Source organism: Biomphalaria glabrata, chromosome 16, assembly GCF_947242115.1.
Source record: "Biomphalaria glabrata chromosome 16, xgBioGlab47.1, whole genome shotgun sequence".
In the NCBI taxonomy this organism is placed as follows: Eukaryota; Metazoa; Mollusca; class Gastropoda; family Planorbidae; genus Biomphalaria; species Biomphalaria glabrata.
In genome coordinates this window covers 13,328,964-13,556,757 of record NC_074726.1, presented here as the reverse complement: position 1 = coordinate 13,556,757, position 227,794 = coordinate 13,328,964, and the positions used below count along the sequence as shown (strand labels likewise).

Genomic DNA, 227,794 nt, shown 5'->3' with positions numbered 1-227,794 from the left:
TCGAGAAGCGTTAACATTGTCCAGCAATTCTCAAGCAGTATTCAGTCACCGGGTGTCTGAGAGAGAGAGAGATCCAGCGCTTATTCAGCTTCCTGTGTGTAACATTTGAGATTAGTTTCAGTCTTTGTTGCTGAGCTACATTTAGCCTCTTTTTGAATCTTGCCTGATGTAATCAACGCCTCAAACACACACGATTGCTGCTGAGACAATGATAGTTGTCAAACACGAAAACATAAGAAATCCTTTTAAAAGAAAACAACAAAGCTTATCTATGGGAAAGAACTAAAGAACTCCGCCCTTACATCAATATCTCTCAATAATGTAGAGGTTGTTTCCTTTTTGATATCAAACAAAATAGTTAATAAACAATAAATAAGTGACTAATTTGTTGATTTATTTAATTGATTCATGTTATGTTAGGTACAGTAAATAATTGTTTTAATTTTCTACTTGATAAGAGAATGGGTGTGGGACAAATAACGTGTTCAATTATCTAAGGGTGGTGGCTTCTAAACCTGCGGACCTCGGTTCGAATCTCAATAAGGACAAAGATTTTGAATTTCGGGATTCTTAAAGTCCACCCAACTCTAATGGGTACCTGATTTTAGTTGGGGAAAGTAAAGGCGGTTGGTCGTTGTATTGGCCACATGACACCCTGCTAGATAACCGTTGGCCAAAACAAAAAAAAAAACAACAAAAAAACAACAGATCATCATCTGCTTTATAGATAGGAAGGTCTGAAAATAAAATTATTTAAGGGGACGAAACCCTACATATTTAACAGTATCTGTAAAACTGAAGGATTAATTTATCTTGTTGGTATCAAACAAAATAATTAATAGCCAGTTATTTATTGACTAATTGGTTAATTTATTTTATTCATGTCTTGTCTATGCAATCGAATAATTGTGCCAAGTTTCAACTTGATCCGAGAATGGGTGTGGGAGAAATAATGTGTACAAACTTTTTACCAGACAGGCAGAGTCTATATGAGATTTGTAAAAAACAGAAAAAATGGTCCCTCTTTGGAAATGATGCTGTCCAGATAAGTGAACTCGACGAGGTCAACGGGGCAGCTGTATATCCGACAAGCACGACTTACTCAAGCTGACCAGGAAGCTAATTTTGAGCAATCCTCTTTTAAGTCACAGCGTTACGTTTCGTACTGTTGTTTGCTTTCTTAAGTAGTACAATATCGTCCCGATTTGGTTCATGCCAGTTTGGTTTACAGTGTTTCCTACACTAGGATTTAGAAGATAAATAAGGCGGATTTAGAGGTCTGGGGGCCCCGGGGCATCAAGGAGCCCCCTAATTTACTTTCGAATAAAAAAAAATCCGTTAACGCCTTTCAAAAAATTATTGCAAATAAAAAAAAATAAATCACCAAAGAATTTAGTAATTTGTTTCGTTCAAATACAATTGTTCAAAAACTAAATTACCGCGTCAACGAATGGAGATTTGCGAGCTTTTTTCGACAAAAAGTCGTTGATGATTTTATTGTAATCTTGCTCCAAGAATTAATCACTTCCAATGCTAAGTACAGTTAGCTTCTAGCGCCTGGACAAAATCACTTCCAACATTAAGTAGAGTTAGCTTCTAGTGCTTGGAAAAAATCACTTCCAACATTAAGTAGAGTTAGCTTCTAGTGCCTGGACAAAATCACTTCCAACATTAAGTAGAGTTAGCTTCTAGTGCTTGGAAAAAATCACTTCCAACATTAAGTAGAGTTAGCTTCTAGTGCTTGGAAAAAATCACTTCCAATGCTAAGTAGAGTTAGCTTCTAGTGCCTGGACAAAATCACTTCCAACATTAAGTAGAGTTAGCTTCTAGTGCCTGGACAAAATCACTTCCAACATTAAGTAGAGTTAGCTTCTAGTGCCTGGACAAAATCACTTCCAACATTAAGTAGAGTTAGCTTCTAGTGCTTGGAAAAAATCACTTCCAACATTAAGTAGAGTTAGCTTCTAGTGCCTGGACAAAATCACTTCCAACATTAAGTAGAGTTAGCTTCTAGTGCCTGGACAAAATCACTTCCAACATTAAGTAGAGTTAGCTTCTAGTGCTTGGAAAAAATCACTTCCAACATTAAGTAGAGTTAGCTTCTAGTGCCTGGACAAAATCACTTCCAACATTAAGTAGAGTTAGCTTCAAGTGCCTGGACAAAATCACTTCCAACATTAAGTAGAGTTAGCTTCTAGTGCTTGGAAAAAATCACTTCCAACATTAAGTAGAGTTAGCTTCTAGTGCTTGGACAAAATCACTTCCAACATTAAGTAGAGTTAGCTTCTAGTGCTTGGACAAAATCACTTCCAACATTAAGTAGAGTTAGCTTCTAGTGCTTGGAAAAAATCACTTCCAACATTAAGTAGAGTTAGCTTCTAGTGCCTGGACAAAATCACTTCCAACATTAAGTAGAGTTAACTTCTAGTGCCTGGACAAAATCACTTCCAACATTAAGTAGAGTTAGCTTCGATAGCCTATCTTTGGGAAAAAAATCACTTCCTATTCTTTTAATGTCCATTCTGGAAAAAAAGCAGCTCTCCAGTTTACCTGTAGTTCTAAACATACACTGAGGACAAGATTAAAGTGATTAGACTACACAAAATAGTTTTTTTTTCAAATATAACTTTTATTACATACTGTTCAACATGATAAAGTGTAGCTTCATTTGATATGGGAACTACACTACACAAGAATGAGTCCGAACTTTACATATTTATAACAAAAAAAACAAAATTGATCATTGTAGCTTTCTTATCAACTGTGTCTGTAAATGTAGAACACAAATGTATTGTACAAACTTCACAATCATACAAAATAATGAAATCTAACATTACCGGAGTGCACTGCACAATTACTTTTGTGCACTGCACCACTCAATAGAAAGTACACATTTGCTTTAAAAAAAAGGGTTTCAATATTTTTGAATTATTGAACTAAAATTTTATATTAATGGAATCAACTTATACAAATTATATAAGACACATTCTAGCAGTAGTAACTTTTATTATAGTATATAAAATTAAAAAAATTAACTATATGAGAACAAACAAAAAAAAAACATAACCACATAATGTGATGAAACCCAAGTTATAAGGTGATGACAGAATTGTTTTACTGCCTCTATTAAATATTGCTTGTCAGATGACTTATGAAACAGATTTACAATGCAGGCACAAATAAAATGGCTTCACTTTGTTTGGTTTAATGTCTTTTGATGTTCCATCAGAAAGAATTTAAGATTATTCCATCCTAGCCTAAACTTCCTGGGGTTGGCAGAGTTCAAGTCCAGAACCATCATGATGTCACCAGGAAGTCATCATATACTAAATGAAGTCAACAAATATTAATCTATAATATAAAGCAGAAAGTAAGGCGTATGTATGTACCATAGTATATGTTTAATGTGCCTCGCACAACCGAAGGGCCCTAAAAATAGACAAATAGTACTTAATTGTATATCTATTAAAAAACAAAATGTTTTAAAAAATCCGGAAAACCCGTTTTCAAAATATTTTATATTTGATATGAAAAGTAAGCTGAATGGCTAAACCCATTTTCAGACTCTACTTTTACTTTTGTGGCTAAATGTGAAGGGAACATACTCCATGTCTGACATAGATCTAAATCCAATCCAGTACATCAGTAATACCCAGACTTAGACCTGAAGGCCATTGCCTATGTTATAAATTAACAAGTTTCCTTCATTCGAGAAATTAATTACTTTCACTTTCTATTTTGATACAGAACACATTTTGAGATGTAGACTGTCACATAGTTCTTTGTTATCCAACAGTTTTAAACTGAATCCAATGTGTGTGCTCTTGACACAAGCAATCTTGAGCAAATCAAGGTGTAGAACTAGGACAGAGTTGTTCATCAATAAATGAAATTCTCTCAATGTCTGGATGGAGGTAGACAAGGGAGCATGTAAGACTAATCTTTTAGAAAGAAAGAAAGAAGCAAAAGAAAGTTCCACTCAGACTACTGATGCTAAAGTCAGTTACTTAGCCTAAATACAACTCCATTTCCCTTCTAGTGTCTGGGTGTGGGTTAAGTCAAGTAGTAGGGAAAATAGAAATAAATAAAAAGAAACATTTTTCTAACTTAAGTATGTGAGTCTTCCATGTAAACACATTACTGAAACTAAAAGACTAGTAAGTCTATGGTGGAGTTTGTAGGCCTACAGGATTAATTGATTAAAAAAATTCAGAGTAAGTTTAGAGCATCTTGTGATTTACAAACAGGCGCTAAAGGAAAAGGGGAATGGATGGGGAGTTTGTGCTAAGCATTTAATAAACATAATTGCACACATAGTGATATAATCAGCCTTAAAGTCAAGGATTACCTTTACCTAAGTACTATTTAATAAAGCAAAATAAAACCTGACTAAAGACACATTGTGCTGGAAATAATGTAATTTGTCCTAGAATCTATTTTCTTCAATTTTTGTCAACCTTTAAAAAACTTAGAAAATACAAGTTTTGAATGATTGGTTAGGTTAGTGTTAATACAAATCCTAGAGAGCTATCTAAATAATCCTATTAGATTTGTAGTTTTCAAAGGTTATTTTGGACTAGCTTTTTGAGCTTATCTTTAACATGGTGTAAGAGATTTTAAAAATTTATACAAATTAATACTGTTCATAGATAATTATAACAATTAAAAAAATATATACCAATGATTGAACATTACAACACAATATTCCATTCTACAATTAAAAACAAATTCCTAACTTTTCTAAGAAAATAAGAATGAAGCATTTTTTAATAAAAACTAAGAGCAAGAAACACAAGGAACAATTTCAAAAAAAAAATGCACCTTTGTCTCTAGTTTATATATGCATTGCTAAAGCTGGCCAACAACACACACAAAAAAAGGGGGAGATGTAAAAAAAAAATGATGAATGGGTGAGTTGAACTCTATCCAGAAACACTAATGATGTGGTGCTGTACATTAAGATCAATACATAGCTATTACAGAGATTTCATGCATGAATATATATGAATAGATATATAATATAAAATATAGGTGTGTAATAAATAATAGTTCTATTGGATGGTTAAGTACAAGTTCAGTCTGTACTCAGTCGGAGGGAGCCAATAATCTATTACTTCTCAGCTCCAACAAATCATTTCCCTATGCTCAACATCAAGTGAGAGAAAGAAGTCAGTGTGTATGACGATGTCAGATAAATGCCAATGATTTAACCCATATTCAAAATCATATGCACGTGCATTCGACAAGTATATACAGAACCCAACACAAATACACAGCTCTGAGGCCAGTCCATATTACAATTTCTCTACTCAAGACACACATACACCTTTCCCTCACTACTATAATGCAGCGACAGTTTCATACTGCACTGACAAATCATCCGCACATAAAAACACACACTTAACAAAAATACTGATTGATTAGCGATCTAGCACTTCAATGCTTGCATTTTTTTTGATAACATACAAAATATATAAATAATGTTTGCATATAAATCTGCAATGAGAACCATAGTTGTACATTTTTAGCGCCTAATAGAGTCTACAATTTTCTGAAGTTCAAAATATTGAAGAATGACATTCTAATTATTTGAATGGAATTGAAATAGAACATTAGACCTAGAATTAAATAGAAAGAATATTCTGTGATCCTAGTGAACAAAAAAGATACAATATATTAGCTTGGATATACAAAGATTATCAATATCCTTGCAAACTTCATCTATAAAACTTCAATTCATGTCTATTTTATTCACTAGATCAATTTTGACAAACTTTTGATACTTGAAAGATAGTAGCTATTAGAATTTGTTAAAGTCATGTAAAATGACAGGAATTAGAATGAAAAATACTTTATATTTTATTCAATATTTTCAAGATGTGATGCAAACATCTGGAAACTAAAAATATAATCATTTCACAATTATTTTTTTTTTATTAAAATGTTTTCTGAAGCTTTCCTTCAGTCAAATGGAGTCTGACTTTATATTCTTTACTACCAGACCCAAGTAAATAGTAAGATATTTACAAATAAATAGAACTTTTTGTAAATATTTTCTTTGAAAACATTTGTTAGAATATAAAGTTTGTGTACCGGTATACAATATAAATTTTTAACATAAGAAAAGATGTCTAAGCCTATCCTTTGTAAGTTTCAATACAGTTAATATATAATGAAAATTTTATAGAACTACAAAGACTACAATTTTACATTTTGAAAACATGGTCATATAACACTAGCCTAGCTCAAACTTCCAAAATTTTGTGTTGTTCATGGCACTCATGCTGAAAATTTAAGCTGTACACAGCAGCCTAGAGAACCAGGGATGGGTTGTACTAAAAATGTAACTAATTCACAAGGTGCCCTAATGAGACAGCTACAAAAGCCCAATACAAGGTATAGTTAACTATGACATTGTACTGAAAAAGCAATAACTGACAACATTAGCTTTGATATGAAATGATACAAAGTTATTTTATAAATTAAAACAGATTTCCAAATGAAACTCAATGAAAGCAATATATGCCATTAAAATGAAGAGTTCTACACATTTACATTGCTACCCTTCAACACAGAAGATGTTTGAAATAACTTGGACTACAGGGAGATGAACATAGATCAAAAATGAGAATGTTTTGTTTTTTTTGCAGTCAATTATTAAATTCTTGAAAAGATAAAATGATTAATATCCTCATGGTAGAATAACAGCAACTCTTGACAGAAAGCAATAGGAAAACAAGAATAGATTTAAAATCAATCTTTAAGTCATCACAAGTTTCATAAAAGGATAATTCTTTAAGATAGAACATCAAGTTGGCACAAAGCGGCTTTGAATATGCGAAACATTCTACACCAGAAAAAAAAATGTCTTGAACTGTGTAAGTTATACAAGTTCAACATAACTAACCCCTATGGCTCCAGTGTTCTAAATTATTCAGTTCTGTTTGATTTGTATAGGATGACCAACAAAATAATTTAAAGGGCTCATGGCTATTTCCTCAACATCTTTTGTTGAGATAAAAAAACTATTGCAGGACCCTATTATGAATATCTAATGATGTATACATGATGTGAAAAGCTAAATTAAAATAAAAAAGTGTAAAATGCTGCAGTTTGTTCTTTTTTTCAAATATAGAACATAACCAAAGAGTTAACTAGAGCTTGCAAGCATATGAACATAATTACAAAATTAAACAAAATGTTCCTCTATTTACATAATGGATAGACATGCTGTAGAACTGGTATATCACACAGATGATAGCTGCTTTAGCCTTGTCTAAAATGGAGTGCAGTTTTTAGCAAATGGTGGTTTTGGAAGGACATGCTACTTCCGGGAGGAAAAATTTAGATTCAAAGAAATATCTTGGTTGTAGGGAGCAACAGTGAAACTCCTTGTGAGTGAATGATACATGAGCAAGCCCTGGAGATGGGGATATTGTTATAAATCAAACACAAGAGCATTATTACAACCAATCTCATCTAGTAATAAAGGACTTATGCACTGACACTCTGATTTGTCCCTATTACTTTTGGACTCTGTAAACATGTACTTTGAATGTTGAGAGAAAAAAAAAAGTTCGTGACAATAAATTATGAAATATTTCATTTCCTTATCCAACTGTTTGTTCATGAAACTTCAAAACATGTCCTCTGTGTATTGTACAATCTTACAAAACACATAGAGTCAAACAACAAACACAATTATGTCTCTTCTTTATCACAATCTACATCGTGTCTCTATCAAAAAGTTTTATTATGAACAAAATGTGTCCCCACAGTGTTAGAATCCCTTTTCAAGTGTAGAGAGTGATTCCCCACTCAAGTTCTGTGCTGGTTAAGCAACAATACATTTGTTACATCTCTTGATTGCACTTGTATGGTGCATTGAACAGCAAAAACTGTTCTAGCATTTTGGATGAGAATCAGATCTTTGAAAGTTGGACTTGATGTTGACTTATTCCTTTCTTTTGTTGGTTTCCATTCAAGCCACTGGAATTCACATAATAGTGAGTCATGTGACTCGCATAGTGCTCCTGCGGATGTCCGATGGATGATTTATTTACAGTGAAGAATACAGTGTGGACATTTTGTTCTATGAATATCATGATTTGTACAGTCCATGCAGCTCTACAGAAGAGTTTTAATAACATATTCCTATTGCCCTAAGGGAGCAGCTTGATGCTACTCTGTGTCACATTTCTTAAAAGAGTTTTTTGTTTTGTTTAATCATGCTCTACAGGCAGTGTGTTTTATACTTTGGACTCCCCGGACTTTAACCGGACACCCATCGTTTTCACCTCTCCATCGTCCAATGTCACTGAACTAGATATCCCACCATTCATGGGTTTGTAATATTGAGAAGATTCTGCCTTGTTGTGCACAGGAGACATGGAGACAGTGGGCACTGCCTGGTAGCCATTATTTCTGGGCCACTTTGGCTCCCAGACATTCTTACTGTTGTCAAAGTAGACTGGGTTGGCCACAGCATTTTCAGCAGCTTGTACCTGTTTAGGCTGGTAGTTGAAGTACAGGTGCTTCCCACCATTTTGATCAGAAGTTTCATTCAGCATTGGGTCAGCCTCATCAAAAGGATCATCCGACGAAACATCTTTCTCATTTTGATAATAACCTAATTCATGAAAAAAGAATTCAATAATTCACAGTTAGATAAATAAATAAATAAATTATAGCTTTTATATAACGCTACTTTCATGCTTATAGCATGTTCAGAGTGCTGGGGTTAAATGTCATTTCTGGACCCTTAGGGGGAGGGGGTATCTGGGAGATGTTTTTCTATGCTGCCTTAAGCTGCTCAGTAAACACAACTCTGCTTGAGTCAGGTGTCTAACCTCGAGCCCCCTTTATAGGTAGCCAAACTAAGCTAAGTTCAAGTGTACTTAGCCTCTTGACCAAGCATCCCACATTTTGAACTTGGAATGCAATCTTAATTTTTAATAAATTTAGGTTTTAAATATGAAATGTTAAGCTTCTATAAACAATTTCTCATGGCAGCATGCAAAAATACTAGGTAAATTAGACAGATCAACATTATTTCTTCAAGAAGAGAATACATATTTCAAATAACAAGTAATGTAAAGAGCTACCTTTGCCATCTAGGTCAAGATAGGCCAATGACTGAGCAGCAGCTCCAGGCTGTAGATAGTCATCTTTGTCCACAGGTAGCAGTACCGACTGGGGCAACTTGGGACTCATGATCTGTGGGCTGTACTCTTCACTGTTTGTGTAGCCAGTGTATTCAGGGAATCCATCATCCAATGCCAAGTCTACTTCCTCTGTAGTAAGTGAGTTAGCACGTTTAATAAACTATAATATATACTATATAAACTTATGATGATAGATCAAAACATATTAGCTGCACACAAACTTAAAAAAAAAAGTTCCCTTTCAGACCTAGTGATCTAAGGAGCAGATGATATAAAAGTCATCTGTTTTGGTTAATGACGATGTCCTGTGGCCAGCACAATGACCAACCGCCTTTACTTTTCCCCAACTAGTGTCAGGTACCCATTTGAGCTGAGTGGACTCAGAGGTGACCTGAAGATACCGAAAGTAAAAATCCCAGTACTCACAAGGGTCAAGGGTTCGACCCCTGGGACCCTTGGTTTGGAAGCTAAGTACGTTACCACTCAGCCAACACACCTCCACACATAAACTTTGCTTTATATGCATGAAGGAGAGTAGGCCTATTTGAAATGTAAAGTCTAATTAGAATGAATAATTGAATTCTCCAATTTTGTGACTTAAGCTACAACATAAATTGCAATAGATGTTAACAATTAGCTCTTCAAAAAAAAAAAAAAAAAAAAGATTGTGTTAATTGATGACCCCAAAAAAATATTAATAAAATGCTTTTACAAGTTATCATCTTGTTACCAAATTTGAAATGTGAATAGTTTTGATATTCAAAATGAGATCTCTCTACAGTAAAAGAGTTGTATCTTGTTAAAACAAATGATTGAAACTGTTTATTACCTTTGTCTTTTAGATATCTGATGGGATCTGAACTGTATCTAGAGTTTACACTGTCCCCCCTAAAATGAGGTAATTCTCTCTCCTGCTTTGCCTTTGCTGCGGCATTGAGATGGCCATATTTCTTCTCTCTAATTTTCTGATTATCCCAGTGGGATTTAAGAGATTTAGCACCTGGACTGGTAGGTTCGACAGTAAAATGATGAGATGCCTAAAAAATAGAGATTTAAAATATTTTCTTATTGGAGTCATGATAATGATTTAGTAAATAAAATAGAGAAAGTTGTTTTTGTTATTCGTGTATTTGACATTGCATAAAAATAGTGATATCAAACAATTCAACAACACTAAGATAAAATCTAGATTCAGGGATCACTTGAAAAAAAAACTATATTGATATTTTTCTGTTAATAGGGACAAATCAAGGACTTTTTCTAAAGTGAATATAGTTGAAAAAAAAAATTAAATTTAATACTAAGATAGATGCAACAGAAACTATTGCAATAAAGGCTCTGGACTGGAACCCACAAGGGAAAAGAAAGGCTAGGAGATCAAAGCAAACATGGAGATCAGTAGAACAAGAAGCAAAGACAAAGGATAGACCTAGAACCAAGTGTAGAGCATTGCCCAGACTCCAGTGGTGTAGAACTGTTGATGCCATTTACTGCATTGCGAGAAAAAAGGATTAAAGTCATGATAAGCTTTAAAAAAAACTGGGTAATTCTGTCAAGGGTAAAATAAAGTGTACCTAAACAATGTCACTTTCTTGGCTACCCAGATAGCTTTCAGAACATGGATGGCCACTAAGTGATTCCATGTATGTTTTATGCAAATTTTAGAAAAAAAAAGTTAACATAAGAATTTTTGCAGTGAAAGATTAGAGTTTTTTAAAATACTAAACTTACACTGGACATATTACTATGCTGTCTAGCCAAAGATATTGGACGATGTAGGCGACGAGGGTCTATGGGCTGTAAGTATTCTTCTGCTTCCACAACATTTTCAGCATCTTCTGTCATTCCAGTGACCAGATCATTCTTGTCATAGGAAACACTGGGGAGTCGCATCAACTCATCTCCCTGTAAAGACAAATTGAAATATAGACAGTTGACACAATCACTGAAGACACAATGTGGACATCAAACAATCAATGAAGACACAATGTAGACATAAAAAATTCACTGAAGACATTGTATGAATGTGATGAGTCTAAATCATTGTAGGTGAGATCTAAAAGATACCTTGCAATATTGAGATGAGTCTTGAAGAACCTCAGACATTGATTTTTTGAGTGCATAAAACATCAATTGGTATCAGTTTATTTTTTGGCATGAGATTTACATTATTTAGCAGAAGATGTTACAATAGCCTATACTTAAAGAAAATGTCAACCTGTTAGTAGATAGCTTATACCAGTGATGCCCAACCTTATTTGGTCTGCGGGCCATTTTAATTTTTTGCTTTCGTGTCGCGGGCCATATCTCCAAAAAGAAATAAAAATACAATAAGCTTCTTTAAATAGTTTTATTTGTGGAACTACTTACATAAATTAATGTGATGCATGGAGTTTATCCAAAACCATCTTCTGAATATCTGGCTGCATAGATGAAACACCAAGTCGGAGCACTGAATCTAGATGTTCATCCGTGAGGCGATTACGTCACATGGTTTTCACCCGTTTCATCATTGAGAAAGTTTGTTCACACAAATAAGTGCTTGAAAACATTGTGATCATCCTTAGCGCTTGTTTTCGAAGATTTGGAAATGCTTCTGCGGGTAACATGGAGTAGAAGTCAATGGTCTGCATCACTTGAAATTTGTCAAGCAGGGATGTCTGGCTTTGTAAGTCAATCAGTTCCAGTTGCAGATATGTCGGAGCACTTGACACATCGGCAGCAATCGGATTTTCAAAAAGACGGATTTCATTTTTTAAATTATGACAATCTTCACATCTTTCACTGAAATTATTCATCTAGATCCTCAGAAGTAGGATCATTCTTTCTTTTGGGAGAGACATATTTAGCTGCTTATCATTTTGTAGAGTGATACAGGTTGGAGAGTGGTTAAGAGGCACCCTTTCCGCCTGTTGATGAAGAGTTGCAATTTTGTTTGGAAAGCGCTTATGTCTGCATACTCATGTGAAATCAATTTGTCTTTCCCTTGTAGTTTGGTGTTGAGTTCATTTAGATGTGATGTGATGTCGCATAAAATAGCCAAATCCCAGAACCATGAGGGGTCGTTCAGTTGTGACAATTTTTTTTTATTTTTCCGTCATATATATTTCAATTTCGTGTCTGAAGTAAAAAAAACAAAACGTTTTAACACCTTTCCTTGGCTTAACCAGCCCATCACTTCACTGTGAAATAGAAAGTCTTCATATTTAGACTCTATTTCTGTCAGAAAATCTTTGAAAGTTCTGTGATTCAACGTTCTGTGATTGGATGAAATGTACAGTGTTAGACACAATCATCATCACATGGTCCAGATTCAAAACCTTTCCACAGAGATTTTGTTGGTGAATGATGCAGTGAAGCTGCAGGGGTTCAGTTCCATTTGACTCAACCACTTTTTAAATAACTCTTACTGTCAGTCCGCTGTGACATCCAACCATATTTCTAGCGCCATCAGTAGTCACTCCAACTAATTTATTCTAAGGAAGAGCAAGGTCCTCTATGATGGTTGACACTTCTTTGAACAGGTCTTCTCCAGTTGTAGTCCCATTCATGCTCCTCATAGCTGCTAACTCCTCTGTTATATAAAAAATTGCTGTTTGTATTGCAAATAAATATCAAGAAATGTGCGGTATCAGTAATGTCAGTGGACTCGTCAGCGGCAATAGAAAACATTTCGAATTCTGCTGCTCTGTCTTTTAATTGTGAATGGAGATTTTTATCCATATTTTAAACTCGCCTTGTAATTGTCATACGAGAAATGTTGACAGCTTCTACTGCATTCTTCTTTTCAGGACACATTTCTTCCATCACTGCTAACAAGCACTTTTTTAAACATTCGTCATCGGAAAAAGGTTTCATTGCTCTACTTAAGATGTGAGCAACTCAGTAGCTGCCCCTTATCGCCGACTTATTTCTTGTCTCTTTTTGTTAAATATTCTCGTCCATCCCCCAATCTCTAGTCGTAACTTGGCAATCTTGTCTTCGCGGCTCAAAACAAGAATGCCACACCATATGCGTTTATGTGTTTGGTTTCATAATGCCTTTTAATGTTATGTTCTTTAAAAACAGCCACACTTTCTTTACAAATCAAACATGTTGGCTTACTATCATATTCCACAAAAAAGTAAAGATCTGTTCACTTTTCTTGAAAGTTTCTACATTCAGAGTCCACTTTTCGTTTCTTAGGCTCTCCCATTTCATTAAATCACAAACATTAAACAATGCGGTACCAATCGCTTTGATATCAAAAGAAAACGACCCAAAATTGTGCATTAATGATGTTCTCTGTTTCACACACCAGATTTCAATGACACGGCTAGATCAAGGCAGAAGCGGGATATTCCAAAAATTAAAAATAGCTGTCAAGTCTTATCGTCATTGAAAAAAACCAAACACTTGTGTTCTTAGAATTAAAAAATGTATTAACTATAAATATTAGAATACCAAACATAAAGATGGAATTCTTCAAGGAAAGAGTGAGAATAGTTTTTCAACATTCTAATTTTGTAACATTTTTTTTACATTTTGTTCCAATGTTTTGGCGGGCCGGATAGAAGCGCGTCCGGCCCGTGGGCCGTAGTTTGGGCATCACTGGCTTATACTTAAAGAAAATGTCTACCTGTTAGTAGTCATCTTGACAATTAAGTTGTAGTAAGTAGAAGTATCACAAATAGCAAATATTTAATTAATACTGTGGATTTAGTTTTGAAATTTCATTATACTGTGCATTCTAAATTGGTTTGATGTGTGTATACTAATTCTTTGATCTCGATTTGGGTAATTAAATTTCTCAATTCTCTAAGAGGATTTTTTTTTTTTTCAACAATTGTAATATATTGGTAAGGCTTGGATGTTGAGTCAATAAACCAAGTGTTTATAAATACAGTATTGTACTTATCACCTAATGCCAGTACCACATTGACACCTCTGGCGGGAATAATATAATGAAATTTCATAACAAAATCCACGTAATTAACTTAATAACAACTTCAAACTAATAATGGAATGACTATAAACAAAATTGTCTGTCATATTTATACCTAGCCAACCAAAACAGAACTTAGAAAGTCACAAATTTCTCCAGCAACAAAAGCTAAATTAATTTTCATTTATAATTACCCCCTCAATTATTTACACTTCTTAGTAGAGAAGCAAAGCATTTAAAATCAATGTACAATAAAAACCTTGACACATTATGTGACATCTATATTCATTTAAAGAGGGTAAACACTTGTCAGAATTTAGAGAAAAAAAAAAACATTGCGCAGGAATTTAAATGCCAAACATTTAATTTTAAGATCATTTATTCAAGAAAAAAAAGTTGATTCTTTTAGATTAGACTTCAAACAGTTTGAAAATACTAAACAAACAAAAGAGAGACAAACGAGAAACCACCAATCACATCAGGGATAAAAGTAGAAGAAAAAGATAAAAACCAATGGTTACGTGGAAAACATTCAAATGAAAACATTTAAAATGAAGAGTTAGATATTTTTGAACAAATGGGTTACAAATGTCCAAAGCATAATTAAAGGTAACTTAGGAAAGATCTAATGTTCATTATAAAAATGTCAATTATTTTTCACCTTTAAGATAACCAGCATTAAGTTATAACTAAATTCTTCAAATGACAAGAACTATTATGTAGATCATAGAACACACCAGGATGAAATTGTTTAAAAAGAAATAAAAAAAACTTACTAAAAAAAAAACATGCAGTAAAAATGAGGTTCAGGAAAACCACAAAACAAACTAGTTGGAAGAATTATTTTGTTTTTAAAGTTTGAGTCAAAAGTTGAAGCAATTAGTAAATGTTCTATTTTTTTCTGTAGCTTTAAACTATTTTAAAAGAGAACAATGAGTATATTATTAAGTATATTTCCTTCAGAACTGAGCTTAAAGAGTTTTAATGTATTTATATTTAGGATTTACAAGAGTATTATGTGGCCAGCACAACAACCAATCATTTAGTCTTTCCCAACATATATCAGGTACCCTTCAGAACTGTGTCAATTTTGCAAGCTCTATTCTTTATCAAAAACCCCCAGGACTATAACATTTAAACATTAGCAACAATAGAAAGATAGAATTAGGTCAGTTATCAGCATAAACAAATAATAAAAAAATAGAAGATAAAAAAATCCCCTGAAGATTTCATTATTGGCTTTGAAAAAAAAAAAGCAGAAATAATAAACTCAAAAATAAAACAGTACATGATATAAAAAATTCTAAAAAGTGCTTCTCAATGTATTAGATCAATACTCTCTCATCATTTCTTTGGGGCATGCAAATCAAATGTGAGATGCCAACAATTCAAGGTTGAGAAGCACTGACTGGAAAACAACTATGGTCTAACAAGACAATAGTGTCACAAATAAAGAACACTCATACAGCCTGGTTTTCACCTCTGTGGAACCAGCGGCTGGACTTGGCCCTCCTAGGCCCTTGCCTCCTCGACATAATGCAAAGTCTGTAACATCCAGGGGAGATAATTTTAATTGCGCCTCAGCCAGCGTGGAGTCAGCAAACCTATGGTGCTGGTCAGCCTGAGTGATTGGCAGCCAATGGACTTAACAGTTAGAAAGCTTCTCACTATACATTTCAAAGTACATTAAATTTTACTTTTCCCCCCTCTAAGACTTTTACATTTTTCAGTCATTCAATCTTAAACACATACTATCCAATTAGGTAGAGAAAATTACAGAATGAAAATTAAAGAATGAACATGTATTACAAAATAAGTATAATGCCACTGTTCAATTGGTTTCAAAAGTTGTCTTAGGAAGGGGAAGTCACTAAATTTTAAAAAGGAACTCTGGTTAGTAAACAGAAATTTGCTATAAGTCAAATTTTGTTTAAAAAAACAAAACAATTAAGCCTAATGTATATAAGCAAGCATCGTCTTTAGGTTGTAAGGATTAAGTGAAATGTATTGTGTACAAACATTAACCATAATATGAACATTTTAAAAATATTTTTGCTCACCTCAATAACTAAATAACGTCCAGGATCTCTGGACATTTTGGCAAATTCTTCTACAAGTTCTTTAAATGTTGGCCTTGATTCTGCTTCTAACATCCAGCCTGGCAGAAATTATAATGTATATTTTAAATTCTAATTATTTAATTCTCTTACTGCAAAAAATAATCACATTTTGAAAAAAAAACCAATAAATTTTAAGTTTTAAGCTCCATTACATAATGTACTTTAAATATATTTAAGTTTAATAAAACTTGATCATATTTGGCACCCACATTTAGTCAGCCTCTTGATTTCTTGTAAAATACTATAGTGTGACTTACATTTGACCATGATCATATAGACATCAATAGTACACATAGAGGGCTGTTGAAGCCTCTCCCCTTTCTCAAGCAGTAGTGGGACATCTTTAGTTCTGACACTTTCATAAGGTTTTTTGCCAAGAGTAAAGAGCTCCCACAGAGTTACACCTGAAACAACAACAACACATTTTTCTCTTTAAAAAGGAGAAATTTGTTCTACTTTCACTACAATGTTTCAAAGTAGATGTTGAAAGAAAAATATTAAGATTTGACTTAATAGGATTTGACATAGTGATCGAAGTAATATGTATAGCAACTAGTGAAAGCAAGAGACAAGTGGCCAGCTCAATGACTCAGGGGCGACGTAAAAATCCAGATATTCAAAATCCCAGTCTTCACAGAGATTCGAACCCAGGACCCAAGGTTCAGAAGCCAAGTGCTTGACCACTCAGTCACCACGGCTTAACTACAAATATTTTCATGGCCATAAATCTTTGAAGCTTTCGTCACTTTTATGAATGAAACAATGTTTTTGTTAAACAATGGAAAGAAAAAAACGCTGCATCTGAAAAACAAAAAAATTCAGAACTATTTTCTCCACTTACCAAAGCTCCAAACATCACTTTTATGTGTGAATATTCTATGGTTAATACACTCCAGGGCAAGCCACTTTATAGGCATCTGAAAAAATGTAAAAAAAAATATATTTCTTTTCTCAACAATAAAAAAAAATAGACAGAACTTTAATTTTTTTTTTATTAACATAAATATTCAACAAAATTAATCTTGTGTAAACTTTTTTTAGGAAAACTTTATAGGGTAAACAAACTTAAGTTAGCCTACTGAAGTTTTAGCATGCATGCTTTGAATGATTAAAGTCTAAGCTTTATGTAACCAAGACATCTCAATTCAAACCTGTTGCAATCAATTTCACAAGGTTGAATGGTTCATAGTTTGAAAAGAGTTGGTAACTGTATGTCTACAATTGATCATACAGCAAATTTTTTTATTACTTTTGTATGGCACATCTTTCAGTGTGCTAGAGTCCAATCTCTTTTCTGTACTAATTGGGTGGGTGGGGTTTCTGGGAGAAGGTTTCTGTGCGGCTTTAGGCACTCAGCACAGAACTCAGATCAAATTAGGATTCTAACTCAAGCCCCCTTAAAAGGTAGTCCAACAGTTTCTATACCACTCAACCACACATAAAAGGAAAAATTTGCTTTCAATGGCATTGTATTTATAAGTTAGGCAAGGATGCAGTAGAAGAGACTAAAAAAAAATCCATACTAACCAGACCTCCTGATGATTGATATACTTCATTATCATTGTTGAGTAGTTTAGCCAGACCAAAGTCAGTAATCTTCACCTGATGTTGGGTCTGAACCAGCACATTACGTGCTGCCAGATCTCTATGGACAATCCCTCTTTCTTCTAAGTAGGCCATCCCCTGGTCAAAGAGTGAAAATGTAGATAAACTTGAGCTGTTAATCTATAAAATAGCACTCTTGGCAATGGATTAGTCAGTTGTGCTCATTAATAGAATATTAGTTCTAAGCATGATTACTAAAATACATCCCTGCCATGGGTTAAATATTTATAAATTTGTTGCATTTATGGCTATGACACCTAAAAGAGAAAGGGACCCAATTTAATAACAGACTAAAAAGATGGTTTCAAAAACATAGATATGTTTTGTAATTAATTTTTAATTGGAATGTGTAATATATTTTTTGTCTACATGTGTCCAGGGAGTGTTGCTACATTATCATTGCATGTTATCTATTAAACAGTAGGCATAAAACATGTTACAGAAATGTATAGATCATTATGTTTGTACCTACCCTGGCTATCTGTGTACACCAAGTAAGAAGAGATTTGGACCCAATATGTTGAGCATTGGTTCTAATATAGTTCAACAAGTTTCCGTGGGGCATCAGCTGGGTAATCAGCATCATCTGGTAATTCAGGCACACAGCTAAAATGCGAACACAGCACATGTGCTCAACACTACACATAACACGAGCCTCCTCCAGCAGTTCGATGGATTGATTGGGTGACGTACCCTCTTGAAGGATTTTAATAGCCACTGGAATTTTAACATTTTCTCCTTGAGGAATCCAAATACCCTGAAATATACAGAGGGCTTCATAAGCATTAACTAAATGAACTAGGCAGAAGAGATAACCTTATTGTTTGCTCAGTAAGCTAATAACACAATGAAATGAACTAGGCAGAAGAGAGAACCTTATTGTTTGCTCAGTAAGCTAATAACAGAATGAAATGAACTAGGCAGAAGAGAGAACCTTATTGTGTGCTCAGTAAGTTAATAACAGAATGAAATGAACTAGGCAGAAGAGAGAACCTTATTGTTTGCTCAGTAAGTTAATAACAGAATGAAATGAACTAGGCAGAAGAGATAACCTTATTGTTTGCTCAGTAACTTTCCAGTAGGATCATGCTATAGTGTATGCATAATTTGGCTAAATAAGTAGCTAATACATTTTAGCCTTACTTCAACAGTTTTTCTTTCTTTAGTTTACATTTGCTTTGTAACCATTGTATACTAACAAAGTCACAAAACTGAGACAGTAATCATGCAATATCTTTGAGTCTGAAGATGAAGGCTAAGTGCACAAAGTTTCACAGGGCTAGGCAAACCCAGTTGCGACACACATATTTTCCATATCTGATGCAGAAAAAGCAGTTGTATGCCATTACCATTACGTCTTCTACACCTACTGTCACCTACAAGAGCTTTTTTCTTTACCCTAAATATGTGTCCAGTGGTTTTCATGAGAGTTCTCCATCTGTCTCTTTCAGAAGTCCTCTGCTGCCAGCTACTTTTCTCTATGCCAGTGACAATACCAGCAAAAATACAATATAATATCTTTTTGCCTAAAATTGTGAGTAATGGTAGTGAAATAAAACAAAATAAACTGATTTAGAATGTTATTACTTACTTTGTAAACTGTACCAAAAGCACCAGATCCAATGATGGCACCTTTACGGAGTTCCTCTTCATTGATTATTCTCATTTTGGACAAATCAGGTTTGGTATTTGTAGGTGTCAGTGGCTGCGATGAATATGCTTTTTTATTAGTATGTCAATTTTATTCATTTTAAAATTAAATTTAAAATCGCCATTGGCTTAAAGATAAAAATGAAATTTGCCTTTAATGTAAAATGAGATTTGAACCTCACTTCAAAAACATAAGAAGTTTTGAGTTCACTTAAAAGATTAAATGATTTAGTTTTCTTCCTCTACCTCAATGTCCTCATGCCCAGTTATTTTAGCAGTAAACTCTGCAGCTTTCATATTGTTCTGTGCTCGTTTGTGGCAGAAATAGCTGACCCCTATTATGAAGCCCAGCAACAGCAGTGAACCAGGTATAGTGCAACCCAGGATGATAGCCAATTTCTTTTCTTCCCTGTAGAACCAATGCAAACATATTGTTTGGTTTATACCTTGTACCTGAATTTAGATCTAAATCATTTTTGTGGGTAACTTTACCATTAATTAAAAAAAAAAAAAGAAACAAAATACATAGGCCTAATTGTAAAAAAAAATAATGATTATATATATATATTTAGTGAGTCCCCTCCATCCCCATTTCACAATAAAAAAAAAAGTACTGACTCTGCAGAGTTGTCCAGCAGTTGCTGGACTTCAGGGTGTGAAGTGTCTGCACATACTATCCTGTTGTTCTCATCCATGTCTGAATCCTTCACCTTGTAAGGTAGTTCAGGCGGGCATTCTTTTGTACAGTTAAACTGAAAATGAAATTTAAAAAAAAAAGAATAATATTAATATTATTACACTAATCTGATGTCAAAATTATCTTAGCTAAAAACACACAACAAAATACATATTGAAAGCCTTATTTAAATAGAAATTGTAATTTAGACCATTCATTCCTAAAATGGATGGCTGCTTGGTTGTGCGGTTTGCATGCTGGACTGTTGTTTGGATTTATTGATGGTCCCTGGTTCAAACTCTGCCCGCTCCCATCCCCCGTCGTCTTGCGGGAGGTTCGGACTAGGAAGTAAACTATCTTCAACTATGAAGGAACATCCGAAACATGTAAAACATTTTACAAACAATGTACACTTTATTTCAGTATTTTCCCTAAAAGTCAGTCTAAGTTGTTTTCCAAAGAAAAAAAAATTATATTGGCTTTTACAATTTTAAGGTTATTAAACTTTGGATTTCTAGCCATTGTTCTAAGGGGTACAACAAATAAAAATACTATGCAGTGTGGTAGGGTGCTGTAGGGATGTCATATATTTGGTAATTGGTAAAAATAACATGGAAACAGAGGCTTTGTTTAAAATGGTCATAACAGATGAGACACTTTAAAACTGGTCTAATGTACAAAGTACAGTTTAGTCTTGTTTATTTATTTTATTTTTTTTTGAATTTTTAATTGGTTTGCCATTAGTGGTGAGTGGCAAAGAACTTGGCTTCAAACCCGGGGGCCCCAGGTTCAAATCCTGCTAAAGACTGGGATTTTTAATTTCAGGATCTAATGGGTACCCGACATTAGTAAGTAAAGTAAAGGCGGTTGGTCGTTGTGCTGACCACATTACAACGTTGTTAACCATGGACCACTGAAACAGATGACCTTTACATCATCTGCCTGTTGATGTGTGTTTTATATAGGTTGCACCAATCGGTGTTTGGGAGTAACATCCCTTGTAACTGTTGTTGTCAACCAATATGGCGTTCGATTAAACAGCTGATTTCATGTCTTATATGTTATATCCAGAGTCTTGTTATTATTCGTTCATAATAATCAACATGGTGGCAGCAGTAACAAGAATTATATTTAGATTTATATCAGGGATATAAATCTAGTTAAATTAAGAAAAAAAAATAGATCTAAAGTGTAGATCTAGAATCTAGTAGATTCCAGAGTCTCAATCTAGAAGTCTAGAATATATATAGAGAGGCTCTGGGTTATTCAGTTACGGTAGATATACTATAGTGAAGTTTTCATTGAAGATGGCAGAAGGTCTACTTAAACCACCAACAGAGTTAAATGTGACTGAAGGTTATGTTAGTGAAAACTTTCGTCAATGGAGAAGACAAGTGGAACTGTTTCTGTTAGCAATAGGAGCTGAAGAAAAACCTAAAATCAGACAAAAAGCAATAATACTACATTGTGCTGGACCTCAGGCCCAAGAGATTTGTGAGCAGTTGCAGTATGATGAGAATGAAGATGTAAATGACCCGCAAATATTAACAAAGAAATTACACGACTATTGCAACCCCAGAAAAAATGAAGTTCTGGAAAGTTTCAGATTTTGGAACATAGAAAAGGTGTTATCTTGTGATGTGTTCATTATATAAACAGCTTAGAGCTCAGGCTGAAAAATGTAATTTCAAAGAAAAAGGATAGAATAATTAGAGACAAAATCATATTCTCCGTGGAGAAAAGACTGCAGGAGAGATTATTGAATCACGATGATCTTACATTGAAGAAGTGTTTAGATATATGCAAGATAGATAAGATAGAACAAGTAAGTAAAGTAAAGGCATTTGGTATTTGTGCTGACCACATGACAACCTTGTTAACCATGGACCACTGAAACAGATGACCTTTACATCATCTGCCCTATAGGTCCCAAGGTCTGAAAGGAAAACTTTACTTTTTGCTATTAGTGAGTTAAAAATTATTATTAAATGAGTAAAAAAGTATTGGTTAAAGAGAAGAAGAACAAAAACTGATGGTAAAATTCAAACCAGACAACTGCATGAGAAATTGAATAAAAAACATACAGAAAGAAACAAATAAAATGATAAACTATTTTTTCCAACAAGTCTAAAAGTATAGGGGAGATAAACTTGTATTGTGGTTCCCTATCTGTTTTTAAAACTTGCATCAATGTTCCTTATTGTTTGTTTTTAAACTTGTAATCATTGTTCCCTACAATGTTTTCTTAATTTGGATCTAGATCTATGTTCCATATAATTTTGTAAAAACTTTTATCAATTTTTCCAAATTTTTTTTTTTTATATTGTATCACTGTTCCATATATCTTTTTAACTTGTATCACTGTTCAATATATTTTTTAAACTTGCATCACTGATCCATAAATCTTTTAAACTTGTATCACTGTTCAATATATTTTTTGAACTTGTATCACTGTTCCATATAATTTTTCAAAACTTTGTATTGAGGTTCCCTATATCATTTTTAAAACTTGTATCATTTTTTTAACGTATTCCCCAACAAAACACATTTCATGTTTGAGAAACTTGTAATCAATAATCCCAAAAACTTTTTTTGTACAAAACAGTATCAATGTTCATTATATTTGTGTAAAAACTTGTAAGAATGTTTCCTCACCTTAGTACCATTTGAGTTGAAATAAACTTTGAAGTTGGCACAGGCAGCACAATCAGAGCTTGAAGGCCCAAAGCAACGGCCGCGGCAGTCCTCATGACACTTGAAACAGTCTTTGGTTTTGGAATCCATGTAGTACAAGGAAGGGCAGTTGGACTCACAGACATTCTCATGCCTGGCAAACTTGCAACTGTCACAGTGAGCAGGACCAGCAAGGGTGCAATTCTCACACAAATGATGGCATCTTTCACAGTACTGCACACGTTAAACATATAGGTTAACATTTAGGTTAAACATTCACAGAAGCTTAGTATTATTGTATTATACAGGTTAGAACAAATAGAATAATTAAAATTGGCATTAATTGCAAAATTTTTAATTGAATATAAGTAGCTTAATGTTTGCAGAATTCATACACAACCATTTTTTTCCTTTGCATTCTTGTAAATGAATAATATTTTAACAATGCTTACAGCCATATATATATATATATATATGTACATCTTTGTGGTTTGTCATCTTGTATTAAGTAGAAGATAAGATATATGAATTAATATTCAACTCAAAAAAGGTGACAAGATTTCTTCCTATTTCTGTAGTCAACTAATGTTTTTTTGTTTACCAGACTGGAAAATAATAAAAACTATTTTTTAAAAAATGTTTTTTATGTACTTTTTAGAAATGTAGAATTTCTTAGATAGTAGTCTTTTTTTTTTTGGTAGATTCATTCAAAATGTGGGAGATCTTTATGCCAGCAGTCTGTCAAATGGTAAAAGACTCCCACACATACACTATTTCAAACATTATTATTATTTTTTTTTGGATGAACATTTTCTATGAATGACTTGTAGTTTCTCAGCAATATTTAGAAATTGAAACTAAAGGTAGGCAGGAACAAATAGGGGTAAATGACTTACAGTTAAGGTTGTCTGTGTTAGCCTGTTTGAGCTGTTTGAGCGGATATTAGAATAAGTTTGAAAATATCCTGCATCACAAATAGTTACTTCAGGGTTTATGCAATATACAGGATCAGTTGGAGATTCCTTTTGGCCCATTACACAAGAAGTACATCCGCCTGACTTGACAACTTCTTCAGGCCCTGTACACCTACAATGAGAAAACAAATGTAGATAAAGAAAGAAAAAAAATACAATAAGTCTGTGGGCCAATTGTTCATAAAGTTGGCCTGTGAAAATATAATGGTCTTAGTCAGTGCTTTTTTTTTTGGTTAAAAATAATAGGTGCAGGTACTCAGCGATTATGTGCCGGTACTCAGTGATTAGGTGCCGGTACTCAGTGATGGATTGCCTAACTTTTAACTACTAATAAATTAATAATAAAAGTTAAAATACAAGAAAAGTAATAATTTTTTTCCCCACATTGAAAAAGGTGCTGGTTTGCCATACCGGTGCATACCGTCACAAAAAAAAAGCCCTAACCTTAAACGTTTTAGAATGACTTGTTTCTTTAGCCTCTTCATCATAAGTAATAACAGTCAGAAGTTTCAATAATTTATATAGATATTTATAATTATCTATTCTAATATATTTGCTTTTAATAATATGTGAGCACACCTGATTTCTGTAGGTGTTCGGGGGCAGCATAAAACACTTCAGTGGGCTGCATGTGGCCCGCGGGCCATAATTTGCCCACCCATGCACTAAAGCTATTGGACAGGTTTTTTTTTTTTTCATGTAATTATAAATTCCCTTTTGTATAGACCTAATTAACTTAATTACTTATATTAGGATAGCCAGTATTTATATGCTCACCCTTTGCAAAATGGATGACAGGGTAAACAGTATTTAGTTTCATTAGGATACATGGATTCACCACAGCTTGGTTCACAGCTGATTTGCCCATCAGAGTTTAACATGGCAACATGGGCACACTTGTGACAGTCTCTGTTGGTCTGTTAGGACATACATAGAGAAAAACACACGTATATTTTAGAAATGAAATACCAGAGTATTTTTTACATAACTAAACATCCTCTATTCTCAAGAATACAATAGAAAACTTGAAGAAATATTTTTTCATGAAGCATTCTCAATCAATTTGATATCAACTATTTTATTAATACAAACGAGTCTGGAACTGATTAATTGTGAAATTCTAACCCTAACCCTTAATTAAGCTAATATAATCATAAAGATTAAACTAATGTAACTTCACTAAAAAAACCCTGACAGAAATTTCAAAAACATCTTTAAACCTAAACATGCTCGGAACAATAAGTTCACCCACTTATGTAACCATTTATTTACATGTGTGCATCCATTGTCTTCAGAGACAGAAGGAGCCATACTATTTAGATTAGCAAAATTTTAACACTTTACCCATCTTGGATCAAGCTTACTATGTGACTTAATAATAATTTACTTTTAAATAGTAATAATAATTATTATTTACGTTTATGATTGTGCATTTCACAAAGCAATGCAATGAAGTGCAAGAAACAAATTGAAGTGTTGAAATTTACAAATATGTCAGAAATTTTCACTTAAACTGTCAAAGCAATGAAAAGGTCCTTTGAAATAAAGTCAAGTTCCTATGTAAGAGCTCTCATCAACTCAAAAATTACAGGTTTAACTCAAGTCCCACCCAAACTTACCGGTCCTATACAAGAACCTTCACATTCCGCATGGCATTGTTCACAGACTTCATTGCCCTTGTGGTAGAGGTGTGGGATGGCATCACAGTTTTCAAGACATAAGGTGGTGGTGGCATTGCTGTAAACAAAGTTGGCACATCTGACACACTTCGATGGGCCTTTGCCCCAGCAGCCAGACACCCCGCACTGACTATCACAAACCTCTTCATCGTTCGCTAATCAATGTAGAGAGAAATAATACATTTAAAAAAATACTAATAATGATAATTCATTTTTAATGAAGTAAAACTAAATAAATGTATTATTTTAAGAAGATGTCCTTTAATAACATTCAGGTCAGCAGGTGACAAATAGCTCACCCATTTCTGGGTTTAACAGTTTATGAGAATACAACTAGGCCTAAGCAATGACGTTTTTATTGTGATGTTAGATAAGAATAAGGGTGGACTTGGAAAACATGTGACATCCAGAGTAATAATTCCTGCTGTCAACTCATATTTGTTACAACAGACAACCTTTTGGTTTACAGATGAGAAAAGGTCAAAATTCAACATTAGGTTAATAGATGAGAAAATTGTCAGAGGGTAACATTTGGTTGATAGAGGAAAAAAGGGTCAAATATAAAATATTATTTTGATAGATGAGGTTGACTTTCTGAGCATAAAATCTGCATTTCAGGCTGTTATTACTCTGTGGTTTCAAATAAAAATCTGGCATACAATTGGAGGTTTAGACTAGAATATTCTAAATTCTTAAAGAGTATTTAAAGTTTATTAAACAAAAACAATATATGATCTTGGTGACATAATTGACTCATTGAAATTACTTCAAAATAAAAAATACATTTCAAAGCTAATTATGTAGCAATTTAAGTAACTTTCTTATTTTTTAAAATGTACAGTTTTTAGTTTCCTCTGAGGCTGAAGTAAGCAAGATGTAACAAAACAAAAACATATTTGGGCACATTTTGGGTATAAAAATTGATTTATTAGGGGTTTTTTGTTTTACAAACACACTCTCATGCATATTTCTTTTAATAAATATGTAGTATATTATGTCAGATAATTCTATCGAGAGATGCATAGTTAAAATAGAGCCATTGTTTGTCTTATACATGCCATGTGTCTATTAATGTTAAGATTGTTGGTAGAGGCAGGTGTTGTGAGGTGGGAAATAGACTGGGTGGTTCATATCACTCTTGACCTCTGGGTGTCAGCACATGTGGGCTGGTGAAACACTAATGATTAGAAAGATTATTTTTTGGGATTCTAGATGGTCTTAGGGTTTGCTTGGTTGGTGCTGTGTTGATGCTAGTCAGGACTTCTCCATATTTTGACTATAATAAATTCACAATTTTCTCATTAAAATATCTGGTCCCTAGTGCTGCCTTTATAAATGTGATATGTATACATTCCCTTTCCCTTGAATAGAAAAAACACTCTTTGAAAAATGTTAGCCATTTATTTAAAAAAAAAAAACATACCACACTGATTAGGATCTCTGTTATTTCTCACATCAGTAACCTGCTTTATAGAATTCACAATGGATGACCAGTCCACTGTATTTGCATAACACAAGTGACGGTTACCAAAGATATGAACATTCCCATTGATAATACTCTTCAAAGAGTTTAACTCCAAGGACTTCAGAGGAGTCAGAATTATAGACAAGGCTAATTTGTGTGCACCTCTGAAATCATATTGGAAAAATAAGATAATGAATAGTAGACAACTTTTATATTAATTATATATAAATTATTATCTTCAATTTTAAATATAAATTTTTTTCTATCAAATTAATTATGATGGAAGAATTTTTTTCCCCATGAAGCTTGATTAATACCGTGGAACTTGACTGCGTACCATATAATTAAAATTGCCTGTTCAAAAAATCTAAACCTAATTTCTAATTTATTAATGAGACCAGTTTGATTAGCTTTTAATGCAATGAAAGTGTTCAGCATTAAACATTTCTATGCTTTTTAAAATTAAAAGCAAGTCAAACTTTTCAAGCTACATGAATTATGGGGGGTGGGAGGGGGGGTACATTTTTTTAAGGTCAGTTAATTAGATGATTTAAAAATACAAATGTGCTTTATTTTTTGTTTTATGTGGGTTATCTATAAATTTATATTATAGATCAGCTCCATTATCAGATCGTATCAAAGCAAAGCTACTGGAAAGTAGCACCCATTTTCAACTTATTGTAAAAAAAAATCCAATCCAAACTTCAAAATCTCAATGACTAGTTGATAATATCATCATTTTTCTATAGCTAAAAAAATACTATCTTACTAGTAAGTAGTAATACACAGACTATAGTTTACCCCTATAATATTTTATAGACTAAGTTATTGAAAATCTAATATCTATCAAAGGGGGCAGTGTCTCCCAGTTTGAGAATCTCCCCAACTTTAGAAGACAAACATACAAACAAAGTCACAAAGTTTTAAGAAACAAGAAATGGTGGCCAGGATAAACATGTTGAGACTTACGATGTTTGTCTTCCATAAATGGTCTTGAGGTTTGACAGAAAACTGAGATTTGTAAACTCTGAGTGATTGGATTGAATCATGACATAGCCAGTGATTTCTTTCACATCTTTTAGTATCGTCAGATTGTGGGGGTGGATACCAGAGATGTTGTAGTGTTGGTCCCTGAACAAATACAAATCTCATAATTTAATATAACAAACAACAGCACACAAAGGAAAGCTTCTTTATAACAAAACAATTAGACTAGGACTTCAGTTTTTCTGTAATATTAAATAAGCTTAAGTACCTTAACTTAAAGTTACTTAGACATAGACATAGATGCTATCACTCAGTGCATTGGGTAGCAAGCCTCTCCACAGAGACACCTCTATGATATCCACAGGCTTTTCCCAGAAAATATCTATGGCTTTCAGAAGGTGTGACACCATGTTTGACCAGGATGTCACAGTTTTAATTTAGGGCCTCCATGTTATGACTGTCTTTAGGGAACATATTTCGTTCTTGTTCACAGATAAGCCTCACATCGTACATTTAGTAATTATTTAGCTTAGGGGGCGATCGCAGTAGACAATTTCTCTATAGATCTCAGTATGATATTCTAAGGATCCTTTTCAGCCATCGCTGCGCAATGCACATGACCAGCCTCCCTGTGAAGGGTTTTGTAATCGTACCCCATCTCCAGACTTTTCATTGGTTAAATCTTTGGGAAGTTTTAAAAAAGTTTAAAACTTGGAATTGAAGTTGTGATCAATACTTATAGCAGCTCTTCAATATTGTGAAGTGATGGAAGTGAGATTGTTGGAAACCATGGTTTAACTTGAAGGTTATTCTTTATTACAAGGTGTACCGAAAAATCATTTCATTTACTGATATTATCCTGCAGATGGCTTCTGAAAGGTAGGAGTGGGTAACTTATTGTGCATTTATTAGCAGAAAACTAACAATAAAAGAGTTGAAGAAATGAAAGATCTTATCTCCTAACCCAAACCTGGCAGCAGTCCATGTTGGAATATTCACATAACTAAAATCCCAGAGAACAGTTTTGTGTTTTATCCATCTTATATATCTCTTGTTTTTCTTTGTTATAATCTTAGCAGTTTTTAATTTGAACATTTCTGTTGTAAACCAATACAATGCAACCTCTTAATATTGTCGAGCAATGGAAATAAGATTGTTGTTTGTGATTCTTCAACCAAGGTTATTATTCAGCACCAAGATAATCAGACAAACAAAAAATTCCTAGGACATGAGGTGTGGACTAACTCATCTCCTGATATTCTCATGTAGATGACTTACTGAATGGTAAGAGTGGAGAAATTGTTGCACACTCATTAGCAGAACACTAACAAGAAAAACATTTTGAAAATATTTAAAAAAAAAAAAGGAATACCTCCATTATTAAACTTCAAATATACTTAAATAGTTGTAAAAGTGTTTCATTCAATTCAGGTATCGAGCCTGCGACACCATCAGCTGCTAGAAATGAACACATTATCTGGTTCAGCCATGAGGAAGGCATTTTCGTGCAATTATTTATTGGTTATGCCCATCATATGAACATCTAACACTAGACCTAAAGTTCTGATTTAGAACTCTTAAGTCTAGATGTACTTCGAGATCTAGAATCCTAGATGTTTTCTAGATCTATATTAGATTTATGTAAAAATATAAGCACCACTTATAGACTTCAATAAAATTGAAGCAACTTTACTCAGTGATGTTCATCAACTGTTAAATTTCCAGGAAAATCTTTATAGTTGTTTTTGAGATCAGCGTCCAGGTTCCTGGATTCAGGTTCCATGAAGTTCTGACTTGAATATAGGTATTGTAATAACAACAACACAGGTTAAGGGTAAAGGATGACAATAGTATTTGTCTTTCCAATCTTAAAGTTACTTAGTGTGCAACTCTTAAAATAGTTAGTAAGAAAGTCCATTGAAAACATCAATTGACAATGCCACAAAAAAATATATAAGAAACCACTGGAAACGACAAACTCATTAACTACTACAGCTACTGTTCATGCTAATGCAGTCAAAAGACTTTGAGGTGACATTAATTACCAGATAGAAAGATAGTTGGACATTGACTTTCAATAAATCAGACCAAAATAAAAAGTTTAGTCTTTTTTTTTTCTGTTCTAAATTTATAAAATGTGACATAGCCTACATTGTTGAATTTTTTTAATTTTCAAAGTTCTCTATAAATAGAACAATAATGGTGACATATAACACTTATTTAGTCTATTGCAAAACAAATATAAACTAGGGAAATTATACACCTGAGTTTAATTCTCATGCAATCTTTTTGTTTTTCTAAACTATTTCAAACAAATGCCAATGGTCTCTTTAAATTTTGTAGGATTTGAAAATTTAAATGTTTAGCTATATAAAATAAAACACAATAAAGAATTACATGCAACATTTATTTAAGAAAAAAAGAAGGTTTTAAAAAAGAAACTTTAAGGATAAAATATTTCACTGATTTAAACAGGTTTAGGTCTTGGCCTAAAGAGGAAGATAATTGATGGTAGAAAGAATATTGCTTTATGTAACCTGTTGCATAAGTACACATTTACAAAAAAAATATTGCTTTATGTAACTTGTTGTACAAGTACACATTTCCAAAAACCTTAATTTAAAAAAAAAAAAAAAAAAGAGAAATGCTTTGTCAGCTCTCACGTACCTTCATTGGTAAAGACACAAACTAGTCGCATATATTATGAGCAGATGTCAAAGGTTAAGCAACGTGCATTACTTTCTGAATTACTGGCAGATCGCTGCCAACAACCGAAATAACTATTGACAAAACAGAAGCCAACAGACGTCTAAGGGCTTTTGGATGTCTGACAATAAATGTTGCCTTTTATTCTTAGATAATGAATTACTATAGTTTAAATACATATATATTATCTTAGTAGCATTATTATTATAATCTCACCATTCAAAAGAGGGAGTTAAAATCCTCAGGTTTCCCTCTATACGAGTGCAGCCTGAAAAATTGGCTAACATGTTCAGATTGAGAAAACCACTATCTTTGAGTCCCTGGCATGCTGGGTAAATGCACAAATAGGTCAAGTTTGTTAATTTAAAATTTAAACAAAAAAATACAGTCAGGGTATACATACAACACACACGCACATAAAAGATGCACAAGAAATGTCAATGTCAGGTTTTCATGCATATTTGGTTAGAATGTAGTTCTAAAACAGACATATAAACAAAAAAATGCAACAATCTGGAATGAAAAGTGGTTAAACGTACATGACAAAAAATATGCAACATGACATGAAAATATCATGAGGTCAAATTGTAGACAGTTTGTTTGAATAGTTGGTGCTGTTAGAGTACGTAGCAAACTAATGCACATCTTACTTAGACAACAACAAAATCTAGACCACAAGATGATTTTTAGAAGGAATATTATTTATTTATTTATATTTTAATATAGCCTTTTTTTTATTTCCTTTGTTCATTTATACCCTCTATAGCTATAAATAAAAGTAAAAATAAACAACAACAAAGTTCTAATGAATAGTCTTGTTGCTTATCCAAGAAGTGTATCATTTTCTTTTCAGCTTATTTGCATTATAACTATTTCTATTTTTTGTTTTATAAGAAGGCATTGGTTATATTTTTACAGGCCTTACTTTGTCTTGACTGGTTTTACTTTAAATGTCTACTTTAATTAATATATTTTTTTTTCTTCCCTAATTTTGGATTACTTTATTTTCCTCTTGTTTTGTTTTTCACAAAATGTTTAAAAATTTGCAATAGATTTCTGTCTTTATTCCCCTTTTAAAGGAAAAAATTAAATTGGCATAGCATTGTGGAAACTGACACAATATAATACCCTGGCCAGCTTTTTCAGGGCAAATATAAAGTGATGCAACCAAAATAACCTGCTCCTCTTACCAGGATCATTGTAAAAATAAGGGCATGAAAAACTTTTACCACAAGTATAATCTAAGTACATACAAATAAATTTCTGAGCTTAGGTTTTAAACAGAAAACTAGAATTTGAAACCTAGAATTCATCAAATTAAAAATTTTTAAAGAAAAATCCTACATATTTATTATGATAAAAACCTAGACAGTGTTGCTTGGTTTTGAAAAAAAATTCCAAAAAAACGTAATTACATTGAAAAAAAAAACATGATAGTTTAGTAAGTGACTTTTGATGACACTGTGATGTTTGACTAATTTTATTGCACATTTAAAAATGATTCTTTACTTATGAAATCATTCTGTTTGTGCATGTAACTGGAAATGTCATTAAAATAAACAGGAAACTCAATGACTGTGAGCTTTAAGTTTTTAAGCCTTAAGCTAAGTTTAATTAATCCTCATTAATGCCAAAGAAATATTCAAAGCCACTGTGAGCTTTAGTTTTAAAAACTTAAAGCTAAGTTTAATTAAGAATCTTTCGTGCAAAAGAAATATTTTTTTTGCAAGGGCAAACACTGATCATCACCACACAATTGGTCACAAAGTTTTAAAAAATGTTTACACAAGAAAACAACTAATTAATGAAGTTGGAAGTCCATTCAATTGGGGGGGTAGAGGGAGCATTCAGTCTAAGACAAGGAAAAATTAAAAGACATTTCAGGCATCATTTATATATGGCTACTTACAAATTAAATGATGCATCCTGTATTATGAGATTGCCATCTATTACTGTGCAGTTTTTTAGGGTCATTAACGTGACTATATTTATTGGTTGGATATTTTTTTCATGGTCAATTTTACAAACTTTTTAGTCAAAAAATAAAAAATGATTTTTTAAATAATAATTATTAATTTTTATAATGTTTAACATGTTTTATTTATGTATAATTTGTAATTTTGTTATTTTTACAGAATTGAAATAGGCAATAAAAAATGTTTGGATAATTTTCATTTTTCGTTGTACAAACAGGCAATGTGGGGATTGAAGAGAAAAGAAAATAGAAAAAAATTGAAATTATTAAAAGTCATTTTTTTTAAGCAAAATAAACATATCTAAGCTACAGCATTAAACCTATAAAAATATTTCTATATTTGAAACAAAACACAATAATGTACACATTACAACCTTATTGATACAGTTTAGTATAGTTTTGTTAATAACAAACTGATCTATTGCCTCTGAAGAAAGGTGGACCAACTAATAGATTTTTTTTATTATTCAGAGCACTCAAAAGATTTGTTTGACTGAAGTATATAATCAAATTAATCTGATTAAGTATTTCCTCAATAATCAATAACAGAATGGTACATGCTTTGAAAAGAAATAATCACATTTTCTAAATCACTTTTGTATAGAATATCTTGAATGCTTTAGAAATACATAACACTGAGATTTGGAAGCTGATGGGCAAGACATGGAAACAGTTGAAGACACTTGCCTAAAACTGAGACACCAGAATGAAGCAGGTTGGTGGCCTGTGCACCAGATTGGACCAAAAAAAAATTGATAAAGATGAGATCATTCTCAATGTCTTTATTGGAAATGTGGAGGAAGTAGGGATTATATGTCTTTAGGTGCTCACTTAATTCCTCTTTATTCACTTATGCCATATTCCATTAACTTTGATCAACTGATAAGTCTACAGCATGTTCAATCCAGTCCTACAGTTCTAAGTAACTTTCACAGTTTTCATCTTGATCGAGACAATACATTGTTTCAATCAAAAGCATAAAACTCTATTCACCTAGCCACCCCCATCCCTATCTGCTAAAAAACCAATTCCTCCTTTATGAAGCAGAGGACTCTTTGTAAGAGCCGTAACTTTTCTCTTAATAGCTCATGAATGATAGATACAAAAATGAAAATTTTTTACCCCTCCTAAATCCAAACTCCTCCCCCCCCCCCGATATATATATATATATATATAATGGGTAATGTCTTTTATTTATTTTACTTTATAATAAATATATATTGGGAAAACCTAATGATGTATGTGTTTTCAAAATAAAAAAAGAAAACCCAAAGTTAATTTAATTTAATGATGATTATATTTTCAAAAATTACAAGTCAAACCAGAGTTTTTTAACTGTGTGGCCAAGTGGCTAGTATTTTTTCAAAAAGATTTACTATAACTGTTAATTTTTCTAGGAAAATCATTGAAATCCGTGTCCACCCAGGTCCCAACCTTTTGTTGATTCATGAGCCCATGAAGGTTTTGCAAGCTGATAAGAGGAGTAGTAAAAGAGAAACAAAGTTTTGATTGTGTAAGGCAAATCAAAGAAACCACTAAAACCTACCTCTTGGACATGGTCCAATACACTGTTCACAATTTTTATTGTCTTTTGTATATTTCCCATTTGAACATTCTTTAACACAAAAGTTTTCTTCTTTTAGCAAATGGTCTGAAAATAAATAAATGTATACATTAGAAGATATGAAAAAAAGGATTCTCATTTCTGTGAATAGGGCAACAATTATCATCATGCAAATAAAAAAATTTTCTGCTTTCTATAAAACCATTATAAATTGGGAAAGATTTATGTAGGACTCTTTTATCTAAAATATTATTAATTTTGTACTTTAAAAAAGGAATTATTTAAAATTAGGCTAAGTCATCATTTCTAAGTAGCATACTTTTAATTACTATCATTTGGAAAAAAAAATACAGATCACTGAAGTTATGGAAGGTTATTCTATCTGGAAAACATTAGAGTAAATAAGGGCTGGCAGGAAAAAGTTTCAAATACCAGCTGATTTAGGGATTTGCTGAAAGAAGGAAACGTCAAGTGCATACCTGGACATTTGTCCCGACAAAAAATACCAAAGGTGACCTTTTGTTGACTTGTAGTTTTTATCCTCAGCTCAGTTTTATCATAGATCTGTGTTGTTTTAGTACAAGAACTCTCACAGGTTTGGTTGTCCTTAAAGTTGCGACAAGACTGAAACAGAAATAAATTTTAAGCAAATTTTTTTTTTCAGAAGGGGAAGGGGTTGGTTAAATTTTGTTTAAAAATATGGTTTGTAAGAAAGCAAATGTTTGTGTGTGGTATAAAAAATGGTTGTTAAAAGAAAACATTTCTGAAGTGTACAAAAATAAATGTATTAAACAAAATTATTTACTTCTGACATTTCTTTTTTCTACATATAGAATTTGTTGTCAATTTTATTTTGTTTTCATTTTTTTCTAAAGATTTAAATTATTAAATCTAAATTGATTCAGAATCAAATAAGAATTTTAAAATGTATTAATAAAAAGTAGAATCATTTTTATTCTATAAATAAATAAATAAATATACAGTTGAGCTCGTAAGTGGATCTACTCATATCTCAAACAAATTTTCCTCATAAAAAATAAAGTAAACCCAATTAATTGGTTCAAACCCTATATAAAGTCCAAAAGTTACCTAAATGCTGAAAAAGATGTTATGAATTAATAAATGTACATAAACAATAAAATAAGTAATGAAATGAGAAATACAGAAAAGATATCAATAAAATGTTTGTAATGGTAAATGTACAGAATATTATCTGGGTGGCGTGGCTGATGACTGTGGCTGAGTGCGGGTGAGGGAGGACTGCCCAGAACTAAGGCAACGTAAACAACACTTCATTAACAGCATAAACAAAACAACACTGCTTTGTTTCGATGGATATGATCCTCTTCATCGTACCATTTGACTTTGCACTTGGGACCCATTGACGTACAAGAATAATTCCGATTAAAATCACTAAACTCGCTAGCTACAACACTCACACTACCGAGATGAGCCTTTGTTAAGCGCTGTGATACACTCTGCTGTTTTTGCCCAAGTAGTGGCTGAGCCAACTTCTACCCATTTTCCAGTGCTGGCAATTATGGTTCCTATTCCGAGTGAGAACTGAAAGATCCGATTTCGCATGATCATCGTTGATAGGTTTTAGCTATTAAGCTCAACTTGTAGCTCGAACTGTTGCTCACTAAAAAAACAAAAATTTCGCTGTCAATGCTGCTCATATCTAGAATTACTCGTATGTTGAGCAGCTCGAGGTTCCACTGTATATATATATATATATATATATATATATAGAGAGAGAGAGAGAGAGACAGATAGATAAATATAGATATGAATATAAAGTCTACTTACAAAGCACTGATCTTTGCGAGGACCAAAACAGCCAGCAGCACATTCAGGAGAGCAGCACTGATTTGGGTTTGGGCCAAAACATCGACTTTGAGAGCCACAGTTTGGATGGCAGTTGATTGAAGTCACTGCAAAATGTAAAATAAACATTTTTTAGAAACTTTGGAAAAATTAATGCTTTTTGTTTGTCATGTTTACAATCTCAAAAACAAAAAGTGCATATAAAATTTAACTATCATCTTTGTCTTTGTAGTAGGTGCAACAAAGGAATGGCAGTGCCGATACAGTTTGGGGTCAGCGGCGTCGCAGGTTCTGCCAGAGTGTAGCACTGCTGTTCCTTTGGATACATCAGCTGCATGGAGTGGGGGGAACTGATGTGTGAGTGACATCGTTCCGACCACAGCTAATGCCCAGGCATTCATCTCATTTCCATGAGATGATCCATAGTCGCTTTGCGACTGAAGGAGGCCAGAGAGAGAGAGAGAGAGGTGCCACAACTATTTATGGTCATCCAAAACTTAATCCTCCTCATAATTAAAATGAAGAAAGTATATTATATGCACATACTAATAAACTAATTAAAAGGCTGTATGGAATCAATATTATCTACAAATATTGAACTATTACTAAAGATACTCCCCTAGACTCTTAATATTTCTCCTATTAGTCTAACAATAATAACAATAATGAAAAGATCTTAGTGCATCTAAGTCACTGTTATGAATTAGATCCTGGAGTGTCTTTGTGATTTATTTACTGTATTTTCGTACATAAAACCCGCAGAGGCGTATAACCGACATGTGTGCATCTCACACAAATGACAAAATAAGTAAAAACAAAATTGTACTACCCACATCCTTATATACCCTGCATGTGAAAAGTCAGTTTATGAGCCAACTGCTGCTGCCAAAATGCTTTGGTTATTGGAATAATGAGTAGGATACAAGCTTCAATGGCTTCATTAACTATAGTGAGGACAGTGACATTAGTGAGACAGGTGATTGATTGTGGATGTATTGCATGCATTGTAGTCTATAGGTTTTGACATTACCAGTATTGGCAAATTAGTTTTATTTCTTACTTAATTGTCACAAATGATCTCTGCCGAATCGGATCTATTTGTTTTCTTGACTTTTAGAATGAGATGTTCCTAAAGGGTTCCAATGTACATTCCACAAGCACACAGCAAACTAGTGGAGATATAAAGACCCACCAGAATGTCCATAGTTTCTGTTATGCTATGTTTACGAGTAAAATAAACTTTGTAAATGTCACAGTCTCAGTAGACATTGCCTGATTTAATGTTCAGGAAGTAGAATGAATAAAGTTGACTTTGAGTTCAGTCAAGGAAGTCAAGTGTTATCCTCTGGATGAGGCAGTCAAATATGATTTTAGTAGTAGCGTTTTAGTCGAGTTGTAACTCGAAGTATCTTTTGGGCAGTTGATGCCAGTGGTCTTTTTGAGACATGTATTTCTAGTATTATTCTGGATTATTCTGTACAGTGTTACCCGCTGAGATGCGGACGTGATTTGTAATATACTCTGTAGAGTTTAACGTATTGGATATTTTTGATACCGCTGTTATGCGGATAGAATTTTCTTGACTTGTAGCACTAACAAGGAGTGCAGCATTATTATTGTTGTTGTCAAATAAACTTTATATTTGTCTGCTGAAACGGACTTAAGTCAATTTGTGGTATATATGTTTGTCACGTGTCAAGAGTACTCCAGGAAGCATTCTACGCATTTGCGACACAGTAGTAGTGACCAGTCCCTCTATAGTCACACTATATCAACGCTACGTCTCTAAACATTACATTTACAGTAAACCTAAAAGGCCAACACAGCTGCCATTCGCTTGTAAAAACTTGTATAACCCGCAGGTAATTTTAAGTTCAAGTGACCCACCAAGGAAAATCTTTGTCAGCCTGTTAGTATATTTTTGTTAGTATATTTTTGTTAGTATATTTTTATTATTATATTTTTGTTAGTATATTTTTGTTAGTATATTTTTGTTAGTATATTTTTGTTAGTATATTTTTGTTAGTAGGCTATATTTTGAATTCTTTGAAAACAAGAGTTTTAAATGAGATGTTTTGTTTTCTTATGAGCAAGCTATTTGTTGAATGTTTAACCTAGCCTGCAAAGCTTTTGAAAATTATTTACTCAATAAGCATTTTTGTTGATGATTAATCTTGTATGACTAAAGACAATCCAATAAAATTAAAAGACTCACATTTTTGGCACATGTCTGATCCAGAACCCCAGCAGGATCCATTACAACTAGAATGACATTGACCACCTGAATATAAATTTTAAAAAATAGGCAATGATACTTGAAAAGTTGAAAAGGAAAAACTACAAAACGGCTAAATCAGTTAATTCCTATGTGCTAATGTTATCCAGTTACCATATAACCTATCATGTGATATAATTTAAATAGGAAAAAAAATAGCTTCCTTTATTTTGATTTTTTTTTTTTATCTTAAAGAATATTCCATTGAAAAATATGCTGCCATCTTGTATTTGCTTTTGTGATATTCCATTAAAAAGTTCTAGGTTTTCAAAAAGATTGTATTTTAACTTAAAAAAAAAATAAGAGAGAAATTTTTTCTGTATCACGAGACTCCATTTCATGATTTATGTCCCTTTGCTTAAAAGACTATCCTATTGTGTATTAATAAGCTAGTAGTAAGAAATAAAATCTATTAAGAAAGTACAAGTAATACTAATTACTGGGTTTACAACCTGGAAACTGATTCCATAAATAAACCTAGAAAAAAATACAAAGACTTTGAATACGTACATATCCGTGAGCTGTTTCTGCTGCTGTTGTTCATGATCTTTGTTGCTGCGATGCCCATGGCTGGGATGATGTCGTGCCAGGCAATTGTGTTCTCAAAGCAAAGATTGTGGTTGTTGTCTATATAGATCATCCCATTTAAGATTTCTAGGAAAAATGCAAACAAACAATGACTTATTTAACAACATAAAAATACAGATATTTCAATATCATAGTAAAAATCATCCGTTTGATGGAACATAGTGAATGTAACTACATATTAAACTCGTTGATTTACAGTGGAACCTCGGGATACGTAAGTCGATGTACTCGTATCTCAAATGAATTTTCTCCATATAAAATTAAGTAAACCCAATTAATTGGTTCTAACCATATACAAAGTCCCAAAGTTACCTAAATGCTGAAAAAAAAAAACTCGTCATTTGACAAATACACTACTAATAATGTTAACTTGACATAAAGACACTTGTCACATTAAAATGCTTAACCACAGTTATAAGTGACGGCTTAAGTAAAGGCATGATGGCTGAGTCGCTTAAACCGCAGGATCCCGGGTTCAAATCCTAATTTCTGCCCTATAGATCTTGATGGTCTGAAATGGGAACTTTACTAAAAAGTCATGTATTGAGCAGATAGTGCTAAGCTCATGTTTCTATAGCCTACCGATACTGACCAGTTGTGCACATTTGTGATACTTAATTGCGTCACGGGTAATCAGCTGAATTCAACATGCTTTGATTCTCACCTGTCAGCTCCTTAAAGCGCAGCTCCTTAAGCCCAATGCCAGTGTGCAGGTCATAGTTCATGGACACAAACAGACTGTATTGCAGGGGATCATCAGGTAAGGAGTAGAGCGTATGACCTCTGATGACCTTGAGTTTGGTCAGAGGAATGTACTCCACGTAGTTCAAAGCCAAAAGCACATAACCTGGTGGACACACACGCAAAGAAAAGGTCATGAATATGATTCATTTCAAAAGGTCATGAATATGGTTCATTTCAAAAGGTCATGAATATGGTTCATTTCAAAAGGTCACGAATATGGTTCATTTCAATAATTGTTCAATCATTGAGATCTATGATCAATAATTCTTCACTATAATAACACTTTTGAAAAGATAAAACGTTCCAGACCTAGAACTATATAGACATGCCAGATAAGATAATCATTAATCGCTCATTTTGTTATGATGGCCAACAAAAAAAAAAAAACAATTTTCATTATGGACTTTGTGAGTTCGCTCTTCACTTTAAGAATGTAAATACAACACTATAACTATAAGGCTATACATTCTCTGCATTCAATCAATTTTTTTACAAGGCTTCTATCAAAGCACTCAGTCTGTCTGTCTGGTACAAATTTGAACATGTTATTTATCTCATTTCTCATTCTTGGATCAAGTTGCAACTTTTGCACAATTATTTTTTTTTTTTTTTTTATGAAAAGCGTGACAGACAGCCCAAAGCGGGACTGTCACGCTTATGTATGGACGTCTGGTCACCTTAGCCATACTTGTCTGTGATTACAAATATACAGCTTAAACCAAGGATAATAACTCTCAATCCATTGAATTCAAAAAAATATTATATGTGTATAAGTACATAAGCTCTATCCATTCACGCACATTTGACTTATGATCTCAAGTATAAATTAAGGTGGAGAGTAAGATACATATTCAGAGTCTAAACGTTTCTATTTGTCTAGCAAAAATGGAGGGCCTCAAGTTTGTAAAAGAAAATTAAAGCGGTCCGTCTTGTGAAATCATAATAAAAATCCCTTGTCCACAGAAAACACCAGGTCATTGTGGCCACAGCACAAGTTGAGTAAGTTTAATCACGAAAAATGCTTTAGCGATGTAGCCACATAAAATGCTTTAGCGATGTAGCCACATAAAATGCTTTAGCGATGTAGCCACATAAAATGCTTTAGCGATGTAACCACATAAAATGCTTTAGCGATGTAACCACATGTAATAAGAAATAAAGAACACTGAAGATTAACCTAAAACAAGGCTTTATTAAACTAGAACGACACATGAACTGACGAAGGAGACTTGGACAGTAGCACACTAAATCAATGTTGTGAACACATTCTCACGACGTTACACAAACATAAACAAATAGCAACTATTTCACCACATTCACCCCGCCTAGAATTAAAATAGCAAGTATAGTAATATAGTAGGCCAATAGCATAAATAAAAGAGAATGCATGTGCCTGTAATACAATAGATCAATAAATAGTGTCGAAATATTAATTTCTCTTGTAAACAATAGTGAATGGTGATGCAAAGAAACCTAAAAACCAGTATCTGTTGTATGACTTATAAACAATTACTAGTTTCTGTTTTAAATATTAACAAATAGTGTAGTAAGTAGACATGTACGTAAATAAATGAAAAGTAAACTCTAGTATCAGTAGCAAGAGATAAACAATGCCAGTTTATGTAGAACATAAGTAGTGCAATAAAGGAACAACTCTAGACTCTATAGTTCGGTCTGGTTCTTCTCTCTCTTAAGTTGTAACGGGGTTGACTATCCTGTTCTACAGTTTGGGAGTCACTAGTGAGTTCCTGAGCGTCAAGTGGGGTATTTTCAAGAGGAAGCGCTCGGAGGTCCTCAGAGCCTACCAGGGGTTCTTTCCTTTCTTGTATCACCGTAGGGGTGTTGACTGGTACTTCCGTGTTTTGAGTTTCTGGAGGATATTCATTATCCTCACCCTGAGGGAAGAACGAAGGTTCACTTGTTGTTGTGGATGGGGAGGGGGTGGGAGCCAAGCGTCTTAGAGAGACCGTCTCCTCTTTACCGCTGGGCAACCGTACGACGGCATATTGGGGGTTGCACATCAGCAATTCGACTTCCTCCGTGAGAGGATCATACTTTGAAGATCGGTTCTCTCTTCTCAGCAACACTCTACCTGGGCTAGATAGCCAAGTGGGGATAGATATCCCGAAGGAGGATTTCCGGTTGAACCGGAAAACTCTCTCATGTGGAGTTTCGTTTGTTGCCGTAGATAGTAATGATCTAATCGAGTATAGGGCCTGGTTCAAGACAAGCTCCCATCTCGAGATCGGGAGATCGAGGTCTTTCAGTGCTAAAGTAACAGCGTTCCATAGTGTTTTGTTTAGTCGTTCAATTTGTCCGTTGCCTGAAGGATTAAAGGCGGTTGTTCTACTTGTAGCTATTCCCCTCTCGTGCAGAAAGGATTGCACCTCCCTCGACATAAAGGACGTACCTCTGTCAGAATGGACGTACTCTGGCATCCCAACAAAGGAAAACAGCTGATTTAAACACTTTATGACAGTGGATGAGGACATATCGGGACATGGGTAGGCAAATGGGAAGCGTGAGTACTCATCCACCATTGTTAATAAGTATTTGTTGTGAGTAGCAGATGGGAGTGGCCCCTTAAAATCAATGCTTACTCTCTGAAATGGTTGGGTAGCTTTGATGAGGGTGCCTGAAAACTGTTTGAAGAATCTAGGCTTCAGTTCAGCGCAAGTTTTACATTGGTTTACCACTTTGCGGACGTCCTCGCAGGAAAAAGGTAAGTTCTTAGTCCGAACGAAATGGAGGAGTCTCGTGACCCCTGGGTGACAGAGGTTGCTGTGTAACAGTTTGAGGTCTTCTCCAGTCATTGCTGACGCAAAGTGGTTCCTTGAAAAGGTATCCGCCGCAGCGTTTTGTTTCCCGGGTCGATATACGACGTCATATTGGAAACAACTAAGCTCCAGTCGCCATCTTTGAATCTTTTCGTTTTTGATCTTGCCCTTGTTCTGCTGGTCAAACATAAAAGACACTGAGCGTTGATCTGTAACTAATGTGAAGGGTCTACTGATAAGGTAATGTTGCCATTTTCTCAGGGCTTCTACGATAGCGTATGCTTCCTTTTCCACTGCTGAGTGTCTGCGTTCACTATTAGTGAGTGTTCTTGAAAAGAAGGCGACAGGACGGCCGTCTTGATTAAGAGTGGCGGCAATCGCGATGTCAGAGGCATCTGTTTCGACTGTTAGTGGTCGATTGTAGTCTATCGTCGACACAGCAGCGTTTTCAAGTTCGTGTTTTAGCTGTTTAAAAGCTTGTTGTACTTGTTCAGGGGGAGGAAAGGCTTTGTTGTTCACCAATAAATGGATCTTGTTGGAGAAATTTGGGATCCATTGAGAATAATAGGACAGTAGTCCAATCACCCGCTTTTGTGATTTCATGTCTTGTGGTGGAGGTAGGTTTCTCAATGCTTGAAATCTTTCGGGGTCTGGTCTTAATTGCCCTTGTGAGATTTCGTAGCCTAGGAGGCATACTTTATTAGTCGCAATAGCACTTTTATCATTGTTGAAGGTGATACCGTACTTTTTAGCGGCATTGAGAAATCTCTGTAGATTCTGGTCGTGGCTAATGGAGTCAAGTCCGCAGATGGTAACGTTATCCACGTAAGCGAACGTGTCCTGTAGCCCTGCCTCCTCAATTATTGTGTTGATCGTCCTTTGAAATGCGGCGACTCCGTTTGTCACTCCAAAAGGAATGCGGCAAAACTGATAAAGCTTTCCGCCAGCCTCGAACGCCGTGTACTGCTTTTCATCATCCCTGATAGGTATCTGGTGGTAAGCGCTTTTGAGGTCAAATGTACTGTACATTGAGTATTTAGATATTTCCTGCACCAGTTCATCCACTTTTGGCACGGGATACGCGTCGAGGTAAGTGAATCGATTGATGGTTTGGCTATAGTCGATTACCATTCTCTTTTTGTGCCTTTCATTCGTTGTTACAATTATCTGGGCTCGCCACGGGGACGTGGAAGGCTCAATAATTTTGTCAGATAGAAGTCTCTTGATTTCAGTTTGAATGAATTTGGAGTCAGGCATAGAATATTTTCTAGATTTAGTGGCTATGGGATGGCAGTTAGGAGCCAGATTAGCGAAGAGGCGAGGGGCTTCAACTCGTGCAGCTTTCAGCGTACAGACCTGGAGAGTGCTTCGTTTTCCTTCAAATGGGATCATCAGTTTTTCGTGCTGGCTGATGAAATCTAGCCCTAAGATTACATCAGATACTAGTCCATCTAGTAGTGAGAGCTTAACACTTTCATATTGTTCATCTTTGTACTTTATTTTAGCGAAAATATGGCCGTGAGTAGTGCGAGAAAGATGTGTAGAGGCCATGTAGATTCTGTTTCTGGACGTTTCTAATTTCCATTTGTACCTTTTAGCAATTGAAGAAGATATATAGCTTTCACTGCTCCCCGTATCTACGAGAGCCTTCAATGGTACTCCATTGACGAGTATTGAAATAGTAGATTTAGTAAGACCGGACGCTGGTGTCGATGCCCAGGAAGATCCAACGGTTGTAGTCCGAGACGTGTCATCATCTGCTTTCACTATGGCTGAGGTTGTAGATTTGAGTGTCTGTCTGGTCGATTTACAGACTTTCTGGAAATGGCCCCTCTTACCGCACAAGTTGCATGTAGCGTCACGGGCCGGACATCTAAAGCGTTGATGTGGGCTGTTTCCACAAAAGAAACATCTTTTACTAGTCGCCGCACTCACCTCGTGTTCTACTTTTGTCATTGGAGAAAGGCTCTCCTCGTCGGCGCTAGCTCCACAGGGAGTTTCAGAGTGGATGTTATACGCCATGGCATGGTTATGGGCATATTCGAGTTGTCTTGCCTCTTCATAGGCGCACTGTAGAGTTAGAGTAGATTTCTCTAAGAGTCGCAGCCTTATGCTGTTTGAAGCCAGTCCAGTAATGAAGGCGTCTCTTACGAAGATATCTCTGTGTTCTTCAGCGGTGACAGCTTTGAAGTCACAGTCTTTGGCCATACTTTTAAGCTTAAGTAGGAAGGAGTCAACGGTTTGTCCGTTCTCTTGTCGACAAAGAGTTATCATGTGCCGTGCAAAAATTTCGCTTTTAGGCTTCACGTAGACATTTTGTAGAGCTTTGATTGATTCTTCGAACGTTGTACACTCACTTATGTACTGAAATACGCTCGAAGAAACGTAGTTTTCTAGTAATTTCTTTTTGTCAATCTCGCAATGAGAGACTGAGGAGATGAAATTCTCAAATGTTCTGAGCCAGTGCAGCCACTTCTCGGCAGCCGATGGCGAGCTAGGCTCTATGTCTAGCTCTTTTGGCCTAAATAGACGTTCCATTTGTATTACTACTTTTACTTACAGACTGAGAATAGTGTTGAACGAAAATCCCAAAAAGATACGTGAGGCACATAGATCCATGAAATTGAAAATTTCTAGTTTAATAAATTGTAATAAGAAATAAAGAACACTGAAGATTAACCTAAAACAAGGCTTTATTAAACTAGAACGACACATGAACTGACGAAGGAGACTTGGACAGTAGCACACTAAATCAATGTTGTGAACACATTCTCACGACGTTACACAAACATAAACAAATAGCAACTATTTCACCACACCACATAAAATGCTTTAGCGATGTAACCACATAAAATGCTTTAGCGATGTAGCCACATAAAATGCTTTAGCGATGTAACCACATAAAATGCTTTAGCGATGTAGCCACATAAAATGCTTTAGCGATGTAACCACATAAAATGCTTTGTTTTTGTAGTTACATTTGTAGTTACATGTGTCTTTTAGTATAGTCACAGAAAACATTTGCTCTACGAAGCACTGAATACCCTTACTCCTTGTAGCTACAGAAGACTCCAAGTCTTTGTAATTAGTATCACATTACACGAAGCTACAGAAACTAGTACGCTGCACACCCAACGATTTCCGGGCCATAAATAATATATGTAAAAGAAGCAGACGGTTTGTTCTTGACAGCGGTTCTCAATGGAATTGCTCACCTTCGACCTCCTCTATGTCAGACAAAAAATCCATGTTCCATTCGCCGGAGATGTCATCGATGCCAACGATCTCCAAGTTGTTCAAGACGATCTGGCAGTTCTTGTACTTCTTGACCAGCTGGTTGTATCTGTGTTGGGCGTCACCGCTCACGCTGAGACCCACTGCGGTCCCAAAACAAACTGTAGAGGGAGAAAAGAAAATTGTTTAGACTTTTCAGTTTTAAATGTTGTTTTTAATGGATCATAACAAGATTGAACTGACTACAACGCACTGGCGGATCTAGGGGGGGGGCGGCGGTAGGGGCGATCGACCGAAAATATCATGAATAGAATTCACACAATTTGTATTCGAATTTATTAATTATGTTAAAAATATATACTAATTATTTATATTTCAACCTATTTTTAAATTATTTCGCCCCCCCCCTCTAGTATGTTGGCTGATTTGGTGGGGTCGGGAGGGGAAGCTGGCATCAATCCCGCCCCCCCCCCCCTTTACACTTTCGAGTGGGGGGAGCGGTCAAATTTATTTGTAGAAATCACAGCTTGCTAACAAAATCAATTAAATATCTATATCATTAAAACTTGTTATTTTAACCGATCTTTTTATTATGTCGTTCCCTGTTTGCCGATTTGGGGGGGGGGGGAACGAATATCTCTACTACCCTTCCCACCTAAACCCTTTGAGTGGGGCGGGGGGGGGGGGTCCGTATTTATGGAGAAATCATAGTTTGTGAACAAAATTAGTTGAACTTGAATTAATATATAAATTTTATATTATGTCGCTCCCTTTCTGGTATTTTGGCCGATTCGGTGGGGTGAGGGGGGGGGCGATTGCATGTACTGCCCTCCCCACTCTAGCCCTCTGAGTGCTTTGGGGGCGGTCCTATTTTTGTGGAGAATCATAGTTTGTGAATAAAATTAGTTGAATATCTATATAATATAAACTACGTATTGATATGTGACCCATTGTATATTATGTCGTACCACACTCTAATCTCAAATTGTATCATTAGTAAATTTAAATGAAAAAGGGTTGTACCAGGTGGGAGGGGCGATACATGCAATCGTATTTCCCCCATCGGACAAATCAATACTTTTTCTTTTTGTATTATAGTTAAGAAATTACAAAATTTAAAAAAAATCTGTCATTAATATAATTTATATATACTATAAATTAAATTCTTATATCGAGTCGCCCCACCCCTATTCTTTAATGCCAAATGGAATCTTTAGCAGAAATTATTAAAGGAGCGAGGATTAATCGTTTTCACTCTACCGCCATTCCCATTTCCAGAGTTTTTTGTAATTTCACTTGAATTTATCATAATTATTTTAAGAAAGGCTTTGCATTGGAAAAGTTACTAGAATTCAAACGAATTTTTTCAGTATAAGAGTCATGATTGAGATGAGTTCTAAACTCAAATAATATTTTTATAGTCGCCTTTACCCAACCTTTACTCAATCTGATATTTTTCTAGCTAATTAAATTTGGGACTATAACTCACAATTTATACTACAGTTTCCTTGAATACTATTTATCGAATAAGTTTTTTTTTCGGCGGCGATCCTCAAAGCAAAAATCTAAATTCGTGGGGTATTTTAACTTTTCAAGGAACAAATCGGTTTTATTTGCAATGTTTTATGGGCCTATAAATTCATTTTAGAATATTTTTCAAGTACAACATTATTCGAAAGGTCATTTTTTAATAGTATGAATAATGAGCTTTAGATCAGGAGAATGCGTTTCTGCAGTGAAGAATGCAAGAAAACGCTTATGGCGTCGGGGATTCGCCCCGAACTCCATTGATGAATAATGAGCTGTAAATGTCAGGAGAATACGTTTTTGTAGTGAAAAAAAGCAAGAAAACGCTTTTGGCGTCGGGGCTTTGCCCCGAACTCCACAAGAGAACCTTATAGCGCTGCCCCAGTTGTTTTGTTTTTCGCCGAAGGTTGAGAAATGCTGCTTTTTTTTATTCTCATATATATATATATATATATATATATATATATATATATATGTGTGTGTGTGTGTGCTGTACGCACGTTTATGCGTAGGGTTAGGGTTTACTGGGCGTTAGGGTTAGGGTTTGTAAAAAAATCGCCCCCCCCCCAGTCCAAAGTTCTGGATCCGCTAGTGCTACAACGGCAACTGAAAGAGAACTTTGAAACACAGAGTTCTAGTTTATAGTAGGGAACTTAAAGGATGCATATGACAAATGCTTTAAAATGTCGTTTATATATATTCAAGTGTTTAAGTGGATATATAATAAAACAAAATGGAATTAAAAAAAAAAAAACAAGGCGTAGAACTCCATATTTACAGGCAAATATCTAGATAATGTATGATTTATTTCCCTTTTCGATATAGACAAAAATGCCGCTATTTAATTAACTATTTTGATTATTTCTTTTATTATTGATTCATGTTTTGTTAAGAGCAAGGAATAATTTTGAAAGTTTCAACTTGATAATGGGTGGGAGCACTAATGTGTTCAACGTTTGTACCAGACAGACAGACAGACAGAGTGATTTTATAAAAGCTTTGTAAAAAAAAAAAAAAAAAGAAGGGAGGGGAACCCGGAATGGAGAGAACACAAAGTTCGAATCCCGGGCAAATTCGAGGTTCTACTGGAGATGAGAACTTTCAGATACCCCCCCCCCCCCCTTTTTTTTTTGTTTTCTCACTCTCGTATCCACATAGGACCAAAGTGCAATGAGCTTTTTGGAGGAGCATGAAGGACTCTGGAGAAGCATGGAGCACTTTGGAGGAGCGTGGAGGACTCTGGAGGAGCGTAAAGGACTCTGGGGGAGCGTGGAGGACTCTGGAGGAGAGTGGAGGACTCTGCAGGAGAGTGGAGGACTCTGGAGGAGAGTGGAGGACTCTGAAGGAGGATGGAGATCTGGAGGAGAGTGGAAGACTCTGGAGGAGAGTGGAGGACTCTGGAGGAGGATGGAGATCTGGAGGAGAGTGGAGGACTCTGGAGGAGAGTGGAGGACTCTGGAGGAGGATGGAGATCTGGAGGAGAGTGGAGGACTCTGGGGGAGCGTGGAGGACTCTGGGGGAGGATGGAGATCTGGAGGAGAGTGGAGGACTCTGGGGGAGCGTGGAGGACTCTGGGGGAGCGTGGAGGACTCTGGAGGAGAGTGGAGGACTCTGGAGGAGAGTGGAGGACTCTCCATATAAAATTATCAATACTACTACTTCCTAGGAAGATGTTCATTTCTTGTACAAGGGTCGCAGTGGCGTATCTAGGGTTAGGGGAGGAGGGGGAGAATTTGAAAATCCCCCCGGCCCCCACTTGAGAGGGTCTCCCAAATGAGTGGGGGGTTTTTTACATTAAAAATTTAATATTACGCAATTTGCAGGGTCCCCAAAGAGGTCTAGCCCCCTCCCCGGGCCCCCAAACGATGGAAAATTCCTAGCTGCACCCCTGCAAGGTCGGTAGTGCTGCAGACCTGCCATTAAATAAGAACATTTCTCATGGGAACTACAATGAATTTATGTTTTTTTTTTAATGAAACTCGATCTTGGCAGCAGCCAGAGAATTCGAGACACGTTTTAACTCTTTCTCTCCGTAATTATTTACCACATTCTGGTGGAATCAACGCTGGTATCGTCAGTTAGGAGAGAAAAAGTTAATAATAAGTTGAGTTTCTATTCGCTTTCTTCATTATCCACGTCAGTAGGTAAGTCTGGGTCACGTCCAACACACAACTTGACGAGAAGCCAAAAAAAAAGGAAAACAATAATTTGAAATAATAAAAGAAATGTCACGAGTCCGGTGTAAGGTACATCAATCTAGACTGCTTTGGATGTAAAAACAACTCGAGAATAGAAGAGTGCGAGGCACTTATCTTCAAGACTCGGATCTGAGCGTCAATACTTAGGAACTGCCCCTGCCAGGCCACACAACCGTAGGCCCATCAACTCTATCAGATCAGGAGGCCATTAAGGAAACCGATTGTTTCAAATGAAATATATCCCGGCAGAGAGCCGCTTAGAAAAACAAACAGTGAAATGCCAGACTCTGAGATTTTATGGAAAGAATAACGCCATGTCCCCAAGTTCACCTGCACCCCTCCCCTTCCCCGGAGGGCGTCTTGTTTGGTCTCAAGGCGCAGTTCATTGTCGAGTTGTGTTTTTACGCGTAAGACTCGTGGTTCTACAATCAAAGAACGTACACAACTCTTTAGCTGATCAAACTGGCTGCGTGACGAATGTCTTTTAAGACAAGATCCTAACGTCTTAAGAAAACATTATAAAACCTAGACTAATTAAAAATCAACGCCATCCCAGGATTCCGAAAAAAAAAAAGAAAACTTATATGCCTCTTCTTTAATAGTTGTTGGATATTTTAAAATGTTCACAGTAATCTGCGTTATAGTTTTTCATTTTGACTGCTCAACCAATGAATGTTTGAATGCTTAATTCGATTCTTCAGTGTTAAAAAAAAACAAAAAAAAACAACAACAGTGCACAAACACTGACATATAGCTCATCAATACTTCCGTATTCTGTGCACCGGATACACTCAATACTAAATGAGTTAGTTAAGGAAGCGCCTCCACTACCAAACACCTCAAAAGTAGAAATATTTATGCATTTAACCCTATAAACGTGTGTGGTAGATTAGCCTCTAAACATCAGAATTGTAATTCCATTTTGTATGCACTCATTATAAAACAGCTCAAAACTTAAAGGGTTAATGTATGAACATCAGATTTTGTGTAAGAAAATTATTATACAATATAAAAATGTGTATAATTTGAGCTTTATCTAAATATTAGCGTCTTACCAATTTCAGTTGTGTCTTTCGCGTGTATCTTTTTATATAATCACTATTATATTTGAAAGCCAAAAAGAACAGGAAGGAAAGGGTTAACTATTTGAGGAAGAGAAAACTGAAAACAAATAATTTTGTTTTTTAAAGACAGCAAAAAAAAAAAAAAAAATTTCCATTAAGGGAAAAAAACAACTAACAAAAGATTTTGAAGGGAAATAACAGCAATCACAGCATCCGTCGATAACCTCCCCTCCTTTCAGACGCGGTCCCTTTGATTATAGCTACAACACGCATCGTGGTCATCTGGATCGTTTTATGGCGAAAATAGTACCGACAGATTATTATTAGGTTGTCTTCCTTGCCTCTCTCTCTCTCTTTGACTCCATATTTGTCTCCCTCTCTCATTCTAGCAAGGCCAAAAGTACAAAACAGTTACAATGCTAACCAATTAGGTCGCCATTTGGTACCATCTTGGTTGGCTCATCACTATCACGTGCTATCGTTCGAGCAAAGCCACTCGTTTTTCGCACTCCATCCCTCCTCGATGGTTGTGAGTTCAAGATCTCTTCTGTTATTTTTTTTACCCACTCAGTCAATACAAGACCAACTGTTCGGGGACACACACACAAATAAATAAAGCCTATACAGAGAACAGAAACCTCAGAAGCAGAGTAAGACATGTTTGTCCATTACATTCACTGGTAGAAAGACTTTTGATTGTTTAAAAAACATACAGGCTTTCATTTTAATTTTTTTTTTTAGTTGTAGAGAGATGCAGAGTTGAAACTGACTATTGGTCAGACCGAGTGTTTTAAACAATTGAAAGCCACATTTTAAAAACACCTGATATAGCAAATGTCACGTGAGAGCGAATGCAGGAACCTTATTGTAACTTTCGTAATCCCCCCCCCCCCTCCCGGCCCGGTAGGTAAACGTATCCTAATCAGACTTTGAAGGAGCGGTTGATGTTGAGTTAACGGTTAAAGAGGGTGTCACGTGGCTAGCACAACGACCAAACGCCTTCACTTTCTCCCAACTTGAGCCAGGGTTGCGCTGGCTGTACTCACTATGTGATCAGGGGTAGAAAAAGTCACTTTTCAATCTCTTTTTAGAGAATGGAATGGGTTGCCTGAATCAGCCAGGAAAACCAACGACTTAGCAGAATTTTCACTAAATTTGCGTAGTCATGTGAACACTGCATTCATCTTTAATCTTCGGAGTCGAAGACATTGCCATTATATTAGTATTATAGATTGACGAGAAATGTGTCGGACGTAAATATCTTCTTTAAGTAACGTCTCTAATCTATAAGATAAGATGATTAGAAGATAAGATAACCAGAAGCTTTGTGCTCAGAAAATCATAATATTTTTTTGTCTAATTTGTTTTTATTTTAAAGAGGTTTTTAAACTATCCTATAGTGTGTGCATCTTTCCACCTACGTACCACCCAAGGCTTGAATTTTAAAATACGTATTAACTCTTTCTCTCCATAATTATTTACCACATTCTGGTGGAATCAACGCTGGTATCGTCAGTTAGGAGAGAAAGAGTTAAGCAAGTCTTGGAAATATTTAAATATGAAATCCAAAATATCTATGTGTCCAGTATTGCCCAGAGGGAACTCCCTGACAAATGGTTGGCCTATTTGGAAAGAAGATGGATGCGCACGGCCGAATTCAACAAACTGGACACAACAGATCGGTCATCGTTAAGAGTTTCGCATTTTGTCCGTTGAAACTGTTGTTGGGGAATGTGGCCAGAGGAATGTAAAGATATAGACAAGATAAACGCTGAAATAACTTTAACTTATAACATTGCTGTATGTTGGTAGGTATCAAGGCGCTATTGTAGCTTATAACATTGCTTCATGTTGGTAGGTATCAAGGCGCTATTGTAGCTTATAACTTTGCTGTGTTGGTATGTATCAAGGCGCTATTGTAGCTTATAACTTTGCTGTGTTGGTATGTATCAAGGCGCTATTGTAGCTTATAACATTGCTTCATGTTGGTATGTATCAAGGCGCTATTGTAGCTTATAACTTTGCTGTGTTGGTATGTATCAAGGCGCTATTGTAGCTTATAACTTTGCTGTGTTGGTATGTATCAAGGCGCTATTGTAGCTTATAACTTTGCTGTGTTGGTATGTATCAAGGCGTTATTGTAGCTTATAACTTTGCTGTATTGGTATGTATCAAGGCGCTATTGTAGCTTATAACTTTGCTGTGTTAGTATGTATCAAGGCGCTATTGTAGCTTATAACATTGATGTGTTTGTATGTATCAATGCGCAGTTTTAAAAGTTTTTATTTTAATTAAGAATATGAAAACGTTCGGATCTCAACGTCAACAGTAAAATAGCTCCATTGTAAGAAGAATTTAAACTAGTTTCTGCTGCCATAAAGCAGCAATGATAGGGCGAAGAAGTATATAGTAACATGACGACATTGTCTGATGTGCAGGCCAAACGCAAAGACCTTCTTGCATGTAATGTTAACATTTCATTTATAATTAGATTTAGGACTTCAGCGACCCTTTATAATAGTGCTGATTTATCGTTAATGATTTCTAACTAAAAAGTCATATTGCGTTATATTATGTTCTTATTGTTTTCGATCATTTTGCACGCAGATGAATTTTGTTTTCTTTACCCACTAATTAGATGAGTGAATACGCTAAGGTGAAGACAGGTTTTTATTTATTTATTTTTTACATTTTGTATAATAGACTACAGATATATTCAAATGTAAAGAGATTTCCCTTATATTGTGTACGAGATTAACTAAAGTCTCTGCAAGTTATTCGTATACCTTGTACAACAGAAACATTAATACAAATTAATTATTGGGGGAAAAAAAGGTCAATTTTATTTCAACTTCCGTGCTCCCCCAACTGTGCCCTCGGATACGCTCGAAGATTGTGCATCCATACAAGTGTCATTACAAGATATAACTAACTCGCGGAAAACTGAGCTCATTGCCTCATGGTGTGTGTATGTGGGGGAGTGGGGTGAGGGAGGGGGTATTTACTCCCGCTTTCTCTGCGCACCTGCTGACGGACACGAGCACAGATCACAAGATGAGGAATGTCAAGTGCTGAATGAGCGCCCTGGGCAGTTGGCGCAGGACAGGGGTGAGCCGCTCAACGAAGACATTCATGCCCTAAGCTAGTAGTCAAGTGAAACAAGATACGCACTTTAATGGCTCATTCCCCCCCCTCCCCCCTCAACTCTTTCTCAAAGAACAGATTGGCCGAACATATTTACAGCTGCGGTCAAACTTGACCAGATGGATTCTGTAACCACGAGTACCCAAGGCATGATACTGGTCACTTAGCGCCAAACGGATGGTATTTAGACAAGCAAGTGGGATGGTCACATTAACACAGCTGATGCCAATTAAGAATCTCCCTAATCTACCCAACAGTGCAAGACTGTCATGATGTGTCCAAGACGGCTTATTATTGTGTCTCTCTCTTATCTTTTATTTAGCCGTTTCTAAAAAGGGAAACAACAAATAAAAAAACAACATATCCTTAACTTATATAGTATCACAAAGGGAGGATACCAATAATGAAACAAGGCGCAAATAGAAACCATAAAAGTTGGAATCTCTGCGTTTATTTCAAGCAAAGACAAAATCCTTCAGTTCATGGTAGACAAGAAACATCATGATAAAAAAGGCGTTGTCTTGGATACAGTACATAGAAGAAGAAGAATGAAGATGACACGTGATCACTAAAACCCACTTTCGACCTGTAAATTTTGCCACACTTGATGCAGAACATGCCGCAATATATAATAAGCGATAACTTGGTTTAAATTTCAAAAGAAGATAAACATTTAAATATACAACATATTAAATAAAATGGATCTACAGAATGTAGAAAGTCCACTCACAAAATGATCCTGTCATGTGATCAGCGTGATAGAGAAATGGGGGCATGATAAAATATTCAATACCGTTGTCACTGCATACGTCCGCTCTCTTCACATGGCCTCCATTTCAGTAAGCATGTTCTATGGCAGGCCAGACTCTGGGGCATTCGAAATCTATCATTTCGCCCCGAGGGGGTGGGGGTGCTGCGGGGGCGCGTGCAATATTTACTTGGTAAATTATTTTGAATGGAGCATTTTGTTTTTCCTTATATAAAGTGTGTGTGAGAGAGAGAGTATGTGTGAGAGAGAGTGAGAGAGAGAGAGAGAGAGATAGAGAGAGAGAGAGAGAGTATGTGTGAGAGAGAGTGAGAGAGAGACAGTGAGAGGGGGAGAGAGAGAGAGAGAGAGAAAGAGAGAGAGAGTATGTGTGAGAGAGAGTGAGAGAGAGAGTGAGAGGGAGAGAGAGAGAGAGAGAGAGAGAGAGAGTATGTGTGAGAGAGAGTGAGAGGGAGAGAAAGAGAGTGGGGGGGGGTGCCTTTACAGTGCTATGTTCTAGTAAAAAGATGATCATGAAACAATTTCAACATTTTATAGGCACTTCTGGTATCGAGTCTGTAAACTGGAACCCGTTTAAAGAAAAGTAATGTATACATGTTATCGGCTAAGTGCGAAATAAAAGGTATTTTATACGCCCAAGGTGTTTTTAGGCATAGTAGGCATGTGCAAACTATAAATAACTGATACATAAATACTAAAAAAAAGTTTTAATAATAACACTATACAAATAAAAAGGTACTGCCATTTTAAAACAGAAAGCCTTTAAAAAAAACAAAAACAAGATGGCCCTCGCAAATAAATTGAGACAGATGTTATTATAGTTGAAATGTACCCCAATTTAATTAGATATCCACTGATGGAGGCTGACCATTTAAAAGCAAAACTAATGAAGGATGTTTGGTAGATGATCACACTATGTCGACCTGAATCAGGTCTTTCGTCCACAGCTTCCAGACGGAGGTCTAATTAGATAACGGGCTAGATAAATGGGATAATGGTTTCAGAAACTGACCGCTACATCCATCACTGTAAGTGACACGAGTGGAGTCACCACTGGCCTAGATCAGCACAGTATACAGTAACCGCGCCAATCCTGAACGTCAACACTGACCACCAACCGCCATTTGAAACCACCAACCGCCATTTGAAATGACCGCAGATCAAAGTGCAAATTTCAGACCCAAGCAGCCAAAACATTTAGAACTGACCGCTATCCTTTGGTCCACTCATGGTCAGTTGTAATCAATTGCTTTTCGTCGTCGTTACTCTCCAAAGTCCAGGTGACATTTAGCCACACCTCAACTGACTTAGGGTGTTGCCTTAAAGACATGCCTTAGATACCATCGGCGAAGAACCCAAGATAACTATCTACCGCCCTGTCAGTGTTCGTTTGGACCAACTCATTATATGCCAATGGTCAGCAGGTACAATGGCAGATATAGTGAAGATTTAACAAGTCTCAGCACTCGTAGCTTCTCTTTGAAAAGTTCAACAAAATAAACACATAAACCGAGCAGCTGGCCGAGCTCTGTAGGCTATTCTTTAAAGCAAAAAGTGTGTCAATAAAATATTTTTTTTTTTTTGTTTTTTTTTTTTTTGTTATTAGAAAGTTAATATATGTAAAGCATGAAATTCATCCTATCCAAAAAAAAATAAAAAAAATTTCAGCGTGTGTCGCTACTTGCCCAATGCTGTCTCGCTATTATCTAAAATGTATATTGATGATGATTAAAGCTAATATTATTTTCCAGCAATTTATTTGCATATTCAGGGAAGCTCTGGTGTACATCAGATGTTTCTTTAAAAGATAAGGTGACGAAACAGAGGAGATGAGGCTGAATTAACATGGCAAGAAGAGCTGCCCTCTTTCTAATTAGTTGATTTGATACAATCTAAATAAATCAATGTCTGAATTGGACCTTAGAATTGCCAATGTCGGCAACTCGGAATTTACCATTGGCAAAGAATGCAGCTTAAGTGCAAATGAAAAAGAATTTCAACAGAAAATAACATTTGCACTCGAGCGATACCAAAATGTATGTGATTTATCTAAAACCCTTAATGTAATTATTTAACTCAATTTACAAGTACAAACGCCGAACATATAAAAAAATCTCATTGGCCTTTAAAGAAAACATTCTCTACTATCAATGATAAGGCGCCATATTATTTTAGTGTTTTTTTTTTTTTTGCTCTCTGTCTCTCAGTCTCTGTAGATAGAAATATTTCAGATTTTCTCCTAGCCTCGCGTTATCAATGTGAATTAAGTTCAGCATCAGGAGCCTCTGAAAACCATTTCAACTGACACTTACTGAATGGCGAGCTATGTTTTCTATCATAAAAACACACAGTCGCGATTATTTCAAAAGTGAGAAGCTTGAAACACGAAGGATAAGAGGGGGGGGGGGGAATTGGAGGGGGGGGGAGAGAGGGCAAGCTACTCTGCGAGAACAACTGGCACCGGTTTATTACTCCCCTTGGTTCTTATCAATCGGTGCAGCAGTGCCGATTAGGGAAAAAAAAAACACAGCTTCCTGAGATAGGATAAGAGAAGATGGCGGACTTAGATAAAGAAAGGTGCAGCCAGTAAGGAAAAGATAATTTTATATGTCGGGAATCAAGGATCCTGGTTTTAAGCTTCAACCCATATGGAGGAATTGGAAGAGATGGATGAATTTGTGACTAAAGCTATTGTAAGTCCATGTTTTATTGAGGATCTTCCAAAGTGGTCTGCAATAATAACCATTCGCGAAGATCTGGGTTCCAGTCTTTAAATACTAGTTATTAGTAGTTCACCGGTCTCAACAGTGAGGTGGAGAGAAGTCTAATGGCCGCGCGATCGTGGCCCAGAAACTTTTTAATGGTCGGCACAGATAACGCAATGCAAAACGCTTGAGCGGCAGACGTGACAAATTAAATCAAGTTATTAAGGGCAGGAAACGATTTAGTCTACACACAGACTCGAGTGTGAGTGCAAGGCTTGACTCCAAAGAAGTAAACCGCCACCAGAAGAACCAAGAAAACAAAAACACAAAACTACTTTGACATCAGTAAGAGAGATAGTGATAGTATTTATTTTTATTAATTAATTATTTTTTTGCTTGTAGTTTGATCTTGAGAGATTAAAACAAAATCAACCTATTCATTAAAAATAATATGTTACATTTTTTAGGTGAAAAAAAAGGGGGGGGGGGAGATTTTCTGTTTTATCTGAAGATGAACCAAAAAAAGAGTTTTTCTTTTGTAACTAACAAATAACATAATAACGAATAACATGGCATCCAGAGTGAACATCGTCAAGTAACTGCTGTTCAAGTGCGACATGGAAGACACATGTGAATATATTTTTGTTATCATTGCACATGTACAGCCAAGACATTTATTTATTTGACCTAGTCTGTGACTTACTCTCATCTAATTTGACATTCGTTATCTCCTCAACATCCAGATAGACTCTCTCTCTCTCTCCCATCTCTTACCTATCTCTTTAGATCTTGTGTAATCTCTCGGACACACACACTGTATCTCGAGTCATTCAGAGTCATTTCCACCATGTTTTCAAACATACACACACACTTTAAAAAAAAATATATATCTGAAACACACACAGCTGCACACATCAACAAACACACGAGTTATCAAATCTACAAGTCTAAGAGATAGAGGGTAACATTCACAGTGATAACTGAAAGAAGTCGGTTAATAGTCTGTGTGCATCTTGGTTTTCAAAACAAGATATAAATATACATAGTTCAGGGTCTTAGTAATAAAAAAAATAGAATAGTGTGTGTGTGTGTGTTTAGAGAAAGAGACAGACAGACAGACAGACAGAGAGAGAGAGACAGACAGACAGACAGAGACAGAGAGGGCTGGAAGAAAAACGATATGGACAAAGTGATGACAACTGATATTGCATTAAAAAAAAAAGTGAAAATGCCTGCGAGTGGACTCGAGTGGAGTGGCCATAGGACATTAAGACTTGACCTTATCCACAAGTTCAAAGGTCATAGCGCTAAATTAGAAGCGGCAAATGTTTTTTTATTTTTAATGCCGTTAAATATTATCATTTCTAATCTGATATATTCCTTCTCAAACTGATATGATTATACGCCGGTCTTGCTCTGTTCACCTACAGGGGTGAAAGGGCTGACGTTTCTGGAGGATTTTGGGTTTATTCAAATCGTATAATAAAGAAAAGTTTGCCGTGCTGGCCACACATCAGCTCGTAAGCCGCACGAGAAACATAAGTGAACTTTGCTTTAACTAACCTTTGCACTACCAAAGGTCTCAAAGCTTTGGTATTTACCTGTATAGGATTTAATTTCTATCAATGAGGGAGACTTCTATCAGTGAGGTGCTCGAGATGGACTTCATAGTGGTAATACATAAACATGTCAACCAACTCTCGGCTAACAGTCTTGTCATGTAAGCACATAATGATACAGGTAAACAAGACTTACTATTCAGTATACGTTCCGGTACTAGTGATAGTATAAACGCCCTTCACTGCGCCTAGGAATCAGTGACTCAATATGTTTACTAAACAGCTTTCACTCGTCAGACATGTTAGTCACACGGTGTTTTATCTGCAGTTCGAGGCGCCCTTCGAGTGTATAAAAGAAACCGTGTTGGTAAAAACATAACACCGTACATATGACGAATAGGGCAAAGACTGCGATCACAGCTAATGAGATGAGCAAGAAATTAGTAGAACACTATGGAAAGTAATGAATGTATTGTTGAAAGAAAAACCATGGAACATTTTCTAAACGTATGACTCTCAGGTTACACTTTTTCTTACAGTGTTTCGGAAAGCTGGGACGTGTCAGAGCCACAAACGGGTGATCAAATTACTCAGAGAAAGTGATTTGTTGTCAAGAAAATCGAATGTCCTGTTTGGTCATAACTGTGAATTATGAATTGACAGAGACTCGGATTTTTCTTTCTCTTTGAATAGCCATCCTTTTGTTTTCAAAGAATAGAATCTGTTTTTATAGTCAATGTTTCTTCTCCGGTGAGGCGTAAGGAAGGATATAAAGTAATGTTCATCTTTCAGACCTTGCGATCTATAGGGCATATGATAATGTCATCTGTTTCTGTGGCCCACGGTTAACGAGGGCGTCATGTAGCCAGCACAACGATCAACCGCCTTTACTTTTCCCCAACTGTTAATACCCATAAGAGCTGGGTGGACTCAGACTACTCAGAGGCGCCCAAAGATCCCGAAATTAAAAATCCCAGGATTCGAACCCGGGTCCCCCAGTTCGGAAGCCAATCGCTTTAACGCTTAGAAAGAATACAATGTTTTATAAGTGTTTTTTTTTTTTTTTTGTTCTGTTGTACAAAATTCTTCCTTCAACATTTCAAGTGTTACGACACGTGTGGAACAATGGAAAAGTCAGAAAACGAAGACGTCCCCAAGTTTAACTACTCTCCTAGGGCTGTGTATTTTGTTAGTAGAAAACTGTCACTTGATATTGTGTTCAAACGAGAGGACAGTTTGAATGGATTCTGTAGGACTTGGCGTATGTGAGGAAATACACTCGACAGAAGCAGGACGATACTATATGGTAGATGATCAAACATAGTGTCGTTAGATGCTGAAACATTCAAGTGAAATTCATTTCACCATTAAAGAATAAGTTTGGAGAATGGGTTGTTACATCAAGTAGAGAAAACCAACAACCATTATTTATAACTATTTGGCTACCATAAACGACGAGGTCAAACGGATCTAGGCATGAGAAGATGGAATATTCTTCATTCATCAGGACAAAACATTTTTTTTTCATTGTCTTCAACATAGGCACGTTTTATGTCCATGGAGCAATTAAACACCCTCGACCCACAGCTCAGCCAACGATTTTTGTTTCATTGTAAAATCGAACAGTGACCCCCCCCCCCCCCCCGCCCATTACGTTGCTTATTGCACACTTACCCGTTGAATATTTGCATCGACACGCGCACGCACAAACACAAGCGCATTCCTAAGGCTATAATAAGACATTGCATAGTCGGCGTATTGAGTTTGAAAAATGTCGAAATATCTACCCGGGCATCGATTATCACGACGGACGGAGGGAGAAACTCGTCAAAGTTTGCCAATATGAAGTGCATGCGATGTGTTCACGTGTTTCCTGATCTATCATTGATGAGGCGAGGGCGAGATTTCCCAATGTTCACTTGCAACAGAACAAAGGCTCAAAGTGTGCGACAGAATTCTAGAACAAAAGAATAGAAAAGAACGACCTTTTTCATGAGCGTACAGTTACTCATAATAAAAAAAAATGATCAGAGCTCGTAGATCTATATGTTGTGTGAACTTTTTAAGACCTGGACTTTGTTCATCTCAACTAGTTTCAAATGTGGTTGATTAATTGGAAGTTATTGGTGGTTGGTACCCTTCAGAGGAGTAGTGAGCAAAACGTGCGCTCGGGGCAAGATACGTTATTGGCGCCCCCCTCCCTCCCCATGTTCCATGAGTATCACATAGAAATAAAGGCTTATAAATTAAAAGTATTTAATAATAATATAATACAAATAACCTTAGAATTTATTACCTAACTGAAACATCTACATTAATTTATATTTTTTGGCGCCTCTGCGTGTGGCACCCCCCTGAGGGTGGCGCCAGGGGCATCGTGCATCCCCTAACTACGCCTCTGGTTCTTTTATTATAGTTTATATGTTGGGAAACACTGTGTACTAGTAGGCCTACTATTACACAGTAACCGCATTTTGTAACGTTAGTTGCACCGGTATTATGAAATGCGCTGTACCGCCAAGCCTAATATCAAAAGTCAAACGTTACGACAATCTTATAACACGACACACATCAAAATGCATATTAAACGATACGATGTCTAGCATAATTCATACTTAGCGATATGTTACGACAGGACAATATTTGAAAAACAAATAAATGTATAGAAATCTGTATTAATAACTACAACAAATGAAAGGCTTGAGATCTTTACTGAAAATATACATGGTATTAAATTGTATAAAACACGCAGCCTTATAAGTATAAGATAAGGGCCTCCTCTAAATAGATAATTATAATGATGCCTTTCTTTGTTCCTTCCATTCTTCCAGGCACGAGAGAACAAAAGAATACCACGCAACAGAAGCTACAGTTTGGCTTATTTTCTCCCCTTGTCTTCTCCTCATCCACTGCCGCAATCTTCCACTTCGTTTGTAAACAATTGAGTCGCCCTAAAGAATGGGCTTGTTTTCAAACGAATCACTTTCACGAGTTTCAAGCTTGTTCAACACACTTTAAAAGACGGGCTTCAGGTGTATCCCTTCGCTCTCGGTCTTAGGCTCTCTCTCAACAATTGTGTGAGTATTACTTTTAGAGGATCACGTCTCTCTCTCTTGCTCTATCACACTTTCTCCTCTTTTCTTACTGTCTTTCTTTCTCGTACATTCTCTCTACACCACCCTCAATTTGTTCACCTCAACTCGGCACCTTCTTTCTTTCACTTCAAAAGTCCTCTTTATATCGTCTCCGGTTTTTTTATTATCTCGTTATCTCTCCTTCTCCATCGCTCACGTGTTCTCTCTCTCTCTCCCTCTATATATATTAATTAATTAATAATAGATATACTACCCGTATATGACCCGCGGCCTGCGGGCCTTAGTTTGGGTATTACTGATCTAGTGGAATGGGTTTAGATCTATGTCAAACATGGCAAAAGGTTCCCTTAACATATTTTTTTTTATTTTACCACGAAAATGGAAGTAGAATGTGAAAATGGTTTAGCAGTTCAGCCAAAATATTGATATCAAATTAAAACACTGTGAAAACGGGTTTATTCGATTTGTTCAAAAGTTTCGTACTAGAATTAATTTTTTGTTTTGTCAAAATTAGTCGAACGGTTTTTATTTCTATGCGGGACACCTTACATTATACTTATATATATATAACTTGCTTAATCACTCAAGAGAGAGAGAGAGAGAGAGAGAGAGAGACAAAGAGAGAGAGAGAGAGAAACACAGAGAGAGAGAGAGAGAAGCAGTTAGAGAGAGAGACAGAGAAGAATGTGCATGCAAGAACAAGAAGCAGTAACAGGAAAGGGAGAAAAAAAACCTGCTCGGATTAGACAACAGGAAATATGCGTTCGCCTTCTTTTGGTCTTCCATTAAAAAAAAAAAAGTTATGTCATTATTTATGGAGTGGGGTGTGTGTTTCCTGTACATTCTAATTACCTCCCATGTTACCGCATGATATTATCGAAGTCTGTCGGGTAAGCTGCCACAAGCAGGCACGAATATCTCAAAATTATCTTTATAAAACCAAGCAAAGGACCATACTAGTACGAGAGTTGGCGATGGGGTACTTAACGATAGTGTTATGTGGCCAGCACAACGACCAACTGCCCTTATCTCGAATAGAACATCGCTACTTTGAATAGAATGTCTGATCCTTTTATTGCCCCGATTAGTCTCATCGTGAATTCCCTGATCTATTTTGAGCCATATCCATAAGGGACGACATTCTGGTTAAAATTTTCAGTGTAGACAAATATCAAGCATCTAAGACAGTCGAGTATGTCAAATTGACTGGTGACAATGACGCAGTAAGTATGCAGTCAATGGTTTCTTGTGTGTTTCTATCATGACATCCTTTGGTAATAGTAAAGTAGACTAGATACCTGTTATGTTAAAAGTAAAGCACGGTGATCTCCCGTGTCTTTAATACTGTCAGCATATGTGTTTTATTGTTTGTTCAAATAAAAACTGTAGACTACCCTAGCCCCTTGAATTTCCTAACTCGAACTGTAACTCCTAGCCCCTTATTCCTGTTATTTCAAGTAAAGACTGTAGACTAGCCTAACCCAAACTCCTAGATCTATATTCTACAGAAAAAGTTGACAAATACTGAGAATGTCAATCAATAGAGATTAAACGGTGCTGTTCCCTAAGAAATAAAATGGCATATTTCCAATAACAATATATGATAACACTGTATATTAAATGTAAAAAATATATTTGTATTTCAGAAACCATTTGTCTCCGGATTTAAAAAATATACATTTTTGTGATATGTTGTTTTTTTTTTAAATGAGAATTCGAAACATTATCTAGAAACCTGATTCCATGTATCTAGTCTCCCTTACTTATACCTGATCTTTTTCATTGCTTGTTAGTTCATACAAGCAACGATTATATCTAACATCCAGAATCCACGGGATCATACGAAAAAAAAGAAAAAGAAACTTGTACCAAACAGAATTCATTCAGTTTAACTAAACATTTTCTCCTGCCAATAGGAATCGACCCTGTTTTCCTACCCCCCCCCCCCCACCCGGTACCAACAGGATTCGCCTCTGTCTGACTCCACTAGACACAAAACTACATTTTTATGCCCTTTCTACGCGCGCGTGAAAACCGAATTAGCCGTAGAAGTAGAGGCACATTAGCCGACCGTGTCTTCTTGCCACTGGACTAATGAGGGACGTCTCCCACAGATAATACCCTTGTCTTTCGGCCTTCCTTGACCCTAATTTCCCGCCGAAATTATGGGCTCTGCAAAACATCAGGTCTTTTTTTTTTCTTTCGCCCCACCCCTCCCTCTTTCCTCCCCGCATTTCTCTTTACTTATTCTCTCGCTCTCGCTTTTTGGCCTTTTTAGTCAAAGTGAGTTATACTGGAGACAGGGTCATTTCCCTGGTGGCAGTAACAAATATGGAATAGGGCCCTGAATGGAGGCGTTGATAAAAAGACTAATGCTATTAACTGTAAAGTTCAGCTGGACATTGTTTGAACCGTCCGGAACAAAAAATGGGATTTTTTTTTTTTAAAGATTTGTCTGCAGATGTTCCAACCTTCTCCATCCTATTGTGATACATTTCATTAGAAAAAGTCTATTCCTGTATTCCCTTAATTCCCTTGATACAGTCAGCCTCCGCATAAATAAAGGGGGAGGAAGAGGAGAGAACGCAGGCAAGTTTATGTCTTTATTTATACATCTGTGAGAAAACATAAATTGCGTTTCTAGTTAAACAGTGACGCAATAATAATGCTTGAAATTGTTCTACATTTCACTACAACTTGGCTTGTGATAAAACTTGTGTCCGACTCAGTTGTATTTGTCAGTCCCATGGGCTCTGGGATGTTTGTGTTTAGTAGTTTTAAAACGTTTTCTAATCCAATCTTGTCATAATTTGGATGTCAAACTCTCGACCACATCCTCGGTATCGGAGAAGAAATGATCCAATACATCAATCCCCTTCATTGGATTCACCGAGAAAAACTTTGTGTTTTTGTTTTGTTTTTGTTTTTTTGTTTGAAAAAACAAAACAAAACAGAACAATACCTATCATTATGTATATTTTCCATTTTGGAAACGCTAATACGCTTTATTTGAAATGGTCAATATTTTTAACTAGTTAAACCTATATACATATAGCGATCATTCATTTAGCTAGAGTTTAGAAGTGTACATATTGAATTGTAAAGAATCGAAAAATTTCGCTACTGCATTTTATATGACGTCAAGTAAGGGGGGAACAAATGTTATTGTGTTTATGTAGTCTGTCCGTCTGCCGTGTCCATATGGCGATGAAGAAAGGAGCTAACTAAAACTGCGAATCGACCATCGTTGCATTTATTTATTTTGAAATCTTATCTTCAAATGCTCAGGTGTAATTTTTATTTATCATAAGCTGGTATCCATTTGACGCAGAGATTAGTTGTTTTCCATTTCGATAGTGAGAAACTAAATCACTTTATTTGTCTTCCCCCGGCTTGCTAGATCTCGTTATATTTCAGTACAGTGAACTTCACGGGGGAGGGGGGGGGAGTGGAAAATTAAAAATGAAAGTTCTTTGCTTGGTTTCGCACTCATCAGAAGAAAAAGTCCAATAAAACTCGGTGAAAACAGTCAATAATGTAAATGTCGCAGCGTCAACTTCCGGTGGCGCCAATTTCGACTGTGTCCTTCTTTCAGCAGAGACAAATAAGTCAATTAAGGAACACCACGTGAATCTAGCGTCACTCTTGGGAAGACTTTTAAAAAATTTACCTCTCTTTTATTTCCCGCCTCAAAATGTAGTGGGAAGAAAAGTCGTCTGCTATCAACGTGATTGTATTTATTTATTCATTTTTTTTTTAATTCATGTTTTCAATGTAGTTGCGTTTCAATTCTCAGTCGTGATAGACATCCATGGCAAATAAGATATAACAAAGATATAACAAAGATATAACAAAGAAATAATTAAAAAAAAAATACCGGTATTAATACAATAAAAGAGGCTTACAGAACTTTCGATATTTAAGGCAGATGCCCTCAAATTTATAAATAAATGATGATTAACTGTTGCGCACTAGAGATTAAATTAGATTAGATTAAATTAGAAAGGAAGAAAGGAATCCTTAGGGAGAGAGCTTTCATCTGTAATACAATTCTTCAGGCTTGCGCCCTACCCTCAGCCCCTGGGGGTGGGGGGTATTCTTTATTTTTTACATTATTCATCTTACAAGTACACCGTAACACATAACACTAGCAGACGACCATCTTTCATCACGATGTTTTCGCTCACTTGGCAGAAGTGCTTTTGGCAACGTCTGGACAATATGTGAGGACAATTTGTAGCCCCTCGACATAAATCACATCCCCCGTCAGAAACCACTATCAGATAAACCATAACAATATTACAAGTTTGAGAAAGGAGGAAAAGGGGGGGGGGGGCACCAGGAGGCTTTTATTCGATTAAAGTCTCGCCGACGGTTTTGTGGATCCGAAAAGTCGGTGTGTGAGTGTGTGTTTGGGGAAAAAAAAGGGGGGGGGGAGAAGAATGACATAGCGTGGTACCAAAACAGAAATAGAAATTTCTGTTCATCATTTTAAGATAAATATACTTTGGGAGTCATCTTTCCCCCCCCCCCCAAAAAAAAAATGGTGAGAGATACCTTTTTTTTTTTTTCGGATGTCACTTGATGTGTGATGTATCATATGAGTAGAAATCAAACGAGAAAAAAAAAGGGATGGGTTGGCAATGATTCCAGAACAACCCGCGCTCGGCGGGCCATTAAAACCAACCTGTTATCATAGGGGGTTCATGTGTACACTAACATACAAATAGCTGCCATTACAATCTCTGCCCCAGTTGCTTCTTGCCGCTATAATTCAACGCTAATCAAGCCACGATGTTAACCGCATTCAACCGACAGCGAAACAATAAACAACTCACACACACCCCACAAGGGAAATACTTGCTTCAATCCTTCGCGTTACGACATCATCCTGAGTAAGTTGTTAACAGGTTTACATTGATCTCACTGACGCAGCACAAAAGATAGAGGCAGTAATCTTTCGTAACAAATGTAGATTAAAAGAGAGGAAGTGTTTTTTCCAAACTGTACTATTCCTTCAATTAGCTTGCAAACTAGGTGGGTGGGTTGACACTTGGTGGGTGGGTTGACACTTGGTGGGTGGGTTGAAACTTGGTTGGTGGGTATTTCAAACACGGCAATAACGCTTCTTCCTTGAAATCGGGCAATTTATGTAGATCTTGCTTCAGCGGGAATTCCCGTACTCGACTCAAATGTTTCTTTTTATTCAGTAAAGAATTGAATAAATAAATAGACTTGCATAAACAAATTGCACACCGTCGTGAGTAGAAATCATTAGCTGCACTGTTAATTTAAGAACTTGACAGTGCAAAGCTCATAGAACTACTCCTTGCAATAATGAGGCATTACAAGAAATACATAGAAGGAGAAATGATAGGCTTCATAAAGGAGGAATAGAGTGTTACTTGTTTTATTTAGTCGTAGGCCTTCATTACTTTATCGAGCTATTGGTCGAGAGTCTAAATTCTCAGATTTCCTAGGCACTTATAATTGGAGATGGGAGCAAAGGAATTCCTCCTACACGCGCGCGCGTGTCTAAACAGATGTTTATTATTGTTATGACTCGAATGATGGTAATACTTACCGTGGTAGACATTGTAAAGAGTTTCACTTGCTGCCAATTACCTGACGTCAAAAAAAAATGTGGGTCATCCTCTTTACGTGGAACGTTTACCTAAGAATTACGTGGCTAATGAAGCCTGTGTGGAGCGGGTGCTTGGACGAGACCACTGTAGCTACACCGGTTGTGGCTCAAGGAGATGGGTGGCCGTAAACTGAAGAGGATCGTGTGAGAGTACAACATAGGATGTACTAGCAAGGGGATCCGTTCTAAACCCGGATAGCAAAATGTTTTTTTTATTAGAGCATTTTTTAAAATGAAAGACGTTTTCTAAAAAAAAACATTGAACATTTTCTCTAACGGTATGTTTTGATTCGTTTCTATTTCTATATCAAAACAACTTTTTTTTTCCCATTCACCCAACATTGTCAGCCAGGTTGTTTTATGGACAACAGAAGAGAAGAACAACACTCGTCGAGGCTCGAAGCTGATCCAAACAAGGAAGTATCCACTTTCTCGTCGTTAACAGAGTCCGATGACCTATACTTTGTTTGAATGCTTTGGTCGGCAGACTTGCGGTTCATTCCAGACATGTTTCTATTTCGGATCATGAATTTCGTCAAATCTTAACTAATGACGCAAATAAAAAAACAAAACAAAAAGCAAAAATCAACAACAAAATTAGCAGAACATCCAACGGTTCAATCATCACATAGTAACCGAATTATGTTTAAGCTACGTATGTGTGATGACATGAAACATATACAAATGAAGGAAACAAGCGCATCAGGGATTAATGGGTTAAAACAAATGTTAATCTACATGCAATCTAAAGGAAGTGAGGTGGCTGAGCGGTAAACCGCTTGTCTTCCGAACCGAGGTCCCGGGCTCGAATTCCAGTGAAGACTGGAATTTTAAACTTCGAGATCTTTGGGCGCCTCTGAGTCCACCCAGCTCTAATGGGTACCTGACTTAATTTGGGGAAAAGTAAAGGCCGTTGGTTGTTGTGCTGTCCACGTGACACCCTTGTTAACCGTGGGCCGCAGAAACAGATGAATACCATTCTTAAAAGTTCATCATCTGTCATATAGATCGTATGGTCTGAAAAAGGAACTTTTATGCAATCTAATGACTACTTATTAATGGATTAAAACAAATGTTGATCTACATCAAAGAGTTTTCTCCTTCAAGTAAGCACAAACAAATTTGGCTCTACTTTTAAATCCCCATCAGAAAACGCCTATCTATAGGGTCAAATACACGAGTAAGCTCTCTCTTAATCCTGACGTCATTAGATACGCAACACGACAAAACATTTTCCCACATAATTCTGTGTTTACAGCCTAAGGCATCAGACATATTTTGAAAGGATTTTAACAGCTTTTTTTTTTTTTAACTTCATTTCCCCTTTTCCACACAGCGCGTTTCTTTAATTTAATCACTTTCTTCCCCTCGGCGTCCATCACGGACGTTGCCTCGGCAATAGAGGAGAGGATGTTACAATTAACTCGCGTTCGGCAAATGCTTCTAAATGAGAGCAAAAGACAGCGAATAGATCTAAATGGACCAGTGTTATAGACTTAGCAGAACACAGTGACACATGTGTAGTTGACTACGTTATAAATACCATTCTTAAAAGTTCACGAGTTTAACACGATACGTTAAAGCTGCGAGCTGAACTATGAGAGAGAAAAAAAAAGTTAAGTTCCCCTTTCAGGCCTTGCTATCTATGGGGCAGATGATGTTGAGTTCATCTGTTTCTGTGGCCCATAGTTAACGAGGGTGTCATGTGGCCAGTACAACGACCAACCACCTTTACTTTTCCCCAACTAATGTGAGGTACCCATTAGAGCTGGGTGGACTCGAAATTAAAAATCCATGTCTTCACCAGGATTCGAACCAGTGGTCCCCGATTCGGAAGCCAAGCGCTTCACTGCTCAGCCACCGTGCCTCGATGATACGAGAGTCAGATTGAATATGCAATGTTACTATTTGGTGAAAAACAAGTAGAAACTGTTTTAAAGATTGTATGTAAGGACATTGATATATGTTGACTGGACACATACACATGACCTTAAAGTACATATGTACTCTATTGCAGCGATACTGTAACCTGAGCTAGATTAACAACACAAGCGGCCCGTATCGCCGCCTGGGTGCCATCGCAGTAGTTTTTAAAGGAGTTTAGCGGCAAGGTTACGCAGTTATTAAGAGGTCCTCAAGTTTTGTAATAAGTGCCGCTTCTGGTGTCATGCAAAGATATACTTGTGCGTGAGTGTTCTAAAAAAAACATCAGGGTCGAATACATCACCTAGAAAAGTGTGTGATTCTACAAGCGTGAGTCCTACACACACACATCTTCTACAACTCACTCATACATAGTATTGTGGTCATACGATTAAAGTGGGAAAAAAAAAAGGGGGGGGGAGAGGAAATCCGAAATCTCTTCTTTAAAAAAAAAAGTTAAGCTTAGGGAGGGGTGATTATTTCCTATCCCTCGGTCTGTTACACCTCCCCCCCCCCCCACTCCAAAAAAAAAAAAGAGTGCGTCTTTACAAAGCTTCAATTACTAGACGCCACGGGGAGCCCATGCTGTTCACAGTATTTATCCTTCGGGCGCCTCGACCATTGTCTTTTATACAACGGTATTCGATACAGCGCTACAGAATACTTGTGAACGGCTCAAGGTTATTTTGGGCATATGCTCGCACGCTCACCCTTCTGTCTCATTGCAAGCGTACACAACTGTCAAAGCATGACGGTAATACGAGTTTCGAACACTCGTTCACATTCCACGAAGTCTACACCGTTTCACTACCAAAGACTACTACCAGACCACGCGGAATTACAATGCAACAATCGAATATAATGTTTAAAGTTCTAGTTATTTTGAACAACAAGAAAAGCAAAAGTTTGGTCTTTTTTTTTCTGCAACTTTTGATTGGCTCAACTGAACAAACAAATGAAAACTTAACGGGAATTACCGAAACTCCTCGTAAATATTTCAGCCACTCGGCCCAGCATCAGACATCTACACTCGTAACAAACCATAACGCTTTTATTTTACACTCTCGGCCTGTCTGTCTCGATCTCTGGCCTATCCTTTTTCACTCTGTCTGTCTCTTATATCTCTGGCCTTTCCTCTTTCACTCAGTCTGTTTCTCTTTCTATCTCTGGCCTTTCCTCTTTCACTCAGTCTGTTTCTCTTTCTATCTCTGGCCTTTCCTCTTTCACTCGGTCTGTTTCTCTTTCTATCTCTGGCCTTTCCTCTTTCACTCAGTCTGTTTCTCTTTCTATCTCTGGCCTTTCCTCTTTCACTCAGTCTGTTTCTCTTTCTATCTCTGGCCTTTCCTCTTTCACTCAGTCTGTTTCTCTTTCTATCTCTGGCCTTTCCTTTTTCGGCATCTATCCTTTTCTTATCCAGAGAGATCTTTTTTAAAGTAACCAAGCCGTGGAGGTTTTTCTACTGCTTTCTACGGGCGCTGCAGGGGCGATCGCCGCCGCCATTATTTATTGTCTTTCCCCCTTATCGTTTGGCAGAGAATAAATAGCAGACGAGTGGTGCTGTCTGCTCAGGGGTCAAATATGTCGAGGGGGGTCTGTGGGCTTGTAATGGTGTTTTATTTAAGGTCTGTGCTGGCAGTTACAGACTGTTGACGTAGGGGGGAGGGAGACTTTAGTGAGTCCGGATTGATGGGGATGGGGGGGGGGAGCAGGTATTACTGCATAGTGATGGGGGTGGGGGGGAAGCAAGTATTACTGCATAGTGATGGGGGTGGGGGTGGGGGGAAGCAAGTATTACTGCATAGTGATGGGGGTGGGGGGAAGCAAGTATTACTGTATAGTGATGGGGGTGGGGGGAAGCAAGTATTACTGTATAGTGATGGGGGTGGGGGGAAGCAAGTATTACTGCATAGTGATGGGGGTGGGGGGAAGCAAGTATTACTGCATAGTGATGGGGAAGGGAGAAGCAAGTATTACTGCATAGTGATGGGGGTGGGGGAAGCAAGTTTTACTGCATAGTGATGAGGGTGGGGGGAAGCAAGTATTACTGTATAGTGATGGGGGTGGGGGGAAGCAAGTATTACTGCATAGTGATGGGGGTGGGGGGAAGCAAGTATTACTGCATAGTGATGGGGAAGGGAGAAGCAAGTATTACTGCATAGTGATGGGGGTGGGGGAAGCAAGTTTTACTGCATAGTGATGAGGGTGGGGGGAAGCAAGTATTACTGCATAGTGATGAGGGTGGGGGGAAGCAAGTATTACTGCATAGTGATGGGGGTGGGGGTAAGCAAGTATTACTGCATAGTGATGAGGGTGGGGGGAAGCAAGTATTACTGTATAGTGATGGGGGTGGGGGGAAGCAAGTATTACTGCATAGTGATGGGGGTGGGGGTAAGCAAGTATTACTGCATAGTGATGAGGGTGGGGGGAAGCAAGTATTACTGCATAGTGATGGGGGTGGGGGTAAGCAAGTATTACTGCATAGTGATGGGGGGAAGCAAGTATTACTGTATAGTGATGGGGGTGGGGGGAAGCAAGTATTACTGCATAGTGATGAGGGTGGGGGGAAGCAAGTATTACTGCATAGTGATGGGGTGGGGGGGAAGCAAGTATTACTGCATAGTGATGAGGGTGGGGGGAAGCAAGTATTACTGCATAGTGATGGGGGTGGGGGGAAGCAAGTATTACTGCATAGTGATGAGGGTGGGGGGAAGCAAGTATTACTGCATAGTGATGGGGGTGGGGGGAAGCAAGTATTACTGCATAGTGATGAGTGTGGGGGGAAGCAAGTATTACTGCATAGTGATGGGGGTGGGGGGAAGCAAGTATTACTGCATAGTGATGAGGGTGGGGGGAAGCAAGTATTACTGCATAGTGATGGGGTGGGGGGAAGCAAGTATTACTGCATAGTGATGAGGGTGGGGGAAGCAAGTATTACTGCATAGTGATGGGGAAGGGAGAAGCAAGTATTACTGCATGGTGATGGGGATGGGGGATACAAGTATTACTGCATAGTGATAGGGATGGGAGAAGCAAGTATTACTGCATAGTAATAGAGATGGGGGGAAGCAAGTATTACTGCTAGTGATGAGGATTCAAGGATACAAATGGGCGATGGTGTTTTAATAAGATTCGGTAGAGATTTCAAACATTTGTTTTTACTTTTAGAGACTATGAATACCTTTTTTTTTAGGTTTGGTGATGTAAAGTTGAAAATACTTTGCGCCCTCAAGTTGGTCTCGCATACTTTAACTGGTCAAAGGGCGATCATCTTCAGGCGTTCGTGTCAACTATTTCTCCATCAATAATAGCTAACGTTTCTAAATAATTGTTACTTTCATACTAGCCCACAGTGTTATGTTATATATAAGAATTACAGAAATTATATTAGCAAATTTCTTGACAGTATCACAAGAAAAAGTAAAGTTCCCCTTTCAGACCTTGTGGTCTATAGGGCAGATAATGTAAAGGCCATCTGTTTCTGTGGCCCAAGGTTAACGAGGGTGTCATGTGGCCAGCACAACGACCAACCGCCTTCACTTTTCCCCAACACTATGTCAGGTACACATTAGAGCTGGGTGGACTCAGAGGATTAAAAATTCCAGGCTTCACAGGGACCTCGGCTCAGAAGTCAAGCGCCTTACCGCTCAGCCACCGCGTCTCCTAGTATCACAAGTAGTGTTATTTATATTACTGGAGATAGTGAATCAATGAATCTCGCCCCCCCCCTCCCCCAATCTTTAGTTCTCCAGGCAATATACAGAGATCCATCCACGTCATTAAGTCTATCTTGCGGCGCAGCTTACAAACGAAGTCTGATTATTTCCCTTGTATATTATGTCGGGATTCTCCAGACAAACAACCATCTCGTTGAACTACGAATATAAGAGCTTATACAGCTATTTACACTTTCGAGTATTTCGTGTGACTATTGAGAATAACCTCAACAGCAACGCCACTGCTGTGCAAACTACGACAGGACCAAGGTGTCCAACCTTTCAACCACTTAGCACCTTTATTTCATGTCATCTAGGCGAAGGACCACGTAGGCGATACAACAGTCAGTGTGTGCGTGGGTGTATATGACCTCAGATGACGGGTTGAAAAACGCCTATCTACAGTGTTGTGCCAAAACATCGCCACGAGCATGCGTTCAACTCCCATGGTGCCATTTGTTTTCCGGCCAGATTTCATTAACATGGATGACAAACATGATAGCGGTGTTCACGTCAAAGTGACATACAAGATAGCCGTGCTCACGACTGACACACGAAGGATGTGCTCACGTTCAAGTGACATACAAGATAGCCGTGCTCACGACTGACACACGGCGGATGTGCTCACAATCAAGTGACATACAAGATAGCCGTGCTCACGACTGACACACGGCGGATGTGCTCACGTTAAAGTGACATACAAGATAGCCGTGCTCACGACTGACACACGACGGATGTGCTCACGTTAAAGTGACATACAAGATAGCCGTGCTCACGACTGACACACGGCGGATGTGCTCACGTTAAAGTGACATACATGAAAACTGTGCCCACGTTAAAGATATGTACATGATACCTGTATTCGCGTTAAAAATATAGACATGATAGCCGTGCTCACGTTAAAGTAACATATACAATAGCCGTGCTCAAGACTGACACACGATAGATATGCTCACGTTCAAGTTATATACATGAAAGATGTGCTCATGATAACGTTATATACACGACAGCTGTATTCACGTTAAAAATATAGACACGATAGCTGTGCTCACGTTAAAAATATAGACACGATAGTTGTATTCACGTTAAAAATATAGACACGATAGTTGTATTCACGTTAAAAATATAGACACGATAGTTGTATTCACGTTAAAAATATAGACACGATAGTTGTATTCACGTTAAAAATGTAGACATGATAGCTGTGCTCACGTTAAAGTGACATGCACGATAGCCAAGTCCAGGAGTAACAAACATGATAGCAGTGTTTAGATCTAGAGTGACGTGGGCGAAGAAATATCATCAGCCAAAGCAAACTAGTTTTTGCAGGGATGTTCTTTGCAGTACACAGGTACACATTATCTGTTGATACTTATTTTCTGTCGTGAATGTACGACGGACACAAATGTTATATGAATGTAACGCGGCCGCTCAACAGTACTCTACAATTTGAAGTGATCACATCAATAATGACTGTTGAAATAAATACTATTTCGAGAACGAAGATGAGTCCAGTTCTCTGGGCTACGCAGATCTACGCCAAATCCAACGCAGTTCGCCTTTGACCGAATCCAATCGTTATAGAACGCCTAAGAACTGACCTGCGACGTCGCAAATTGTGGGCTGTGGAGACAAATAGCACGTTGCCACGTCGTACAGGCCTGTGACCTGGGAACCCGCTATTGGTCTAAACACTCTAAACTGTCCACTGGTTGCGAGGTTACAGGTCAGTGTTCAAGCCTTCTATGACAATTGGTCTCGCTTTGGCTGCCTGCGGTCGGTTTTATCTTTTTTTTTCTTCGTCTCTAACTTTCTTTTTGGTCTGAAATGTGTGTCTCGCGACCTTTGTAACATTTCTGCAGATGTCTTTTTTGGGGAAATTTAAATAATACTTTAATTATTTTTTTTTAAAGCAACAAAAAACTTAAAAGAAAAAAAAATCAAACATCTAAAATCAGATTTCATTCTTCCTAGAAACAGAAATGTGATCTCGTGAACTCAAGTTCCGTATTGATTGATCGATTGACACGATCGATGGACACACGCAGAAACACACATACGTAAAATCGCTAATTAAATGAAATCAATAGATCTTATTCTGCTCAGCGAGCATGTACTGTAAGGCTCACTCTAAACTTAGACAAGCGGATGAAGAAGGTTTGACATGTACAAAGAGAGAGAAAAAAAAATCCTTTTATACGTTCGTGTCCAGCTAGGCAACAAGTTTTAATTAAGTTTCTGTAGTGTTAGAAGGTGGGGTCTTTTTTTAAAAGGGAGAGAGATGGGGGGAGAGAGGGAGACTATCCGTTCGGGCCGTGTTTTATTGTGAGTTTATCACCCCTGATTGGTGTCAGCTTGAGATGAGGGGGGGGGGCGGTGCTAAGGTGCCATTAACGTCAACGGATGACGTCACATCCCCCCCCCCCCCCCGGCGCGTCACGTCAGAGGAAAGGCGTGTGCCGGTGTCAAGAACTTTTGGTTGTGTCACCGAAGACATTCACGTGTGTCACTCCGCCGCATCAATAAACCGCTTTAGAGGTGAAAAGAGCGTATATCGTTTCGTGCATTGTTTTTACATTGATCATCGCACCGCGCCTCTTTAGAACGAAGCCCCCCGACACCAAATAAACTGAAAGAGACATGTACTTCTATCATTGGCCACACATCCTAGAAAATGAGAACCGTTTGACCAAAGCCCCGAAAAAATCGCGTGAAACAGCCAGCCCCCCCCCCCCCCCCCCCCCCCCCCCGCTTTTGCCTCGATAATTTCCTGAGGTTAAAATTTATAAGAGTTGTCTGATCTAAAAATCACTTCACATCCTAGCAAAAGATTATAAAGTTATTCGAGTTAGCTCTTTCACTTCAGCGCTTGAGTGGAGCACAATGAAGAACAAAGAGTTACAGCTTAGCTTTAGAGCTTAGTCATTTGCTTTTCCAATAACATTATAGTATGACACACACACACAAGAGAAAAAGAGAATACACACTAAGAACTAAATGAATAAAAGTGTGTAACAGGATCTTACACCCTTGCCCTGAGCTACAAAGATTATAAAAAAAAAAGACTGTAGATAAATGCCATCAGATGATGTTTTTTTTTTGGAACAAAAATATAATAAATTTTAGCTTCGGGGTAGGCACTCCATGTACAATCAACTGCACTACAATTTTTAAAACATCTATTGTCGACACTCAGATCTCGCCACCATTTTAAACCCTCGTGATTGTAAAATTTATAATGTGGATGTGTGTAGAATTACGTAAAGAAACAATTCCAATAGAAGAAGCTTGAGCGAAGATGACTGCTTACATTTCCAGTTGGGGCTCTTATCTTCGCTCAGACTGAAAAGGTAAGATGTAAGCAGCTGACAGTTGCAGCCACGTCTATGAAAGCATAGTTTCGTCAATCCAAAGGCATCTTCTAGACTCCAGAACCTTAACCTGGACTAGCCTGACCCAGCAGAGCGCGAGCTTTGAGTCATTGTTTTTTCATTGAATGTATTATTTTAGAGCTTTGAGAGAGAGAAAGAGAGAGAGAGAGAGAGAGAGAGAAAGAGAGAGAGAAAAGAGAGAGAGAAAAAGAGAGAGAGATAGAAAGAAAGAGAGAGAGAAAGAGAGAGGAGAGAGAGAAAAGAGAGAGGGGAGAGAGAGAGAGAGAAAAGAGAGAGAAAAGAGAGAGAGAGAGAGAGAGAGAAAAGAGAGAGACAGAGAAAAGAGAGAGAGAGAAAAGAGAGAGAGAGAGAAAAGAGAGAGAGAGAAAACTGTCTGGACTAACTTGATGTATAGAAATAATGGACATAAATCCTTTCCAGATGACTAATGTTCTAAGATTTATTCAAAAGACTTGACCAGAGTTGTTTTCCAATGTAAACATCAAATTCTGTTTAAGGAAGTTACTAACATGAAATCAATTATTTGCAAGTCTTTAAAACCGATTACGGACATAACGTGCACTTAACATTATTCTGATCTCAGGTGATAGATGAAAATCGAGAAAGCCCCGAGCGAGGGTCCATGGGAAATTAATGAGACTCTAGCGAGGGACTGAGATAACGGGGGACGTAACTCTTTAGGTTGTTGGGAGAAAGTGTAAAATAAATCACTCGTGTCGAACCCCACGGGCGGTGAAGGTAGAAATGACAACACGGACACGTGTGTTAATGTGCTGGCGACGCATTTCGTTGTGCATTTCTTTCGCAAAAGGAGTTTTATTGGGGCGAGTAGACACCGTAAAGGACGGGCATGCGTGATTATGTCATAGAAATATCTTTGGTGGCAACGTCTATACTAGCGAAGACGGGTCAACTTTTCACGAGCCCAATCCGTTGATACAAATTGGATAGGAGGGTGCGCTCAATGTCACACCGTGGGATGCTTCGTCACTTCCATCTGCAGCGTGACCTTTGTGATTCCTGAGTAAGTCAGTCTAGAATTCTAGATAATGGTAACACCTTTCCTGAAAACTGCATTAGAAATTCCAAGTCTTTAAAATGCAATCACTCCGAAGATTTTACTTCTTTTAGTACCGACACTGAAAATGCTAAAGATAAGCACAAAATAATAATATTAATATTCTGATATGGTTCTCATTTTTTAGGGAGGGGGGAGAGAAAGAGCGAGAGAGAGATCTCAGACGCTAATAATAATATTTTAAAAAAAAGAAGATATAAACAGACCCCTCCTTTTTTTTTTTTTTTGTTCCTTGTATTATTTAAGTCTTTGTCTATTCGACACCGTGTGGCCCAACCTAATAGTCAGAGCTGTTTTATCTAGCTACACTGTATCAACACGTCTACCCCAACACAGACCACCCAAACACACCGCATCACGTGGCTCGTCTACAGCAACGTTATAAGACAGTTCAGGGAAAAGGGGGTGGGTGAACAGTGCTTTGGATGCCGCACCAAAGATTTCGGGTTCGAACCCTCAGCGACGGCTGTGATTTTCAAATGGTAGGTTTTGACTTCGTACTGATGTGGAGGGGGGGGGGGAGGTGTACCAAGCGAATACCCACGATTTCACTAGTTTTAATTTCTAAGACAATTTTACTTGTGTACCTTGAGTGAATTCACTATGAACTTTTTTTTTACCAAAACATCAAAAACTATTCGTTCACAACTTTCTTCTTAAATAACAATTTAAAAAAGGGGAATCGATACAGCATCGATTCTAAACCTCAGCGATTTCTCTTGCATGCACGAAGCGGCTTTTAGCACATAAAACATAATCTAGTGATAAAGGCGTCAACAACTAATAGACAATGTTCAGTAGGGGGTCCAACTTAATAAAACTGCAGGGACCCACACTGCTTCAGTCTGAGTCAATCTTCTGCACCCATCTACCCCTAAAAAAAAAAACGTCTTTCTCCTCTCACCCCCCCCCACCCCCCGGTCTCCTGCTACTGCAACTCCAATATTTTTGTCTGAAACGCCAATAAAACAAGAATCTTCAGACGCCCTATCTAAATTGTGATCCTCTTTGGTTTAATAAAAATACAAAGTAACATCATGAAACAAATGACTTTTAAAGAAATATAATCTGACATGATATAAAAGACCTTGATTAAATATTTAAAAAAAAAAAATCTTATAAGGAGCAATAACTCCATAGATTAGCAATCTTATTCTTTGAGCTCTTCAGTGGGGGAAAGTTTGAAAGTTTTATCAACCGTGAGCATTTAAAGGGCAAGTAAGGACAAACCCTCGCCAATGCTCTCGGATTATATTTTAAAAAGCAAGCGCCTCGTTTCTCTTCCAGGTGAGTTCGTTTGGCAGCAAAAAGTTTGGAGTGGAAAAGTTTTTACATTAGTCTCTGAACATTGAACTTGTTTCAAGGAAGTGCAAAAAAAGAAGAGGGGAGGGTAAGAAACAGGCACAGGCCTGCTGAAGAGGGAGGGGGTGAATGGAAGGTAATGCTCACCCTTTCGCCCCCCTCCTAAGAAATGTCCACGTCGTCAAAGTACCTGACAGCAACAGTGTATGGGAGGGGGGGGGGGCAAAGGTGTCAAGAAAAAGGCGAGTCGCTAAACACTTTATGAGTACTTGTGAGTTTATGTAATCCCCCAGTTATTCCCCTTCCCCTTTCTTCGCCGCTACGTTCTGGTTCCCCCCGAGACATAATAATTCACGAACACCTCGAGAAGTGCAAACAATTTTCTCGAGAAAAAAGGTAACGTTTACAGGTGAGTGAGTGGGCGCGAATGAAATGATTCTTCAGCAGCTGGGCAGGGATCTAATTACAGTACAGTGAAGTGACCATTGGTAAGGCCTTGTTGAGGCGGGTTCAAATCTCACTGCTATTCAAGTGAGTGTTAAAAACAAAATTCGCGCGATAAATTCAACTATACAAATAGAAAGGGGGGGGGGGGCATACATTGTAACGTCCTGTGCAGGTTCTATTCTAGTCTTATAGCCAAGAGAGAATGTATATTGCGATGAGAGGGTGTTTTTTTTGCAGCCGCCCGAATGGCCATTGCCCAGATTTTAGCTGTGGAAGTCTATGTATTTCGTCAACGACTCTCAAAATGCGTTATTTGGTGCACTGCTTTATGCACCAAAAAGAGATTATAATTAGTTATAAGTATAATAATTATAGTTATATTATTAGCTAATTGGCCATAAAATTTTTTTCAGGTTGAAGACGCCCAATAATAATGTTAATTTTTTACCAAATACGACACAGATCAAATAATTTTTATCAACTTTGAGCTCTCCTATTCCACACAACCACATTCCCACTTCTTCCCCCCCCCCCAGTGGAAGCCATTGTAACCCTCCACCCACGGCCCATTTAAAAAAAAAACGCCCTCGGCTAACGATATTTTGTAAATAATACTGAAACTTGCGGGGATTCCAAGACGTCACAGGAAAAAGTCTCGGGTTCTCAGCAGAGGAGAATCTCTGGCTACCACCGAAGACTGGCCTGCAAGATAAGAGCCAACAATGTGGGAGATTCAAGTCTGGCGCGGCCACACCCTGCGTGCAGCAGGGGGAGGATTCAAGAGGTGGTTTTGTTTAAGGGATGGAGAAAAGAGGAGGGGGTGGGGGAGATAGGCAAACATCAGAACGGATTTACAAGGCGCCCCTTTCAGGCCGAATGCGGAATAAGCACAGGGGGACAATGGAGCTCTCACAGACGACGAGCCGGAAACCGAGGAGGAAAAATAGTTGCGAAAAAAAAAACCTCACGGATGGCATATCTTAAGAAACGATTCCACGACTTGCAGAATTTGAAACTTTTTGCTTAAACACAAACACCCTGCTTATAATACAGAATGAGACTCACTGCCTATGACGTCATTGAAGAAGATAGTACAAATGCAATGAAAATGTGTTTTTTTTTAATGGTTTACAAAGATCACAATAAAATCAAGCATACAAATCATGACTTTATTTTCAAATAATCGTTTGAGTTGCAGTATCGAGTTCAAATATTTATAACATAAAGATATATTTAAATTTTCCGTTTATTTTGTTGTTGTTTTTTTAAATATATGTTTCAGATAGTTATTCGGACTTGATGTTCTCTGCACTGTCAGACCCAAAATGTTCAATTTCAACTTAAAACTATTCAGTTTATCAAAACTAAAATGACAAATTGTAATGACTATCTAAAATCTGAAACCTTAAACAATTTACGTGGATTGAATTTGAAAAAAAAGAATTGCATTAACAGTTAAATTGAAAATAAAACATCTACAATGTTAAATTGAAAACAAAACATCTACAATGTTAAATTGAAAACAAAACATCTACAATGTTAAATTGCAAATAGAAGATTTACCATGTTTACTGCTAAGAGATAACAATAAATTATTGCAAAGTCCGACATTTTGTCTCAATTCTGTACTTCTTGGCATTGAAATCCAAACACATACACGCTTTACCCCCACCCCCACCCCCTCCCCCTTATTTCAATGAGATGAGACGTAGATCTGATAAGACCATGAAAATTAACCCTCGCAATGTCGGTCACGTCTCGGTTAAGCTCTGAGGTGCATAGTATTCCCCTCTCGCCCACAATGAACTCATCTATGTCATAGAAAATAGACCAAACTCATGCTTCCACATGTTGTTTTTTTTTTGAGGTGAGTTCCCAAGGGCGAGTCAATACTTTTTATACAAACACATTTTGTTATTGTAATAGGCTGATCATTATATACAATGGAACTGTATCTTTATCAGGGGCGTAGTTAGGAATTTTTCATCGTTTGGGGACCAGGGGGGCTTGACCTCTTTGGGGGCCCCTGCATTTTGCGTAATATTTAATTTTTAATGTATAAAACACTCATTTGGGGGCCCCCTTCAAGTGGGAGCCCGGGGGATTTTCAAATTCTCCCCCGCCCCACCCTAGCTACGCCACTTTATATATATATATATACTTTGCAGAAAGTAAATGACGGAGCTCGGATATAAAAATTCCATAAGTCAAATACTCGAGTAACATCAAGACACACACAGGCACGGACATAAGACACTACGCATCTATGTCCATGAGACGTGCGCTCGTTAATCAGCCCGGTAACATATCTTCAATTGAATTTGTTTTATATGGCAAGGGAATTGGAGAAATCCCATAAAACACGAGCTTTTAATTTTCTTTTCTATACGAGGGCATGAAATGGCCCGAGATTTTTTAGCAGACTTCTGGTAATGAGAGCTTTCTCTGCAAAAATCACATTTGTTATCCCCCTTTGAGGACTGGAGACCACATCCTGGGCTGATAATTCCCTGCGGGACTTGCCGGCGGTCAAGTTGGATACCGGTTGCTCCGCTCACCGCCAGCCCAACAAGTCGGGTTAACGCAGTGCTCGTCGTCCCGCGATGTATTTTGGAAACAAGTCGAATTCGGTTGCGTGGTCAGTTCGTTGGCTTTCCGACTATCCACAGCACAAGGGCCTGAGCATCACAAGCAAGGAAGCGTGTGTATACAAACACACATTCGTTTGAAACCCCGAAAAACGCACTGTTTTTTTTTTAGCCCTCGACACTTCGTCTTTCTAAAAGCACGCTGAGCAAAGCAGTTTTCCAGAGCTACTTATGAAATGGTACAGTGTCACTTCTTCTTATCTGCGTCTACTCTAAACACGGTACTGTGGTACTTAGATAATCTCACTCTATTTACTTTTGAAAGCTTAAAGCTTGTGGGGATATCAGTGTTGAATGGCACACACATACCATGGTAAGCACCCGTAGTTTTTTTTAAACTCATTTGAATAAGTGGTGCTCAAATTTTATTTTTAAAAATCTTTACATTTCGAATCATAATAAAGAAAATTTAATTGTACTTATTGTTTTTATTTTGTTTTTAATAGTGCTTAGCCCAGGACGAATAAAAAAAGGAAATTATAAAATATAAATTGTAAAAGAAATAGTTTCGTGGATAACACAATTTTTTATTATTTAATTAATCAAATAAAATGTTCCTTTTTTTTTTTTTTAAGTTCACTGTAATGGAAGCGAGGACTAATGATTTATAAGTTTGATTGTATCCATGGGTTTGAATCCTTCAACTGCCTAAACATTTTTTTGGAAGGTTAAATCAAACGAGAACGCGAGTGGACAGACCGAACGACTAGACAGACAAGTTCCCCTTTTAGAACTGGCAATCTATAGGGTAGATTCCCGGTGGATGATGTCAAGGAGGGGCATTACTCGCCTCTCTGTCCCGGGCAAAGTTTTCAGCACTGTTTTGTTGAGACGGCTTCAACAGTCTGTAGATGAAAGGCTCAGAGAAGAACAAGCAGGATTACGAAGAGGCAGATCATGTACAGAGCAGATTTTCGTTCTACGAAATATCATAGAACAAAGTCTTGAGTACCAACAACGGCTAACGATCAGTCGATCAGTTTCGTGGACTTCAAAAAAGCGTTTGATAGTGTCCACCGAGAATCACTATGGAAAATAGTTAGAGAATACGGTATCCCAGAAAAATTCGTCCAGATCCTACGACACCTTTACAGTCAGTCTAGTTGCTCCAATAAAACAGAAGAGGGAACAACAGAGTTTTTTACAATTGAGACAGGTGTGAGACAGGTGTGCATCTTATCTCCCTTCCTTTTCCTCCTAGCCATCGACTACATAATGAGGAGAGCAATTAACCAGACTGCCTTTGGTATTCCATGGCATGAACAACTCCGATTGACGGACTTGGACTTTGATGATGATGTTGCACTACTCGGGGCTACAAATAAATGCATTCAAGAAATGACGGAGAGCCTAGACAGAGAGGCATCCAAAATTGGCCTCCGCATAAACTAGGATAAGACTAAAATTATGCGAGTGGGATATAAGGCAAAGGGTGTCCCCGTCAGACTTGGCGAGTCAAAGCTTGAAGAGCTGGACAAGTTCACGTACCTTGGCAGCATCATAACAAATGATGGAGATGCTTACCATGATGTAGCGTGCCGAATAGGAAAGGCAGGGAGCATTTTCCAAAGGCTGCAGCCTATTTGGAATAGCCAAGCCATTGAACTCGAGACAAAAATACACCTTCTCAACACAATCGTCATTCCAACTGCTACATATGCATGTGAAACGGTGGAAGTCATCTGTCAAAATTGAGAAAAGACTAAATGTGGCTCAACAGAGATGGCTGAGACGGATTTTGGGAGTCAGTTACACAGATCGGGTCTCAAATAAGGAAATCCTATGCCGAACTGGGAGTCGAACACTTAGTGAGGTTATGACTGAGCGTCGCATGAGGTTTGCGGGACATGCTCTACGTCAAAATGAATTACGCACACCAAGAGTTGCGATAACATGGAAGCCAAAACGAGGAAAGCGCAAACAGGGACGTCCTCGTAATACTTGGCGACACACCTTCATGGAGGACATCAGAACAGTGGACACCAGATGGGAGGAGGCTTCAGACATTGCCAGTGACAGATCTTTATGGAGACAGCGCCGAACGGCGCGGGAGGACCTAAGTAAGTAAGTAACTTTATTAAAACTCTGCGCGCATATTTGATATATACGAGTTTTAATAAAGTTTTCAACTGACCACCAATATGACTCGACAGACTGAATCAATTGATTTGTACATGTTATTCCAGTAAAAATTCGGAAGAAAACTTTGTTTGTTTTTGTTGTTTTGTTGTTTTTTTTTCATCACAAAATAACGTTAGAACAAATACTTAATACACCAGACTGCAAATGTCAAGTCTCATATATCATACCTAAGCTCAGGTTTCAATGGCAAGGTGATAATGTTCATCATAATTAAAAGAAAAAAAAAGAAGCGAATGCTTACAGAACATTTGTTTTAAAAATCTGAATAAACCAGCGCTTTCAGTAACAAAGTGGAACATTTGGAGAACTGGCAGATCAGAAAAGAAAGAATAAGCGAGAAAGTGATGAAAGGAACAGGATGAGGATATTTTGTTCAGATTTAGGATGAGAAGAGATCAGAAAAGAAAAAAAGATAGAAAGAAAGTAGAAAATTCAGAAAAGAAAAAAGATAGGAAGAAAGTAGAAGAGATCTGAAAAGAAAAAAGATAGGAAGAAAGTAGAAGAGATCAGAAAAGAAAAAAGATAGGAAGAAATCACGAAAACAACAACGTTGAATTTAAAAAAAAAAAGAGTTACATATAACAAAAGAAAACATATTTTGTTTTAGACATGTTAATTGACAACGACTGATGCCCGGGTTAGTCAAACAATCAAAATGTCATCTACGATTTCTCTCACAGATGAACAGTTTTATCAAATCCTAAACCCAACTCGAAGAACCAGCATCTAGATCTGAGAGCAACAAGCGCACGTCAGTCTGGCTAACACTGTACAAACGAGTCTTTCAGCTCTTGTCTATCTTTTCCACTGGTCTCTCCCCTCCCCCCCAAGCACTCGCTGTGTAAGCGATACACGACCCGAAGCTCAGCGGATGCTGAAATTCTGACTCGCAGGCCACTGGCAAGACGACCCGTGGCGAGAGATAAAACCCTTTGGAGTTATCAGAATTAGAATATAAATATATATGACTACTTGGGGAGGACAGAGGTGGTGGTGGTGAACTGGAACTCAGTCAAATAGTGAAAGATTAGTTACAGAAGTATGTTATCTTATCATTAGTGTCCCGCACGTGAAAAACTCATCAATTATGATCATCCTATCAAGTAGCTATAAATGCCGAGGCACTGAGGACAGAAATTCAAGCAGACGTTTGGATTAGTTTTCACACTTTTCCCGCGATTTTTCTCATATTTTGTTTACGCCAATCACATTCGCCGGTAGTGTTTAGGATCGATTATTTTGTACTGTTATGATGTTATGTAATTATTATGGGGGAGACAATCCTATGAAAAGGTGTTTTAAGACAATGGCCGCGTCGATCTACACTTTGTGCCAGTTCTAAGCATGTGGTAAAAGTCTGATGGACAAAAAGAGGGATGAGACTTAAGTTTGGTCACGCCCCGAACCTTTAGCGTTGGTTTTTAACCAACATTTCACGCACAACAATCAAACACAGAGATAATCAGTCGGCAGCCCCAGCTTGTTTTGTTAATGAAAATTAGTGTCCGTCTCCTGTCGTGATGATGTCATGGATTAGCGACAACGTCCACAGTCAAATGTTGGAAACTGAAAGTATTTTGTTTGATGTCCGGGTGTGACCGCCTAACTCACGAGAATGTCGTCGAGTACAGGAAATACAAATCAAATAGAGACAACTTGCATTTCAAAACTTTAAAAATGGAAAAAAACACTGAAATCTATTAAACTGTATTAGACACCAAAAGTTGTGGAAATACTACCAAGTGTTATCTAACCACTCCTACTAGCAGACGACATAAGAGTAAAAAAAAAAAAGCTGGCTAAAGGAAGACGGTTAACGGTCAGCAAAGCGACTACAGCCTTTGCTTTCTCAAACTATTATCAGGTACTCAAGAGGTGGGTGGGTTCAAAAACGTCTGAAAAAAAAATCCCTAATTTTAAAATGCCAGTCTTCGCCTGGATTCGAACTCGATACCCCCTCCGTTCGAAGAACGAATTAATTTTAGACGGTTATGAGAAGATTATACTCATATTTCCACATCCTTTTCCATCTGGGACGCCGCCACTAAATATTACAACTAAAACAAGATTGTTGATTATATGCAAAACCTGATCTAAGTTCAATAACGTTACTGGTCGAGTGTAGGAGTCTCATGCTAACTTTGTGGGAGGATCGCCATCACAGAATGGCACTTCATCAAGTGAATCAACTACAAATAAAGTTACAAGTCGGTGGTACGATGAGCGCGCGCTCTGTTCCCTGCATTAATGAGAGTACCATCAGTCTCGGACGTTGAAGAGACATTTAGTCTGGAACCTAGGTGATGCTATTAACACCCACATCGATCCTTTGGGGGGGGGGGTGAATACATTGCAGCCCACATACGCAGTGCGCATTATAATACGACTACAGTTACAAAGAAGGGGGGGGGAAAGAAAGACAGAATGGAGAGAACATACCGAAAATAACCCTCGCCAGCCATCCTCCCGTCCAGTCCAATACACCAGAGTACTAGGCGAGTAAATGTATTTCCTCCAGCCTCATTTCCCCCCCCCCCCTTTTCCATTTCAGAAGTTATCTTATCAACTGGGGCCAACATCCTGGACTGAGGAGTGTAGAGAGTAGTCAGAATACACCACGAGTCCGAGAGTCAAGCCTATCTAGACACTTGGAATGGACTCGGGAGTAGGCGGTTCCAGAAGAATCTGAAGGTGTTTTGTTATTATTATTTCAAAAAACAAAACAAAAAAAAAAAAACAACTTGGGCCACCGGCCACGGTTAAAAATATAATGTGCAGGTCCACAAAAGATAAGGGGAAAAAATATTCAAGATAAAATAGATAAGCAGATAGAAAGAGGGCACCTCTGGTCTCCATCCAACAAACTGTGTATCGCGCTAGAAGCTCAAGTTGTGACTTATCGCTGAGCTAGACATGCATTCGTTAGCCACGTGACATTTAGTTTTTCCATGCAAAGACAGAAAGGAAAAAAAAAAAAGAATTAATGGAGAAGCTAAACAGGTAAATAGATTTTAAAAAAAAATTCACTAATGGTAACGGTATTAAAATGTCCAGTAAGAATCAGCTAAGTCACCATCGGTTTGTTGGCCGGTATAATGGTAAAGGTCAGCTGCCCTCTACCAAGTCGGATTTCATTTTAGACGGATATAGTCTGGATCAAGAAGATGAATGGGGAATACGAACTCAAAATACTAGCCTTCGTTGGACCCGTTAATTCGTGGCTTTCATTATGTTATGAAATCGAACTTTTGGGGCACTATTGATTTAAAAAAAAAATGCAAAGTCAAGGTTAAAAATGTAACCGAAGCAAAAGGAAAAAAAAAAGCAATTATTTAAATGGCGCGCATCAAATAAGAAGCGAACAGGCAATGAGCGGGCCTCCACTGTGATTCTTATTCTACTTATCTATATAAATTGTAAAAACAAAATATACAAAAGCATTTAGAACAATATTAAGTGGTGCCCTAACTTGTATGAAATAGTACGAATGTTAGCGACACAAATAGCTTCTCACTTTCCCCCCTGTACATTTACACACACACATTTTGGCGCCCACTTCATTATTATTCTCTCATTTCATATGCAGCCTAACCCATTACATTCCATCAATCTACTTTTATTTTCTCTCCAGCGGGGGGTGTTTACAAATTTACAAAACTGCTCAATTTCGCCTCGCTTTGAAATAACAGCTATAACATATTAGTTTCGTACAAATTTATGGCAGACCTTTTTTTTTTTTTTCCTTCTTCTTCTTCCTTGGCCCCTGAGTTATGAGACAGACAGGGAAGAAAATATCTTTTGAAAGTCTCGCACCTTCCTTGCACGCCCGACGCCCCCACCGCCCATCACTTTTGATCTGTATCAGAAAACAGCCACTCTTCTTGTGTTCTTGGGAGAGATGGAACCTCGCGGGACTCAGGCTGCCTCAACGTTTACTTTATGTCAAAAACTGTTGCCTTTTTTTTTTATTTTTAACAATTTTATTCGTTTGTATATTTTTTTTAAACATCATGACCGCTAGTGCGAGGGTGTTTATTACTTTGGGCAGGGGGCGCGAGGTTGACAGGAACGAACTGGGAATAAGATGTGATGTGTGCCTGTATTTGAAGTTTTCTGGTCTGTGCGGTGAACTGTTGGATGTGTCTGTTAACCCCCCCCCCTCAGATATTCATTATATTTATTTATGCTTTTCCAGATCAACGGTTTGTCCACAACCTTTCTTTCAATACATAGCCCCAGACGGGGAAAATCTTTCTGAATAAAATAAATGGATAATTTGTGTGTTCATCAAGCATCAATTTATCTTCTTTTAGTCTTTTTTGTTCCCCTTTCATCATTGAAGCCCTCGACGCCTCCTCCTTCACAGTAGAGAGGATTGTTAGTTCGTGACAGACGTCTAAATGATGAGAAGAAGACTAAACCAAGAACAAAACAGAGCATTGTTCTTCCAAAACGTCCCGCGCTACCAAAGTGAAGGTCATTATTGTAGAACGGAGTCCTGAAATATACGTTATGATACAGCAGGCTGAAATGTCACAGCTTTCTAATCATTACGGAAGCGGAAACAATGGCGGCCGTTTAACGGGAAGAATCATGGAAAAGGTAAATAGATCACAAGCGCCGAGAGAAAGAATGCTTCCTACGGAACAGACCAAAAAAAAAAAAGTTTCTTATACTCAAGGAAAGAATGCTAAAATATATTGAGTTAATATCCAACAGTCATTTCACACAACTAAGAAATAAGCTTGAGTGTGTGAGTATGTTTAAGATATGAAGGTAACCAGAGGCGACTAGCACAGTGTCAATTGACTAATTGCAAAACAATTTATAACAAACAAAATATAAAAAAAAATACTTTAAAAAATATTGTATGAGGGAAAGAAACGCTCAATTGATGTTATTTCCCTACTACTGCAAGATTTATTTCCATTTTTCTATATTAATTTTTTTTTTAATTATCACTAATTAATTACGCAATTTTTTTTATATTTTTTTTAATTGGTTCATGTGGTATCATCGACAGTGATATGCTTCTCAAAGTTTGAAATTGATCAGAGAATGGGACGTGGGAGAAATGTGGTATAAACGACTCCTGCCAGACAGACGGAGTGAGTTAATATTAAAGTCACTACTTCGGTTAAATGCAGTGATTAAATATTTAAAGTATTTCACAACGTTTGACTGCACGGGAACCACATCAGTGCTATGCATCTCTATAAACTTGTTTTTGACAACGAAGGAAAAAACATTTATAAATATCCATCTTTTCCACTTAAAGCTTGTGTATTATTAGCTTTACATGATCACCAACAGGGACGCCTTGGTGTGGTCATGTAGTAAGTCCAAACCAACGGTCATGTAGGAAGTCCAAGTTGTTCTTATTCAATTTTTGCGACTGGGCGAGAAAATGAAAAGTTGAGCGCCGCCGAAGACATTGATCCGTTGCACGCCGGGAGATAACGGAACCAGAGTTTCATACCGAGGTGATGTTTGCATGTCACTATCAGCAGTCAAGTGTACGGGCCCGGTGGTGCTTGGTGTAAATAGAGCCTTCTGTAGCGGTCATCAGCACGCCCTGGGTTTTTCCCCCACTAAAGATAGCAAAGCAGGCACGAGAAAGGTGAGGGGAAATGGGGGGGGGGGGGGGAAGAGTCATGTGGTCAGTCTCACGCGATTATACCTGTCTGACCGCCTATAATGAACTCCATTTCCGTCCGTTCATTTCTTTATTATACCGGACCAATCAGTTGGCCAGACGTTTTCTCTCACGGAGGGAATTGCCATGGTAACGTCGCCAACGGGGATGGCACTCTAGTTTTCCGAACATCGACATACAACAGTGCAGACTGTAACAGGTCCGTTGAAACAGGTAAACTGCGCATGGGTTCGATAAAAGAGGTTTGGGGAGGATAAAAGGTTAGCGGAAGGTAAAACGCTCAAAAAAACAAAAAAACTACCTGTAACCTGTAACCATTGTAGAGAGGATGAAATGATCAAGGGGAAAAACCTTGTCCCGGGATAATCGCTAGGGGGCGCTCTGGCACCGTCGTGTTTCCATTATCGTGACCATCGTCTGAAGAGGTTACCGCCATCGCCATGAAAAGGGCAGTGGAAGGGTCAGCGCGGTGTAATTACATTTCCATTTTCAGGTTTGGTCATGTCTAATGTTTGAACCCTTCAAAATAAAAAAACAACTACTCACGGCAGCATGAAATTGTTTTGTATTTGTTTATTTGTATGTTTGTTTATATGTATGTTTGTTAAGGGTGCCCTTGATTGAAATGTAGGTCACTCGTGTCTCAAATTCGAAAACTTATAATAAATTTAATAAATATACACTTAGAAAAACTGATCATAAACTTGGAAAATCAGAATAAACCTAGAAGATCTGTCGTAAACATAGAAATCATTTGATAATCTTAAACATATAACTGATCATAAACTTAGAAAAACTAAGCAGTCAGAATGTGTACAGCTAAAAAAAACATCCGTGTTTTTAATTAATTACTAGTTTCATTTTTCTTCTTAAACGCCCATCATTTGGAAGGACTTCCCCGAGTGTCTCTTTTGTGTCTTACTCACAGTGGAACGATGTTAATTAGTCATTTAAAAAAAATATATAATAAATAAACTTAAAAAATCTTGTATATTTTCATTCCAACTTATTCTTAAAGTCTCGCTGAACGGATGACCGAGCTGTATGTGTGTGGCTCTGTAAATGTGATAAGTCAATAATTTATAAGCCATAAAATTATTTTTTTTTAAGTATGTAGGAATATAAATATATATATATATATATATATATATTACATATTACATGTTAAAACAGTAAAAGAAGCCCGGATTATGTTCTGAAAGTTGATTGAAATGTAGGTTTCGCATGGTTGCGCAGTATTCACACCTTTATTAACTGTACACGCTGTGCGTGGTGAAAAGGTACGCACAAATGTGGCTACCTGTAAAGATGTGTGGTTCTCTCTCTCTCTCTAAATATATAAAATGTCTACAAAACATTTGAGTCATGTAAGCGCCACAGGGGTAGCCCCACCATCACGTGGTAACAAAACACCTCGACGGATATAACGTCAAACAACGTTTGTTCAACAAGGGTGCAGGGATAGAGAGAAAGAGAGAGAGAGAGAGAGAGAGAGAGAGAGAGAGAGAGAGAGAGAGAGAGAGAGAGAGAGAGATGGAGAGACGGAGACAGAAACAAAACGACGAGGGCTAAAAATAAGACAAGAATTCCGTGGGTGGCCTTTTATGAAAAGGTCTGGACACTTGAGTCAAAGACGAATACAAACAGAAGAATACAGCCAGGAGTGTAAACTGTTTTGGGATGGAGCAAGAGGGGAGCAAAACAGGACTGACGCTATATCTTCAGCTGTACTAGGTGACCAAGGCCGATGACCTTCAAATGTCGAATTCCCAACCGAGTGCGGGAAATAATTGTTCACACCTCTACAGAATCCTAACGCATTTAGCACGTAATATTGAACAGTGAGGGCGATAAGGGAGATAAACCTGAACACGAAGTCTAAGTCAGGGGTATCAATGAACGTAAGATTATCAAACGGGTACTGTAAAGTGATCGGACATTAAAGAATGATGCACGTGTGATATTTCTATATTTTTAATCATTTCTATAGAGATACAGAAAGTGAGAGATCACCTGAAACCAATCGTTATAGTAGCGTTAAAGTTTAGGCCATTAGTTTTTGACGTCAGAATCGTGATGTGGCCACTAGCTATTGGTTTAAACTGCCCACATGCTGCGACGTCACAGTTCAACATTGAGGCCTACAATAACAATTGGTCTCGGGATTACCAGATGGAGAAACAGGTGGATACGTAACAAAAATATTAAGCGTATAGGAATGAAGTTACAAGATTCCAGCCATGATCTACCGAGAAAAGAAAGGGGAAAAATAGGAGGGGGCATGGGGATCGGTGGGAGTATATACAAAATGTATGTGTCAGATATCGTATCAAATTCATTACAATTCTTTCACCTTACACACAGCAAGAGATTTAAGTGATTTTGTTTTCATGTAAAAATATTTCGTTTGTGACATATTCCGATACTCACAGTTGCTTTACCCCACTCGTACACACGAGACAGAGACGCTCGTTCTTTACTGTCACTTACCTAGAGAGAAAAAGAAACAAAATAAAAATGATTAGATCTACGAATGTTCTGTGATATAATAAAACAGAATTATAAGATCTGCTATTAACATAATTCAGTTCAAACTTTCGCTGCGGAGTCATCCAATATGTTGAGAAGTTGCCAGAACCTCAATGTTTTGGAGATGGCATGAAATTATTTTGTAGACGATTATAAAGTCTCTTATTTACAAAGTAGGGGAACCTTTTTTATTTCCTTTTTACTGAGTTGATAAGATACTGCGAGAGTTAGATTTATTATATTGCACACTATAAAAATCATTAAGTGACTTTCTAGATCTATTTGTAATTTTAATTACTGACCATATAATAATTTAAATAATTATCACAGGCACCTGGACATTGCGCATTTACTACCGCGATTAACGGAAGCAAATTATTACTTCGGTCATCAAAGTGAAGATGCTAGGAACACAGGAATTTCATTAGTGAGACTGTTTAAACATAAACCTGTTTTTAAACAGCTTTTGAAATATATAACAATACATATTAAATAAACGCCCTCCAATAACAAAAGTAGACCCTTATCAAAGAAAAGAGGCCTAAGGCCCAAGTATTCCTATAATGATAAAGCTAAAATTGAATAGCGCAAATTCTGAGGTTTCCTAAATAAAAATAAAAAAGAATATGATTAATTATGGATCTTCGACCTTGTAATGAACATGAAAAATTGTTCTTTTTTTAAGGCCACTCGCTAATGCTCCTTCAGCCTTCAGTGAAGTCCAGTAGGGTATAGGCGCCATTATCCCCTTGGTGGTTAGAAAGGCTTTTATCCAACTACCAGACCTATAAGATAACATAGCCTGTATACACAAGCCTCCCCCACAGTTTCAGAATGACTGAGTATTGACTGACAACACACCATCCATAAAAACTTCTGTGTGTGTATGTGCCCAAGAACTGTTGGACTTTACTTTTAAATAAAGACATCGACCTTCAAAACTTCGGAGATCATGCATTTCGTGTGAGATGTAAGCCCATGTGGGATGTATGCGGACTTTCATGCGTCTAGGGCAGGAAAAAGGACAAGCAAATGAAAGCAAGAACTATGAACAATTTCTGAACAAAGTTTTTACATTTGTTGTGATACCATAAAATTAGTTGTTTTTGTTTTTTTTTGCAATGTATCTTTTGGGAACTAAAGTGGGAAAAAAATGTCCTACTGAAACAACAATTTTGGATCTTCGCTCTTTGTAATGAACATGAAAACTGATCTTGTTTTGACCACTGGCTAATGCTCCTATATCTGCGACTATGACTGTATAATTGATGAACTCCAGCAACTCCAGAGGGTATATTATATTGAACCCTGTACTAAATACAACTTCTCAATAACCTTGACTGCTCAAGTGGATGCGTTAACCCGTTTGTCTTGTGTGTTATTGTTAGTGAAAGTATAATCTGAATAAAAAAAAATTATTTGTCAAAAAAAACAACAACACAACAGCAGACTTCCAGGCGGTCACATGTCTCAGACCATAATTAGACACAAGAGGAAGATCTGTTTATCTATCTATCTGCTTAACGACAAATTCGACTTTTCTACTTATCTTTTTTCCTACCGTTCATGATTATATCTATCACACTACTATCTAGTTCATCTTATAACCGCGGGTTTACGTCTACGGATAGACGCTCTTTGGCTTGTTAGTAATCAATACACTCACCCGGGACGGACGTGTATTTGTTTTCACCCACTCACACTCGCCCCCCCCCCCCCCCCAAGACTAGATAGACGGTGAACCGAAGATGTTATTAATATACTCGAAGTCACATACATATATACGTACCCCCCACACACACCGACACAGCACAAGCTCAACACGACACACACACTCACACCTGAATCAACCACAAACTTTGGAAGGAAAAGAAAAGTGGGTTTTTTTTTTTTGGGGGGGGGGGATAATTCTCTCCCTCCTCCTCCAAAAAAAAAGTGAATAAACCCAAAGCCTGATTCCCGAGGGGGAAGACGAATTACTGGAGAAGTCTCTCATAAACCAGACTACTGCGGATGATGAATCTTCAATCTTTTGGTAGCCGAGGGTAAACAATCCCCGGTCTGTTGTTTACCCATGTCGAACACCGTACAGGAGACATGCAATCATACATCATACATTTAATACGCCAGTGATTTTGTCGTATATTTTTGTTTGTTTGTTTGTTTTGCTTTGTCTTGTACGTATGATCAACCCTTGGTGAATGTCCCAGAAAGTGTACAATTTCAATGTTCATTATGGGGGGGGGGGGGGGGGCGAATGCAAGGTGTGTGTGTGTGTGTGTGTGTGTGTGTATAATGTGTGTGAATGGGTAGTGAGTTTACAATGTGTCGAAGGTCTGTAGTACTCATACTGTGTGTGAAGTTTGTAAGAGTGAGTAGTGTGTGCATATTGTGTTGAGGGTCTATAGTTGTTTGTAGTGTGCGTAGGTGCAATGTGTGTACAGTGTGTGTAATGTGTTTACTGTATGCTCAGCGTGTGAATGTATTAAGTGTGTAATACTGTGCGTGTGATATATGTCCTTCCTTCAGAATACCCATGACGTAATATAAATATGTTTTGCATGCTGGTTCCAATCTTTTTGTTTGTTTTTTTGCCTTGTTGAATGGAAGAGCAGCTGATGACAACGATGCTAATCATTGCGCAATGACGAGGCAGTGGCAGAGAGAGAGAGAGGAAAGTTTGCAAACAAAAATATATCAATAATTAGCTCGGGCTAGTGGACTGCTAACGTGACGTTTCCCTATTCAGCAGGGGGGAAGTAACTTGACTATCTTTTAAAGGTCACTCGGACTTATGATGCAGCCTTTACTGGACTTCTTTATTTCAACTGAACTGAAATTTAAAATTTAAAACGTTACCAATTTTTTAAAAGTAGCTCAGTAACCCAGTGCTACGACAAAACAGAGCAGAAAGTGCAGGCCTGGGACTCAGGGGACCTGTTGAAGCGAGGCTTCCCGATATTAATTATGCAGAGTTATCTTTTTATTTCTTTTGTAATAACGTCAGTTAACAAGGTCAGGGCAGGTCAATCTGTAGGATGACATGTGTCACGTGGTATTTTCATGAGTTATTCATTGGTTATCTATTCCAAAGTTACAATTAGGGTATTGTTTACAGTCACCATGTGAACGAATAATATGCCTATTCTCTGTGTTACCGCCTGAGCCTTTACGTTTGAGAACTATTGTATATTTTCCTGTAATCATCTTAGAAAAGGTGAGGAACTGCCTCAAAGATCTAGTTTACACTCTGGTGTATCGGATATTTTTCCAAAACATCACTTCTTCCACGTTTTATTCATTAAGAGATTTATGGCAGTATCGTATTTAATTTCAGATGATCATTGCTAGCAAAGCTCTCGTAGTACTGTACTCCCTCATTGAGTTTAGATGACATTTATTGGTTGTTTCTGACTAAACAACGTGCCATGGCGTGTCGTCTCCAACTGAAGTCAATGTGTACCAAATCAATGTTAAAACACAACAAACAAACAAAAAAGTAAGAAACGACAAGAGACCTTTTTGATATTGAGCGCTAAATAAGTATAAGTACTAAAATACAAAAGCTTCAGCGTAGTGGTGAACTTTGGTCTAACTAAACGAAGCTTGTCTCAAACCAAGACTGGTCTGAGGGCTAAAACCAAGACTGGTCTGAGGGCTGAAACCAAGACTGATCTGAGGGCTGAAACCAATGTTGCTCTTGAGATTTGAAACCAAAGCTGTTTGTGTAGCAGTATTCCTTTGTGTTCATGTTGTCTTCTATTCAACAAATCGAAAGGTGTCTTTAATTTATTTTTTTGTCGGTGTTTGACCTCTACGATGAGCATTATCTATTTTGAAGTCGTTATTCCCAGCTAGGTCGAATGGCTTTTTTAAAAATAAAGTCAGAACGACAACATTTTTTATTGCATATCCCGAGCTTGTTACGAGTTAGATGATTAAAAGTGCATTGATGCTTCAAATTAATTATGATAATGAATAAAAAAAAAAAACTCAACCGGTAATTGGTTTCCTAGTTGTTCTCCTTCTCGTGAATCATTTGTTTTTAAACACTTTTTCGTTTTCCTTCTATGGGCCTATTAATCCTCCTAATTTGTACCGGAAACATTAGAACATCGCCATCCATAATGAGATTTTAGATACGAAAGAAAAGAAAAAAAAAAACTAACCACTGTTGGCCTCTTTCAGTCGCAAAACGACTCTGTTTCATCTCGTAGAAAGCGAGATGAAAGCCTGGGCATTGTTTATGGTGGGAACGAGGTCGCTCACAAAGCAGTTCCCCCCCCCTCTCCGCGCAGAATATCCGATACATTTAGGGATAAGTAGAGCATATGTCACTATCTGCCTAAGGGTACCATGGTCCTCAGGGTTGTCTCCTGAAGCCTTTCCCGTGTTTGGGTATAGCCGTAAGGCAGCAGAGGTTTGGATTCAGACCTTTCCTTCTCCTAGATGGATAGCCAACCAAGGCTAACGAGACCCTCCTGCCCGAAACTTACTAGTTTAGGTGCCAGTTACTCTCGTCTTTGCCACTTCTCCTGTCAGTGGCAACGGTTCCGCCGGGCTCAATATATATTAACCACACGTGAAGGTCACACAATAGCAAATGTGTAAGTATTAAACTTTTTGTTTAATTTAATGCATGACAATAAACAAAACAAAGTAACGCACGCACTGACACACATATACGCAGCTAGATAAAAGTGGCGAAGGCCATAAGGTTTTACAAAATTACATGTTGCTATTTTCTTATATCAATAACCAAACTATAAGAAATGATTTACATTTCCTAAGCCCTGTATTGACTTTGAAAACGTGCCTTGCGTGAATTATGACCTAATTGTGCGTTTTAAGTTCCGCAGTACATCAACGGACGGGAACTCGGCTAGTATAATTTTATATATAAAACAGATCCGAATACATCCTAAACACAACTTCTATTTTGAATTAATGGAGACCTGCTACAGGGGTATGAAACACAGGAACTTTTTTTCCCCCCATCTTTCTCACGAGCTGGATAGAAGGACGAGGGCACCACGAGGGTGGGCAAAGATGACTACGTACAAAAGATTTCTTGTAAGACTTACGTATGTATTCCTACTCGCCTTTTACAAGCCTACACGCATACACTAGAGAAGATCTTCAGTTTCAAGTAACGCACGCGCTCGCGCGCGCACTGACACACAGATATGCAGGTAGATAAAAGCGGCTGCGAAGGCCATAAGGTTTTCCCAATAGAGCCTAATTAGGCAGATAAAGTAAAAGATGTGTTTATTACGTGGGAATAAATTTAACGCTGGAATGATAACTCCAAGATATACAGCACGATAGACATCCATAGGACAGGAATAGGGCGCAATAAAATATAACACACACACACACACACACACAAAAACTAGAGGAAAGATATTTAAATAACTACGATAATACGTAAGTAAAAATAGATATACAAAAAAATACAGACAGACAAAATTAGAAAGAGAGATAGAGATAGAATATGGGAGAGAGATAGACAGAGATAGAATATGGGAGAGAGATAGACAGAGATAGAATATGGGAAAGAGATAGACAGAGATAGAATATGGGAGAGAGATAGACAGAGATAGAATATGGGAGAGAGATAGACAGAGATAGAATATGGGAGAGAGATAGACAGAGATAGAATATGGGAGAGAGATAGACAGAGATAGAATATGGGAGAGAGATAGACAGAACAGGGAGGGGGGGGGGAGAAAGAAATGCAAGCAATGTGTCCAGCAATGTGTCCAAACTTCAGGTCTGAGAATCCCATAAGACTAAATGCATTGAACTAGAACAAGTCTCTCTCTAGCTACCAAAAAACATTTGAAGCTCAAGCCATCCCACAATCCCTCTCTATTTTTTTTTTGTTTCGTATTTCCCTGCATCCCAAGCCTAACTCTCATGGCGTTTCAATTTGATCTCAACACTTGATGCGTTTTTTTTTTATTCGACTTCTTTTTCTTTTTAATGTCCAGCATCTGTACCAAGATTACAGGCAGGGGAAACCGAGTATGACGTCAGTGTGACCTTCAAGCGCAGATTCGTCAAAAGAGATTTTTTCAACTCGTCCCCAGTCTCGGCAACTGAAGATAAAGTAAGGAAGCGACTACTTTAGACTTTTATCAATGTTTTTTTTTTTTTTTTGCTAGGGACGCAAGTGTGAGAGGGTCTGTAAGTGTGAGAGGGGCTGCAAGTGTGAGAGGGGCTGCAAGTGTGAGAGGGGCTGTAAGTGTGAGAGGGGCTGTAAGTGTGAGAGGGGCTGTAGTGACCGACAGTTGTGAAAAGAGAGAATTCAGCTAAAATGATTTAAAGCACATGTTAAACTGAAATCTTCGCTTCTATTTATTTAAAAAAAATTAATAATAATAAAAAATAATAATATATCCTACGCATTTTTTGTTTCAATTTAGAGCTTAGAATAGTAAATGATCTGAAAGATCAAATTGAAAGCTTGTCTTTGTGTTTACGTGTATATCGAACAACAGATTTAATTTACAAATACTTTTTACTGTTGAGTTGTCTGGGTGTGTTTAAGCGCTGCAATAATAAGCCGTGTCTGCATGTCCACAGGACGAAGTTTAAAATATAGTACTGTTATGACTCATCAGCTCTTCCCCCTCCCCCAATTTTAAACTCAAGAGAATCAACAGGATGTTTTTTGGCTGATAACAACGCGCAGTCTGTTTGGTCTTCCAATCAGAGCCAATGATATCTGCTAATGTCATTATGTTCCACTGACGTAGCCAAAAAGCTCCAAGTCTGAGGTAACTTTAACTCGTGGGAATGATTCCAGGGATCGGCGTGCGCTCGTTGAAGATTTGAGTTGGCAGTAAGAAGACAATAACACTGTGAAGAACAAACCCCCGCTGTTTTCAACGCATCCAGTTTTCTAATAAAGTTGCATTCATTTTAGTGTTAAAACAAAATAGCCAGGAGTTTGAAAACCGAGGTTTAAATCAAGAAGAACAACTATTGATTACTTATGAGCTATCAATTTAGTTACTTATTTCAAATTAGTAAAAATGCTAGTTGTTTTTTTTGTTTTTTGTTTTTAATAATGAAAATAGCCACTTTGCCACCTTTTCACAACTTTGACTTGACTCTAATAAAAGTTTCACGTCCTAGTTCAAACCTCCTTCAGGATAGCACTGGATGGCGGCGAGAAGGATTTGAGCTCAGGACCACCGCGACAACAGCTTAAGCTCCATAAACAGATGGTCAGATAGCAGAGGCTCAAATATTTTTTTTTAACTCTGAATCTTGACTATAGCTTGATCCTGGTCTCGTTAGTAAAAAGTAAAGTTCCCCTTTCAGACCTTGCTATCTATATGGCTTCTGTTTCTATGGCAGACGGTACAACAACCAACCGCTTGACCCATTAGAGTTGGTGAATTCCGGGGGCGTCTTTAAAATCCCGAGATTGGAACGAGGGATCCCGAGATTTGACCTCGGGACTCCTCAGTTCGGAAGCCAAGCGTTTTACCCCTCAGCCTCCAAGCCTGCAAAGACGTTATCCTTAAAAAAAAAAAAAAAAAGAAACTTCTCGCTGAAGTATTTCTGACTTAGGACTTTCCATATTACATCTCAGACCTAAAGATTCCAATGTCCACAGAGAAAAAAAAAATCAATCCACCCAGATTGGTGTAAGATCATTATGTCTATAGCTCGTCCCGCCTCTTGCTCAGTGCTAAAAAGTACCACGCAAGAAAGGAGGGGGGAAAAAAAGGCGGGGGGGGGGGAGCTCACACTTAAGACTTTTGTGTCACAAAAGGATGGAGACGTGAGAAGAGGAGGGGTGGGACACGAAATGGTTACTCACTGAGAAGATCGTGCTGACCAAAGCAAAGTCAAGAATCCCGACCGCGGGCACGAAGTTAACTTTTCACGAGCGTCAGGTCGAGGGTGCCGTGGGTGGGAGACGTTTCAATGAATCATTCAAATTCGACTGCGATTCGAGTGATACTTCACCATTGTGGACCTTGACGTTGGGCAGACTTTATTTCTATTTTTGTAATTGACTACAGTGTTTCCGGGTTGTTTTTTTTGTATCTGCCCAGTTCTATTTAGCCCACTAGCTACTAGAATAACACTGAATATATTAACTCCTATTTTAAACTGGGGTATTTTTGTAGGTCGGAGGGTATTCAGATAACATTAGATACATAGACGCGACATTCAAGAAGGTATTATTTAAAGTTACAACGAAGACGATGGCAAAAACCCTAGCATTAACTGAGACAAGAAGTTATCCACGAAACTTCAATGTAAAGGTTCTCGGCTCTAATACTAATATTTAACTGACGTGTTATTCATTATTTCTTATCTTCTAATTAAAATGAGTTTATGCCAAGACACACGAGTCAGTCGGTCATGATAAAAACGTTCATTGAAATTTCCCATGATATTAGGTCATAGGTTAGCCACTTAATAACCGTTAAAAGTCTTTTTTTTTTAATCTGTTTAGGCCTATTACGTAAGGTTATGCAGAAACAATTTTATAAAACACCTTTACAGAAATGTAGATTCAGAAAAATAAAAGTTTAAAAATTTTAAAACTTCTTCCGATGTTAAACGTGTGCGATGCTTTTATCACTGTCGGTGCAGAAGTAAAGAATAAAGACACTCGAAAATTATTAAAGGCGGGAAAAGGAACATCATGGCTGCACGTTCGACCTTGACACACTGCAAGCCAACTTAAGCATATGTCGTTTGTACGTCTGACCTTGATACATCATCAAAAAATTGAAACATGATATAGTAATACGTGCGCCTGACCTTGACATAGAGCAGAGGATTAAATTGCAGATTGAGACTGCACTCTTATCGAATAATGTTACCAAGGTTATTATCTAATAATGTTACCATGGTAAGTATAGTTAAACGGTTGATATAGGCCAGTGCTATTCCAGAGGGAATATTCATTACTCCGTATTAATAGACTAGTGCTAATAGCTTATTGACTTGTAATACAGTAGAAACTTATATACAGCGTCAAACTAATGCTACAACACTGCGAGATGAAGTTACAATTATAAATTGGTTTTCATTCAAATTAAATTTGATCTGAGAACCTTGTACTGGTCCAGTAACGTCCTAACTTTGACCTGCTCCAATAACGTCCTAACTTTGACCTGCTCCAGTAACGTCCTAACTTTGACCTGCTCCAGTAACGTCCTAACTTTGACCTGCCCCAGTAACGTCCTAACTTTTATTGGCCTTCTAACGTCCTAACTTTGTACTGGTCCTGTAACGTCCTAACTTTGTACTGGTCCTGTAACGTCCTATTTCTAAGAGCGTCAATATAAATATTTCGCCAATTTTTTTTTCTGGGTCAGAGAGTTAAAACCAAACAACAACAACAACAACAACAACAAAAAGGCACCCCATGTGATAATAACATAAGATTATGAGTTCCTGCTACATTAAAATGCATATAACTCGCGACTTTTTCCACAACGGAAATGAAACGTCTGCTTAAAAAGTAGGTATGTTTATTTTTTTTTTTGTTTTTTCATACCGGAAACAGAAATTACAACGGAACTGTAACTACAATCTTGTTTCGAGAGATGGAGTACTAATAATTTTATTTGTTCTTTGTTCTTATAGTAGGTACGTTTGAGAGGAGGGAAACAATTTTTCAAACATCAAAATATTATAACATCATTATGTATATTATCTTATGTTGTCACTAAAGCCCAATAGAAGTCCATGTAATACGTTGTTGTTCTAGTTTCGCCAACATGGAAATATCTAAGACCTGATCTCTCTAAGAAGTGGCCGGTAGAAGCGAATGGTGTTACACAATAACCAGAAAAATAGACGGGCATGTTATAACAAATGCACACTGGACTTACACTTGCGAATGTCGATGATATAATTTCCGATATCCGCGTTTGACAATGGTAATATGCAAAACTACATTCAATCATTCATGAACAAAAACAAATGGTCGAAGAAATTTTGTAAATGAGAGAGATAGATAGATAGATAGATAGAGAGAGAGAGAGAGAGAGAGAGAGAGAGAGAGAGAGAGAGAGAGAGAAAATCCTGTTGAAAATTTTGTAAATCCTTAAAATTCTTGGTTAAACAGAATTAGTGAGAACCCCTGGGGTAGCCAGACAATCGAAAGTCCGTACGTTAGCAGAGCATTCCTCAATGTTCTGCCTATCAGTTATTTTGACAGGAATGGCTGGGTGGTGCATGGGGTCAGCCGGTCATATGTTGGCCATCATCAGGTAATCAAATACCCCCTGAAAATGTTTCCCCCCTTCCCCGCGTCTCTCGTGGGGAGTCTGGAATTGCCAGACCAAAAACAATCAAATTTGGTTGGTGAGTACCAGCAGCACACCGCGGCCTCAGACGCGAGCCTTGTCCATCAGTCTGCTTAATTCCCTTACCTGGACCTGCAGATAGTGTGTATGAACTGGTTCACTTCTGGACTCCACACTCCAACCAGCTTCTTTTAGATTAACGAAACAGGAGGGCGAGACGAGGGGGTTTAATATTTTCTGGAAAGGGGCCAAATATACTGGCCACAACAGAAAGAAAAAAAAATAGAGGTGTGTAAAAGAACTAAAAAATAAAACCGTACTCTACGTTATAAGTTACTTTATCCGTGTCGCATGGGTACCAACAATGTAATCAGTGGCCCTAAAACATTGTTCTTGACTTGTCCTAAAAACAGGACAACGGTTTTAAACTTTTATATCCATAATGTTGTTGTTGTTTTTTTAGATCTAGAAAATGCATTTGTTGATTGTTTGTTTTGCCTCCTTTTATTTATTTTTTTTTTAAATTTGTTTAGATTCATTTTTTTATCATTTATCATCATCATTTTAAACCTTTAGATGAGCTCAAAAAAAAAAAAAAAAATAAGATAAAAAAAAGGCCCCGCTGTGTCTATTTTTAGAAATACAATATAATCGCCTGCGTGGTTTCATCGATTGACGGAGCAAATTATTCCGACTGTATTTGTTCGTGCCCTAGATGACATATTGAGTGACATTTTGTCATATTAGATCCTGACGGGCGTAAAAACGTCTGTGAATGATAATGCCGAATGTATTTGAATATTGCATATTTGTGTCACATGTTTGTATTTTAAAAAAAAAACTTTGACAGAGTTCCATACACACGCACACAATGTAATAATATTTGAGAGTAAGATTAAGATATTGTTTTGAGTATAGGAAATATTGCGCGTGATTCTAAATCTGTTGATGCGTATATTTCTAATCCAAATTGTTGATGAGAACACAGATGGTTTCTCTAGATTAGACCCACCCTATTCAAAGCCTTCAAAGAATAGTGTTTAGGACTGACATTTTAATTTGTTACAAGATATATGTATTGATCACAGATAAAATGAAACAAAAATGTGATGTGGTTCCTTGTGTAGCACCGTATTGCAATAGGAATGTGCACGTGACCTAACCTTGAACCATGTTTACAACAAAAACACAAAAGACGGAATTTGGCAAGTCTAGTAACTTTGTACCAAGACATATCTCGGACACGAGTCTCTTGAAATACTATATTAGGAGACGCGAGCATGCTGTCGAGGTTCATTTATTCACAAATTGAGTTGATTCATTTCACTTATAGTACTACTTGGGAATAAATAAATGTACTGATGTGATTTCAGTGTTATGATTCTAATTGATATTATTGTTGGATTTCTAAGTTGGAATTATTATTCTTAGATGTGTTCTGTGCTTTTTTATTTCTTTCTTCCGCGTTTGTTTATAGAAGATGACATGCTCTATCCTAACTACTGAAGAGATACGATGACATGCTCTATCCTAACTACTGAAGAGATACAATGACATGCTCTATCCTAACTACTGAAGAGATACAATGACATGCTCTATCCTAACTACTGAAGAGATACAATGACATGCTCTATCCTAACTACTGAAGAGATACAATGACATGCTCTATCCTAACTACTGAAGAGATACAATGACATGCTCTATCCTAACTACTGAAGAGATACGATGACATGCTCTATCCTAACTACTGAAGAGATACAATGACATGCTCTATCCTAACTACTGAAGAGATACAATGACATGCTCTATCCTAACTACTGAAGAGATACAATGACATGCTCTATCCTAACTACTGAAGAGATACAATGACATGCTCTATCCTAACTACTGAAGAGATACGATGACATGCTCTATCCTAACTACTGAAGAGATACGATGACATGCTCTATCCTAACTACTGAAGAGATACAATGACATGCTCTATCCTAACTACTGAAGAGATACAATGACATGCTCTATCCTAACTACTGAAGAGATACAATGACATGCTCTATCCTAACTACTGAAGAAATACAATGACATGCTCTATCCTAACTACTGAAGAGATACGATGACATGCTCTATCCTAACTACTGAAGAGATACGATGACATGCTCTATCCTAACTACTGAAGAGATACAATGACATGCTCTATCCTAACTACTGAAGAGATACGATGACATGCTCTATCCCAACTACTGAAGAGATACGATGACATGCTCTATCCTAACTACTGAAGAGATACAATGACATGCTCTATCCTAACAACTGAAGAGATACGATGACATGCTCTATCCTAACTACTGAAGAAATACAATGACATGCTCTATCCTAACTACTGAAGAGATACAATGACATGCTCTATCCTAACTACTGAAGAGATACGATGACATGCTCTATCCTAACTACTGAAGAAATACAATGACATGCTATATCCTAACTACTGAAGAGATACAATGACATGCTCTATCCTAACTACTGAAGAAATACAATGACATGCTCTATCCTAACTACTGAAGAGATACGATGACATGCTCTATCCTAACTACTGAAGAGATACAATGACATGCTCTATCCTAACTACTGAAGAGATTGTGACGAAACGCGTCCCTTCTCAATACAGAACTGACCAGTGCGGAGCTAACCTCCCCCCCCCCCTCTTAACCACTAATTAGCATTGTATAGCCCCTTTTACACTAAACTGACCAGGGTAGAACACAAACAATCTATTACACCAAGATTAGATCCAACCCCCAAATTATAGGCCATAAACGCACATCCCAAGTTACACCCAGACGCCGAAACAAACGTACGCAGCCGTTCAGTTCAGGAACATTAAAATTGAAAGTTACGCCCCAAACGCCGAAACAAAAGCACGCAACCGTAAAGTCCAGGGACATTAAAATTTGGTGTCCACGTACATCCCTTTGAGTCGACACTCCTAACGTCCAGGGCTATTCAAATCGTTTCCGTCCGCTGTACCGTCGAGCGATGGTCCAGCCTGATAATTATGGTATGGTTCCGCTTTCATCCTCCTTCGTCCCCCCCCCCCCGGGTCGCGGGTTAAAGAAGTCAGGTGAATGAGCCCCAAATGAAAAGATTGGTCCAATTCTAAACTCAAAAGACTCGCTGGCCATTGGATCGTCACTACTCTTAACATACCGTTCGGGAACCTCTAAAAGCCGGAGACGAAAGTTTCAGGTTAATGCCATTCTAGATCAGAATCACTGAGAAGTCAGAAGACTCTCAAGTCAACGATTCATTTGGGAACTTGTGTAAGGCAAAGCGGGTGAGTTGGAAAAACTTTATCATTATTATTTAGTGTGTCTTCGCCTGTAACATTTAGGTTCATGTATCATTACCATGTTAATACTTGTTTGCTTCCAAATATTATATTTGTAAATCTCTATGAATATGTGCTCCTTAATAACTCGTCAATGTTGACTGTATTCCCAACGGTGGACATCCACCTTACAATTTAGTTAATCCTAATATTTATTTATGCATTTGTTATTTATTCATATCCATATTCATCTGGACCTACTCGCGTCTAGATCATTTTCTTACCTGTGCATATGTACCTGTATATGTGCACATATATATACATTATGATTATGCTTGTTTTGGTTATGCACATACTGTGCTGTCACCATGCATCCTTAGGCCCGAGAATCAGTCTCGCGTGTCTACCCCACTATTTTCAGCTTGTCGACCTGCATAATTATGTGCCCTTTTCTACCCCCTCCCCCTTTCTTCTTGTCACGGTCCTCTGGTCACGAGTGACCGCGGATTTGTTTACCTGTGGGTCAATGAGGTCACAGGGGCTACAACCCTGTAATATGGTCTCCCTGTTTCCCTCCTCATTTATGCCCCTGCCTTGTACATTTATATGTGTATCCGTAACATTGTTATTATATCATTTGTATAGCAATTATTATCAGTCCTTGTGAACTGCCATTAACATGTATCTTAGTTAGTCTGAGGGAGACGCTCCTATCAAGGATGCGCCCCTCGCCAACCAGCCTGTATGGTTTAATAATTCAGGCTCCTCTCATGTCTCATTTCATAGCCTCCTACACCAGGGCTGGCGTGTTTTGTTGCCTGAAGGCAGACCTCAGCAGCTCTCCACACATTCCCGTTGAGGGTGAGTCACTCATCACCCTCGACCCGAACCAAAGGCATTCCAGGCTGACGTCCCAGGACCGGTCTGCAACTACCACAGGAGTAAGCCCACCGCGTGGCATCCTCATATTCCTCACATTAGTGCCTGCCTACCTGCAGGGCACCAGCAACTGGCTACAACACAACGGGAGAACCTTGCATAACAGATAAGTGAGAGACAGCCGAATAAGCAAACCATACACGAATCTTTATGAGCAATATCCCAGTGATGATATTATCTTAAACGCTATCGTAAAATCCTAAATCTTCCTGTACATCCCCCCCCCCCTCACTCACTGATTGTATTTCCTCTTAATTAATCTTTATTAAACATTTGTTCTTTTACGAAATCATTAAGCTTTGCGTTTTGCTTGTGCCTGTCTATGTGCCTATATAACACCAACAAAATATTTACCACGTTGTGGCTCTAAGACTTTACCCCTAGGAGTCGCAGGCCATCGTCCCCATCGGGAAGTGCAAACGAACCGATAGGCGGACTTATTCCACCACAACGGGGGTAAACTGTGACGCCTAGTCCGGGATCACAAAACCCTAACCCATTCAGTATAGGCACAAGGCAATAAGCAGAACGTTTAAAAATTTCCACCCACTAGACCCTATATATATATATATATATATATATATTGATAACATATAACTACATATTGCTCAGTATGGTTTGATTATGTCAATGCTGTATAGTATATTATATTAATTATATACTTGTTGTATCATATTTAGATAATAACACAGGTGAAGACATAAATAATTAATATTCAGTTAGCCTCTCACCCGCTTCAGCTCCGGAGCATACTTCCCCATCACTTCTATCCCACAAACATGGCTGAAGGCACTAGATCAAAAGCCGAATCAGCTAAATCTATCAAAATTCGCGAGCTCAACGAGCTAGCAGACCAAATAGGTATCAGGCCCGATGACCGACCAACGTTCGTCCTGGCTAAGTTCGAGGAGTGGGAAAAATTTGAGAGGAAAAAAGAAAAATTAGATAGGGAGAGGGAAAAGGAAGCTCACGCGTTCCGTATGAAAGAAAAGGAAATAGAGTTAGAAAAACTAAAAGCTAACGACGAATCGCGCACAACAAATGCTGCCGATCAAAACTCCCCTAATTGTCAAACCCCTCACTTCAACTTAGAACCTTTCGATGAAACCAAAGAAAGTATAGAGACTTTCTTAGAAAGATTTCAAAACGTGGCTACCAACAACCAGCTACCAATTGGCAAATGGCCATTTAGAGTGTCGCAAGCTCTTCGGGGTAAGGCCTACGAGGTGTATGCTAAGCTCCCCTCGTCTAGTCAAAACGACTACTCAGCGCTCAAGAACGCACTGCTAGTCCAGTTCGACTTGACTGCCAGCTCCTACCACAAGAAATTTAGGAACTCCCGCCTTGAAAGGCGCGAGATGTATTCCAGTCTCTTTACTAGACTAGAGAAATACTTAGATAAATGGTTATCCTTAAGTCCCTTCACTCAAAATTATGAAGGCCTAAAAGACCTTATCCTGGTAGAACAGCTCCGCGAATGTATGACCCCTGACCTTCGCATCTTCATAGATGAAAGCGGTGTCACTACACCACAAGAAATAGTCAGTTATTCTGATAGATTTCTAGCAGCCCACAGGGAGCAGAAAACTAAAACATCAGACCAAAGCCCATCGATAGCGAAGGTAGATAAGCAGCCCGACCCTCCAAGTAGCAGCAATAACAATAACAACAAACAAACACGCCAGCCCAACAATCAAGCACCCCGCCACCCCATTCCTCCCAACCCGCCGAGGCAGCAAAAGAAGTGGTGCGGCTTCCATAACTCTCCTACCCATGACTCCAGCGAGTGTCATAATAGAAGTCGCCCTTACTCAGCCCAACCACTGATGGTGATAACACAAACAACTCCCGTCCTAAACTCATCACCGAGTAACCATCCCCCTACAGTCGAAAAGGTATTAGTGAACGGAATATCCTCTAATTGCCTATACGATTCCGGGTGCTCCTTTTCGGCAATCGTCAGGAAATCATTGGTAAAGCCCCGCTATATTAGCAACAAATGGGTCACCATACAAGGCGCAGACTTGAACTCTCCCCCATTCACCCTTCCGATCGCCCGAATAAAGGTGAGATCTAGATATGTCAACGGTAGGATAGAGGCGGCCGTCATGGACAATCCATGCTTTGATCTAACGCTTGGTGATAAATACGTGTTCCTGGGAACTCCTACAGGCCCAAGGTTCACTACCCCAGAGGTCACTCCGGTTAACCCCAATACGACTAACCCCTCGGTCCTTGAAACGGACCACATCAGCGCATTCCCTGTGACTACTGGAGCCCAGGCTCCACAGGATGGCGCAAGGGAAACCCTTAACTCTCTCCGCAGAGGATACAAGGAATCCCCACGAAGCTATCTATCGTCTGCAAAGATTTTCGCTCCCGTGAAAAGGGATAAGTCGAAAATCCATAGGCGCCCAATAGCTCGCAAACCGGGCCTCCCACAGCGCCATTCGGGCGGGGAGGGAGGCGCACGAAGCCACGCGGCCCGATCCCAGCGCTTCGGCTCTCAAACCCAGCAAACTGGCCAACCCAACTCCCAGAACTCTAAACAGAGCCGAGGAGTAAAGGCCGAGAATCCCATCAGCAGTTCTATCACGAAGAACGCTGACTCTAGCGGCACGAATGTTGTCATGCAGGCCGCCAATCTCAACGCTCTCGCCATCGAGCGAAGCACCCATTCTGCCAGCGCACCCATCAATGCACAGGGAACTGGCACTGCCACCATCGTCCTTCCGCAGGACACTGGCATCGACAGCGTAATGAACATCGCATCCAGCGCCACAATGACTGCACCTGATATAGTGCGAGGCATCAAACCCCTTGGTGCCGCCTTCGACTCACGGTCCACCGAATCCCACCCCGGGCCACTCAACACGAGAAGCGCCTGTACAAACAGTTGTGAGACAAGACAATGCCTCCCCCTCGAGACGCCTGGTAAGGTATCTCTGTTCCCCACTTTACACATTTCTGCACCTCTCCTCAACGCCGAGGGCCTAAAACCACATCCGCCCTTAAACATCATAGATGAGCTACCCGCTAACCCCACTGAGGTCATTCTGAGTGAAAACGACCCGCCACCCAGCCGACTACCCAACTTGCAAGTTAGCTCGGCTAATAAACAAGAAGACTGCAAAATCTGTATAAAGTTTCTGTGCCTAGTAGTCTTATCGATGTTTCTTGCACATTACTACTGTTTGAACCCTAAAGCATCACAAGGGCCCTCACACGATGGTTCAACTCTCCATGTGTTTCCCAGACTAGTACTGGTGGTAACACTTATGCTCACTACATTCTTGCTAGGCTATCTGTCTGATAGAATAGGGTGGCCACACTTTTGCAGCCGGCGTAAGGTATTTCTCACCGCGCCTAAGTTCTCGAAGGGCCTTCTGCAGTTTCAACACAATGAAAACAAGCTGAATGCCCAGTCCCGGCTACTACTATTTAGCCACTCTCCTGCCCGTAATAGCAGTCACAAAGAGGGAGTAATTCCCGCCTTCCTTGATTGGTGCACAATTGTGTTTGCCAATAAATCAACCCTAGATACTGCAGTGGAGTTTGATATCCACCATAGCTTCCCAGCTCACGCTGGACCTGATGACGTGATCAGCGAATGCTCGCTCCTACGTAGGGGCTCCGCTTGTCCCTCTATCAACTAGGTTCACATCCCGCAGGTCAGTTCAGAATTTCGAAATTAATAATGCCTTTACAATGCATTATCTTTGGCGGAGGGGTGTGTGACGAAACGCGTCCCTTCTCAATACAGAACTGACCAGTGCGGAGCTAACCTCCCCCCCCCTCTTAACCACTAATTAGCATTGTATAGCCCCTTTTACACTAAACTGACCAGGGTAGAACACAAACAATCTATTACACCAAGATTAGATCCAACCCCCAAATTATAGGCCATAAACGCACATCCCAAGTTACACCCAGACGCCGAAACAAACGTACGCAGCCGTTCAGTTCAGGAACATTAAAATTGAAAGTTACGCCCCAAACGCCGAAACAAAAGCACGCAACCGTAAAGTCCAGGGACATTAAAATTTGGTGTCCACGTACATCCCTTTGAGTCGACACTCCTAACGTCCAGGGCTATTCAAATCGTTTCCGTCCGCTGTACCGTCGAGCGATGGTCCAGCCTGATAATTATGGTATGGTTCCGCTTTCATCCTCCTTCGTCCCCCCCCCCGGGTCGCGGGTTAAAGAAGTCAGGTGAATGAGCCCCAAATGAAAAGATTGGTCCAATTCTAAACTCAAAAGACTCGCTGGCCATTGGATCGTCACTACTCTTAACATACCGTTCGGGAACCTATAAAAGCCGGAGACGAAAGTTTCAGGTTAATGCCATTCTAGATCAGAATCACTGAGAAGTCAGAAGACTCTCAAGTCAACGATTCATTTGGGAACTTGTGTAAGGCAAAGCGGGTGAGTTGGAAAAACTTTATCATTATTATTTAGTGTGTCTTCGCCTGTAACATTTAGGTTCATGTATCATTACCATGTTAATACTTGTTTGCTTCCAAATATTATATTTGTAAATCTCTATGAATATGTGCTCCTTAATAACTCGTCAATGTTGACTGTATTCCCAACGGTGGACATCCACCTTACAATTTAGTTAATCCTAATATTTATTTATGCATTTGTTATTTATTCATATCCATATTCATCTGGACCTACTCGCGTCTAGATCATTTTCTTACCTGTGCATATGTACCTGTATATGTGCACATATATATACATTATGATTATGCTTGTTTTGGTTATGCACATACTGTGCTGTCACCATGCATCCTTAGGCCCGAGAATCAGTCTCGCGTGTCTACCCCACTATTTTCAGCTTGTCGACCTGCATAATTATGTGCCCTTTTCTACCCCCTCCCCCTTTCTTCTTGTCACGGTCCTCTGGTCACGAGTGACCGCGGATTTGTTTACCTGTGGGTCAATGAGGTCACAGGGGCTACAACCCTGTAATATGGTCTCCCTGTTTCCCTCCTCATTTATGCCCCTGCCTTGTACATTTATATGTGTATCCGTAACATTGTTATTATATCATTTGTATAGCAATTATTATCAGTCCTTGTGAACTGCCATTAACATGTATCTTAGTTAGTCTGAGGGAGACGCTCCTATCAAGGATGCGCCCCTCGCCAACCAGCCTGTATGGTTTAATAATTCAGGCTCCTCTCATGTCTCATTTCATAGCCTCCTACACCAGGGCTGGCGTGTTTTGTTGCCTGAAGGCAGACCTCAGCAGCTCTCCACACATTCCCGTTGAGGGTGAGTCACTCATCACCCTCGACCCGAACCAAAGGCATTCCAGGCTGACGTCCCAGGACCGGTCTGCAACTACCACAGGAGTAAGCCCACCGCGTGGCATCCTCATATTCCTCACATTAGTGCCTGCCTACCTGCAGGGCACCAGCAACTGGCTACAACACAACGGGAGAACCTTGCATAACAGATAAGTGAGAGACAGCCGAACAAGCAAACCATACACGAATCTTTATGAGCAATATCCCAGTGATGATATTATCTTAAACGCTATCGTAAAATCCTAAATCTTCCTGTACATCCCCCCCCCCTCACTCACTGATTGTATTTCCTCTTAATTAATCTTTATTAAACATTTGTTCTTTTACGAAATCATTAAGCTTTGCGTTTTGCTTGTGCCTGTCTATGTGCCTATATAACACCAACAAAATATTTACCACGTTGTGGCTCTAAGACTTTACCCCTAGGAGTCGCAGGCCATCGTCCCCATCGGGAAGTGCAAACGAACCGATAGGCGGACTTATTCCACCACAGAGATACAATGACATGCTCTATCCTAACTACTGAAGAGATACGATGACATGCTCTATCCTAACTACTGAAGAGATACAGTGACATGCTCTATCCTAACTACTGAAGAGATACGATGACATGCTCTATCCTAACTACTGAAGAGATACAATGACATGCTCTATCCTAACTACTGAAGAGATACGATGACATGCTCTATCCTAACTACTGAAGAGATACGATGACATGCTCTATCCTAACTACTGAAGAGATACGATGACATGCTCTATCCTAACTACTGAAGAGATACGATGACATGCTCTATCCTAACTACTGAAGTGATACAATTAAGCAAATACAAAACTTATGGAAGTTTATCTTCAAGACACAAGCGTCCAGTGCTGTGCACTACGTTCATTGAAATGTGATCAATACGAATATTATGTAGCGAGTAGGACGGTCAATGTTCATTGCAAACCCCAACTAGAGACCAGGACTTATTTAGAAATTGGTCGTTTGCTTCCGTCGTACAAAATGATACGATTTAGACTGATATTGACAGGAGAAGGTAGCCACCGTTGTTGTTTTTGTTTCTTTGGCCAGATTCGACACTAGCCTAGAGTTCAATGTAAGTCAAAGCACATTAACCTACTAATATTATTTCAATTCAATTATTAATTAATGATATCTTAAGCCTATCAGTGTTGCAAGTTATTGCCTTCGCTATATTTCTGCTGGGTAATTACGGTATCAAATCGACATTTTGACGAGATGTATATGGAAAAAGAGGAGGAGAGAGGGGGGGGGGGTTGATGGATGTGCGCGTGTTAATGTGGAAGACGAGACGCGATTACATCAAACGCCTTGAGCCCCAACCCTGGGAGAGCTGCCATTATATTTCCCTTCATGTTAAATGCCAATCATCTCTTTTTGTCTTCCAGGTCCACAAAGAACCCTACACCCCCCCACACCAATCCAGTGTTGGAATACAACTCCCTCCCCACACCAACCCATTCATTCCAGCCACCACTCTTTTGTTGTCTTATTCTCTCTACTTACTCTGTTGGCAGCCCTCGCCAACGTTCAATGCACTACACCGTGCGTCAAACATTGTGTCTCGTGACACGTCATTCACTGGAGCTGCTGGATCCTGTACCCACCACTGTCATTGTGGTGCGGTTTCCTCAGAGGCACTTTATTCCCCTGTCAACTTTCCCTATTGTCCCCACTTGGGTCTTGGATGCTGGACAATGGTTCACTCTAGGTACAATCTTGATTATCAGCCAACGCAATGTAACACGCTCTACAAGATAGATATCGACTGCTCAAAGGGTGCATGCTGCTATCCCATAGAGCAGGGGTTCTCAACCTCTGGGTCGCGACCCCTTTGGGGGTCGATTGACCATTTTCCAGGGGTCGCCTAAGACCATCGAAAATATGGATTGTTATTGTCTACTCTTCTATTGCTGTGTGTGTGTGGGTGGGGGTCGCGGCAGAGTGGGATTGTAAAAAAGGGGTCGCCGAATTTAAAAGGTTGAGAACCGCTGCCATAGAAAGATGGACGATAGATTTTTTTTTTTAAATCAATAACCTTTGTTTCAGTAGTCTTATCCGTTTCAGTTCAAGATTTCATCTAAGAATTTTTTTCCAGTATAATGGAACACAAGGCGCTTTGAAAATTGTTGGTTGAGTAAGAGATCTGCCAAAACAAGCATTATGTAGGCTAGAGTTCATATCCGAACTCTGTAGAGCTTAATAGTCTATGTAGATAGGCTGAACATATTTAAAGAAATGCAGTTTAAGCATGTATCGATAGCTTTTCACCCCTAGGAAACTTGTATTGCCTCGCAAAATGTCTCATGTAAAAATATTGTATTTGTTTGTAGCAAAAAGGGGACCTCTTTTTTTTTTGGGGGGGGGGGGCGGAGGATAGTGGAATGAGAGCAATTGAAAACAGGATTTGTTATACTTTTTTTCATCCCCCCCCCCTCCCTCCAGAAAAAAAATAATGAGAATAAATATACATTTAACGTAGATAGACAAAACAAAACAATTATTTTAAGAAATAAACTTTCTAGTTAGATCTAAACCTTATGCTCGAGATCCGTATGTTCTAGAAGACCTTATGCCGAGGAAACTTTAATTCGTGTCAATGATGTTTAGCTATTGGCTAGATTGAAATAAAAAAAAATTAAAGTAAAACTTGTTATGTAGTCTGAATCCACTTTTAGAAAGAAGAAAATGACTGCTTGGTTGTGTGGTATGTGCTACGGGCTGTCGTCACAGGTGGTCCCGAGTTCAAAGCCTGCCCGCTGCCATCCACTGCCGTCCTGCGGGAGGTTTGGGCCAGGACATGATCATCTTTAGTTCTGCAGGAAGTTTGGGCCAGAATATGATCAAATAAAAAAAAAATTAGTAACCAATAATTAATTGACTGAGTATTCTTGTTTATTGATTCATGTTTTGTTAGGTCCAATAAATAATTGTTTAAAGTATAAACTTGATTGGAGAATGCGTGAGGGTGAAATAGCGTTAACAATTATTTAAGCGGACTAAACCCAAGAAATTTAGCCAATCTGTAAATACTGAAGTATTACTTTTCCTTGTTGCTATAAAATACAAAATAATTAATTACCAGTTATTAATTGTCTAATTGGTTACTTTTTTTTTATTGATTCAGGTCTTGTTTATGTCAGTGAATAATTGTGCGAAGTTTCAACTTGATCCGAGATTGGGTGTGGGAGAAATAAGGTGTACACACTTTTTACCAGACAGAGTGAGTTTATATACGCTTTGAAACAAAAATAACAATTAGGGAAGATTATGTTCATTTTTATTTTTTTATCATCGTATGAACAATTTTTTTTTTAATTTATGTTTTCATATAGGTGAAGAATGTTTCAAGTTTTTTTTTAAATGCGGCCCTAACGCTCATCCTGCCAAACCACCCGGAGTTGCCAATATACGCTGACTTTTTGAAATGTTTGCGAGAACATCTGAGAGCCTTGGGAGTGGTAAGTATGTACTCTGCCATTCCACGATATCATATCTACGGTAATGAAAACAGTGGTCCAGACTTTGCCCCAGTTCTCCCAGGGTCTGCCTTCAAATGTCTTGTCTATATGTCACTAGAGGCTATCTCAACATCTGTCTGTGCAGCCATATGTCAGTACACTCGTGTGCCGCTCACCCCTCTGAAGGCCCCCCGGTGGTCCCTCGTGAAATGGAAAGAACTCGGTGCAAGGTCTCGTGTGTTGTCTGTATACGCAACGCATCACACTGACACGATTTTCGCAGCTCGACTTATGAACTCTTGACTAGCTAAGTTATGCAAGGGGATGTCGTGCATTCAAACAACAAGCATGAAGGTACACACAAAAAAAAGAATACGAGGAAGCCCCGAGTGCTGGTGATGCCATCAAAAATTCTTCTAAAGACTCGTACACGCCACTGGGAATCATCGTGTCTCTGCTACTCCTCGCCTAGCAACTTTTCCAGTGATGCTCAAACTACGGCTCGAGGACCACAACAAACCCTCAGAAATTTCTGCCCTATATGTATCACGAAGCCGAGGAGGATCGGTTCCAATGGACGCGACGACTTTTGGAAATGATGCGGCCCGTAGCACGTGTGTCGTAAATGTATATGACCCCACAGTTCGAGAAAGGTCGGTCACCACTGAACTAACTCATCCCATACTAGAGCAAGATTCCTTCACACAGATGTAGTCAGCATCGCACTGCGTGGTTAAAAGAATGGACGCCCCCCCCCCTCCCCTCAAATGCCAATGTTAATGCGCAGACATTACGCCGCACGTATTTCCATGCCATCATTTCGCTAAGTCTTTTAATTTCTTTGTATTTCTAATGATTTGGCTAAAGTGCACTTCTTATCATATCCTTTACACACACATAGAAGCACGCGCTCACACACAGATACATTACTACACACACCACCGCGAGGGCGATTAAACAAATTTGGTCTATTTTCAGACTCACATGTCGAGCTCCTCTGAGGGTGTAAAACATTTTGAAAATGGCTAATGTTGAAGATAAAGGACATCAGAATTTTTTTTTTTTTAAATAAAATAAAAGATAATACAAATGTAATTCTGCTGCGCAAATGTTCCGTGTGCACCTTGCCTACACGCAGATGGGAGCGCTGAGCTGCAGAGATAATCTCAAACCCACAAATGTGTGACTTAAATGTTTCTCATTTCCAGATAGCGTTTCAACAAGATAGCAGCGCATACACAAAACGGCCTATACAGCCAGTGACCGGAAATGACGTTCGCTTTATTCCGCATCTTTGTTAGAACGTGTCTTTACCTGACTGCCACCAGCCGCTACCGAAAACAGATAGGGACATGAATTAATCACGCGGTATTGAATGGACTGGGTTTTTTTTTTTTTGTATGATTATATAACGAACACCATTCAATGAATGGATACAGATTTCTATGTAGTAGTTTCTAGTAGTAATGTCAGAAACAGAACATGAACAATAAACATTGCATTGGAGCATGAAGAAGTTAAAAGTGAAACGAGATTTACACTTAAAAGAACATTTTGAGGTCAAGAACTAATTACATTTTTTTAAATTTTATTTAATTTGTTTCTTTATAAACTAGAATTTCAAAAACAACAAACGATACAAAATAATATGACGAGAATCGCCTTGCTTTACAAAAAAAAATCGAGCACAGAGTGAGGCAATAAAGTGCTCACTCTCGCGAACACATTTCTATGACAAGAGGTATCTGACTGCGTCACGGCATGGTCCACCAGAATGTATCAGAAGCTATGCCCTTATCTCTCTTTCTCTCTCTCTCTTTCTCACACACACGCAGGACACGCGAGCACATGCCCCACGTGCAGATACACACCTACACTGCAGCGAGCATCTACCTGCCTGCAGAGCAGGATTTATGGCTGAACAAATGATTTATGGCTGAATAAAATGATTTATCGCACAATGTAACACTGGTGACGAATTATTTTAAATAGTATTTATTGTATGTAATAATGTTAATGATTGTAGTAATAACTAATAACAATAATAGAGGCTTTTCTAATTATTATTTTGAATACCCCTAATTCCTTTTTTCTATTTCTCAAACCTCTTAACACAATGACCTGACCACCATATTAATTAAGAGACCAATATTTAAGTCCTTTTTTTTTAGGCCTAGCCAAAACAATGGAGTGCTCGGGAATTTGAACACACACACACACACAAAGATCTCTAAGAAAAACTAGTTAAAAAAAAGAAACTAATAAAATGCCACACTATTCCCCTTCCTATCGGACAAACGCCTCAAAACCAGGAACCAATAATTATCTCCCCCCCCCCAGTCCATCAGCCCACCACGTGATTGCTGACCACAGTAAAGAAGCCTTGCAGCACGGATGCCACACACAAAACACAGAAAGAGCGAAAGAAAGGCGGAAGCTGGTATCAAAACAACACCCTATACAATTATCTGGAAAGAAAAACTCCGCAACTAAAACACCGCATGGAAAATGCATCAACGGCAAGATTTTGTGAAGAAAAAAAATATTTAAAACATTTTTTTTTCGTTTTGTTTTTCCTAGCAACTGCGTTTCAATGTTAAGAAGAAAAAAAAAAGGAGGGGGGAGCACAAGAAATAAAAATGTTAAAATGAAAATGGTGGGTGCGTGGTACAGCCCTCAAGATACTGCTCGTGTTTTTAATATTTTTTTTTTGGAAGCAAAAGATAACTCGTGAGAGAAATGTGACACTTACTCCCCTTAGATAAGCAATCCCCTTGGTGATATGTGTTTTTCATCTCACTAGTATCTCTCCTCTACTTGAGGGGGTATTGGCAAATCTGGGCATCCTTACCTTTTAAATCATACAACCTTTTTTTTTAAAAAAAAACAAAAAACTCCCAAGATTCGCGCCTCTTTCGTTCCTGAACATGGCATCTAAGAGTTATTGCGTTACTGTTAATGCTTCAGCAATATAAATGTATGTTAGCAGTTGATATTCCTATTGAAAACTTTTATGTTGAAAGTTTTAAAAGTCTCATATTTACTCCAATATAGATATATTTGAAATATTCATCTCAGAATAAGCCACATTTTGAGAACAAGGCTCAGGTGCCGAACACAAAACTAAATACACCAAGAATATACAAACTTGTTTCGTTTCGTGTCCTACCAGGGGGAAAAGAATTCTGTCTTTAGAGAGTAGGGCCTCAAAGTATGGAATTTCCTGCCGCCAAAAAGATTTTATTTAGAGAGTAAGGCTTCAACTAGATTTGTAAAACTTGTGGAACTAGACTCTATATGAAATGACATAGAAAATGTTCTGTTTTAGAAAGTAGGCCTAAACTAAATCACAGTAAAATGATGGAAGCATAAGCATCCATCCCAGTGGCACTACAGCCCATGGAGGGCTCTGGCTTGCTTTAGCACATCTCTCCATTCTGATCTATCCTGGGCTTTACGCTCTCCACGCCCGCAACCTGTTATTTTTTTTAAGAGGGTGGGGGGGGGGGGGGGTAGCTAGTGAGGTGCCCAACTGTCGGTGTACTTAACAAAGAGCCCTATTACTTTGACCAGATGTTAATGCACGGGCAGTTATCTTCACCTCAATAATGCCGTCACATTCAAAGTCACCTTGGAGCACTGTTGTAGAGAAATTGAGCGCTAACTCTGTTGCTACACCAAGAAGCACGTGAACAAGAGATTCCAAACACCTAGTCATTGGTCACCTCCCTTACTCAGCCCAGGTGAGGGTGCCGGAGTGTTTGAGGCTTAGGGGGGAGGGGGGCTGAAACTTCCCAGACAGCGCAGAAGATGTGAAGATCACAAAATAAAGTGATGGAAATTGCAATAAACAAAATGAAAGCTTAAAAGCAGACGACATGAACATCCAATGAAATCAAACACCTTCAGATGCAATTTTAAAAAGAATGAAAAGAGACAACATTTGGGGAAAAGATCAAGGTAACCATCAAAACACAAATGTACAGGTAACGCTAAGTAACTATGAATATATAGAGAAACCAAAAGTATTAACAACAACAAAAAAAAGTTAAGATTCTCAAACAGCTGTCATGTTGCTGCATTAATGATCACAGAAAAAAAAAAAGACAACGCAGTCCTTTGTTTGAGAAACACTGATGTGAAAAGACGTTGAGGTTACAGTCAAGATGGCGGCTGATTTTTTTATTTTTTTTTTCAAACATATTTAGTTTAGTTTTAAAACGTGAGCAGTTATCAGCCACTCAAAGCTGGGGGTTTATCTGACGTGTTGCCTTATCTTCATTCACCTGACACATACATAGATAATGGAAAGTCAGGTTGCTTTCAATGTATACCTAACAGTGGACGTCATAGAGTCATAAGTGGCTTCACTTATTTATTTACAAGACAGACTTGGAAAGGGGATGTCTTCCTTTCTACCGAAATATCTTTTTGATCGCAGAACAAATATTTAGAAATTACAGAGAGCTTTAGAAGGGTGAATTAGACTTGGATTTTTATTTTAAATTCTAAACTTGTTCTAGATGAGATTGTAATATACTTGGAGGAAAATTGTGCTTTGTGTCTAGGACCTCGGGAAATTTGATTTGATATACATAAATAAAGTATGCAAAATAAAGTAGCCAGGATTTTCGACGACTATGCATTGATCTAGTCTACTTTCTTTTACGTCCTTAGCCATAAAACACAAATGTCGAATGTAAGGCTTGACAAGTGGAGATTCAAGCAAATCCAATGTAATGGTCTCAAGGAATATTTATGGTGTTTTCAATGATTCGTCATATAATGTTGATGTCTACAATCAGTTTACATGCATAACTAGAATCAGGCAACGTATACGTTGTTTTATATATATAAGATCAGTCAAATAGCCTTTGAAACAACCTTTTTACAATACTTGTTCATGATTAAAAGACATAATGTGTCCGGTTTTATCTTTTCAACACTGACCGCGTCCTCATTCATCCATCAGCCTTTGTCCTCGATGTTGTCCAACGCCATCTTTTCCCTATTGCCATTGGTAAGGCAAACTACAAAAGCAACTATTCTTTGTGTTTGTGCCTTGTTCTCTAATTCACGCTATTCAAACTAGCTTCTCATTCAATGCACGAAAAACAAAAAGTGCTAATAAACTGAAAGAGAAAACGAGCTGTTGAGGAAAAAAAAACTACGTCAGAAAAGTGAAAGCCCATGACATCCGACCTACAGGGTATCCTGGCTGCGAGGCTACAGGAAACAAATTGTGGACCAGTTATCAAGTCAGATCTGAGACGCCCTCAGCCCATAGCTCGTCAAATGATAAGATGGTGTTTTCTCGGACGACGAGCTTCAACTCCAAGTTGGATTTCTGCCTGCCTCTTATTAGAGTTGGTAATGAAACAAAAGTATGAGACATGGACTCTAGAGGGCGGAGGGAGGGGGGGGGCGGTGGAGTGGAGAATACAAAGGTATATGTATTAGCAAGAATGGTTTAACTATATAATGAGCTGTATGGAATATATTTTTAATCATGTACATCAAAGGAAAGCAACATTTAAGCCACTTGGACTTTTCTTTGTAGTCTATGATTAAGGTGCATGTTATCTATCGTCCTGCAATAGTTCATTACTAATGTGATAAAATCTACAGACATCCATCTTGCTTGATCTCAATAACTGAATGGATCAAATCTACAGACATCCATCTTGCTAGAGCCCAATAACTAGTTGGACCTTCTCATTAGAAGGACATGCCGTGTACGCCCTGTGCTAAGGACATCAATGTGAATTGAAAAAAAAAAAAGGCAGTTCTGTTTCTATCGTGAAAACAAATTAGCTTCATTCCGGCTATTTGAACTTCAAATCAATTTGTATCTAGAAAATCAAGTGCATCTAAGTCCTCATGTCAGAATATGGGGCGTTATTTAAATGGACATTTCAAAATGCTGCACACAAATAAACAATTCTGCAGCGTCTGAATTCGCCTTATAAGTAATTCATTTTGAGTGCGTATCAATAATCAAAGTTATGAAGTTTTTAGATTCTGTTTTGATTGTATTGTAAAAATTGAAAATGTAGAGACAAGTCTCAAAGCCTTGTGTGGTTTTATTCTTACTTTTTAAAGATTTGTTTTGTATTTCATTGTACACTTCATTTCACATATATTTGTTAATCCCTATGATTCATTTCCAAATGATGTTACGGTGAAAAATTTTTTTCTTAATTCCTTTTCTAATAAACACTTTAAGCTTAGTGCCGGGCCTCAATCACTGGTATAAAATATGTCGCTGAAGCTCATAATCACTGATGGATGTGATGGTCTTAGTGTGAATGAATCTTTTCGTCCCTTGACCAAACATTGCACCTTGAAATGATGTCCGTCTTTTAAAACTCGGCCGCTATCTGGAAATATTTGGAAACACTCGTGTCAGAAAACTTTGCGCCTACACCTTTATGATTGGTGTAATGAACTTAAGGTATCAACAACATATCTACAGAAACAGAAGCTATCCAGGCGTGACCGATTCAACAGTGTGCGGTTTTACTATTGACCAATGCCCACTTCAAGGGCAAGCAAAGCTCTAACCGCTTATGCATCACCTCCCTAAATCGGACTAAATCGACAAATATATAAATATTTATTAGTCAAGTCAGTATTGTGAAAAGATGGCAAAATGGCTTTTTTCGTTATATATATATATATCTCCCTCCTTCCAAGCGTCACGGCTTATGTTCTATAGATCTAAACTCACAGTGTTAAAACCGTATCACTGACGTGAGTTTGTATCTGACAGAGTCTGAATTAAATAGCAGACGTTGTTGCAGAGAGTCTTTCGAGAAATCTGTTTGCTTTGAGTTTTGTTTCGTTTCTTTAGAATCCCACTTTTTAAAACTGTATGTCTGAACTACACATTAGATGCAAGCTTTCATTTATTCGGTGTAAGTTTGTTTCGCTTCTATTGGGTTTCACGAAAGTTTAAGTTTTAAAAGAACAAAGTGGTCTATATATTTAATGTATTTAAAAACTAAGTCACGTGGACGACGTTGTCGGGTATTGCGCTGAGAAAAGTTTGTATAGAACAGTACTGCATTTATTTTTAACAGCAAGACATGCATTTTGTTTTATTGGGAACGGTATGCAACTACGTCACGTGACTTTCTGTTCTGGAACCGTCAGACAAGCTTGTTGGTATGCAAGCAGACGGGCCGATTAGATGGTTATATGAGAAGTCTGACATATATTGATAAACGGAAAAACAGATTACCAATCACACAAAGAGAAAGGTATAGATCTAGATGAGATTGAGGGAGGGGGGCGAAGAGAAAGGGGGATGCGAGCGAGGGGTGGGGGTGGCGGATTATGAGAAGAAATAAATGAAAATTAGTAGAATTAGACGGAAACAGAAAATATAAGGGCAGGGGTTCTCAACCTGTGGGTCGCGACCCTTGAGGTATCGATTGACGATTTGCCAGGGGTCGCCTAAGACCATCGAAAATATGGATTGTATTTTGTCTACGCTTCTATTGCTGTGGGGGGGGGGGGAGGTCGCGGCAGAGTGCGGGAATGTAAAAAGGGGTCGCCGAGCTTAGAAGGTTGAGAACCGCTGTATAAGAGGGAGATATTACGATGCAAAAAAATGAGAGAGAGAGAGAGAGAGAGATAGAAAGAGGGAGATAGAAAGAAAAGAAAGAGAAGGAGAGAGAGAGGGGGGATTTAAAAAGAACAATACTACTACTAGTAATAATGCTAAATACTGAACATCCGTTCTACTCTGAACATTTAATGTGGGTAACAAACCACATGGTTCTAGCCTCTCCTTAAAAAAACAACAACACCGTGACAGAACACCTTGAAATGATACTGTTTATCAACATTTCTACATAGTTGCACGGACCAACATGCTCTGCGTATGTTACTTACAGGGAGTCGCACATTCGAAAACATAATTATAAACGCTGCTATTAGATTTGCAATATTACAAAGAAATTCAAAGGTTCTCAAAGATACCGAAGGCCTACCTTAGTCTTAAGCATAATACTTTTTTTCAAGCCAAGTATTGTGGAAGTGGCTTCGGTATAATTTTGTACATTTGACTGTGGCTCAGAAGTTTCGAAACCACTCTTTCAAATGTTAGGAATTCTTGATAAACACTACCTTAAAATACCACGATAAAGAATAGTTGTTGCTGTTTTTTTTTCCCCATTTTAACTGCAAAGGGAGTTTGTGGCCGCGCGGCACCAGCAAAAATATCGGGTTCGAATCCCGGTTCCTTCTTGACACCGTTGATGACTTGGTCTCGCCTAAGCCACTACCCCTGTAGTTGTTTCATCGCATGTCACTGTGTTACCGCTATAATATTATGGCCTGGCACTCCCACCAAAGATAGGCGTAACCTTATGTCCGCATTAAGAATAAATTAATTCTTTAACGAGTATTAAATGAAAATAATAATACATTGAAACAAACGATAAATGACCCGGAAACGGATCGTTCAGGGAAAGAAAGAAGGATACGCTAAACTGAATAATTAATGTAAAACAAAAACCAGAGGTCGTGTCCTCAGATCCTGTAGCTGGTCGTTTCAACACGAACATTTGTTTCGTTTTGTTTTTTAAAAAAATATATTTTTAAAGGCTCAGTTGATGGAGAAGAGGCTTGAAAGCAACTCGTGAGTTCACGTGACCAGACTCGAGTATTTCACAAGTCTTGACATGTCTGGAACAGGGTGTTCGAGGGCTGGCGCTGCTGAGTGATAACTTGGATTTAACGTCCACTGTTGACCAGGCTTGAGTTTAAAGATGTTTCCGGTCATCACAGTGGTGCTGAGCGCAATGAAACGGGGCGCTTGGCGGAGTTGCCACACCCGATTATATTTAGAGCCTTACAACCCCCGAAGTTATCAGGTTTCAAATCACATTCAAATCTATTTGTTTGAAGTCTGAACACCCTGAACACAAATAACGGGTCGAACGAAGAGAGGGGTGGAGGCAGAGAGAGAGAGAGAGAGAGAGCGGAGAGAGAGGGAGAGAGAGAGAGAGAGAGGGTAACACAAATTATCTGACCGTTGTTAAATCAATGTCTAAAAATGACCAACTTTTGCTAAAAATGTTCACCAACTTTGAAACTTTCTTTAATGTCCGTAAGTGAAGGGAGTACCAAAACAAGACTTGGTCCTATTAGCCGTGGCAGCTTTCAGAAATGCCTACTTAAAAGAATATATAAAAATGAACTATACCAAACAAATATAAAGTACAAAATATATCAAGTAAAAAAAAAAACCTACTATATAGGAAAACAGACCGCACCCCCCACCCCTCAAAAAACAAATCCTTATAGAAGTAGAGCCACGCCTAGCAGAACAAATTCCAAGATGTTGATTATTATATCATGATATTTCCCCATCCCTTCTTGTCCTGTACATCGCCCTCATGTTGATAGTGACAAGTCACCGTATGGTTTTAATGCTCGCTCTGAGCTCGTCCTGTGAAAACCTTTTTTTTTTTTCCCGGTTCCTTCCATGACACCCACGCTCGTTCCCCCTGCGTTTCGATCCACCTGTTGAATGAACCGTGTTATACTCGAAGAAGGGGGGTAGAGGGGGGGGGGAGCCAATGACACTACAAGTGAGTCCAACTCACTGGCGCATCTGCATTCATCTGTCAAGCAAGTGTGACCAGTTGTAATGCACTTGGCCCCCCCTTAGGTGCTGACCATTTTTCCTCTGCTGACAGCGGCAGAGATAGTGGGAAGTCGGTTTCTCCAACCGTTACATGTCAAGGTCGGTGGTAGAAAATTCTTCATTAAAACACGAGCATGTGTGCGAGGGGAAAAACTAGCACGCTCGACTGTACTACCCAATACATAAGAGGCGGCACAAGGAGAAGATTTCGTCTTCACAGGCATTAAATGTTTAGGTATTTGTTCTTGAACATAACCCTCAACCAAATCTATTGGAACATCTATCTGAAAACAAAGGGTAACCACTTTGAATTAAAGAGTTCCACAACCCAACTCCTCCTTTTATTTCCAAGGCGTTCTCTGCACCTGCAAAGCGTCCTACATTCTGGCTACACCCTTCACCGAGTACTCACTCTCTTCAAAAACAACAACGTCCTGTAAACCCCCAAGGGTAGGCCGTATCGCCCCGTAATAAATAATAAACATGCATTAGGGGAGCAGTGCGTAACGTGAGGAAAGAATGAAGACTCCATTAGACCTACCTACCACTAAGTGAAACAATAAAATACAGAATCTTGACTCGCCTAGCGCAAACGATAGACACTGTAAAACTGTAAACTTTTTTGTCTCATCTCGAATGGACTGGAGGCTAATCTAAACCCACCGGCTACGCCCGTCGCTGTGATATCGAGATATACTGTTGAAAAAGCGTAATTTTTCGAAACTTAATTGTGTGTTGGTGTGTGTGTGTAGCACTACGTCGGTGGTGCGTAAACTATTTTAAACAGGGGGCTCAAAAAGGTTAGATAGACGTGATACGAACCGCTTCCTCTCAAAAAGGTCGTCTAGTCCAATGAACCTCCTAAGGCTCTACGGCTTCAATATGGATATGGGCAAGAGTTTCGCCTGGATAACAACACCACAGGCCGAATATGGCCCGCGTGCCGTAGTTTGGACATTAATATTATTAATATTATATAGGCGTATATAAAAGAATACTAGCGAGTTAAGTGATTTAAAACACGAGTGAAACTAAAAGCTAAAGAATAGTGACTAAAAAAAAATCGCCTCCATCTTGGGAAAAAAAATGTGTGAGACAGAATTGGGCTGGCTGGCTGCCTCCACATCCTAAGATTATTTAAGACCTAGTATAGATGTTTACAAAGAGTGGCTCGAACAAAGGGCATCTGGAAGCATAGGCCGAGAAATGACCACGCCAAACAAACTGGGCAGTATCAATTTTCTGCGCCGCAAAGAGCTATGTACAATCTTTTAACTAAGAACAGGAGAAACATTTTCTTTCCCCTTAACAGACTAAACCCCACGCCCCCCAATCCTCCGTAGACACCAAGCCCACCCTTACCTGTCAATCATATCATCTTTGAATGCCTAAATATATTTCACCTTAGGCAGACCTTAGTACCACTACAACCAGACATAACTAACTCTCTGTTAAGTGTATTGCAGTGGTGACAAATGGCGGAGAAGAAAAACGAAACAGCAGTACGCCATTTTTTTTCTTTACACAGACTGCCAAAGATCTTACAGCTCAGCAGCAAAAAAAAAAGCTGGCTAGAAGAAGTGTAACAAGTGGCTTTAAAGTAGACGCAATGTGTACAATAACATTTATGAAAGTCTGAGTAACTCAGAGGTAAACAGTAACAGTAACTTTCATTGGATCATTCCAGAAACATTACTAAAAAAAAAAAAAAGGAAAGTAATGTCATTCCCATAGCGCCCCTTTACAAACACCAAGTAGGCTCAAGGCGCTATAACAACTAAAAGTAAAGAGACAAAACTGCAGAGGAATCTAAAGAAAAGTGTCAGATTATCTTCATATCTTTTAGTCGTCAACATCAACTGTCCCTCGACTTTTGACGTAGGGGCGCAGTGACAGTTCGCGTAACCAAATCCCTCCACTTTTTCTAGACAGCAGCTGTTCTTGGCCGGTCCAGCCAGCTTTTCTTCGGACGACCCTTTGTTTGTTCTTCCTCCATTTTATTATAGAGGGTGACTTTAGACTGTGAGTCATGTCTTACAATATGACCGAACCAGCTCAGCTTGGGGGTCTCTTCACCAATCATCTATCACACTAGCACTATAGCCCAAGGAGGTCCCTGGCCTGCTCTAGCACATCTCTCCATTCTGATCTATCCCTGGCCTGCTCTAGCACATCTCTCCATTCTGATCTATCCCTGGCCTGCTCTAGCACATCTCTCCATTCTGATCTATCCCTGGCCTGCTCTAGCACATCTCTCCATTCTGATCTATCCTGCACTTTACGTCTCCATGCCCCGGACTCTTAGCTGTTGTACATCTGTCTCTACATCATCAGGCCAACGTACTTGTTGTCTGCCTTTGGGACTCTTCAGAGTTGCTCCCTAGTACCTGCCAGAGAGTTCACGTGTAAAAGTACAAAAATGTACAAACTTATTTATGTTCTTTTCCTGGTATCTGTCACCCAGCATTTTTTTTTCTGTAGCATTAACTCTCAAAGTCTTGAATTCTTCCTTCAGCCTCAGCGTTCCATGTCCAACTTTCACAACCATATAGGAGTACAGAGACTACTAATGAAGAATACAGTTTTAATGTTATCCAGTTTTCCACAGTTTGTTCATGACGGCGGATGCCAAGATAAACGGATTTTTTTATCTCTTGTGTATTGATCCTCCATCTATTGTTATGTTAGACCCCAGCTATTTATATGTGTCAGCTTCTTCTAATGTTTTAGTGCAGAATGAGAAAGAAACAAACAAACAGATGGTCAAAACGTTATAATTTATCAAATATTGTCTATGTGACTACAGTGAGATTTAGTTTTAGGGAAAAAGAAGAAAAAAGTTGATCATCAATTTAAAACAACTCTGCATCCATACATTTCTTCTGCCCTATATTTCAGGATTATCGCTTGTCACACTTGTGTCCTCTTAACCTTTAAAGAGCATTTAAAAAAAAAAAAAAAAAAAAACCACGAGTAAACGAGAGAGATAATTTCAAATCCTCCCCGAGCATGGGCGAGTTTATTTTAATTGTAACCGAGCCACCCTCACTTGAGATCATGATGGGTGGAGCAAGCCTAGGGTGTTGACAGCCATCTTACGTAGCCAAGGTCAAGGCACATGCGCGTGAGGAAACTGGAGATATATTTTATTGTGAGGGGGTTACATTTATATTAATTTATATATTTATACTCGTGTCTGTGTGTGTGTGATAGTTGTTCATCACTTACTTTCCTTTTTTTTTTGTTTTTCACTACAGAATAATACCCAGAGGTCTTTAGAACATTCCATCAATGGGAACAAACTGCGAGTTTTCATAAGCCCACGAAACGGTGGCGAGGGCGGCACTTGCATGGGTGTAGATGGGGTAAAAGGCATTTTACAACAAAAGTACCGTGTAGTGGCAGAAGATAATGATCTTCACGTATGAGATGTACAGAGTGCGAAATGATAAACGAGACATCTGTTGTTGTTGTTCTCCTATTGCTTAGAAACTGTTTAAACATGTCAATGTGTCTATACCTTCAATCTGATACCCCCTTAAGCTCTGAGAAGTAAATGTGTGAGTGTGTAACAGATTCACAAACAGCAAAGACTGTGCAACATTTGGGGATAACGTTGATGACGCAAAGGGTGCTATTTAATATCATATTCTGGTCAACGACCTCCCCACCCCCACCCCCTTTATGTGTACCCTAAGCAGAAGTGGCCAGGGACTGGTGCATCTGTTCAAGTGTCTTTCCTCCCCACCTTGCGCTACGTTTTAAGCGTGCCCCTTGAATTCCTTAATTCTCCAAAAACTCGGCAGCCGCTGAGCGATGGCCCTTGAAGGTCAGAGGTCAGGCAGCCCACAGACGGCGGTGTATCCAGATAAACAATTAACTAGAACAATAATCTTCCTCCTCCTCCCCACTCATGAATGTGGCTCCCTCTTACCCCCCCCCCCCACCCCAAGGAGGAGGTCTCCCCTCGAGAAACTGTAACAGCTCGCCCATAGAATGGGAAGCATTAAACAATGCCCCCAGCCCAAACAAACCTGCTCTAATCTCCTGGGAACACTTAATAAACGTTTAGTCAACAAATAAGTTTCACTTTCCCCCCTTCTTTTTTAAAGAAAGAGGTTTAAAAAACAACAATAAACTTCTTCTACAGCAGCGCGCCCCGCCTTAAAGTGAGGCACATTTGAGATACAAAGCTAGCCGTATGATACATTCAAAAGAGATAAGGATTTAAATAAAAATAGGAGGAGGCAGAAAGGAGGAGAAATAAGAAAGGGCGAAAAAGATCCGTAGAAGAACCCAAAGCAATGCTCAAGGGCGTTCAAAGTAATAGCCAGGAGCGTTCACAACACAACAAAGTGGCGTTCTAAGCTATTCTCAAGGGTGCAGAACAAAAAATCATTTCCCATGGACTTACGTTTGAATTATTTATTTCCTTAACATGGGGAGGACATTCACATTGGCATTGTTATATTATAAATGGGGCGCGTCCCGATTCCGAACTGATGACAACAGGTTCGAATCCTCGTTATAGCCGGCATTTTAAGGTTGAAAACTTATCTGAATACCTGCTGGGGAAAGTACACGCAGCCACAAAACACCTTTGATAATCGTTGGCCTCACAAACAACGTCTACTATTCATATTCATTCATTTTTTTTTTTGTTTCTTGCTCTTCCCACGCAAAAGGTCACCGGTGACGTCATGCGCAGAATTAATCTCGTAGACTAAATTGTAAAGATATGTGGGTAATCCGAGACGAAATTCTAACGCACTGAGATGAACCTTGTCGAGGGGTGAAAACATCGTAAAGACGAAGATATGAATTACTTAAACAATAAAACTCGTGCATGCGGAGGGGTGTCGAGGGCGATTAATAAAAAAAAACATGCACACTTGTTTAGAGATTAATACAGGAAGTATTTAAAAAGAAATGAATGGATGAATGAAGTATTACGGCATAGTGGAATAGAATGTACATATTTTGTTAAAATCTAAACTAGAATTTATGCTCTGTTAAGATCCTATGTTGGCTTTAATGTTTATTTGGTCTTCAAAAAAAAAAAAAAGCGGGCGAATATTTATAGCTTTTGCAAACAATGGTGACCTATGACTGATCATTGCCTAATTGTATCGCATTACGTGTATACAGGAGGAAAAAGGTGATGAGGTGTAGCTTTGGTTCTCAGATAAAACATTTTTATTCAAAAGTAATGAGACTTAGATCTAGTTTGACACGTCACTTTATAGTCTCTTCACTCGCACTTACCAATAAATAATGTTACGCAGTACTTATAGAAGATGAAATGCGAGACAGAAGCGAGGGCGGTTTTGTTTTCTATTCACACTTCTAATAAAATGCTTTTATAAAACTGTGACGTTAAAAAGCCTATTTCTATTAGTAATCCTTGAGAATAAATTGAGTTCTGATTATCATAAGCTAAGGATGAGCTCACAAGAGAGTGCGATAAGGTCCCCCAATGAGTCTATGAAGATGCATCTCACCTGTCACAGAGTATGAGGTCATATTGTTTATCACGTTTATGATTCCACAATGGTAACGTGATACACACTTTAAACATTTGTGAACTCATTGCTACCACGTGCATCTATCACATATAACTTTATGTAAACATTTGTGAACTCATTGCTACCACGTGCATCTATCACATATAACTTTATGTAAACATTTGTGAACTCGTTGCTACCACGTGCATCTATCACATATAACTTTATGTAAACATTTGTGAACTCATTGCTACCACGTGCATCTATCACATATAACTTTATGTAAACATTTGTGAACTCATTGCTACCACGTGCATCTATCACATATAACTTTATGTAAACATTTGTTAACTCACTGCTACCACGTGCATCTATCACATATAACTTTATGTAAACATTTGTGAACTCACTGCTACCACGTGCATCTATCACATATAACTTTATGTAAACATTTGTGAACTCATTGCTACCACGTGCATCTATCACATATAACTTTATGTAAACATTTGTGAACTCATTGCTACCACGTGCATCTATCACATATAACTTTATGTAAACATAAGTTAAGTGAGAACGCGTGAACATAAATTACAACAGAGCCACGCAAAGCTGTTTGCAAGCCCGGGGCCTGGTAGGACGACATGGAGGAGCACATAGCTAATATAAAGGTGAGTCCACTTACAGATGTACACTTCAGTCTAGTGAGGTCAGGGCCATTTAATAAGTGGTCCTTAGCAAACTGAGCACTAGATCATTGGCTTAAAAGCGACTTTTTCAAACGTAAATAGAAGATTGAGAACCACTGCGTTTCAGCATCATGGATGAAATAAAAGATCCAATATCAAAAGATAATAAAAAATATTAGTTCGTTTTTCACAAAATAATAATAATAATAATAATGGGCAAACAAGGAAAAAGTGGAAACCTAAGCTAGGAGATAAAGCGGTAATGGAAGTTGTCTATAAAAAAAAACAACATATCATGTTGTTATATCAACTGATCGGATAATGACAACAGACCTCACAGACACTTTCAAGACCCTTAACATCTCTAAGAAGATTATTGTTGCCTGTCAGTGGGCGGTACTGCTGACTCCCTCTCAAAGTTCCCCTTACTGAGGCGTCCAACGGGCCAGGATCGGGATCCTTTTCAGGAGGACACCTCCCAGAACGCCTGCACCCCTGAAACTCCCAGATATCGTGCAGCTCCAAACTTGCCAACAACGCCCGAGGACTGCGCGGCTGTAGATCCACAGTGAGCGATACGCGAGGGATGAAAAGGTCATCTAAAAGCGAGAGCGCCTTCTTTTTCAGACGTTTTTTTTTTCTTCTTCTCTCTCGGCATGAGGCAATGGCGTTCAAATCTATTGATAGTGTCTTATCCATATACTCTCTCATCTGACTCCTCTACCATTTGACCTTCTTCAAAATAAATCCTTCGGTGATTGGTAGATGTAACGCGTAGTTAGATTCTAATTAAGGCTTGAAACTTGTGATTGGTGGATTAAACACGAAACAACTACAAGTGACATTTTGCGACGAGGTTCTTTTGATGATCTCTGGTATCGATTTTCTTTTGACTACGAAGTGGTCCAAGTTAAAACTAGCCTCAAACGCTTTATAAACGAGGCTGGTAAGTAACTAGCGAAGCATTTCATAACATTCAGAAAACTCGGGCCCGTTTTGAAACAACCAAAAAAAGAATAGTTTCCAAAATGAGCATTGTTTGTCGTCATAATTACAGGGAGTTTGAAGCTGTCTGTCGTCCATCCCTCGCTATCTCGCAAGAGGTTTTGATTCTAGGACGTAATCATCGTCACTTCTAAAGGAGCGACGGAAACTTGTAAAGACGAAACAAAATCAAAAGCACAGGAGAAGGCTGTAGCTGAGCGGTAAACCGCTTAGCTTCTGAACCGGGGATCCCGGTCTCGAATCCTGGTGAGTATTGGGATTTTTTATTTCGGGATCCTTGGGCACACAGCTCTAATGGGTACCTGACATTAGTCGGGGAGAAAAAAAAAGTAAAGGCGGTTAGTCGTTATGCTGGTCACATGACACCCTCGTTAACCGTGGGCCACAGAAACATGTGACCTTTACATCATCTGCCCTATAGATCGCAAAGTCTGAAAAGGGAACTTTACTTTTTTAATTTTTTTTTTATTAATCACAGTAGAGCACGGGAGTCTTTTTCAGCTTTAAAACAGAAACTGAAATAAACAGTATTAGGTAATTTTTTGTAAATATCCTCCCCCCCCCCCCCGGGACAACGGCAGATCCCGATGAATAAATTACTTTTAAAGCCTTAGTGTACGCACGCATTTAAACTAGCAAAAAAAAATAAATAAATTATAAAATAATCAAAATGTCACAACTAAGTAAAAACCAGTTTATTAAATGCAAGTCTTTTTTTCGAATAGGTTTTGGCGCAACAAAAGGGTATAACTTTTGAGAACCTTTGTGGCATAGTTCAGGGGTCGGCAACCTGCGGCTCGCGAGCCACATGCGGCTCTTTGGAAGTTAAGCTGCGGCTCTTTAGTTCCATACCCAAATATTATTTATTTCATCGAAAAAAAAAATTAAGTCGATTAAGTAAGATTTGGCACCGATTCTATCTCTCAGCCACTTGTACTTGATTTTCATCGCACTCCTCCCCGTGTCTTCAAATCATGATAGATATATATCAGCAAAAGTAAATAAGATGAATCTAAAACTACAAGAAAATGAAAACCCAGCCGATGCTTTGGTAGAAGATCAGAGCGGTGGCTGAGCAGTAAAGCGTAGTCCCATGTAGAATCTATGTGAAGACTGGAATTTTTAATCTGTGGGTATTTTTAGGCGCTTCTAAATTCATCCAGCTCTAATGGATACCTGACATTCGTAAGGAAAAATAAAAGGCGGTTGGTCGTTGTGCTGGCCACATGACACCCTCGTTAACCGTGGGCAACAGAAAGAGATTACCTTTACATCTTCTGCCCTATAGATCGCAAGGTCTAAAAGGGGAACTTTACTTATTCAGAGCGGCAAATGACTTTATTTTCACTTTCTAAAGCAATATCGCGATAAAACTAGTTGACAGGAACCTCTTTAGCACAGTTATTTAAAAAAAATGCAGATGAATTTGTTGAGAGATTTGAGCATCTCAAAACCAACAAAACCATTCCAGCATTCATAATAAATATCCTCAACACAAATAGTAACGAAATCCACATTAAGCCATTTGGAATTGATACTGGACTTTAAAAAGTAAAGCTTTTTGGAGTGGAGAATTTACAAATTTGAAAAGCAAGTTGGAAGAGTTGAAGATCCAGAAATGTTTGTACGTAACGCAACAAAAGTGGACAGCTTTGAAAGAAATGCCGCGAGATGAGGCACTTATATTCGACACATGGAACTGTCTTCCAGATTGCTACAGTGCAGTGAAAAGTTTGGCAATAGGAGTGCTAACTATATTCGGATTGACATATTCATGCGAGCAAGCATTCTCTTACATGAATATAAATTAAAGTAAAGTAAGAAGCCAACCAACAAATGAAAATTTAGAGTCGTATTTGAAACAAAAAACAAGTGTTGAGACAAATGCATAGAGACTTTCTAAAACCAAAGCCATCGCTGCCATTGAATTTGTTTACTCAATTGTTTGGTTATTGAAGTTCAAGTTAGTGTTGTATGTAAATGCTTAATTTCTTTAACTTATTTACTTACATAATAAGTAATTATTTAATAATTCCATAAATATTGTATCTAATTTGTTGTGAAAAACACTAATAATAACAATAATAATCTTAATCGTTCGTATGGAAATTTGTCTTACAATTTGTGCATTACACCAAACAAAAAACATTATAACTATAAGAAACCAAAGTGTACATTCACACCAGACTCACTCATAATTTACATGTGACAAAGTTTATATTAGATTGTTCTTATTTAATGATTTGATTGCCAGGGGAACAAAAGAGTGTTTAGTGTCTGTTTGTCTTTACCATCGGTGTCTTGTATCTCCTTTGTGATTGTAAAATCACAAAATCCTGACACAAAGGGTGATTCTTTATTTCGAGGATCTTGTTAGCTTTTTTATAGATGTTTGTCTCAAACAATTGCCCAAATGGGGTTTGTTTTTTGCCAATGATTTTACCAGCAGCATTTAGGATTCTAATCAAATATAAATAAATATATATTTTCTTATGAATAAATAGATTCGTTTTTCTTTATCAAAGAACTTTATTTATGCGAGTACCATTTATAGTTGGCAAGAAAAAAATTTGTTAAAAACTTTGTGGCTCTTTAAAAACTTTCAAAAATAGAAATTGGATTTTTTGGCTCTTCCGACTCTAAAGGTTGCCGACCCCTGGCATAGTTGATTTCTTGGTACTTTTAATCTCCCTTTCTTTTTAAATTAAGCTTCCACGTGTCTTTCACTCCGCTGATCTAACTTATACCTGTCTGTCTGTCTGTCAGTCAGTCCTGTCTACGCTTATTCTCAATTTCTCAATTCCTTTATACTTCGATGTCAATCTGACTTGACACATTTCAATCTGGGCAAAACTGCAATTACGAACGGTAGCGCAATCAAAACAAATCAATATATCGAATAGTTTTGACATTACATTTCCACAGTCAACATTTTTGTTACTCTCTCTCTCCTTTCTTTCTCTCTCTCTCTTCCCCTTTTATTATTCTCCTGCCTTACACCACCCTCGCTCTCTGCCCCTTGTGTTCTCCGTTTGTTCGCCTCTCCCTAAATATTTTCCGTTATATATTGCTTTTTTTTTCCCCTCTTCTCGCATGTACAAGTCATGCTGTGATGGGAAAACTGGAATAGGTAATCCAATCTCTATGACGCAAATAAGCTAATGGTGTATTGGGGCTTTAACGAAATCGAATTTATTCGAGACTATATTTCTCTACCAATTTAAGGACTCAAAAGCAGTGAACAAGAGATTTTTTCCCAAGTCAAATGACCTTTATCCGAGAAAGTAATTCGCCTTATAATGGTACACGTTGCGGAAATTCCCTTCTCAAAACGGAAATTCCCTTATCTTAACACATCTTAAAACGTCACATATACAAAAAAACGTATCAAGGTAAGAGTGTATTGGAACATCGGGCTGGTTTCCAGGGGCACCACTTGGTTCATTGCGTCATGATAAAAAAACAGATACCTTGAAGAGCACCTGTCTCAGGAGCGGCATCCCATTAGGTGTATGTGGCGCCATTGAGCCTTTTCCGTGGCTGCACCCACGCCGGTATGAACTCACCCACACATTTACTCACTATAAGCGAACTAGAAAGAATGCTCTCGTAAATGTGAGGATGATCAACGCGAGTAACAGCAGCCTGCGGTTAAATCGTAGGTAACGCAAACCTGTAACACAAAACACACACTCACAATCGTACCTAGGTATTAATTTACCACACAAACCTTGCACAATAAATGTGCGTTCTCACGTGACTTGACCACAGAATCTATAGAACCCTCTTTCTCACTACCGCAGCTCATGGGATCTACATCTAGTTCAAATGTGTTTCTTTTTTTTAAAAAAAAACGTCTAAATTTACTTTTATTTTCGGATCATTCCGTTGTTCTAATCACGTGATTAGCACTGACGTAACGAGGTCCGATATAGTGTCAGGTTAGTGGCGGAGGGGGGGGGGGTGCATGGAAAGAATAATGCGGAGCAGAAATCAGCAAACAGTAGAGACATAGTAGAGGAGCATAAGAATATTACTTCTCCCAGTTAGAAGAGAACCGTATCGCCCTCACCCACAACAAAAGAGAAAAACGTCTCAAGCCCTTGGCTAGTTCTTCAAGCGCTGACACTGAAGTTCATTGTACATTAGAACTCTTTAACTGTCTCGTCGTTTGAAGGAACGTGTCGACTCGTGTAGCGAAAGAGTTACACTCGGCGTCTGTACACGAGTGGTGCCTTTCAGAGAAAGAGAGAGAGACAATTTTGGCCGAGCTTTGGCATGTGTGTGTGTGTACCAGAAAACAAGGAACTATAGAATTCCATCAGAAATGTCTCTAATATCTTTAACACGAAATAAACTTTTACTGGACGAAGGTATTCCAAGAAACAGAGCATCCGTGGTCTTTTTTTTTTTAATGTACCATGAGTATATTTTTTTAACTCCCATCCTGAGTCTTCCATGTAGTCTAAAGAACTTTTTTTTCTTTTGAGTATTAGGTGTCAGCATGTTCTCAATTTAGTTCTCTTCCCGTGTTTAATGTCCAGTACAGTTAGAATTCAAGCCCACGGTGTACAGCTAACGATGGTATGATGTGTCCGGCACAATGTCTTTAAACGTCTGTGACTGGTAAGAGTTGAAGCCTAGACCAAACAAACCAAACCAAAATTTTCTAAATCGAATTGCTTACTATCTGAAGCTAAGTTTGCAATGTCGGCTCACCACGTCTGAACTCTGCAATAAAGGATCATTACTTCAGCGTACACATTTTTTTTCTAAATTAAAATGTTATAGAAACGAAAGAAAGATGAGCTCTTCAAGCCGGTGGAGGAAGTTTCTGGAAAGGGGTGGGAGCGGTGGGAGGGGTATTCACTTGGGAAATTCGGTCAACTTCTTAGAACAAGATGACCTTTAAAGAAGTCGCTTCGCACTAAATATTTTTTTTTATTACCATGTCTATGGGTTATCTAACTCTCATCATTTTCATTTTTCTTGGACTCCTTCGGACGTGCACTGATATATAAAGAATAAGTTTCTTTACGAATGCCTGTATAAACTTGTGAACGTTGTGTGTGTGTATATATATATATATATATATATATATATATATATATATATATATATATATATATATATATATATATATATATATATATATATATATATATATATATATATATATATATAAAGAGAGAGAGAGAGTGACAGACGCTTGGATCACACGTGTCGTATCCCTGCTCCCTCGATACCACGTGGTACACACTCACTATGAGGCCATTTCTCCCGCCACTATTTCTCTTGGCTTTTTTTTTTTGTTCCTTTTTCTTCTTATCCTTTCACATTCTTTTTACACTCACACACACACACACAGAGCTACACATAGTGATGTCGTTGACAGCTGTAAGATGGATTTAAGTCTCCGGGAGAGACATGACCAGATCAGTCATATGTGGACATATTTATCAACAAGACCTAGTTCTGACTGGGTTTGGGGAGGGGGGGGGAATGACTCCTATTGTGGATTGTGTACAATACAGAGTCTCAGCGAATTCTCAAAGTTTTCATGTTGTCCAATGATGGCGACGCACTTCTAGCACAGTTTCTGACAATGTTGTGGAGCGGTCATTCGCGTGGTCAATGTGTTCAGAAGTCCAGATTGGAAGTCAAACATTTTGTGTTTTTAAAAGAAAAGCCGAACATTCTTGGGTTCGGGATCAGAGACTTTGCTAGAGGGGAGCCTAATATGTCCGTGTGTTGAGTATACAGAAAGGAAACACTACGCTCTTCCATATACTTACACACTGTCCTTTCCATCTCTGTCTCCTGTTGTCGCCCCCAAGTTCTCTGTTCTCTTCTCCTCTCACTTTCATTCTTCTCTTCTTCTTCCCTAACGTTGTGGCTCTCTTACGTCATTAGTTCTCATCTTTCTTCTGCCTTGAAACTCTCCGCGGTATCCTTCCTCTTTTTTCTTTTATTCTTCTCCTCCTCTCTATTACGTTCTCTCTATCCTCAACGACCTCAGAGCAGGCACGTGACCTTAAGAATTTCACGAGACCGCCGTACGTCCCATGGTTCTCAGTGCAAGTACAACGTGCTACTAATAGACCCTGACCTTTACACTGCACACACACACGCACACAAAAATGGCGCATAATCACAACAATAACTAAGCAACTTATGACTTTTTTGAAACGCGGTTTGATAGAGTATCGACTGTCTTGGGTAGATTAAATCTTGCAATATTCATTAGTCATGCAAGGTCTATAAGAGCATACAGAAATAACAGCATTTAGAATGTTGCAACATTGACTGACCATGCAACAGCTGAGAGAAGAGCAAATAGTATAAGCTGAATAGAGCATAAGAGCAGAAGTCTAAAATAAGCAATCACCCTATTGTAAGGTCAAAACATTGCAAGTCTAACAGTGAGATCTCACATTGATAACCCAACGAAGTTTTGAAACTCGCTTAAACCGACAGATTGGCGAGGGCGCTAATCTTCTCAGTGTCTTAGATATTTTTAAATGTTTGTTTCGACATTTTTTTTTCTCCTTCAGTTTTACAAAGTTAAGATTTGTGTGTGTGTGTGTGTGTGTGTGTGTTCAAATCCATATGTGTAGAGACAGACCGAGTGATCTCCATAATTGAATTCGCCTGAGATGTCTCGTCAATAAACGGCCTAATTTATGACACTATAAATATTTATAACAAATTTTCTTTAACACGCGACATCATTGATCAAGCCTTTTTTTTTTAATTCTTTAAAAATGTAAATAATTTAATATTCCTTCTTTAAAAAATAAATTCATTTCCCGTTACTTAGCCATTAAAAGCTTGTCGGAAGTCTGGGATCAAGCAATGAATATTATATACGATTTCTAGACCACAAGCGTTTTATATTAAGTGTTACTTGAAAGTGGGCTTAATTCTAACAAGAACTTCCGGATTCATCTATACAAATACCGAAACATAAAGAAAACTTTTAATCTACCTTCTAAAAATATCAGCAGTCTGAATAGAGGACCCATCGTGAATAACTGGTGATGGATGAAACACATAAATCTATTCAATGATTTAGGCTATCTACTATAAATATTCTTTAATGTATTTGGCAATCAAAGCAAACACAAACCCGCACACACATACACGCACACACACACACACGCAATCGCTGTGTAGCTTTGAAAAAAAAATTAAATAAAAAAAACTATTTGTAACGCACACGCATGCAGAAACCTTGTCACCATTTCTGAATATATCAACATGTAGGTAGACTATATCCTGTACACTATACAATATGGTACAGCATACATGTAAAAAGGCATCTATGTCTTGATTGATTGCAGTAACTACACTATAATAAACAATAACTAGAATTTTTTTTCCTTTTGTGAATACTAAATTGGTTCCTATTGCCGACTCAGTTTAGATCAGCTTTTTTTAAGTCAGTCAACATTCATGAATTCTGAAGTCGCCCTACAAAAACAAGACACTCCTTTTCCATCCCAAAGAGCTCACCCACACCACGACACCTTTATGAAAGCAAAGCGGGGAGAGGGGGAGATAAAATTGTTTTTAAAGTAAAACTATAGATCTCTTGAAATGTTAACTTGTTCATGCAGGTCTATGAGAAGGGGAGATCATCCGATTCAAACCTTGATTTTGTCACCCATTCGTGACAGTACGTGTGTGTGTCACAATCCGCAAGCGTGTCTGGTTGCAGTAGCAAAAGTCTCCTACGTTTTACAACGCTTGGCTGATCGCCATTGACACGCCAAGTAAATCAAAGCACCGCATATGCATAGACATCTCCCTGCTGTACCACTGTCGGTGTGGGAGAAACAATCTCTTAAGATATGCTCAAAGACTTTTCTGGGCTCTATCCAAGCTGTCGTGAAGAGAAGCACTCGTGTCTACTGCAGTCCAAGTAATCAGAGGCTCTCAAAACATACCTGCTCGTCCTTTTTTTTTTCTCCAAGAAACGTTATCAATTACAAAGCTTAGTATCAACTCACTCTATCTGTCTGTCTGAGACTAATCTTGTTCACGGTATTATTCCCATTTCCCATTCTCGGATCAAGTTGAGATTTGTTAGTTATTCATCATCCCAAACAAAACATGAATCAATAAAAGAATTAACCACTTAATTAATTGTTGGTAATTAATTAGTTATTGTTTGATATAAAAAAGGATATATATCTTGCAGTATTAAGAGATATGATATTAATATTTTTCCCCTTATATAAACTTTGTTGTCGTTGTTGTTGTTTAAAGTTGTTGTTTTTTTTAAACTTTGCTTGTTCAAAGGTTAAAGCCGCATCCAATCTGCCTAAACCATTCAATGTGGTACGCAGTTTTACGGTTGAAGTTTTTATAGTCACAAGACGATTTGTACTGCTGGCTAGTAATTAGACTTTAGGATTCAATAGATGCACCAAAAACGAAACACAAATATTTGACATAAACGAATGTTGCATAAATCATACAAGTGCCGGGATGCAAAACATGTTACTAGGTAACTTCTTTGTCACAATCTCTCTCTCTCTCTCTCTATGTCCACTCTTTTTCACACACATATTTCCCCCCTCAGAGATTTCTTCGTTCAAACGTAATACGTCAAGAGGTCACGAGACCTGACATGTCAAGACATTCAGCAGTGGCACGCCAAAGATAATTTTTACAAAAAAAAAATGTATCTAGTCTGCGTGGATAGATCTAATACAGAAGGAGCCAACATTAAATTGAGAGTTTATTAAACAAATAGTAATTCCGCCAGGTCATCAATGAATAAGAACTGACTATGCATTAATTGATGGGATAAAGTAGTCCCTCTTTAAGAACTTGAGATCCATTGGGCAGAGGATGTAAACCTCAACGTTTCTTTGACCGACGACCAACGATCACAACGACCGATCGCCTCGACGTCAAGTGCCATTTAGAGTTGGGGTGACCGAAACTTCAAAACTCCTAGTTACTGAAATTCGAAATCAAGACCGTTTGTTTCGAAAGATAAAAAGTCTTTACCACTAGCCACAAAGTTCTAGAACATATTCTTCGGTTACGTCTGCAGAAGTGAAGGTTTCGTTGATCGATATGTCACAGCCCCTAGGTAAGTGCATATACATTATTTCTGCTCATCCACAGAGGCTCATTAGGACATTGCATCTTTGACAGTTGTGTAGCTTCGTTAGCACCTTAGCGCCACACACAAAAAAAATGTCTAACAAGTTTTGCTTGGACTTGCCATTTCTATTTCAGTTCCCCAGTTCGATGCCAAGCTGTTTGCTGCTTAAGACGCGTGCGTCATGTTCTAAATCTTTGGGGATATTAATATTAGAATAAAAGTGCTGACAAACAAGAATGTCTTAGTAAATTACTTCATGAGGCTTTTATATTGGGTTTAACTACAGTACTTTCAAAACATGATGCACCAAGTAATCTTGACGTGTATGGATCTTGGTCTTGGATACACACACACACACACACAATGAAGGAGTCGTTTCCCTTTTGACCAAAAGTAAACATGAATTGAGTGTATTCCTGTGTTTTTCAAAGGAAACAGACCCGTACTTTTGAAATAGGATCTGTTCGATTGACAGTTACAACAAACAAGCTTCTGATATGCATATCTGATTTAAAACATTCAAAGGGGAAAACGGATTCTTAAACTCATGAAACATATTTGAAAAGAAAAACAACATTAATTGAAGAGGGTGGCGCGGTGGCTCAGTCGTAAAGCGCTTAGCTGAGGGTTCGGGTTCGAATCCTGACGAAGACTTGCATATTGAATTAAGGAATTTTAGGGCGCCTGTGAGAACACCTAGTTCTAGTGAGTACCTGACAGTTGAGAAAAAAAGTAAAGGCGGTTGGTCGTTGAGCTGGCCACATAACACCCTCTTTAACGGTGGGCCACAGAAACAGATACTGAAGGTGTAATTTACTTTTTTTTTTAATTGAAGATTCACCATAATACGCTACTAATTTCTAAACGGATCATTTTAAATACCGACATATTGAATTTTTCAAAGATCAATATCTATGAATTACTCCAATACTTATAGGTTAAGAACTGCCAACGGCAGTATAAAAACGTCAGTAGCTATTCAAAGCTACTAATATGGATTTTTTTTTCCTTCAGTTTTTCTTCTTGATTATCAATTATACTCCAGATCTACTTTCAGCGTTAATTACTACCTATGAGGAATTTTCTCTCACCTGACAGCTGAATTGTTGGAAGAAAAAAAGAATCGATTAAAAACTGAGTACCATCCGTGTGAAGATCAGATGTATTGAACGACTCGCCTACGCCAGGGCGCAAGATACGCAATCTCTGCAGTGCGCAAGATTCACAATATTTACATGTTTAATTACAGAACTGTATTAATTGAATCATTAATCATTTGGTAGGCAAAACATTATTCCAAATTGATTAGAACATAGGGCCGAAAATAGTTAGACGGATGAATTGAGATGATGTATTAAAGGCTATAAATATTATGGACAATCAGTGTGGTCCATTTTTACAAAGCTTAAATAAACTCTGTCTGGTAAAATATTTGTACACGTCATTTCTTCCGCACCCATTCTCTGATCATGATGAAACGTTACAAAATTATTTATTATACCTAACAAAACATGAATCAATTTTTTAAAATAACCAAAAAGTCAATTAATTATTATTGGTATTTTATTATTTTGTTTCATATCGAAAAGGGAAATTAATTCTACAGTAATGAGACTTATAAATGTGGAGTTATTCCCCTTAGATACTTTTTCAAAGTTTTTTTTTATTTTTATTTTGCTTATTTATCATTGACACGCCAAATTATTTTAAAATAGTGTAATTCAGACCAGTAGCTATTGAAGGTAGCCCACCCCTCTGTAAAACGTAGCAACGAGATATTGGTCTAAACTGCCCACAGGTTGTCACGTTTCAGGTCAGTGTTGAGGCCTTCTGTAAGGAATGGTCTCGCCCTATCGCCACTAAGCTCAATATACTCCCCTTCGTCTGCAGAGTTGACATGTCAGGGTGACCGCAACCACCAAGCGCATTTTGGGAAGGGGAAAAAAAAGGGGGGGCGGGAAGAATTCCAAGCAGGATTAATTCTATTAAAAGTTTTCCTTCTAAAATAAACTTCACGAGCCCAGGAACGAGGGCCCATAGCTAGCACGTGTGTAGCATGAGAATCAGGATATAACAACAAAAGGTAGTCTAGTGCAAGAATAAGAAAAAAGAAAGAAAAAAAGCACCACGCATTCTGTACGTAAGAGCGAGACGCTGTTCAGTGACGAGACTTGACTATGTCATCCGCAGCGTAGTAGATGTCTACTATCATAGCTGAAAGTCAGACACACCCGCAAACTTTACACTTTCGAGATGAGGAACAGGGGAGAATGGATACCTGGGGAGGGGGGAGGGAGGCGCCTAATCTCTTGGTGGTTTTGCTTATAAAAAGGGATGAGAGCGTCCTCGCATATGTTAACCTTTTTTTTTTTCTATTTATTTATTTGCTGATGTCTGTGTGTGCTTGCGTGTTACACATTGGAGAAAGCTAAAAGTATTTTGGAGGGTCGGTCCAAACACAATGCCTAACTTACAGTTTTAAAGTTATAAGTTGTAGTTTAGTTTTCAGCCTGAACTATTCACACTGCTAGATCTTGTAGTTTAGTTTTCAGCCTGAACTATTCACACTGCTAGATCTTGTAGTTTAGTTTTCAGCCTGAACTATTCACACTGCTAGATCTTGTAGTTTAGTTTTCAGCCTGAAATATTCACACTGCTAGATCTTGTAGTTTAGTTTTCAGCCTGAACTATTCACACTGCTAGATCTTGTAGTTTAGTTTTCAGCCTGAACTATTCACACTGCTAGATCTTGTAGTTTAGTTTTCAGCCTGAACTATTCACACTGCTAGATCTTGTAGTTTTTGTTTTCAGCCTGAAATATTCACACTGCTAGATCTTGTAGTTTAGTTTTCAGCCTGAAATATTCACACTGCTAGATCTTGTAGTTTAGTTTTCAGCCTGAAATATTCACACTGCTAGATCTTGTAGTTTAGTTTTCAGCCTGAACTATTCACACTGCTATATCGTATTGTTCAAACAAGAAGTTGGGAAAAGGACTAATGAAAAGTGTCGCAGGATTTACAGAATGAAACAAGACACAGAAGGTTCCGTCCCACACAGGTTAACTAAAATAGGCCGATATGGTACACTCTACTTCATCAAACCATGTTAGCGCAAGCACACCAACGCACAACACACTTTGTTTACCAACTGATTAGTAATTAAAACACAGATCAGCGAGTCTCAAACGATGACCACTGGAACCAGTAAGCCACCCGATTAAAATCGCCTCATTGGGAGGATCCCTGCAAATCTTGGGATAAAAAAAAATCTCTCGTAATACTTTAGGTTCATTTCGGTTGATGCTCAGCTTTAAGATCACCTGGACGGTCCGTATTTCCTCTAAGGAGTTGGGGGAGGGGGGGGGGGGTCCCTGGATCACCAGAAAGGGAGTCGCTAATTGAAGCTATCTACATCTTGGACAATAAGGTCGCGTGACGGCTACCTCCTGCTGAAGTGTCATGTGGGAGTATTACCTAACCACAGACTCATTTATTAACAAACGTGTGGTTTTGACACTATACACATAAGGGGGGGGGGGTGGGGGCGGTTATACGTCACAAAGCATTGACTGTGATAAAGGTTCAAGGCACGGGGGAAAAAAACAGAGGTTCTTAAACTCGGTCCTACACAGCGCATTAGCAGCTAGTAAAATGTGCATCTTTTCTGAGACTTTCTACATGTATGTATTTGTTAATTTACACGCTTTCTATTCTTTACTGAGGAGATTTAGCGAGTCCTCTTGACACGAGTTAATGAGTATGGCTTCTGACCGAGCGGTTTTCGAGAAACTTTTCGTCGCGCGCGTTGATGGTACAATGATGTGGACGGCAATGTTGAAAAGCGAAATATTAAAAAAAAAACTTTGTTATGCTTATATCAGGAAAAGAACAAGAATCCTGCCACCAGACAGACTGTGTTAATATAAGCTTTGTAATAATAATCGGAACAATTTAAGATAGGGAGGTACACGATCTATTTACCCTCAGCAACTAAATAACGATAGAGCCCAACCAAGGTACTAAACGCCAGTGTAACAAGACCCACCGTATATATATATATATATATACACACTCCCAATTGAATATTTACCTGTAAAAGGTAAACACACCATTTTCTAGTTGTCACGTGCTATATAACGCCAGGCACACCGGTGTGCGCGCTCCGGTCTATTGAAAATCGTACAGAGGGACCAAAAAAAAAAGCTCGTATGTATATAAATATATATAAGGGGAGAGAGAGAGAAGAGTGAATGGTGTACTTTATATTGCAACCAGACTTCGGTACAGTATGTTACAGGGTACACAGCGAGACCTGATTCGCTCGAGTAAGCACAAAAGAGACCTTTGTGGAACAAACAAACAAAACTTTCAAAAGAAAAATCGGCACAAACCAACTCGACCACCTCCCTCTTTTTCTCTTAATAAGCTTTTTTTTTTAAGTAGGATAATATCCCTAAGTTGATGAAAGATGTCACTAACTTGATGAAAGATGTCTTTAACTTGATGAAAGATGTCCATAATGTGAAAGATATCCCTAACTTGATGAAAGATGTCCCTAACTTGATGAAAGATGTCTTTAACTTGATGAAAGATGTCTTTAACTTGATGAAAGATGTCTTTAACTTGATGAAAGATGTCCCTAACTTGATGAAAGATGTCCCTAACTTGATGAAAGATGTCTTTAACTTGATGAAAGATGTCTTTAACTTGATGAAAGATGTCCCTAACTTGATGAAAGATGTCTTTAACTTGATGAAAGATGTCCCTAACTTGATGAAAGATTTTAACTTGATGAAAGATGTCCCTAACTTGATGAAAGATGTCTTTAACTTGATGAAAGATGTCCCTAACTTGATGAAAGATGTCCCTAACTTGATGAAAGATGTCTTTAACTTGATGAAAGATGTCCCTAACTCAATGAAAGATGACAATAATCTGCGTGTCTTGGAGGTTAAGTAAAATTGAATTTAAAAAAAAAAAAAGAGTTGCCTATATCACAACATATCAACTACCTCCAGAGTCGTAGTAAGTATCCCCTATCCCCGTTTGAGAAACACTGATCTCATTAACTGTTCCATCCCGGCGGAGCTGTGCTCACGAGGGCAAGAAATGTTTTATGCATCCAATGTATATGTAGGTCAATAAAACATAAACATTAGGGGCAATGAGCCATTAGAATAAAACCATTGACCAAATAGCCCCTTGTGGTTTCCCCACTCCCCTGTTTACTAAGAAGCTTGTATCAGCTTCTCAACAAGCGAAATGTCGAAAGAAAATACATACCTTTTATTTTTTAAAAAAAAGCTACTCTTACTCTAAATCTTTTATTTCTATAACCAACATCCATTCGCTACAATTTTTAGTGAAAATCGAAAACAGAATTTCAGCCAATCGACAGAACGATACGGACAGTGATAAATAAACGCCAGAGACAGAAATTCCCAACAATAAATAATGTCTCGCATCAGTGTCTTGGAGTCGTCTGCTACCAATAAGAAGTTGTGCTCATGTTAATTCGGTCCAGGGAGTATCGTTTGGAAAAAAAAACTTTAGCCAAACTCCCAGAAATCATTTTTATCTGATTAATGTCTTCCGAGTCGCATGAAAAATTCCCAACGTTAACCCGCCCACGGCATCCTCTGACGTAGTTTTTTTGCAACCATGACGTCATAATTGACAGGGCTGTACGATTGATCGCATACGTTATTGAGAATATTTATATATACAAACATTTGCAGCGAAATAATTACACAGAACCGACGTAAACAAACGAAAACAAAGGGTACATTTAAACATGATTCTTTTTTGGAACATTTATTGGAATTTTTGGGGAAATAATCAATAATTTATCAGTTCTTTAACAAAAAAAAAGGGGGGGGGTGGCATTCAGGATAAATGACCTCGGAAAAAAAATTAAGACTCGAAAAAGAAAGTATTGACTCTGAATATGAGCACTATGATAAATAACACTGACTTCACTATTTGCCTTCATTAGACATTAAATCTTAGCAGGCCAACCTGGGACAGTGATGTGCATACAAATGTGACACTCACGATTTTTATTTGACTACATGGTCAAGCGACAGAGCGACGACTCTCTGCCTCTACAGGGTTACGTTTAAGTTATATAAGTGGGCGAGACATTTTTTTTTTTAGATGGATCAGTTTCTGGATGGAAAATCCAGACATTAATTACCAAGCAAGTGGCCAGGTCTCTCATCTAATACTTTGATCTGAAACAGGCCCACGTTAGACATTTCCAGGCTATTATCCCGTGAGCTGAAACCATCAGAGTTCATTAGCCAACAACGTCATAGCAGTTGTTTTTTTAAAGACTAGGGAAACAAAGCATAAATTAAGTTTTAATGAAAATTTGTAGAACTATTTGGGGTACATTCGAAGAAAAGTTTAGCAATAAAGTCTACTGGATGGGAAAAGGGGGGGGGGGATCGAGGTAAGGACGAATAACTAAAACATGGCAGTTTACAACAGGTGCGATTTTACCTGGGCAAGTTTTGAAGAGGAAGAGTGCTTTAAAAATAACATTTGAAAGATCCGCACAGGAAACAAGTTGCAATGGCGGGGTGTCTTTAAAAAAAAATATCAGAAGATGTTATTCAATTATGCCGGTGGATACTTTTTTTTTCTTCCTTTGAGCGCGAGCTAACACATAGAGAGAGAGAGAGAGAGAGAGAGAGATAGAGTCCTTCAGATAATGTTTGATGGTCACTTGCTACATGAGCGGATAGATATTAACAATCGATGGGGGGAGAATCCATAATGAAGAAAAGTTGTTTACGTTGATGCCATAATGAACAGCAGCGCGCAGTCTTTTTACACAGAAGAATACTTATGTACTCAATACATACATAGCACCGTAGAATAATACAAGCACTGGCATCTTAAATAAAAATATGGAGAAAAAAAAACGGAGACATGCCAGGTTTTCGTTCCTATTCAGCTCACCATCCACCCAGTTTTTTTCTGATTCCATCGGCTTAAAACTGTTGAGACCAAGTAAAGATATTTTGGCATCTTTGCTTCCGGCCCTTTTCTCAACTCAAAGAATGTTTGCACAGATGCACTGAGGGAAAAAAATATCTGTAAACGATTTTCGACACACTCATGGCCGTATGCTACAGGGAAGATGTGAAAGAGCTTGTTGTTATATATATATTTTTTTCGGTTTTGTTTTCTTTAAAATACTCCCCCCCCCCAAACTCCGGTCGGCTTTCCTCCCTTTCTTTTGTTCATACTTTCAAAAAGAAACTCTTCTTATAAATGGCATTTTCTTCTTCTCGCAACACTTTCTACCCTCGTGCTACATTCGTGTTATTTACATCACATAAAAGCAATGATAATTAAGGCGATCACACCTTTTTTTTTTTTTTTTTGAAATAAGTAAATTGCAGTCTTTGTTCGAGCGCTCCTCGCTAAGAGTTTTCAGGGTTTTTTTTTTTTTTTTTTTTTTTGTATCTCATGTAAATACAGACAAGGGAGGTAAAAAAAAAAACAGTGTCAAATATTTTCACGAATATTTCTCACAGTGGACAGGGCTGGAATTTTATTCCTATCTCGCATTTTTATCAGTTCAACAAAAGTTCATCGCCAGGAGCTAGCCATATAATACTCCTTTTTGTCTAGCCAACCGCGGGAAATGTGACGAGTACATACGTTTGGGAATGCTTTTTATTTTTTGTTCTTTACAGATATATAATAACCTAATCTAGAACCGCAAATTTCACATACATCTGTGGAGCGATTATAATAGCGCACGCATGTGACATGCATATACGGAAAATCGTGTCCGATTCCGGTTTGAGGAGCATTTTAGATTAGTATAATCCATGGTCTGATGTGCTGTCTCCCTTCATACCTTCACCGTTATATATCGATTATCATTTACCTAAGACTGGTCATTTCAAATGGCATAATTATGAAGCACTTTTTCGAGAATGAATATGTTGCACTCTATAATGCTCTTTAACATGCAAAGACTGTGCCATACGGGTGTACTTGTGGGTCACACAGAAATAATGCATTAAGCGTTATAATATGCCTGTGATGTGGATGACCCGGTGATTTAATTTGTATAACCTTACAACATAACATTGAGGGGGAAAAAAAGGGGGGGGGGGCATGAAAACAACTTAAATGCAGAGGTTATCAATGCGTGTGCTGTGGCTCTTGGCTGGAGCAGATTCCGAAATGAATAGAAATAAACGAAAATTTTTTTTTTTTGGGGGGGGGGGGGGGGGGGATTTGTTGTTTTTTTAAACTCCACAAATCAGACTCGTTTTTCTCATAAGAGAAGCTTCAAGACTGAACTGCGTGGGAGTGTTGGGGAGGGAGCACATTCTGCATCAACGGCTACCTGAGTTCTATAAGCATCGACAGTGTGACACTAGGGGCCACCACTTACGGCCGGACCTACCTGTTGGACTACTTACTAATTGACGACGTGGCGGAAGCACCATTGTACTAAGAAACAGAACACCCAGACAATAAGTACAAGTAAAAAAAAAACGAGGGGAGGGCGCGGTGTTATGTTTTTTTTCCTACTATTATAATATCACTAGTACATGATCCTTTTTTTTTTCCCCCATTAACATTTACTCTGGGGTCAACAGATTACACTTTGTTTGGATTAATAAATTAATTGACTCTTCCACTTTTACCGAGGACATGTCGAGTGAAGACGGTTATACATTGTTGCTTGAAGTATACTTGATTTTTTTTTAAAGCATACATGAATACTTATACTATCACGAGGTCACCATAAAAAAAGATCAAATGTACAAGTGGATGGCCGACTCGAACCTTCCAGCCGTTTGTTGTTCAATACTATGAAATGCACCATTTTTCTTGACGAAATTTAAAGCTAAACTGGCGTATGAAAGGTCTCATAAGAAGAGAGTCAAAGACAAAAAAAGAACTCACAGACGACATTGACATTTCTAGAATTACGACGAAATGTTTGAAAAACGAAGCTTAGGTCAAGTCGAAAAAAACAAAAGTAACCAATCAAATCGATTGAAAGCGGTCGACTTCTGCCAGTCAAAGTAAGACCTGATCCAAAAACTAGTTGATTTGTTCAATCTTAGACTTTTTTTTGTTAATGTCATAGCTCGGGTCTGACTGACAGACAAAAGGACGTGCCAGGTACTTGTGTGTTATAGGCTGTGTACTGATAACGTGTGTGTGTATGTGTGAGAATGTGTGTTTGTGTGTGTGTCCTAATTGTTGTACTTTGCAAAAAAAAAAAAAAAAAAAAAAAAAGTCACTTGGTTTTAACTAATGACATTTTAATTAAGCTATATTCTAATTACAATTAATCATGTAATCTTATATTATATTTCTAGAGATAACGTTCCCAGACCTTGCGATCTATGGGCAGATGATGTAAAGGTCATCTGTTTCTGTGGCACAAGGTTAACAAGGGTGTCATGTGGCCAATACAACTACCAACCGCCTTTACCTTTCCCCAACTAATGTCAGGTACTCATTAGAGCTGGTTGAACTCAAGAGGCGCCCGAAATTCAAAATCCCAGTCTTCGCCAGGATTCCAACCCGGAACCATCGGTTAGGATGCCAAGCGCTTTACCGCTCAGCCACCGCGCCTCCACCAGAAGGCGGTACACAATTTATTCCAAATGATTTTGTTTCTGAAATTGTACTTCAGTAACTGAAACATTCCTCAATCCTTCATGTACACACACATAATAATAATTATTATTATTACAATCATTATTATAATTACTTTAAAATTAAAGTTGCTCTAATTTCTTCTCTACTATTTTATAGTTTCGATCCAAGGATTTCTTCCTCTGGTTGCCATTAGTTACCAACTACACACAAATACATGCATGTAAATATGAGAACTAAAGGTCTTGTGTGTGACGCAATCGTTGGCAATAGTACATGGGATCGATTCCTAAACTCGTTTAACGACATTTCCCCCTAGACATTGTCCACTATTACAATGGCCCATGCAAACGGAAGGTCGAGTTATCATTACAAGTGGACCATTCCCAAATATTTCCCTCAGGAGGGCGACTCGTCAATGCAAAGACACGGCCAGAGCTCAGTCGATCTCTAAATTACACTTCCACACCTCGCTGGGAAAAAAAAAATGGGCGATCGAGGAGAAGCTGATCAACTTGAGGGTTCTTCTTCACGAGTAAGTAATGTCAGGCCTGGTGAGACGAAGGCTTCGATTCAAATCTTTTGAATTATAAATGGGCTCAGATAAGAAAAGAAACATTTTGTTGAGCGAGGAAAAAGCGAGTGGGGAAATACCTTATGGATGCTATGAAACTCTTAAATCGGACAAAAAAAGGGCTTAATGTTAGTAATTAGTGTGCGTATTTAACTTGCTAGTGATTTTTATTTAACAACGTACAAATGAAGAGACCAATTTGAACCTTCCTGAAGATTAAATGTACAAGTTCAGCTATAAAATGAAATCTTACTGAAATACCGATGTCTATCTACAAATTTATGTTTTAAAATAGGTTTAAGACGTTTATCATAAATGAAGGTCTAAAGTTAAACATGAACTTTCTGCACGACAGGGTTCGAACGCAGAATCACCGTGACGATAGTCCGAAGCGCATACCACACCACCTGGCAGCCAATAATACACCTTTGTATAAAGGATTATTTGTATACCTTCCGCAATATTGACAAAAAAAATTATAAGAAATTATAAAAAATGAATATACGTTTGTATGTAATACAATGAACTGTATGGATTAATAACAGAGGTGACCTTGGATGAGGTCATCCAGTAATATTACTACCGACGGCGAGGCAGACTCCACTTTAAGACGTGCCTCTTAGAGTGCCCCTCACACGTTCATCATTGAACCAATGCTACATTCAAACAGCGCCCTACTTTTATGTGTTGTTATTTCTTTAATAACCGACTTTTTTTTTTCAAATCGAAACCGGATGTTTAACCTTTCACTCCCGACAAGATGTTAGCAAAGTTCCGTAACCTCCTTAAAAAGATTTGCTAGCATAAAAAGACAGTAAAGCTCTTGCGCGATGTGGATCACATTGTAAAAAAAAACAAAAAAAAAACACAAAACACACAAGTGAAGGGCCACTTGTTATAAAACTGGCTTTGTGTGAGGAGAAAGGGGGGGGGGGGAACTTATTAAAAGTGCGAGAAATCAAAGAAAACAAAAACAAAAGAAATGTCCATGGAAATAGCCAACAAAATGTCACACTTTTTTTTTTAAAGAAATAACATAACACTCGCAAGATGACGGTTCGGGGTCCGCAGAAAGATGTAAATGTTATACAATTTAAATAACTTCTTCGCTTAAAAGCCTGTTTATTCGATGGGATCATTTGAATAAAAGTCAACTCGCCCCTTCATTATATGTCCATTACGGCAGGTGTCTATGACACGTCAGTGTTGGCGCAGCTTGGAGAAACAACGATTGTTTACATTCTTGTGATATAATTTTTTAGGTTGCTCATGAATATCATCATTATATTATTGACTCACTATACAAACCAATCAGCGTCGTTCTTTCAGTTTCTCTGCTTTTTGATCCAATTAACATCGTTCTTTCAATTTCTCTCCTTTATCACGGCATTTAAAGAATGCAGGCCCAGCTTTGTTCTAAAGTTTCCAACCGATGACACCGAGACTCTAAGACACACTGAGACTCCAAGACACACTGACACTCCGAGACACACTGAGACTCCGAGACACACTGAGTCTCCAAGACACAGTGAGACTCCGAGACACACTGAGACTTCAAGATACACCGACATCGGTTTGGTTTTTAATCGTGCACTTTTTAGGATTAAATTAAAAAAAAAAAGTGGTAATTCTTGTTTGTTTAATTGTTTTTTCGCAGCCCATTTGACCGTTAGATTATGGGTAAGTATTAAGAAGAATATCTGAAGAAAAGCAACAGTGTCGTGGAAACAGGGGCAACAAACTGAGACACGATGCCGTAAGAGAGGCCGCACCACCTAGGGCTAAATTACGTAAATATGCTCCTGAATCTTTATAATGTGGATTTAGACCTTACAAAGACAACAGTAATCAACCCCAATGTGTCATTTGTTTATATCGGATGAAAGTTTACAAAGTGCTCAACTGAAGCGTCATCTTGTAACAGATCATAATCAAATGAAAGACAAATGTGTTGATTACTTTAAATCATCAAATTTAGAATATGCAAATCAGCAACAAATTATTATCAATGCGACACCAGTGAATGAAAAGGCCCTTAAGGCTTCATACATCATGGCATTGCATTTTATTCATTCTTTACTACGCACAGAACTACTTTACGAGCCTTGCGTGTAGAAAAGTCAAACAGTATATCATAAAAATTTTATTTCCAACATAGATCACGCTCAATAGCAAGAATTACCAAATGTTTCAAATTATCTACGAGAATTGTTGACCTCAAGTAATTCTTCATTGGTTGGAGGCGCGAGAAGCTTCTTTCACCAGAATATACAATTACGTGATATTGCCTTTTTTTTAAATCTCGCGTAGGATTGTCGCTTTCCATATTGAATGACACTCAAAAATGACAATTTTTGTCTATATATTTCAGGAGATTTGTACGAGTTTTCTAAAGATTTTAATAATTTCAGGATATTTCCAGGACTTTTTCGTATATTTTGCAATTTCAGGAGATTTCCAGGAGCTCCAGGTAAAATGTTATAAAATGTTTTAATTTAATAATTTATACACCTAGAATTATCTCGGGTCCTTTAAAACTGCGGGTCCTCTGAAAGTGCGGGGCTCAATGCAGTCGCTTAGGTTTCAGTGGCCTAAGGCCAGCCCTGTAAAATAGCGACGTATGCTACGCCGCCGGTCGACTAGTATTAAATATTGTTTTAAGAGCGGTAGGGGGGGGGGGGGAAGCATATCTACATACGGCAAAATTAAGTATGAAAATTTGATGTGAATTTTTTTTATTTAAAACATTTATATATAAAATGTGAATGCATACAATGGTGTTAATAAAAAAAAAAGGTAGGCCTATGTGAGAAAAAGTGAGTATGAGTGGGTGTTTAGTGTGTTATTGTGAGAAGGAATACGTGTCTGAGTGAGTGAGTGATTGGAGAGTGTGCGAAAGCGTGTGAGTTTTAGTGTGTTGAATGAAAGAGTGACTGAATGAGTGGGAATAGGTGTGTTATTGTGTTTGAATGAGGGAGAGTTTGTGTGTGAGTGTGGATATGTGGGTATTTTTGTTAACCTAGCCGGGCAATAGATCAAATACTAATTATTGAAAAAACAAAAAATTAAAAAAAAATCTAAAAATTGTTTTGAAACAAACAGACGTATATTAGAAAAGAATTATGGGAGCTGCTCAGTCGTGTGTCAACTTCACACAGTAGTGATAGTAATCTGTGTATGACAAGTAAACACACACACACACACAAGACATACACAGCACAACATACACACATCTGCATTCACACACACACACACACACACACACACAGGTTCACCATCTGCTGCTAACCGGCGACATCTAATTTGCTTAATGAGGAGAGGTCGAGGGCCCGAGCAACAGGTGGAAAGGGGGGGGGGGGAGAAATGACATTAGGTTGCTAGAGGTACTAAGAGGATGATGCAGGCCTAGATATATTTAGTCTACTAAATAACGGGATGAATCAAATTCAAAACCAAATGAGGTTAAATTCTATAAGCAGAATTGATTATGTTTAAAAAAAAAAAAAAGGGCGCCATCTTGTCGTGTTTTGTTTTTTTCATTTGATATTCATTTTTGATGTTGTTTTTCAAAAGCATTAATTTGATATTGTAGAGGTCAAAACCCAAGGGCGTGAGGGGGAAATGTAACGTATTGTAAGTATATATAATGGGACTGTAACTTTGTTTTTTAACATCTGTACAACAAATACATGAAATATGGAGTCCAAATATAATTTCGTTCTTTAAAGGAAATTTGAGTGATTTCTTTAGATAAAAAAGGGTGTGTGTGTGGGTAGAGCTGGGGTTGTAAACTACTGACCTCACGTGCATTTCACATGGAAGAGATGGTGAAAATATTGACTGGAAACTTACCTGAAAAGAAACAAACAAAAAATATCATTATTGTCAAATAGAAACAAAGAAACTGCATGTAAAGTGTACTATTTAAATATATTTTGAAATATTAGTGTATAGTAAACCAAAAAAAAAAAACATAATTATAGCATCCTGTCTCGCTATCAATTATTTTATATCATTGGGCTCTTATCAAAGTGTTGTTGTTGTTGTTGTTTTGGGGGGTTTTCGGCACATCGGCACAGTTTAGGCCATGTCCTGTCCTTATCAACGTGTCTCTCCGTCTTATTTGAACCAAAGGTGCGAAAGCTACAACCTGCGGGTCACATTAGACCCGTGACGTTGTGCTATCTAGCCCCTCGAACTAACGCCCGTCGTGCAGAATAGGAGCTGTTCCATTAGCCTCGGCCATTGAGGCATGTAAGAACATTTGGTGTCACCCTCCCCCCCCCCCCCTTTTCTTTTCAAAGGCATGACAAGATTGACCACCACTGATTTATACGTGTATGTAATTATAGAGTTAGCTCCATTAAAACTAAAAAGACTTTATTTCTATCCCGATTTTTAAATGACTGCTTTTACTTGCATGCCCCGACCCCTCAACGCCTAGTACGCACCCACCCAGCCTAGCCACCGCTTTTCTGCTCCTGGTAGACATTTTATGAGTATTTCATTACTTAAAGCTGGTCTAAGTGGTCAGTACAAACAAAGGGATCACGTAGGGAGTTATCTGAACATCAGCAACCGGAAAAGAAGATTTTAAGATGTATACGTTAGACTTAATATTTGTATGAGTTTGAAACAGAGAGACATCAGCATGGAGACACACCCACATAGAGCACAGATAGTAGGTCAAAGGTTAATATGCATGACTAAATGCATGCATGATAGCTGATTTGATTTTCACGAGCGAATTCTTCCAATAAAATAGTTAGCAAAAAATAATAATGGGCTACTTCTGAGATTGTTTTACCGAGAAATCGTAAAGTGTTTCCAAAATAAATACAGCCTTTGTTTGAAGTAACGTTTGTATTATATAAGATAAGATAAGACCGATACACTGATAACAAACACCAATATGTATACAAACACATATACATACATCGACATGCAAGGGAGCTACTCACACACACACTACCCATACACATAAACGGTTAAACACAGATAACCACATACACATACATCACAGATAGATGAATACATACATACTTAATACATACATACACATAACAGTTATGCACACACACACAAGCAGCATTGATAACCACATACACATGCTCACACCTACACATAAAAGATGCACGCACATATATACATAATATACATACACACGTAAGTCCAAATTGACTGTACAACATTTTACGTATTATCGACGTCCTCGTAGGGGTGCTGTAACAGTTCGCTGAACCAAATCCCTTACATTTAGTAAAGTAAAAAAAAAAAAAGTGCAGTATATCCCTTGCCATCTATCGGGCAGATTATGTTTTTTTAAATACTATTAAGCGCAATAAACCACGGGCCTGTCAGATCGGGATTCGAACACCAGAACCTTGACGTGGTAAGCCAAGCTTAGTTGAACTTGCCTACTTCAGCCACCAAGTATTAGGACAAAGTCACTGAGGCGTGTGAATACCAGTAAAAATGACAAAACAGATGATACCAACACAACTCATCGCCCTAAGGAACCTACTCTCTGGCTTCATATAAGATTTGCAGGACAGTACGCTCTCATCATTACATCCCAATGACCATTACACTGGACATCACATCCCCTAAGATTTGTCGTACTTGACCACTATTTAACAATATATATACGAGGTCAAGAAGACCAGCTGTTAAATTTTTTTATTTAGACGATAGTCTAACATACCAGTTATTGACTTTTAATTAAGAAAATAGTGTTATATTTAAACAAATAATGTATTTATTGCCCCCTCTACCCCCCCCCCCCTTTTTTTAATTTCATTCTCTCTTAATAAAAAAAAAAATCAAAAAATTCGTTTAAAATTCGCCTAGGAACGAAATCTATTATTTTGTAAAAGAATTTACAACTCCCACCGGACAATACATAAGACTTAACAATGCGACATAATCGATAAAAGAAAAAATATTAACAGCTCTCGCCCGTGGGCATAGAGATTGAAATACACATATACGATTTGCACACTTCCGTTTTTTTTGTTTTTTTTTTCTAACTATTTTATTGGAAGAATTCGCTCGTGAAAATCAAAGCAGCTATCAACAGACACTAAATGAGCTGTCAGCCGAGAGCTGTGCATAAGTTGTTTGAACTGGAGCTAGTTTAAGAGAAAAAGGGGGGGAAAAGCACGGGCTACTTCTTAGATTGTTTTACAGAGAAATCGTAAAGTGTTTCCACAATAAATACAGCCTTTAGATACTTTGAAGCAACAGAGTTCACATCCCCGACTATTTATCAATGGACTCTGTTGTTTTTCCCTTTCTTCCAAACAAGCGCTAGCTTCTCCAGGAACGTTAACTCTGGTCTTGTATCAAAGCGCAGGTGGTGACGTTTGGTGCAACAAGTAATCGCCCTTTTTAGTGCACATCTAAGATTTGCTGAAATGGCACGCAATGAAAAGTTTGTGCGTGTGTGTGAGTACAACTGTGTACGCTAAATGTAACGTTTTTTTGGGGGGCCATACTTTGACCAAATGTTCTAAGGCATGGGGTGGGCGAAGTGTTGAACGCGGGAGAGCATGTGGTTCATGCGGCCCTCCGAGACATTTAGAATTATTGTTTAAACACTTTTTATTGTGGGAAATATTTTTTTTACCAAACTCAATAATACGAATGGCAGGGCTGACCTTTGTCAGTTTATACAAACTGAGGTTTGTATAGACGTACTTTCTTTCTTTTTTTTTTACTGACAAGGTACAAAAGTTGGAGTGTGAAAATAAACAGTATTGCACCAAAATAATTATTAGGAAAGAATAATTGGGCAACATAATTTATCACAATGGTATTTCTTCTGTTCTTCATACGATTACGATGGGGGTGGGGGGGGGCGGTGGCTGAATGGTTGAGCGATTGACTTCCAAACCTGGGGCGCCCCTGAACCCACTCTATTGGGTCGTTGTGCCGGCCGCATGACAACAGTACAACTTTTTTCCTTTTTTTTTTTTTTTAAAGGCGGCCGAAAGTTGGACGAGCGCCCAAAAGATTAGGTATACCATAGTGAACAAGTACAAGTACGCAGATACTGCTGTTGTTAGATTAGCATAACACTTATCGATCCGTGTCGATACTTTGGGTGATACTGGCATTGATATATCGATTCAAGTGCATATCGAGGTCACTGGCGACTCAGAAAATAATATTTCGATTTTTTTAAAATAGTTCGTTAGGTGATTAAATGAATGCAGGAGGTCATCACGACCTTACTTCGATGGGACCTGGAGAGGTTGAACACACATTAGACGAAAGCGCTAGATTTGTAGTGATCTAGAATCTAGATGTAGAAATAGAAGGGAGGGGGGGGGGTTGTTGTCGTTTGTTTTGTTTTGTTTTTGTCTGGCAATGCATTTAATTGAAGTGATGATACAGATAGAAAGCGTCTAAGAAAATCATGCATATATAAAATAATACACAAGAACTCTCGCTCAACATACATGATGCGATTTTGGAATAAAAGGCTCTTAATCAAATAAAGGAACTCTAGCAAGAAATTTAAATACAAAATAATAATAATAATAATAATAATAATAATAATGAACGTCGATGTTAGAAATGGCTGTGTACTTCCATATCCTTAATAGACTCAAGAAGATTGCTTGCAGACTGCGGGTAGTAGCTAGCGCACTTTTGGCTAAGTCGTCTAAGAATATAAAAATAATACGATTTTTTTTTCTCTGTCAGAGAGATCAAAATGTCATTTACACCTAGGAAAAAAAATTGCATTTGGATAAACAGAACAAAATGTCTAATGGTCTGTGCAAGTTGTGACGTTTATGTGACCTTGACACATTCTAGTGGTTCATGTTCCAGGCAATAATTACAAAGACTCGCGCCAAGCCAAGTGCAACCCGGGCGGCCAAACGCCAAACACAGCCCTATTGTTATGCATCGGCTACACTCTACCATCGCGAGCCGAATCAGGTACCAAGTTTAAAAGATTATTGTAGCGAGCCCGCCCCATGCTATTGTCCCTTGGCTTTATGCACCTTAAAGACTTATAGCCATGAGTAGGAAGAGAAAGACTAACTCTGAAGGTCGTTTCCACAAGTCACGTGCTCTTGAAGTGTACGGGAATGTATTCAAGGATGTTTAGCTAGCTAGAAGTATCTTATAATTCTATTTCTACACACAAAAAAAGTAAAACGCCAAAGCATGGACAAGCGCACGCAAACAAAGACTTTCGCTCGTGGCTATTTGACGTGTTTGTGTTTATGTAGCTGTTTTCCCAGGGCTATGCTTCTCAGGCTCAACGTGGCGCTCGGGTGGAAATGGTCGTTACAGGAGACGATATTAGGGGGGGGGGGGGGGAAACACCGTTGGAGTGGACCGAGTCCATTGTACTGGAGATCATGAAAGAAACCCCCAATAAACATGTCACACCGTTCCACAAGGGGCAGTTTTTATGGCGAAGACCTGCACGGCTGATGTGGCACAGAGAAGGAATATGGGGTAGTTTCCCCGGTGTGCTCGGACTTTGGCCTCGTTTCTAACCCGAACGTCTTGGGATACGAACCATATCTTCTTGGATCTTTCCCTGACAAAAGATTGTTCATACAGGCACATGGAGGCTAGCTTCCACAGGCCTAGAGTTCCAAGAGTCTTGGACTCAACTCTTAGAATAATAGCGAACAAGAAGAAAATGTTTAACCCACCATGATGAACGTCGGTTCAAATTCATTCAAAGCTAAGGGTGTTATTTCGCAACAAACCTTGGTATTCAAAACAGTTTCCTGCTTCGCCGACAAGTGGAACAAGGCTCGAGAGGTCATCGTTATGTTCGTATACACATTGTTTATAAGTTATCGTTTGATCAACAGGAACAAGACAAGTATTTCAGAGCGGTGGCAATCAAACAGAAAAAAAAAAAAAGGTCGTGGCATATTTTACATTTGACGTTGTACACATAAGTTAAGGCTTTTGCGTATTTTTCCTACTCATAACGGAAAAATGGTCAAGGGGAGTATGAATATTATTCTTGAGGGTCGAACAAAGCCTTAACTTTAACGCACTGACGCCAATGTGATAAAAAAATATTAATGTATACACCACAGCTTTAAAAAAAAGTCAAAATAACAACATTAAATATTTTTTTTTCTTAATGTGTTCTTGTAGACCAGAAGGGGCGGGGTACCATAATTATACAGGGCCGTGACATATGAGGGTAAAGTGTGGACAGTAGGGCAAAAAGTCAATCACCTGAGGACTTGACTTTTTTTCCCAGAAGGCTATAACTTACATTTAAAGTCATCGTCAGTACAATAAAATATATTATAATGGTAGATGCTGCAATAAGATATTTCCTTTCTCATTCTTAACATTCATTTTAAAGTGTAAAACACTGAACTGGTGTTCTGTTTACGACTTTCCAAACTTATTTAAATAAGATCGCTTACCTGTGTCCGAGATGGAGTATTAAAAACTAGCAACATTTATATATAAAAAAGAACTCCGCATTTACAATTATATCTCTCGATAGTGTAGAAGTTATTTCCTATTTCCCATTTTTAAATAAACAAAATAATTAATTACCAATAATTAATAGACTAATTGGTTAATTTTTAAATCTATTCATGTTTTGTTAGTTACAATAAATAATTGTTATTCAACTTGATCCGAGAAAGGGTGGGGGAGAAATAACGTGCAAACATTTTTAACAGAGAGTTGATCTAACAATGTTTTCCATTGAAATCGCTACTAAAGGATGGATCAAGAAAGATAAGAAAACTAAAATGGAATGAAGTTATATTTTCCTAAAGGTCGTTATAATTTATAACTTCAGATCTAAGACGTCTGAGTAGCGGTTTGAGATGACACTTTAAAATACTGTGCGGCTTAAATTGGAAACAAATGCTGCGCTAGATTGCTACGTGGCAGTTGACGTCTCGGGAGATTGCTCGGCAGTTACAATGCTAATAGTTTTGATTTAAAGTTTGTTTTCTTTTTTCCATTCAAGCCATCTAACAGAATAATAAAATGTGCTTCACTCGCGGAGTTTTAAAAAAAAACTTGTCAGAGCCTCGAATTTATATATAAGGAAGTAGTTTTTGATAAAACAAAACAATATTATTCTTATTGGGGTCATCAAAAAGTAAATACAATGATGTCTGGACATTAAAATGGAGGAGGGGGGGGGGGAGAGTGTCGCAGGAGAAATTCAAACTACATAGCAGGTTGTTACAAATGTTATAAGAAAGCCCACCGCCCCCCCCCCCCCCCCACACACTAATTTCTGTATGTTGCTGCCATAATGTAAATCTGTTTCCAGATATTTATAGCTCAAATAAACAGTCATTGTGTAAAATTAAGGGGTGGAGGGGGGTGCTAACCGAAATCGTGAGAGGAGTGGAGCAGAACGGAGAAGGGGAGGGGGCGCCCTTTTTTTATATACATATATGTACGTTTTATTCTTGGTGAGCCTTGTGCCCTCGTGAGTGTGCGCGTGCCCGAGGATGAGGCGAAGGTGATGAAAACTGGCCAACGTGAACGCCACAACATGACTACATCCTAGACGAGGCCTGCCAGAGATTAGCTCACCGCCACTCAAGGACACGAGCACACCTCAAACAAATTAATGATTACACTGAGCGGAAGAGAAGCCTTACTGATAAACAGAAAAACGTCTTCCTCTGGTAAACAGTTCAAACTTCTTGTTTGGGGCGGGTAGACAGAGAGGTGCTAGTGGTGGTGGGGAGGGACAAAAAAATGACCTTGACTACATTTTCACCTGACTCATTCCTATGACACCATTTTGACCCGCTATCAAGACACCTTCCTTCCAGGAGTGAGTAGCACTATTAGTCGCTTTTCTGTAGGCACCTGGTTTATTGACAGCTTATACAGGGTGGAGCATAAAGCTCCCCCACATTTGGAGTGCGCACCGTATGTGCGGTAGTGGCAGTAGAGAGGCAGGACATGTTCCATTCGGTAGGCTAGGCGCTATCATTTGGTTTAATTTGTATAACAAGATGTCTTCCTTTTCACAGCCCATCATGAACTGGACCATTGAACGTTGCGGCTTTGTTTTCTTCTTGATTATGTGTAAATATTGTTATTATTTGTACTTTTGACTGCCTTAGTAGCACTTGAGCTTTGTGGCAAAACAAATAAAATTGTTAATTGTTAAAGTGTTAATTGTTGAAGCATATAACGGTAACAACCTATAAGCAATGACGGATGGAACAACTAATGCTTTTATTATTTGGCATAAAAGTGGTCGAGGACGCCCTGATATTTTCATAAAATTTTTACAGATTTGAAAGATTCAACGTTCAATAAATTAGATGTATTTAAAATATGAGCACTAGCGTATTTCACTAGAACTTTCTGTTATATCCCGCGAACCAAGCAGTGGAATATTTTATGAGACCGCCTTAAGGGCAAGATTTGTACGGTGGCCTCCTCGTGAGCGTAAGAGACCATCTCATGCTGAGCTTCTTAGCGAGGGCTGTAGCAATGTTTCCGAGCCTTCTCTAAGCTTCGTTGAAATTTACAAGATTCTTCTTTTTTTATAGTATTATTATTATTACTTTTCTTTTCTTAAAAGTCACGGAGCATCCATTAGCCGTTTCCAATCATGAGAAAATGGAAGAAATGCTAGCGAGCAGAAGTAGGCTACTTGACCTTTCTTTCTTAATCGCATTTGGACTTTGTATGGCACGCGACATACACGCACAATCTAAAGCAGAGAGCGATATCTACGAGCTTCATACCGACAACACATGCAAATCTATTCTAACTAAAGCTAATGCTCTTGTGGGTTGATTACTAAGCGTTAGAAGGTCTTGATAAGTGTTCAATCAATATTTTGAAATTATACCTTCTAAAAAAAAAACATGTTAATGAATTGTCACTGAGTTACTTATACGCTAAATGATAACTTACACCAAATCCTGTAACCTCTAAACCAAATCTCTTAACCCTCTAAATCAAGTTCTCAACCTCCAAACCAAATATAGAACCAGACCTATAACCTCTAAACTCTAAACTAAACAAAATAGAATCTATGACATCTAAACCAATTCTATAACTTAAAAAAAATAAAACTACCAAAAAACAAATAATTTACCTGTTATAACAGTACATATATAATTTTCTCGAAGTTTAAAAAAAATATATATTATATTCTCATAAAAAAAAAAAAAAAACTAACTAACAAATGTATCTCTGTTGCCGACAGTGTGAAGTCCAGGTATTCATGTGTGAATGTTGTTCGTATTTGCATAAATATTGTTATTGTACAGTAGTTACGCTGAGGTTGTCTATTGTAGTCAAACTGAATTTCCATTTGATTGGATCAATAAAAATTATCTTATCTTATCTTATACATCCTATATACAAAGCCTGTTGTTTTCAGGCTCGAGTAGGATGTAACTACACCATTTTCTACTTTGCCAAGCCAATGCTGGATTTCAGACATTGCCCTTAACATCCCCACCAAATCGTCACTGACCAAATCAGGACAGCTACCCCCACACACACACACACACACAAACGCGAACATACCGAGCTTCAGTCTAAAAAGATTGCCGTATTTTATAGAGGGCGAAAAGAGAGGAGAAAAAAACTCAAAAGGACATCTCTGAATTTCAAAAAAAATAAAATAAAAGAGGAGGGGTGGGTAAGAGGAAGGTTATGCCTGTACCGTGACCAAAGGGGAAATGTGAACAGAATCTTGACTTAAACAAAATAACAAACAGTTTAGATCCCTGGTCGTCTGCGGATTCAGGGACAGTGAAAAAAAAAAGGTTGGGGGGGGGGGGGGAGTTTAATCAAAATTTAAATTTCTAACTAGTTCTTTGAGATTCGTGAAACATACAACAAACATCAAGTGAATTTTAAAAAGCAGAAAAAAAAAGGAGTGGAAAAAAAAGGGGAGGGGGGGTAAAGGTTTAACGAGGAGCGGAGTGTAACGACCTGGATTTAAACCGGGGAAAAAAAGGGGGGGGGGAGGGAAATGAACTAATTAGTAATGATTGAAAGTGTGTCGTTTTGTCGTTTAAATGCAGTATCTTGTATAACTTCCTTAATGGTAAGCAAAGTTTAAGTGTATTATAAAAAACTTTTCCAAATAGACAATAATTACTACTAGTTTCTACATTATAGACTGGATATGTAGATAGATATTTCATATAGATATATAGATACGTCTGTCTCAGTTGGTCTAGATCTAGGTGGAGAACAGGAAGTTATGATCATCAGTGACTACCAAAAAAAAAAGCGATAGAAAGCTTCTGTGTTTGTGTGTGGTTGTGTTTGTGTGTGTCTGCGTGGGGACGCTCTCTATATAAAGCTAAGTACGCGTAAAGTGAATACAATTTCTCTTCTAGACGACGCTATCCTTATGACTGTGTAAGTGTCTCTCTTTTCTTTATTGTATAGATGTCAATGTGAAAAGAAAAAAAAAGGCATTGCCACGAGATGTTGTAACCACTAACGAGGCTCGAGTCGAGCAAACAAACTTACATGGGCTTTTTGTTGTTGTTTTTAAACCTGCACCTAATGTCTGCACCCGCGAGGCATCATGGCTTCCAGGCATCTAGTAATTTACATTATGAATCCTAGATAGTGAGTGTATTAAATCTGGTATGATTGAGAACGGATTGGGGTGACGCACGAATTAACAAATAATGGGGGGAAAAGAAGATTTACAAACTTTTTTTTCTTTACTTTCGCATATTATTATTTTTTATTTTTTTTTCAATCTATGACTTATAATTTCACCATCTTATCTTATTTCTAGTGTATTATTTATTAATCTTTTGTACTGAAACTTAGGCATTCTTTTTTTTTTCTGGGGGGGGGGGGGAGAGTGTATAACTCTGTTTTAAGAATCTTCTCGTTCATGAGAACTATTGTCTGGCACACATGACTGGAATGTATCGAGATATGATAGTCTGATAAAGCTTCACATTTTCTTCTTCGACTTTGCCTTAATTTGTTTGATAGATATTACGGGCATCACTTTTTTTTTTTGCTCATTAACTGCCTACAGTAGAAGACTATTTGGTGCAGACATCATAAATAGGGGAAGTATGACAGATGGAAGCACTCACGCACTGAGCTAATAATGTAACGGAGAGAGGTAGACACCCTCGCCATGTCTCGTCCAATTCTAAAAATGCTTTTGATATTCCAATCTGGATAGGAAGACTAGTCCAATTAATTCACGCCATATTTGTTTGTTTGTTAGTGTGTGTGCGTGTGTTTTTTTAAGGGACGCGATGGTGTGAATAGCTTACTGTAGCAGCAAACTGGCTAACACCGCGTGCATCGTATCTGAGCAGTCACCACCTTTACCTTTGTAGGAGCAGGTCATGTGACATGTAAATATAGACCTCCCGCTGTGCTTCGTCACTACGATATGACACATGTAGGTGAGGAACTGGCCGTTTATATTCGTACAAAACTACTCTATATAGTTTATTTTGTATGTATATTTATGGTGTAGACCCACGAGTTTATTTTGGTATATGCACGTATTCTACACGTGCAATTGGAAGGTTGTTTCTCTCTATCAATTAGCATTATTCTAAAACTAATAAGTCTGATAGGATTGAGCACGTCAAGAGCACGTTTTATTCAAACTTGTTCACGTTCATTTCAAACTGTTCGAAATACACTGCATCTTTAAAAAATCAAATAAATGATATATATGGCACACTGTAAAATGTAGGGTTCAGCTAGTGCAACATATGGTGCTAAAAGTGCTGAGACATTTTTTTTTTATAGGATACTTCAGTTATTGCTTTCCATTAAATCTGAAACATATTGTTCAAAGCCTTATTGATTTGATATATATTTATAAAAGTTAATAACCTAATGCAATAGAACGCGCCATCTAATGGTAGAACCTCTGCCAGTGAAATGGGAGGGACATTGTCTGGGAGTGTTATATATTTAACGGTGCAGTTTTTGGAATATCAGTTTGTTCATTTCGGCTTACATTTTTTTTCAACTTAATTATATTTTTTAAAACGGCACCGAGGTTCATCTTGACCTGGGCACCGCAAACCAGTTGGCCCACGCTGATAAGAAACCCTGACTTGAACGTAAACTTTAATTGTATTTAATCGCAGACACTTTGTAGCAACACAAGGGCCAAGCATTTTTTTTTTTACATTACTACATGTGCGCGACTCAGTTAATGCTCTCAATCAAAACATGTCAATTTCTTGGGCCCACAACCAATGTCCCAAACACAATCGAAACACGGTTTTTATCATTTACCGAGGTCAACCGACGGCTGGCTTCCTGTTGTATACAGCACCCCATTCACGCCCCTAACAACACACCATTATTTATTATTATTTCTTAGCCCTCGATCGGTTTCTCGGAATACTGAAGACGGGGAAGTTATTCGTAGTTCAGTCACATGCTTAGCAAAAAACTAGGTCTAGACTCTAGAGTGTTCATTCGAAACTTATTGTTGACATTTTAATGCGCAACTCAACTCTGAATGCACATTTAGTGAGTAGAAAATTCATATAATTTGGAAGATCACGAAGCGATATTCATCTTTATATTTCGTCAACAATGCAACTCAATACTAGTTCTAGGTTATTGTGTGTAGATTAATCAAAAATTTAGATCAGTACCAAATAACAAGAAAATGTATGTATTAATATTGGTGGCAGCAAGTATGAATGGCTAAAATCAATATGGAGCACTTTCCTGAAGTTAGGCGCTGAAAAACGTTTTCAGTTAATATCCGATGATGAGCTAGCAGAAAATATCAACTCAAGAGTTTCCTTGTCTCTCTCCGTCTTTCACAAATACCCCTTGAGTGCACGTGGGTGTGCGTGAGTGTGTTTTGCATGAGCGAGCTCTATAAATTCTACACAAACATGGTCATGACAAATAATATTTATAATTAGAAGGAAAAAAAAAGGGGGGGGGGTAGGTAGATAAACATGCACCGCACATTGCCTATAAGAATAATAAACAAGACTAAACATATACAAGTGGGGTAGGGGGTTAGGGCAAGCAGATCTGCATAATACATATTGATATTAATTGGAATCACATAGTCTCACAGGAATATAATGCAATGCATTCGGTATTAAGATCTTTAAGTGATGGCAAGGGTTAGTCTTTCCTTTTTTATTTCCGCCTAGCATGTCGGTGACAAAGATTAAGAGTGTTTCCCAAACTGTGTTTTGCGGAACCCTTGTGTTCCACTAGGCCTGAATAGGTGTTCCTCAAACTGCTTGAGTAATTAAATAGTAGGCCACCACATCTATAAAGCAAAGTTTTCCGGTTAAGTACTCAGAATGTGCGCATTGTTCCGTTAAGGACAAAGTTTGGGAACCACTGAGGTAAGGTAAGAACAGAAACTTTTCAGTAGCAGTGAGACGCAATCTGCTTTAACCATAGCTACGAAAACCACATCGGTATTTTTGTTCTCTATTTAAGCCTGAAGGAGCCACGGGGGCTCGTCATCCACCAACCGTCAACTCTAAAACTACAATAAATTAACAATTCACTTGCCAATATACATTCACTGTGCGCATATTATATAGATATGTTCACCAAACACAATTGACATATTCAAATCACAGCCCGACCCCGATCCCCCCCCCCAATATTAGTATAGTTCTCATTAAATCACGTGCACGTTGGACAATAAGAGTGAGTCAACACACGACGAAGTGGCGAATGTACAGAGATGGACCGAACGATAGTGCAAGCTGGACGACCGCCATTCCAAACAAGATGGGTGCAGCCAATGGGGCTGTGAGAAATGACAGAAAGACCACATTGTATACCAGCCGCTCCCCCCCCCCCAAGGGAAGACATAACCATTACATCACAATTTATAAATTCAAATAGAGTAGTCCTCAAAGTGTGGGATGGGGTACATTGGGCCCCGCTATACGTATACATACTTCGTTGAGGGGTTTTACTGTGATCTGGAGTGAGAGCATAATAAAGTATCTATAAAATCTAGACTCAATAAAGACTTCATCACATTCGCAAAAGAACATTTGCTTTGAACGAAAGTTCGAGAATCAAAAAGAGCTGACTATCGATGGCAGAAACGTGGTGGATTAATTAAACGTCTACAGAGTCAGTGTAGCTCAGTATTTGCATATTAATGATATTTAGTGATCGGCTGGATGACCGTTGCCGAGCCAGAAGCAACATTTATTTATGCATGACCAAGTGAGGGCTGCTTACAAACATCAACACGTGCTTTTGGAGCAAGATGATCTTTGAGCAGCCACATGCCAAATCATCCAACAAACCCATGATGCCCACGATCCGAGGTCTGAGTACCGCCGTCGTAAGCCCAAAATGTTTTGTTGTGCATTGAAAGGGGATCGAGAAAAGGAATGTTTTATGAGAAGATAATTTTTTTTTTAAAAAAGGAAGGTTTACAAACTTACATAATTATATAGACTACAATGGCAACTTCAAACTCAACCCAATGTTATTGGAACTGCTGGTAGACAACTAAACCGCTGTAGCCGTAGTATGTCTTGTAAAACTTGAAATAACTTGAATAATTTCTTTGTAAACAATATAATAAGTAATAATATAAAATTGTAAATTGAACAAAATCTTACAACAAAAACACGTCTTTTCACTCTGACAATCTGAAGTCGTCTGTCCTACCGAAGACAGCTGTCGACAATACAACCTATCATTTACACTACATAGCCACAAACCAATCGCTAACATCTTCCCACCGTCACCTTAGAAACACACACACACACACAAACAAAACACCCTTCCTCGGCAGTAATGACCAAAAAGATGCACGCAAAAGCGTGTTTGTGAAGTGTCAGAGTATTTAGATTTCGTCAGTAATGGGTGGAGGGAGATAGGAGCAGGGGAAAGGTTGTTTTTTTTTTTTTTGTTGTTTTTTTATGTAATTCACGAAGCGAAAGGTGACTGAACGAGCCCTCGGTCGAGTTGATAGCGGCAGCTCGCGTTAATAGATGAACTAGACCTTAGTGATTGGTTGATACGAGGCATAGATAAAGAAACGAGTGACTCATGTTGATGCTGTCACAGACTGACTAAACGAGTACAAGTATGACTGACAATTTCTCGACGGAGCCGTGAAAACACGTAACTACAATTCATTTACGTATTCTTCTATCTTGTCATAGCTTGTACTTGTTAATCAATGGCTTAAATTAATACATATATATAATAATATATATATCAGAGAGACAAAGACAGACAGACAGGAGATCTAATATTCTATCAAGTTTCTCGTCAGTTTTTTGGAGAGCGTGCCAAGAAAAAAGGTCAAGGACGTGTCAACCCTTAATGTCCTTTACCAATAAACGACAACGTAAGTATAGATATATAGTTAACAAGATTTTGTTTGAATATCATACTTTGGCAATGTTCCAGGCCAAAGATCGACTGTTCGTATGTCGAACACAAACACTGTAGTACGCTACCCTACTCCAGGGCCAAGCAAGTCCGTCAGACGCGATTATTATTGGACGATCCGCTATCTACTCTGCCGGGCGATAGGGTTTGTAGAAGACACAGAAAATGCTTGGGTGACCTTGTAATGCAAGTTCCCGCCAGTTTTTTTTTACCTCCCCCCCCCGGCCCAGTCCCTCTTCTTCAGTTTTTTCCCAAACACAATACACTTATAACTAGGTTAGTTTTTGGTGTCCCCGGCCGTTTGTAGAAGCACATTATGACACGCTGTATACATGGCGAGACGGCGGGCGAGGGCTCCAGAACTTGCTTGTCAAGTGTCTCTCGCTGGGTCGCCGGTGCTAGGACTTTGTTTACAGGAGCTTAAGGTAGGTGAACGGCCTAGATAACGCTACGAAGCTAAAGAAGAGTGAGGGGTGCATGCTTCAACAACGTTTTAGGGGGAAACGATTACACCCCCCCCCTTCTCTCTCTCTCTCTTTTTATTTGAACATTTATACTGTTACGTATTTCTGAATCTTCTGGCTAGATGTATTAGTTGGCACACAAATAAAAACACAGCAAAGAACTTGACGACCAAACTTTCAGTTTCATATAACTTTAATGACTATTAACTCTAACAATTTATTACTGTAACATGTAGCGTAGAAGACTGTACAATATCTGTCAGTTTATAGTTAGCTATACTTTGTTGCAATGCATCTCTTCACTTCGTTGCAATTCCTCTCTTCTCAACTTTCCTCGAGCCGTATTCCACAGAACAGACCAACGACACACTTCCCAGTGTCGCTCCAGGTCTCCCAAAGCTGAACCAAGTCGTACTCAAGTCTACCAAATCAGAGCCGCACACGTCTTACATCGACTGTATCGACTGTAACGGCTCAAGTCCACTGTAGTTCACTGTATAGACTTTAACGACAGTAGTCCACTCCAGTTAACTCTACCCTAGTTAACTTGCATCGAGTCGTACACATTTCTCTTCCACAGAGCCGCACACGTCTTACATAGTCTGTATCGACTGTAACGGCTCACTCACGACTCCATACGACTCCATACGACTGACTTTCACATTAACTTTCTGGCTTATATAGAGTCCCTAATCGCTTCTCCAAAGTTGCACAAACACTCCTAGTATTCTCTGGAATAACATGTCAGGAAACGTCACATCCTGTCTTTATTTATACACGTAGATTCCAGAAAACACTCGCTGCAGTGTCATCAAGTCGGGGTCACACGTAGTGACCTTTATCTGTCACTGTTCATTAGTAACTGTCCCCCTACTTAGATCTGTTCGTCCCCTGGAACAACACGTGTGGACACGTCACATCCTGTCTTTGTTTGTACATGTAGATTCCAGGGAACACTAGCTGCTGTGTCATCTCGCCGGGGTCATACGTTGACCTCTACCTATCACTGTTCATTTGTAACACTGCCCCCTTCTTAGATCTGTTCGTCCCGAACAGATTCTACTTCATCACGATACTGATGAAATCGATCGACGATCAAGTAGGAAGCTTTGGAGGTTGCCCCCTTCTCAGAGATGTTCTTTCAATCTGGCCGTTGTCCATCTTCTTTCCATAGAAGAATGGGAGCCAAATCCTCATTTTTCAGCAGGTCCTCACAAATGTTTTCATCAATCTTGGTATGGAAACATCGATCTTCAGATGACGACATTGGGCACTCTTGTCGAGAAAATTCATCAGCATTCTAACGAGTTCGTGCTTCACTGGCTGAGTTTTACATTTTCAAGCATCTTAAACTAGTTCTGTCCTTCTTGCTTCTGACTTGATTATCGTTCTTCTAAAACCTCTGTTATACTTCATCAAACCTATTCTAATGAGGAATGTTCTTAGATTATTCTTTAGTGGCTTCATACTTTCAACTGATTCGTAAGGCTTTCTTCTTTGGTCTGATGGTTCCGGACAGAATCTTTCTAACAACATGGGCTATGGAGTTTCGTTAGTGCAGGTGGGGGTCTATCAGTGGGAGAAGTGGTGGGCTTGTTTTCTAACAACATGGGCTATGGAGTTTCATAAATGCAGGTGGGGGTCTATCAGTGGGAGAAGGGGTGGGTTTGTATCTTGATCTTGTTGGGGCCATCCACATTGCACTCTGCATGTGTCGCTTTCTCCGCTTCCTCCATTTGATATTTCTTTGGTTGCGTTGATGTCGTTGTCTTACTTTCTTGTCAATCAATGCTGATGGCAGCCACATAGCACATAGGAAGGTATTGCATTTCATGGCTGTAGTCATCAAGACTGTTGATCTAACAAGTTGTTTCAGCATTATTCTTCGATGGGTGCTTTGCGAATGAGCTGCAAGTCCACTTGAAGGCAAGTTGTCAAACACGTCATCACCTTCATCCGAGTCTGGAGGACTCGACTGTGGGGCAGGTTGATAACATTCAACGTGCAAAGGTCCATCAACTTCAGCATCAGTTTCTATTGTAATTCCTTGACTATCACCAGGGCTTCTCACGCCTACCTTGATAGCTGTACAAGCTTCTGTTAAGTCTAGAGCTTGTTGGTGTATTTCTTGGCATTCACAGTCTTCTTGCATAGCTACGTACATACAGTTCTTGTCAAACGCATGGGTGCAATAATCAAGCTTCGAGTTCCTCTCGTAGACACTGGCAGATAGAAGACAGAAGTCTTTAAGGCCCACAGCAACAGGCTTGGACGCAGACCCAACGTTGTCTTGATCTGTTTGGCTGGTTGAGGTACTCATATCATGTTTATCTATAGCTAAAGCTTCGGTCAAACTATAGGTCTCTTCTATTGTTTCTTCAGCGGTCTCATTCTGCTTTTCGTTGAAATAGTAACAGCTACCGTCTCTTTTCATTTCTTGTGAGCCACATTCGTTTGGTTTACTATCACAGTCACAGACAGCACAGCCATCACCAGCATCTTTATCGTAATTGTCTGTATCGCCACATTCTTGGTTGGACAATTGTTCGCTGTTTATCAATGGTGTAGCTCTTTCATCTGTCGACTCAATCTGATACTGTTGGGTGTTCAGTAGCTCATTAATCATGATTCTAGTTTGATCTTTTATCGTATCTGTTTGTTCTTCTGTCTTGTTGGGCGTGGTAGCTATTTGTTCATTCTCATTCATGACTTTAATCAACTGGTTAAATGAAGAAAATCTAGTGTTGATTTCTGATTCTATCTTCTTAATGCTTTCTTTCACCGAGTTCATTTTGTATTGCAAAGTTCTCAGGAGCTCCATCGTATTAGGTTTGATTTCAAATTGGCAAGTGTTCGGATTCTCATCTTCCTCCAACAGGGCTTGTCTGAGACGTGCTATTAGCGTTTCCTTATTTCCATTAAGCTGTAGACCTCTTTCTCGAAGCTCTTGTCTAAGTTCTTTCATGTCAAGTTCAATAAGAAGTTTGATGGAACACATTCTAGCCAGAAATATCCCACTTCTGACACCAATTGTTACGTATTTCTGAATCTTCTGGCTAGATGTATTAGTTGGCACACAAATAAAAACACAGCAAAGAACTTGACGACCAAACTTTCAGTTTCATATAACTTTAATGACTATTAACTCTAACAATTTATTACTGTAACATGTAGCGTAGAAGACTGTACAATATCTGTCAGTTTATAGTTAGCTATACTTTGTTGCAATGCATCTCTTCACTTCGTTGCAATTCCTCTCTTCTCAACTTTCCTCGAGCCGTATTCCACAGAACAGACCAACGACACACTTCCCAGTGTCGCTCCAGGTCTCCCAAAGCTGAACCAAGTCGTACTCAAGTCTACCAAATCAGAGCCGCACACGTCTTACATCGACTGTATCGACTGTAACGGCTCAAGTCCACTGTAGTTCACTGTATAGACTTTAACGACAGTAGTCCACTCCAGTTAACTCTACCCTAGTTAACTTGCATCGAGTCGTACACATTTCTCTTCCACAGAGCCGCACACGTCTTACATAGTCTGTATCGACTGTAACGGCTCACTCACGACTCCATACGACTCCATACGACTCCATACGACTGACTTTCACATTAACTTTCTGGCTTATATAGAGTCCCTAATCGCTTCTCCAAAGTTGCACAAACACTCCTAGTATTCTCTGGAATAACATGTCAGGAAACGTCACATCCTGTCTTTATTTATACACGTAGATTCCAGAAAACACTCGCTGCAGTGTCATCAAGTCGGGGTCACACGTAGTGACCTTTATCTGTCACTGTTCATTAGTAACTGTCCCCCTACTTAGATCTGTTCGTCCCCTGGAACAACACGTGTGGACACGTCACATCCTGTCTTTGTTTGTACATGTAGATTCCAGGGAACACTAGCTGCTGTGTCATCTCGCCGGGGTCATACGTTGACCTCTACCTATCACTGTTCATTTGTAACAATACGAATAAATCCGAAATGTGAACATAAAGAAGTCCGAGGAATAAAATAAACAAATGGAAGAAGTGCCGAGTTTTATAGTAACAGGCAGCTTTGCACCTCATTCTCTCTCTCTCACACACACACATACACATATTCGGCCTTCTATGAGGGTTGGTATTAAAGGTGGTTACGATGAGGTGCAGTGGAGGGCAATCCAATGTGTAACAAAATTGAAATCAAAGCTGGGATCCAGTTAGAGATTTATAGACAGACGTTCTCTTACATCTCAGTACGTAGGAAAGAAAAACGACGATAGTTGATGAATTAGTTGGACTCTGAGCAGTCGGGTTTGGGGTTCGATACCCGATCGTGACACAGTCCTTCTTAGTCTAGAGGCTTTGGGGCTGCCAAACACACAAGAGACGTCGTAAGCCCATGGTCCACATAACGGGTAAACCCATTATCACCTGCACAAATGGCCTTTTTTTTTTTTAAAGGCTTGAACCCTTTTTTTTTTTTATTAACGTCTAGCAAACGTTTCGTAACGGTCTCCATTTCCTTTCATTGGACGAAAGCACTGCCAAGACAAAATATAGAACGCTTAGTGTCACCTCTACTACATTCTGGCCTGGAAGGGGTGAAATGGGGGAGGTGACGTGTGCTGTGGAAAGGAAATGTCATAATTATAAGAGGCAGACAAGCTCAAGTCAACCCGAGAGGGGGGGGGGAGCGGAGAGTTCAAAAACACCCTGCCAGGACAGACATTTAAACAAAAAAATCCAGCCCAACAAAAATCAAAAAGGAAGTTGAGTCACACAAGCTCAATTACAGATTTGTGTCTAGTGTCTGTGTCTTATAAGTTAGTCAACAGTCTTAGAATGTATTTTTAATAAGGTGCATGCTTAACTCAAAAGCAGATTAAGTCGACATTGGGGTCAGCATCCAAACGAGTGATTTGATATAGGGCCTCACTGCACAATCGCTACCCCACACGCCACCGTAACTTCTTATTAATGCTTCCATTTGTTGTTGTTGTTTTTTACTATTTATTGCTCGTTTCTTACTATTGCTTCCATTTGTTGTTGTTGTTTTTTACTATTTATTGCTCGTTTCTTACTATTGCTTCCATTTGTTGTTGTTGTTCACTATTTATTGCTCGTTTCATACTATTGCTTCCATTTGTTGTTGTTTGTTTACTATTTATTTTTTGCTCCTTTCATACTATTGCTTCCATTTGTTGTTGTTGTTTTTTACTATTTATTGCTCGTTTCATACTATTGCTTCCATTTGTTGTTGTTGTTGTTTTTTACTATTTATTGCTCGTTTCTTACTATTGCTTCCATTTGTTGTTGTTGTTTTTCACTATTTATTGCTCGTTTCTTACTATTGCTTCCATTTTGTTGTTGTTGTTCACTATTTATTGCTCGTTTCTTACTCTAACACAAGGAGTAGCAATAGAGACGCAGAAATTTGGATAGAGAATACATATGAAATCTAAACACGAGTCCAAGGAACGAACCTCATACACTCGACCGAGCAACGCCGCCAGATTTGACATTTTTATTAAGTTGCCTGATTAATAATATTTTCATTTTTAATTCGCCTATTTTAATATTCTATTCAGTGGCGTAGCTAGGGTGGGGGAGAGGGTACTTTAGGGGAGCCCAAATGAGAGTCCGTAATGTGTTGTTGTTGTTTTTTACATTATATATTTCGCCATTATCTTATGTCATGATGTCGAATGACAAAATGCAGAGCCCCTAAAGAGGTCAAGCCCCCCCCCCCTTCCCGGGCCCCAAAATCCCTAGCAACGTCACCGATTCTTTTCTAGATATTGATATAGTTTAAATATCTACAAGTGTATTAGTAGTCAAGAATTGGATGCTAGGATGTGTACTTCCGATATGGACTCCGCAGTTATCATATCTATTTAAATATATATATATATATAAAAACAGAACTGTTGCTTTTTTTTTCAACTTGGTAGTACTGTACCCATTAGGCAGACCTTGGGATCTATGGGGGAAGATGATGTAAAACGTATCTGATTAAAGCTGATCAAAGCTCATTTCTTTCTATGGCCGACGATTAACGAGGGTGTCATATAGCCAGCACAACGATCAACACCATTTGTTTTCCCAACATATCAAGTATCCATTACAGTTGATTGAACTTAGCGGCGCCAAAAACAAAGTTCAAAATCACAATCTTTACCGGGATGCGAACTCGAAACCCCTCTGATCAGAAGCCTAGCGGTACCAATATAGCACTCAGCCACCACTTCCCATACTTTGGCCTCGATGGACACTTACCTAAAAGGGGAAATAACAAATAAATTGGCTGAGAATATGATATTAAAATTACGGAACATTTAATGGACCAGATCCCTGGACACCATCAAAGCGCTGTGCCCATTTATCGATCTCACAGCATTCACCGTGTTAACAAAAAACCAGCAGTGCGTGATTTAATTTTCATACCATGTAGCGGCATCTAATGCACCGTGCTATCGAGTGCAGCATGCCATCACCACTAGAGGGCGTTGGTAGACTTGGTACCCCATCCCACAGCCCCCCCCCCCATCACCACACGACATGGCGCTTGCACCATCCACCCACGAGATGCCGATGACACCCATCCCAGACTATGACTGGAACCACGGAGGACAAAGCATCTACTAATGAAAAAAAAAATCTGGACCACGAGCAACAATATTGAACGAGGGCTGGCAGCCTCGGGAGAAACGTCATCCGTGAAATGACGTCAACAGGATTGCAAAGTTATTGATTCGCAGGACGCACCGATTGTCTTTCTTTTTCCCATATTCTTTAGTGTTTTGACCGGTTGAACTTTCAGCTTTATTATTATTATTATTTTTTTTTAAATCAACAACAGCTCACCATCCAATGAGTCAACGGTGTAGTTTTTTTTTTTTTTTTTTTTTTTTCATGGGCGGTTCTTGTCTCGTACGAGAGGAGACTAAAGAAAATGTTTTTGGCTATAAAAGTGTAATAATAATACTATCATTTTAGAAAGCGGAAGTCAAGAAGAAATTGACAATGGAAACACGTCTTCTAATGCAATGACATATACAATATATAAAGTAGAGTGTAAGGCGTAAGGATGTATGTATGTGTCTAGTACAATATATTAGGATCACGTGAATGTTTTTCAAAACATCACACAAAGGGAATAGAAATGATCATATGGTAGATATGTATTCTGCCTGTTTCGGTGGACTGCTTGCAATAGAAAAAAAAATCTTGGTTAAGCAATCTACTGAGTGCATATACAATTCTTATGACAGGCCTTTAGATCCAGTCTTAGAAAACGGCGCGAAAAATGTTCCTAAGCGTCTATTTATTCAACTCTTTAAAGAATTAAGTCTACATGCGGAAAAATAACGCTGGCGTGACTGTTTAAGATAATGATTTTCAAGACCAAATTTAATTATAGAAGATAATATTTTTAAAAAATATATATTGCGGTCAAACTATAGAGTTTTCACATTGTGTGGCTAGCTAGTTATGCTTTTCCGAAAGATATAAACGAAATGTCAAATTCCAAAGAAAATCGTCAGAGCCGTTTTCGAGGACCGTGACCACCAAGGTTCCAGTTCCCACGAATTTGCAAGATGACTAGAGGAATCGTAATGACCTTCTGAGAAGAAATACATGACCTTCTGTTTGACAGCTAAGCGCTATGTTGAACAACTAGTTGATCCACTGCTCTTGTAATTTTCACAAGAGAGGGGCATTCGATTTAAAATGTGTGGAGTTGGTGTGATCCACTCCAACCAGAGTAAAAACGACTTCTCAAATGTCGCCCTCCCTCTAAGAACCGGCGCCCACCTGCGAGACTTTGAGCAGCGTCTTCTTGTAAGAAACCATTGGCAACCCAGAAAGAGGCAAGACACGTGCATCCACACGTAAACTGGGGTGGGGGAGTGGGGGACTTGGACGAGCTCCCAGAAGTAGGCATTGACGAGCAGGCCAAGCAGCTCACGTGCAGCGGTGAATGGTGAAACAGTTGTTGAGTAGCAAGACCGATGTTGGTGGTGAGCAGAATACGTTTCTTGTTTGTCTATTTCCCTATGCGAACGTTATGTGCTCATATTGCTAGACTGGAAGCGAGGGCGGGACATTCGAGTGTATCAAACAAAAAAAAAGAGGGAGAGGAAGAATATGTACATGCACATTGTTGATTCCCAGAGCTATCTCCTATCAAGGTGATTAAGTATGATCAAAGGTCAATCGACTAATAATTGTGAACAACGAGATAAAAGAATTGAAAAAGGGGAGTGGGGGGGGGTAAATGAGGAGGGAAAAAAAAAAAGAACTCCATGACTCCAAATAGTTTGTTTTTATTTTATTGTATTGATTTGTAAACTTGGCACGATGCGCTCGTTGAGTATATGGCAGATAGCGAGGAGACAGGCGAGACCGGGGCTAATTAACAGGACGAGCCATTAGCGAGTGACAAGTCGCGCTGTCATTTATCCGAGTAACCCATAGGCTTTTGTTTTTATTAGTTGAGTTTAGCATACCTGAACTATACCTGAGAGTACCGCTGTAGGAAACGGAGAGGGGAAAGCACCAGAAAAGGTGATTCGCTAAAAGAGAGGAGGGAGGTGCACACTGGAATGTTCAACTAATTGTCATAATAATGAGTGTTCTAACAACCATAGGACAGACTAATGACTACTTTGTTATTGAAGGTCCACAATAGCTGATTGCTCGAGGGTTACGACTTCCAGCTACACCACAATGTCATCCATCTTGCAAATATTGTTGAATATCACCCACCACACATTGCAACTAGATTGCATTTCGGAAAGCAAGAAGCGTTCTTTAAAATCTCTGTGACGTTATCCTCCGTTGGTAACTTCATTGACGCGGAAGCAAATACACAAAGTTGCAAAATTTTAATACGGAAACTGTTCTTTAAAAAAAAAAGGGGGGGGGGACATAAAAAGCTTAATAAGACACTCTCAAGAGATCCAACAAGGAATGCAAAATCATTCTCATGACACGGGAATTCTCGTCCATAATCGCTCCATGATCGTGGCACGGAGAAAAGATCCGCCAAAAAAGTTAAGAGCTTCAGGAGGCAATCTGCATAGAAACAACCTACCCGTGCCTTGAGTGTAACTGGCTTTTCAAAGCGAAGATCGGACTTGACAGCCATCTTTGAGTTCATGCTAAACTAGATTGTGCTTGTCACCTACCTCAAAGGAGGAGCATATTCTTGTTATCATTGTTAATACTATTAGTAGTAAGAAACCATAATAAGAACAATATCTTTATAACTCGAGCAGCATTAAAAGAACAGTGATGGCTCACGGCTACACGTCTTTGTGGCTACTAATGGTGAATTAATAACGTAGCTAAATACAAGCTTAGTTTTGAAATTAATTAGAAGATCAGCATCTGTTTGGCTAGACATTCGAAGTGCCGGCTTTGGTGTCGGGGCTAGCAAGAAAACAAAAAAAATTACAGTTTAATTTAGAAATTTGGTGGCGACATTGTTTGTTTGTTTTTAATTTTCATGGACTCGCAGTGAACGCTGGTAATAAAACTAGCTTCACAATAGGCTGGCTAGTTTTCGAGTTCTATTCAGCCTCGGGTAAGAAAAAAAAATATTTCAAACTTTTAAAAAACAGTGTAAAGAGAACGATACTTCTGAGTCCACCCCCCCCCCTTCCTCTCTACGCCGTCTATGACAACTGTGCAAGGACCGGACAAAAGATGGGGAGACATTTCACGGGGCGCTTGTAAACTGCTTAAGACTTTTTTAAAAAATCAGGTAACTAAAGCTACTGCAAAGGCGAGATCAATCTTGACAGCATCAATTCAGCAGCACAACACTCAGTGGTGTACTGACTCACTGCATGCACAATGTCCCAAAATGCCCCCAACCTTAAAAAAAAAAAAAGCCAAATACTGCACCACACACGCTCACAAACACACATACACAGCTCATCCTTTCTTTCGCCAAGTTCTCACCTATGTACAGCATGAGTGAGATTTTACAGAAGCCTCCACTCACACATTCACATACGCACACTCACCCACCCCCACCACCACAACCCCATCAATAATGAACAACTGGTGAGCTCAATACAAGAAAGGGTAATATTGATTCGGTCCGCTGAGTCGATGGAACTGTACTCAATTTATCCCATTTGAAAAATTGAAGTCTTGGTCAAATAGAAATCAGAAAAAGGGAGGGGAAGGAATAAAGGATTGGCATTTAGCGTGTGACCTGTTTCCTTTGATTTTGTTACCAGGCGGAGCCACAGGTAAAGAATGAGACTGTCGTGGTAATGGTTCCAAAATCTTGATTTTCATGGTTTACTTTGTCCTAATTGATTTCATTAACTTTCTAAGCTTAAACGATAAACTACAGATTGAGAACCATCACATTCGCCCACAATTTCTAGACAATGCTCTAAATTACGTGGTGTAAAAATCATTAATATGCAGTCGATAATTGAATGATTTGGAATTTTAAAAATGCCATCGCATTACAAGAAAAAAAAAAGTGCAATTCCACTTTCCAAGATTACGTGAACAAAAAGCATTGGGCTAACTAGTAAATGAGCCCTTGAATAATTGGCACGTCTACTTACTTGCCTTACTCGGAGCCAGGCTGACTCTATAAATAGAGCACTCCTCAATTGGGCTCGTTAAAAGAGCGATTACATTTTTTATGAGCATTAATGACATTCTAAATTACCTTCACGAGCTCTTAAGAAAATTAAGAAAAGGTACTAATTAAGAAACGAGACAGAGAGCAATTGTTTTGAGAGAACACATAGGCAGCGCGTGAGGTCTAAAAGTTGAACAAGGAAGATCAGATAACGAAACAAGTAAAATACTACAAAATAAAGAATGAAAATGAAGAAATACAAAAATTCTGAAAAAAAATTATTTCTATATTTTACTTTTTTTTTTTTAAGATATCGTCATTAATATGAAGCCTAGGGGATGGAAATGAAAGCAGACCGAGATAAGTAGTTCCATTTTTGTTTTCATTACAATTAAGCTTCAGCACGTTGAAGACATATTTTGAATATTTAACAAGAATGGAAAGATAGTGCATTCAGAATATGAGGAGTATGTATGTATGTCCTTTATAGAAATCCAAACCGTTGGACCAATTTTAATGAAACTTGGCAAGAACGTCCCTTGGATAATAATGGTGATTTTAGGACACGTAAAAGTGCCCTACAACAAGAGAGTTGACTAGATTTAAGTCAATGAGACATCTTGGCATAGATTTTAACTATTTAAAAAGCATGATGCCTTTTTATTATATAAGAGAACGAAAACAGAAGGAAAAAAAAAACTATCAAAGCCGGGTAAAAATATAGCTAGTAATAAATAAAATAAATGGATGTGTGTAATTTATAAACATAGTATGTGTTCAGGTCGTCAAGTATGAGAGACTAGGCACGCTCATTCGCTTTGATGCATGTGTCGAGTGAAAAAAAATTACGTTTAATGACGAGGAATAAAAAATATTGCGAACACGGTCCTAGATAAAAGTACTGTCACTCAAGTGAAGCACTTCAATAGGAACCCTAAAAAAAATATTATTAATAATGCTATCAGTGCAATTAGTTCAAGAAAAACACAGCTCTTACTTCATTTTCACTTGCTTCACTTCTAAGCTAATGGACTGCTAAGTTGAACTGTGGGAAAGAAGCAAGAGGGTGTTGCAATCGTCAAAAGTCAAAATACATTTTTGCTTTACATTTAATGTATGAATGAACATCACATTAATTCACACTTTTGTTCGCCTCTCTTTCCTTCCATTTTGAAAGATGAGATTTATTCACGAGTCAACAGGTGCATGGCAAGAACGGATGTCAAATGCTAATGTCGACTTTTTAGCTTTATGATCACGACAATGACTGCTTACCGAACCTGTGGCCGAGTTTCAAGGGCTTCAACGCGGTACCGGAAATATTCTTAATACGCAAGTCCTGAAAACTGTTTGTCACTCTTCAATCAATTAGTTTTTGTTTTAACAGTTTCAATACTGTAATTAAAATTTAATACCGTAAGTAACAGATCACCCAAAGTGAAAACAGGAAGAACTACATTTTAAAGCGCAGTGCTATGGTATTGCTGGTAGCTTCAGACAGAGAGCAGCGGAGAACTTAGAAACCTGGAAACAGAAAGCATTGACACTTGTCAAAGGTCCATTGATAAGCCGACAACGTTCTGACTTGCCAGTAGACAGCTTGCCCTACCGTTCACGTAAAAAGTCTTAGGTCAATATGAACTGACGTTATTCTCCAAAACTTTTAAAACCAACAATTAATAAAACAACAACTTTTTGACCAGGTTGAAAATACCCCCACCAGAACTCCACTGGAAAGTAGCCAAACGTAAAATATATTTATAATACATTTGTTAGTGTCTCAGTGACCTTACGTTTTAGATCGATAGCTGTCAGTGTTACCGAATTGATTATAGACTTAAAAAAAAAAAGAGAGACAGTGTCAATAGACATTGTTGTGTAATAACATGTTTACAAAGAAAAAAAAACACTTAATTCGATTACCGGACAATAGAAGTGGACTTCATTTATGTGGATAATAGTGGGAACATGGTCACCGGGAATGGACAATACGAATTGGATATTAATCGAAATGTCGGTATGTCTTCTATTCCTTTCAGATTAGTCGATTAGTAATCGAGGTTCAAAACATAGTGAGAAAAGTTCTTGCCACGATACGCCTTTACTTACACGATACGCCCTTACTTTTTAAATTAGCCTAGCAAATAACAGCAAGAGTTGTTTTTTTTTTTAAGGGTTAGGAAATATCAAGCAAAACATTTTCCCCAAATCTAATCATTAATTTAAAAAAAATAAAAGAGTGATCCCAGGTAGTTTGTGATTTTATACCAACTCCTAGGTAGTTTGTGGTTTTATACAAGCTCCTAGGAGGTCTTCGTTGGCCCAATGTTTAATAAGCAAAGCGGGTAAAACAGGCTTTGACAGATCACAAAACAAAAAAGTGGCTTTACACACCTTTCGGAAGCAGCTAAAATTTCCATCGTAACTCTATATAAATGTCAATATTCTAGACCAAAGTGAACATTTTTTTATATTTAAAAAAAAAACGCGGTTTCAAAAACAATAACGAATAATGTAAAACAATCAGAGATTTAGATAGCCGGAAGCGTTGAGGGGTCATAATCAGCCCAGAAAACAAGTTAGACACACCAATGCAGATTAATAGGACATAGGGACAGAAGGATGTCAAGATGACAAGCGTTAGTAAATCATCCTGATGAAGTGAATTCAGTGACAACGCCCCTCTGCCTCGGTGTTAGATCTACATCCCCCCCCCCTCACACGAGTGCAAACAAACGTACGCAAGAGCAAACAAGCACGTCTACAACTGGCACTGGCGTACTGATTACTCTTGGCCTATATTTGGACACATCTGGAGGCAGGCCCAACAAGAACTACTGGACGGTTTGCAAGCAGTATGCGTGGACTTGAAGGTTGACTTGGATACTCTACGGACTGGAACTTGTAGGGAGAAAACAACAACAACAGATAAAGAGTAGAAAAGAAACAGTGGAATACTGGGGAAAAAACATGGAAGCATACGGAGGGGGGGGGGGGGGGCAGAAACAAAGACGGAGCAGCGCATACATGAAATATATTTAGTTCTAGTTCATCTATAGATGGACGTTCGTGTTAACTCTTTCTCTCCGTAATTATTTACCAAATTCTGGTGGAATCAACGCTGGTATCGTCAGTTAGAAGAGAAAGAGTTAAGATGATTACTAGCACTAACAAAAGATACATACATATATATATATATATATATATATATATATATATATATATATATATGTATTTTATATATATATATATATAAAGCTTATACGAAGTGTAATTGTAACAATTCGTTTGGATCAGTCGGGTCATTACGTTTGTACTAGATCTAGACTAACAACAAGAAATTTGAGCGATAAGAAATAGTTTTACCGATTGTTTGTTGTTGTTTATTTTTTTTTTTTGTTAAGTGCTATTACACGCTTTTAGCTTTCTTAATATATAGATCATATCACTTGTCTGGATCAGTTGGGAAAACGGCTGGGAGGGGGGGGGGAGAAAGAAAATACTGACCAGTCTGCTAGTGAAGTACCTATGAAAATAAAAGATTCTATAGTTATCAATTGTTGTCACAAATCTACTTGAAAGACGACCTTTATATGAGACTAATTTAGCTTACACCACCACTTCAGTCAAGTACAATTTCTTCCACTTGATGGAGATACCAAACAAAAATAATTATTTACCAATAGTTAATTAATTAATTGGTTATATTTTTGTAATTGATTCTTGTGTTGTCGGGTAAAAAAAATTGAGCAAAACTTCATACTTGATCCGAGATTGGGTGTCGTACAAACTTTTTATCAGACAGACAGGGTGAGGATATTAATATTAAAGCTTTGTAACAGAACATGCCAACAAATTAGTATTTAATGTCATTTCTTAAAAAAAAAAAAAAAAAAAAAGGTTCAGTTTCTAGGGATGGTATTATTAATGATAATACTAAGTTCTTTCCTACTGGACCGAGCTCGTGGGAAGATTGAAGTTATAAAACAAGTCTTCGCTAAATGAAATTCTGTCTATTAAATCAAACTTGAGGCTAATTTTCACTTTTAGTAATTAGAATACAATAAGCTTAACAATCTGATATATTATGTAATATTTTGTTGACAATGTCCATGTTTTTATTTAATTTTGTATTGGAACATGACCACGTTTTTCTACCCCGCACGGTGCCTAACAGTACATGTGAGATGTAGAAGAATAAATGCATAATACCACGACGATAACACTCGGCCATGAGCTCGTTATGTCACTGCGTAGAGACAAGAGTACATTCTCTATCAGCGAGTGCTTTTAGACATGAATTCTAATGAAATAAGCCATACGTTCCAATCAGCTTTACTCCCAAAGGTAGAAGCATCTGTAGAACTAATATGATACAGATAGGAAAAATAGAAAAAAAAAGTAATGAATTCCTAGAAATGCACAACAAGTCTATTTTTACAACTATTTTTATCAGCATATATTTGATATAATATACAATTATTTAACACACACGCACATACATTCACCCCTAGACCATTATGTTTACTTGTTTAAACACGCTATCATACGCAAACAGTTTCTCCCCTTGGAAATGGTACGGTCTATGTAACAGATTGTGTAATGGCTCACTTGTTGTTATATAACTCACGTCTCACGAGGATGTCATGTGGCCAACCCAAAGACCAAAAGCAAGTAATTTCCAAACAACCAACAGTAGCCCATAATAGATAGGGGATAGTCTCTGAAGTCTAAATAAACATTTTAATCTTCAACCGTATTTCGAATCGAACCCCAAACCCCTACTGTTCGGGAACCGCGTGTTTTACTTCTCGGCCACCAAGCTTCATAACCTAGTCAAGGCTGGTCACCAGTTTTCCAAACTACTTTGATAAATGTTTTCTTCAAGGATACATTAGCGAATGTAGCGTCCATCAATGAAAAATTAAATGACACCAACCAAGATGCAAACAGCGTGTGTTGTGCTCTGTTACCACCAGCTACAGCTAGCAGCTTTTGTCACTTAATAATAAGCTTATACACCCTTGCTTTAATTTGTGTTACCAATCAGATTTTAATATTATTAATAGTATGTTTGTGAAAATGTGAGAAACTCATCGTGTACAAATGGCAACGCAGATTCTAACATGAACTTTGAAGAATCTGTTTTAGAATTGAACAAGGCCAAATGTTTTTTTAAAGGGGGTGGGGGAGCTTACCACGTATACTCACAAAATCAAAGAACTTAAACTCACCAAAAAAAAAAATAATTAAACAACACGCTCACAAACTCAGGATTTTAAACTCGGCCTAACTCTCGCTTATTTTTTATTTCCGGATAAGCTTTTTTTTTTGTGTTCCAGCCTCGTGTAACCAACCATCTCGTGAGCTAGTTGTAATGGTGAGCACTAATTGCACAAGGCACGCCCACACTTTCTCACAAAACGTGGACAAAAGCCAAAGAAGCTCAGGTATTTACTTACAAGTAGGTCACGACAGGTGCTGTTTATGATATGACGTTAAGACCCATGGTATACTACTTTGAGAAGGAATTGTTGCATTTCCGAGAAGGAAGACAGTGATAAAAGGATGGGAGGGGGGGGGGAGCCACTGGTGTTTAGTCAGACGAGAAAAAAAAAGAAGGGTAGAGGCAAAGGAGAAAGGAGGCGGCATCTCTGGAGTCTTAGATAGGGTGAGTAGATTGGAGAGTCTTTAAAGGAAGAAAACAGGTGCAAAAAACAAGTCAATCAACTTAAAACGTTTCTTAAAACAACCGTCAAGGTTATTTTGTTTGAGACTGCGACAAGTTTGTCTACGCGCTTTGGTGGATCGTTAAACGGTTCAGTTCGATTCCATTTTTTCTTTATTTTATTTTTTTTTTTCGTTGGGTTAAGGCATAAGAAGAAAAAAAAAGGACTAAAAGAAAAACGGGGGGGGGGGGGGGGGGGGGCTGGTAACTGACAACAGCATAGTCAGAGAAATGTAACGCGGGATGCCACCGCGGGGGCCTAGTAATATGCAATTAGCCCGATTTAGCTCAGTGAAATTTTGGTTTAATGCAATGACAGAAAGAGACGTACTATTATCGCTGACATGAAAACTGCAGTCTTAACCTGGCTCAATCGAATTCACGTGTGCCGAACACCTGTTTTCATGGTTTATCGAACTCTAACACAATGACGTGAATTATGACGAGGTGTAGTAAAAATTACGCTCACAAAGATTGATCCAATTAAATGGACTGTTTTTTGTTTTTTTTGTTGATAAATGCAAGATCTCCTCGTATAGATAAGTGATACAGATTTCATGAATACAATTGAACTAAATAAAATATTAGGACGGAACCAGCATCAGAACCGAGGCAAGAAAATAGATTTTTATTTTGGCTTTAAGAAATACTCTTTTTGTAAGAGCGCGAAATTTTATGGGTTATTTATTATTCACCTTCACCAATCCTTTAGTCTGTTGCACCGTTGGTGCACCACACAAGATTTGTCGTCCGTCCTCCATTCCTCTCTGTCTGTTGCCTTGGATAGAGCCTCTTTCAATGGCAGGACCGCCCATTATTTTATGTTGTGATGCGGTCTTAAAATGTGATACCTAGGACTCTTCTGTAGCTTCTCAATTCCATTGCTAGATTACTTATTGATATTATTATTGTTATTATTATTATTATTAATGATTTTGTATAGTGCATCTTCCATACTTCCTTTAGCATGCTCAGCAAACACAACTCAGCTGAGTTAAATATCGAATTAAAATCCATAGTCTACATTGGGATTCGAGTTTGAACCTCCAAAGTTAGGTAGCCACGCACTTTGTGCCACATAAATCACACATACCAACTAAAGTCTTGCACAAAGTATAAAACTATATTAGAATAGTGTTCTTTTTTTTTATAACAACGAACAATAATTTCTCTTGGGGTTTAAACTTAATGGTTTAAAAAATATTACTTTACAAAATATAGCCTACTTTTTAAAACTCCCAAGTATTTTTTTTTTTGTCTTTAGTTGTTGTTTTTCAAACACAAAACACACACACAATTTTGTTTAAATTTAAATTGATTTCAGTGTTGTTGTTTTTTCGCCTGGAGTTATTTCATCGAGTTATTTTTTTTTCCGTTACATGTTACGCAATTTGAGATGTTACATTTAGGTCTATACATAATTAATTCCATCCAGTACACAGCCCTCGCTAGGGATTTAATGACGCGAAAGACGAGAGTTTGTTGCTCTGTCTCGCGTTCCCAAGTTTCCCCACCTCCATAGAAACTGCTGAGCTGGTTGACGAGGGCCAATTACAAGCAATCTAGGAAATAGTCTCCAAGATAATTAACGCCTCTCTCCTTACATGCCGAGAGCCTGAGAAGTGGAAAACCAACTTTTGGAACTGTGGTCTATTGATCTCACGCGTACAGCTCACCAACAGAGAGTAGTGCTCACGTCTGCAGGTTCACGTGAGCATGTGTTTTACTGGCTTTAAAAACGATCTCAGTGCTTGTTTGATTTGCAGGCTGTCAACGAACTGAATCCATGGTCCAAATATTTTCTGTGACTCGACGCAGCTAAAATTGAGCGCGAACGAAACAAATAGATTAACACACAATAAATCAATTAATACTATATATATGTAGCGACGTAACGGAGGAAAGACATGGTCACGCTATTTCATTCCTATTTATAATATTTATTCGTTTCAGATACATTTGTAATATTTTAAAATGTGAACTTAAAACTGAAATCGTATTCGTCGCAATAAAAAAAATAATAAAGCATGGTGACCTTTAACCCGTTTACGGTTGTTACTAATCATCATCATTAAACTTCATTTGAGTGAGGGCTTGAGAGGCTCAAATCCCCTCTTGAAAAAGCCCTGAACAGAAACCCTGCTGTTTAAGTAGTGCATATAAGTCAGCGTACAGGTCGAGAATTTGTGGTTTCCTAGACCTGTCAAGATGGAGATCAGCAAGTCTGGGGCAGTCAAGAAGACGAGACACGGTTTCCTCTTCTTATCCGCAGCGCGGACACCGTGAGTCGAAGTCTGACCAAAGCCGTGCGAAATGTGTGCCAACAAGACGGTGGTCTGTGCTGTAATAGCTTGCTCAGGCCTGGAGGGCCTCCACCATGTTGTTACTGATAGAAATATAAGAATTTATTTTTGATAAATGTTTAAACTACTGGGTCGGTCAAGTTTACATCCAGCTCCGGTGACAGAACATAGAGATTTCGTCAACTTCAGAAGTTGTATACAAAAAAAAAAAAAAAACTCAAATCTTCGCACACCTGCATGTCGGGTGGCATTACACAATACATGAGACGCTATAAGAAATATAACATTGACAGTTATTTAATGCAACACTAAGTGCAGCTCTAGTCACTTTCCCAAGTTGTACAGAAAACATTCTAGGTAGAGACATGTGCACTCACGTCACACTACATATTCCGTTTCGGGCCAATTCACCATGATGTGGACATTGAATTAACAGCTACTACATTATACATTAATACGAAGGGTGGGTGAAGGCGTCAATATACACACATTTGTACACGAACGCATGCCAAGACTAAACAGCAAATGTAGTTCAGTGTCAGACACTAGAATTACTGCCGCTGCTACGAAAGGGTGATGAAGATGGAAACGACGAGCCCTTAACAGAGGGCGATAATTGGCGCATCTATAGCCGAGAGCTGTTGCTTGAAGCTGGCTGCAATTCTATAACAAACATACGACGATTCATGAAAGTTTAATTCAACTAATTAAATTTACTGTGGGTTACGTAAGGAAAGCGTCGTATAATGCTTCTAATTTTAAATTAGCTGTGAAATAAAGGGAGATAATTTACAAGATCTGGAGACAACACAAAAAAAAATAAAAAAAAAATGTAGAAAAAAATATAAAATGTGTAATATCTAGTATTGTTATAGAGGAAATAAGCTAGCTCTGGTGTGTACCTGACATTAGTTGCGGAATGTAAAGTCGGTGCTGTCGTTGTGCTGGCCTGAAGACACCATCGTTAGAAACAGATGACCTTCACATCAACTGCCCAATAGATCGCAAGGTCTGAAAGTGAGACTATTTTACATTCGGACAAGAAAAAAAAACAATTTTGATCTGTGTCATCTTTTTTTTTTTTAAAAGTAAAGACTATGGCTTGATCAATATCAAAGTTAAATTGACTTCCATAGCTTAAAACTATAATATAGCTTGATCCATCGCTTCATCAGTGGCATTGGTTTTAAATGACCGTCCATAGTTTAAGCAATACTAGAGCTTTTATCGACGAGCATGACTTGATTGACAGCCATGACTCGTCTGACAAACATGGTTTTAATAAAACCTTTGGATTCCGTGGCGATTCCGGGTCACTGGGTACACGTCCACGTGAGTACACTCCACACTCAAACACACACACAACATCGCATAAGCACCTCAACTGGTTCATTTTATTTCTATCTTCGACTCGCGTTCAACTCATTCCTACTGCCGCACATCAGTGACTCACGCATATCGCCTCGTTCGGGGGAGGGGGGGGACTCCATTGTTGTCCGTTGCCTGGATGTGAGTAATTGAAAGCTGTTGAAAGTCAGCATGCGCAGTGAGCCGTAAAAAAATATAACATATCAGATCTCTCTCTTTTCACCCCTTCTCCCCCCCCCCTTCTTTTTTTATACTTTCTTTTTTTTTTTACCCCAAGGGGTAATTTCTTTCCTTATTCAATTTATTTACATCCCTCAAGGTCAAGATTAAAGTCGACGTGAGCTAAGACTACTGCAACGCTTAATAATTAAAACGCAGATCGATGAGGTTTAGATTTTTATTGCACCAGATCACCTTCAAAGAAATCGCCCATCAGTCACTGCATTGCCTGCTCAAAACAGCGAAGGGAAGAAGAGCTGCATTGGAAATAAAGAAACGCCTGGTTCATAAAAAAAAAAAGAGGGGGGGGGGGTGGAAGAACAGCTCAAGCTTAGCGGAAAGGGGGAGGGCTGATTGTGCAGCTCAGAGAGGACAGGATGGGAAAGAGAGGGGAGGATGTGTGAATACAGGTCACGTGGTGCCATACGCGATACGGTCCAACTGTTGCTAGTTGTACAATGTTTGGAACAACTTAGGGAGGGAAGACAGATGCGTGTAATGTGGCCCAAGTATAGATCTGATACGGACACGATGACATGTCAAAGTCCCTCAAAAGATTTTCCATAAGTATTACAAGTATAGATTTGTGTTTATTAATTTATATATGAAACTTTCAAAGCATTCCACCGCGCGTGCAAGCAGATATGACAGTAGTAGTGGCGAATCATCCTAAATACAGGCTTAGTTGAACTCATCATGTCATCCATGGCAGTAGACTCAATGGAAGGAGTTTCACGCACTTCTTCGTGCACATCTCCTGTGATGAAATAGTGCAGCGCGGTGCGAATGGTTGGATCCATGAGAAGGATGTACAGACAATGGCGTCAGACAGACAAACTCAGTAGAGATGGAGGATTTTGATGTATATTCTGATGAATGAACTCAATTACATAAACCCTCACCAGTAGTCAAATAAATAAAGAAAAAAATCTGTTGAGTTAAAATTATAAACCATCAGGACATGTGAGACAGTAGAAAATTGTGTTGAAAAAAAATGCGTTTTAGTGCACACGTGATCAGGTGCGTGCGAGATGCTCAGCGTGAAAGGGAAATGTGTGTTGTTGTTTTTTAAAGCTTACATCAACAACTCACGCTGTCTGTCAAAAAGTTTGTACACGTGATTTCTCCGACACCCAATCTCGGATCAAACTGAAATTTCAAACAATCATTTCTTCTACCTCACAACACAAGAATTAATTTTAAAAAATTAAAATTGGTAATTAATTATTTTGTTTCGTATCTCGAACAAATAAAAGAAATATTACTTTTTTTTTAATGCTTTTAAAAACCTGATTACGGTAAAATTACCCAGACATCCCTTTATTTCTTACTAACCCCCCCCCCTCCCATTTCCCCAACTGGTCCAGATAAGAAATAGGATCATAGCGTAGTGAGAAAGCTAAAAGCATGAAATAGCGATAAACTAAAAAAAACTTTTTTTGGGGGGAGGGGGGGGAATATATTCCAAATCGCATAGATTTATAGATGTTGGTCTATTACAAATTCAATGACATGACTGATCCTAACTAATGAATACAATTACACTTCGTAACAGCTTTGTTGTTGTTTTTTTAAGTATTTTTTTATGCTTTCATGTTTTATAAATTGAGAAGCTTACTCGAGTTCACTAATTCTAGGAATACAGTTTAGTCATGCAATAAAATCCAAAATGGTACAATGACTCAAACTCGTACGTAAAACTTCCCTTACCTTAATATGATAGCGATCTGCGGTTGGGTTGGGGGGGGGGGGGGAAGAGGTACAAAGAATGAAAAAAGTGAAACCAAAGGTTCATAAGGACAAAACATATTTTGTTAAGTATTTTTGGTGATAGCCCGTACCTTAAAGATATAGCGCCATTGTCAGACCTGTCCGAGGAACAGACCATCCCGCAGGCTAGTATTGTTCAATAGGACACTTTGTCAAACAAAATCGATTCCTAAAACAAACAAAGGACGCGAGTGCACGCACACACACACTTTCGCGCGCGATATAAAAGCATACTTCCGTTATAATGATACCTGCTTAGATATAGCGGCATCAAAAATATAGGAAACGAAGAGCACTTCAAGAGGATGGGAAAATTGAATTTAAAAAAGAGAGGTGGGGAGGTAAACAACATAGAAAGCTTCTTTATACACTTAACTGCGAATATTGAATTCAGGGGTCTGCATACCACTGAGTGGTGGTAGACCAATAAATAAATCGGATATGCGTGCCAGTGAGTCACGTGGTTCACAAACAAGTGTGACTGACATCTACTCATTTGTCACGTTCATTTAATTCTGGCGTCTGTACTGGGCCCATAGACGCCAATGATTTTGTACGCCTCCCGTCAAAACATTATGATTAGGCTACCTTCGTTCTTGCATACGTTCAGGACCGGCCTTTTGGCATAGGCATACTAGGCAGACGACTTGTGCCTCATATTGGTGGGGGCGCTCAAAACATTTTTTATAGAGAAGAAATAGCAAGAGTTGTTCCTCTTTGTTGGAGTCACTACGTTTTGTTTTGTTTTAAATTGCGAAATTTTTTTTTTGGCTGTTTATTTTTTTATTTTTCTATTTCTTTTGAGGCCACCATTTCTTCTTCTTCGCTCTCATTTAACATGTCAGAGGGTTCAGATCACTAATCCTATATCTGAGATGAGCCACGCAGTGGTTTCAGATCAGGCAGTTCTCCGTATAGTTTTTCTTCTACAGAAGGATTTTGGGGCCAGAGTCTTGTTCGGACCTCTTGATATAGTATGGGGCCACCAAATTCACTTCGCCTAGGGCCTCGAATTATTTAAGGCCGGACCTGACGTTAATGTTAAAATATATTTCTACCACTAATTAAAAAAAAAATAATAAATACTTAAGCTTAATGTTTTTAGTTAAAGTATGAGACAAATAAATCCAAGTTTCGGTCATTTAACAGCACTGCACTATATAATACCACAAATACATAATTATTTATTTATTTTTTTTTTGGCTGGACGAAAGCAGGACAGTAACATTCTACTAGTTTTCCTTCGCTAGAGTAAAAAGTTGCATGATTCAGTAAAGGTCACGTGGACATGTTTCAAGAGCGATACGCGTAACATCCATACATTGTTAAAGAAGTAGACATGTTTCTGAAAATTGCATAGATTTAGACAAGAAGAATTGTAGTTCAAAGATCACGAGCTCTCGTCGAGTAATCTAATTTCGGGTGACCTTGTTCGTCCTAGTGCAACTCATTAGATACATGCTAATACCGAGTACATTTCATTGCATGTGAGATTGCATTCGGGTCACCAGTGCACTTTTATCTTACCTGGGACGACAGGTTGAACCCCCAAAGTTGGACCTGTGCAATAGTGCGACACTCGTCATAACGTTAAAATATTTGGATGTTTTATTATTTTAAGCCAGCTACGTCGGTAAACGTTTCCTTGAACATCTGTCTAACTCTGGACTCTACACCTCCTCCTACAAGGGCGCATGCTGCTTGCATCGGCTCATAACATCTCAGTTATTCTCAACGTTAAGGTACTTGATAAATGCACTGACCCTAATAATACATTCATTAAAATGTCGCGATTTTTATATCATGGCAGGGAGGGAGAGAAAGGGGAGAGAGGGAGTACGGAGAGAGATAGAGACAGGGATCAGGGAGAAACAAGGAGAGAGGGATGAGGGAGAGAGAGAGCCAGGAATAGAGGGATGAGAGAGATAGAGACAGGGATCAGGGAGAAACAAGGAGAGAGGGATGAGGGAGAGAGGGATGAGGGAGAGAGAGACAGAGAGAGAGGGATACGGGAGAGAGGGATGATGGAGAGAGAGAGAGAAATTTAGACCCCTGGTTTTAAATATACTTCAGTTGAACCATTAAAAAAAAAGTTTGGCATAGAAAATTATATTTAAAAATTCGTTTTATAAATTAAATGTTCACCTTTGTCCATTTCGAAGCTATTTTTATAAAGCTTTTTTTTTATATTTTATTTGGACATGTCAAGTTGTAAAGTGTCAGACGTCTGACGTCAGAAATAAAGAAAATGTTTTCAAAGTGTCTGTCCAGTAAACTCACGCTCTCGTAATGAGAAATAACTAGAGACAGTTTCATTGGGTCCTGCAAGGGATTAGTTCAGAGAGGAGCTGAAACAGAGGAAATCTTTGTCAGATTAAAAATATTAGTGCGTGAATTATTTCGCGTAAAAAAATGTATGTGTTGAAATTTAAATACTAAAAACAAAAAAAAAACTTAAACTCTTACATTTCTTAATCCCAACGTTTTATTCGTTCATAAAGAGATCTAAGCCCTAAGGACATTTTGTTTTGGCCTGATCGTTTATTCGTCATCAAATAACTGCGCAGATTTCGATCTCGCCTGACATCATTAATCACTCCGATTTTCGCTTTTTTTTTTTTTAAATTGCTAATGTGCACTATACACATTTTTACGATTTCAGAAGTAGAACTATTTGTTTAAAAAAAAGGGGGGTCACTTCATCCTAGTTTGTTTTTTAATATCTATCGCTATTCCGCGGGTTCAAATAATAAGGTAGTAATAAAGTTATTCTTTTCTGTTTAATTGTGTTTCGAATGTCATTTCTCGAATGTCATTTCCACATCTTTCGACGGAGGAAAAAAAAAGGGTTTTGACAAAAAGACATGTTTAGCAAGCAAATGAATAGGGTCCATTCCAAGGCTGAGGGAGTTACAAAGGTCAGGGGGACACGGAAAACGAAACTCGGGTTGGCCTCAAGTTGTGATTAGACCATTACAAGCACACGGGTGGGTTGAAGTGAAAAGAAAACGAGGGGCAGGCCGGGTACAGCCAACACATAAGCAGTCGAGGGTAAGAATCCAACAGGTATGCCGAGTGGATTACAGAAACTCTGTTGGAGACAAGAAGATAAAAAATATTTACACACTGCCTTGGCTGGGGGAGAAGGAGGGACACGGGACGGCGGTATAAAAATAAAAAGGGGGGGGGGGAGACAGAGGAGGGGCGCTAGGCTGCCATATATTTAAAAAAAAATATAGTATCGGTGTGACACGGCATACCGTTGTCCAAGTGTGCATGCCAAAGTATTACGTGCACCGGAGCTACATTAACATAGACAACTCACACAAGGGCAGAGCCCCCTGCGCCTTCGTCAAATGTTTAGTATTAGGCATGCAACAAGGGAACAAAAAAATATGACTACTACATTAACAATGTAAATACTATAATAAAACAGAAGCGGAACAGTCACTGTTATCCTGTTGGGTTCAAAGTGACGAGTGCGGGAATGTGCGTGTAAAGATGGGGAGGGGGTAAAAAAAAACCTTCTGTTCACAGGACTGAAATATTAGCAATGTTGAGTCGAGTGCTTGCCGCCGTGGTCCCATTGCGATTCAGTGTTGGATCTAGGAAAAGTCAAAAAAAGAATGGGAGGTGACAAGAGAAGTGAGAGAAGGAGGTGTTACGAAAGAGGGGTGCCACGGTCATGAGGGGGGGGAACAAGTTGGGTTAAAATATGACATATGTTTCGCAAATCGCTGAATACAAATATTTATTCCTCACGCTGAGGATCTCACTTTGTCTTACAGAAACATTTTTTTTTACTTGCCTTAACCCCCAACATTCAACGGAGAGTCATGAATTCAAATGTTTCTAGTTTCACTTTGCTATCTCTAAGCATTCAACGTCTCTGGCATGATATGAAAGGACTAGCAAGCAACACCGATGTGATGCAAACACTGGGTCTTTTTTTTTTTTTTTAATCTAGTGCCAAAATGTTTCAAGCAGTTTCTTATCAATCTTAGACAAAATATCAGACGACTGCTGTATCTGCGCACCACGATCCTCATTCCCTTATAAGTAACGCCTTGCACAGCTAGTGTCCCAAAGAAGGGGATATAACTCTACTCCATTCAGGTATCGCCCGGTCTGGAGGAACCCAAGCTGATCACAGATACATTCCCGGTTCTTTTGTTTTCCTGCCAAGGTGACAGTGAGTAATGGCTAGTTGCTCAAACGGAAAAGGGCCAAGATGTCTAATTACTAATCGCTCTGCGGAAGGTGATAGAATCAGCCTACCTTTTGTCTTGGCAGACAGAGAGGAAAGCCAGTATCTGAGCCTTTCTTTTGAAGAAAACAATGGTTGGAAGACGAACCGCCACAAAATCATTTACCACGAGTTGAAATTAGCATCGGAATTCTGAATGGATGGAATTCTGGGAACTAGCTCTACGTCAATTACACGAGGAGACTGAATGGCAAATATATCGAGGCGTGGTACTGTGGGGTAAAATTAACATTTTTTTTTTTTTACTATTAACAAAAAAGTACCGTAAAGACTTGGTTTCAGAGTCCGAGAGTGTATACGGTCATCAAAGTGCTTCCATAATAATAATAAAATAAGTTGGTATATATGCTAATTATAGACTATGCTGTTGTCTTCGACCCTCTTAAAAGCCACCTGTTGGTCATCGCAAAAATAGACTTGAACAATGTAGATCCAATCTGAGCCGGAGAAATACATGGCCCTACAACTATTTAGTAAATAGTCATTGTCATGCATGGTTCTTACAACTAGTTATAATAGTAAATCTAGAGACGTAGACGTTTTAGAAAAATGTATTTAGGACTAGAGGAAATCTGATTGGTAAATAATACGTTCTTTGTGAATAGCACGCACGCACACACCGCCAGAAAGAGAATTTTCTTGGATTGTTTATGTTGACACACATTTGGGTCACGATGACCATTACTCCGCTGTGAGGGAAAAAAATGGAAAAAAAAAAGTGGGGAGGGGTGAGAGGGAGAGGCTTTCTATTATTTTCCCCCACCAAAGTATTTTTTTTTCTAAAAGTAGGGCCGTTGCCTGACTAAACACGCTATCACTGCCTGCCTGTACAGAGTACATGAACGCTTTCACGCACGCACATACACACACATCCTGGGGTCTGGAATCCTCAGTGGCATTGTCTTTGTATCTCTACACACACACACACTAACAAATACACCATTCCCGTCTTGCAATGTATTGTATCCGGTAATAAAGATAACAAAACTCAAGAATCAACAAAACTTTGTGTGTGTGTGTGTGTTTGTTTAAAGAAGAACGCACCGAGTTTACCCCAAAAGACAATGGTTCTCATACAGTTGGCCAACAAGTCACTATAAAGTATCATAGTGATTACTAAAATAAAGAGTCGAAAAAATCTTAAATACTCTAAATATAATGATTGGTGGATTCCAATACAAATTTATAAATGATCCGTTGGTTAAAATCAACATTTTGATAAGTAAAATTATAAAAACGTACGTTAGACCAGCCAGGACAAAGACAAAATGACACCGATCATGACAGTGTATATTTCTAGCTAGATCTATATAGTTTTATGAATCGGTAGACATTGGGACGAGAAGAAAGCTGAGCTGATTTGGCCATATTGCAGGACGTAATTGTCTTAAGACCTCCTTCACGCTACACTGGAGGGAGCACGAAGAAAGGGTCGTTCAAAGAAAAGCTGGCTGGACAATGTAAAAGAATGGACCAGCCTCTCTCGATATCCCACTAGCTACTGACCGGTAAAAATGCAGGGAGTTGGTTACGCGAACTGTCAGAGTAGCCTACGGCAAAAGTCAAGGGACAGATGAGAAAGAGAGAGTGAAAGAGAGATAGAGAGAGAGAGAGAGAGAGAGAGATGAGAGAAATTTGGGAAACATTGTTCTGTGGAACTTGGGGTTGTTGAATTTAGTTTGAAAACATTTTCTAAACATTCTAAAATAGCGGACGCTTACTGATAACTTAACACTTAGCTAAACACTTAAACATGTACCTAAACACTTACACACTTAAACACTTAGCTAAGGAAAAGAACAACAGCATGTACACTCAATTCTGTGAGATTTTGGTGATGGCGTTTTTAAACAGAAACATAACGGAGAAAGCCATTTTAATTCGTTTCAAATAATAGAACTCATTTAAGTGTAAATTACCAATTTACTTTATATACTAATGTAGATACCGGTCGGTATGCACAAGTTGAATGTAGGCAGGTGTCGTACTTAGGTCACGGTTGTACATAGACTGTATGTAGCTGTAGTTTGGTCCAAACAAATGGAAATTCAGTTTGACCACAATTGTCAAATTCAGTATTATTACCTACTATAATAACAATAACAATATAGATGCAAACACAAACAACATTCACCCATGAAACACACTCACACACACGTTTCGATGAATTTCCGATGAATTTCGGAGATGTTTCGAAATACATGTATATGATCAGAAAGTTTTTTTTAAACTACATTCGGGGGGTTTAGAATACTTTGAACTATCCAATTTCAAACTATAACACTCCAGTCGCGTTACAACAGTCAAACCAGTAATCTACCCCTACAGCATGCCCGAAAAGGGCTGCCAACAGGAGGGGAGGGACCAGCGTTTATATAAAAATTGATGGTTTGTTACAGCCCTGCTGTAATATTTGTTTGTTGTTTGCTTGTGTTATAATAAATGTTTGTTATTGCTTGGTCAACAAGTATGGAGGGCTCTATCTAAAGCTGGTCTGAGCGCTGCGTTCGCCAAACACATAATCGCGCTTTTAAGAGAACACCGAATCTCAATCTGTTTTTCAAAAGTGCAAAGCTACCGCCCATGGGACTGTCCACTAGTCTGTCGTCAAGCCTCGGCGATTAGTACAGAAAATATTGGATGATGGGTAAAAAGGCAAAAAAGTCATTGCATAATAAATATAGAGTGCTAGCATTTGCTGTCTATAGATAGAAGAGAATGCACCATAATGTGACACACATTGAATATCTTGTTCTTTGTGTTTCGTTTGTTGACAAAGCTTATTTCAACTTACTCTGTCTGTCTGTTTGTCCATTCTCAGATCAAATTGCAATGGAAACTTTGCACAATTATCCATTGTCGATGACAACACACGAATCAATTAAAAATCAGTTAATAATTAGCGATAATTAATTAAATTTGTTTTATATAGAAAAGGAGAGATTAATCTGGCAGTATTGAAAGATATGACAGTAATTATGCGGTTCTTTACCGTACATAAGCTTTTGTATTTGTTGTTATTGTTGTTTTTTTATTATTATTTTTAAACATTTTGCTTGTTTACACATTCCGTACGTTCCTTCGGAATGGAAGGTTATACAGCCTCGCCAGAACCTCGCATAGGATGGCGATGGATGTCGGCGGCTAGCGTTTGGACCAGGGAACATCGAAACGACAGTCCAGAGCGCATTCCACACGTCATCCAGCTACCCTGTTTGTGTTACACATGATTTTCTACCACTGTTGCACAGTTTGTTGTGAGAATGTGTTATCAGTAGTAACCACGGGCAAAGTGTTTGTTAAACGAGCTGTACTGTCTCTTCTTCAAACCCATTAGTAAACAAATGTTACATCATCATGGAGGGGGAACGAAACACGTACACGCGCACACACACACGCGCGCGCACTACAAACTCGTTTTTCTCACACATGGTGTGATGGGAAGAGCACGTTCAAGTTTCATATACACAGACACTTTCTCCATCACACACACACTCACTGACATCTGTCGTTCACCGAAAGTCCAATAAGAACCATGTATTAAGAGTCTATATTTAGACTCCGCGTTCATCCCGCAGAGAATATCTGCATTTCCCTATAGAGTACAACCACTTTGCTTCGTTCAACATTTGATATCATATAGCTACATACCCGGTGGCCATATATACAGATTACACATACATATAGATTTAGACATGCTTTCAAGAGAAAAAAAAAAGGGAGGGGGGATTTTAACCCTGTTATTAGTAACCCACAAATATAGATTGACGAGGAAGAAGAGTTAAGAAACACGTAGAAATAACAACAGTATGTGCTCTGCGATCACGAGTAAGTCAGCCTTCGAAGATGTACAAGTCACGAAGGAAGGCCGAGTTCAACTCTCTAAGCGCTTACATGGCAGTGTCAACGTCAAACTGTTAAATCAAACGCATACACAATAACACACCAATGTACACACCTAAATACACTCGCTTAAACGCATGCACGCGTGACCTACGTTAGAAAAGAAAAACCAATGTCCGATATTCAGTGACTTATTTGACAGTTTGTTTCACTTTTATTTTTAAATATCTACCACTTTAGGCTGCCTTCCAAAAAAGTATTTAGTAACTGGTTACCTACGGGTATTTACGTAAGGACGACACAGGTGTTATGGAAGATTTACCCTCAAATCTATCTATGCCTTACCTTCACCTATAAATAAATACAGTTTTAAATACTTTTCTTTTTACCTTTCTGCAAATTACGTAGTTAGTGTGTGTGGCAGAGCGCACTATTGGGTGCGCGTGTGTGTGTGTGCTTAAGAAGTAAGTACATGAATAATACGCAGAGTAAACAACCTCACCGCATTCCAGAGGCGTGTCAGTGTTGGGTATAACAGACACGGCAATACAAGTCTTCTGGATATACAGGACTAAGATTGATATGGCTAGATCCAAGAAGGATATATTGAAGTTCCGTTTACTGTGAATTGTATTCATTTGTGTATTTGTGGTAGTCGGTTTGTTTTTTTCTTATCCTGCGGCGTAGAACTACATCTTCTCTTACAATAATAGTGGATACACTCGATATCAGTAAGCCCTTTAGATTTTGAGACCCAGTAAGCCCTTATATGTTCAGCATTAGACTTATTTTGCCCTTTTAAATTTATTAGGAGACTCGGTAGATCCCTATAAATCTTGAGATTCATTTGACCACTACACACACACACACACATATATATATATATATATTATATGTTACACGGAACTAACTGTGTCTTTAATAATAATATATTTCTTTATAAATGTATGTCTGTATAGTGTTTTAAACAAAACAAACAATCAAGTCCAGTCGACAAGTATGAACAAACTCCACAAAAAAAAAAAAACCTCTTGATAACACGGAGTGTCGTAAATCATAAGATATTATTCATATGGTCGCTAACAGATAAATAAAAAAAGGTTGAAGACGATACGATAAAGGTGAGATATGAACTCTGACTTGATGACCATAGGCCTCGGCTTTTATCTCCCTACCCACCTCTTTCTCCACAGATTTTGAACACATCAGTTCGAATGATGAATAACACGATTTATTAATGACCATCTACCTCAGATTGTATAAGAGTGAAGATCTGGACTGTCTGAGAACGCAGACCAAGTAAAAATGACGGACTTACATCTAAATTTAGTATGGGAACAAAACGAGCTCTACATTTTAGTAGTGTCACTATTGTCGGTGTGTACGTAGCGTAGAGTGTGTGTGTGTGTGTGTGCGTGTAGACAAAATGTGTTGAAATGATAATTAGATCTGGTATTATACATTTATGGTCTTCGCCTAGTATATAAAATATTTACATCTAAACTAATTATAGCCTAACTCTAGAATCTAGTAAAACTCTCACTGGCATAAGAAACTAAACAGTCCAGAATCTAGATCAATGTACCATCATAAACTAGACCTGATCTATATACCTACTAAAAAGTAGTCTATAGGATCTTGGTTAAATTTAGATCTTTCTATAAACAACTCGTTAAAAAGATGTGTAGCCCTACTTGAAATTAGTTTATAACGTACAGAGATCTAATCTACATTATGATTTTACCACACGATAATCTAGATATCTATTCACTAATAATATGGACAGGACTAGACTCTTCTAGACCTTTGAATTAAATAAGCCCTAATGTCTACCATAGACTCTATTATAATGTACCTTAATGTATCTAGGCCTACATATAAACTTATTTTAATGCGACAAGATATTTGTATTTAAATCTAAAATGTCTTCTAAACTACAATCTGACATAAAAGTCCAGATCTCTATAGAGTTTAGATCAATCTATTGTAGATCTTGGTAGGCTATTCTTAGTATGACGAAAGAGTATTGTAAACCAGATTTCACAAAAAAAAAAGATATTTCTAGAATTCTAAATCTAGATATATAGATCTAGACCTGGACATAGATAGATATAAATCTATAACTATATTTAGATCTTGATCACATCAGGTTTGAATCATAAATAAGCCCAGCCACTGTCTATAGTCTACTCTAGATTTATTCTGCAGTCTACTAGATCTCTAGATTCTATTAATATAGGCTATCAAGATCTAGTCTAGATAACTAGACTAGTAATAAATTGGGCTTGGAGTACACCTGATTTGCTGATGTTATTTGTTTAAATCTAGAATCTAGATCTAGAATCTAGATCTAGATCAGTAGACGTAGAGTCTAGATCTATATCTACGTCCCGTAGTGTCAAGTAAATAATAATAGATCTAGACTTTATCTAGATTTTGATCTATCTTTAGATCTACATTGGCACACACAGGCTTGTTCCTGCCTACATAACTTCTATAATATAGAATAGATAGACTAAACTAGTTTACTTGTGGGACCTTCACTGAGACACTGGCACACCTGTGTGTAACACACACAGAAAGTCTACAAGGTGACAGGACTGGATCTATCCTACACCAACTGAAGCAGCCAGGTGAAAGTTGAAAAAAAAATAATTATAAAAAATAAAAAAAGTCTACCTGTTTTGTTATCGATCGATTCGAAGTAATCCGAAGTCAAAACTGGAGGTATTATCCACAGATTAATGAGAATTAGAATTAGTATACATCCAGGCGTGAAAAATCCCGCTAAGCCGTGCTTAGCCATTTCTATTTCGGTTTGGTGTACACACTACACAACACACACGAATTATTTTTCTCTTGAAAGCTTTTATTTTCAATGCAGAAACAACTTCGGCATTTTAATGTTTGGAAAAAGTTTTGCGTCTTCGTTGCTTCTAGCGAGTAACTGACTTAGCCAGGTATCAGAAATGTGGTTCCTCGCGCGCGACGACGCCAAACGACCAGGGGTAGCCTAAGCTACTTTTCAAAAAGTTTCATTGGACAAACCCGAATGCGACGTCACAGAAAAAGTACGGTGCTTCGAACATGCCATGTGCTAGATTTTCCTCGCGTAAGAAGATGAAACGGTTTGTTTATAAGGGGAAACAACTGCATAAATACGAATGAAGAAAGTTATTGTTTTTTCAATTCTATAACATTCAGCATGCGGTTTGTTTTTAAAAAGAAATATGTTTTGACGTTAATAAGTAACAAGCTTTTAAAGTATCACTGTATAAATACTATGAAATGAATCAGAATAATCAAATGCACGTAATCTGTAGAAAATATTATCAAATGTTTTTACTTTGTAAACAATATGTTTTTATTCCATTCTTTATCCATTTTTACATTTCTCAGATTTTGTATTAATGAACATCTTTTACAAATGTATTCCCAAAATCAAGTGAATCCTTATGATCTTACGAAAATCTTGCACTTTCGGTATACGCTTACATATGCTTTGATATTGTAACAATACTTAGAAACAAGATTAATAGGCAATGCATATTATTCTGCAACTAATTACAGCGGCACATATGATAGATTTCCAGATATGCCTGGGCCTCCTATGAGTTAGACCCTTTAAGACAAACTGCTATTCCTAACTAAGAGACTGGGCTATATAAAGTTGTATTCCAAACGTTCGTTAAAACATTTGGATAGTTTAATTCCTATTTATTCTCTGGATTTCCTCACAAACAAAAGAGAGTTGAACAATTATATATTCAAGAAATAAAACTTAAAAGTATAAAGTGGACAGAAATTTCAATTCTTCTAACCACTAAATTTCTATCCACGTTAAGGAAAAACCGAGCGTACACACACACGCCCACACACATACGCACACACACATTTGCACACACACATTCGCACACACACAAACCCACACATACACAGACAAATACGTACACACACACACACACTCATCCAAAGACATTGATACAAAAACACAAAAACTAATAATGGCATGTTTTCAAGTCAGAACATTTTCCAAAAGTCGGTTCCAATTCTCTGGCCATCAACTCATTGATTTGTGAGTCATTCATTGGATTTGTTGGTTTGAAAACTGTATTACTGAATGTAAAAACGTGATGGAGTTGTCAAACTTTAACTCAGTTTGAACAAGTTGTGGGAGTGGACAAAATGTTTATGTTTTCTTTTAAATCTACTTAAGCGATGCAATTTAATGGAATCGATTCTCGAGTTGAAGAACTGTGTTCTATACGTCGAATTTCCAAAGACTTAACCCTTTCTTTTCTAATTAACGATACCATCGTTAATTTTACCTTATTAAATGAAATCAATTTCTGATTTTATAAACTTTAATTTGTGTTATATAAAAAGAGCACGCATTCTCCTATAATTGTATACCAAAAGTTAACGTTTTCTGATGACACACACAACTGTGATTGAAGTCTCATCATAACAGAGTAGAATGCATAAATGTGACAAATAAACAATTCTGTCAGAACGTGGGAAAATTAATTATGGAGATTAAGAGTTAACCTCAATGTTTATCAGATTGTAGTCTCAAACTGTAAATTATAACTAAAAATTGCAATATATTGTCCTTACTTTTTCAACATTTTTTTTATACTTCTGATATCTTAAACGGTGTCTTTAGGATGCAGTTACGGTTAGTGTAACAACATTTCTTTACTCTACCTAATTGGAAGCTATCCTTTGCTGAAATCAAGAGAAAAGCGCGTCCATTGTTTGACGTCAATCATCTAGCCTTTCTTTGTCATTTTATTTCTTTTGTACCTTTATTATAGATGATTTTGACAAGCGATTCGTCTCATACTGATATCATCTGTCCAGTTTTGAATGCATTGAATGTGAATGTCAAGTATGTGACGATACGAAACTTGCATGCAAAAGTTCATTTGAGTTTTTCCCAGCAAACCGTGAGAAACTTTAATTTTTAACTTAAACAATTATTTTCCTGTCCACCCCTAACTAATTTCGCACTGTTTCTCACGGGACGAATCTCGACGTAAAACATTAACTAGCTTCTCTAGGGCTAACTTTTAATTTTGACCGCTGTGCAGGTGACCAGCACACACACTTTTCACACCTATTCCCCCCCCCCATAGTTATTATATTTGATTTGTTATGTTTCATCATTTCCTGTATCTTAGTGATTGATGTAAACAATAACCTTTCGTGAATCTAAGTACTGTCTAAGAACTTAGATCACAGTGCTCTAAACTTACAGAGCCTATGTGAAATTAATCAGTTCACATTTCTATTATATCCCTCATACATATTATTATGTCTCACACGCTTGTGAACTTATAGTTCATTGGATGAGTTTCATTTTGATTAATTATATCAAACCCTTATACTGTATCTCAATCCCTAGTATTATACTTTCATCTTATCCTTTAGTATATAATATTCTCATTCCCCATCGTACTATGACTGATTGCTTATCGTCGTAATCAAATTTAATGGATGAATCTTGACCAGTATCATCCTACGTTGTATGATGACACATTTATTGTGGTTATCTTACCTGTATTTTGTTTGCTATTGAGTTATAAGCATGCTTTAAGATTTTATACATGATTGTCTTAAATGCCTTATTGGGATTGATACCAATGCCTGCATCTGAATGATTGCAAGACATATGGGAATCCCTACTCAATGCCTTTAGGAGGTTCCTAATTGTCTGTCTTATCCCCAGCCTGGTTGCTACCCCTGATTGCTACCCCCGATTGCTACACACGATTGCTACACCTGATTGCTATAACTACCAGATCCCCACCCAAAGCTGTAACCGGAGCAGACCACACCAGATACCCCCCCCCCCCAATTATATACCTGTTAGCAAGAAGGCATTGCCTACTGTCCTTGGCCTTAAAATATTGCCCAGTGTCCACAGTGCCTTATACTGCCCAGTATCATCTGCCCAGTACCCGGCCCAAACTGTCCACTGCCCAATAGCTATTGCCTAATTCGGACTGATTAGAGCAACCTTCGCTGCAGAACTGGTGTTGAGTTAGCACGGCTCTCTACGAGCTAGAGATCACAGCTGAGAGATCGTCCCATTACAACTTAGTCTGCAGCATCAACCCTCTCTACTGCTAAACAGGCAGCGGCCTCACCCTAGAGCCAGCTTACCTACAGCATAGAGAATATCCCGAGCCGACGTCCTAAGACAGAGCCGGATGACTCATCCTTCTGAGTGCCAGTCCTACGACCGCCAGAAGACGACCCAGGAGCTAGCAGCTAAGAAAAATAAGTAGCCAGACATAGGAACATTCTTCTCCTCCAATCACTCAATAATTAGCAATCCATGATGAGCAGTTATGTTAGATATTAGCACCTTCATTTCATTTCTTAATTATAATTTTATTTGATCATTTATCTTTTGTAAACTTTCATTCATTAAATTATTTTTATTTATGAACTTATAATATTGGTCTGTTCTTACTGTTAGTTGCGGTGTGCCTGTAAAAAATCTTATATGTGAGCGGGATAAAATAATATAATTTCCTCTAGACTTAAACAAACGAGCCCAGATAATAACTAATCAACATCTCGTCACAAAGTACATGTATATGTATGATATATATATGGTAAAAGGAAGTTTTCATAATAAGAGATTCACCATTCCAAGTGTTATAATTCATTCATTTAGTAATAATGCTTATCGGTTAGTTTTAAAATCATTCAATAAATTATTCATATAGCAAAATACTTTCGATACAATATTAAATGCTTTTGAGAACAGAAATGATTGGATGCCCATCATATGGCATGCAATTAGTGGGCCGCATTGTAGAGAATGCCCGGGCCAATTTTGACACCCAGTCCACCCCTGCTGCCTGGTATGCCTCCGGATTGTCGTTTCAATGGTCCCAGGTTCGAGACAATGCCCTCTGCCATCTCCTGCCGTTATGAGGGCATTGGGTTATAAATTTATCTTGAATCCTGAAGGAACGCCCGAAACGTAAATGTTAAATCATGCAGTACCGTGTTTAAAATAATTGTCAAGCATAAGCCTGTCAAGAAGCAACGATGAGACTTTGACACTACCTTACACATCATTTCAATTGCCTGTATCAAATTGTAGCCCTACACTAAATAATAACAAGTTTCAAGCCAGTGATGGTAATGTTAAGATTAAGAACATATAGGTCAAAGACCATCTATAATTCTATATCGATGAAGACCACCTCTGTCATATGAGGGCAAAGATATGTGCACCCAGATGTGGCTGGTGATGCCTGAGCCGTATAGATGTCTACGTATGGTTCGAGATGACCGCATCCCTTTTATGAACAATATGATCCGGGAAAGGATTTTATCCCGTGGCCAGGATGAGGAATCGGCTCTTCACCAACCCCTCTGTCTGGAGTTCCCCTGCGATTAGATGATCATTTAATCACATCCGTCTGGTCGTATGACACCGTCCCTTGAGCCAACGACATGGGTTCCCCTGTCCCATGCGAGGCCGGAGCCCGAGCCCACGTGGGGCCCTCCATATGCCTTTAGTGTGGCCCACATTGGGAAACGAAGTGGTGGGTTTCGGACTGGTTAGCAAGCCTTTCTCACATCCCCACCACGTGCAGGTACTCTCGCTAGAGCATACAGTGGTAGCTCACTGGTCGCCATGCGACGGGAGCATTTCCTCCGATGCCTGAGCCAGAAATGTTCGCCACCGTACTGGGCATGGTACTGGAGCAAGAGTATTTGTAGACTGCCGTTCCTTGCGTTTCTTCTGACCAATAGGAATATAATTGTGATCATTTATCTAAGTCTACGTCTAGCAATACGAGTCCATCCGTCAAAGGAGAGAAAATAAAAAGATTCAATGTGAAAAAAAAAGAAAGGGGGGGGGGGGTGGGGGGAAGGGAGAAGGAATGAGCTACTTCCCTTTCGAATATTTTTTTTTCTCTAGCTAAGATATCCGGATGTTTGAAAATTTCATTACATTTGACATTAGCTAATTTTGTTTTGGCAATCCTGTTTCTTTTTTACTATTAAAAAAAATCACTTTCAAGAGGATTCCCTCCTCGCCAATGTTCTCGTGAATGTTGTGCACTCGTGTTTAGAGTTAGTCCATTTTTGACAGGAAGTTCACGCTGCACCTGTTGCTGCATAGACGCCATACACGAGTCTTAAGTCTTAGAATAGAATATGTTCATTCACTTTTTACAAAACTTATTACAACTCTGTCTGTCTCGCTGTCTGGGTGGAATCTATTCATCTTATTTATCCTACTTCTCCATTCTCGGATCAAGTTGAGACTGCACAATTATTCGTTGTCGATGACAACACACGAATCAAACAATTTAATAATTATTTAATGTATAAGTCGTTATTATTTCAGACTGTTTTATATAGAATATGTGCTAAGGGGAGATAAGCCTTGTGTAGAGAATTAGGTCGTTTGCTAAAAATGCTAAACAGTAGACTTTTTAGACTATAAAACTTCAACAGGATTCGAAACCCGGGACTCTCGATTTGGAAGCCAAGCGCTTTATCACTCACTCACTGAGCCCCCGCTTCTTCCATTAAAGGAATGGGGGGATATTGACGTGAAAGTTGTTTGAAATAGAGATCATTCACAGAACCTGAACACGAACATTTACTAGGCGCTCTTCAAGATCTATCTATCTATCTATCTATCTATCTATCTATCTATCTATCTATCTTTATCTCTACCTATTTCTATCTATCTATCTATCTATCTATCTATCTATCTATCTATCTATCTATCTATCTATCTATCTTTATCTCTACCTATTTCTATCTATCTATCTATCTATCTATCTATCTATCTATCTATCTATCTATCTATCTATCTATCTATCTATCTATCTATCTATCTATCTATCTTTATGTCTACCTATTTCTATCTATCTATCTATCTATCTATCTATCTATCTATCTATCTATCTATCTATCTATCTATCTATCTATCTATCTATCAATTTCTATATATCTATTTATATCTATCTATTTATATCTATCTATCTTTTTCTTTTTCTATTTCTATCTATCTATCTATCTATCTATCTATCTATCTATCTATCTATCTATCTTTATCTCTACCTATTTCTATCTATCTGTCTATCTATCTATCTATCTATCTATCTATCTATCTATCTATCTATCTATCTATCTATCTATCTATTTATATCTATCTATCTTTTTCTTTTTCTATTTATATCTATTTCTTTATCTATCTATCTATCTATCTATCTATCTATCTATCTATCTATCTATCTATCTATCTATCTATCTATCTATCTATCTATCTATTTATATCTATCTTTTTCTTTTTCTATTTCTATCTATTTCTTTATCTATCTATCTATCTATCTATCTATCTATCTATCTATCTATCTATCAATCTATCTATGTATCTATGTATCTATCTATTTATCTATCTATTTCTATCTATCTATCTATCTATCTCTATCTAAGTAACAAAGTATCCTACATTAAGTTTCATGTTTGCTTGAATGACCAACTACTGCAAAACGTCGCTACATCTGATAAATAAAATACTTTATACAGTCTCTAATTAACTGAAATCAAATATATCTCAATGGTACGCCTATTTTTATCTTTTGTATGGCTTTGTCCTCTTTTTTTTAAATCTTGTAGTACTTTCTATACATTTGTCCTCTTTTCTGTTCTCCAGTGTATGGTTTTGTCCTCCTTTCTTATCTCATTTGAGCGCTCTGGTATGGGATAACCCTAACTACAGAGAGAAGAGTTATCCTGGAGAAACTATGGACAATTTGAACGAATTACATCAGATTTTTAGTGGAAGTATACACACCTCTGTTAGTCTCTCTGTCTGCCAATGTGTAGAAATATGAAGTGAATGTTGAGCTCCGGATATTAACACTTATGTATGGAAACCTATGTGTATCATTTTTTTTCTTGTTTTGTTTGTTTATTTCATTTAAGCAGGCCCAGATTTAAGGAAGCAAAGGCGGGGTTACTGCCCGAGGGGCCTCCACTTACTTAAATCCGGACCTGCATTTAAAAGGCGTTAGAGTCTTTGCAAATTTTTTTTATTAAAAGAATTTGTTAAAATTCATTACTCGATGACCCTGTCACGCTTCAGATTGTTTCCCTGATGATACTTTAGTTCAAGCCTTGCCCACTGTCATCCTCTGTGGCCCTGCAAGAGGATGTAGCTAGGTCAATAATACTCTGTACAAACTAAACAAGCAAAATAAAAATAAAATAATAATAATAATAAGCTTATGTTAAGTATATCAATTAGCTTGGATCAGTCATGTAATTAAATTTATAATAAGCCTCAGACGGCAATCTATAAAGGGGACTACTTTAGCTTATACCACCACTTCAGTCTAGTGCTATTTCTTTTCCTTGTTTGAGATACGAAAATAATTCATTATCAACAAATAATTAAGTAATTGGTTAATTTTTTAAAATTGATTTTAGTGTTGTCGGGGAAAAGAAAAAGCTGTGCAAACTATTTGCTTGGTCTGAGATTGGGTGTCGAGAAAAAAACGTGTATAAACTTTTGGCCAGTCAGATAGATAGAGTGAGTTGATATACGCGTTGTAACAAATGGACAACTCTGAGTCCAAGTACTTCTTTGTTACTTTGTTACATTACATAACAGTTCGTAATATTCTATTTAAAAAAGTGTAACAGTGATACAATTGTATAAACATTTTCCAAAGTCTTTAGCAGGTTTAACTAAAAAAAAATAATTAAATAAATAAAGATTTCACTACATTCTAAACTTTCGGATTGGAACGCAGGTTGTAGTCCTGTCAAATATTGGATCGGAAAAAGAAAAGAAAACTATTTGCGTGAAGTTCTTAACAGGTCTGACTGTGCCCGGAAATGTTACAGGCGAAACTGCTGAGACTTCTTTCTTTATCTTTGAAAAATCATTAGCGTAGAAATTTTACTTTAAAAAATAGTGCGTGAGAAGGTAGAGGGAGATAACCTGCTAGTACAGTTACAGTAAACTATCCACACCAATAGATCAAATACCTTACATAACATTCAATCTCTCTCTGTCTCTCTCTTCTCTCCATGCACACAGGGGAAATGCGTGTAAAGTTTCCTCTCGCATGTCGCGGGCCACATCAACGAAAAGATTGGTTAGAATATGAAATAAACACCAACGCACACTAGCTCGAAACTCGAATTAGAATTAGAAAATCCCCACTTGAAGGGGGCCCCCAAATTAGTGTTTTTTACATTGAAAATTTAATATTAAGCATCTGCAGGGCCCCCCCAAAGATCAAGCCCCTGCCTTTCCGTCTGCTAAATAATGAGTAGAAATTTCGTTGAGAAGGCGTCAGCATATACATGTAAAACCAACTTGTTTTGCTTGATTTTAGTGAGATGGTAAATTGCAATAAAAAAAAAAGCTAAATTACGTAACAATAAATGTTCCTCAAGTTGAGACACTTGCTTGGATTTCTCCGTCATAAAAAAAAAATGAAGATCTAGTACCTTTCCTCGACTTAACCAGCGCACTTCACTTGAATAAGAGCGTCTTCGTATTAACTATATGACTGTGTCATAAAATCTTTGAAAGCTCTGTGATTCAGCGCTTTTGATATCATTCTTCAGTGCTGAACACATCACATTGTCAGGGGCGGACTGGCTATATGGGAATTCGGGCAAATGCCCGGTGTCAGGTACCCAAGTAGGCCTGTAGGACCATTGAAAGGGACGCATGGATAATACTATGACACGCATTAAATTGTTAATGGTTTTATATTAATCTCTTATACAAGTTAGCGTCGAATTAAAAAAAAAATATTTTACAGACTCTACAGTATAATACTAATTCAATGTAACACAGGTTCCGATATAATCATATCTACATCCGTAGAAAGTGCTATTAGTAGATTTCATTCGTTTAGGGCCTTCACACTTAGCGGTTAAAAGCAACATAATGCCTTTATTATCAATACATTATACAAACGTATAATTATTTTGAGGACAAGTCCTGATTTAACACCTTGCCTCCTTGCACATAGTCCTGATTCAATACCTTGCGTCCTTGCCACGGAAGTTTCGTTTGGCTTAACAACCCTAACCCTAACTCTTGCTGCATAGAGCCTGCTGTAATACCCAACCATACTTCTGGTGGCACACGTCAGCCCACTAAGTTCACCCAAAGAAGAGAAAGATCCTCTAAGATGGTTAAAACTTCATTGAACAAGTAGACTGTTTCCATGCATGCTCCTCATAGCTGCCAACTCTTCGGTGATTTCAAAATGGCTGTTTCTACGGCGAATAAGTACCAAGAGTTGAGCAGTATCAGGCTGCCTGGTCCTGGGGATGTGGGGGGGGGGGGGGGGGGGTTGGACTTAAAAGTAGATTATTTTCAACAAGTAGATTATTTTCAACTCTGAAGGAACATCCGAAACATGTCAAATATTTTTAAAGCATATGTCGGTGGTAATAGAAAACATTTTGAAATCGACTGCATGGCGTGTGCTCTATTAATTGTTTTTATCCATATCTCTTTCTGCGCCTTCTATATTGCCAAGATCGAAAGGGTGACGGCTTCAACTGCATTCTTCTTTTCATGGCACGTTTCTTCCATCACTGATAACAGGGCAAGCCTTAGGCATTGGTGAATTAGGCAGCTGCCTAGGCCTCTAATTGGTGGGGGCCTCGCACGGGACTAAAAAAAACTTTACAGATAAAATTGCGAACTTGGAAGAGATCTCAAAGATAGTAGAGCACTAGGACTATATGTTTACTAGTCTTACTTTGCGATACATGACTTTCAGTTATTTGTCTATTTAGATATATAGCTAAGGTCTAGATAGGCATGTTTTTTATAAATTGTGTAATTTTTTATTTTTTTTTAAATTTCTGCTAATAAAAAGCACTTGTTATCCAACCCCCTTTGAAAAATAGCCTTATGTATCTACTTAATATGTAAATAACTCTAGACTCTAGAGCCTGGCTCACCGCCCACTCAGTGTTTCTTTTTGGTAAATATTCTCGTCAACTCTTCAAGCTTTGGGGGTTATTTTTATTCGCATCTCAAACTAAGAATACCGCCATCTTTGTTTATGTATTTGATTTCATAATGCTGTTTAACCTCATCTATCTATCTATATATAATTCTCTTCATGGCTCAAGAGTTTGGACACCAAGTAATGGAAAGATCACTCTTTTATTTCTGCAACTCGGACGGACTAGATTTACCCCACGTAATTTTAGAGGCGAAAAAAAAGAGGGGGGGGGGGAGAACAAGTAGTATTCACCTGTCACTAAATAGCATGGCCGGACTTAACCATTGTGACCAAGAAGTCATGGAAAGAGAACAAGTAATCTACTCTGTATTCACCCGTCACTACATAGCAGGGCCGGACTTAACCATTGTGGGGCCCAGTGCTAAACGGATTTCGCGTGGCGCAGTTTGGGTATGGATAAGGATAATAAGTGAAAATTAAGAGTTTGAATTAGAAAATATATTCGTCTTCGCATTTTATTCATTCTTTACTACCCACAGAATTACTTTACGAGCCTTACGTGTAGCAAAGTTATACAGAATATCCTAAGAATTCTGATTCCTACATAGATCACGCTCAATAGCAAAAATTACCAACATGTTTCAATCTATCTACTAGAATTGTTGAACTAAAGTAATTCTTCATTAGTTTAAGACGCGAGGAGCTTCTTTCACTGGATTCCACAATTACGGGTATGAATGCCAATTTTTTTAATCGCGCGTAGAATTGGCGTTTTCCATATTGAATGACACCCCTAAATGACAATTTTTGCCTATATATTTCAGGAAATTTGTATGAGTTTTCAAAAGATTTTAATAATTTCCGGATATTTACAGGACTTTTTGGTTTATTTTGCAATTTCAGGAGATTTCCAGGAGCTCCTTGTAAATCAGGAGGCCGCGGGAAATCTGCTATAAGGTAAAAAATGGTTTAATTTAATAACTTATACACCTAGAATTAGCGCGGGTCCTTTGAAAGTGCGGGGCACACTGCTGACGCATAGGTTGCAGTAGCCTAAGGCCAGCCCTTCAAAATAGCGGCGTATGTTAAGCCGCCGGTCGACTAGTGTTCTTTAAAAACGGCCACACACAGCTTTACATATCAAACATATTGGCTTATTTTCATGTCCCACAAAAACTAATGATCTGCTCACTTTTTTTTTTCCGGGTAGTTTCTAAAACTTTTCGTTCCGCTCTCCCATTTCATTAACGCACAAATAGTCAATGGTAATACCCCCCAGTCCCGTTGATACCAAAAAGAACACAGTGCAAACTGGTGTAGAACTGAGACCCTGTAGTGGACGCACAAGATGTCAAGGACACGGCGAGCTAAGGACAGCAGCGGAAATTTTCAAGATTTAAAAATAAACTGCCAATTCAGGTCGCCAGAATATTAAATCTTACCAGAACGAAAAAGAAAAATGAACATGAATATTAGAATAGCATAGAAAGAAATGAAAGAGTGAGAGCCCTAACGTGGGGAAAGATACACTTTCCAACCTTTTTTGTGTAATTTTCTTTTTTTTTTTTTCGATATCTGGACAGGCAGAATACAAATACGCCGAGGGTTGGATTTAGAATCTATAGATGGAAAAAACCTTTGTGAGCTTGTGAAGTCTTAGATATTAGTCAAGTAGTATCTTGCAGATTAAGATTAAGATATTCAGGACAGGATAACGATATTTAAGACAGGATAATCATATTCACGACAGGATACATATATTAAAGACGGGATAAATATATTTAAGATGGGATAAATATATTAAAGACAGGATAAAGATATTCAAGACAGGATAAATATATTTAAGATGGGATAAATATATTAAAGACAGGATAAAGATATTTAAGACGGGGTAAAGATATTCAAGACATGATAAAGATATTCAAGACATGATAAAGATATTCAAGACAGGATAAAGATATTCAAGACATGATAAAGATATTTAAGACGGGGTAAAGATATTCAAGACATGTTAAAGATATTTAAGACGGGGTAAAGATATTCAAGACAGGATAAAGATATTTAAGACGGGGTAAAGATATTCAAGAAATGTTAAAGATATTTAAGACGGGGTAAAGATATTCAAGACAGGATAAAGATATTTAAGACGGGATAAAGATATTAAGACGGGGTAAAGATATTCAAGACAGGATAAAGATATTTAAGACGGGATAAAGATATTAAGACGGGATAAAGATATTTAAGACGGGATAAAGATATTTAAGACGGGATAAAGATATTCAAGACAGGATAAAGATATTCAAGACAGGATAAAGATATTTAAGACAGGATAAAGATATTTAAGACGGGATAAAGATATTCAAGACAGGTTAAAGATATTCAAGACGGGGTAAAGATATTCAAAACAGGATAAAGATATTCAAGACAGGAGAAAGATATTCAAGACAGGATAAAGATATTTAAGACGGGATAAAGATATTTAAGACGGGATAAAGATATTCAAGACAGGATAAAGATATACAAGACAGGATAAATATATTTAAGATGGGATAAATATATTAAAGACAGGATAAAGATATTTAAGACGGGGTAAAGATATTCAAGACATGATAAAGATATTCAAGACATGATAAAGATATTCAAGACAGGATAAAGATATTCAAGACATGATAAAGATATTTAAGACGGGGTAAAGATATTCAAGACATGTTAAAGATATTTAAGACGGGGTAAAGATATTCAAGACAGGATAAAGATATTTAAGACGGGGTAAAGATATTCAAGAAATGTTAAAGATATTTAAGACGGGGTAAAGATATTCAAGACAGGATAAAGATATTTAAGACGGGATAAAGATATTAAGACGGGGTAAAGATATTCAAGACAGGATAAAGATATTTAAGACGGGATAAAGATATTAAGACGGGATAAAGATATTTAAGACGGGATAAAGATATTTAAGACGGGATAAAGATATTCAAGACAGGATAAAGATATTCAAGACAGGATAAAGATATTTAAGACAGGATAAAGATATTTAAGACGGGATAAAGATATTCAAGACAGGTTAAAGATATTCAAGACGGGGTAAAGATATTCAAAACAGGATAAAGATATTCAAGACAGGAGAAAGATATTCAAGACAGGATAAAGATATTTAAGACGGGATAAAGATATTTAAGACGGGATAAAGATATTCAAGACAGGATAAAGATATACAAGACAGATAAAGATATTCAAGACATGATAAAGATATTCAAGACAGAATAAAGATATTCAAGACAGGATAAAGATATTCAAGACGGGGTAAAGATATTCAAGACAGGATAAAGATATTCAAGACGGGATAAAGATATTCAAGACAGGATAAAGATATTCAAGACAGAATAAAGATATTTAAGACGGGGTAAAGATATTCAAAACAGGATAAAGATATTTAAGACGGGATAAAGATATTCAAGACAGGTTAAAGATATTTAAGACGGAATAAAGATATTCAAGACAGGATAAAGATATACAAGACAGATAAAGATATTCAAGACAGGATAAAGATATTCAAGACAGGATAAAGATATTTAAGACGGGATAAAGATATTAAGACGGGATAAAGATATTCAAGACAGGATAAAGATATTTAAGAAGGGATAAAGAAATTCAAGACAGGATAAAGATATTTAAGACGGGATAAAGATATGTAAGACAGGATAACGATATTTAAGACGGGATAAAGATATTTAAGACGGGATAAAGATATTCTAGCTAACTAGGCATATGTTTACACTTATCATTCACACCTGCTGTCTTGGCTAACTAGACATATACCTATATGATAAAGCTGTCTTATGTAACTAGCTAGTGTGTCTCATACGTGTATCGCGTCTTGTCAACAAGACCTATTATCCCATAGCTCATTCTCCAGTCTAGACACTTATCAATTTTATATAACTTATGTCTCCTGTCCGAGTCAACTGACATCTTAGTACATGTCTCCTGTCCCAATCAACTAGACATTTGTCTTTAACTCTTTACTTTCTCACACATGTCTCCTGTCACAGTCAACTAGACATTTGTCTTTAATTCTTTACTTTCTCACACATGTCTCCTGTCACAGTCAACTAGACATTTGTCTTTGACTCTTTCCTATCTCACACATGTCTCCTGTCACAGTCAACTAGACATTTGTCTTTGACTCTTTACTATCTCACACATGTCTCCTGTCACAGTCAACTAAAAATTTGTCTTTAACTCTTTACTATCTCACTCACGTCTCCTGTAATAGTCAACTAGACATTTGTCTTTAATTCTTTACTTTCTCACACATGTCTCCTGTCAAAGTCAACTAGACATTTGTCTTTGACTCTTTACTATCTCACACATGTCTCCTGTCACAGTCAACTAGACATTTGCATTTAACTCTTTACTATCTCACTCACGTCTCCTGTACTAGTCAACTAGACATTTAACTTTAACTTTTTACTATCTCACTCACGTCTCCTGTAATAGTCAACTAGACATTTGTCTTTAACTCTTTACTATCTCACACATGTCATCTGTCACAGTCAACTAGACATTTGTCTTTAACTCTTTACTATCTCACACATGTCTCCTGTCCCATTCAACTAGACATTTGCCTTTAACTCTTTACTATCTCACACATGTCTCCTGTCACAGTCAACTAGACATTTGTCTTTAACTCTTTACTATCTCACACATGTCTCCTGTCACAGTCAACTAGACATTTGTCTTTGACTCTTTACTATCTCACACATGTCTCCTGTCACAGTCAACTAGAAATTTGTCTTTAACTCTTTACTATCTAACTCACGTCTCCTGTAATAGTCAACTAGACATTTGTCTTTAACTCTTTACTATCTCACTCACGTCTCCTGTAATAGTCAACTAGACATTTGTCTTTAATTCTTTACTTTCTCACACATGTCTCCTGTCACAGTCAACTAGACATTTGTCTTTAACTCTTTACTATCTCACACATGTCTCCTGTCCCATTCAACTAGACATTCGCCTTTAACTCTTTACTATCTCACTCATGTCTCCTGTACTAGTCAACTAGACATTTAACTTTAACTTTTTACTATCTCACTCACGTCTCCTGTAATAGTCAACTAGACATTTGTCTTTAACTCTTTACTTTCTCACACATGTCTCCTGTCACAGTCAACTAGACATTTGTCTTTAACTCTTTACTATCTCACACACGTCTCCTGTCACAGTCAACTTGACATTTGTCTTTAACTCTTTACTATCTCACACATGTCTCCTGTCACAGTCAACTAGACATTTGTCTTTAACTCTTTACTATCTCACACATGTCATCTGTCACAGTCAACTAGACATTTGTCTTTAACTCTTTACTATCTCACACATGTCTCCTGTCCCATTCAACTAGACATTTGCCTTTAACTCTTTACTATCTCACACATGTCTCCTGTCACAGTCAACTAGACATTTGTCTTTAACTCTTTACTATCTCACACATGTCTCCTGTCACAGTCAACTAGACATTTGTCTTTGACTCTTTCCTATCTCACACATGTCTCCTGTCACAGTCAACTAGACATTTGTCTTTGACTCTTTACTATCTCACACATGTCTCCTGTCACAGTCAACTAAAAATTTGTCTTTAACTCTTTACTATCTCACTCACGTCTCCTGTAATAGTCAACTAGACATTTGTCTTTAATTCTTTACTTTCTCACACATGTCTCCTGTCAAAGTCAACTAGACATTTGTCTTTGACTCTTTACTATCTCACACATGTCTCCTGTCACAGTCAACTAGACATTTGCATTTAACTCTTTACTATCTCACTCACGTCTCCTGTACTAGTCAACTAGACATTTAACTTTAACTTTTTACTATCTCACTCACGTCTCCTGTAATAGTCAACTAGACATTTGTCTTTAACTCTTTACTATCTCACACATGTCATCTGTCACAGTCAACTAGACATTTGTCTTTAACTCTTTACTATCTCACACATGTCTCCTGTCCCATTCAACTAGACATTTGCCTTTAACTCTTTACTATCTCACACATGTCTCCTGTCACAGTCAACTAGACATTTGTCTTTAACTCTTTACTATCTCACACATGTCTCCTGTCACAGTCAACTAGACATTTGTCTTTGACTCTTTACTATCTCACACATGTCTCCTGTCACAGTCAACTAGAAATTTGTCTTTAACTCTTTACTATCTAACTCACGTCTCCTGTAATAGTCAACTAGACATTTGTCTTTAACTCTTTACTATCTCACTCACGTCTCCTGTAATAGTCAACTAGACATTTGTCTTTAATTCTTTACTTTCTCACACATGTCTCCTGTCACAGTCAACTAGACATTTGTCTTTAACTCTTTACTATCTCACACATGTCTCCTGTCCCATTCAACTAGACATTCGCCTTTAACTCTTTACTATCTCACTCATGTCTCCTGTACTAGTCAACTAGACATTTAACTTTAACTTTTTACTATCTCACTCACGTCTCCTGTAATAGTCAACTAGACATTTGTCTTTAACTCTTTACTTTCTCACACATGTCTCCTGTCACAGTCAACTAGACATTTGTCTTTAACTCTTTACTATCTCACACACGTCTCCTGTCACAGTCAACTTGACATTTGTCTTTAACTCTTTACTATCTCACACATGTCTCCTGTCACAGTCAACTAGACATTTGTCTTTAACTCTTTACTATCTCACACATGTCATCTGTCACAGTCAACTAGACATTTGTCTTTAACTCTTTACTATCTCACACATGTCTCCTGTCCCATTCAACTAGACATTTGCCTTTAACTCTTTACTATCTCACACATGTCTCCTGTCACAGTCAACTAGACATTTGTCTTTAACTCTTTACTATCTCACACATGTCTCCTGTCACAGTCAACTAGACATTTGTCTTTGACTCTTTACTATCTCACACATGTCTCCTGTCACAGTCAACTAGAAATTTGTCTTTAACTCTTTACTATCTCACTCACGTCTCCTGTAATAGTCAACTAGACATTTGTCTTTAACTCTTTACTATCTCACTCACGTCTCCTGTAATAGTCAACTAGACATTTGTCTTTAATTCTTTACTTTCTCACACATGTCTCCTGTCACAGTCAACTAGACATTTGTCTTTAACTCTTTACTATCTCACACATGTCTCCTGTCCCATTCAACTAGACATTTGCCTTTAACTCTTTACTATCTCACTCATGTCTCCTGTACTAGTCAACTAGACATTTAACTTTAACTTTTTACTATCTCACTCACGTCTCCTGTAATAGTCAACTAGACATTTGTCTTTAACTCTTTACTTTCTCACACATGTCTCCTGTCACAGTCAACTAGACATTTGTCTTTAACTCTTTACTATCTCACACACGTCTCCTGTCACAGTCAACTTGACATTTGTCTTTAACTCTTTACTATCTCACACATGTCTCCTGTCACAGTCAACTAGACATTTGTCTTTAACTCTTTACTATCTCACACATGTCATCTGTCACAGTCAACTAGACATTTGTCTTTAACTCTTTACTATCTCACACATGTCTCCTGTCCCATTCAACTAGACATTTGCCTTTAACTCTTTACTATCTCACACATGTCTCCTGTCACAGTCAACTAGACATTTGTCTTTAACTCTTTACTATCTCACTCACGTCTCCTATAATAGTCAACTAGACATTTGTCTTTAACTCTTTACTATCTCACTCACGTCTCCTGTAATAGTCAACTAGACATTTGTCTTTAACTCTTTACTTTCTCACACATGTCTCCTGTCACAGTCAACTAGACATTTGTCTTTAACTCTTTACTATCTCACACACGTCTCCTGTCACAGTTAACTAGACATTTGTCTTTAACTCTTTACTATCTCACACATGTCTCCTGTCACAGTCAACTAGACATTTGTCTTTAACTCTTTACTATCTCACACATGTCTCCTGTCACAGTCAACTAGAAATTTGTCTTTAACTCTTTACTATCTAACTCACGTCTCCTGTAATAGTCAACTAGACATTTGTCTTTAACTCTTTACTATCTCACTCACGTCTCCTGTAATAGTCAACTAGACATTTGTCTTTAATTCTTTACTTTCTCACACATGTCTCCTGTCACAGTCAACTAGACATTTGTCTTTAACTCTTTACTATCTCACACATGTCTCCTGTCCCATTCAACTAGACATTCGCCTTTAACTCTTTACTATCTCACTCATGTCTCCTGTACTAGTCAACTAGACATTTAACTTTAACTTTTTACTATCTCACTCACGTCTCCTGTAATAGTCAACTAGACATTTGTCTTTAACTCTTTACTTTCTCACACATGTCTCCTGTCACAGTCAACTAGACATTTGTCTTTAACTCTTTACTATCTCACACACGTCTCCTGTCACAGTCAACTTGACATTTGTCTTTAACTCTTTACTATCTCACACATGTCTCCTGTCACAGTCAACTAGACATTTGTCTTTAACTCTTTACTATCTCACACATGTCATCTGTCACAGTCAACTAGACATTTGTCTTTAACTCTTTACTATCTCACACATGTCTCCTGTCCCATTCAACTAGACATTTGCCTTTAACTCTTTACTATCTCACACATGTCTCCTGTCACAGTCAACTAGACATTTGTCTTTAACTCTTTACTATCTCACACATGTCTCCTGTCACAGTCAACTAGACATTTGTCTTTGACTCTTTACTATCTCACACATGTCTCCTGTCACAGTCAACTAGAAATTTGTCTTTAACTCTTTACTATCTCACTCACGTCTCCTGTAATAGTCAACTAGACATTTGTCTTTAACTCTTTACTATCTCACTCACGTCTCCTGTAATAGTCAACTAGACATTTGTCTTTAATTCTTTACTTTCTCACACATGTCTCCTGTCACAGTCAACTAGACATTTGTCTTTAACTCTTTACTATCTCACACATGTCTCCTGTCCCATTCAACTAGACATTTGCCTTTAACTCTTTACTATCTCACTCATGTCTCCTGTACTAGTCAACTAGACATTTAACTTTAACTTTTTACTATCTCACTCACGTCTCCTGTAATAGTCAACTAGACATTTGTCTTTAACTCTTTACTTTCTCACACATGTCTCCTGTCACAGTCAACTAGACATTTGTCTTTAACTCTTTACTATCTCACACACGTCTCCTGTCACAGTCAACTTGACATTTGTCTTTAACTCTTTACTATCTCACACATGTCTCCTGTCACAGTCAACTAGACATTTGTCTTTAACTCTTTACTATCTCACACATGTCATCTGTCACAGTCAACTAGACATTTGTCTTTAACTCTTTACTATCTCACACATGTCTCCTGTCCCATTCAACTAGACATTTGCCTTTAACTCTTTACTATCTCACACATGTCTCCTGTCACAGTCAACTAGACATTTGTCTTTAACTCTTTACTATCTCACTCACGTCTCCTATAATAGTCAACTAGACATTTGTCTTTAACTCTTTACTATCTCACTCACGTCTCCTGTAATAGTCAACTAGACATTTGTCTTTAACTCTTTACTTTCTCACACATGTCTCCTGTCACAGTCAACTAGACATTTGTCTTTAACTCTTTACTATCTCACACACGTCTCCTGTCACAGTTAACTAGACATTTGTCTTTAACTCTTTACTATCTCACACATGTCTCCTGTCACAGTCAACTAGACATTTGTCTTTAACTCTTTACTATCTCACACATGTCTCCTGTCACAGTCAACTAGACATTTGTCTTTAACTCTTTACTATCTCACTCACGTCTCCTGTAATAGTCAACTAGACATTTGTCTTTAACTCTTTACTTTCTCACACATGTCTCCTGTCACAGTCAACTAGACATTTGTCTTTAACTCTTTACTATCTCACACACGTCTCCTGTCACAGTTAACTAGACATTTGTCTTTAACTCTTTACTATCTCACACATGTCTCCTGTCACAGTCAACTAGACATTTGTCTTTAACTCTTTACTATCTCACACATGTCTCCTGTCACAGTCAACTAGACATTTGTCTTTAACTCTTTACTATCTCACTCACGTCTCCTGTAATAGTCAACTAGACATTTGTCTTTAACTCTTTACTTTCTCACACATGTCTCCTGTCACAGTCAACTAGACATTTGTCTTTAACTCTTTACTATCTCACACACGTCTCCTGTCACAGTTAACTAGACATTTGTCTTTAACTCTTTACTATCTCACACATGTCTCCTGTCACAGTCAACTAGACATTTGTCTTTAACTCTTTACTATCTCACACATGTTTCCTGTCACAGTCAACTAGACATTTGTCTTTAACTCTTTACTATCTCACACATGTCTCCTGTCCCACTTAACTAGACATTTGTCTTTAACTCTTTACTATCTCACACACGTCTCTTGTCCCAGTCAACTAGACATTTGTCTTTAACTTTTTACTATCTCACACACGTCTCCTGTCACAGTCAACTAGACATTTGTCTTTAACTCTTTACTATCTCACACATGTCTCTTGTCCCAGTTAACTAGACATTTGTCTTTAACTCTTTACTTTCTCACACATGTCTCCTGTCCCAGTCAACTAGACATTTGTCTTTAACTCTTTACTTTCTCACACATGTCTCCTGTAATAGTCAACTAGACATTTGTCTTTAACTCTTTACTATCTCACACATGTCTCTTGTCCCAGTCAACTAGACATTTGTCTTTAACTCTTTACTTTCTCACACATGTCTACTGTCACAGTCAACTAGACATTTGTCTTTAACTCTTTACTTTCTCACACATGTCTCCTGTAATAGTCAACTAGACATTTGTCTTTAACTCTTTACTATCTCACAAATGTCTGCTGTCCCAGTCAACTAGACATATGTCTTTAACTGTATACTATTTCACTAAGTCTCTCGTCTCCTATAAGATGTGCACTAACATGATGCACAGTTGTCATGCGTGTCAAAGGTAGAATTGCGTTGTACGTCAGACATTGTATGCAAAATCACGTTGTCCTCCGGAAGTCCTGTTTCTCAATTAGTTGGCTCATAGACAGATGCTGAGCAATGTGTGGGCGCTCCAGGTGGTCGTATATGGCCTTTTCAATCAATCTAAACTACTTACGTGTTTGATTGAGTGAAGAGGCGCAGTGGTTAAGTGCTTGGCTTCCTACCCTGCGGTCCTGGGTTCGAATCTTGGTGAAGACACGAATTTTAAATATTCGGGATTTTTAGGACACATCCGAGTACAGCCAACTCTAATGGGTTCCTAACTTTACTTAGGGAAAGTAAAGTTGGTTAGTCATTGTGCTAGCCACCCCCTTCACATACCCCCCCCCCACCAAAAAAAACCCCACCTGCTCATCATCTTCTGTCATCACGAGACATTTAAGGAACAGAAAAAAGGATATCTACTTCTGTTTTTGGTTTATATTCACACACAAAAATATAACCCAATTTTATTCCTGTTAAACTCATTTAGATATCTATATATAAACATGGATCAGACGTTTCAGTCCGAGGTGATCCCTTGGTGCACCCCCCCCCCCACACACACACTCAGGTCAGTACATCCAGGCTCTCGTAGTAGATATCACGTTCTGGAAAAGATAGCCCTGCCTGGGTGACCCAGAAGGTGTCACGTGTCTTCATGGTACTCATTTAGTATGCCGACACGTGGCGCCAGTGCGAGCATCCTCCCCCTCCCCTTACCCCTAGGTGGCGCTTTACAAGCATATTCTGAATTTCCGATAGCTTTTGGCCCTTATCAATGTAGTGTTGTTAGTAAGAACCAGCTCATAAATGAAAAGGGTACCAAATAAAAATAAAGATACAAACATTTATATAGGGAGGCTTACTCATAAACTGATAAACTGTGATGACTTAATGTATGGAATCGTTTATACCTAGTAGTAGGACATTGTATTTGTAGCATAATGCTTTTGTATCATAGTGTAGTATATTGTTTATACCCAGCTCACTTATACCTAGATCATAATATTGCTTATTAGGCTATTGCTCTTTCTTAGGTTAACTCTTTGCTTGTATCCAGATCTAAAATGGTTCTTATTCTTAAAGTAATGGCCGTTCATACCATATAGAGATGTAGACATTTGACCTGATCATGGAGTCCAAACGTTAGAAGAACAATACGAGGTTTCACTTAGAAGTACGAATGCGATCTTTCAGAATCAGAAGTATATCGTTACTATACATGAGAAATATTGATTTCCTTTGTTTCCAATATATGCACCGAATTATGCTGTTTTTCATTTTGTCTAGATTGCAATGAAATCCAAATAATAAAATAAAAAATGTAATGGAAATTTTTTTTAAAGTGCTAACTGTACAGCGCGTTACTAACAAGTGTACGCTTGTAGCATTCTCGGAATAAGTAAATGCAGCTTCTCATGAGCAGGTATGGCGTATTATTTCTTATGTAGTTTATGTTACTAAATGATAAAATTGTATTAATAAGGTTGTAGCATTATAGGAGTTAGAAGGAGTCTGCTTAGAGAAGATCAAATAATTAAAGTTAGTAGACGGACAAAGTTTGAAATACCCTCTAGCCTACATACATATACACCTTATATTAGAGGTACATACGTAGCAGCAATGTTTGAAGATCCTGTGGCAGATGTCATACTATGTAATGTCGACGAAGCTAAAGTAGTACATAGTATTAATGCAGGAACAAGAGCCATGACTTATAGTACCAGTATGTCCCATTCCGAATCCCCAAATGATAATACTCTGTTGTATTTAGAAAACTACACTACCACATGCGAGGATTTAATAGAGCAGGAACAATGGAGATATCTCACTCATTATATTCTATTTTGTTAATTACAAGGAATATTTAATTTAATTTTGTTAAGCTGTAGAAAGGGAAGGATGTTAGTATGTATGTTATATATAGGTTATGCTATTAAGTATATAAGAGTAATGTCCCTTGTTGACTGTTGTTACCTTGAATGGCGTCCTTAACAAACAGCTGATTTGTCAGTCAGAACCTAGCGTAAGAGTTATGTGCTGTAATCGTTTCATGTCATCAACACGAATGCCCAAATTTAATAGATTTAATAGAGCAGGAACAAGATGCCTCGTTGATACAACTATGGAATAATGCTAATGGAGCTAAGCTCCGAATTTACGGCAGTGCGTCTGTCAAGGGCCTTACCAGGGGCGGACTGGGTATATGGGCAAACGGGAAAATGCCCGGTGGGCTGGTACCAAATGGGCCAGTCTGGTAGCGACCAAAGAAAAAAAAAGTTCCATGCAGACAACTTTAAAGTGACAGCATCAAGACAAATCTCGAACACGTTTAATTTTTTTTTTTAATTATTATTATTACACGTAATTTTGTTTGAAATTCAACAAGAATAGTGAAAAATGTACAGTATTCAGCGCATACACTGTACTTATTTGTCGCAACTATCTATTTAGTTGTTTAGTAAATATATCCAATAGCGCCGATTTCATAAATAGGTGTTGACGTCATTTTCGCTATATTATTTTCTTGTGCAGTCATATTTTTTTCACATGATGTCAAAACTTTTCTTCTTGATATTTTGGAAGACTCATTTCATCATGGGCTGTAGAGCCAAGTGTATCTTTTGAGTTCCTGAATTATACTTGTCTCTTCGTTACTGGATAGCCTTAGCGTTGGCCTTGTTATATATTCTTGAAGGATTATTTGACCCCCGTTTAGGGTGAGTTTTATTTCACATTGTAAAGTTGTTGTTTTTTAATATGGATTCGGCCCTATTCGTATTTTGTAATTAGATTGGAAGATTAGAGGATTAGAGGAATCTGTTATTTGTCTTTCTATAGGGTCTTAGGTTTCAGAACTGAGGTTTTCGTCTCCGGTTTCAAATCTCAGTTTTTTTTCGTCTGAGGTTTCAAGTTTTTGGGTTCCAGATTGCGGTTTTTCTATGTTCAGACTTGGTGTTACATTGTGAGTTTTGGTGCTACTCTGAACTTTGATTCTTCATCGTGGGTGAACATTCGTCCTGGCTAGAAGATACTGGTGTTACCATGAACCGTTTACAGAATCGTTGTCTTGGAATGAAATATTGTGAGACCAATGCTGAAGGACACTCCATTACAAGGTGGTTATCATTGTATTTGAAATAATAATTCAGTAGTTAATGGAA

At 38.0% G+C, this 227,794-nt stretch overlaps 2 protein-coding genes across 3 annotated transcripts; both read right to left on the bottom strand.

Annotated features, from left to right (window-relative positions):
* Positions 1–2,608: 2,608 nt before the first annotated feature.
* Positions 2,609–203,619, bottom strand: LOC106066507 (epidermal growth factor receptor-like). Of its 2 annotated transcripts, none has more exons than XM_013225564.2 (27): positions 203,301–203,619; positions 45,589–45,768; positions 39,517–39,699; positions 38,775–38,918; positions 38,205–38,270; positions 35,972–36,096; positions 34,642–34,786; positions 34,145–34,249; positions 32,533–32,650; positions 27,900–28,061; positions 26,889–27,094; positions 25,406–25,620; positions 24,564–24,703; positions 23,709–23,898; positions 22,795–23,046; positions 20,082–20,215; positions 19,710–19,872; positions 19,405–19,518; positions 18,286–18,570; positions 17,736–17,891; positions 17,050–17,125; positions 16,466–16,612; positions 16,149–16,246; positions 10,896–11,069; positions 9,994–10,201; positions 9,105–9,293; positions 2,609–8,629 (listed from the first exon to the last, which is right to left on the bottom strand). In XM_013225564.2, exons 1-27 carry the CDS (start codon positions 203,425–203,427, stop codon positions 8,250–8,252), a joined length of 4,482 nt encoding a protein of 1,493 aa, XP_013081018.1. In that variant the 5' UTR covers positions 203,428–203,619; the 3' UTR covers positions 2,609–8,249. The 2 variants fall into 2 exon arrangements, with proteins under 2 accessions (XP_013081018.1, XP_013081019.1); XM_013225565.2 differs by lacking the exon at positions 32,533–32,650 and adding an exon at positions 30,840–30,951.
* LOC129923404 (uncharacterized) lies at positions 40,749–45,186 on the bottom strand. Its single transcript, XM_056014242.1, has one exon. It carries the CDS (start codon positions 44,909–44,911, stop codon positions 41,252–41,254), a length of 3,660 nt encoding a protein of 1,219 aa, XP_055870217.1. The 5' UTR covers positions 44,912–45,186; the 3' UTR covers positions 40,749–41,251.
* Positions 203,620–227,794: the final 24,175 nt, after the last annotated feature.

Excerpts from the sequence above, each read along its gene's own strand:
- LOC129923404 (XM_056014242.1), bottom strand. The coding sequence starts at position 44,911 with ATGGAACGTCTATTTAGGCCAAAAGAGCTAGACATAGAGCCTAGCTCG.
- LOC106066507 (XM_013225564.2), bottom strand. The coding sequence starts at position 203,427 with ATGGCTAAGCACGGCTTAGCGGGATTTTTCACGCCTGGATGTATACTA. Across the intron at positions 32,651-34,144 it reads TATTGGACCATGTCCAAGAG|TTTGTAAAATTGACCATGAA; the intron begins GTAGGTTTTAGT and ends TTGACTAAAAAG. Across the intron at positions 8,630-9,104 it reads TCTTGACCTAGATGGCAAAG|GTTATTATCAAAATGAGAAA; the intron begins GTAGCTCTTTAC and ends TTCATGAATTAG.